Genomic DNA, 271,594 nt, shown 5'->3' with positions numbered 1-271,594 from the left:
TTCCCATCTTCTGTGTTGTATGTCCAGCAGATATCCAGTAAGTTGAAGCCCCCACATGAACAAGGGCTAGTTATGCTGAGACCTTCCCCAGGCACCTACTTTGTTAACCTCTTTGTCCTGGTTAGGTGGTCCATAGCAGCCCCCCATCATGACATCTCTCATGTTGGCCTTTCCCCTGGTTCCCAGAAGCATTCATCATGCTCAAGACAGTCATAGAATCATAGAATCATAGAATCAATAAGGTTGGAAAAGACCTCAGAGATCATCAAGTCCAACCTATCACCCAACTCCTCATGACTAACTAAACCATGGCTTCAAGTGCCTCATCCAATCCCTTTTTGAACACCTCCAGGGACAGTGACTCCACCACCTCCCTGGGAAGCCCATTCCAATGGCCAATAACTCTTTTTCAGTGAAGAACTTTCTCCTCACCTCAAGCCTAAACTTCCCCTCGTGCAGCTTGATACTGTGTCCTCTTGTCCTTGTGCTGGTTACCTGGGAGAAGAGACCAACCCCCACCTGGCTAGAACCTCCCTTCAGGTAGTTGTAGAGAGCAATAAGGTCTGCCCTGAGCCCCCTCTTCTCTAGGCTAAACAACCCCAGCTCCCTCAGCCTCTCCTCATAGGGATTGTTCTTGAGACCTCTCACCAGCCTCATTACCCTTCTCTGGACATGTTCAAGTGTCTCAATATCCTTCTTAAATTGAGGGGCCCAAAACTGGACACAGTGCTCAAGGTGTGGCCTAACCAGTGCTCAGTACAGGGGCAGAATGACCTCCCTGTTCCTGCTGGCCTCACTGTTTCTGATGCAGGCCAGGATGCCATTGGCCTTCTTGGTGAACTGGGCACACTGCTGGCTCATGTTCAGCCTACTGTCAACCAGTACCCCCAGGTCCCTTTCTGCCTGGCTGCAGAAGCACTCTGTCCCGAGCCTGTAGCACTGCATGGGGTTGTTGTGACCAAAGTGCAGCACCTGGCACTTGGACTTGTTAAATGCCATCATGTTGGCCTGTCAAAGTCCCTCTGCAGAGCCCTTCTGCCCTCTAACAGATCAACACCTGCTCCAAACTTGGTGTCATCTGCACACTTACTGATGATGGACTCAATACCTTCATCCAGATCATTAATAAAGATACTGAATAGGATTGGGCGCAGCACTGTTCCCTGGGGGACACCACTAGTGAGGGGTCTCCAGCTGGCAGTGGCACCATTCACCACCACTCTCTGGGCATGGACCTCCAGCCAGTTCCTAACTCAGCACAGAGTGCTGCTGTCCAAGCTGTGGTGTGGCAGTTTTAGGCAATGCTTTTAAAAGTCACCTGCAGATTTTGAGCAGAAAAGTAGAGAAATATAATTAATTCACTATTGGGTGTAAAAAGGAAAACAAAAGATTATTCTAAACAAATTTCACTGGACAGAATGTCTGGTATAGCAGCAAGTGTTCTATAAATATCTCACACATTTTACTTTCATCCCCATTCCTTCTTTTCTTCTCTGGTCTTGCTGTTCTGCTGGAACAATAATGCCTTTGACCTTGAGATAAGACTAACACTGCTTTCTTCCAGCTTCTTGCTAGTTTCGTCTGATACAGGGAAAGTGCTCAAAAAGGGATTGGATGAGGCACTTGAAGCCATGCTTTAGTAGTCATGAGGTGTTGGGTGACAGGTTGGACTTGATGATCTCTTAGGTCTTTTCCAGCATTATTGATTCTATGATTCTATGATTTTTTTCTTCTGTTACAGCGGGAAGGAGGGGGATTTGGTGGGGAGTGGAGCAGCTTCCTGGCTTCTCTGGGAAAGCCAGAGTGGGGACAGGGGGGTTTCCGTGCTATTTTCTGATTGTAAATTTCTGCATAATATTGTAAATACATTTTTATTGCATTCCATTGTAGAATGTAGTTCTTGCTTTGTAAATACAGCTTACATTTGCTTCCAACTAAGCTGGTCGTACTTAGTTAATGTGAGTGGGAAACTTTAACCCACCACATGTGGGCTGACATCTCGGCCAGCAGTTTGCTGTGGGGGACAGTGCCAAAGGCCTTGCTGAAGTCCAGGTAGACTACATCCACAGCCTTCCCCACATCCACCAGGCAGGTCACCTGATCATAGAAGGAGATCAGCTTGGTCAGGCAGGACCTGCCCTTCCTAAATCCATGTTGGCTGGGCCTGATCCCTTGGCCATCCTTCAGGTGCTCAGTGATTGCCCCCAAGATGGAATGGAATGGAATGGAATGGAATGGAATGGAATGGAATGGAATGGAATGGAATGGAATGGAATGGAATGGAATGGAATGGAAGAGAAGAGAAGAGAAGAGAAGAGAAGAGAAGAGAAGAGAAGAGAAGAGAAGAGAAGAGAAGAGAAGAGAAGAGAAGAGAAGAGAAGAGAAGAGAAGAGAAGAGACCAGACCAGACCAGACCAGACCAGACCAGACCAGACCAGACCAGGTTGGAAGAGACCTTCGAGATCATCACATCCAACCCATCGGCCAACACCACCTAATCAACTAAAGCATACAACCAAGCACCCTATCAAGTCTCCTCCTGAACACCTCCAATGATGGCGAGTCCAACACCTCCCTGGGCAGTACATTCCAGTGGGCAATCACTCTCTCTGTGAAGAACTTCTTCCTAACATGCAATCTGAACCTCCCCTGGTGCAGCTTGAGACTATGTCCTCTTTTTCTGGTGCTGGTTGCCTGGGAGAAGACACCAGCCCCCGCCTGTCTACAACCTCCTTTCAAGTAGCTGTAGAGAGTAATAAGGTCTGCCCTGAGCTTCTTTTTCTCCAGGCTAAGCCATCCCAGTTTCCTCAGCCTCTCTTCATAGGGCTTGTGCTCCAAACCCCTCATCAACTTTGTTGCCCTTCTCTGGACATATTATGATATGCTCCATAATCTTGCCTGGCACTGAGGTCAGGCTGACAGGCCTGTAATTTGCAGGTTCCTCCATCCAGCCCTTCTTGTGGATGGGCATCACACTGGCCAGTTTCCAGTCATCTGGGACCTCTCCAGTGATCCAGGACTGGTGGAAAATGATGTAGAGTGGCTTGGCCAGCTCATCTGCCAGCTCTCGCAACACCCTAAGATGGATCCCATCTGGTCCCATGGACTTGTGAGTATCCAAGTGGTTCAGCAGGTCCCTAATTACTTCCTCATGGATTTCAGGGGGATTAGACTGTTCCCTGACCCCATCTACCAGTTCAGGAGGCCAGTTATCCTGAGGTGCTCCTGCCTTACTGTTGAAAATGGAGGGAAAGAAGGTATTTAAAACCTCAACCTTTTCCTCTTTTTTAGTTATAATGTTCCCCTCCAGGTCCAATAAAGAGTGCAGGTTCTTCTTGCCTCTCTTTTTAGCATTAATAGATTTAGAAAAATACTTTTTATTGTCTTTCACAGAAGTGGCCAGCTTGAGTTCTAATTGGGCTTTTGCCTCTCTCATTTTTCTCCTACATGATCTAACAACATCCTTAAACGTATCTCGCGTTGCCTCCCCCTCTTTCCAAAGGTGATACACCCTCTTTTTTCCCCTTAATTCTTTCAAGAGCTTCTTGCTTATCCAGGCCGGTCACCTCCCCCAGCAACTCATCTTTCGGCACATGTGCACAGCCTGTTCCTATGCCTTCAAGAGTTCCTGTTTGAAGTAGGTCCAACCATCCTGGAACCCTTTGTTCTTAAGGGCTTCTACCCAGGGTAGTTTTTGAATTAGTTACTTAAACAAGCTGAAGTCTGCTCTCCCAAAGTCCAACATAAGGGTTCTGCTATTGCTCCTCCTTATTTCCCTGCATATTGAAAACTCCACTATCTCATGGTCACTGCACCCTAGGCAGCCTCCTACCATCACATCTCCCACCAGCCCTTTTCTATTTGAGAAGAGCAGGTCAAGCAAAGCCTGAACCCTGGTAGGCTCACTGAACAGCTGCATCAAGAAGGTGTCTCTAGGAACCTTCTGGACTGCCTCCTCTCTGCTGAGTTAAGTTCCTAGCAGATGTCTGACAGGTTAAAGTTGCCCACAAGGACAAGGTCTGATGATCTTGAGACAGCCTCCAGTTGCTTATAGAATATTTCATCTGCCTCTTCATCCTGGTTGGGTGATCTATAACAGATTCCAAACAGGATGTCAGTTTTGTTAGTCCTCCTTCTGATTTTAACCCACAGGCACTCAATCCTTTCATCCTCAACCTCAAGTTCTGTGACATCAGGAGATTTCCTAATATGCAGGGCCACCCCTCCTCCTCTTCTCCCTCACCTGTCTCTCCTAAAGAGCTTGTAACTACCCAGTGCAGTACTCCAATTGTGTGAATTGTCCCTCCATGTTTCTGTAATGGCAACTACATCATAGGTTTCCTGGTGAAGCAAGACTTCCAGTTCCTTGTTACCCATACTGAATGCACTGGTGTACATACACTTCAGCTGGGCTGCTGATTTATCATCTAACTCTAGTTTATGTCCCTCTCTCTCCTCTCTGGAGAGACTGGTTTCCTCACCCACTCCCTTCAGACCTAGTTTAAAGCCCTCCAAATGAGCCCTGCCAACTTGAGTGCTAGAGCCCTCTTGCCCTTTCTAGATCAATTCACCCCATCTAGGTCCAGCAGGTCAGGTGTGGTAAAAGTTGCCCCATGATCAAAGAAGCCAAAATTCCACTGCTGGCACTATCCCTTGAGCCAATTGTTGATGGCATGGGTTCTCCTGTACCTTTCAGTGTACAACCCTGCCACTAATGGAACTGAACAGAACACCACATGAGCTCCTGCCCCATCAATCTATTGTCCAAGGGCCTTGCATTGTTTTTTCATTGTCCTGGTGCCCTTCTTACTGATCTCATTGCTTCCATCTTGGATTACCAGCAATGGGTAATAGAGGGCTGGATTAGCTTTGGTAGTCTCCTGGTGATGTCCCTTACCTGTGTCCCAGGTAGACAGCAGACTTCTCTGTGAGATGGGTCAGGACAACATATAGAACCCTCTGTTGCCCTCAGTAGAGAGTCACCAACAACAATTACCCTTCTCTTTTTCTTTATGCAACTAGTCCTGGTGGTTGGTGGGAACTGATTTGCTTTAGGCATCCCCTTAGAAGGTTCCTCTTCTGCCTTCTCATCCACATTTCCCTCAACCTGCAGGGCCTCATACTTATTATGCAAGGGCAACAGGGGAGGTGAAGAGGGCTGGGATGGATTTCCCATGCTTCTTCTAACAGGGACCTCTATCCATTCCCCCCTGTTACTGGCATTGTGTCCCTCAACTGGGGGGTGTCTGTAAAGCCTGCTCCCACATATCACAGTATCACTAAGGTTGGAAGAGACCTCAAAGATCATCGAGTCCAACCTGTCACCACAGACCCATGACTAGACCATGGCACCAAGTGCCATGTACAATCCCCTCTTGAACACTTCCAGGGACGGTGACTCCACCACCTCCCTGGGCAGCACATTCCAATGATGAATGACTCTCTTGGTGAAGAACTTTCTCCTCACCTCAAGCCTAAACTTCCCCTGGTGCAGCTTGAGACTGTGTCCCCTTGTTCTGGTGCTGGTTGCTAGAGAGAAGAGACCAACCCCTTCTTGGCTACAACTACCCTTCAGGTAGTTGTAGAGAACAATGAGGTCACCCCTGAGCCTTCTCTTCTCCAGGCTAAACAATCCCAGCTCCCTCAGCCTCTCCTCCACCTGAATGAGGTGCATTCAGAACTGCAGCATGTCAAAATGAAGATAGTTTCTTCTTCTCAGACTTGGAGACCAGGCCTTGACAAGGCAAAAATCCCTAATTCTTATACTACTTGTACACTTATACTCTGCTAAGAAATTACACCAGGTGCTGCAGCTTCTACTATCATTCAAGCAACATGCACACATACTCACTTCCCACCATCACCTCCCAAAGCTTCCTGCATCAGGCATCTGGGCTATTTTGAGTTGTATTTCAGCAGCTAATTTCATGCAATAGCAGATGGCAAGTGGCAGAGAGATCTCTGATGAATAATTAGATCCTCTGCTACTTCCCTCTGCCTCACACCTGCTATTCCCTGGGCTCTCAAAAGTGTTAACAGTACATAAACATCACAGCCCTCCCAAAAGTCATCAGGCTAGGCTGTGAAGTTCTCTTTTTTTGCAAGTTAATCTGTATTCTAAATGGAATATATCATAATTTTTCTTATCAGCTTCCACTGGACCCTCCTAGTATTTTGACTTCTCCATGGACCTATCCCTTGACACTGCATTGCCCTTGAATTCATCATTTACCAGAGCTGCCATCCCCCAAAATTATCACAACAAAAGTCAGTCTGGAATGTTTCTTCAAGGCAAATTCATTACATGAAGCACATTTTTCCACAGATGAGATGACCCACAGGAAAAGGCCAGCTTGCTCCTCTGCCCAATTCCTTGTTAAAGAAAATTATCTTCAGGAGCAAGTTTCTCCCAGAAATCTTGTATTTGTAGACTATTCACACCTAGAAATCTAGTACTTAAATTCTTAAGGAGTTCATGGAAAAACTGTGTTTATTCTTCTAACAACAAACCTGGTGTACAGACTGTTTGTGAATGCTGCTCTATACTCTGAACCAATGTTCATCACAAACTGAAGCAAAGGAAGGAGAAATATTTAATTTGCAGGAGGAAGGAAGCAAAGAGAGTACAAATTAAAATTTGTGTTTGTTAGCTACCATATTAAATTTGAAAAGATTGAAGAAAAGAAAAGAAAAAAAAAAACAAAACAGAAGCAGAAACTGTGGAAGTTTCTTTCATGGATAATTTATTGTGTAGTAGGTGTGAACTTAGGATCCGTGTGTGCTGAACTCGGAGATTCTGCTAACAAAGCATCAGCTTACAAGAGGTGACTGACTTAACTAAAAGATAAGATGATGGCTTATTTCCTTTCCCCACTTAAGTATGCAAGAGGGCATAAGAAAGAAGAAATAATTGTTTCCTTCCTAAAACAGCATCATAGAGTTTTCCAGTCCTCTTGACTTGAATATCTCCAAAGCCAGCTGCCTCAAGAAGCTTGCTGTACTCTGCTGATGTTTGCTCTTTCCCTTCTGTCTGGACCAACATGTTCATCGAATATAGTTGGGTTTCTAAAGGCACTTTTATCTTCATTCAGAAGTGATTCTACCAGAAGTACTCCACCTCCTAGTTTAATAAAGACAAAGAAAACACATGCTCAGCTCTGAGAAGATGAAACATTTTTCCGCTGAATTGCTAGGTTGTATCCTAACCTTTAACTTCAGGAAGAAGCAGGCTCTGAGTCTATTTCAGCATCACAGAACACAACAAAAGGCAAAAGCATCAGAACATGCTTCTGCTTGGCTGCCTAGGTACCAATATACCATAGCTGAAGGGGAAGCTATGGCTGCAACAGAAATTTCCCAGTTCCCCCAGCTGAAGTCCATGGGGAGCTTGCTCATTTTTTTCTGATAACCTGTCTCTCTACACAGTCTTTTTAAAGTTCTGAGGCTCTGATATGATATTTAATAGGATTTTTACTGTGATGTTTATACTTGTCTAACAGCACAGTGTTATAGCACATAGCTGATGTTTCCTTCTGAGGGTAGCTATTTTAAAGCAAAACATAAAAATATATTTGTTAATCCTTCCAAGAAAAATATGTTTTAAAGATCTCATGTAACTGATTTTTACAGAAGGTACAAATATTGTAAATGACATTAGATAACCACTATGTTAGGTTTTATTATCCTGAAAAACATAAGCTTAAAAAGATGGCAGCTGAATCTGCAGTGTGAAGCCACTGCAGGGTCTCTTCCTTTGGGGAAGGCCAAGCCTCAGACATATGTGCACCTGGAGACCAGTCAGACATGCCGACACAAAGTTCAAGAAATCACAGAGACAAACACCAATGAGAGGTAAGTGAACTACATCACCTCCAGCCTAAGGGTGACACCAGGAACAAAACATGAAGCATCATGGCTTTGACATATATAGTGCACAAGAAGCCACTGCAGACATGACTTTGTCTTTCCACAGTGAGAAAGAAATGAAGTGAAAAACAGCCCCATTAAACCAGGTACTGGGAAAGCAGTGATGGAGGCCACAAAAGAGCCTGACAGCTCCTATCAATTCTGGCAGTGCTCAGTGGCGCTGGGACAGCACTGTAGAAGACTGCAGACAGTCTCTCAATCTAATGACAATGAATGAAGGGGACAAAGGAAAGAGTTGGCACTAGTTGGCAAGAAAACATGCCAAAGCTGCCATGCACACAAGGGCATAAGCCACTACTCAAGCAAATGGGATTGTAGGGAAAAACATTTAGCTTCCTAATGCTCTCACAACTCTCACATTTACCTTTTCAACCCAGTAAAGACAGTAAAACACTCCCTTTATTACTGACAATATTCTGAGATATCCTTTCCATTGCTGTACCTGTCATAGAACAGGAATTATTTTTCTCTTCTGAGCTTGTAAAACGGGACAGATTCAAGGCTTGTTAAAGATTTACTGATGCTCACCTCCCAGGTCACAGGGCTGCCTGAAAGGGCAAAAGTGAAATGCAGCAAGAAATCTCTACCACATTTACCACATACTGAGTTCTCACCAGCTACAAATGTCAGCATCATTTTAATTTGCATATATTATTTTTTATATCCTTGTTATATTGCATAGCCCAATACTGCACACAGTACTTGAGGTGAGGCCACACCAGTGCTGAGCTGAATGGTACAATGGCTTCTTTCAATAGATGAGCTATGCTATGCTTCATACAGCCTATGATACAGTTGGCCATTTTAGCTGCTAGGTCAAATTGTTGACTCATATTGAGCTTACTATCAAACAAAACTCTCAGATTCCTTTCTGCAGGGCTGCATTCAAACATCTTGTACTCCAGTCTATAAATAAATTCAGGATTACACTGTCCCTGATGCAGATTCTGACATTTGTCCTTGTTAAATTTCATTGGGCTGGTGATTGTCCTGTGCTCTAATCTATCAAATCTTTTTTTCTAAGGCAATTCCATGCTCAAAGTAATCAATAGTTCCTCCTCTTTCAGTATTGTCAGCACTCTAATTTAGTATCATTGGTAAATGATTTTGTAGCATCCATGAAAGGAAAAACTCTTTTACCTTCTGTAAGAATATGGTTGAGATTACTTCTCAAAAACATGACATGAATGTAAATTTTGAAAGCACTGTAGATTGTAAATGAGGAAAATTAAAACTGAAATTGAATAGAGGAATTTTATGCAAACACACATACACATAGGAAAACAGTATCAGCAAACATTAAGGAAATTGAAACTTCTGTCTGCTTAATGATATGCTGTCTAGAAGACAGTCATTATAGCACTTTATGTACTCATACTCCTTATGATCTAAAGGGACATAATATACAAATGCTATCAAATTCAGTCTGTTGTATGGTAAGTTCAGGGAGGGGAGAAGATACTTGAAAGATCCCATTCTTTGCATGGTTTAACAGGGCAGGAAAAAGGTAATTCAAGTCAGCTCTCTGTTTCTCCAAAACGAAAAGTGGGAAGCAATCTCACCATTGAAGTAACCTACCATGTTTGAGGCAGTCAGACAGTAAAAACCTCAGCTATAAACCCCTGTTTATAAAACTTCATACACAGACAAGCTCCATTCACTCAAGCGTTCAAAATTCAGAGGGATCTCAAAACACTTTAGGTCCAATCTGAGGGTCAAGTCTGCATTTGCTTTTGTTGTTTGTTTTTTTTTTCCCTTTTACACTTCTATTATGCCTATTTCAAGTTTAAACTCAGCACAGTATTAGAATGCTTTATTATGAACTGTTTTTTCTCAGAGACATTAAGTGAGGCCCTTGAGCACTCCAGTCTTAGACACCTATCTAGGACTGAGTTATATTTCGGATCTTTGAGACTAAAAGTGAGACACAGTCTCAAGCTGCACCAGGGGAAGTTTAGGCTTGAAGTGAGAAGAAAGTTCTTCACCGAGAGAGTCATTAGTCATTGGAATGGGCTGCCTGGGGAGGTGGTGGAGTCACCCATCCCTGGAGGTGTTCAAAAGGAGATTGGACGTGGCACTTGGTGCCATGGTCTAGTCATGGGTCTGTGGTGACAGGTTGGACTCGATGATCCTCGAGGTCTCTTCCAAGCTTGGCAATACTGTGATACTGTGATACTGTAAAAAATCACTGTTGGATTGTAAGATTATTTGAGGATAGTCAAGGTCTTCCATGGAACTCATCCTCTTTCTAGGCTGAGGCAGAAATTCTCTGGTCCTCTTATTTTAAATAAGCTTCTTTCCTGCAGGAGCTGAGCACACCATCTCATCCATTAATCCCATTACTTCTGAGAAACACACTGGTTACAAAACATCTTAGGTAAGTTTTTCAGCTTCACAGGGTCTTTCTACCAGGTTCAGCTGTTTCTTTAGCTCTTCCATCATCAAGTACAAGACTAAGAAGCAGTGCAGATTAAAGCTTGCATTGTCAGCTCTGCAGTCAGTTAACACACTGCTACTTGAGAAGCACTGGAAAGCTTGTAAACAAGGAAAACAGAAATAAGCACAGAACAGCATCAAGAACTTGACCTCAGAGCAATGCACCAGAGTTCATAAATCAAAGCAGTGTTACTCGGGGTTTGATTAAAAGCAGCTCTGTTTCATTGGGCTGGCTTTTTGAAGCTAGAAAGCTTTAAAAAAAAACACCTAAAACCCCCACTACCCAAACACACACACAACACCCCCAGAAAACCCACAGAAGACAGGAAGGAATAGTAGTTTAATAAGAAGAAAAGATAATCTCTATTGATCAGACACATGGCTTGGCCAGCCAGGCATGTTGACCAGAAGCTTGTTAAACATGACAAATACATTTTATCTTACCCCCTCTCCATTTCCCCAGGCTTCTTCTTCCCCTACCCACCTTGATTCCTTCCATTTTCTGCCTTTTGGTCTTTCTCTGACTGCAGTGTTTCCCATGAGCCCCACAGTAAGATTCTCACAGTAACTCCCACAAGCCCACCTGAATTTCCTGTGATATTTGTTCTCTCCTGCAAGCTCCCTAATAATCTTATTTATGCCCTTCTTATTATTTACAAAGATCTAGTTGAATGTCTTCATGGCTTTGAGTATATGCTCCAGGGGTCCCCCACTGAGTAGCCAAGGAGTTCTGATGTTTGGCACAGATCTTAATGCTTCTTTCCTAGAATTTGTGTATCCAGGTGTGGTTTCTTACTGCTTTTCTCTCTTGCTCTTGTTTGGTAGGCTGAATACCCTTTAACTAGTTGTCTCAAAATTCATATATCCTTAAATTACAGGTATCTACATTCAAAAATAACATTCAAAATATCATGATATGTACAGCTCAGAAAGTGTACCTGTTTTCCAGGTCCTGACAGTGTCTTCTGTGATACTAGAATACTAGGTCTGTACACAGGAAAATTAGAGCAACCATCAACTGTAGAAACACACACTGCTCTTCATCTTGTATGACAGAACCTGGAATATGTGCAGCTTGCATTTAACAACTCATGATTTCTCTGAAGGCAAGATCTGGACAGGGTTTTAAGAACACAGATATATGGACATCTTCCCCTGCTATCCCCACTGCAAGGATAGTGCAGCACACAAGCTCAGTTGCTGTTGAGGAATTTCTACTTTCATATGCACTGAGTCTTGCAGAATTCATTCACTTGGCCAAATCTAGACTAACTCTTAGTGACCACACTACATTTTTTTAGTTCCTCAGATCCATTCCAAAGGCAGTCTTAAGGAAAACCAAAGCTCTCTGTTTTACCAGTTAAAGCAGAAAACACTGGACATCACTTGCACCTTCTTTTAACTGTCAGTTGCTTGGGCTACTAGCTTTTCTGTGGCAACAGTCATCCACAGAATTGCAGATGAAAATCTTGTCTGAACGTGAAAAATCCTTGATTAGACATCTGACTGGCAGGTGGATATCACTGGAGAGGGTAAATGTAATGTTGCCCTTATCCCTTCGTGCTGTACTACAAATAGCCTAGCTTCAAGGACAGAACTCCTGAGCATCCCATCCAGAGCAGGTATACTTCACTCTGCAGATGCCACCAGGCCGATGTGACTAGCTTAGCTAATAATAAATATAGACTTCCAACTAAGCAGCCTTACTGCTACAAAGGTTTTAACCTACACCAATGTAAAGACATTCGGTTGAGCTAATCTACAAATTCGTTGTGAGGCAGCAGGAGATGTACAGAGAAGAAAAAGCATATGAGGTCACATGAAGTCAAAAGGGTTTTCTGTGCTGTGATTGAAGAGAGGATGGTGCATGCAATTTCAAAAACTCCTCAAAAGCACAGTACCAGACAATGTGCGACAGTGGAAGTACACTTCCTTCTAACAATGACAAAAAATACTTATACATGTTTATATTCTCCCTCCAGACATACCTGCAATGTAATCTACCATGAGCAGCTGCAGTAGTCTGTTATGCAAGTCTACACATTTTCAAATTCTGATGTAAGATCAGTTCTACCCATCTGTTGAAGTTGCATTTATCTGTAACTGATCATACGTGATTTCAGTTTATACCTGTGGGCGCTTTGGCATTATGCTGTGCTTATACTCCAGGAGCCTTTGACCAAATTGGACGGGTAGGATTTGGAAACACTGAGGATGTGAATTCCTGATAAGTAATGTTTCATAAGCAAAACTAGTCAAGGATTCACCTCTGTTCTGCAGCTGTTGAATAGTTTACACTCCAGAAACAATGGTCCATTAGCAGACAAATGGATGAACAGGTGCAGAGTTAAAGTTTTGGTAATCACTTTCTACCAGTATGGATTAATTGGGACATTATAATTTGCACATCATCAAAACTGCTTTACTGCAATTCTATGCAGATTGAAAACACCCACAAACCTAACATTTGAGGGGTTGGCATTACCAACAAAGGAGAGAAAACCTGCTTTCTAAGTTACCTGTTATGAATTCAGACTCTTGGAACAAGGCCAGCGTTTCTGGAGGAATTACATGTGCTTGAGGATTTCCAGCACTTTCAAGGATTTCTTTCCCCATCTCTGTCCTGTACCCCTGAGCCTGCCATGTCCTGGCATGGCAAGACAAATGATGAGTCCAGTTTTTCAAATGCCAGTCTACTTGAGGGAAATGAAATGTACAGGCCAGGTATGTATGCTGAGCACCCTCTCATTTCTGTTGAAATCTGGTTTTCAATTTATGGTGGCCTTATCATTAAAACATCACAAGATATGGTACACAACATCCACTGTTTTTCCACAATGACAAGATACTTTTTGCATCAGACTAATTCTTTAGAGTCATGAATAGCTGCAGACATTTTTCTAGAACAGAAACACTATGACCACATTTCTGAAAATAACCATTTTCTTTCATAATCAAACTGATTTATGCTTACATGTGCCACACTAACATGCTGGGGTTTGCATTAATATGTGCCCACAGTTGAGGGACATGTTGTCTCGGTCTGGAGAGGGAAAGAGACTCAAGTTCTTTTAGAACATTCCCATGTTGTGAAATTAGAGGCACAAACGAGGCCAAAGTATCAACAGCTAGACTATTTATTACATAAATAAAGTGGACATAAGAAGGGGAAAAGGAGAAAATAGAGAGGGAGAGAGAGAAGAAAAAGAGAAGAGGAAAGGAATTATATTACCACACCCCTCATACCCCCCAAGACAGTTAAAGTCTGTGGAGGAAAGGTGCTGCAGGAGATGTTGGGTCTGTAGTGAAACGGCGCTGAGGCTTTTGCTGGAGAAGAGCTGTGGTCCTCTGGGGAGATGTTGGGTTGGTACAGGAATGGTGCTGAGGCTCCTCTGGGCAGCCTGGGTCTGTAGAGAAAGGGTGCTGAGGCTTTGGCTGGAGCTGTGGTCCTCTGGGCAGCCTCTTTTCTCCAGAGCAGCATTGTCCCAGCTTTCCCTTCTCAGCGGCCTGGCCCGTCTCCTGTGTTTCCTTCATCTCTGTTTTTCTCCCCGTTTTTCTCCTCTGTTTCCCTCTACAAACCAGTAGTTGCTCAAGTCTTTTATACAGTTTTTAGTCCTTAGGCATGTATTCAAATATTGTCCCTCAGGAATTCCAGGGGCAGGAAATAGTCCAGTGTTATCATGATGCAATCACAAGCTGATTTGCATCCAGGATTGGTAGACAGGATTCTTTCCACCTTCTTTCCAGTGGCTCTGCTATCAGTTTATCTTTGTTGACTCACACCAAGAGAGACAAACTTATTAGTCTCTCACACATGTGGTTTTCACCAGCCATTATTTCCTACCTTTCCCAGGACCATTATTTTAGAAAGCTTATTTTAAAATATTTGCTACAGAACACTGTGCAAATAGTATGGTCTTCCTAATCACAACATTGTAAAGCTGTGTTTCTGTGTGTTACTGGTATACAGTCTTCCAATGTACAGGTTATCACAGAGGACATTTCCATTCTTAATTCATAGGCACTTTTTTCTTGGAAATAATAAAGTCTACATATTAGGACACCACTTGATGGAGGTAATAATCTAGACAGAATCTTCCCCTGTTTGTATAGTGTTTGACACAGCATTTGACAAGGAGAAACAATACACCTCAGTCAGTATTAAAACTTGCACCATTTCATATTGCTACATAGAAGCTTTAACTGGATCGTTGAACATTGGTGAAAACTTATTCCAGATGGGTTATAGGCATTTGCATTTAAACAAAATTATTTTATTTAGTTTCTGTATTTCTTTTCCAAGGTACTTTTCTGTACACAAGTAACCCAAACGGGGTCTTCCAAAGCAAAATTTAGCCTGATCTCCTTGCCAGCTTTTATATGTCTGCTTTTCTACCTTGGATTGTAAAATCAGTACATAAAACTAACTGTATGCCAGTTGCTTTCCATCCTCCATAAGTGTCATCCCAGCAGAGCTCATAGTGGGCCCATTTCTAATACTCTAGGTCACTGTACTCCTTTGTAGCTGAATACTGCTTTCAAGAAAAGGCCATAGTTCATGTTCAGATTCCTTTAGCCAACTGCTCCCCTGTGGTAGGGCTGAATCAGGACCAGTAACCAGTACTTTGCCCTGAACATTCCCTCACTCTGATCTATCTTCAGCTCATACCTGGAGAGAAGTCATCCTTATGGAATCATCTTGGTCTTCCTCTGGGTTGGGATTATGGTTTGCCTAAACACCATCAGACAGTTGAAATCTGATTTTTCCTACCAGCATTCAAGATGCTGCAAGAAACTTAATAGCCAAAGGTGAACACTGAGTTATTGCTCCTTAAAGATGATCTCTCACACATCACACCTTAAACCCATCTATATTTGGACGCGCAGAATCACAGGATGATTGAGGCTTGAAAGAACCTCTAGAAGTCATCTATTCCAGTCCCCCTGCTCAGGTAGATCCACTTAAAGTTGTTTGCCCAGGATCATGTCTAGACAGTGATTGAATGTCTCCAAGAGGGGAGACTCAATCACCTTAATGGTCAAAAAGTGTTCAGAGACAATTTCCCGTGTTTCAATTTGTGCCCATTGCCTCTGGTCCTGTCACCGTGCACAACTGAAAAGAGCCTGCCTTCATTCTCTTTGTAACCTTCCTGAATGCCAAATACTTCTCCTTGCCAATTAGACATCCTTGCTCTCAGTAGCTGTAACACAGGAGCTTTAACTCCTGTGCATATTAATGCTATTGATATTGTACTAACCTAGGAACATTCAAGAATATATAATCCTTATAGAATGTATCCATTTGTACTAACTTAGGAGCATTTAGGAGTATGTAGTCTTTACAGAATGTATCCATTGTATAAACTAATAATCATTAACAGTGTGAACAATAAGAAATTGTAACCGTGGGCTTGAGAAAGAATTTGACTAACTCTGTGGACAACTTGTCTCATCAACTGTATTGGGCAGCCTAGAGAGCATGCACAAGGAAGAACTTCAGCTAAAGGCCAAAGGGTAAGGGGAGATGAAGATCCCAAGCAACTACCAGAGGACCCCTGCAGTACACAATGAGCATGCATGTAGGAGATTTACATATGCAACGAATTCCTAGAACTAGTACAAATAAGCTAATCCCTTCTTAGTAAAATGATCACAGAATCATCAAATTGTTAGGGTTGGAAGGGACCTCAAGGATCATCTACTTCCAACCCAACTGCCATGGGCAGGGACACCTCACACTAGATCAGGTTGCTCAGAGCCACATCCAACCTAGCCTTAAAAACCTCCAGGGATAAGGCTTCCACCACCTCCCTGGGCAATCTGTTCCAGTGTCTCACCACCCTCATGGGGGAAAACTTCTCCCTAACATCCAACCTGAATCTACCCATTTCTATTTTTGTTACATCCCCCCTAGTCCTATAATTACATGACACCCTAAAAAGTCCCTCACCAGCTTTCTTGTAGGCCCCCTTCAAATACTGGAAGGACACAATAAGGTCTACTCAGAGCCTTCTCTCCTCCACACTGAATAGTCCCAACTCTCTCAGTCTGTCTTCATAGGAGAGGTGCTCCAGCCCTCTGATCATCCTGTTGTCCCTTCTCTGGACATGCTCCAGCACATGCAGATCCTTCTTCTAATAGGGGCTCTAGAACTGGACACAGTACTCCAGGTGGGGTCTCACCAGAGTGGAGTAGAGGGGGAGAATCACCTCCCTCAACCTGCTGGCTATGCTTCTCTTGATGCAGCCCAGGATGTGGTTGGCTTTCTGGGCTGCAAGTGCACATGATTATGTATGAGATGTAACCATCATACATTCAGTTTTACTGGCCTGGGGACATCTAGGTGGAAGGATCCCCTATGTGCTCTCTAACACCTCATTGGTCTTAGGGAGTTTCTTTGCGATATTTGGTAACACTATCACTTTTAAAGCCTTTTAACCTGCTTTGGTGTCCAAGGCTGTGGATGCCACTTCTGATGGCTAAAGGTTTGAAAGAAATATTTGTATAGTAGTATTAGATTATATAGTCTCCAACTAAAAATTAAATCTTAACAACATTTCATTGTTTTCATATGAGATCTTAATTTTTTTAAGTGTTTTTAATAAGTATTAAGAGGTGAACAGTTTTGTCTCACCTCAACATCCTTAGGTTTCATATCACAGCCTGGAACTTCTTCCGTTTGTACTATAAGTTCTGAAGGAGGAAATCAGTGATGTGAGCTTCATTGTGAACTTCATTTGTGACACCAGAGGTTTAGGGATTGAAGACTCTATTCCATTTCAAAAAGCACTACCAGACTGAAAGCTACAAGACACTGCACACAATAAAGACTAAATATGTACTTTTTAACAACATGAACCTCGTCATCCTTAAAAACCACCCTGAGACACTGGAAAGAAATACCGAGTTTTGTGTGTTTTCAGTCAGTTCCTGACAGTTTCATTGCACTAATATGTAACACACAGACTTTTCCCCTATTTTATGAAATCTGTGTCATCCTGGTGCAATCAAATTGCTTTTGGCAAGCTTGAACATAGATACTGTACCCTGTCAGGGGCTACAAGTAGTGAGAGCCTCCGGTTCTTCAGAAACATGCTGACCTTCTGGAAGGCACTCACCTGGCAGCCTTGTGGGTGACATTGTTATCAAAGAGTCAGTGATCTTGGACAGGCCATGTATGCCCTACTGGCCTCACATTTAGCGATTGAGAAGCCTGTATGCTGTTAAATCTTAAAATACCTTCAGGAATGGTAGGCTGTGTGTTATAAATGCAATAGTGATTTGTGATTTGTGTTACAAAATATAATTTCAGGGTGTTCTGGGACCATGGTTGGCGGGTGGCTTGTTTTGAGAATGGATGGTAAGCTGTTGAGACTGTTTTGGTTTCAAGGAGAGCCTGGGATGACAAATGCCAATTTTCTCAGGTCTGCGGAATGTTTACCTTAGATAAGGCAGTCCTGAACAGCTGTGCCTGTGTGAGAAGATGGAGTTATTCAGAGAACACATGAGGAAGACCTCCCCTACTTCATCTACAACCCCTGGGAAGACCCTTACCACAAGGAAAGCACATGCTCAAGAAAGCTCCACCTATCCCAGGAATTTGCTAGAACTCATTATCATATCCCTGCCTTCTATTAAGCATAAGTATGCATATGTAGATGATGTAGCTATATAAAGAAAAGATGGTAATTATAAGGTTGCTTTGTTGCAGAGACTGGAGGTGTGCTGTGAGGGGAGCAGCCCCGCGTGTTGCTCTTGCTTGCTTCTATCTTTTTAATAAAACAACTTTCACAAGAAACGTAGAAATTTTCTTCTGCAGCCCATTCATAACACTGTATGTGGATCAAGGGGAAGAATGTATTGACCATGACTGGGATCTTCTTGCATGTTTAGGAGACAGTGATCCACATCACAGCTAAATTGAGCAGGTGCAAGCTCATGTTGCAGTGCCAGACAAACAGTGTGGTCTTCAAGTCCATGCTGTGCTGCTCATATCCATTGAGTGCAGAAGAAGCTCAGCCAGCTCACCCTAACAGAGGAAGCCTGCAGGCAGCTTCTGCCCATTGCCAGCGATTACATCATCTGTGTAGCCTTGCCTGTATCTAACAGTACAGCAACAAGTTCTCATGAGAATGTGTTTTTTCTTGTAAGAAAGTTATATAACTCAAACAACACAAAATGAAGCACTCACCTCCATGGACAGGATCTGTACTATATACTGCAGGGGAAAAAATTATACTCCATCTAATGCTGCATGGTCCTGGGTGACTGGCATCTGAAGGGATTAAGATTTACTTGCTATCTGTATTTCTTTTCTTATTCCATCTTATTAAAACAGTTGTTTTATTAAGCCATTTGTTTTGGGCCTTCCTTACTGAGATCCAGAAAGCACTCCTCACTGCATCTTTCTCATCTCACCCTTCCACCCCTAGAGTAGAGCATCCTCTGCAATGCTGCTGAAGCTCCATTCAAAATATTGCTCTTTTCCAATACTAAGTTGGTTTGCAATAAGGCTTTTCTAAGGGGCTAGAGCATTGTAAGGGAGCAATGTGGAGAGTATTGTGAGGTAAAACACATGTACACTGATAGCACCACACACCAGCTGGTGGGCAGGTCCCTAGAGGAGGCTCTTGGTGTAGGCAGGTGGAGTGAGGGAGAGCTGGACCCTGAAGCCAGCAGGAATCTAGGGGCGTGTACTGCTGACTCATATTTAGTCGACACTCCAATACCTCCAGGTCCCTCTCCAAGTCACAGCTTTCCCAGCACACAGTGCAGAAGTACTGTATTGAAGAAATTTGCTTCATAAACCAAAATAATATGCTCTTTTTTATTTCTTTTTTTTTTTTTTCCTTTTTTTTGCAAATCAAAGGCAGAATTACCAAGACAGGAATTCTCTGAAGTTTATACATGAAGCTGCAGCATGTTGATCACGACTGGTCTGTCTACCTGGTCCAAGAAAGAGTGCAGCCACATGAGCAATCAGTGGTCTGTGGGTATGCAGAAAAACTCCAGACAGGAGTTTTGTTTTGTTTTTTTTCTCTCAGCATACTTCATTTGCTGCTTGGTACAGTCAAAATAGCAAAATAATTTGTCTCAACATTTGTTTTTTTGGGGAGTAGAGGGAATCAAAGACCTGGTCAGTTTCATTTCATAAACTGGCTGCTGCAGGATGTAACACCTTGCTGTGTCTCAAAAGTCAGCAAACATTCAGAACACATTACTTAAAGGCTGCAGCTCCTAGCAAAGCTACCTTCATGACACACAACTCACAGGTAGGGAACACCACACAGTGACTGCAGCTTAAAAAGGAAGTCTTCAAAACCAGTTGCTCCAACTCCTCCTATGTAATATCCTGTAAATATCTATAGGGCAACATCATAGAATCACCCAGATTGGAAAAGACCTCAAAGATCATCAAGTCCAACCTGTCACCCAAGACCTCATGACTACTAGATCATGGCACCAAGTGCCACGTCCAGTCCCATCTTGAACACCTCCAGGGATGGTGACTCCACCAACTCCCTGGGAAGCCCATTCCAAAGGCTAACAACTCTCTCTGGGAAGAACTTTGTCCTCACCTCCAGCCTAAACTTCCCCTGGCACAGCTTGAGACTGTGTCCTCTCATTCTGGTGCTGGTTACCTGGGAGAAGAGACCAACACTCTCCTGACTACAACCACTCTTCAGGTAGTTGTAGACAGCAGTAAGGTCTCCCCTGAGCCTCCTCTTCTCCAGGCTAAATAATCCCTGCTCTTTCAGCATCTCCTCATAGATCACGTGCTCCAGGCCCTTCACCAGCCTCCTTGCCTTTCTCTGGACATGTTCAAGAGTGTCAATATCATTTTTAAGCTGAGGGGACCAGAACTGAACATAGTACTCAAAGTGTGGCCTAACAAGTGCTGAGTACAGGGGCACAATGACTTCCCTGCTCCTGCTGGCCGCAATACTCTTGATGCAGGCCAGGATGCCATTGGCCTTCTTGGCCACCTGGGCACACAACTGGCTCATGTTCAGCCAGCTGTCAGTCAATACCCCCAGGTCCCTTTTGTCCTGGCTGCTCTCCAACCACTCTGACCCCAGCCTGTAGCACTGCATGGGGTTGTTGTGAGCAAAGTGCAGCACCTGGCACTTGAATGCCATCATGTTGGACTCTGCCCATCTGTCCAGCCTGTCAAGGTCCCTCTACAGAGACCTCCTACCCTCTAACAGATCAACACCTGCTCCCTACTTGGTGTCATCTGCAAATTTGCTGATGACTGACTCAATGCCCTCATCCAGATCATCAATGAAGATATTAAACAGGATGGGGCCCAGCACTGATCCCTAGGGGACACCACTAGTGACTGGCTGCCAGCTGCATGTGGCACCATTCACCACCATTTTCTGGGCTCGGCCCTCTAGCCAGTTCAGAACCCCACACAGAGTGCTGCTGTCCAAGCCATAAGCTGACATATCACGAGTTGCCTCCCCCCTTTCCAAAGGCGATACAACCTCTTTTTTTTCCCTTAATTCCTTCAGGAGCTGCTTGCTCATCCAGGCCAGTTGCCTTCCCCAGCGACTCATCTTTTGGCACACGGCCACAGCCTGTTCCTGTGCCTTCAAGAGCTCCTGCTTGAAGTAGGTCCAACCTTCCTGGACCCTTTTATTCTTAAGGGCTGCTGCCCAGGGAACTTTCCAAATAAGTTGCTTGAAAAAGTTGAAGTTTGCCCTCCAGAAGTCCAAAGTGAGGGTTCTGTTACTGCTCCTCCCTATCTCCCTGCATATTGAAAACTCCACTATCTCATGGTCACTGCACCCTAGACAGACTCCTACCATCACATCTCCCACCAGCCCTTCTCTATTTGAGAACAGCAGGTCAAGCAGAGCCTGAGCCCTGGTAGGCTTACTTAACAGCTGCATCAGGAAGCTGTCCTCCATACACTCTAAAAACCTTCTGGACTGCCTCCTCTCTGCAGAGTTAAGTTCCCAGGAGATGTCTGGCAGGTTAAAGTCACCTACAGGGACAAGGTCTGATGATCTTGAGACAGCCTCTAGTTGCTTATAGAATATTTCACCTGCCTTCTCATCCTGGTTGGGTGGTCTATAACAGACTCCAATCAGGATGTCAGTTTTGTTAGTCCTCCCTCTGATTTTAACACACAGGCACTCAATCCTTTCATCCTCAACCTCACGTTCTGTGGCATCAAGAGATTCCCTAATATACAGGGCTACCCCTCCTCCTCTCCTCCCTCACCTGTCTCAACTAAAGTGCCTGTAACCCCCCCGTGCAGTACTCCAGTTATGTGAATTGTCCCACCATGATCCTACTTGGGCATACAACCATTACTCGCACAGAGGCTCGTGAACTGTGCTCTGTTGCTTTTAAGGGTGAGAAGGGCTATTATAGCCCTGTGATTTGATTTTGATATCATAAAATATGACAAAAGACAAACTTTTCCTTACTGAGGCTACTTTCTCCCTATGCTCCTCCTATAATCTAAGGAGCTGTAGGCTGAATACTGAGACAACTATCTCAGGACCCTCTAATATACAGATGAATATGCAAGAGACTGACTTTCTGGTGCCTTCTCCAAATGTTTTTCACTCCAGCAATCTATAGTTCTGCTTCCACGAATGGGGTGGGTTATGACAGGTTTTTCTTGACCAAATTATTTAAAGAAGTATCAGAAGTTATGCAATAAGGGCTTCCACAACAAGTAACTGCATGACTTGGTTGCATCACTTTTTTTTTCAGCTGTTATCTCAGGACCTGTCCTGTAAATGGCCCCCCTGGGCTTCAGCAAGTCATCAAGCTACAAAACGATTTTTTGTAACTTAAATCGACATCTAGAAGAAATAAAAGTTTAATATAAGTGTTCATGCCAAACTCCCCAAGGCTTAGACGAGATTTTTCTTGGAACTCTGAAAGCACTAACCAAGGGGAGACATAATTTTGTCTGTTTATACTATAGCAGTTCCACAGGAATAAAGATTCAGGAAACAGAACTCACTACAGGGATCAATTTTACTTTGCAGGAATTTAAGTAAAAACTCAGCTTTGCTTTTGTCAGATACAGTCTTAAAATTGGAAAGAATAAAGGAATCTGAAGGACACATACTGCACATTTCTTTTGTGAGTTCTTTCTCATGGAACTGGTGTTTTCTTTCTCTTCTTGCCAGACCCAAAAGAAAACCCTAGTCAGGCTGCCAGACTCAAAATCCATGCATGCTCAAGACTTGTCATTAGTGATTCTTCCAGCTTGCTAAAAAGTTGGCTGTCTTAACTAAAAGCTAACCTGATGATTTCCTTCTAAGAAGAAAATATCACATTTCTCCACTTATTCCATCCTGTTAGGTACAGAAAAGTGGTACTATTGTTTCCTTCCTAAAACAGCATCATAGAGTTTTCCAGTCCTCTTGACTTGAATATCTCCAAAGCCAGCTGCCTCAAGGAGCTTGCTGTACTCTGCTGATGTTCGCTCTTTCCCTTCTGTCTGGACCAACATATTCACTGAATATAGTTGGGTTTCTAAAGGCCCACTTTTATCTTCATTCAGAAGTGATTCAACCAGCAGCACTCCACCTCCTGGTTTAATAAAGAGAAAGAAAACACATGCTGAACTCTGAGAAGACAAAGTATTTTTCATCTGAGTTACTAGGTCAGATCCTAACCTTGAGTTTCAGGAAGAAGCAGGCTCCACATGAAGTTTGTTTCAGCATTGCAGAAGACAAAAGACCAAAAGCAGTAATGTATGCCTCTGCTTGGCTACCTAGGTACTGATGTACCACGGCTATGGCTGAAATAGAAATTTCCCATTTCCCCCAGGTGAAATCAAGGTGCTGAATTTCCTGACAACCTGGCTCTGTAGGCAGCCTTTTCAAAGCTTTGAGGGTTTGATGTGAAGCTTAATGGAATTTTTACTATGATATATATGCCTATGCAAACAATACCCCCACTACCCAATCCTCACACCTGAAGAACACTGAAAGTGGAAGGAGAACTTAGACCAGTTCCTGTTTGGCTCAGCTACCCATGGCTGGCTTAGGCACACAAAAGGCTGAATCAAGAAACCACTACACTGAAAATCCACCAAAGAAATTGAGCATCAAGACTGACATCAGTCAGCTCCACATGACTGACAGGAGTCTCTGTTCTTCAACAGCTCACACTTACCAGGTTTGCAAGCATTGTAAACCTTTGCCAGGAGCTGCCTACATTTGTCATCATCCCAGTCATGCAGTATCTTGGATAAAATATATAATTCAGCTTCTGGAATTGAATCATTGAAGAAGTCTCCTGTAAAGCAACAGTACATGTATTAAACAAAAACCCCAAAACACAGGGGGCCGAGTTAAGCAAATAGTTTCAGTTCTGTCCAGTTTTAAAGACTCTGGGCTTTGCCATGTCTATCACCCACATCAGACAACAGTTATCAGGTAGAGTTTTTCTGTGGCACTGGATAGGGAATTTAGTTCTTCAGTTTCAAGAAGGTCTGCTATGTTTAAAAGCATCAGCTCATCTGAAACAACTTTGGATGCACAGTAATGCATTTGAGTTCTAAGTGACAGGAATTCAGATTCATGAAGTGTTAAGAAGAGGACACACTTTCCCATGGTTTCTGTCATATGGAAAAAAAAGAAAGCATTTTCCCTTATCTAAGCAAATTTTTAAACAAAGCATAAAGCTACATCATAAATCCATAAAGAAAAAAATACACCTACCAGCATTAGCTTCATCATTGTGCCTTTTGTTCAGCACCTAGCATACTGCATTGTCTCTGCATCTTACTTTGTCATTTCCACACCCATTTCTTTGCACCACTGGCACACATCACATTTCCTGTGTTTTATATATTCCCTTTCTTCCTCTCTCTGTGCATCAAGCAGTATCAAGTCATTCCAACTTTTTGATGACTTTTGTAAATACTTAAAATTAGAATAGAATAGAATAGAATAGAATAGAATAGAATAGAATAGAATAGAATAGAATAGAATAGAATAGAATAGAATAGAATAGAATAGAATAGAATAGAATAGAATAGACCAGATTGGAAGAGACCTTCAAGATCATCACGTCCAACCTATCACCCAACACCACCCAATCAACTAACCCATGTAACCAAGCACCCTGTCAAGTCTCCTCCTGAACACCTCCAGTGACGGCGACTCCACCACCTCCCCAGGCAGTCCATTCCAATGGGCAATCACTCTCTCCGTGTAAAACTTCCTCCTGACCTCCAGCCTGAACTTCCCCTGGTGCAGCCTGAGACTGTGTCCTCTTGTTCTGGTGCTGGCTGCCTGGGAGAAGAGACCAACCTCTGCCTGTTTACAACCCCCCTTCAGGTAGTTGTAGAGAGCAATAAGGTCACCCCTGAGTCTCCTCCTCTCCAGGCTAAGCAGCCCCAGCTCCCTCAGTCTCTCCTCACAGGGCTTGTGTTCCAAGCCCCTCACTAACTTCGTTGCCCTTCTCTGGACTCGTTCCAGCAAGTCAACATCCTTCCTAAACTGAGGGGCCCAGAACTGGACACAGGACTCAAGGTGTGGCCTAACCAGTGCAGTGTACAGGGGCAGAATGACCTCCCTGCTCCTGCTGGCCACACTGTTCTTGATGCAGGCCAGGATGCCATTGGCCCTCTTGGCTGCCTGGGCACACTGCAGGCTCATGTTCATCCTACCATCAACCAGCACCCCCAGGTCCCTCTCTGCCTGGCTGCTCTCCAGTCACTCTGACCCCAGCCTGTAGCACTGCATGGGGTTGTTGTGGCCAATGTGCAGAACCCGGCACTTGGACGCGTTAAATCTCATGCCGTTGGACTCTGCCCATCTGTCCAGCCTGTCGAGGTCTCTCTGCAAAGCCTCTCCACCCTCTAGCAGATCAACTCCTGTCCCCAGCTTGGTGTCATCAGCAAATTTACTGATGATAGACTCAATGCCCTCATCCAGATCATCAATAAAGATGTTAAAGAGGATGGGGCCCAGCACTGATCCCTGGGGGACTCCGCTACTGACTGGCTGCCAGCTGGATGTGGCACCATTCACCACCACTCTCTGGGTTCGGCCATCCAGCCAGTTCCTAACCCAGCTCAGAGTGCTGCTGTCCAAGCCATGGGCTGACAGCTTGGCCAGGAGTTTGCTATGGGGGACGGTGTCAAAGGCCTTGCTGAGGTCCAGGTAAACTACATCAACAGGCCTCCCCACATCCACCAGGCGGGTCACCTGATCATAGAAGGAGATCAGGTTGGTCAGGCAGGACCTGCCCTTCCTAAATCCATGCTGGCTAGGCCTGATCCCTTGGCCATCCTGTAAGTGTTGTGTTATTGCACTCAGGATGACCTGTTCCATGATCTTGCCTGGCACTGAGGTCAGGCTGACAGGCCTGTAATTCCCTGGCTCATCCAACCGGCCCTTCTTATGGATGGGCACCACGTTGGCCAGCTTCCAGTCCTCTGGGACCTCGCCAGTGAGCCAGGACTGCTGAAAAATGATGGAGAGCGGCTTGGCCAGCTCCTCTGACAGCTCCCTCAGCACCCTAGGATGGATCCCATCTGGTCCCATGGACTTGTGGGGATCCAGGCGGCTGAGCAGATCACCAACTACCCCATTTTGGAAGAGTGGAAAACTATGCTGCTCCCTGGCTCCTTCTGCCAGCTCTGCAGGCCAGCTGTCTGGAAGACATTCTGTCCTGCTAGTAAAAATTGAGGCAAAGAAGGTGTTAAGTATCTCTGCCTTTTCCTCATCCCTTATCACAACGTTCCCCTCCGTGTCCACCAAGGAGTGGAGGTTGTCTCTGCCCTTCCTCTTACTATTAATGTATTTATAGAAGGACTTTTTGTTGTCCTTCACAGCAGAGGCCAGACTAAGCTCCAAATGCGCTTTTGCCTCCCTAATTTTCTTCCTGCAAGACCTAGCAACATCCTTAAATTTTTCACAGGTTGCCTCCCCTCTCTTCCAAAGGTGATACACCCTCTTTTTTTCCCTTAGTTCCATTAAAAGTTCTTTAACCATCCAGGCTGGCCGTCTGCCCCGGCGGCTCATCTTCCGGCACATTGGCACAGCCTGTCCCTGAGCCTTCAACAGTTCTTCCTTGAAGTAGGACCAGCTCTCCTGGACCCCTTTGTTTTTAAGGGCTTTATCCCAAGGAACCCTCTGAATTAGTTCCTTGAGTAGCCTGAAGTCCGCCCTCCAGAAATCCAGAGTGGAGGTCTTCTTGCTACCCCTCTTAGCTTGACCAAATAATGAGAATTCAATTATCTCATGGTCACTGGCCCCTAAGCACCCTCCGACCACCACATCACCCACCAGCCCTTCCCTGTTGGTGAAGAGGAGGTCAAGCATAGCCTATCTTCCTGCACTGATTTTCATCATAGATGGTGCAAAGACCACTCAAGGTCTATGGACTGGGTAAGAGGAATATGGTCTAGCTCAGCCACATTCAAAGCCTGAAATATCTTAGGACTTAAAAGTCAATCAATTGTAATCAGAGAAGGAAAACCCCTAATTCAGAGCCAGGCTGGCACCCAGCGCATCTGCCAGGAAATCTGCACAGGAGAAAAGGGAACGTTAGAAAGATTTATCACAGTATCACGGTACCTTAGAGGTTGGAAGGGACCTCAAGAGATCATTGGATCCAACTCTCCTGCCAAAGCAGCATCACTTAGGGTAGTCTGCACAGGAATGCATCCAGGTGGGCTTTGAAAGTCTCCAGAAAAGGAGACTCCACAAGCTCTCTGGGCAGCCTGTTCCAGTGCTCCGTCCCCCTTACTGTAAAGAAGTTTCTCCTCATGTTGAGGTGAAATCTTCTATGTTCAAGCTTGAAACTCTTGTTTCTCGTCTTATTAGGCTGGCATGCCATGGCAGTTCTTCAAAACTGCAACACTTTTTTTGTTTTAAAAAAGTATTCTTGTTTTTTAAGATATCAGATAGTTCTGTTCAGGAGTAAAGAGCTTCTGGATAGCTGAATAACTGTGTGTCTCTAATAGAAGGCAACTGCAAATGCACAACTGGAACAGCCCTGTGGTGTAATGAACTGTAGGCCTGGGCTGGGGAGGCTGAAATGTGGGACACTCTGCCCACATAAGGAGCAGCTGGAGATCTGAGTGTCCAGTATGGTACCTCTGAGCAGAGATAAAAGGCTCAGAAGCAACAGCTGTGACAACACTACACTGTTGTCTGTACTTACCTGAGTGGAAAGCGATCCGACACTCCTCAGGGGGAATAAATTGCTTTTTGGCCACTTGCACGACTTTCGGCAGATCGTAAATTGTGACTCTGGAATTTGGGTACAAAGAAACACACTCCTGGGCCAAAGCTCCTCCACCTCCTTTGGGGAGAGCAAAAGAAGGTTACTGCTAATGGAAACCATGTGATTGTTGCTGAACAGGCTGAAGAGATGCAGGCAACAGTGCATTCAGTCTTAGGGAAGCTGAAAAAGTACTTTTGCTCCCCAGGTGTTGCTGAAAGTGAAGAGGAGGGACAAGACAGGCCATTGTCTCAGTCTGCTCTGCAGGAAGTCCCAAGGCCTCCAGCACCCAGGCCTACTAGGTCAGCCTCAGCCCTTACAACACTTGTGCACCTACTCAACCAGACCCCATTGTGGACACAGGAAGCTGGGAAATGAAAAACTGAACCAGGCACTGGGGAAGCAATTATAGAGGCCGCAGGGGAGCCTTACTCAACCCAAGAATCCTGATAGCACTCAGCAGTGCTGGGACAGTGGGATGTTGCAGGGTAAGAGGTTGAAGGTAATATATCAACACTGACTGAAGTCATCAGAAGAATGCATTCAAGCATAGCAAGAGAAAATGTCAAAGCTGCCATGGGCCTGGGTTCAAACAAATGAGACTCTGTAGAGAAAAGCATTTAGCTTACTAATGCTTTCATGACTCTCATTTTTATTTTTTTTTAACTGAAATAAATCTGTAAAATACTCCTTTTATTGCTTTCCATAGATTCATCCATCATTGGAATATTTTTTTCTTTTCAGAGCTTGTACAAGAAGACAGTTCAGAGGCTCATTAAAGATCTACTGATACTCACCTCCCAGATCATAGATCTGTGTGAAAGTGGAAAGGTCAAACACAGCAAGAACATCTCTGCCACAGACACTCCATACTGAGTTCTGGCCAGCCATGAATTTCACCATTTCTTCTTCTGATCTAGTAATGCAGGCACAGTACATAGAAAAAGTAACTTACAATATCCTTGGTGATTCCTAACATAAAACTGTCATTGCAAGTTTTGGCTTAAACACTGTTTTCTGTTTTTCTTGATGCAGAAAACATTCTCTTTGCCTATCATCCAACACTGTCTAATCAACTAAAGTTGCTGCCATTCTTTGGTTGATAAGATAGTGTTGGATGATAGGTTGGACTCAATGATCTCAGAGGTCTCTTCCAACCTGGTTAATTCTATTCTATTCTATTCTATTCTATTCTATTCTATTCTATTCTATTCTATTCTATTCTATTCTATTCTATTCTATTCTATTCCATTCCATTCTATTCCATTCTATTCTATTCTATACCTATCTTGAGTCTTATTGTAGCAAAGGGTATAGCTACACATTCATGCATTTAAACAGGGAATTAAATTAAGACTAGTGAAGTCTAACAGTGTATTATGCTGCTAATTTTCAGTCTTCTAAGGGATTTTTTTTCCTTCAACTATCATTGCCTCTGTGCCAGAGATCTGTGATAGGTTTTTCCTACTCAAAACATCAGACAGTGTTCCAATAATGGATACTGCTGAGAATAAAAACACTGCATAAAGTTCCTGATGAGTTTGATTCTTAAATCATCATATTTAATGGTCCTGAGCCATAATGAAAAACATTAATTTTATCTATGATAAGAACAGCATTTCTATGTATTTATAGATTACCTGTACATTGCACCAAAAGGGTCATTAGAAGAAATGCCAAAAGCTCTTTCATACTGGTTTCTTCCTTCTCTAAAATAACAACCAAAAAAAGCATATGAGTGTGGATTTCTTTTTCTTTTACTCCAAACACACCTCAGAAATGTAGTTTCTGCTAGTTCATCATGGTGGAAGGTGCTCAGCATTGTACAGAATATATGCCACCTTGACTGTAATGGCTATAAAGGTGCCCTACCCCAAAATATGCTGATGTATCTCTCAAGCTTTCACAAGAAAGGTCTGCTTTTCAAGACCAGGCTGGATGGGGCTTAGATTGGTCTGGTCTACCAGAAAGTATCCCTGTCCATGGCAAGGAGATTGAAACTAGACAAGCTTCAAGCTCTTGTCCCACCCAAATTCTGTGATTTATGGGAACACATCTGAGGTACAAGACTGGTACAATCATTACCATCACACACAAGATATTTGATCATCAGTTGCACATATTAAAACAAGTGGGACTCAAGCCCTGTATTAAACTCCTATACACCTTTGCAACAAAATTAGCCTTAGCACTTGTAAAACCACCTAGATTGCCGTGGGACAGGAATGCAAGCTGATTTAGCATGCCTCAAGACCAAAGTGATTCACAATCAGCAGGTGTTTGTGCTGAGTGAAGATTCATTATCCTGGCCTGCCAAAGATCTGAAGGAGGGAGTCTTACGAAGACAAGATGGCCCTGTTTTGGGTAAAGCTGTTGAAGCAGGGCTCAAATAACATAAACATCCTACTTCAAATCTGCTTTCAAGGGCTAGGGTGCACAAAACACACCTTTGCCTAACTAACTCTGATTTTAAAGTTGATAGCCCTCAATATGCTAATGAAGAAAATCAAGCACATGCTAAATATCTATGACTATGTTACTCAGTTTTCCTCCTAAATCATACTAAACATCACCCAGAAGGCAAGGACAACCTGGGCTTGGGTGTAAAACCCATGAGAGGAATTTTTCAGTGTGCTGCCCCTGTCATTGGGAAGCATGCGTGCTGCTGACACTGGTACCAGAGGCAGTGAGTGGAGGTGCAGTGTGGGCCAGCACAAGCACCACTGCCAGCTGCAGCAGCAGCTGAGACTGGGGAATAAGACAGAGATGAGGATAGTCAATGGGCTTTTCCTCCACCCCAGACAGGGACATCTTTTTTGGTGAGAACTGTGCCTTTAATACACAGCTGAGCTTTTACTGCATCACTGTTAGAGTCATTGCAAAGGTTTGCACCTCTGACTGTGTTGGATGTTATCCAAGATTTACTAATCCTGAGATCATCTTTGCTAACATTTCTATTATATTAGAGCTACAGAAAAGGTTTGCATTTCTGGGTTTGTCAGATGCCACCCAGGATTTAGTAATCCTGAGATCATACTGCAGTCAGTGTCTTTATCACCAGCAACCCCAAATCTGTTGTATCTGTTGCTTTGAACAATTAAACCATTTGATTGCCTTAACTTCTGACCTGAGTCAGAGTAAGTCCTTATTGAGGCATTGAAAAGTGGGTGCAAAAGCTAATTTTGCCAAATAGTTCCAGCAAGAGCCCTGAGCTCTGAGACAGACGAATATTCAGGGTCTAAACATGACAGTACTATCCATCATTATTCATTATTTACTTTGTTTATGTCTCCGCAAGTAAGAGCATCTGTAATGATCAAGTGCTTTCCTGAAGGTCAAACACACAAAAATCTCTAGATCATCTCCACCATCAGAAGGAAAAGGAAAAGAGGAACACACACAAAGAGAAAACAAGATAAAAATAAGAACACGTACTGGCCATGTTAACAGCCAAAATTATCTGACCTGCTGTTTGTTTTTTTTCTAAGTACCAGCCAGTATCTTCATTATGCCCTTCCTCAGAAACACACCACTCAGAGCAGACACACAGATGCTGTGAAGCAACCTGCAGCAGGCAGTGCAAAACACTCCTTACCTCACAGCATCAGCCAGGTAGTGCCAGCACAGGTAGACTGATTTGGAGTAATACATAATAATAGGACACTGAGACTTGGGGCTTGATTTTGTAAGGTAGATGTTGGAGATTTCTGTGTTTCTGTAGAAGACTAAAGGGTGAAATACATATATTTACTAACGCATATGATACACCACATTGCCAAGCCTATTGTACAGCAGGGTATTTATCACCAGACAGCTACATAATCAAAGACTCAACCACACTGATTCTATGCTCAATCTTTCCACTACAATGAGCACTGGGTGGATTGCCCATGAGCTACATGAGGTATATTGCCTCATTCAATCTGACTAAACCCTACCTACCTACACTTATTCCAGCACCAAACATTTCTTTCAAGAACAGAAAGAGGAATGCCTTAGAAGTGTCATGATTTATCTATAGGCTTCTGCTATCAGAGGACGCTTTTGATATTCTCTGTTTATAGTTTCATAGTTTCATAGTTTCATAGTTTCATAGTTTCATTCAGGGTTGGAAGGGACCACAAGGATCATCTAGTTCCAACCCCCCTGCCATGGGCAGGGACACCCCACACTACATCAGGCTGGACAGAGCCTCATCCAGCCTGCTCTTAAACACCCCCAGGGACGGGGCCTCGACCACCTCCCTGGACAACCCATTCCAGGGTTTCACCACTCTCATGGTGAAGAACCTCCTCCTCACATCTAGCCTGAATCTCCCCACCTCCAGCTTCATTCCATTCCCCCTAGTCCTATCACTACCTGATATCCTGAGAAGTCCTTCCCCAGCCTTCCTGTAGGCCCCCTTCAGATACTGGAAGGCGACAATTAGGTCTCCTCGGAGCCTTCTCTTCTGCAGACTGTACAGCCCCAACTCCCTCAGTCTGTCCTCATAGGAGAGGTGCTCCAGCCCTCTGATCATCCTCGTGGCCCTTCTCTGGACACGTTCCAGCACCTCCACATCCCTCTTGTAATAGGGGCTCCAGAACTGGACACAGTACTCCAGGTGGGGTCTCACCAGGGCTGAGTAGAGGGGGAGGATCACCTCCCTCGACCTGCTAGCCACACTTCTCCTGATGCAGCCCAGGATCTGATTGGCTTTGCGGGCTGCAAGTGCACACTGAGAGCTCATGTTGAGCTTTTTGTCCACCAGCACCCCCAAGTCTCTCTCCTCAGGGCTACCCTCCAGCCAGTCACTGCCCAGCCTGTATTTGTGCCTGGGATTGCCTCGACCCAGATGCAGGACCCTGCACTTGCTCTTATTGAACTTCATGAGGTTGGCCTGTGCCCACCTCTCCAGCCTGTCAAGGTCCCTCTGGATGGCCTCCCTTCCCTCCAGCGTGTCTGCTGCACCACACAGCTTGGTGTCATCAGCAAACTTGCTGAGGGTGCGCTCAATGCCACTGTCCATGTCACCCACAAAGATGTTGAACAAGACAGGTCCCAGGACTGATCCCTGAGGGACTCCGCTTGTCACTGGCCTCCACTGGGACATGGACCCATTGACAGCCACTCTTTGGGTGCGGCCATCAAGCCAGTTCCTTATCCATCTAGTGGTCCACCAATCAAACCCATGTGTCACCAGTTTGGAGACCAGGATGTGGTGTGGGACAGTGTCGAAGGCTTTGCTCAGGTCCAGGTAAATGACATCAGTTGCTTGCCCCTCGTCTATTAATTTAGTCACCTGCTCATAGAAGGCCACCAGGTTGGTCAGGCAGGATTTGCCCTTGGCAAAGCCATGCTGACTGTTCCCAATCACCTCTTCACTATTCTTTTGAGCGAGTAGTGACTCCAGGAGGATCTGCTCCATGATCTTTCCAGGCACAGAGGTGAGACTGACTGGCCTGTAGTTCCCTGGTTCCTCCTTCTTGCCCTTTTTGAAGATGGGGGCAATGTTTCCCCTTTTCCAGTCTGTGGGGACTTCACCAGACTGCCAGGACTTTTGAAATATAATAGAGAGGGGTTTAGCAACCTCATCTGCCAGTTCTCTCAGTACCCGTGGGTGTAACCCGTCGGGTCCCATGGACTTGAACACTTTCAGGTTCTTCAGATGATCACGAACCTGATCTGCACTTACAATGGGCAGTTCTTCCTCCCCGTCCCTGGCTTTGACTTCCATAACATCAGGAGTGTGGCTAGAGGCCCTTGCAGTGAAGACTGAGGTAAAGAAGTTATTAAGTACCTCAGCCTTTTCCTCATCACATGTGACCATGTCACCATTTTCCTTTCTGAGGGGGCCCACACCTTCCCTAGTCTTCTTCTTCCCATTAATATACCTGTAAAAGTTCTTAGTATTCCCTTTAATCTCCCTGGCTAGATTCAACTCAAACTCTGCTTTGGCTTTCCTAACCAGGACTCTTGCTGCTCGGGCAGCTTCCTTGTATTCCCCCTGTTCTACCTGTCCTTCCCTCCACTTCCTGTAGAGTTTCCTTTTAAGTAATAGTGTGTCCAGTAGCTCCTTGCCCATCCAGGCAGGCCTCCTAGCATTCTTACCTGCTTTTCTCTTTGTTGGTACACAGAGCTCCTGGACACAGAGGAGGTGGTCCTTGAATACTGACCAGCTGTCCTGGGTCCCTCTTCCCTCCAGGGCTTTGTCCCACGACACTTTGGCTAGCAGATCCCTGAAGCCATCAAAATCTGCATGCCTAAAGTCTAGGGTCGTGAGCTTGGAATACTTCCTCCTGATTGCCCTGAGGATGTTAAATTCAACTGCTTCATGGTCACTGCAGCCAAGGCCGTCTATGAGCCTCACATTGCTTACCAGCCCTTCCCTGTTGGTGAGAACAAGGTCCAGCATAGCACCATTTCTTGTTGGTTCCTCTACCATTTGGAGGAGGAAGTTGTCTTCTATGCAGTCCAGGAACATCCTGGATTGCTGGTGCCTTGCTGTGTTGTCCCTCCAGCAGATATCCGGGTGGTTGAAATCACCCATGAGGACCAGGGCTTGTGACCTGGAAGCTGCTTCTATTTGCCTATGGAGGGCCTCATCTGCTTGGATCTGCTGGTCAGGTGGCCTGTAGGAGACCCCCACAGTAATATCTTCTTCCCCTGTCCTGCCTTTAATTTTGACCCATACACTCTCAACTAGCTCATCATCCCTCCCCAGTTGGAGCTCCACTGATTCCAACTGGCTATTGGCATAGAGGGCAACACCTCCTCCTCTCCTTCCCTGCCTATCCTTCCTAAAGAGTTTATACCCATCTATGCCTACATCCCAGTCATGGGATTCATCCCACCAAGTTTCAGTAACAGCCACTAAGTCGTGGCATCCCAGCAGCACAGTGGCCCTTAACTCATCCTGTTTGTTGCCCAAGCTGCGCGCATTCGCATAGAAGCACTTCAGCTGGCCTGGCCCTGTCCTCCTCTTGTGCCAAATCCCCTCGGTTTCCACAGAATGTCCTGATGGATCATTCGTGGCTTGCCTCAGGGTAGCAAGTTGAGAGCCCTTACCAGCTCTCCTTCTCTCTACTGCTGGTGAGCTGCCCCTCTGTTTGTCACCAGCCAGCAGGAGACTATTAACCCCTTCCCCCTTCAAATCTAGTTTAAAGCCCTATCAATGAGAAGCCATTGCAGACAAGTCCTTTTTTCCAGCCAACAAGGTCAGCAAGTGCAAGACAAGTCCCCAAAACAGCATGCCAACCACACCTACCCTCTCTGTTCACTAGGGCAAGATATTCTCCAGACAGGTGAATTCCTAAAGGACTCACAGAAGTGTCTCCCATTTCCACCAGTGCACACGCAGTGGTACCACTCACCCTCAGGGCTGATATACAAAAAGGAATATAAAAGACAGATCTGCTCTCCCTAAACTCGCTGGAAACTACTGTAAGGATGAAAATAGGGCATGGTAACACAACTCAGATCAGGGGACACAACTTGCAAAACTCTGGCTAGTCCTGATCAGCTCCCTTCTGACCATGTGGACTCAACAGTTCTGATCCAAGGGCATACCTACCTCACCTCTCAGTTCAGATCAGTAATCTACCAAAATACTCATCCTGAAGGAAAACAAAACATGTTTCAAAATGATGTTGTTTTCCATCCATCCTGACATTTCAAGGTTTAAAATCATGCTGACACCTCAGTGTTTTCTTGAGAACAGCTCTGAAGAAACCTCAGATATCTTCTTCAAGAGTGTTGCACAGAGAAGTTTAAGGATATAGAGCCCTTCACCTGGGCTTTACTTTGCACCTTTAATCATGCAGACATTCACTGCTTCACTTTCAGCTGAAGGGGATAGTGATCCCAAGTGATTCTCTCCTTCTCTAGCTACAATACTGGCCTAACACACTAGATACCACCTCTTCCCACACACTTTGCCTCACTTTCAAAACAATCAGAAGTTTAAAATTTTTCGCTTCTTTTGCTTCTTCTGCATTTATTACCTCCTTCTTGTGTCAGCTCTACTGCCAGAAGCTTCAATCCCACACAGGCATCCAGCAGTCTTTCCATCCCTGTGGAGCTGGTACCCAAGCGCGCAGCAATGGTATCTGAAGACATAGCCTCTCCTGTCTCCAGCAGATCAAACACCCCCAACTCACAGGCAGTGAACATAACCTGGGGGTAAGGAAAGGTGGGAGTGAGTGATCAGATGAAAGCACCAAAGCCTACTGCATTACTAAAGAATATTTGTTGGAGAAAATATACAGCTAATACTATTTCATTCATGTAAAATTTTATTTCATATAAAGAAGCTCTATGACTAAAAGGAAGAGTCTCTGAACACTGGTAATACCATACAGTGGTACAGTGCAGCTTTTTTCCCATTTGTTTTCCTTTTCTGGTGAATCCAGGCAATGTTTTTGGCTCACAAATGTTCACATTTAGAGATGAGGGGTTAGGCATGAATGTTCCTGCCTTTTTCTTAGTTTCAGGGAACATTCGCACAGTCTCTCATTTTTTGCTTGGAGAGTAGAAAGGCAAGGCTGGATGATGCTCAGCTTTTCTGTTGTTGTTTTTGCTCTTTAATTAAGAATCTTACCTATGCTCTGGTGAACCTTGAAGACTCTCCTGTGGCTTGCAGCAGGAGAGAATGTCTCACTCTATGGACCCTATTTTCAGAAATTGACATGCATGACCAGTGTTCTCCCTGAGGCAAGGAGATTCCTTTCAGATAAAAGGACTGCTTCTTTTGAGTAAACAGAAGTTCCCTGTCTTTTCATGGAGAAGGTATGTAACATCTTTGGGAACATCCCTCAACTTTCAGACATTAGAAAAATATCTTTCTTTGGCTGTGTGCAATCAAATTTACAAATACTAGCCTACTTCTCTGTCCACACAAGCACTCCTAAAACAGTAATAAAGGCATCAACTTAACTGACTGCCTGTGTCTACAATGATTTGATATAAAGTCCATGGGAACCTCCTCTTATCCTAAGTAAGAACATTGTTTAACCAACATTGAGATAATTTCTCAAAACCGTAGTACCAGTGTGAATTTGGAAAGCAGTGGGTATTCCTCTTTCTCACCAAGCAAAAGTACTTATTATCAATTTTTCCTCTCTTTACTGTCAGCTCTGCCTTTCAGGAGCATTGGGATGAAGCAGTATTTACACAACCCAAAGAAAATTCCTTCTGTTACTATATTGGCCAGAAGTGAAGTCAGGGAAAGTAGGAAAGGTAACTAAATAGTAAATGAGGAAAAAACATCCAGAGTGCTGGATAGCATAATGTCATGCCCATGTGTTTATACATACTAACAAATGACATCCGTGAACAATAAGGAAAGTGGCACTGGTTCTGCTTTGTGCCTTAATCAAATGCTGTTTGGTAAAACGATCACTGTACCACTCTTTTGCTTGAAAAGAGGCAATACATGGATGTTCTTAAGCTCAGCCTTCTGTGTAAACACATACAGACAAACCACGGGAGAGGGAAGGAAATTATTTGAGAAAGTATTTGAAACATCACATGCTTTGCATGGTTTACCAGGGAGAGGGAAAGGGAATTCAAACCAGCTCTCCTGTTCCTCAAACTCCAAAAATGAAAAGTGAGAAGTAACCCCACTGCCAAAGGAATCCTGCTCATGTGAGCAGTCAGACAGCGAGCCCTCAGCTTGCTTGTAAAGAAATTGCTCCTGTGGTTTCTATAAATCCTCGTGCAGAGATAAGGTCTGATCATCCAAGCCCCCAAAGGTCAGAGAGATTTCAATGAATGCTATATCTATCCTGAAGGGTCAGGACACTTTCAAATACTTATTTCTTTTCAAATTTCCTTCCTGTCTAGATGAGCATAAGGGATGCTTTCATATGAGATGATTTTCATTCTAAAGACATAATTCAGGACCTAAAGTGAGATCCTTGAATATTTATGTTTGCATACTCTTAGACATCTATCCAAGACCTAGTTATAGTTCTTACCTTTGAGACTAAAAATCCACTGTTGTATTGCAAGATTAGTTGAGGATAGTCGAGGTCTTCGATAGAACCCATCTTCTTTCTGGGCTGAGGCAGAGATTCTCTGGTCCTCTTATTTTAAATAAGCTTCTTTCCACCAGGCACTGAGCACACCATCTCATTTACTTAATCTTATTACTTCTGAGAAACACACTTATTACAAAATGTGTTAGCTAAGTTGTTTGGCTTTAGTGGGTCTTTCTACCAGGTTAAGCTGTTTCTTTAGCTCTTCCATCATCAAGTATCAGGCTGAAAAGCAGTGCAGATTAAAGCTTGCATTGTCAGCTTTGCAGTCAGTTAACACACTGCTACTTCAGAAGCACTGGAAACCTTGTAACAAGGAAAACAGAAATCAGCACAGAACAGCATCAAGAACCTGGCCTCAGAGCAATGCACCAGAGTTCATAAATCAAAGCAGTGTTACTCAGGGTTTGATCAAAAGTAGCTCTGTTTCATTGGGCTGGCTTTTTGATGCTAGAATATTTTCCAAGAAAATCTTTTTATGTCAGTCAGTACAACTACATGACCCCAAAGGAAAGACAACACTTTGGCAAGACAATCCTTCGAGTGCAAAGGTGACATTCTCAGGGGTTTAAGAGTGAAGGAGTATCAGTTCAGCTCAAAGCACCCTCTGATACTCCTAACGAAGCCTGGCATCTCCCATGGCCCTAATTCCACTCATTCTTCACTCAGGAGTATGCCTCTGCTTACTCAGCTTCTTAGCTTCAACATGGGCTCTGGTTCATGTACCCAGGGCCTCAGAACATATCCATGCAAGGAAAATGACTGTCAATAACTTCTACATACCAAACAAGACCTGCCAAAGAAATAATCTGATAGCAAAGTTCACACAAGTAGCTGAAGGAGAAGAAAACATCCCACTACAATATGTGCCTAGAATAATTTGCACCCAGGTATGAAAAAACAGGATGTGCTTCTCTGTCCTGGTTTGCAGCAATGCCCACAGAAAGCACAAAAGACATACAGGGGTATAGCCAGATGGGAGATGAAACTTGCTGGGATTGACACAGGTTCAGCTGACCCATGTTGGGTATGTGACAGGTTGGACTTGATGATCTTTGAGGTCTTTTCCAACCTTATTGATTCTATGATTCTATGTCCTATTCCCCAATTCAGGAGGAGCCAATCCCAAGAGAATCTGTAAGAATTTGTTGTGCTGCTTTCTCACAGTGACTAGTTTGCTCTGACAATGATCACTCAGGTGAAGCCTACAAGGAATTACTACTATGGACCACTTTCCTCAAATGACTGAGCTCCACATTGGTAATCAGATATTACTGTGACATTTAGTACAGCTGCAAAAAGATTCATGAGTACACAAATATTCAGCTCTTGAAACTTGTAGTTTTGACTAAATGACAGACAGCTATGTGCATTTCTGTAGGCTAGCGTGGTGTTGGATGATAGGTTGGACACGATGATCTCTGAGGTCTCTTCCAACCTGGTCTATTCTATTCTATTCTATTCTATTCTATTCTATTCTATTCTATGGCCATCAATTCACTTTACTTAAGGCAGTTATAGGGCACAAAAGGCTCTGGTAATAAAATGACCACACACTTCATTAAATCCACTTGAAGTACACTTTCAGTTATGACTAAATCTGTCTGTTGAGGACACCACATGTAATCATCTAATGGGATTACTACTGGTAGGGAGATGCAGGGGAGGACAGTCACAGATAACCCACACCAGACTGATGCAAAGCCACACGAAGAGTGCTGCTGTTTCAAAGTGAATTGCTAATAAGGCTCAAAGTCAAAGCTTCTTATAAGCTGCAAATGCACTCATGAAGATGAAATTGCAGTGGATCACTTTGTCTAAAAACCCCATCAAGGTTTTTGTCATAGTGCTTAGACCACATACAGGTGAAAGCTGTTATTTTGAATCCATGATTCTATTTTGGTGATGAATGCCATTTGCCAAAATGACTCACTACAGACAGACACCACACACACATAAAAAACTCAAATAGGTCAATTTTGCATAACATTTGAAAATAAGAAATTACCTATGAGCAAAGCAGATTTAACATAATTAATATGTCTGCTAGCAAGAAGTGACAGATAAGACTAATTACACATGCAACCTTCCTTTTAAGCAATGAACACAAATTTCAGTAAGAATTTCAGTAATGCCAGTGTGGAAACAAATGCACCTCACTATCATCATTAAGCTTCTAAGTATTCCTAGTTTATAACAGATTTGCATCAGATGGCCTTGAAGTGCAGTAAGATAATACAATTTGTGCCCAGTTTTGTTTGTTGGGTTTTCTTTTAAGAATCCTAAAAGCCAAGATGCTTAAGTATCATATTTTTTTCTTTGGAAGTTTTAACAAAATGTTAATTTTCAGTAACATGACTATTACTTCTGTCAGTTTTTCCACACCAACCATTTTTACTTTTTTTCTTGTTTAGATCACAAACAGTTCTGGAAGGCGCTTGGAGTGGGCAAGAAATATACCCAGCTCATTCTCTAAGAAACCCCTTGCTTCTCTTCAGTTTTCCTTATACTAAAACTCTGAGTGAGGACGTCTCTTAAGGTCTGTTATAAGTAATCCAGAAATGTTCTTAGTTTAACGTCCTGACCTGCAAATAATCTCTCAAAAAATAATTCAGCCAAATACTCATCAAGATCTCTGTCAGAGGGAGGTTCCAGCAGATCAGAGGCACAGTCTCCCTGAGGACTGACAGGTTCCGTAACTGAAAATGGTAGAGGCTGAAACTTAAAGAGATGGACAGCAGTGAGAGGCAGACTCCCATATTAGAAGGCTTGGGCTCTGTCAAGCATCATAAAGGCAAACAGTGGACATTCAACTACCTTGCACAGGCCATTTTATTTTTGCTAATCTGATAATCCTCTCTTCTGTTTCCTCAAAAGGAATGCTTCAGAAAGAAGTGTTCCTGTGACTTGGCACAGAGAAGCAACCCTTTTATCTGGTGTCTTACCTCAAATGTATTCAACAGTCTTATGTTGTTGGCAAGTGTGCTGGTTTTGGCTGGAATAGAGTTAATTTTGTTCAGGGTAGCTGGTATGAGGCTTTGTTTTGGATTTGCACTAAAAAAAGTGTTAGCAATACAGAGATGTTTTAGTTACTGTGAAGCACTGCTTATGCAGTCGAAGCCTTTTCTCTCACCCCAACCCACCAGTGAGTAGGCTGGAGGTGCACAAGAAGTTGGGAGGGGACATGGCTGAGACATCTGACTCCAAGTGACCAAAGGGATATCCCATACCATATTTCATCATGCTTGACATATAAATCTGGGGGAAGGAGAAGGAAGGTGGAGGATGTTATGTGACGGTACTCCATTTTCTCAAGTGTGAGCCCAGCTTTTCTGCAGATGGATGAACATCTGCCTGCCAATTGGTAGTAGTAAATTAATGGTTTTGCTTTGCTTGCACGTGCAGCTTTTGCTTTCCTTATTAAGCTGTCATTGTCACAACCCACTAATTTTCTCTACTTTTGATCTTCTGATTCTCTCCCCTATTCCACCAGTGAGGAGAGAGTGGCCAGGTGGTGCTTAGTTGCTGGCTGGAGTTAAACCAGCAAGCCATGTCAGGTGCAATGAGCAGAAAAGAATGACTTTGCCAGCTCTCCCTTTTTCCAGTTAAGACAGAAAGTACCAGAAACCAGTAGGCAATTCTCAGGGCACTTACAGATATACATCTAAGATTGTATGCAGAATTGCAAGGAAGACCTGGTCTGAGGTGATCAATGATTGTTCACTTTTTGGTCAGGTTGAGAATGTTATCTGGGAGTGGCTGAGGTGCTATCACACTATTGTCCCTTCATGCTGTCCTACAAATAGCCCCATTTCAAGGACTGTGCTCCCTGGCATCCCATCCAGAGCAGGTAGAGCTCACTTCACAGGTGCCACAGTGCAAATGTAATTAGATAAGGTATCACCTTATAACCTGCTACTAGGGCAAAGCATGTGTTTGAACTAATCTGATTTATTTCCTGTGAGGCAGCAGGAGATTCGGGGGCTGTTAAGAAAAAGCAGATCAGATTTATTTTCTGTGCTGTGATTAAAGACAGGATGGTGGCACATACCATTTCTAACAAGCCTCAAGAGTCCAGTATCAGATTAAGTACAAAAATCAAAGGTATACTTTCTTTTAACAATAATAGTATTTACACACATAGGAAGGTAAGACACCAGAGGGATCCACTGAGCACACCCATTTCTGAAGGATCAGTTGAAATTAGATTGCTGCTTTATACAAACACTAGAGACAACTCTGCAAATTTACTGTGGGGCAGCAGAAGATACATTTTGTAAATAACATGTTCATTGGGTGGGGGAAGGGCCAGGTCAACTTAACAAGGCTCATTTTCTCCTTTGCTTAACAACAGCTGCAGGAAAAACACATACCAGTGTCAAGAGCATTCAGCAACTGCTGCACAGCACACAGAATCTCAGGAGCTCTGACCCACAGGCTTCCCACCCACTTTAGCTGAGACCTTGCTGCAAGTGGTTTGTGATGAGCAGGATAGGTTGGACACAATGATCTTGAAGGTCTCTTCCAACCTGGTCTGGTCTATTCTATTCTATTCTAAAATGGGAAGAGGTCACATGCTGCCTTATATCACTGGATGATTAAATACACTTCTGAAGTCTACACATCCTCAAAACCAAGGTGATTGGCCACTGTGCTGACACTATCATCCCAGCACAGGTGACTTCCTGGCACAGAGCAAGAAGTTGGGAACTACTTGAGTTTTTGGCTTTGAAATGCCATGAAGAGAGCTCCAGAGCTTCAAAGCAGACCAAAAAGGTTAAGTCAAATGAATAGTATAAGCTTAACATTTCTGAAGAAACTACTCATATTGAAGTCTTTCATCATCTCCAGAGATTTCTTTCATGTGCCCTGTGCCCCTGTGGCTGCCATACGTTCAGTCAAGATGAAAGCTGACATGCAGTTTCCAACTGTTCAAACAGTAGTAAACCCGACAAAACAAACAATACAAATAGAGCAAACGTGCTCCTTTAAGAAGCGCACCACCCACAGTGCCCTTGCAGAACAGCTATGAGGCTCTGAAGGAGGAACTGATTGTGAGCAAGGATGGGGGCTCACGAAGGCCAAAAGTGCCACAAAGGCCAGAGCTACCACCAAGGCTGGCCTGCCCCAGGCCCACCCCAGGCCAGCCATAAAAACTGACCCTGAAAAGAAAAATTGGAGGATCATTGTTGTAGGTGACTCACTGCTGAGAGGAGCAGAGGGCCTGATATGCAGACCAAACCCACTTCATAAAGAGGTCTGCTGTCTCCCTGGTGCCCAGGTAAAGTATGTTGTAGGTAAACTTCCCACCTTTGTGAGTCTTTCACACTATTACCCACTGCTGGTTTTTCAGGTAGGTAGTGATGATGCAGCAGTGAGAGGCTCACAATCAATTAAGAGAGATTTCAGGACCCTGGGACAACTGCTAAAGGGATCAGGAGCTCAAGTTATGTTCTCCTCCATCCCTCTGACATCGGCGATGGATGAGGAAATATTTAGGAAGAGCCAACAGGTCTATTCAGGGCTCTGGGACTGGTGTCATCAACAGGAGTTTGGATTTTATGATCACAGCTCAGTTTACAGGACACCAGAGCTGCAAGCAACCAATGGGCTGCGCCTGTCTCAGAGAGGGGAAAGGATTCTAGGGCAGAAGTTGACAGAGCTCATTGATAGGGCTTTAAACTAGATTCAAAGGGGGAAGGGGTTGTTAATTTCATGCTTGCCTGTGACAAACATCAGGGCAGCTCACCAAAGGCAGAGAGATGGATGCTAGCAAGGGCTTTCCATTTGTTGCCCTGAGGCAAGCCAACAAAGCACTGGGACACCCCAAGGAAATCAAGGAGGATTCACCTAAGAGGGTGGCATGGCCAGCCCAGCTGAAGTGCCTCTATGCAAATGCACACAGCTTGGGCAACAAACAGGATGTATTAAGGGCCACTGCCCTGCTAGGATGCTATGACATAGTGGCTATTACTGAAACTAGGTGGGATGATTCCTATAACTGGAATGTAGGGGTAGATAGGTACAAGCTCTTTAGGAAGGACAGGCAGGGTAGGAAGGGAGGAGGTGCTGCTTTCTATATCAGTGACCAGCTGGAATGAGTGGAGCTCCACCTGGGCAAGGATGATGAGCTAGTTGAGACCATATGTGTGAAGATTAAGGGGAAGACAGGGGAAGGTGGTGTTACTGTAGGGGTCTGCTACAGGCCACCTGACCAGCAGAACCATGCAGATGAGGTATTCCACAGGCAAATAGAAGTGTCTTCATGTTTTGGCTGCAGAGCCGATTGGGACCGGCAGCCAGGACTGCTTATTTGAACCAAGAGCTTTCTCCCTTGCTTTTTGCTTTCTTTTTGGGGCTTTGCAGGTCAGGAGGACCCCTGGTAGGCGGTGAGGTCTGGCAGGGTTGTCCTCTCACAAGCCTGCTCGGGATCGGGATCATGACATCAGCTGCGGGAAGTTCAAAACCTGCCGGAGCTGTGTGCGCAATGCCATTTTGGCTGCAGAGCCTTCTGCAGCTCAGATAAATTTGGTGGATTATTATTTATTTATTTTTTTTTTAAAATAACTATCAATAAAATGATGAACCATGGCCTTCACTTGGACAAAGGCTAGAAAAACAGTATGTACCCAGACAGAGTTGGTGCATCAGCACACAGGAGTCCGGGCTGCTGGCTGCAGAGAGTGGTGGAACCTGGCACTTGGAATGGAGGGGGAAGGAGAGAACACCTGTGTCAGGTGTGACCAGGTGAATTTTCTCCTCAATCTGGTGGCAGAGTTAAAGGATGAAGTGGCCGTGCTGAAGGATGAGGTATCTAGGCTCAGGTCAATAAGGGAAAGCAAAAGGGAGTTAAGATATGTGGGAGCAGGCTCTGCAAATCTCCCCTGCTGAGGGAAGGGTCCCTGGAAACAGGGAGGGATGGATACAGGTCCCTGCCAGGGGTAGCAAGGCAAACCCATCCCGGCCCTCTCCTCCTCTTCCATTGCCCTTGCATAATAAGTATGAGGCCCTGCACAACAAGGGCAATGGGGTTGAGAGGGCTGAGGAGCAGCCATCTGGGGAGATGCATAAGATCAAGCAGTACCCACCAACTATAACGACCAGCTCCACAAAGAAAAGGAAAAGGGTTATAATTGTTGGGGATTCTCTCCTGAGGGGTACTGAGGGACCCATATGTCGTCCCAACCCATTCCACACGGAGGTCTGCTCCCTACCCAGGGCCTGGGTAAGGACATCACAAGGAGACTCCCAAAGTTAATCCAGCTCTCTGACTATTACCCTCTGCTGGTAATACAAGCTTGAAGTGATGAAATTGGTAAGAAGGGCACCAGGGTGATTAAAAAATAATTCAAGGCCCTTGGACAATCGATTGATGAGGCAGGAGTGCAAGTAGTGTTCTGCTCAGTTCCCTCAGTGGTAGGGGTGTACACTGAGAGGAACAGGAGAACCCATGACATCAACAATTGGCTCAGGGGATGGTGCCAGCAACGGAATTTTGGCTTCTTTGATCATGGGGCACCTTTTATTGCACCCAACCTGCTGGATCCTGATGGGGTGCATTTATCTAGAAAGGGCAAGAAGGTGCTAGCACTGGAGTTGGCAGGGCTCATTAGGAGGGCTTTTAACTAGGTCTGAAGGGAGTGAGTGAGGAAATCAGTCTCTCTGAAGAGGAAAGAGTGGGACACAAATTAGGGTTAATTGAGAAATCAAGAGCCCAGCTGAAGTGCATGTACACCAATGCATGCAGCATGGGCAATAAGCAAGAAGAACTAGAAGTCCTGGTTCACCAGGAAGACCATGATATAGTTGCCATCTCATAAACATGGTGGGATAGCACACATGATTGGAGTGCTACACTGGGGGGTTACAGGCACTTTAGGAGAGACAGGCAAGGGAGAGGAGGAGGAGAGGTGGCTCTGTATATTAGGGAGTCACTCATTGCCACAGAGCTTGAGGTGGAGGATGAAAGGATTGAGCCTGTGGGTTAAAATCAGAGGGAGGCCTAACAAAACTGACATCCTGATTGGAGTCTGTTATAGACCACCCAACCAGGATGAGAAGGCAGGTGAAATATTCTATAAACAACTGGAGGCTGTCTCAAGATCATCAGATCTTGTCCTTGTAGGTGACTTTAACCTGCCAGATATCTGATGGGAACTTAATTCAGCAGAGAGGAGGCAGTCCAGAAAATTCCTGGAGTGAATGGAGGACTGCTTCCTGATGAAGCTGTTAAGTGAGCTGACCAGGGTTCAGGCTCTGCTTGACCTGCTGTTCTCCAATAGAGAAGGGCTGGTGGGAGATGTGATCATGGGAGGCTGCCTAGGGTGCAGTGACCACGAGATAGTGAAGTTTCCAATATGCAGGGAGATAGGGAGGAGCACCAGCAGAACCTTCACCTTGGACTTCTGGAGGGCAAACTTCAGCCTGTTTAAGAATCTTATTTGCAAAGTTCCCTGGGTAGCAGCCCTCAAGAACCGAGGGGTCAAGGAGGGTTGGATCTACTTCAAGCAGGAGCTCTTGAAGGCACAGGAACTGGCAGTTCCCATGTGCCGAAAGATGAGCAGTCGGGGAAGGTGACCGGCCTGGATGAGCAAGCAGCTCCTGGAGGAATTAAGGGGAAAAAAGAGGCTGTATCACATTTGGAAGGAGAGGAAGGCTTCTCCTGATATGTTTAAGGATGTTGTCAGATTATGTAGGAGAAAAATTAGAGAGGCAAAGGCCAAGTTAGAACTCAAGCTGGCCACCTCTGTGAAAGATAACAAAAAGCATTTTTACAAATATATTAATGCTAAAAAGAGGGGCAAGAAGAACCTCCACTCCTTATTGGACCTGGAGGGGAACACTGTAACTAAAGATGAGGAAAAAGCTCAAGTCCTGAATACCTTCTTTGCTTCAATTTTCAACAGTAAAGCAGGAGGAGTTCAGGACAAGTGGCCTCCTGAGCTGGGTGATGGGGTCAGGGAGAAGTGTATTGCCCCAGAAATCCATGAGGAATTAGTTTGGGACGTGCTGAGCCACTTGGATACTCACAAGTCCATGGGACCAGATGGGATCCATCCTAGGGTGCTGAGACAGCTGGCACTTGAGCTGGCCAAGCTTCTCTCCATCATTTTCCACCAGTCCTCGCTCACCAGAGAGGTCCCAGATGACTGGAAACTGGCCAGTGTGATGCCCATCCACAAGAAGGGTCGGATGGATGATCCTGCATACTACAAGTCTGTCAGCCTGACCTCAGTGCCAGGGAAAATTATGGAGCAGATCATCTTGGGGGCAATAACTGTGCACCTGCAGGATGGCCAAGAGCTCAGGTCCAGCCAACATGGATTTAGGAAGGGCAGATCCTACCCCTCCAACCTGATCTCCTTTTATGATCAGGTGACCAGCCTGGTGGATGTGGGGAAGGCTGTGGATGCAGTCTACCCGGACTTCAGCAAGGCCTTGAACACTGTCCCCCACGAGCTGCTTGCTTGGCCAGCAACACTCTGTGCTGAGTTAGAAACTGGCTGGAGGGCCGAGCCCAGAGAGTGGTGGCGAACAGTGCCACATGCAGCTGGTGGCCAGTCACCAGTGGTGTCCCCCAGGGATCAGTGCTGGGCCCCATCCTGGATGAGGGGATTGAGTCAGTCATCAGCAAACTTGCAGATGACATCAAGTTGGGAGCAGGTGTTGATCTGTTAGAGGGTAGAAGGGCTCTGCAGAGGGACCTTGACCGACTGGAGAGATGGGCAGAGTCCAACAGGATGGTATTCAACAAGTCCAAGTGCCAGGTGCTGCACTTTGGCCACAACAACCCCATGCAGTGCTACATGCTGGGGTCAGAGCGGCTGGAGAGCAGCCAGGATGAAAGGGACCTGGGGGTATTGATTGACAGCTGCCTAAACATGAGCCAGCAGTGTGCCCAGGTGGCAAGGAAGGCCAATGGCATCCTGGCCTGCATCAAGAGTAGTGTGGCCAGCAGGAGCAGGGAGGTCATTGTGTCCCTGTACTCTGTGCTGGTTAGGCCACACCTTGAGTACTTTGTCCAGTTCTGGGCCCCTCAGTTTAAGAAGGACATCGAAACACTTGAACATGTCCAGAGAAGGGCAACAAGGCTGATGAGAGGCCTTGAGCACAAGCCCTATGAGGAGAGGCTGAGGGAGCTGGGATTGTTTAGCCTGGAGAAGAGGAGGCTCAGGGGAGACCTCATTGCTCTCTACAACTACCTGAAGGGTGGTTGTAGCTAGGAAGGGGTTGGTCTCTTCTCCAAGGTAACCAGCACCAGAACAAGAGGATACAGTCTCAAGCTACGCCAGGGCAAGTTTAGGCTCATGGTGAGGAGAAAGTTCTTCACTGAGAGAGTCATTCATCATTGGAATGTGCTGCCCAGGGAAGTGGTGGAGTCACCATCCCTGGAGGTGTTCAAGAGGGGACTGGACATGGAACTTGGTGCCATGGTCTAGTAGTGATGAGGTTTTGGGTGATAGGTTGGACTTGATGATCTCTGAGGTCTTTTCCAACCTCACTGATTCTGTGATTCTGTGATCTTTGAGGTCTCTTCCAACCTTGGCGAGTCTGTGATATGTTCACAGGCCCTGGTCCTCATGGGGGATTTCAATCACCCTGACATCTGCTGGTGAGACTACACAGCTAGGTACCAGCATTCCAGGACGTTCCTGGAATGCATAGATGACAACTTCTTCCTCCAAATGGTAGAGACACCATTGAGAAAAGGTGCTATGCTGGACCTCATTGTCACCAGTAGGGAAGGAATAGTAACCAATGTGATACTCAAGGATAGCCTTGGCTGCACTGACCACGAAGCAATAGAATTTAAGATCCTCAGGGCAACTAGGAGGATGTATCCCAAGCTTGTAACCCTGGATTCTAGGCATACAGACTTTGAGATCTGCTGGCCAAAGTATCGTGGGACATAGTCCTAGAGGGAAGAGGGGCCCAGGACAGCTGGTCAGTATTCAAGGATCACCTTCTTCATGCCCAGGAGCAAAGTATACCCACAAAGAGGAAAGCAGGAAAGAATGCTAGGAGACCTGCCTGGATGAGCAAGGAGCTCCTGGACATGCAGTCACACAAAAAGAAACTGTACAAGGAGTGGAAGAAAGGACAGCTAGAATGGGGGGGCATATAAAGAAACTGCCCAGGAAGGTGGTAGAAGCATCATCCCTGGAGTTTTTTAAGGCCGGGATGGATGTGACTCTGGGCAACCTGATGTAGGGTGAGGAGTCCCTGCCCATGGCAGGGGGGTTGGAAGTAGATGATCCTTGAGGTCCCTTCCAACCCTAACAATTCTATGATTCTCCAATTGTGAAGAAACACTTAATTGTCTTGCTCAACTCAGATGCTTCATGCTCTGATAAAACTAGTGAATTCCTGCTTACAACCAAGGGAAACAGACACAAAAACAACATCAAGCCCGGAGTATTGACAGACAAATGGAATACAACATGTAATTTTGATGCAATGGGATGTAAGTAACATTCAAGTCACAGTAAGCCTGGATCAGATTGCTACTGCTACATAATCCTCACTGACCAGTTTTGGAGGTAAATAGGTAGGTATCTTTTCAGACATTCATTCTCACTGGATTGGATTCCCAGCAGCTAAGGGTCTGAAAGTAGAGGTATCAGCTAAGTCAGACTCTATCTTCACATTGAATCATATTAACAAAAATTTAATGTTTCAGAACTATTTATTCAGTATGTCTTTGATAACTATTAGTGCCCAAATTGTGTAGTCTTCAGTTTCTTTAGTATCTGTCACAACCTGTGACTGCAGTGTGATTTTATCAGTGTAAATTAAATAATTAAACAAGAACTGTACTGTAGATTATTGTAACTCCTTCATTAATTAGACCAAAGTCTGTTGATCAAAGTTTGAAGTTGATTTCAAAAGACCTTGCTTTAAAGCATCTAAAGCAGTACAGACATTAAGTACTTATCTTTTCATATGAATCCGAGGTCTCTTAAAAGACATAACACAGAAATGGAAGAAAAATAACAGAGTAATTTTATCTGCTTTAGACAGCTCCTGAAAGTCACGTCTTGCAAATCCAAGCAATCAGGTAAGATTTAAGCAGTGGCATGACACCACTCTTCCAGAAAAGAAAAGTATCTGTTACTTCTAGAAGCCATTGTGAAGCCTGCTAGAACCCATCATCAGTAAATTTGCAGATGACACCTAGCTGGGGGCAGGAGTTGATCTGCTGGAGGGTGGAGAGGCTCTGCAGAGGGACCTCGACAGGCTGGACAGATGGGCAGAATCCAGCGGCATGAGATTTAGCACATCCAAGTGCCGGGTTCTGCACATTGGCCACAACAACCCCATGCAATGCTACAGGCTGGGGTCAGAGTGGCTGGAGAGCAGCCAGGTAGAGAGGGACCTGGGGGTACTGGTCAATGGTAGGCTGAACATGAGCCTGCAGTGTGCCCAGGTGGCCAAGAGGGCCAATGGCATCCTGGACTGTATCAGGAACAGTGTGGCCAGCAGGAGCAGGAAGGTCATTCTGCCCCTGTACACTGCACTGGCTAGGCCACACCTTGAGTCCTGTGTCCAGATCTGAGTCCCTCAGTTTAGGAAGGATGTTGACTTGCTGGAACATGGGCAGAGAAGGGAAACAAAGTTGGTGAGGGGCTTGGAACACAAGCCCTGTGAGGAGAGGCTGAGGGAGCTGGGGCTGCTTAGCCTGGAGGCTAAGAGGAGACCTTATTGCTCTCTACAACTACCTGAAGGGTGGTTGTAGACAGGTGGGGGTTGGTCTCTTCTCCCAGGCAACCAGCACCAGAACAAGAGGACACAGTCTCAAGCTGCACTAGGGGAGGTTTAGGCTGGAGGTTAGGAAGAAATTCCACACAGAGAGAGTGACTGTCCCTTAGAATGGGCTGCCTGGGGAGGTAGTGGAGTCACCATCGTGGAGGTGTTGAGGAGGAGACTTGATAGGGTGCTTGGTTGTATGGTTTAGTTGATTAGGTGGTGTTGGATAATAGGTTGGATGCGATGATCTTGAAGGTCTCTTCCAACCTGGTCTATTCTATCCTATCCTAGGTTCCTTCATTTGAAACACTAAAACTCCTAAAAGATAACTTGGTAGAAATGTACAAAACAAAGGGGAATTGTTTACTATCAAAAATTACCATCAGTGAAGCTTTTACAGTAGTAAAAGCACTTATGTCCGCCAAAATAAAAACCTGCAAAAAGGGTATTTGGCATGGTGTAATTTATATTTATGACCTTATTAAGAGATTAGTTTCAAGTCTGTTTCCTTGAAGCTCAAAGTCCAAGATCAATGAAGACCACAAGCCAACTAATACCCAGCCAGTCTTGAAGCAATGACTTACCTTAGAAAGACAGAAGTCTATTTTTACTGTTTAGTGTGATGCCATATGGCACAAAGTATCTTTGGTCAGTTGGGGTCAGCTGTCCCAGCTGTGTCCCCTCCCATCCTCAGCCTATGGGTTTTGGTGTGCACAAAATGAGAAAGCTTGAGAAATGCCTTGACACTGCGCAAGCCTTACACTGCAACTGGTGTCCTATAAACACTGTCACAAATCTAAAACACAGCACCACGCTGTCAGCTGTGGAAAAAGCTAACTCTACCACAGCAGGATGTAGTACAAAGATCATGCAATATCCATTCCAGAGGATTCTGCATGGAAAAAGTTTTGGAGTGCTTTGATGCAAAACACATTCCTTGAAGCAACAATACTGCAAAGTATTATACTAGATAAAACTCTGCAATGAGCAAGTCCAAGTACTAGGATTTTTAAGAGATTTTGATTGTGTTCAGCTGGCCGACTGAAAGAGGGCTTCTTCCATATTCCTTTTGCATTTTGGTAAGTAACCATCTGCAAGTAGCTTCAAAGCACTTTCAGCCTTTTCCTCCTAAAGATGCTGTGAAAAGAAATAATACAAGCACTATAAACAACTGAGCTATTTTAAGTTACTGTACTTCAGGATATTGTATGAAGTCAGTGCTGGATATGGTGTGTTAAGCTGAATGATTGTGAGAGCACAACAGCTGAACATCCTCATCACAACTAACTTCTATAGCCTCCTAAATTGCCCTAAAGATGAGGGGAGCTTTTGGAATTTAATCATTTTAGCATGGAACATGAAACCTGCTCTTGGTGTCTTCTCTGGAGAAAAAAAACCACAAACAACCCTAACAACCACAGCCTTTATTTGTAACAACAATATCTGTCAGATTCTTCTAGTATGACTTTTTTTTATGGTGACTGCCACTGCTTTAACTGCTTCCAGCCTTGGCAATGACACTGCATTCATAGCTTGATGACTTCCTGAAAGTAGCATTATAAACTACCATCTCACCTATTACGTAAGTAAAACATCACGACCCCCACCCAAGATATCAGTCCCAGTGGAAACACTAGTAAGAATCTAATTCTGAGCTTCGAGTCATTGATGACCATTCACCATGTGAATTTTACACATAACTCCAGATAGAATGCCTTTGTAAAAAAAAAAAAAAAAGTAAAGTGGTGTTACCATGGACAATGTGTCAGTATTTAAGAGCAGGCTAAGCAGAATTGCATGTATTTACACAGGCATCCCAGTAGCCTTCTCGAGCTCAACCAACATTAGGTTAGATTTTAGCTAAATCATTATTAAAGATTAATTTATCTTCAGGTAAACAAGCTTTACAAGCTTTTAACACTTTCAACAATGTCAGAAAAATTAACTCTCTACAGAAAGCAACTGCTCAGACTTCAAGATTTTGGTGGTGTTGAGGTGACAATTGTTGTGGCTCCCAGTCCCCAGGACAATGGTGAAACTCACCTTTAAAAAAATGAATTGCCAGGAAGATAAAAGAATGTCTACCTTTCCTTTCGTAACTACAAAGATTTCAGCAGTGTAGTCCAGCAAGAAACAAACCCTGCGTGGATTCACTGAAAACAATGCAGACAAACTCAGCCAGCCAGGAGCCACGAGATGAAGCACCAATATGCTCCTCAGGCACGCCAGGAAAGAGATGCACTTGGTATTATGCATCGGTGTGTGGAAAATGGCATCCAAAGGCTGTCAATAAAGAGCACATATCCTGCTCAATTAACAGTTGACATAGTTGTACATAACAGGACCAACAAGAAGAGTGACTGAGCTTCATTATTCAAATGTGTTGAGTGATTTTTTTTTTTAACACGTGTTCTCATACAACACTTCTGCAGATACTCTGACATGAAGACGGCAACTTCAGTTCACTGGAAGCAGTTTTCTTTTTAATTTTACCACAAAAAGGCAAAATAAACTCTTTCACTGTAACGTTATAACTTTTAATATTCCTGAGCTGCATTTTAGAAGCAAAAGTATTTTTAAGTGGAATTAACAAGAGACACTGCAGCCTTAGTTTCCAACAACGCAGTAAAAATAACTTAGCAAGAAGGCCCCTTATTCAAAAGACAATGGCTAGCTCTGCATGTACCTGAAAAAATGTTTCAAGTGGCTCTATACCACCTGAAGTTATTACAAAGCCAAATATATCAACAGACTAACAGAACAATTTTCAGGCATTTAACCACTGCTTCTTACTTTCTGCATCAGTGTGCCTCTCCCAGGTGGAAAGTATTATTATACAAACAGCATGACATGCCAGAATAATCTGGGCCACAAAGCTTGGCACCAGACAGACACATGAAGGAATCATAGCATATCTTTAGTCAGTTTTAAAAACTGTATCAAAGTTCTGCTATACATCTCAACCAGCAAAAAACCCTACCCCTGTTAAATATGATTTCACCAAATGCACCAGAAATAATTTTAAATCAAACCAGCATGTAATAGCTTGTTACATCTGGAGTTCCTATAGGTGGCACCCCTGTATTTCTCAAGCCAAATTAGGTGATATGGAGATAAAAACTAAACTGACTAAAATTGAGGTTTAGAAATCTGAAAATGAAGAAAACAGGTTGGCCTTGAGCACTGTAGGAACTCAAGCACAAGCACATGTGTTTACATCTATTTTCTTGATTTCAGGGACTAGATGTAACTTAACATTGGTTGAAACAAACACATTTTCTATAGCAGTCACACTGGCAAGGTCTCGTTCACAACTTTCAGGCCCTTTTGTCCAAGCAGAGCCTTTACAAGAAGCCAGGGCCTCCATTACCCACTCCAAGTACTCCTTTGCTTACTTGGTGATCTCCTCCGGTGCCTTCGTCTCCTGCTCACACTTCTGTGACTATGACTTCTTTCTCTTCTGTCTCGTTTACGTTCACTACTGCGAGTTCTTCTGTACCGTGAGCGTCTGGGGCTTATGCTCCTTCCACGAGGACTATGGCTTCGTCGGGGACTGTAACTTCTGCTCGAATGTCTGTAATACCTCCTTTCTCTCCTGCGCTTTTCCTCCTGGTAACTCACATCTCTTCTATGTCTGCTCCTCTCTCGTTTACCCTTACCTTCATCAGCGTTTACGCTGATATACGAACGGCTCTTTCTTCTCCTTGTCTCTGCGCTGCGTTTGCCCTGCTCACAATGTGAGTCCTTCCCGTAGGTATTCTGCTCGTAGCTAGAAAGGCTCTTGTGCTGCTGGTTACTGATAGGAACACATGAAAGCACCCCTGAACTTCCCTTTTCAGAACACCTCTCAGAGTTTGTAGTATGAAGTTTCTGACCTTCTTTGACATGAACGTTGTCATGAATATTGCCATTCAAATAGTTGCATTGAGTGTTTACACTCTCAGGGGATGCTGCTTCTCTTTGAGAGCCAGAAGTCAGTTTGCCTGCAACAGCCTGTCCTGAGGTAGAAGTGATGCAGCTGGATGACACAGTGTGTGGAACACCACTAGGAGTTTTTGGCGTATCAGACTGAGATGCTTCGGTTTCTTCTTTGTTTTGGTTAACTGCATCCATTTTCTTGCTCAGAAGATTGTTCAGCAGCTTCTCCCTCAGTTCTTTTTCTTTTCTCTGCAACCCCAGTGCTCTCTCTTTTTCCTCTTCCACACGTTTGAGCTCAGCCTCCTGGAGCCTTCGCCTCTCCTCTAACTGCTGAAGACGAATCTTTTCTTCATTTTGTTCTTGCTCCAAAAGCTTTACTGTCTGAAAGAGAGTCAAGGGAAAGATAAGAGTGAACACAATAATTATCTATAGACTTGCTTATGCTTCCAAATCCTACCAAAGTAGCAATACAGCAAGAAAACAAAATCTAACAAACAGAACTTAACCATCCCAACATAAAGCTGTTGTTTCCCTCTTGAAGGGAAAAAAAACCAATGCAATCAAACAAAAAACCCTACTAACACACAACTGTTGACATAAAGTACTGGTATTAGTCCACAAACTCTTTTGGGTGTTAATTTATCATGGCTGTTTCTCAAGGCAAAAATAAAGCTTGTATTTTAGGACTACTTAATGTAACAAGAGTGGCACAGAAGCTAAAACAACATGTGAAATTTGAAGTATTACAATGCATCTGAAGGTGCTAATCAAACTATTTCAGAAATACATATTTAGAAAGCTTGCAAGAAGTATTTCTCCGTGCTCATAGCATTCAAGAACATAGTCAGTTAAACGCTATGTTCTCATAGCATTTAACTGAGTTCAAAGCCACTCCTGAGGTACTCTGGTATAAAGGAAAAAAAACATCTGTGCTTTGCCACACAGTTTCTTATTTCTACAGAAAAAATCTTAAGCAAATGGCATTCTGCTTCAGTGAAAATTTACTATGCTGTTAAAGACACAATCTAACATTTGAAACCTTAGCGGAGAGTACTCCTCCTACAGAAAAATCATTCTGCACATTTGCAAATATCAAATAATGGAAGCTCCTTTTCTGAAACTGCAAAGAACAGGTAATGGAAGTGCTGAAATCCACACAGGAAACAGCGCCAAAAGTGGAATTAGAAGAATTAGAAATAAGGAGTCTTGTATCTTATTCTCTGTGATTAGCTGACACTATCACATTTACTGGACTTAAAAGCAAGCCTACGAATTATCTCACATGTAAAAAAACTATATTCAGGAGTAGAGGTTCAAGTTCACTCTTCCATTTACCTACATGTGCACATTTTAACAAGGGAGAAATACTGTTCCATTGCACTTTTAAAAATTTTTTGTCTAAGGATTAGCATCTGGAGAGGCACTACAACTGTCGTTAAATGAACAGCACTCCTCATCCCCTCTCTCAAGTCAGAAGGGTTTTGTTCTGCTAGGCTTTTCATTAGCTTCTGAAATAAATACTGAAGTTACCTTTGCCCTGCTTAGCAGTTCTGCAATTAGTCTAATGGACTGAAGATTTCTTTGAGCTAAAAGGAGCTTCCTTTCTTCTAACTTTATCTTCTCTTGCAGTTTTTTCTGTTCTTCAGCTTGAAGCTTTTCAAGCTGCTTTTTGTTTCGTCGAACTTCACGATCTTTCTGTTTCTGTTCTCTCTTACGCAACTTTTCTTCTCTTTTCCTCTCTCGCTCATATTCTTCAAATTCTCTCTGCTTCCTAAAAAGAGATCAATATTTTTACCTTATCTAAGGTAGTTATGACGTATAGTCTACATAAAAAAAATATACTTTCTACTTTGAGCAGATTTCTTTCTAAGTACGCTTTGTTGATTAGTGAAAAACCAAAGCAGAAAACAGTGAACATTTTAACCATTTAGTTGTGCCAGCCTAAATCACCAGCCTGCCAATATTTAAAACCAAGTTGAAATACAAACATGACTGCAACAAAATTTTAATTGTTTTATAATCCAATCAGACCAGAGACAATAACAGTACGTCAGGTAGCTGGGCAGTCGATCTTCATAGTGAGAAGAAAATTATCATGCCAATTAGTATGTATGAGGTTGGTAGGTTTTATTTCAGTCAATTAGGACAAACTGGCAGCTTATGTAAGAGGCCCAGGATTTCTGAGGTCAGATGTCTAATGGCACAATTTTTAGGAAACTGAGTGTTTTGCAGATTTGGTATTTTGAAGTAAACATTAGCGATAATCTAAATAACTTTTCAGTTATTTAAACAGTTTCAGAAACTGTTTAATATCTAAGCATTAAGCAATGAGAATTTATATACATCAAGGCAAATGGACACCATACAGTCTCTGAAACTGTGCTCCTTTCGCGTTTGTCTTCTAGATAGCTGTCTTAGGATATTTCCACCCCTAGACATTTTCTTAAAACCCTGTGGATATACACCTGTATCCCATCCTTTTCCCAGAAAAAATATGATGCTAAGACCAAATGGGCTTTAAAATGGCTTTTGCTTAGAAGTAGAGCTAGTGCATTATTTTCAGTTCTGCACGTTTTTCCATCAGAATGGCTACACAACATCTACCTTCTCAGGTCTTGGAATTACAGTTCAAGAAAAAAAAAGAAAAAAAGAAGTGTAAAACAATCTTTTTGAAATCTCATAATCCCTGAATCCCATTTCCTTTAAAGGACCACAATATTCTCGCTCAGTTTAAATGCTTCACTTTAGCTACAGGAATAGATCTTGGAAAGGAAACTTGCATTTAGTTAGTTTTTATCTATTGATGCTGATGTGAAGTAGCATCCACAGCTTTGTTATGCCTGACTGTTGAAAATGTAATTCAGCAATAAGCAATATATACCTTTCTTCCTCTTTTTGTTTTTCCTCAGCTTCTTTCTCTCTACGTTTTTGTTCTTCTCTCTGTTTTTCAAGCTCTTGAAGCTTTTGCCTTTCAAGCTGACGTTTTTTTATTGATGCATCACTGAGGTGTTTTGTCGAGTCAAAAGAAACCTTTACAAGATAGGATTGAAAACAGTTTTAACTAGACAAAGAGATAAATTCCCAATTCCCTATAACCTAAACAACCCCCCAGCCATTTTAACCTAGCACAAAGGTATCCAGACCACAGCGTTAGTACAAACAGAAATGTCTAATGTTTTTCAAAACAAAGGGACCTTCTCTGTGAACCTAGAGCAAGCACAGGAGTACTATAACCAGGTAACTGGGAACTAAATGCCTGCACATTAACACAATCAGGTGCCAGTTTACACTTTTGTGCACCTGACATCCAGAAGTACATCCTTGTGTAGTTTAGGCCTTGGCCGCCCAATGTTTTTACCGGTCAGAAGCGCATGGAGAACTCTTTCAACTCATGTATGCTAATTAGGGACTGCACAGCACTAGGTAGAAATGGACTTAAATAAAGGCATTCCTTTCTGTCTGAAACTGCAATACTTAAGTTCAGAAAAAGAAACAGTTCTACAATATTCAGCAGCATCTGGTTTAACTGTGTCCCCACCAGTGCTAACACCAAGATTCCCAAACTGAGGTAAACTGGACTGAAGCTCCAAATTTGAGACTGGGTACACAAGAGAAAAGAAGTTACACATATCTGAGAAATGAGACCTGGGAAAATGATTAACTTACAGGACATACAAGTACACCCTGGCCATCTCCAGCTGCATGCTGGAACAGGACATCAGTAGACATCACAGCCCTTGTGTGCTACTCTTTTCATCCCACATAATCCACGTGTGCGTCTGCAGGCAGGAGTCTGTGATACATTCCCACAGGCCCATCATTGCGAACTAAGTGGCAGAGCACAAGAAGCATATACTCTGCAATTGAATTCACCCAGGCTCTAGTGAAATGACATTTCACTAGCAGGCTAAAAGAACTAAAGCTAAACAAAGGAACAGAAAGTGTCGTGACCTTGTACAAAAGAGAGCTATCCTGACATCACAGTCACAAACACAGCCCTATCTCTTTCCTATCAATCTCCAGGGCAGCTGCTGAGAAGGAATGCTTCTGCTTGCATGGACAAACTAAATTTGGAACCCTGATCCCCTGCATATAAGTGGCAGTTTGAATTTCACATCCCCCTGAAAACTTTTGAGGGTCGAAGTCCAAAAAGTTTCTATGCTCCAATTCACAGACTTTGATAACAAGATGAAAGACTATGGTATCTTAATACTGACTTATCTACTATGTAAATAAGTATTTGCACGCCCACATTACAGAGAGGAGCACTCAAACTTTTTCCTGAAATACACTTTCTGATTTGATGAATGACTATTCAGCATTCACAAACATTTCATTTAACCAATATGTAAATGCACAAACCACCTCCAAACATGCCAAAGCCAAGTTTTCTTCAGGCTATGCTTTCACAGATACTACACCTGAACAGGCTGTCTTGTTCTCTCCTGTCATGGTTCTATTTTCTAAGACAATGAGGTTACAGAAAAAACAATCTGGAAAACTCAGTATGTAAATATTGAGAACAAAGCAGACTGCATTCACAGGAAACTGTGTTACAGACTAACATTATAATTTAAATATTCATGAGACCTTTCTGGGTGTGAACTGCACCACTGCTTAACTGTGTATTCCCCAGACCGTACAGGCCCCCTGCTATTGAACTGCATAGTTCTGATACTTGTCTGGTAGACCTCATTATTAAACACAGAGACCAAATACAGAGGCTGTGAAATTCTCTTCCCGAATTTCTATTCGTAGTGAACACAGGAGAAAACAATGAGCTTTAAAGGCAGCCTCCTGGTGAAATACATCTGAACTTGAACAGAACTAAAATTTTAAGTGAAATGACAAGATTTATAAATCCACATCAAGTTCATATACTTGGTCCTTTCATCAAGTTTTCATTTCTAGAACTGTATTGTTCTAAAAGACTGTATTGTTTAAAAAAAAAGGCAAAATCCCACTCGTTTTGTCTAACACCTTTTTTCTCCACCACATTCTTTTAGAAATTCTATTGCAGCTGTTCCATAAGATTACAGTAGTGCTGTTCATACCATCTACAGTATATATAGATTTTAAGCACTAGAGAAGCACCACCCAGTTGTACTATGTCTTTCACATGGGTTCCCATATAAAACCCTAAGCTTCTCACCTTTATGTTGCAAGCCACTGCTTTGCCATCATCTCCTTTATACATCAGCTTCATCCCTCGCAGGGCATTCATGGCCTTAATGAAACCAGCATATTCTTGATACTGAACATAAGCTTCAAAATTTAAATGGCCTCCAAAACAAAACGTGTGAAAATTTCTGCCAGTCATTTCTTCTCTGTAAGGGTCCAGCATGGGGATGTCCACATTACGTATTTCTCCAAAACTCCTGAAAACTTTGATAAGGACTTCTTCGCTTGGCTTTTCCGAGCCAGAGTCCTTAGCTGCAAACCACTTACAAGGTAAGCCCTCTAAGTGAATAGTATCTGGCCTTTCCCCGGGCAGAGTTTCGTTCATATCTTTCGCATCACGGAAAAACGAGTCCCAGTCATGTCTGGTTGGAAAGTCAATCTTGTATTCTGCAGCACGGACTTTTAGAATGTCTGAGAAGCCGCTGAGCTTTATTGTCTTGCCATCAAGGCATGCCAGAAAAGACTTAACCAAACTTTTGTTTTCAACCTCTCCTTCAAACCGGATGAAATCCATTGTGCTTTTAGAAATCCGCAGAGTGGAAAACTGATGAGTTTGCACCATCCCTTTCAATCTTTCCATCACTTCCCAGTTCGAAATGGATTTTCCTGGTTGTTTCAGCTGAGGAAGTGCCACACTGATGGTCATTTTTGTAATGGGCTTAAGGTATAACCCACAGGGAGCACAGAGCTCTACAGCTTCTGATGTATCATGAACTATTGTTGCAGCAGCCATAACACAGAAAAAGCATAGGATAAAAAAAAAAAATAAAAGATGCAAGTTTAAGTTGCAGGCCAACAGTAGTCAAATAAAATAGCCCTTATCCGTAAATAATAGAACTTTTCGGCCACCTAACCTTTCCCAAGGTAAAACAATGTTTCTTAATATAAGAGTCAAATACAGAGTTAAAACTGAGTAATACAAACATCTTAAATTACTTTATAACCACTACAGCCTATAAGTAATTAAACCTCAGTAAAGTCTCGGGGGGAAAAAAACACAACAAACAAAACTAAGAAGCTGATGACAATCTTAGGAATACATGAAGTTGGTATGTGATGGCTCAGAAAGCAGCTACCCTTTCTCAAGAAGGAAGGAAGAAACTGGTGGAGCGATGTCACACCGCTTTGAAGTCTACTTAACAACCAGTAAACCCCAGCAGGCTAGCGCCGAGGCGGATCCCACGTTCTGGTGTCTGCAACGAGAAAAAAACGTCTCTTTTATGTAAACGCCTTAAACCCCACCGCCCTCCCACCGAGCGGTGGTGAGGAGCCGCAGCCGTACAAAGCGGGAGAGCGCCTTGAGCAACACCGGAGCCAGCGACCACAACCGGCCGCACGACCTGCCCGCGGGAAGGCTGGCAGCTGCCCTCTACGGGATGAGCCCAGGTGGCGAGGCGAGAAGCCCGGAAGACGCCGGCGAGGAAGCCCCGTTTCCCTCTCCGACGCTAGCGGGCCGGGCCGAATGGGGCACCCTCCGCCGCCGCCTCCCCTACACGTTCCCCGACCGCCGGAGCCCAGCCGCACCGCACAGGCCCCCAGTTTCCCGGAGGTACCTTGCCCGCGCCCGCCTCACCCGCAGCCCACGGGGTGGGCCGACACCCCCGCGCACGCTGTCCCCGCCGCCGCGGGCCCGTGCCAGACCCTGCCCCTCCGTGGTCCGCATGGGCCGCTTCCGCTTCCGCCTGGTGGAACGCTCCCCGCAAGGGGGCGGGCGCACTCGATGGATGCCGTCTCTATGGCAGCGGTGTGGCAGCGGCGCCTGGTGGCGGGGCGGGAGTGTGGGGGCTGAAAAGAAAGACGGCTACCTTGGGGTGAATCTGTAGCCCTTGTTCTTTGCTTTCCCACAGAGACATTCAGCGGAACAAGAACACAGAAACCCTGCCGGAGGCCACCGCACTGCATGGAGGACAGCAATGGTGTACTGGAGGTCACCAGCTACCAGCCTTCAGCTTGCTACTTACTGCACGTTTCCAATCGTGCATGGTTGTTTTGTTTTTTGGTTTTTTTTTTTGAGAACAAATCCAAATCCTGTATTCATGAAAGAACAACACAAATCAACCCTGCATAGTTTAGTTGCATAAACACAAGTTCCTAGTGCTGTTTGAGATGCTGAAAGATAGCAAAACTACATATATGGTCCTGGAAGATATGCCACATGACCTGCAGGAAGCCTGACTGCACTCTCAGTTGAAGGTCACGCTGGAGACCCTACAGCATCCCCAATGGCAGTACACATGTGAGTGAAGACTGAATTCAGTCTTCAGTGTCATCCTTTACCATCAGCAGATTCCTGACACTCGGGGTCTCTGCAAGTGAGAGATGCCAAAGGTGCCACATAGGCACAGGAGAATGCTTGCCTCCGTTCCCTGCATCACCACTGTCCAGGTATGTGGTCTCACATTATCAGAGGACTCAGTTTCAACATGGACTGTAGCTGCATGCCCCCACCTACCTATCTGAATTTTCTGAATGCTCATCCCTAGCCCACAAGCTGTTTCTGCTGCTGCTGCCAACCTCCTGCTCTCATCCAGGGATTCACCCACTATAGCACCTTCATGTCCCTGCTCCCGTGTTTTAAAACAGGTCACACCTTTGATAAACTCCAACAACTTGAGAAATTGGAACTGCAGTAACTTTCAGTGGTAGACTGGTGCTAACCACTGTGTGGAAACAACTACTTTGAAGTACCAAAGAAAACATTCAGTGCAGGAAGTCACCATCAATTCTGCAGCTGCAGCAAGACCACAGTTGTTGTGCAGAGGTTCTATTTCACATTGCAGATGCTGGTAACTGCTGGCCCAACACCTTTTTCATGATTTAGTTAAGTGCTAGCGTAAAGGCAGGATCATGAACGACTGCTACCATACAGGAGCTTGAAATAGTTTGTGCTTAGAGTCTGAAAGCACCTGAATAGTATGTTACACCTTTTTCTACAAACTTGCACTTGGGAGTGCACAAAGCAGGCCTAGTTATGTTCCAAAGACTTTCAGTAGCAGGGCAGTGAGACAATGCATATGGTGAAGATTTTGAATGCTGTGCATAATGATAGCCCCACTCCTTGAGACTGTTTCAGAAATATTCTGTACTTTTAATTCAGAGAGTTAATACTCTGAAAAGCTACAAGCTGTCAGAACTAAGGTTACCCATGCCCTGACATCAGCCACAACTATGACAGCTTTCATAAACTAATTTTCTGACACATTTGGAAGAACTGTTACAAGCCATACATTTAATAATATTGTAAAACATATAGGCAAGAATAATTAGTGATAATTGTGATGCATATAGTTTTTAAAAGATGTAATCAAGCATCACGATGCAGTGTGGAGAGCGGATGGTATCTCTGTTCAAATGCAGTCCTCTGCATTGAGCAGATGTGTCTTTTTTTAATTTGGGGAGTTTTTTTCACTGTAGTGAGATACCTGAATGAGTAGATAAAATATCTTTCTTCAGGTTTCAGAGTCTGAAGTGAAAGTCAGAGAAGCAAGAGCATCACACCCACCAAGAAGAGGAAGGATGAACAGGAAAAGTAAACACCAGTAAGGGATGATATCCAAGTGCAACATTGTGTATGTGAGAAATGAACTCACTGCTGAAAATTTATAACCAGTTTATTATAAAATAAAGGCAATACAGCGCTGGGCGCATAGCGAGTTTGCTAGAGGTGCTCTCTGAGATGGGAATGGGAGGGAGTTCTGATATATTCCCCAGCACACTCCCACCCCTCTCCATCAAGACTGAGACAAAACCTGCACTCTTGACCTGGCCAGTCTTCAGACATGTTGGCACCTCACCTTTCCCCCCCCCCCTCCCCCCCTCCCCTCCCCCCCCCCCCCCCCGATACCCCAAACAATACAGACCATCAGCCCAACGATCCAGGCACAACGATGGGGCCCGCCCGGTCCCCAGCAATTCCCCTTGCGAACGCCAAATATTATAACCAGTTTCTCACAATCCCTCCCCTTCTTTTTTACTACATTTGGCTTGAGCCATAATAACCTGATTTAGCAACAATTCTACAACAAGCAAAAGGATTCCCAATTTCAACTTCCTGGTAAAGGGAATGCGATAACAACTGATGTTCCTTGCCTGAAAATACTTCCTCTTTTACTTTAATAGGTACTATCTGGGTGACACCTTTCTCCCTCCGAGCAGTTAATCCTGGGAATTAGGAGTCCGGTTTGACTTGCAACTCCACTCACATGGCCTGTGGGTTTGCTGCCCACAGCCATGGTTCTATATCTTCTTCGTGGCAATTGCAGAGGTCTACCCGGCCTTGCCTCCTTCAATCCCACCAATGCTCTGCTCGGACCGTGTCTCCTTCCCTTGTCCAGGGAGGTTGTACCAATTTCGAACCCTGACCTGTTTACAGTTTGTGATGTTTTCAGGCAAGGACCATTACCACTCCTATTCTGATACTGGAACTCATCCTCATATCCTCCATTTGGGGTACCACGGTCCATTCAGTGGATGGATCCACCAGTCCTTTAACTCTGGTTGCATGTTGGCTGTCTCTATTGCAGTCTCTGTGGTCCCACTAGCTGAAGACAGTTTCTGGTACTTTAACACAAAGAACACAGATGAATCCTCTGTCCTAATCACTTCAAATTATAACTACAACGGCATACATTTATAACCACACACACTCTCAGCACATCATTGTAGTGCAGCAGAAAAATTTACCATCACTTTTCTAAATAGCCAGTTTACCATTACTATTACACTTTACCCATCCCCAATGACATCAAGTTCCAGGATCTTTTATACACAGAATGAAATCCTTGGTATTTACTTGCAATGCAGATTCAGATGTTTCAAAAGGTGGGTTTGTCTCGCTAGTTCCAGAGCCTTCAAACCGAGGTATTCCTGAAGTGGTCCTTTTACTCAGGAAGCATGTGTCCACCCTTGTTCTGCAGTACGAACAGCTGTTGTTAACAAAACCAAGAAAAGATCCTTCCCAGGGGGAAATTAGTGACTCTCCTTTCCAAGTTGTTATTAACACTTTACCCCCAGCTTCAATCCCATATACATCAGGAATCCCAAAGGTGGGATCTGAGACCGGAACAAAACAAAAAGCCGCTTTCTGGGCCTCCTCTACTAATAAGCAAATTGGCCCTCACCTACTTACAGAATCTAGTAACTTGGAACAATGCCCTACAGGATTTTTACTTCCAGTCCAGTCCTGGGTCAACACCCCATATAGATGTACAAAAAGATCAACATTCTTTTTATTTATCCAATCACTCATCATCTTCTGGACTCCATTTAATATTACTATTGAGGGCTAATTTATCATATAAGACTTTTATCTCTTTTAATCACCAGTACCCTTACAGCAGTTAACAACATTCTAGCTTTTGCCTTCCGTTTTTCTTCATCCCTCCTTACAAACACCTGAGCTTCTAAACCTCTGCCTTGCCAATCCAATTTCTAATATCTACCTATGGTTTTGCCACAAACTGCATCCTGAGAAGTATCACCCCAGCTGCAGAACTGGGATCTATTCCAGATTAGAGCTGCAAACTTCTCTTTAATCTTACCATCCACTCCATAGGAGGCTTCTTCTGATACTCACTATAGGCTTTATCAAAATTTCTGGGCACAGCTTCTTCAATTCCTTGTCCCATGTTTTGTCTCCCCTGAAGCTGTTGATGGTCCCACTGAGGATCTTGATTAGGCCACTTCTGATTTCTTGGTGGCCCCCCAACTCTGATTTTTCCTCTCCCATATTCTCACACCAGCCTGTCTTGCCTTTTCCTTGTCTTTATCCTTAAATACGGGAACAGGGGTAGGGCGTGAAGCCCTAATCCAAGCAGCAGCATATTCAGCTTCTTCCCTACTAAAACATTTTTCAAAGCTTGGCTCCCTTTTCTCAACTCATCATCCCAATACTATCATATGATCCCTAAGGCGCTATCTGAGATGGGAATGGGAGGGAGTTCTGATGACTTGCTTTTGTCCCATTCTCCTGATCACTAATCTCTGCCCGGGAGTCAAACCGAGCGGCGGCAGTTGAAACGCCAGCTCCGAGCCACTAGCCGGCTCCCTGCGAACGACCGACCCCCCCTCACTGTGCCGATCCCCTGCAAAGTCCAACCGCAAAAAAAAAACCTCACCCGCCGCAGCTCAGGTCCCTGCCCTCCTGCGGAGACCTGAAACCACGGAAAAAAACCTTCCCGAAGCAGGTCCCTCAAACCGAAGTCCCCCCCCTAAAAACCGGGACGTCAGACCTGCGAGCGTGACCGCGCCACGGGCCCCCACAGTTCAAGTCCCCTAAGGAACCGACCGCAGCATACGAATAATTCCTGAACCCGGGTCCCCCACCGCCGGAACCCCGGAAACCAGGACGTCAAACCCGCGACCGCCACCGCGACGCGAGCCCCCACGGCCCCGGCCCCTCCAGAAACCGGGCCGCAGGATACCAAAACCCCGAGACCGGGCCCCTCACCACCGGGACGCCGGGCACCGGGACGCAGCGCTGGTCGCCCGATCCCTACGGACGACCAGTCTCCACAGCCCCCAGACCGTAGAAACAACGCTGCTCCTTCACAGCCCGAATCCTCCAGGGCTGTGAAGACCACCTGACTACCAGCCAGAATCCTCATCCACAGTGAAATTCCGGCACCCCGTAGCCAGGACCCCTACCCAGGCAAAACTCACCGAACGGCCTGGATCCTATGCACCCTGATACATCACACCCACCAATTCTTCACTAAAAAACCGACTATCCACCTTCAGTCCCAATTTAACATCCTTAGCTACCGGGACTTTAAACCTTTCCCCTTTTGCCCCTAAAACTCGCTCTCCACACCCCCTCTAGGAGCCTTGGTAACCCTCTTCCAACCTGAGCCTAGCCACCTCCTGGGCCTGATCCTTTACCAGTCCCTGGTGGGCATAGCTCAGCCACTACGCTCTCCCCGCAGCAGCTCCTGCTCCGCCCGCCGCACTACCGCAGGTGCTGGTGCAAACACTGACTTGCAGCTCCGGCTGCTCTACGTGCAGTCCCCTACCCTCATGGCCCCGGCTCCAGGCCCGCCCGGAGCCGATCCAACTAAGCTTAAAAAAACCCAAACCCTTAAGATCTCTCCCACAATCTACTTTTCTCTCTAGGCCCTTCCTCCATTACCCTTTTGCCTTATCTTTATCCTGCGTATTGTGCCTCCAACACGCAACCCCAGAGGACTGTCCGGGGGTATATCCCTGGGTACCCATGTTGCTCCCATGTTTCCCGGGGCTGGTCTACACCTGACCCTTACCCCATTTCCCGAGGTCCACGCTTTCCATCACCAACCGCTTCGTCCCTTCACTGGCCAAGTCCCTCGCGGGTGCTTGGAAACGCAGTTATAAGAACTCCACTATCACTTCATGAATCCGGACTGTCCAGCCCACGTCTCACGCATACACGCACACTCACTGACCTCAATACCCGCCCAACCGGACAATACTTACAGTCCTTTTCTTGCCCGGGTCTTTGTGCACTAGAATTACAGGCTAGTTCCGGGAGCTCCTTCCCTTGCCTTTATCTTATAATGTCAGCTGGATCATCTACCCGTGTTCCGAGAGGCTTCCAGGGTCCTCCGTCTGGGCCGCCGAAATCGGCGGGGGCGCCCCCCCTTCTGAAGGGTCCTGAAAACCGTCGCAGGCAGGGTAATCACGTCGGGGTCACCAAATTGTGAGAAATGAACTCACTGCTGAAAATTTATAACCAGTTTATTATAAAATAAAGGCAGCACAGCGCTGGGCGCATAGCGAGTTTGCTAGAGGTGCTCTCTGAGATGGGAATGGGAGGGAGTTCTGATATATTCCCCAGCACACTCCCACCCCTCTCCATCAAGACTGAGACAAAACCTGCACTCTTGACCTGGCCAGTCTTCAGACATGTTGGCACCTCACCTTTTTTTCCCCGATACCCCAAACAATACAGACCATCAGCCCAACGATCCAGGCACAACGATGGGGCCCGCCCGGTCCCCAGCAATTCCCCTTGCAAAAGCCAAATATTATAACCAGTTTCTCACATGTAGAAATCTGGTTTGTAATGGATCATAGTATCAGTCACGGTTGGAAGGGACCACAAGGATCATCTAGTTCCAACCCCCCTGCCATGGGCAGGGACACCCCACACTACATCAGGCTGGACAGAGCCTCATCCAGCCTGGGCTTAAACACCTTCAGGGACAGGGCCTCAAGCACCTCCCTGGACAACCCATTCCAGGGCTTCACCACTCTCATGGGGAAGAACTTCCTCCTCACATCCAGCCTGAATCTCCCCACCTCCAGCTTCATTCCATTCCCCCTAGTCCTATCACTACCTGAGATCCTGACAAGTCCTTCCCCAGCCTTCCTGTAGGCCCCCTTCAGATACTGGAAGGCCACAATTAGGTCACCTCGAAGCCGTCTCTTCTGCAGACTGAACAGCCCCAACTCCTTCAGTCTGTCCTCATAGGAGAGGTGCTCCAGCCCTTTGATCATCCTCATGGCTCTTCTCTGGACACGTTCCAGCACCTCCATATCCCTCTTGTAATAGGGGCTCCAGAACTGGACACAGTACTCCAGGTGGGGTCTCACCAGAGCTGAGTAGAGGGGGAGGATCACCTCCTTCGACCTGCTGGCCACACTTCTCCTGATGCAGCCCAGGATCTGATTGGCTTTGCGGGCTGCAAGTGCACACTGAGAGCTCATGTTGAGCTTCTTGTCCACCAGCACCCCCAAGTCTCTCTCCTCAGGGCTGCTTTCCAGCCAGTCACTGCCCAGCCTGGATTTGTGCCTGAGATTGCCTCGACCCAGATGCAGGACCCTGCACTTGCTCTTATTGGACCTCATGAGATTGGCTTGTGCCCACCTCTCCAGCCTGTCAAGGTCCCTCTGGATGGCCTCCCTTCCCTCCAGCGTGTCTGCTGCACCACACAGCTTGGTGTCATCAGCAAACTTGCTGAGGGTGCACTCAATGCCACTGTCCATGACGCCCACAAAGATGTTGAACATTGTCTTTCCCTAACTTTGACAAATACCATGTATTACCTACCTTAAAAACTATCTAAGCATGTCTAAAAGCTTGTAGCTTTTTTACAGACTTCAGCAGACTGTCTAATAAAAGATATCAATCACTTCTGTCAATAAACTTTCCCCTATGTACCTTCACTAGTTACAACACTGGATCCCACAAAAGTTCACTAGAGGGAGTACTTGTATTTACATATGCCTAAGAGACCCAGTTGTAAATACAATCAAACCAGGCTATAACTAACAGCTACTACTTTTGTGTTCATGCCAGACTACACACCATTCTTTGTTTCTTGAAAGATAATATATTTCTCCTATGGTGTGGTGGGTTGAAAACCACCACACATGGTCTTATCTGTGTACTACTTCTGCTCTTCCTGCCATTCTCTTAACCTTAATAGTAATTTAGAATTGTCAGGGTTGGATGGGACCTCAAGGACCATCTGGTTCCAACCACCCTGCCATAGGCAGGGACACTTCACACTGGATCAGGTTGCTCAAAGCCACATCCAGCCTAGCCTCAAAAGCCTCCAGAGATGGGGCTTCTACCACCTCCCTGAGCAACCTATTCCAGTGTCTCACTGTCCTCATGGTGAAGAACTTCTCCTTAACATCCTATCTGAATCTCCCCATTTCTATTTTTGCTCCATTCCCCCTAGTCCTATAACGACCTGACACTCTAACAAGTCCCTCACCAGCATTCTTGTAGGTCCCCTTAAGGGGGGGTGGGGCAATAAAGTCTCCTCGGAGCCTTCTCTTCTCCAGACTGTATAGCCCCAACTCTCTCAGTCTGTCCTCATAGGAGAGGACAGCCCTCTAATCATCTTCATGGCCCTTCTCTGGACACACTTCAGCATGTCCAAATCCTTCCTGTAATAGGGGCTCCAGAACTGGACACAGTACTCCAGGTGGGGTCTCATGAGAGCAGAGCAGAGGTGGAGAATCGCCTCCCTTAACCTGCTGGCTATCTGCTCTTGATGCAGCCCAGGATGTGAGTGGCTTTCTGGGCTGCAAGTGCACACTGCTGGCTCATGTTGAGCTTTTCATCCACCAGAACCCCCAGGTCCTTTTCTTCAGGGCTGCTCTCAAGCCAGTCACTGCCCAGTATGCAAGGTATTGCGTGGATGTTTACATCTAATAAAACAGCAACTCAGTATAATTCCATTTCCTTTCCTTCCATCTTCCTTCCTATCCAAAACACACCAAAGAGGAAGAAAATATCTTTTTAGTTTAAAACTTCCCTGTGTCTGTTGGAGAATCATTTATCTTCCATGCTAATCTGAATCTTTTTTTTTTTTTTTAAGAAATACTCCTAGTGCACATCCTCTCATCCTTTAGAAACTACTGGAGTACGTGGCATCCTGTGGTTATTTTCAATGTGATTTGTATTTTTTGTTGTCATTGAACACAATTGTTCTCTCTCACACAAAATTACTCATTGGGAAGTCAAACACTTTAAGAATGGTATTTGGAGGCAGAGGCAGCAGCACAGAAGAACCTCTTGCATTACGAGATTGCATAACTGTTAAAAAGGCATTACAATGTTGTTTTCAAACTCTAAATAGCCTCTCTCCCCAAAGCAAAATTAATCCCTAAAGTGGGTTAGAACAGAGGAATGAAGCTAGAATATATTGGTTTCTTTCCCAGGGTAGGTATCATAGTTGTAGAACTATGACTTTCTGAAGAGGCTTTTAACAGGGCCTTCTGTGGGTTCGGTCTGCCTTCTCCGTTTATGTTTCACCTAAACCAGAATGACAATAGATATTTTGGTAGATCAGGCATAAGTGACTATGGCATCAATTCCATATTTCAGCAGCAATAACTCTAGCCCAGCCTAGCTTCCTAACACACACAGCAGGGAGGTCCCCTATGTTCCATCAGAGACAAGTTTGTGTCCTCAGGTGTTCTGGTATTCTGTGCTCAGGAGTGACAAGCCACTAATAGGATGCTTTTTTTAAGTACTGTCCTCTTTTCTCTCCCCAAGTGTGGCAGTTTCAGGCTATGCCTTTAAAAGTTAGCTGTAGAGTTCGAGCAGGAGAGTGGAAAAGTATAAACAATTCACAGTTGGGTGTAAAAAGGAAAACAAAAGATTATTCTAAACGAATTACATTGGCCAGATGTGTGAACAGGACCCTTAGCAGTCTCATTTCCCACATTCATTCCTTTCCCTTTTCTCTCGCTGCTCTTTCTGAGGCTGCTTCGCTGGAAAAGGACCTTACCTGCTAACCTTGAGATAAGAACACTAACATGACTAATGAGGCCTTTCTGAGCTAACAATACTCTCCTAACACTTTTTTTTTCTCTTTTCTTCTAATTAGAGGAAAGGGGAGGGAGGTTAGGGGAGAAGTGGGGCAGTTTCCCCTGTTCAGGGGGGTTTCCTTGTTCTTTTCTGATTGTAAATACCTGTATAATATTGTAAACACTGTGTATTTGTACATAGTCATTGCATTCCATTGTAGAGTGTAGTTACTGCTTGTAAATATAGCTTCCTTTTGCTTTCCGAACTGAGTGAGCCATGCTTTTTAGTTAATGTGGTGGTAAATTCCAAAACCATTACACCAAGTATATCAGTAGTTAGAAAAAACACTTCCAAATGGTTTATATATGAAGAAAAACAACAACAACAACAACACACCAACAGAAAAACCCCTTGGTAGTCAGAACAAAACTCTAGTTATGCAGGTACCACATATGTATCATAGTATCAGTCAGGGTTGGAAGGAATCACAAGGATCATCCAGTTCCAACCCCCCTGCCATGGGCAGGGACACCCCTCACTAGATCAGGCTGGACAGAGCCTCATCCAGCCTGGGCTTAAGCACCTCCAGGGACGGGGCCTCGACCACCTCCCTGGACAACCCATTCCAGGGCTTCACCACTCTCATGGGGAAGAACTTACTCCTCACATCCAGCCTGAATCTCCCCACCTCCAGCTTCACTCCATTCCTCCTAGTCCTGTCACTACCTGATATCCTGAGAAGTCCTTCCCCAGCCTTCCTGTAGGTCCCCTTCAGATACTGGAAGGCCACAATTAGGTCACCTCGGAGCCTTCTCTTCTGCAGACTGAACAGCCCCAACTCCTTCAGTCTGTCCTCATAGGAGAGGTGCTCCAGCCCTCTGATCATCCTCGTGGCCCTTCTCTGGACATGTTCCAGCACCTCCACATCCCTCTTGTAATAGGGGCTCCAGAACTGGACACAGTACTCCAGGTGGGGTCTCACCAGGGCTGAGTAGAGGGGGAGAATCACCTCCCTCGACCTGCTGGCCACACTTCTCCTGATGCAGCCCAGGATCTGATTGGCTTTGCGGGCTGCAAGTGCACACTGAGAGCTCATGTTGAGCTTCTCATCCACCAGCACCCCCAAGGCTCTCTCCTCAGGGCTACTTTCCAGCCAGTCACTGCCCAGCCTGGATTTGTGCCTGGGATTGCCTCGAGCCAGATGCAGGACCCTGCACTTGGTCTTGTTGAACCTCATGAGGTTGGCTTGTGCCTACCTCTCCAGCCTGTCAAGGTCCCTCTGGATGGCCTCCCTTCCCTCCAGCGTGTCTGCTGCACCACACAGCTTGGTGTCATCAGCAAACTTGCTGAGGGTACACTCAATGCCACTATCCATGTCATCCACAAAGATGTTGAACAAGACAGGTCCCAGGACTGATCCCTGAGGGACACCGCTTGTCACTGGCCTCCACTGGGACATGGAGCCATTGACAGCCACTCTTTGGGTGTGGCCATCAAGCCAGTTCCTTATCCATCTAGTGGTCCACCCATCAAACCCATGTGTCACCAGCTTGGAGACCAGGATGTGGCTAATATTGGACAGCAATCAAATCCCAGGTAGAGACTGAAAGTTCCCCAAAAAGATTAGGTTATTGATCTTGCCACAAAGGAGCAGATATTTAGGTACTGTTGCTTGCACACTTCTCAATGGATATCTGTTTGTGGTATTTTTTAAAAGATTTCCAAATAGGATGCTGGCACCATGCATCACACTTCATGGAAGAACTTCACAGAAAATGGCAAATCTACAAAGTTTCGGTCTTCTTCTACCAAACTTCTGCACATAAAATAGTTCTTATACATGGTACTATATCCCAATGACACCTGCTGGAGGGACAACACAGCAAGGCACCAGCAATCCAGGATGTTCCTGGACTGCATAGAAGACAACTTCCTCCTCCAAATGGTAGAGGAACCAAGAAGAAATGGTGCTATGCTGGACCTTGTTCTCACCAACAGGGAAGGGCTGGTAAGCAATGTGAGGCTCATAGACGGCCTTGGCTGCAGTGACCATGAAGCAGTTGAATTTGATATCCTCAGGGCAATCAGGAGGAAGTATTCCAAGCTCACGACCCTAGACTTTAGGCATGCAGATTTTGATCGCTTCAGGGATCTGCTAGCCAAAGTGTCGTGGGACAAAGCCCTGGAGGGAAGAGGGACCCAGGACAGCTGGTCAGTATTCAAGGACCACCTCCTCTGTGTCCAGGAGCTCTGTATACCAACAAAGAGAAAAGCAGGTAAGAATGCTAGGAGGCCTGCCTGGATGGGCAAGGAGCTACTGGACACACTATTACTTAAAAAGAAACTCTACAGGAAGTGGAGGGAAGGACAGGTAGAACAGGGGGAATATAAGGAAGCTGCCCGAGCAGCAAGAGTCCTGGTTAGGAAAGCCAAAGCAGAGTTTGAGTTGAATCTAGCCAGGGAGATTAAAGGGAACACTAAGAACTTTTACAGGTATATTAATGGGAAGAAGAAGACTAGGGAAGGTGTGGGCCCCCTCAGAAAGGAAATGGTGACATGGTCACAAGTGATGAGGAAAAGGCTGAGGTACTTCATAACTTCTTTACCTCAGTCTTCACTGCAAGGGCCTCTAGCCACACTCCTGATGTTATGGAAGTCAAAGCCAGGGACGGGGAGGAAGAACTGCCCATTGTAAGTGCAGATCAGGTTCGTGATCATCTGAAGAACCTGAAAGTGTTCAAGTCCATGGGACCCGACGGGATACACCCACGGCTACTGAGAGAACTGGCAGATGAGGTTGCTAAACCCCTCTCTATTATATTTCAAAAGTCCTGGCAGTCTGGTGAAGTCCCCACAGACTGGAAAAGGGGAAACATTGCCCCCATCTTCAAAAAGGGTAAGAAGGAGGAACCAGGGAACTACAGGCCAGTCAGTCTCACCTCTGTGCCTGGAAAGATCATGGAGCAGATCCTCCTGGAGTCACTACTCGCTCAAAAGAATAGTGAAGAGGTGATTGGGAACAGTCAGCATGGCTTTGCCAAGGGCAAATCCTGCCTGACCAACCTGGTGGCCTTCTATGAGCAGGTGACAAAATTAATAGATGAGGGGCAAACAACTGATGTCATTTACCTGGACCTGAGCAAAGCCTTCGACACTGTCCCGCACCACATCCTGGTCTCCAAACTGGTGACACATGGGTTTGATGGGTGGACCACTAGATGGATAAGGAACTGGCTTGATGGCCGCACCCAAAGAGTGGCTGTCGATGGCTCCATGTCCCAGTGGAGGCCAGTGACAAGCGGAGTCCCTGAGGGATCAGTCCTGGGACCTGTCTTATTCAACATCTTTGTGGGTGACATGGACAGTGGCATTGAGTGCACCCTCAGCAAGTTTGCTGATGACACCAAGCTGTGTGGTGCAGCAGACATGCTGGAGGGAAGGGAGGCCATCCAGAGGGACCTTGACAGGCTGGAGAGGTGGGCACAAGCCAACCTCATGAGGTTCAACAAGACCAAGTGCAGGGTCCTGCATCTGGCTTGAGGCAATCCCAGGCACAAATCCAGGCTGGGCAGTGACTGGCTGGAAAGCAGCCCTGAGGAGAGAGCCTTGGGGGTGCTGGTGTACAAAAAGCTCAATATGAGTTCTCAGTGTGCACTTGCAGCCCGCAAAGCCAATCAGATCCTGGGCTGCATCAGGAGAAGTGTGGCTAGCAGGTCGAGGGAGGTGATCCTCCCCCTCTACTCAGCCCTGGTGAGACCCCACCTGGAGTACTGTGTCCAGTTCTGGAGCCCCTATTACAAGAGGGATGTGGAGGTGCTGGAGCGTGTCCAGAGAAGGGCCACAAGGATGATCAGAGGGCTGGAACACCTCTCCTATGAGGACAGACTGAAGGAGTTGGGGCTGTTCAGTCTGCAGAAGAGAAGGCTCCGAGGTGACCTAATTGTGACCTTCCAGTATCTGAAGGGGGCCTACAGGAAGGCTGGGGAAGGACTTCTCAGGATCTCAGGTAGTGATAGGACTAGGGGGAATGGAATGAAGCTGGAGGTGGGGAGATTCAGGCTGGATGTGAGGAGGAGGTTCTTCACCATGAGAGTGGTGAAGCCCTGGAATGGGTTGTCCAGGGAGGTGGTCGAGGCCCCGTCCCTGGGGGTGTTTAAGAGCAGGCTGGATGAGGCTCTGTCCAGCCTGATCTAGTGTGGGGTGTCCCTGCCCATGGCAGGGGGGTTGGAACTAGATGATCCGTGTGGTCCCTTCCAACCCTGAATGAAACTATGAAACTATGAATAAAATATAGTTAGTAGTAATCATCTGGCTTTTGATTGCTTTGTTTTAATTTGATTTTTAACAGTAGTGGTATTCCTTCAGCAACTTCAGGCAGCGTAATTTCCTGCAAAATGAAACACTTGCTCTCTGTTTTCTTTCCATCTTTCTGATGTTCACAAAGACTGTGGAAAAATATAGCTTGAATTCCAAATCTGGTGTAAAAAGCCACTGCTGATGTGCTTAGAAAGCATATTTGTGCTGGTTTTTGCTGGGACAGAGTTAGTATTCTTCAGAGTAGCTTTATGGGTCTATGTTTTGGATTTGTGCTGAAAACAGTATTGATCACGCAAGGATATTTTAGTTACTGCTGAGCAGTGCTTGCACAGTCAAGGGCTTTTCTGTTTCTCACCCCCGTCCACCAGTGACCAGGCTGGAGACGCACAAGAAGTTGGGAGGGGACATAGCTGGGACAGCTGATCCCAACTGAGCAAAGGAATAACCCATACCATGTGATGTCATGCTCAGCATTTAAAATTGGGCAAAGAAGAAGGAAGATACAGTGCTTGGCTTCAACAGTAACTGTTAAGGGTTATAGGACCCTCCTTTCCTGGAGATGGCTGAGCCCCTGCCTACTGATGGGAAGCTGTGAATTAATTCCCTGTTTTGCTTTGCTTGTATGCACAGCTTTTGCTTTACTTATTAAACTTTATCTTATCTTTATTACAACCCACTAATTTTCTCACTTTTGCTCTTCTGATTCTCTCCCCTGTCCCACTGGGGAGGAGTGAGTGAGTGCTGCTTAGCTGCCAACTGGGGATAATCTATGACAAGATTAGAGGACATGCTGCATATAAATATAGTGGTGCTTGGTACCCATAGTATGAGCTATTTCTTTGTTGAATTTAAAGGCTTTTCCTTTCAATTTCTTATGCACTGCTGTTGCTAATTCAAATCTCTTCAGTTTCTCTTATGACTTTCTGTAATAAGGCCAAGGAACACAGAAAGTGTAATGAGAGATTTTCTATATTGCTCATTTCTGTGGTCAAAGCAGCAGCTTTGATTCTGTTCCTTGTTTTGCAACTTATTTTCACATGACTTTAAGCAAGATACTTCTCTATCTGAGCATTGCTTCTAACTGAGTCTATTAACCCGAGTAGACCAGAAAGATGCTAGGTAGAGGCATGCATTTTAATTTTGCAGCTTGCTTTGAAGTGATTAATCAAAATGTAAAGTAAAACTGATTGTCTAAAGTTTAGAAAAAATGCTTATTCCTATGACAAATAAATACAGCATTTCTGCAATATATGTATGCTAGACCACCAGAAATCAGCTGTTGTATGTCCAGGCAACAATCCTTGCAGCAATCAGTAATATATTGAAGCCTATCAGTCATTCATTTTTACCCATCTTTATCGTGGGACAGATTCTTAAACATATATTTTCATCTACATACGTTACAGTCTAATTTTTGCCTCTCTTCTAACTTGGTATGAAATAACCATATGAAGCACATTTTCACTAAAGGAAAATTTATTTAGGTTACTGCAAGGAGAACTAAGTATGTCACAGGACATGATTTTGAAAGGGAAAAGGTCATGACTGCAAGATCCTTTGACTATAAAAAGCAGAAGTCATGACAACAGCCAGATTGTTATGTTTCAAAGACCTTGTAGGAAATAAATTTGTCTGGGCAAAGCTGCAAAGCCTAAGAACCTTCTGTCTGTACCTTCAGTTTCCTAATTTACCCTTTGCTGAGAAACATAGGTGGTATAATAAATTGGTATCTCCACTAGATTTCAGTATTTTTGTGGCTTCATAAGATTGCTAGCATTCCAGAGTTCTTGCTACCTCTTTTAGAAAGCTTTTGTTTAATGAGCTAAGGGATGGATTTTTTTCATGCATCTTTCCTACTGATTATGTGTTTAAGTATTTTGCATATATATAGCTCATTGTATATTGTAGATTATAATATTGCAAAAAGACTTAAATTCTATGTCAGTAATTGTCTACAACTTTATCATCCTTTCCTACAGGGCTAGGCCATCCCAATTTTCTTTACAGTGATGGATAGCATGCTGAGTGGTATGGTTGATAAGGCTAAAGAACAGGATACCATTCAGAGGGACCTGGACAGGTTGGAGAGGTGTGCTCAGGAGAATCCCATGAGGTTCAATAAGGCAAAATGCAAGGTCCTGCACCTAGGTCAGGGCAACCCTCAGTATCAATACAGTTTGGGGGACAATGAAATTGAGAGCAGCCCTGCAGAACAGGACTTGGAGGTACTGATGGATGAGAAGCTGGACATGAGCCAACAATGCCCACATACAACAGAGGCAACAATTCACATCCTGGCCTGCATCAAAAGAAGCATGGCCAGCAAGTTGAGAGAGGTGATTCTGCCCCTCTACTCTGCTCTCATGAGACCTCATCTGGAGTATTGTATACAGCTCTGGGGCCCCCAACACAGGACAGCGAACCAGTCCTATAGGCTCTCTCCCATGAAGAAGGTAAACACTAGTCATCCAGCTCCAGCCCAGCTGACCCAACTAATTTTATTTGTGTTAGTGGTTAGTCTTGTCCCATTCCTTCTCCTTCCTCTGTCTGTTGGATGGCAGTTGGTAGATGGTACCTAATTCCCCAGTTAGAGTTCAGCAGAAGTTGCTGCCTCAGCTAAGATGTTATCAGTATCACAGTATCACTAAGGTTGGAAGAGACCTCAAGGATCATCGGGTCTAACCAATAGAATCATATAATTGTCAGGGTTGGAAGGGACCTCAGGGATCATCTACTTCCAGCCCCCCTGCCATGGGCCGGGATTCCTCACACCAGATCAGGTTGCTCAGACACATCCAGCCTAGCCTTAAAAACCTCCAGGGATGATGCTTCTACCTCCACCCTGGGCAACCTGTGCCAGTGTCTCACCACCCTCATGGTGAAGAACTTCTTCCTAACATCCAATCTGAGTCTACCTATTTCTATTTTTGCTCCATTACCCCTAGCCCTATCACTACCTGACATCTTAAAACATCCCTCACCAGCTTTCTTGTAGGTCCCCTTCAGATACTGGAAGGCCATAATAAGGTCTCCTCAGAGTCTTCTCCTCTCCAGACTGTATAGCCCCAACTCTCTCAGTCTGTCTTCACAGGAGAGGTGCTCCTGACCCCTGCTACTGCTTAATACATGAAGTCATCTTAAAGGACCTCATGTTGAATGGTCAATCTGCTAAGCAGCATATAAATAGCTGAAATAATAATTTCTTTCAGCATCCCAGAAAGATGTTGAGGAGGACATCCTGTTCCTAATCTCAGATGTTTGCAGCAGTCAGATTCTTACCTGATGTGATTAGAATGTGGCATATTGCTAATGCAGATAATTTCTCTGGTGTAACAGAAGAGGAAAACAAGTGCAAAAGATTTTAGGAAGAAGCCTTAGTACATGAATGGATTTTACAAGGACAACAGAGATCTACTAAGAATCCTGTAGCTACTGTTGGCATTATCTAATCTGATGTCCACGTTGCCTCCAGAGCAGGTTATGCACATGCCAAAGAGTGTGCAAGACCAGCCACTGCAGTGAAGGAAAGAAGTATTTTTGTACCATTAACAAATGAAATAAAAATATTGGGTTTTTTCAAATAAAGTCTATTTCATCTTTATCTCATCCTTTTTAATTTCTGGTTTTGTAGGGTTTATAATGTACATAACATGAATAGGGTAGTACATGTATATAACTTAATTATAAACAAATATACATATATTGGGGGGTTGTGCTCAGAAATGTTTTACTATTAAAGGTACATGATGAAAAAGGTTTTGAGACCACTGCTTTCTGTCATGTTAGAACCATCTTATACTGGATGTCTGTCTGACCAGATACAAATAACAAGCCTCAGTACAGTTTCCAGCATCCTCATGGGGCTAATCTCAGAGAAGCAGCAGTTTGGAAAAAAATTGCCTATTTTTTCCCCGATGGAATATTAATATTATGGGTGAATGACAAATCATCCTGGTAATATGGAGACAAACATTTTGCTTCCCTCATACTTGTGGTCATCCTCTACTCAGATTGCACGTAATATTTTCAGAAATTTCAGAAATTCTTTTCAGCTTTACTTGCTTTAAAGGGAAGGTGGATGTACTACAACTACCTGAAAGGTGGTTGTAGCCAGGAAGGGGCCGATCTCTTCTCTCTAGCAACCAGCACCAGAACAAGGGGACGCAGTCTCAAGCTGCACCAGGGGAAGTTTAGGCTCGAGGTGAGGAGGAAGTTCTTCATGGAGATAGTCATTCGTCATTGGAATGGGCTGCCCGGGGAGGTGGTGGAGTCACCGTCCCTGGAGGTGTTCAAGATGGGATTGGATGTGGCACTTGGTGCCATGGTCTAGTCATGAGGTCTGTGGTGACAGGTTGGACTCGATGATCTTTGAGGTCTCTTCCAACCTTAGTGATACTGTGACACTGTGATACATTGGAAAGTCAGTGTTGCAAAACCATATGTCCTCTCTGGAAAAATGCCTCTCGTGTTGACTACAGCATTGGTGATGCAAGGTGAAACAGTCATACAGTGCTCCATTACATGCGTCTTACAAAAACAGATTTTTGAATTGGGGAAAAATACGCATGCTTGTAGCAAATAGTCTAAAATAGCTTTGTTAGTGACTAAAAGACATGAAAAGAGGAAGTAGGTGTTGAGAAATTACACTTTTTTTATTGGCATCTTAGAGCAGATATGCATTCAGTGAGGAAAGACTGAAAAAATACAATGTGTGTTAAAAAAATCAGGTAAGAAAGGAAATTGTTTATCAAGAAGTGATTAAATCATTAGGAGCAGAAGTAACTCTTTTTACAGATTGTTTGACTGACGAGAGTGCTTGATTTGTGGTAGTATTTGTTTGAGTGTTGCAGTTTGAAGAGAATGAGTTTGTCTAGCCTGAAGAAGAATAATGTTTGTAGGGCTTATATAGGAAGGAGCTCATTCTCTCAGGGTAAGACAGGAGTCCTAGGCTCCAAAAGAGTCACTTGTAGAAGATTTTATGCTTTTTCTAATTTAAAAGTGGCACTTAAATTGCCTAAGGATGTTATATTCCTCATCATTCCTTCTAAGAAGGAATTTGATAAGCATTTTATGTCAGAAATTGAACTGATTCTGCTGTAGGGGAAGGATATGAAGATGTACGACCCCATCCAGCCCTATTTAAATGTTTTGTGGAGCTGTGATTGCTATTTCTTATACTGTATTTTGAGTTATACAAGTTTAAATCTTGGGTTTGGTCTTTCTTTACTTTGTCTGTCACAGAGACAAATTTCAGATGAGCAAAACACCCTAGACAGCTATTTAATTTATAAGTTACTCAAATTCCCATGGATTGTGTGATGTGGGTTTATTTTGCTATATTAATTCTATAAGTATGTAAAGCTATGTTGAACTGAGTACTGTAATAAGCCACATTTTATTGAAAATGTTGCTATGGAATTCAGGCCTGACCACGGTTAAATAACAGTGTATAAACTTCCCTGGTCAAGGGAATGTCTTATCTAGTTTGTTTGTTTGTGGGGTTTTGTTTGTTTGATTTTGTCTTGGTTTGGGTTTTGGTTTTGTGGTGTTTTTTTGTTTGGTTTGGTTTGGGTTTTTTTGTGGTTTGGTTTGGTTTGTTTTTCATTCTGTGGTTTGTTGTTGTTTGCTTGGTTTGGTTTGGTTGTTTTGTTCTGAAAATAGGGTTTCAGTGTTATAATTTACTTAGTTAACTGTGCATTTAGCTCTTGCTCAGTTATATATTTCTACTAGTATCTTATGATGCCAAGTGCTTGACATGTGTACACACATCTGAGGAAAAGGCTGAAGTTTTCACAACTGCTTAGATAATTTAGAAGCCCAAGTCAGATTTTGTCTTCTGAAGAGACTAGCTGGTAAATATGGGGAGAAACCAGACTTTTCTGCAGCAAGTTTTCACTTTCCTGCAGATAGACATCTCTGACTTTAGACACTGTGAAGAGGTGTCTGCACATTTGTGCAGAAGATGATATTGAACTAATACTCACTGCATTCAGAGCTCATGAATACTCAGGTTGACAATATACAGAAGTTTTCGACTATTTCAGGTAAAGCTAATTAATGATAATTGCTCTAAAGGTTCTTCCTACAGAGAAAGGTTATTGCATAAGTGGATTTTTTGGGTGTCTTTTTTTTTTTTTTTAATTATTATTCTTTTCTTTTCCTGTAGAACATTCAGTGTGGAAAAAGTCTGATTTCTGTCTTCCCTCCTCTGTTTTTATCACAGGGCAATTACTTAACGGTTTAGCATAAAGTTCAGGGAGCCCCTGGAAAAGTACAGTGGTTTTCATCAGTTTCTGTGTGGCTTTTTTGAGAAGCATAACATATTATTTAAGGGAATTAATATCTTCTGTAGAAAGTTCCACTAAATAATTCAAACAGAGCCTGAAGTCTTATAGGTTTTCCTCTCCACTTGTTTGGTATGACCACTGAAGCCAGGGAGTTCAACGCTGTAGCCTGATATCTGTACCTTTCTACTGAGAGGACTTCCCAACAGCAAATGTCAAAAATACTTCCTTTTCCATTCATCTGTGCTTTTATCAGGTGCTTGCACAAACACAGTAGCTATATTCTGATTTTTTCTCAGTTTTGCTCCCTGGATTTTATTTAGGAAATTACTGGAGCCTGTAAAATCATGGACACAAATCAAAGTAATGATGAGAAATGATGTTTTACATAAAAATGTTTTCTTGGAAACATGTTGCACTATCAGCAAAATCACTTGGTCCTAAATAGGGTTCTCAGGGTCCTGGGGGTAGGGCCAGCAGCATAAAAAGCTTTAGGGTCTGGCAGGAGCCCTGTCAGGGGCCAGTATGGCCAAGGTCTCTGGCGCCCATGCTGAGAGTGGAGGCTTCAATGTATTTGTCTGTGAAGTAAGCAATGAATATACTCAGTAACTCAATAAAATCCTTGAGGGTTTGCTGCACCAAATAAACATGAAACTTTCAGAAATATCAACCTCCTGGAAGCACTCAAGTTGTGTTTAATCTGGAGGAACATAGTATTATTTCTTTTTAAAATCTTTAGTTTATGAGAAATTAAAAGGAAAACAAAAGTCTGTGGTGTATAGTTTTGTTATGACTCAGACCACCCCCAAGTCTTGAAAGCACTTTAACTTCCCAGAAACTTCAGAACTCTTTCTGATCATCTTGTAAGCATGCTCACTCTGCCACTCACCCGTTCATTTCTTAGGGGGGAAAAAAAGAAAGTAGTTGATTTTTGCACGTTGTGTTTTTTGTTTGTTTTTCAGAAAGCACATTTTTATGGCTATGGCTTAACTTTTCAGAACAGAACATTTGAAGAAAAAAAAAAAACAAAGAAAGACTTTCACGGTAGAGAAGAAAGAGGAACCTTTAGCTCCTTTAGCTGTAATGTGGCAGGATAGATTGGAGCAGGTAAGAACCTTCAACATCGAGAATATCACTCTTATTTGCATTCATTTCATGCAGCCACAAAGATAATGACTTTTTCTAGTGTGGTATGGACTTACTGGTCTCAGCAGGAGATAAAGTCAGACAATTTTGAAATATCTTGCTTTACAGGCAGTGGTTAGACTGTAAAAGAAATGTTAGTTGATACCAGGAGAGTTTATTTGTATTCCAATATGAAGTTTAAATGCACTGCTTGATATTTCAGTGCACTAAGAATATTGCTAAGGATCAGATGTTGATCTGTTAGAGGGCAGAAGGGCTCTGCAGAGGGACCTCGACCAACTGGACAGATGGGCAGAGTCCAACAGGATGGCATTCAACAAATCCAAGCACCGGGTGCTGCACTTTGGCCACAACAACCCCATGCAGAGCTACAGGCTGGGGTTGGAGTGGCTGGAGTGTTGCCAAACAGAAAGGGACCTGGTGGTGCTGGTTGACAGCTGCCTAAACATGAGCCAGCAGTGTGCCCAGGTGGCCAAGGCTCAAGGTGAGGAGAAAGTTCTTCACCGAGAGAGTTGTTCATCATTGGAAGGGGCTGCCCAGGGAGGTGGTAGAGTCACCACCCCTGGATGTGTTCAAGAGGGGATTGGACATGGCACTTGGTGCCATGGTCTAGTCATGAGGTCTTGGGTGACAGGTTGGACTTGATGATCTTTGAGGTCTCTTCCAATCTTGGTGATACTGTGATACTGTGATATTACTGACATGACCATGCAAATGATCTTTGTATCACCTGGTTTAGATATTAAAATCCTTCAGGCAGTGGTATAGCTCAAGTTACACACAGGTGAAATATCTCATCTGACCAATGTAGAGCTTTTCCTCTTCTCATGAGAGGATGAGATCAAACCAGATATATTTTTTATTTATTACATATTTATTACTGTTTATTCACATATAGAGATGTGATTTAGACTAATTTTTTTTTTGTACAGTAACAGCAGCCTTTCCAAAATTATCCCAATATAAAAGGAGAAAAAATGGACTGGTCCATATAGTCTGGCTGACTCCCTTAAATGGTTTTTACTTTTGGCAGTTCCATATAGGGGGATGGCTTTAAGTTCACCTGGGCACAACCAAGTAAAATTAACCGTGTCTGGTTTCTGATCAGATCCTACAGTTAGAAAACAGAGCTTTGTTGACATTGTAAGTGCAGTTTCATTTATGGATTGAGCATGTAACCCAGCCATGCTATAAAAGCAAAGCTAACAGACTAGGCTTTCTGTTGTCTCATGCATGTATGTGCAATGGAAATGGCACACAGTGTGTGTCAGTAAATAAGTCCTGCCTCAAATAAATTGTTTCAGCATTGATCTTGTCAAATTTTTGTATGCCTTTGCTTGAAACAGTGTGTCATGGGTTGAGTTGAATCTGCTGATGATATTCAATACTATGCTGCAATCACGCCAGCTTCAAAATGAGAGTGCTGGCTGGAGCAAAATATCATGGGCTTGAAGTTGAGATTGTAACATGAGAGGCTTCATGTTCTGGTTGCTGCTTCTGGTTTTTGGGGTTTGGGGTGTTGGTCTTTTCCACTGGGCTGTCTTCTGCATACTTGGGTGGGGGGGAATCGTTTTATTGATGGCTTCTGCTGCTGCTTCATTTTGTTACACTTTTCTGCAAACAGGCTAAGGTAATTGTTCATGGTGTTATTTCCAGCAAAACTCTTTCATCTCAACCCAGTGGTGTGTGTATGTTACTTTCCCTCCTGTCTGTTCAGGGGGAGAGGGGCTTGTGAGAGCAGGCTATGTTGTTAACCCAGTACACAGTATCAAACTGGTTCTGTGCCACTGAAGTTGCTCAGAGACAACAATGTCCTGGTGGTTTTAATTGCTAGGTATTGAACTGACTTGGTAGTAAGTCAAGGTCAGGCTGTAATTGATAGATAAGTCATGAGCTACCTGTAGAGGTCAAGGACCTCACTGCTAAAACACAAGAAAGGGAAAAGAAAAGCAATGAATAATTTGCAATTCAGTGCTTCGCTTATTTCTGCCTTTTCATGCAATACATTTTTCAAAATCTGCTTGTGAAACAGCTGAAAAGCCCCTCATGGTTCTTATGAGTGAGGACCACCTAGCCAAAGGAAACACAAGCATTATTTTTTTGCCTTGCCTTGTCTTTGATTTATGAGGTTAAATTTCAGCCTAAAATCAACATGAAGACACAGCATTAAGATGAAAGGTACATGGCACCTGGTCTGAGTCAGAGCAACAACAAAAAAAAATCCCTTTCTTCAGAGGTGTTTTGGGTGCTTTATTTCTGTCACAAGAATAGTAATATAGGAATGAGTTTCAGTTACAACCCTCCATCAGAAACTTGCCATTTTAGTTGTATTTCAAAGCCATGGCACTAAGCAGCATCCTTCCTGCCCCGTCTCAGCATCGATTCCCTGGAAATGAACAATGGGGGTTTTCAGCAAGTGCCACTGCCTCAGCCTTAGGAATCTGAAACTGACTCAGCGACATCTCTCATACTATGACCCACTCAACTCAAAACAGCTGTTTATCCAAGATAATGGCATTTCCCCCCCTCTATCCTTCATCCAGTGATCTTCTCTGACATGAAGCAGTTTTCCGTGTTGAGCCCCCAGGCTGGGGGCATGTCATAGTAGCTCTGAGGCAGGTGCAGGTGTTTTGCTTCCAACAACTGGAAACTGTCACCCCTCAGCTTGGCATTTTAGCATCCTTCTTTGAAATGGCTACATTCATGTTACCCCAATGCATGAGGACTGGATTCTTGCAGCATTTGCAAACAGGACTGTCTCACTTTGAAGCTGATCAATGGACACTATTGAACTTTTATAACTGTAGTGCGATACAGTACTTCTTGGGTTCTAAGATTTTCGATATTTCAGGGCTATTTGGACAAAGCTATCAGGACTCAGCATTTTTTTCCCACCTTTCTTCCTCTCACTTGCATCAAAGCACCAAATATCCCAAAGACCCCTCCAAAGGTGGGATGTATGAAGAATGTACTTTCTGTCTATACTACATTATTTATCTCCTGTCTCCAAAAGTGCCAGGCTTCTCTACTACTTGCAACTTCTCAGACCTGCAGATGAGCTTTATCCAGAAGGGCAAGTCAGACAAAGTAGATACCTTGTCAGGAGTAAGTAAAATGGAAAAGAGACAAAAGGAAGTCAACTGCTCGGTATGGATAACTAAATTGTCTTTCTTAGGATGTTCAGGATAGAGATGCAAGGCCCAGGAATGAAACTAACCTTCCTTTTAGTTTCTTACTGTCAAAGAAAGTTTGTTAAGATATGTGTGGAGAAAATGGCATTCTAGGAAAAGTAACTGTGAGGAAAAGTGGAAGAAAAAGAGAGTACTTCTGGATGTCAGAGCTCGCCTGCTGTTCTAGGACAACATATTTCTGTCCTGAGCTCTGTGCTGTCAGTCTTGATATCTGCTGGAAAAAGAAACCCAACACTTTTTCATTATTATTATGCCAGTTTTCCTGCTCATTGCTGATAAGCATGATGTTTACAACAGTGGAACATCAACTGAAACTTTTATCTCAGGACTGAATACATGTTCTTCAACACTGAGAGGAAGAAAAGTCAATGGAGATCGTATCAAAAAATGTATACGTTGTATCAATAATTTCTTTCTTGTTCTTTTCTCACATTTACTTTAGATATTTTAATGAAAAATAAAATACAGCTCCAAGAAGCACGGTAGCAGCACAGTTTCAAGAATTATCTCCTAGGGCAGGTTTTTATTACAACAAAACCAGAATAACTCAGATTTCTGCAGAGTTTGGAGGCACACAAAGACCTTTCTGTTTACCACGATAAACAAATGATGATAACTCTGACGATTGTGTAGCACCACCTGGTGGGCATCTACATATCACTGCGCTTCCAAATCCTACATGAGCAAGTTTGGTTGGTTGGGTTTTTTCATTTTGTCTACATCTGGGCTTTGTGATAGAGTCTAGGTGCACCTACATCCCAGCCCATGGTCAGACACAGGTGTGGTGAAGTTCTCCCCTTTATCTCGGTGTCCTTCCTTTCTCTGAGTTTCAGAAGAGTGGAGCACAAGGGAGGTCCAGTGTACTCCAGGCTCATCTTCCGGCAAATGTTGGAGTGTGGTGATCCACAAGTGCTGAGACAGAACTGTGACTAGGCTAATGTGCAGATAAAAAGAGAAATGAGGCTGTGGGACTGGCAATGCACAAACACAGCTCCTGCATCAATGAGCAGCATCCACAAAACCTGATTTGATAGCATGCATGATTTGCATTAATAGTCCTTTACATTCATACAGGCAAGTAAAGTCAGGGTAGCCTAACAATAGCCACCCTCCAACTGAGGCAGATGCATGTGGTGAATGTTGTTCTGTAGTTAAAGAGCAAACTTTCTCACAACGTTGGGCAGGAGAGTGATTTTAATGCTTTTATCTCTTAGTTTTCACAAGTTCAGCATTCCAAAGTACTTTTTAAAATGTCATTTTACATTTTACAAATACTCAGCTTCTTTTTGGCTTTTCCCATTGATCCAAAACCAAATGCAGGCTGCTAGCCTGCATCTCCATGCTTTGACTGAAACAATATCCGTTGGAGAAGGATTCACCTACACCTTGCATGAGCAGTGTGACTCCTGTGTCACTACAGCTGCCTGGGATTCTTCCACCTGGTCATATTCAAAATGGTTGATAATGCTGGATTTCTGTCTTCTTCCTGGAGGAACTTTTTTAGGGTTAAGTGGAATTGGTTTAGGTTCAATGCCACATCACATCAGATCCTTTAAAAACTGTATTTATTAGTACATTTTAATTATAATTTGAGCTTTCTTCTTTCTTCCTTTTTTTTTTTTTTGTTCCTCTGAGAAAATTTTCATCCCTATAGTTGCAGAAAAAGAAAAAAAAAAAAGAGGAAGAAGATATAAATATCAGTGAATGATAACCCTATCATGCAAGCATTTGAGAAATATTCTGATTTTATAAACAACGTCAGTATTTCTCACATTTAGGATTTCTAGATGAATGAGAAATCTCATGGACCTCGATGTAAAAGTGTTACAGAAAAATAATGCAGTGTTACTTTCTGGCCCCATGCTCTAATTTTGGCACATTTACTTTGAAAGAGCTCTATGCATATTTAGCAACACCCTAGACTTAATCTGCCAGAGCATCAGTTACACCAGTTGGTACTAACTTGGCAGTAGCTAGTTTAACTCATTAAAATACCCATGCATTAAGACTTGCCTTTCTGGAGTAAATCACAAAGCATGGGATTGAGTTTATGTAAATTAAACAGTCTAAAATGTAGCTGTCTGAGTTAATCTCAACTATCTGGGAGAAGTGGGTACTTCTAGGAAGACATTTCATTTTATTCCAGGAGAGCTATTTCAGAGAGATGGCACAGAGCCCTCCTGTCAATGTGTCTCTCTTCAAGGATAGAAAGCTAGCCTACAAGGGCTGGCAGCCTTTACATGGCTCATGTAGGTCTTATCTACAAAGCTGTTTCAGTATCAGATGAGTAGCAGTTGAGCTTTAGTCTCAAGTGTATCTGGCATGACAAGGTAGTGGAAGATGAAAAGGAAATGGTACTTTGACTAACAAGGGTGAACAAGACAAGCTACAGCTGAGCCTCAGAGAAATTATTCATTGCGAGTCTGACCATTTTGTACAACTGGACAATTCTGAATCAAGCAAAATAACGATGGCAGTGAAGGGGAGGCCAAGGGAAGTATTTGCATTGCAATTGCTTCGGAATATCTGCAGTTCAGCACCAGCCTATGTCTGGGCTTTGGCCTAGAGAGGTGGCAAGTCCCTGCCAGTGTTCAAATCTCCCTATCTGCTGTAGCATCTGACAGCCAAAGCTGAGACCAGAGAGACGCTTGAAGATCTTTCAGGCTCCTCAATAGCAATCTCAGCTGCCCTGGCTGTTGCATGCTTCAGGCTTGCATTAGGGCAGTGGGGCAGTGAGTGCCCTGCAGCACACACTGTATAACCTCACTTTGCATCCAGCTGGAGTCTGCTGAATGGAAGGAAACTGAATAGAGGGAGGATAAGGAGTGAAGACTTTGAAATCGGTAGTTTTTATTTTCCTGAAGCTGACCTGGCATAAGTCAGAACAGAGGAGCACTGCAGGCATTAGGAGCAGGGTCCGTGTTGGCTGTCCCTCCTGCTGTTTCTCTTCCCTTCCATGTGACAGGAATTGTTTGCTCTTGCCTTGTTCTGTCAGGAGGAGGATGTTTGTGGTGCCAGCTGTTGCTGTTAGGAAAGGGACAGCAGAGCTCACGTGCTGGGGACTCAGGGTGCTGGAGACTTCTGCAGTGAAGGAGGTTCTTGCTGCCTGTGGGCGTGAGGTTTCAGGGTTTCATGCTTGTGAAGATGTATGTCTTCCTATGGGGAAGGAAGGTGGTTTCCATCAAGACTTCTACATGTGTGATGGGGAAAATCACCCTGCAGACCAATTAAATGTAAATGCATGCAATGCAGCTCCATGAGCTGCAATTACTGATATACTGGCCTTAATTTTTATCCTGTTTGCTCAAATTTTTTCTTTATAAACATTCCCTAATGCTTCCTCATTAGGAAATGCAACCCAACTGTGTCATAAAATTGCTGATTTAGAAAACACGTTTGTTTTTTTCCCTATTGTTATAAAAAACAATAGATGGAGCTGAAACCTGCAGGAAGTATGCCTTATCATCCCCAACCACAGGCTCGTTAAAAGCTCAGACTCACATTTAGAGCTAGGTTTCTAGGATCAGAAATTACAAACATGTCACTATATATTAAAAAAACCTGAGGCTGCCCCTTGTCTGTGTGTGTGGGAGCTGACAAGGAAGGTGAATAATATCCTTTGAGATGGAGCAAGAGGATAGGAAAGTTAGTACAAATTAGCTCATGCTGTGGGAACTGGAAAACACAAAATACTTTGATCTTTTGGAGCTGTGCATATGCTCAGACTTGGAAATCTACCTGTTGCCTAGCTGTTAAAAATTAAAATACTTAAATTTCCTACCAAGGCATCAAAGTTAAGGATCCTTCAACATTAGATAGGGCAAATGAAATCAAACCCAGATAAAAGCTTGTTTCAGGTCGTAGCAGGGGCTTTTCTTTTCACAAAGCCATAGTGCCAGACTACATAAAAACCCCAAAGAATTCCTGGAAATTAATGTGGGGTTTTATTCTTTTCTTTTTTCTTTTTTTATTTCATTTGGCTCCTAGCTGCTTCTTAGGAGTTTATTCTGTGCTGAACTGGTCAGTAAGGACCAAGGAAGTGCTGCTGCAGATGTTTTTGGACTAAACTTTAACTATCAGTCAGCCACATAGGCTTGTTTCTCTGTGTAAAGGTTTAGTGCAAGGGCTAAACTCCCCCACTCCCCACCCTCCACCTCCCTACCATCTCACTCCTCCTCCCATCTCCTCTCCCCTCTCTCCTTACTATGAGATAAGAAAGGGGGGGGGGGGGGGGGGGGGGGGGAAGAGAAGGCAGAGGAAGAGTTTTCAGTTGATTTACACAGAAAGTTTTCTCCCCTGCTACAAAGGTACCAGATTACACAGAGATTATACAGAGAACAGAAGGAAAAGGGAAAGGAATACCCGTCCCAATCTTGTAAGAGGCAAAAACACAGCCACCTGCTCAAGGAGCAGAAAAGCAAGAGGGTGACCAGTGCCCTCTTTGCCAGGGATACAAATGCACAGCCGTAAATGCAGCAATTGGAAATTCATGATTCTGATAGTGGGGAGTATGCATACATACATATATATATATAACATGGTTCAAACCATTACACTCTGCCACTGGATCCAGCCTCCCCAAAGTAGTCCAGGTCATGCAGAACAAGCAGTTCATAGCAGTCCAGCAGGTTGGCCACCTATCACTGCTTTCAGTATCTCTCTTAGAGCTACTGGAGCCCTCCTGTAAACATCTTCATATTCATTTGCTGACTCATGGATGTATTTGCTGCAGCAGTAAATGCTTCCACATTTGCCACTGACCAAGTGAAGAAGGGAGTTCAACCTGGCATTTGGCTACTGGCATCAGGCCTGTAACATTTGTGTGTGCCAATTTACAGCCTCCAGGAAGATTTCAGTGCCATTCAAATAACTGAGGACACATGTGTTCATTGCTTCAGGAGCCTGGCATCATGGCATAAGTCATAAGAAGGCACTGCTACATGTCTTCTTTCATGCTGGCCAAAGTTTTGCTTCATACCTCACTACCTTTGCAACAGCAGGAGCCATGGCAGGTGTAAAATTTAATTTTCTGAAGGGGTGAGTGGGTCCTCTTGGGAGGAAGGCCAAAAAAAAGAAATTCCACATATTTCATGGGGAGGAAATGGAGGGAGGGTAGGACCTTCACTGCATTTATGCAGGTAAAGTGTGTTTCTGCCTCTAAATTCCTCCCACCCCTCCTCTTCACTTGCTGTTGGAGCAGGCTGTGGAGTGGGGAGCAGCAAGCAGTGACCCCTCCACCTTCACAAGGGTGACAGGAATTACTGAGGCTGAGCTGCCCACTGAAAACAAGTGGCTGGGCAGGCTAAAAGCAGAGTCTGTTTGCCCATCTCTAACATAAAGAAATGTAGGTGATGCATAGATATTACTAGTAGTTGTATTAGCAAGTGCTTCCCTACCAGTGCATTAACTGGCAAGATCCCAGAATAATCTGGGGCTACCACCTCTCCATTTTTGCAAGCTGCAAAGCCAAGAATGTTCTGGTCACAGTTAGAAGAGAGGGAGAAAGGCACATTTTAGCAATGGTGCCCATTAATGCAAACTAGGACCAATGGAGGGCATCCCTCTCTGTATAAACAACCAGGTTTTCCCCCTGATTTGGAACAATATGCCTTATTTCAAAAAAGGTGTAGGTTTAAATGGCAATAAATATGAAAAATCTTTACATGTAGAGCACCTTCCAACCTTTTATCCAGAATTCTGTCAGCAACAGAAGATGGGACTGGGAGAAGAGAGAGGAATAATAATTGAGTGAGGGTAAGAACATACATTAGTGAAGACATATTTGGTGGAACAGCTATTCAGAGTACCTAGGACAGCATCCTTGCTTGGTGCATTATGTACAAATGCCTAAACTGCTATTACAACTGAGAAGTATACTAAACACTGCAGAAAATAACTTACTTTTTTTTTTTTTTTTTTTTTTTAACAAACAAACAAAAAACACAGAAAAATCAAGTAGATGGACAAAAATGCATTGTACTTACTGAGATGAAAATTACTAATTTAAAAGGGTTTCTGATATGTCAGGGAACTTACTGCTTAAATATCACAGAATGTTAAGGGCTGGAAAGTACCTTGAAAGATCATCTAGTCCAATTCCCCTTCCAGAGCAGGATCACCTATAAAAGATCACACTGGAACTTATCCAGGCGGGTCTTGAATATCTCCAGAGAGGGAGACTCCACAACCCCCCTGGACAGCCTGTCCAGTGTTCTGTCACCCTCACAGTGAAAGAAATTTTCTTCATGTTCACATAGAACATCCTATACCTCAACTTCCACCCACTGGGCATCCATTGATTGGGCATCACTGAGAGGAGCCTGACTCTTGTCACTCACTCTTTACATATTTATAGACATTAATGAGGTCACCCCTTAGTCTCCTCTCCAAACTAAATAGCTCCAGCTCCTTCAGTCTCTCCTCGTGAGGGAGATCTTCCACCCCCTTAATCATTTTTGTGGCTCTGTGCTGGACTCTTTCAAGCAGCTCCCAGTCCTTCCTGAACTGAGGGGCACAGAACTGGACACGATATTCCAGATGTAGCCTCAACAGGGCAGAGGGGGAGAAGAACCTCTCTTGACCTACTAACCACACCCCTTCTAATCCACCCCAGAATGGCATTGGCCTTCTTGGCCACAAGAGCACATTGCTGGGTCATGGTCAACCTTCCATCCACCAGGACCCCCAGATCCTTTCCCCCTTCACTGCTTTCCAGCAGGTCAGTCCCCAACCTATACTGATACATGGGATTGTTCTTTCCCAGGTGCAAGACTCTAAACTTGCCCTTGTTGAATTTCATTACATTTCTCCCTGCCCAGCTCTCCAGCCCGTCCAAGTCTCACTGACTGGCAGCACAACCCTCTGGTGTGTCAGCCAGTTTTATGTCTTCACACCCAGCTTTATGTCTTCAGCAAACTTGCTGACAGTGCTCTCTGTTCCCTCATCCAGGTCATTGATGAATATATTGAATAACATTGGTCCCAATACTGACCCCTGAGGGACTCCACTAGATACAGGCCTCCGACTAGACTCCATCCCGTTGACCACAACTCTCTGATTTCTTTCCTTCAACCACATCCACCTTACTACCTGATCATCCAGACCACACTGCCTCAGTTTAGCTGCAATGCTGCTGCAATGCTATTGCAATGCCTTGCCAGCCCTCTGCTTGCTCACTTTCCAGACAGCTCAGGCTCCTAGCAAGCCCTCTGTAGCTGCTGGATGCCTTCAGTTTCCGCTGTGAAATTCTGCCTTAATCTGACTGGCAGTGCTTTCCTGTATAGCAAAAGAGCCTATATTGCCTGGTGTTTCCAGGAAACAGCAGGCTCATTGGCCACGCTCACTGTCACCCTGTGGCTGATGCCTTCAGTAGAAACAGGTGATGCTCCTCTCCATACCACCCACAGCAGTCTTGGGCAACACCCAGGAACTGATCACTTGATGTTACAAATGTTTGATGTTTCTCTGGTGTGCATCTTCAACTTTTTACTTCCACTTAAGAACATCACCATGCTTTTCAGCACAGAACTGGCAGATAGGAGCTCATTTTGATCTGCTTGTTGCCCTAAATTATGTTTTCTGAAGGAACATTAATTACTGTTGAGACACAGCTTTGGCTCACAGGTCTTTTTTATGCTTTCTCCTTCCTCACTGGCAATGGCATTGCAAGTAATCAAAAACTTCTCACTGAAAACTTCTTACTTCCCCTTGCACACAATTTTGGGGAAACAAAAAGCACACTAGTGCTTTTAAGTTCATTTGGTGTAAGAATTTTATGATGTACTATATGCTTGATGCAACGATAACAGTAATCCTGATAGCCTTTATTGTCAAACTAAGGAGTTTGTGTGGGGTTATATAAGCTTTCTCTGGCATTAAACAGTCTCTGCTTTGATCCCATTGCTTATTATTATGCTGCAAAGATTTTGAACAGGCACAAAGGAAGATCTGCAGATGCATTCCTGAGACATGCAATGGAAATGAAGATATGCCAAGAACTTCCCAAGAGAAGAATTGCAGAACTGAAAATCTGGAATAGTTACATATTAGAGTTTTAATTGGGACCTGAAAAAACTGATATGTTGGAGCTCACATTGCAAAAACCATAGGAGAATATATGCTGCTCTCTGCTAGAACACAATTGCAATTTCTTTGAAAGACAGTTATCAGCATTAGATACAGATCAGTGTAAATAGCAAGAAAGGAACCAATCTTCCTTGACATCATGTACTCCAGCATATGAATGTCTCTGAACAAGAAATGCCAGGTGTATATTATAGCAGGAGCCTTGCAACCTACAGGACTACATTTCTTGGGCTTAAAAAAAGTCTTCTAAAGCTTCATTCCCATTCACATTGTTAAAGGAAATGACTAAAGAAAATACAGTAAACATTCAGTCACACAGAAAATAAATATCTGGGCTGAGAGTAAAATTCATTGCTGCCTGGGTTAAGGGTTAGATCAGAGCAGTTGACAGACCCTGCAGTTAAAAATGGAATGGCAAAAAGACTCACGGATTAGTTTTGATCTTTCTATGTAACTTTGGTTTCCTCTTTGCAAGCAGTATTTGTGCTGTTGATATTTTCACAGTTAACACATTGTATGTATGTTTTTTAATGGTGCCAATGCTTTTATAGGCATAGCCCATCATGTTATGGACCCTCTTGTATCTGAAATATATGGCAAAGCCTAACAGCAGAAAAAACAGCCTCATGCTTTACATCTCTTCTGCCTCTGGGCACTGACCTTACAGCCACACATGCTGCTTAAGTTTGGCCCTCGGTCCATGTCTGTTGTCAAGGAACATCGACAACAAATGCAGCTCTCTGGGCCTTGGCTGCACCTTATGGGAGTCCTAGTTGTGCCACAGCTTCAGGGGTCCAAGAGAGCAGATTTCAATGTGAGGTTGCTGTTCCCCTGGAAAGCTACAGCTGAGAGGACACCTGCCACAAGTGTCCCAACTCTTCCCCAGCTGCCTGGGCAACACTGTAAAGGCTTCCTAAGACATCCTGCTTCTTTTCTTGCTTCTTTCCCATCCCCAGTGCCCTAGATTATCACTGCATGTCCAGAGGTTCTGCACATCCTGCGTTCCCTGTTAGCTGGCTCCCTGTGCCTCCTGAACATCCCAAGAGCCATGAATGAACCAAACTCTTCCAAGTCACCTCGAAGTATATTCCTTGCTCTGAGTCAGACCTTTTTGCATGCACAGCTTTGGAAGTGAAAACAGCATAGGCACAAGGAGCAAAGCTGTAGCCCCATAAGAATGACAGTAAGTGTGGAATGATTCCAGGAGCTGAAATGATTTTACACTCACCTCAGCAGAACTGGGAACACAATTTAAACCTCACTTTTTTATATGATGATCTGCAGGAATAATTACAAGATTGAAAGTTCAGACTGATGCTTGTCTCACGGGAATAGGATGCAGGCTTCTGATCTGAGCTGCAATACAGATCCCTTTGGAAATATGCACTACTTTTCTCTCTTTCATGACATTTCCTTTCTGCAAGAAATAACACTGAATCTTTTTGAACCTCGATGAAAGGATTTCTTAGCAAATGTGAGGATGGAAAAATCAAAAGCTTTTCTTGGTGTAACCACCATGAAGTTAATAATTAATGAGTATTAAGATAATTTGTTTGGGTTTTTTATCCCCCCACCCCCCTTTTCTTTTTCTTAAAAAGAAGGGGGGAAATCTGATTTCTGTTAAGACATGAATAACACCTTCAAGCAACGGTGCCTGATAAATTAAGAAACTGGGTGGAGTGTTTCCTTCCTGTAATCCGTTTGTAAGTTAGAGACAAATAGGATGTCTTACAAAACATCTGAAAACCAAACTTTTTACAGTAAAAAAATAAAAAATAAAAAAGAGGGTCTCTCACTACCCAACTGGGCCTAATACTGAGCCTTCTCAAATGCCTGGATGATGCTCACCCTGCCTTGGCAAGTGGTGCTGGCCAGCTGATTACTCTCACCTTTTTTTTTCTCCTTGTTCAGTAGACAGGCTTGGTTCTTTGTGGGTAGAAATAAATGTGTCTTCAAGGGATTTTTGGTGACAGTCAAGACTTGACAGCACCTGCTTTCCCAAACATGGGTGAATATGTTTTCCAAGCAGCTGTGTGATGCAAAATGGACACAGAAGGACAAACTGTAGGGATCCCACATTCTGTATGAGACAGCCACAGCATTATTTTTCAGCACTTGCTGCTCTAGAGCTCATAGCTGCTCCAAAACATTTGCTTGGCATATTCCAATTTGTCACATTCTACATCTGGACAACAAAACTAAACAAAAATCCCAACACTTTGCAGATAAGTGCAAAACAACACTGAAACATTAGTTGTTAAAAAGAAAAAGAAACACTGAGCATTAAAAGCTGTTATTGTTAACTGCAGAAAAATACTTTGCTTCCATAAGATGATTGTATTGGCTTCTGAAGAATCTGGCCAATTTCCTGCCTGTTTTGCCCAGAAGTTAGAAAGCACAGTCACAAAGAGCTAGGAAGCTGGGCAGCCTGAAGAAAGGCTTTCCCACTTGAACATCTTTCATTCAGGATCAGATTAGATGACCTTCAAAGGTCCTTTCTGACCCAAACCATTCTGTGACATATCCCTGAGCTTAGCTAAGTAAGGAACAGGCAGACAGGAAACAATGGTTTCCTACTAGTCTGCCCACTAGTCACTCAAGTGTCTAGGCTGACTGAGGTGTGGCAGGAAACAAACTTTGCTTGTGGTTAAAGTAACCAAACCTTGATGACCACTGGCAGAAGTTTTGCCAGAACCTATATGTCCCCAGTAACATAGTCTTTGACCAAAGCCTTGACCCTACTGACTTCAGTTGGTCAGTCCCCAGGTATTTCAAAGCATGCTTCCAGATTGAGACCACTTTCCACTTTGGCAAAACATTGGCTGAAGTGTTCTCACTAGTATCATCTAGGAACTGTAGGACAGAGAACCAAGAAAGTGTTCAGGGCAACACTCAATTTCTTCAAGCGTGTAGAGGGTCCACCAGACCACGGCATTGTGCAGAATCATAGCTGATTGAGTCTTTGGGCAGACTTCAGAGAAATGAGTGTGTGGTCATGTCAGCAGAGAATATGGTGTTTGTCTAATCTTGGGTGCAAGTGAGTGTGTTTCTCCCAACCCAAGTTACCTGAACTTCTGATAATTATGCTTGTCTCCATCTGGGAGAAAGTTCCCTCTGCAAAATTGAGTAAGCCGATAGGCAGAGATCCAGATCCTGCCTCCTCCTAACCCCTTTCCCACAGAAATTTAAGGTCCTCAGTCCTCAGGTGACTCCTTAAATGAAAATTTAAATTTATCTTTTACAAAGATAATTGAGAAACGAAACTGGACCTTATATGACTGGTGGAAGAATACCTCCAATACTTAAATGCAAAGCATTTTCCTGTTTAATAGCCCTTTAACACTGCCCAGGAAAATTAAGGGAGACCTACTTATGTGGAAATCATACTCAGGAATAATAGCAAGGGAACATCACTTTTCAATTGTGACTGAGTATTGGAACTATCAAACTGAAATCTGCCTGGTGGGGTTAGTCAGACCAGCAATTAGTCAGCAAACTCTCAGTTTTCTAAACTATTTCAAAAGCAGTTATTAGTTTTCTCAAAGCTGAGTCAATTCAAGCTAAGGCTTGTGCTATGCAGGTGGTTTTATTTAGAGTGAACTTGTGTAACTCCTCACCTCACCGCGATCTGCAACGGAGGCAGTGATCAAACCTGCAGTGAGGGGGTAGTCAAAGCCCTGGCATACTGAAGATTAGGGATAACATTTTCAAGATTTTTTTCAGTGAATCAAGAAATATATGGTTTATTTTGTGCTTGTGAGAATGTTATTTTCAGCCAAAATACATTTTATCATTTGGGGTTTTTTTTTCTAAAAACATCAAGTGCTAGATTTTTAGAACTACAGAATTGTTTTGGTTTGAAAAGATGTCTAAGATCATCAAGTTTAACCATCGACATAACACCACCATGGCCATTGAACCATGTCCCAAAGTGCCGTGTCCACACGTTTCTTGAACACCTCCAGGGACAGTGATTCTACCACTTTCTTAGGTAACTCTTTCCATAAATAATTTTTCCCAGTATCTAATATAAACCTCCCCTGGCACAGTTTGAGGCCATCTCTTCTCATTCTATCACTTGATACTAGAGAGAAGAGACCAAGCCCCACATCACTACAACCTCCTTCCAGGTAGTTCTATAGAGCAATGAGGTCTCCTCTCAGCTTCCTATTCTCCAGACTAAAAAATCTCAGCTCCATTCCTCATGAGACTTGTTCTCTAGACCTTTCACCAGCTTTGTTGCCCTTCTCTGGACACTCCAGCAACTCAATGTCCTTCTTGTAGTGAGGGGCCCAAAACAGAACACAATATTTGAGGTGTGGCTTCATCAGTGCCGAGTACAGGGGCACAATCACTTCCATTGTCCTGCTGGTTACACTATTCCTGATACAGGCCAGGATGCTGTTGGCATTGTTGGCCACCTGCTGGTTCATGTTTACTTGCCTGTCAGCCAACACCCTCAGGTCCTTTTCTGGCAGACAACTTGCCAGTTACTCTGCCCAAAGCCTGCATCATTGCATGGGGTTGTTGTGCAGGATCCAGCACTTGGCTTTGTTAAACCTTATACAACCGTCCTCAGCCCATCAAACCAGCCTGTCCAGATCTCTTTGCAGAGCCTTCCTACCCTCAAGCAGATGAACGTTCCCACTGAATTAATGTCATCTGCAAGCTTACTGACAGTGTATTCAATTACCCTGTCCAGATCATTGATAAAGATATTAAAGAGAAATGGCCCCAATACTGAGCCCTGGGGAGAGCACCACTAGTGACTGGCTGCCAACTGGGTTTAGCTCCATTAACTATTACTCTTGGAGCCCATCCATCCAGATGGTTTGTAACCCAGTGATTTGTCCACCCATCTAAGCCATAAGCAGCCAGTTTTTCCAGGGGGATGCTGTGGGAAATGCTGTCAAAGGCTTTACTAAAGTCCAGATAAACAACATCCACAGCCTTTCCTTCACCCACTAAGTGGGTCACCTTGTGATAGAGGGAGATCAGATCTCTTAAGCAGGACCTGTGCTTCATTAAGCCATTCTGACTGGGCCTGATTGTGTGGTTGTCCTGCACATGCACAAAGGAGTGCTGTGGTGTGGCAGCCACAGACCTGGAAGTAGATCTCTGGTGCTTCAAAAATTGTGCATTAGTTTCAGCTGCAGGAAACTGAGGCACCTCTGAGTTCTAGATCCAAGCAACACCTCCCTCCCAGGAACAGTCACCAGATTGCAGATCTGTTCCGCACAGAGAGTAGTTCAGTATTTTAAAAAACAGATCAGGAAAGACATAGGCTTTATCTAGACTTGCAATTCATTACATGCCACGTTTCATCTGCTGAGTGCAATCACTCTGAAAGATCAGATTAGTCTTCCAAGTTCATCTAATTGCTTTCTGTGGAAATTTTAACACAGCTAAATGAGTCCCAGGAAAAAAAATAATAACAACAGCTATATAATAACTATAGTACTGATAATAACAACTATATCAATGACAATAACAGGTTTTTTCATTATGTTATGACTATTATATACCATAGTATAATGCACAGCAGCATTGATTACTGCTTACATTCATTAGACCATACAATATTCCAGGACTGTCAAATTTAATTAATTTTTTTTAACCAGAAGTAAATGCTGGGGGGTTTGTACGGAGTTTATTTTGCCTGTTTTAGAGGGGGAAGGTTTTTTAGAAACAGTAGCCAATTTTAGTCTTAAAATTTTAATATTTGTAGCCTTAGGGATCAAAAAGTCATAAAAAGCTATATTTGGATTCAAAGAAGATTGTTGTTAAAATATAACCTAGGAAGCAAATGAAATCTCATTAGTTTCCAGGAGGTCTTATTCAATGTAGTTTGCATGCTTTGAGGTTGTGAGACTGAAACTTCTTCCTGTTTACCTGTAAGCTCATGCTGAGAAGTAACTTCAGCAGCTGACAAAGACTGACAGTTGATTCAGTTAGAAAGTTAGAGGAGTGAAGGTAAAAAGAGCCTAAGACCATGTTCTGCAACTATATTTAATGCAAATCTTCCCTATGCTTCTGCCTATGATGCTATAAAACAGCCCTAGCTTGAGGAACCAACCAAATGTTTTGTCCTCCATTAAAAAAAAAAAAAAAAGAAACAAAAAAACAACTGAACAACTAAGAACCTTCTTAGATTGAGGACCTTGAGTATCCCTGTTATTTTTGTGGTAGACTGTGAAAGGATGAACATCAAGTGCAGATCACACTCCTCAGTATCTCGCAGGAGCATGCCTTGGAAATCATTACTGGAAATAGCCTCGAGGAAGTCAACAGGAGAACTCAACTCCAAGAGAATGAGGAATTTATTTGTTGCTTTTATAAAAAATTTGATTGCATGAAAAGTTATGCAAGCATATATATATCAAAAGGAACTCTTACTTGGCTGTTAAAACTCCCAGATAAAGACCCTTGCAAAGATCTCCATTGCCTATATTCAAGAGTGTCTTGAGTGACTATCTCGGGTGTAGACATATATAGTGCAAATGCCCAGAGCTAGACAAAACAGCCCCACCCTTGCCTCAGATAATACAAACAAGAGGTCTTGGCACCAAGTCTGCTGTCATCGGGGGAAGAGAGGAAACACTTTGTAGTGGTGTCTGCCTGTCTGGAGGATCCTGAACCCTGTGTAACACTGGCAAATGCAGCAATGGTCTCTGCACAAGGCCGGGAGGCTGTAGCAGTGCTGAGGAAGGTGGTTCTAGCCACACAAATAGTGCAGTAATCCTGGATACTGGCCCAGGCAGTGGAAGGCCCTCGAGTCTGGACAGATTCAGGCTCCCTAGGTCTACATTCTGGGATAACCCCCTAAGCATTTGACTGGGATGTGTAACTTTTCCAGTCCTTTTGGCGAAGTGGGACCACTATGATGAGAGGAATTAAAGATCTTACAGGATCAGAGTCACCAGGCCTTGTAAATACTAATAATCTAATAAGAAATCTCTTTCTGAAACCCACTGACCACTGGACAATGTTGAGCTCTGGTCTTTGTTACTAAAGTTAGTTAAGTAGTTCATACAAAGACTCTCTGTATGGAAAAGCCTGTGGAGAACAGGCTTGCTGACAGTCCTGCTTTGTCAGCTCAGCTTTGCTGAGAAGAATGGACTAGATTCTTACCCCTTCTAGTTTCTGTGGACTTTTGACATGCTTTATGCCCAGACTACAGATTTAGATGTTTTCAAAGAGAAGACTAAATCCAAACCATTATAGCTGGGTACTTGAGCTATGAAACTGTTGTGTAAAAGTGCATGTTGGTGACATTTCGATTCTCTTCCTCAACCAACATACCAAATGCAGGGAGTGATACTTCCCTCCTACCATAGGGTTTTTAAAATAAAACACACACATGCCTAGGCAAAGAGACTTCGGTGCTATGGAAAGGACATGTATACATGTAAACCCAGGGCTTGTTTTCTCAATCTTAAAAACAGGAAAAGGGTGCAAAACACATCTTTCTTCAGTGTTACAATATTGTTGGAAGTGCTTTATTTTGCAGAGGGCTGGTTTTTGGTTTTTTGGTTGTTGGGTTTTTTGTTTGTTTGGTTTGGTTTTGGAGGGCGGAGGTGGAGGGATGGGTATCTATTATAGGGTGCAACCGACTCTGCACCTCCATGCAAAAAGCCCATATGCCACCTTTGGTTCAGGACAGAGGTGCCAGCTCCCCAAAGACAGCCTGTGCTCCTGCCCATGCTCTTGTATAGAACTGGCCTTCATTAGATTTCAGGCTAATGGTTTTACACAGTGCTCAGTCTCAGAAACATCTCTCAGTCAAACTGCTATGTTCAGACAAGGGAAACAGATTTTTAGGGGGCAGAAGACTTTTTATGCACAGAGGACCTAACTCCTGATGTTCCTGTGTGCCTGATTTTCACCTAGAGAGCCCCTACGCATAAACATATCATACACCATATGCCTGTCCAGACTGTAATGGATGCTGCTTCTTTAACCTTTTTTTTTCTTGCTCTGTTAAGAACCACAGCACTGAGGCTGTGCTGAGAATATTGCTCTAAGTCTCTAGAGTTAGGTGCTTAAGCCATTACTTAGTCATTTCTACACTCCACATAAGCTTCACTCAACAGTAAAATGTACTTGGTCACGGTTATGCAGAAGACATTGCAATTTCTTTCTTCCATGGAGGTGAACAGAGTCATCTCTCTGGCCACCTGCATGTTCTTAGTGCAAAACAGAAATCATGTGTAGAGCATGGCATTAGTTACCAAAGTGCAGTGGAAGGATAAGTTGATTTTTTTCACTGCACTTGAAAAAGTGAAGACAGTGAGGAAGGAGTTAATCATTGCAAAATACCCGGTCATTTCCTGAGCTCTGTGGTTGGATGAGTACAAACTTTCCACTATTTCTAATTCTTCTTTGCCATTTAAGAGGCTTTCAAGGTGCACTGTACATTCCAGACCAGGTAAGGAGCACAGCTTTTCACTTCTAGATTGTTTATTCAAAACCGATATTCAGTGGAGTCAGCAAAGTCAAGGCTGATTTGTTTTTCCTCATTTTGTTTACAGCCAAAGAGAGAGCAAAATTCATTGCAATTCAAGAAGTACATGTTTGTCTTTGTGCCAGATGACACAGATGACTGTGAGATGTAAAGAAAGAATTGTATGAGTTAATAATAGAGCAATGATAGTGAAGAAATTATGTTATACACAGGCAGAAGTCAGAGCTATTGCAGAAAATACTTCAGTAAAAGAGAAAGAAAATGCTTACTGCTAGCTTTAAGGAGTTCCATGCTTAAAGCACAAACCACTAGCAAAATAAGGAGTTTTCAGGTGTATGGTTTGCTTTAGTAAGAACAGTAGCAAAAATCATAGTGTGTCTTCGACGGTATTTTGAAAAGGAGAACGAATCAGCTTCCACGTATTGGGGCAGAAAAAAAAAAACACCAAAAAAACCACCAAAACAACAGATAATTTTGAACTAGTTTTATTTGTACATCTGGACCTGGTATCTACCATCAGGTATTGCAGAGTCACATAATGTAGTTATCCTTATACTCTTCCTGAGGCTTGCAGCAATGAAACATACACACAGAAGTGACTGTGGAACTGTGTCATAAACCGATACAATTTCATCAGGGTCTTCTGATGCATAAAAACTGAACTCAGACAGTTGGGCACCAGAAGGAAGTCTTGTAATACAGTGCACTCTTGCATACTGCATTTGCTGTTTCTTAATAGACAAGCAGATAGATTATTTGCTTGAAAGGCTTTTTAATAGTTCAGAAACAAGAATAAAATGGCCATCTGTAAGGCAGTTATTGCAGTAATGGGCTTTCACCACATCGTCCTACAAAAAGTGAAATTGCACATGTTTTGAGGATCCCTAGGTGAAGTCATAAACTGGAGGTTCAGGTCTTTGGCATTTGGTTTTTTTTTTTTCTAAGCCTGGAGGATTTAAGGGGAAAAAAAGAGGCTGTATCACCTTTGGAAGGAGGGGAAGGCTTCTCGAGGTATGTTTAAGGAAGCTGTTAGATTATGTAGGAAAAAAATTAGAGAGACAAAGGCCCAGCTGGAACTGAAGCTGGCCACCTCTGTGAAAGATAATAAAAAGCATTCTTACAAATACATTAACACTAAAAAGAATGGCAGGAAGAACCTGCACTCCTTATTGGACCTGGAGGGGAGCACTGTGACTGAAGATGAGGAAAAGGCTGAGGTCCTGAATACCTTCTTTGCCTCAATTTTTAACAGCAAGGCAGGAGCTCAGGACGAGTGGCCTCCTGAGCTGGGTGATGGGGTAAGGGAGCAGTGTAATGCCCCGGAAATCCATGAGGAATTAGTTCGGGACCTGCTGAGCCACTTGGATACTCACAAGTCCATGGGACCAGATGGGATCCATCCTAGGGTGCTGAGAGAGCTGGCAGATGAGCTGGCCAAGCCGCTCTCCATCATTTTCCTCCAGTCCTGGCTCACCAGAGAGGTCCCAGATGACTGGAAACTGGCCAATGTGGTCCCCATCCACAAGAAGGGTCAGAAGGAGGAACCTGGAAACTCCAGGCCAGTCAGCCTGACCTCAGTGCCAGGGAAAATGATGGAGCAGATTATCCTGGCGGCAATAACTGCGCACCTGCAGGATGGCCAAGGGCTCAGGTCCAGCCAACATGGATTTAGGAGGGGCAGGTCCTGCCTCTCCAACCTGATCTCCTTCTATGATCAGGTGACCCATCTGGTAGACATGGGGAGGCCTGTGGATGTGTTCTACCTGGACATCAGCAGGGCCTCTGACACTGTCCCCCACAGCAAACTGCTGTCTAAGCTGTCATCTTGTGGCTTGGACAGCAACACTCTGTGCTGGGTTAGGAACTGGCTGGAGGGCCGAGCCCAGAGAGTGGTGGTGAATGGTGCCACATCCAGCTGGCGGCCAGTCACCAGTGGTGTCCCCCAGGGATCAGTGCTGGGCCCCATCCTCTTTAGTATCTTCATTGATGATCTGGATGAGGGGATTGAGTCAGTCATCAGCAAATTTGCAGATAACACTAAGTTAGGAGCAGATGTTAGTCAGTTAGAGGGCAGAAGGGCTCTGCAGAGGGACCTTGACCAACTAGACAGATGGGCGGAGTCCAATGGGATGTCATTCAACAAGTCCAAGTGCCAGATGCTGCACTTTGGCCACAGCAACCTCATGCAGAGATACAGGCTGGGGTCAGAGTGCCTGGAGAGCTGCCAAACGGAGAGGGACCTGGGAGTGCTGATCGACAGCCGCCTAAACATGAGCCAGCAGTGTGCCCAGGTGGCCAAGAAGGCCAATGGCATCCTGGCCTGCATTAGGAATAGTGTGGCCAGCAAGAGCAGGGAAGTCATTGTGCCCCTGTACTCTGCACTGGTTAGGCCACACCTTGAGTACTGTGTCCAGTTCTGGACTCCTCAGTTTAAGAAGGACATCGAAACACTTGAGCGTGTCCAGAGAAGGGCAACAAGGCTGGGGAGAGGTCTTGAGCACAAGCCCTATGAGGAGAGGCTGAGGGAGCTGGGATTGTTCAGCCTGGAGAAGAGGAGGCTCAGGGGTCACCTCATTGCCCTCTACAACTACCTGAAAGGTGCTTGTAGCCGGGGAGGGGTTGGTCTCTTCTCCCAGGCAACCAGCACCAGAACAAGGGGACACATCCTCAAGCTGCGCCAGGGGAAGTTTAGGCTCGAGGTGAGGAGAAAGTTCTTCACTGAGAGAGTCATTAGTCATTGGAATGTGCTGCCCAGGGAGGTGGTGGAGTCACCGTCCCTGGAGGTGTTCAAGAGGGGATTGGACGTGGCACTTGGTGCCATGGTCTAGTCATGGGTCTGTGGTGACAGGCTGGACTCGATGATCTTCGAGGTCTCTTCCAACCTTGGCTATACTGTGTGATACTGTGATACTGTGATAATCAGTTATAATATTTGGGCAATAACTCCTTAACTGTGCTCAGTGTTTGGTATAAAACTGTCTGGATTTTATTATACATAGCCCTAGGGAGAATCTAGCTAGGGTTTTCAAAAGCATTCATTTGATTCAGATATGTAAGTCCCATCAATATTGGGACTTCATTCCTAAATCACATCCACCTTACTTATGAGATTGCTACTATGGTAGGACTTGAACCTCTGTAATGAACTTTATCCTTAAAAGACTCTGTGAGCCACAGACATTTAGTCACTGTCAGTGCACAGGTGGGGAACTCAGATGAATCTCAGTTGATGCCAGACTCATTGCCCCGGTTTACAAAACTCTCCAAGTTCGGGTAATCTGATCCCAGGTCTTCCCTTGAGAACAGCTGTACACCAGTACAGACATAGCCAGAGAGCATGTCATCATTCTGCTAAGGAAGAAGTTATGGCATGGCTTTGTCTTCTCAATTTGAGTATCAATGCTAAGCAATTTGTGTTCTTTACAGCTCTGTATGACCTTAGCTGCAAAATACTTGCAGCCTGTTCTGCAGCTTGCTAGATGAAAGCTGCCTACCCATCCTCCAGTCACATTCCTAGTTATACTGCCTAGACTCAGTTCAAAGGAAAGTATGCAGCAGCTTTGCATGGGAAGAGCAAACTGAACCCAGGCCTCCCTTGCCACCAACAAGCAGCTTATCCATTACTTCTGTCTTCATTTTTCAGTGTCCCTTCAGATATAATTATTGAAAATGTATATTCACTTTCTGTCTTTCAGGGTGAGAGGATTCAACTCAGATGCATCTGCCTGTGCAGATAATTTTTCCCTCACTGATGACTGTAAGTGCAGAAAAGCCTAGCTTAGGTGATTAAAAATGTTTGGTCTCAATGCTCTCTTTCAGCATAAGTATATTTTAAGGAGTGAAAAGGTGTACTCCCCCACCTCTCTGTCACAGGGAGGCATATGTTGCATGTAGCAGCACAAGAGGATGGTAAAGAAACAAACCCTAGAGAAGCCTTTTCTCATAGGATAAATGTGGTCTCCTCTAGTAATTGCTGTGCTCTAGTGGTGAGAGGGGAGAAACCCAGCAGACCACAACACAGCCTCAAGAAGTCATCCTGTGGTGGACTTCCTCTGTCCTGCTCAAAAATTAAAGGACACCAAGACTATTTCTCCACAGGTTTAAAAGATGTGGTGGTGTTGTGCACACATACTGCCATCTGTGCGCACATACTTCACTTTGTGTTCGCAGTTTCCAGATAAAAAGTTGTTTTGAAACAGAAGTCCAGAGGGCTTCACCACTGACAACTAATGTTTGCAAAGCCTCCAAATGGGCAGAAGAATGGGTTTCATTTTTGTATCAGGCAATTATACATCAACACTGTTCTCATGTTTTTTTCAGTGCAATATAACTTTGAAAACAGAGCACTTCTTTGAAAAATTACTTTATAGAAATGGGAGCATTTGGCTGTTGACTGCTGCCTCCAAAATTCCAGAATTAAATGAGCTCACTTTATAAGTAAATGTCCTTGGGGCTGTTGTTTGGGCTTGTTTACTCCTGCTGCCAGCTCCTGAATGGGAAGGTCAAGTTCACCTGCAGAAAAATCTTAGCCTAAGTGTTAGGGCCCTTATTTTAAAATAGGTTTCAAATGGGTAACCTAATCAATTTTATTCCTAAATCTAGGTGCTAATCAGTGAGAAACATTCCACAACATCAATTTTCTGCATCATTTGAATGCGGCGGTGTCAGTTTTATCTGTTTTCTTTTCACATATTTTTAATCAGAAGCCTTCCCACCTTACTAAGATTTTCCAATGATGGTCTTATTTTTCAGTGTTGTTGAATAGTTAACTAAAGCTAAAAATACGCAGAGAAAGAAAGAGAGCTGTACACACTTCACGGAACAGCTCAGTTTTTTTAAATGAGGGATTTTAGCTATCATTAATGTGTTTACAGAGAAATTCTGCTTTTTTGCTAACAGACTGATGAGGGCCCAAGAATTGTTCAGGCTGATGCGAGACATCCACAATCTTGTTCATCAAGAGCTGCACATTTTTGTCACATTGTCATACTACCACCTGAGGAATTCAGGCTCAGCAGTTAGTAAATTGAAGTAACAACAGAAATTACACACAGGTACCGGTCATTATGAAGCAGCTAGGGTTTCTTTGTAGCAGATACACTGCACCTGATTCAGATCTGAAAAAATAAGAGGAGAAAATATCAGGTCACCAAAGAGTATGTGCTCTTTTATCTTTTCTTCACCTTCAGATGTGGATATTATGCATCTTCAGTAATCCTGCGCATACACATTTTAACAGCTAGCGAACTGTGTTTTAAAGCTATGAAAGGCAGAGTTATCAGTACTTGACACTGTCTGGCATTATCTTTAGATGTTCTCCCTTTAATTTTTTTTTTTTTTTTCCTTGGTAACAACTGATTCTTATAAGATTTTTTCTTTGGTCATTTTTGCAGCTCTTACTCATAGAGGAAATCTGATCTGCTGCAGCACGGAAACATCAGCAGTGACCACGTCGAGACAAATTCCTGAGGGAGCTGCCTGTAAGTCTGATCAACATTTAAGATGAAAAGTTTTACATTTTTTTTGGCAGGATGTTACATGCAGAGTTTAGCTGTATGAGGCAATTGCTGAGGCAATAAGGGAATATTCAGGAACACAAGCCTCTGCTTGGAGTAGATGAGTAGGCACAAAGAAAGGTATCATCTTGATTTTTTTTTCTTTTATTTTCCCGCCCCCCCATAACTTCTCAAAAATATGACCAGTATTTGAGAGTCTAAATCATGCCCAGCTGAAATCCTGTTCTCCTAGGATCCTGGGTACACTAAATAGACCACAATTCTGTTATACAATAGTTATGCAGATGAAGGCTGTGAGAATAAGCCTTTTGTAATCTTGTTAGTTCACCTTGTGACAGTCAAGTACTGCACAGATCAAAGGGAAATCTTGGAACACAGGGAGTGTTGGGGGGTAGGGTGAGAAACTCTGGATAAGCAGAAACAGAAAAGTTGAGGGAAAGGTTAAAAAAAAAGAGAGAGAGAAGAAAATGTATCAGTACAAAATTTAGGTAGAGAAATACAAAGGTTGGTTTCTGAACAGTGACTAACAGAAGAAAGACAGATTTTGGGTTACACACTACAGGTAACGTCAATTGGGTTTGTGGAGGACAGCAAGGTGTGACTCTTTCAGCTCTTTTCCTCAAATACTCTAGAAGAAAATGTGAAATAGCCTGGTCTCTGTAACCTGAAAGTAAATCTTCAAGGCAAAGCAGCTTTGTTGGCAACCTCTAGTGGTCTAGACAGAAAATACGTTTTTACCCAACAGTAATTTTGCACCGCATCCATTTGCTGGGACCAGTGATACACTGGGTTGTATCTTATTTTACATGTATGAAATAACTGTTCTCAGCCTTTGAAACATGATGTCTGCATCCAAACTCCTTCTCAGCCTAAGCCCGGGTTCTGACAGAATTTCATTTACTAATATTGACATACGCTTCACTCACTACTTTGTGCAGTAACATCCATATTAGGTTGCAGCACTTAAGATATGTAAGGACAAGCATAGAGCAGATGCCCATTTGTAATTATGAACAACTGGATTTTGGCAGGACTGAGAGGGCTGCCCTATTGACAGTAAGGAGCATGCTTAGGGCACATCGGTGATTTTTCATTTAGAAGTACAAGTACTTTCATTTCAAACACAGTCAAGAAGCAGGAATTAATGTAACCCCTTCTCTAGAGCTCTTTTCTAGGAGGAAGAGCATGCACATTCAACACTCACTTTAGAGAGCAGTTAAAACTATATACACCTCCTTCCTTACTAGCTAGCTAGCTAGCATGCTGGCTACCACCACCTGGGCTGATTTGCACCTGGCCACTTGAAGCTGGAAGAGGAAGCCATGGTTATTGGACAAAAGAGGAGCAGGTGCCTGTGGTATTGCTCAGATAAAAGGGAAAAGAGACTATTTCACATTTAGTAGTCACTGGATAATGCCAAAGGCCAATCTGGTCAGTAGGTTACCAGGATGTGTCCACCACCTTACAGTTAATGACTACACCTGTCACTAGGCTAGAGAATCTCTTGTGCTCCTGTATGATGTTTTTTGTCTTTCCCTGAGTTTTCATACCAATAATTTCTCATTGCACATGTTTGATGTGGAATATGTGAAGTACCCAGTGGTTTGTAGTTAGAACAATCTCCTGCTCAGATAATAAGTCCCATAGTCATATCTGAAAGGCAAATTGAGGCATTTATTTCCTGACTTTAACTGCTACTCTATCATTTAGACAGGGAAGGAAAAGGTTTCTTTTCTGTCAACCATCTTAAAAGATTGTAGCTAGAAAGAAACGGCAACAGGGAATTTTCACAAAAGGAGTCTTCATAAAGATGTTCTGCATTCAGGTCTTGCAGTAGTTTTCCTGTGAGACAAAAGATGTTGTATGAAACTAAGAAGTTTTTCTCCCCCACATTTTCATCCATAGTCTCTTTCAGATGACCTATGTGTGTGGCATGTGTAGAGTGATGATTTCACACTGTGTTCCTAATAATTTTGCTGACTATATCAGATCCCATTCTGAAACATCTAAAATCTTCATTGATGCCTTAGTTCTTCCACTCATGTGATGCTCATTTTACAGAGCCTGAAATCCTGCTTCAGGTCTGGCTTCAAGGGGTTAAGCTTTCAGACAGAGGCATCAAATCTGAGTTCCTCATTTTCAAATGCTTATTAAAAGACACTTGGATCTGACTCACAGAAGCACTGAGTAGTCACAGATCCAGATATAGTCAATAGAAAAGTGGCTTTGAAGGAGTACGTTTTTTTGTAGTGCCATGGAAGGCAGGTCCTAGGCAACTCAGTGTCTCCATTCCTCACTTTCCTGTTTGTAGTATGGTGTTAAGTAATATTCTTATTAAAGGAAGGCTTCAAAGAAGACATCTGCCAATCTGTTTGAAGTGCTTTTGTGCTACAGCACTAGAAGCCACAAAAATGCCCACAGATAAATTATTTATTTCCTATTTAGGACAAGAGTTTGAACAGCGCACTGTACATAGGCAGAGTGTTACTCATTGAACGAGGAGAAGAAAAATGCCTAAATCTTTCTGATGAGGCATTTTGCCTTTAGAAAATTGTTAGGAAGGCACTAGTTCCAACGAAGATATGGGCAGGCTTAAACTCCTTCATTTCCCAAATGGCTAACTTGTACAATTTCTTGGCAGCTAAACTGATGCCTTTCTCCAGCTCTTTGACTTCCAGCTTTTCACTAGTAGGATTATTAAACTGCAGAGCAACCAAAGGGAACCTGCTGATAGACTTCAGGCTCCCAAGCTTTTCAGCTTTTTATTTGTCCAAGCTGCTAGAGCAGTAACCTTCCTGTGTTTTATGTGCATTATGAGTATTTTGACAAGAAAGGAAAAGACAAGATGTTTTCATAACAGACACCTTCCCCTCCCCTCAACCCCAGGTCTCTGCAAAGCCTAAGATCGCTGTTACACAGTACTTCAATACTCAGTGCATAGATCAGAGCTGTTGTGGTCATTAGAAACACATTGTCAGTTAAAAAGTTCACAGAATGGCTTAGGTCAGAAGGGACCTCTGATACCTTCTACTCCAACCTTCCCTCCATGGGCAGGGATTCCTCTCAAGTAGATTCAACTGCTCAAGGCCTCATCCAACCCAGCCTTGAACACACCCCAGGAGAACACATCCACAACCTTCCTGGGCAGCCTATTACAGAGTTCCATCACCCTCAAACTGAAGAATTTCTGCCTAAGATCCAATCTAAACCTGCTTTCCCTCAGCTTAAAACCATTCGCCCTTGTCCTATCACTAGATACTGTTATGAAAAGTCCTTCTTCAGTCTTCCAGTAGGACCCCATCAGGTATCGAAATGATTCCCCCTTGGAGTCTCCTCTTCTCTAGGCTGAACCCCATCTCCCTCAGCCTGTTCTCATAGCAGAGTTGTTCCAGCCTTTGGATCATCTTTGTGGCCCTCCTTTGGAATCACTCCAACAGCTCTGTATCCTCCTTATGATGGGGACACCAGAACTGGATGCAGTATTTGAGGTGGGTTCTCACAAGAGCCGAGTAAAGGGGCTGTGGTGGGTTGAAAATCCGCCCCCCCCCCAACATGAAATTTGCCCAGACCAGCTCAGTTAGAAGCAAATGAAGCTGTATTTACAAGCAAAACTACAATCTACAATGAAATGCAATGAACATGTAAAAAAATAGACAATATTTACAATATTTGCAGGTATTTATAAGCAGCACAAGAACCCCCCTGGCCAAAATCCAGGGGAGCTGCAACAGCTTCTCTCTCCCTGCCTCCTTCCTTACTCACCTGTACACAAAGGGACAAGAGAAAAGAGCAGAGAAATTGTTGTTAATACCAGTCACAACAAAGCAGTGCAGCCAAGGTCAAGCAGAAGCAAGTTACTATCTTCCAGCCCGAGGAAGTGAGAAGACTGAGATTGTTTTTGTACAACCACTTCAAGTCCGTTATCTCTCTAATGGATTGTCTAGAATGTATCATTATTTTCTGTTTTACACCCAATAATGATATATTTACATTTTACCACTCTATGTTCAAGATCTGTGAAAAATTTACAAAGGCATAGCCTGAAACTACTACAGGGGCACAATCACCTCTCTTGACCAGCTGGCCACACTCTTCTGGATGCTGCCTAGGGTAAAATTTGCCTTCTGGGCTGCATGAGTGCACTGCCTGCTCATGTTGAGCTTCTCATAAACCAATACACCCAAGTCTCTATCTTCAGAGTGGGTGAGAGTAGCTTATTTGTGATTGCAGCTAACAGAGGTTGGCTGCTAGTACAAGAATCTGAGACTGAGTTAAGATGAAGTCCTTAAGTGAACTGAACACTGCTTTCTACATCACATACAGCTTTTTATTAGCCCAGTTCATGACCTAACTCTCTACATGCTTGTTGAAGGAAATATCTAGAATCCACTTTTTCACATGAGGATGTGCCTTGTCGGTCACACATTTTTCCCACGAGGCACATCATTAACCCCTCTAAGACAATGAAGACTGAAGTTTCCTGCTAGATGGCTGGCTCTCATGTTCTCAGCAATTCTCTGCTCTGTAGAGATGTAGCCTTTAGATCTGGTCTTGGTGGAAATAAAAGCCTCACAAGCTCATCACTTAGATGCTTTGGATTCAGTGCCTATTAAATGTTCACAATTTTAAATCACATACACTTTGACTTTCCCCCCAGAATTTTACATTACGAATTTTCCTTCAACAACATTTCTCAGAGAAATTAGCAATATGTGGTGTAGTTTTACATGTTATAGTAGATTGATAGATTTGCTTGACTCACATATCTATTCATGCTAATGTTTGTGGGCAGTCTTTTATACAAAGGAAGAGATCATAACTGATATAGATATCAATACTATCAATGGTTTTTCAAACCTCAGCTTGGAAATGAGTAGGGTTTAATCTCTGCACCTCACAAGTTTTGCTGCTGCAATACTGCATAAACAAACTTTGAAGTCTCTCACAGTAGTGCCTGGGGATCACTTTGTTATATGGGGAACACTAGCATATGGAAGGATTATTCCTATGCCAGTTAGCAGTAGGAGAGCAGAGAGAGACAAATTGTTCTACAGAAATATAGGCTCCTTCAGTTGCACTTAATCTTATGACTGCTGTAACTTGTCTCTGAGACTAGTGTAACCCTGAGTATAGAAGGAAAAACAGGTGGTCAGAAGCATCTTTGATGACTTCTAAAGAGCATAGGGGCACCTCGGGATTTAAATTCCTCGTCTGAAACAAAAAAATCTACTGCTGCAGCTTGCTGTTGCCAAGAATTTCATGGTTCAGGCCAACATGCTACGGGAGCTGTAAATGCTTCTCTACCCCAATCTGTCTGAGCAAAACAAAAGAGTTCTCGCCTTTCATCTATCATCAGCTTAAACTTTTCTAGTAAATATGAAGCAACAAAATGCATAAGTAAAGGTTTGTTCACAAATGACTGGCCACAAATTCAAAGTGTACCAGGTGTTAGAAACAGTCATGCTTCCATATCAAAGATATTTTTTGTGTCCAGCTGTGGGCCCACGAGAGTCAAATGGTAAACATTCTTGCTTTGGAAAATAAATGTATTCATTGAGTCTTGGCCCATTCATAAATTGTCTGTTATGTGTTGAGTCAATCAATATTCAGTGTAGGATTTGTGGACCAGTTTTTGTAACAACCTGAAATACTCTTCCATTTATTCTGGCCTATAGTTTTATTACTTTGATGCCAGGCTGAAAACTGGATGGGAGAGAACCATTTTGAGCAGTTAGCATGAGACTCACAGTGGCATCCTCTGAAAGGGGACATAACACCAGCAAGCTCTCCAGTGGCTCTATTGGGAGTAGAAAACACTAATCAATTTTCTTCCTATAATTCTGTGCCTCTTGGTAGATGACTCTGTAGTAAAGATTGTCATTATTGTCACTGCTCACATCTACAGTCTTCTCCTGAGTTATTATTGAGGGAGGAAGGGCAAATATCAGCCTCTGAATACAGACCAAATATCCTTCTGCAGTCCAGCACTGTTGTGCCATTCTACTTTCTTCTGGGAAGAAGACAAACACTTAAGCCTTCTCTGAAATAGATTCAGCCTTTGCTTTCTGTGTCAAAACTAATGCCTCAATGCTCTCCTCCTCCAGAGGAAAAACATGCCACAGACACTGTCTTGTGGAGGCTTATTTCCTTTTTTGAGATCTGAGCCGAAGCACAATTTTCTTGATGTGCAGCCATCAAAGGCAGTGAAGACAGACAAATTTGCGGTGATGCTGGTAAATAGAAGTCTTACAAACTGTTACGTGCTCTCTTATTGCCTCATGCATGACTGTTAAAGGGGATAGCATAGAAGGAGAAAGTTAAGCTTGCAGCAATTAAACTACTAAATAGTTGTGAAGATTATAATGAAATATTGTCAATTTTCCCTGTTTATTTATTTTATATAAATTTTATTTGCATTTATTTCACTTGTGAAATAAATTAATCATAAACCATCCCTAATCTAAACCCTTTTCCATAACCACTCACACTGGTGAGACATGGTGTTGTACATTTTGGCAACGACCAACATATAGACATTTGCAAATGACAACACTTTTTTTGAAGACATATCTGTAAAACAAAGTGACTAGTGTTAAAGATTCTTTTTCTATGTTAGGGCTACAAAGATTGTACTGCTGCCAAATGATGACTGTCCATGATGACAAATGTCAAGAGTATTTCTGCAGTGGCTAAACAGAGCAATATAAACATTATTTTTAAAAGAGACAGCTTATCACTCGTAGATCAGAAATACAGAGTAAGGAGATGTTCTTTGCAAATCAGTTTGTAGCTGTCTTTTTGACACCAACAGTTCAGCTGTCATCAGTGGCAAACCCCAAGGTAAAGTACTTTATGGCACTTGCCCCCTTTCATATACTTTTGATCCCATAGATCTCAAATTAAATAACTGTGTAGAAAAAAAAAAAATCCTACTACCCTATGCTGGAAGAGTTTGGAAATCAACATCTTTCCTGATTAGATACAGTCCCTTCACTTCAAGTTTCGGTCTGGGTGGGCAAGAAACCTGTGCTTGTTCTTTGGCTAAAAATGTGGTTTCTATTTCTGAAGTTCCTATTACAGTTTCCACTAGTTCTGAACACACCTACTCCCCAGGAAAAAAACTCTTTGGGGGCTCTTCTGTGTTGTTTACACACTGTTTAAAATATTATCAAGACTTTTAAAAGTTTTTGTATGCTTAAAAGCAGATTGTTTCAACCACTACTTCCTCATTTCCCCTCCCTTCCCTTTAACTCTATACTGTACAACCATTTAGATACTTGCACTTCTTCATTTACAGTTTAAGAATAAGTTGATCTATGCATCTTTCTAACCATCTGGGAGTATGAAAGCCTAGAAAATTTTCAGGTAGCTTCTTGAAGAGGTGAAAACAGCTTGGGAGGAGTGGGGGTTTGCCAGGCTATTTCCACCAAAAACTTTATAGTCTTCCTAATAGTGTTGCATTCTGACAAGCCTACATCACACGCTGCTTATAGAAGTATCAGGATTGCTTGCCATCTGCCACAACATGACACTAAAAATGACCTGATCACCTGCCTTCTGCTTTTCTTTACATTGATGCATCCCCAAACCCACTGTTAGTCATATGGGCAAAGACAGGATGTCACAAAGAGATAGCTGAGGTCTTGTGCTGGGATGGGGATGTGTGTGTGAACTCCTTCACGTAAGTCCCATGAGCCTCCACTCTGAGGCCAGCCTGCTCTACATTGTTAACTCCATAAGCCCAGTTTAAAACAGCTTCCTAGGTATCTCCCTGTGTAATTGCCCCTCTTGGTAGGTAAATATAGTTAGGGTAGAATATTGTTATTCTCCCATCCCATCTTGGGGTAACAGGTTGAGGAAGGGGATTCAGGGGGATATATAAAGGACCTCAGCAAGAGGTAGATCAAGTGGATATCTATACCACGTGACCCAAGATTCATCATCCTTCTCTCAACAACTAAGGAAATAAAGTATGTTTGTGCAACAAGAAGCAGTCCTACTACTGCCTGTCAGGAGTGAAAGAAACATGCCTGCTCATCATGGTGATTTGCAGCGAAAGTACCATAATCACCTGCCAAACTCACCTTTGTCTGCCCCTACAAGTCCCTTGTATGTAGATTGTTCTGTCTGCTATAAAAATTCAGAGCTGAGCCAGGCAGCTTTTCTCTGTTCATTGCATTTCCTAGTCTGCTCCAAAAAGATATATGGACATAGTATCTGTTCTCAAGGAGTCTGGCAAGGAAAAAGTTACATCTGCAGACATGCCATGATCTGGGAAGACTGACTAGCTGATTGAGTGGCAGTGCAGTATTTTGCAGAGGGAACTCAATCAACTAGACAGATGGGCGGAGTCCAATGGGATGTCATTCAACAAGTCCAAGTGCCTAGTGTTGCACTTTGGCCACAGCAACCCCATGCAGTGCTACAGGCTGGGGTCAGAGTGCCTGGAGAGCTGCCAAAAGGAGAGGGACCTGGGAGTGCTGATCAACAGCCACCTAAACATGAGCCAGCAGTGTGCCCAGGTGGCCAAGAAGGCCAATGGCATCCTGGACTGCATTACGAATAGTGTGGCCAGCAGGAGCAGAGAAGTCATTGTACCCCTGTACTCTGCATTGGTTAGGCCACACCTTGAGTACTGTGTCCAGTTCTGGGCCCCTCAGTTTAAGAAGGGCATTGAGACACTTGAACGTGTCCAGAGAAGGGCAACAAGAGACTGGTGAGAGGCCTTCAACACAAGCCCTATGAGGAGAGGCTGAGGGAGCTGGGATTGTTTAGCCTGGAGAAGAGGAGGCTCAGGGGTGACCTCATTGCGCTCTACAACTACCTGAAAGGTGGCTGTAGCCGGGAAGGGGTTAGTCTCTTCTCCCAGGCAACCAGCACCAGAACAAGGGGACACAGTCTCAAGCTGTGCCAGGGGAAGTTTAGGCTCGAGGTGAGGAGAAAGTTCTTCACTGAGAGAGACATTAGTCATTGGAATGTGCTGCCCAGGGAGGTGGTGGAGTCACCATCCCTCGAGGTATTCAAGAGGAGATTGGACGTGGCACTTGGTGCCATGGTCTAGTCATGAGGTCTGTGTTGACAGGTTGGACTCAATGATCCTCGAGGTCTCTTCCAACCTTGGCGATACTGTGACACTGTATGAAACATCTGTCAGGGTTTCTGACCTAGAGAAAAGCTATTGAGATGGACATAAAAGCAGGAAGGGCAAGTACTTTGACTTGACTGACACCGAGGATTACAAAAGGCAGTGTTAGTAATCCATCCAAGATGGGACAATGCTCACTTAGTGACAAATTAGCTGCACAAGCCAAGCAGATTTTCTTTGCAAAAGGGGCACATCCCAGGAAGTAGAGCAAGGCAAACCTGCATTGTGGCTTACATTATATGCCACATGTTAGGCTTCTTCATGTTCATAAACCTGACCTACTTGTTGGCATTCACCCCAGTCTCACACTAAAGTTGAAAATACTTCTTCATAGGTGAACTTTCCAATATCCAGCCTTAAGGCTAGCATTGAAAAAAGACTTTAGGAACCAAAATAATCTGTTGTCACTGTAAGTACTAAAACTCCTGAAGGAAGTCTTCAACTGCTCAGCTTTTGCTAAGTGTGCCCAGCATCAAAACAATGAAGCCTAGTCATTTTGAGGACTCAGTATACTCCGTTACTGGGGACTTCCTGGAGCAGATCCTGCATGGGATACAGCCAGAAGAAAGGTGTCACTGCCATGTGCCCTTTAATTCTGTGGATGCTTATAACAGTCTCTACAGACTAGGAATGTTTATGCAATCTGATGGAACCAGCCATATTTGTAGAAATACATGAACCACAAAGTTAATATTATTTAACTACAAGTTATCTTTACTCTTGCACCTGAATTTGTTCCAGTTTGCAAGGTACATGTGGGATATAAAGTCCATGTGTGAGAAAAAAAAAAAAGAAGACTAGTGTTTGTTCATGACTTGAGAGAAGACATCCAAACTGCAGGTCCTATTTCAATGTAATGTATGTTTTTCTAAAAATGACTAATAGAAAGTCTTGTTTCTTGGTGGGAGATGTAGATTCAAATCTCACTACTCTGAAGAGGGAAATTAATTCCTATCCCTACTGAGTGATGTTTCAGAAATGTGAATAGTACAACTGTTAGCAGTTTGGATCGTTCCATTTTTTCTGAGATATGACTAATGTAAGCATCTCACTCCAGGAGAAATTTTAGTTTTCGCTTTCTCAGAGATCAAGGCATTTCTTGTTGTCTGGCTTGCTTGCTGCTCATTGTCCTGATTTTCTGGATCTCATTCTGAAATGCCTAAGTGACCAAAAAGGTACAGGACATCTCAGCGAGGGCCATCGGCAGCAGCTTTTCAAAGGGCATCAAGCAAGTGAAAGAGAGAGTGCTGGAACTGAAAACAATCTGACCATCATCCTCAAGGAATCACCTACACTCTTGTCAGCTCTTAGGAGTGCTGTTTATTAATCATCTACCTTTTGTTACTGCAAGGAAGCTTTTTCACAAGAAGATAGATAGTTCAGTAACATTTTCATGTCCTTACTGACATGGGTTTTGGCAGAATTGTTAATGAGGAAGTTAGTTGTCGTCATTGTCCTCAGCCCATTTCATTACAGCACTTTGGAAGTGCTCTTGGAGTGCCAGAACTATCCTTTTACAAAGGCATGTTTGATAAAGTGGATCTTTACTCTACTCTAGAAAGCCATAGTGTTTTGGTTGTTGTGCCACTGCAGAAAGTTCACTGACATACTGATCTGGTCAAAATACAGTTGCTACTTTTGCGTTGACAGTATTGACAACAGAAGACAAGTTTGACTTTACTTTTGATTTTGCAGAAAGGTTCATGGAAACCAGTCAGGAATAGGAATCCTACTGCTAGGGACTGATATCCAAAAAGAAAATATATGGATGTCTAACTCCTTTTGTAGCTAGGCCAAAAATGGCATCTTTCCCAAATACTGTTTTATTGCAGGTGCTTACAGAAACAAGAAAACAATACCTATGAGGTAAACAAAAGCTTGACCTTTAATTAGATGTAAACTGTCTAGTTTTCACTCTGCTTCTGTCAGATTATGAATTTGAGTATAGTAAGCAAGAAGAAAGCAAGAATGAAGTATGATCCTATTTTTCATGAAGACTACAAAACTTACTCCATATATGATCAAAATACAAGGAGTTGGCATGTGATATGACCTAAAAATAGGACACTAATGGAAACATACGTTCAGCCTAAAAAGTAGTCTGTCTTGTGATTAGTGTGACCATTTCAAAATATTTCCTGCTGTGATTGTATAACCTTTGAAAGGACATTATAGGTTTTAGCTAATGAATTTCTCGGTGTCTTCTCCTTCTACTAGGCTTGGTGAAAAAAAAAGAAAAGGATAGATTTCATTTGTATTAAAGAAACAGTGAAGCAAAACTAAAAAACAAGCCCTTTTTTTGTGTGTGTAGGGTACTTTATAACAGGATTTAAGAGAATGCTCTAAAAATTGTCAAATTATGCAGTGCACACACAAGTAACTTTTATGTGTAGCTTAGAGTAAGCCTTAGAGCTGACCTCTCTAGAGGTGGTGTAGGAGTGGTGGGAGGGTTGAACTGAGGAAACCGCTTTTGAAATTTGTTTTCTTGTGCATGTGTGATTTTTTTAAAAGCATTTCAGAGAATTGAAAGGGGAACCTGCACTGAGCATCTAGTCCTAACTTGTACAAAACTTTCCACACATCATGTGAGGAAACGCCTTTTATCACTGCATTCTTATCTTTGGTATCTGAGATGTTAGAGCAATACGGCTTTGATCACCTTGCATGGCTGGATGGGTGTTGCTAGCAGGGGTTGCATGAATTTATTTTGCCTTTCCAGGCTCTTTTATAAATTTGCAATGCAAAACCTTTTATAAACCCAAATCCTCAAGAAACCAGACTTATTTTAAAGCTTAAACTCTGCTTTCCTTTTCTTCCTCCGTCCCTCCCTGTATATGTATATCACAATGTGGCAGAGCAAGAGAGAGGGAAACACACACAGAAAAGGAAATTATACTAAAGCTCTCTCCTGGAATTTACATTGCATTTATGTTTTTACAAAAGACTTGCTCAGGTGTTAGAATAAAAATAACTTCGACCTGTTTCCTTCAGTTCCCTGAATGAGTTTCAAAACATTGTCTTTTCTCATCATTTGCTTGCCAAAACACATCAACCCCTGCCATGGGCTGTAATGCTAAGAAATTATCACAAGCATTGGCAACTTCATCTTGCACACCCTGCTGGGACACTGGATTGCCTGGCTGATGTTGCACAGAGAGGTAGGCTGGCCACCACATGCAAGTGCATAAATTGTGCCCAGGTGACTCGAGGTGATTTCAGCAGATCTGGGGAGAGCACAGGCTTGGCAGGTCTGAGATGGCCCTGAACTTCCCATAAGCAAGAACAAGCTATGGGTCCTGACACAGAGCTGGGATCTAAGTAGTAGCAAAAAATAAATGACCTCCACTATTCTCACGAAGAGAAGTGAGAAATGGAGCAGGAGGTTGAGTTGTGTTTTCAAAAGCATCACCCCATCTTTACTCCCAAGAAGCTGAGGGCATCCTTGGGATTTTGGGCGAGAAGGTGCCTAGTGTGGGGGCTGGATTGCCTTTCAACTACTGTCAAAGCATCAGATGCCTGTCAGCAAAGAATGTCCCAGAAGCAATTTTCCTTTGAGATCTGTGGAACTACAAGTGAGGTTTTGAAAAAGAGAACCAAAACCTTTCTATAGGGAAGCCCTCATGAGACCTCAGGTTTCAAGCTTGCTATTTTCTAACCAGTCTCATTTCTCACCAGATACATCCATGCATTTCTTTGGGGCCAACATGGTGTATTTTTATGCTACATCAATGCTAAGAGATTCACCCAGCCCAGGGAAAGGTTTTGGTCACTGAAATGTGCTTTTCTACACTGCTAGCTCCCAGGTAGAGATTTGGTACTAGAAAGACGTGCTTTCCAGAAAGGGTGGTGAGACACTGGAACAAGTTGCCCAAGGAGATCACGGATACCTACACATCTATTTTCAGTTACACACTGAAGCTGCAGGAATGCAGCAATATTTCAGAGCACATCACTTAAAGGTCTTCAGAGGTACTAACAATACCAAATTTGCCTTCAGATGTCTCTTACTGCTCTATTGTTATTAATCTCTTGTCAGAGTATAATTATACCACTGCTCAAAACTACTTTAGAGTTTGTCTTTATATGTCCCACAAGTTTCATAGTCTTCATCTCCAACAGGAAGTTTTCCCAGAAACAAATACATATAAAATCCATAATCAGTACACCAGGAGCTAGAATTTCTGTCTTTATCAGGTGATGTTTAAATGTCATGGACAGTGGAATCAGCACACCCTGAGCACGTTTGCAGATGCCACCAAGCTGAGTGGTGCAGCTGACATGCTTGAGGTATGGGATGCCATCCAGAGGCAACTGCACAACCTCGAGAAAGCAAAGTCAAGTACAAGGTCCTGCACCTGCATCAGGGCAGTCCTCAGTATCAATACAGCCTCGAGGATGAAAGGATTGAGAGAAGGAATTGCAGAGAAGGAATTGGGGGTTCTGGTGGATGAAAAGCTGCACATGAGCCAGCAATGTGAAATTGCAACCCATGAAGCCAAGCACATCCTGGACTGCATCAAAAGAAGCATGGCCAGCCGGTCAAGGAAGATGCCCCCTCTACTCCATTGCGGTGACACCCCACCCGGAGTACTGTGTCCTGTTCTGGGGGCCACAGCATAAGAAAGCCATAGACGTGCTTGAGTGCATCCAGAGGAGGGTCCTGAGGATGATCAGGGTGCTGGAGCATCTTTCCTTTTGATGGCTGGCTGAGAATGTTAGGGTTGTCAGGCCGGGTAAGAGAATTTTAATGGGAGACCTTATTGCAGTCTTTCAGTTAATTAAAGGGGGCCTACAGGAAAAATGGGGAGGGACCCTATCACAGAGTGTAAGTGATAGGGTGAGGGGTAACAGCTTTAAACTGAAAGAGGGTAGTTTAGACTAGGTATTAGGAAGAAATTCTTTACTGTGAGAGTGGTGAGACACCAGAACAGGTTGCTCAAAGAAGTTGTGGATGTCCTTTCCCTGGAATTGTTGAAGGTCAGTTTGCAAGCTGGTCTAGTGAAAAGTATTCATTTCTAGATGGTCTCTAAGATCCCTTTCAATCCAAGCCATTCTGTGATACTACAATTCTATGATACTCTGCACCCCTGAAGAACCTCCAATCTGTAGGACTTTTTTCTGCCAGTAAATGTCTATTCTCCCCAGAAAGGCAGGAAGTGCTTGTCTGTGGTGAGACCACTCCTTTATGGTGTGTTTGAAAGTTTCTTCAGCATATTTCTTCTCTGCTGAGTTATTGTTTTATTATACTAAAAGATTTTAGCAAAGCTGGTGTAGTTTATTTTCCTATCTCTTTTAAACTACTCAGGTGAAGGAAAGTGGGTAAGAAGATTGTATTTTCTTTTCCCACACCTGAATTCTTACTACAGTTAAGTTCTTCTCTGTCCTATAGGCTCACACCACCCAGGGGCTCCCTTTTACTCTGACAAAGCCATACATTTCATTTGAGGTTAGACTCCAGCCTAGCAAGATCTCATCTAAACCTCAATAGTTTTATCCATGCCAAAAGATGATTAATCAAGGGCAATCAACTAGTCGCCACAGTGTGTGTCACCTCACTAAAGACTGAGTCACACCACACCTTACGTATATAGCTACTTTTAGAATTGTCTAATGTTTGCATTTAAATAATGTTCTTTATTTGTTTTATGATAAAACTTCAAAAGTTTTAAGTTCTCCAGTCTATGAGTTAAGCACATTAAAAAAAATAATTCAGTTTTGTGTATTTTTCCTTGGTATTGAATTTCACAGACTTACTGTATTTGTCCAGGTGACTGAATTTTAGTTGTCACCTTAGAAGTGAATTCTCTTTAAGTCTGGTGGAGTTCTCAAGCTCACATTTTTCTCTAGGGTGTTTTGGACCTAGTGAAACTCAAAAATTTAAAATTAGACAACGCTTTTTACATTAGGTCTTGGAGCCTCTCTACTGTAGTACGGATTACCTTTCTGTTAAAGGTTCCTCCTACAAACACTTAACATTCACAGAATCACAGAAACATTCAGGTTGGAAAAGACGCTCAGGATCACCAAATCAAATCAATAACCCTACTCTACAAGGTTCACCCCTAAACCATATCCCCAAGCACCACCTCCAAATAACCTTTAAACACATCAAAGGTTGGTGACTCAACCACCTCCCTGGGCAGAACATTCCAATGCCTGACCACTCTTTCCATGAAAAAAAATATTCCCAATGTCCAGTCTAAACCTACCCAGTCACATCTTGAGGCCATTCCCTCTTGTTCTATCACTAATTACCTGTGAGAAGAAACCAGCACCAGCCTCTCCACAACATCCTTTCAGGTAGTTGTAGACAGTGATGAGGTCTCCCTTCATCCTCCTCTTTTCCAAACTGAACAGCCCCAGCTCCTTCAGTTGCTCTTTATCAGATTTAGTCTCCAGGCCTTTCACCAGCTTCATTGCTCTTTGCTCCAGCACCTCCACATCTCTCTTGTATTGAGGTGTCCAAAACTGAATGCAATTCATATAGCTGAAATTTTACTTAAAGTCATGAAAAAGAATATCAAAAGAGAAGATTTGTCAATTGTAGCTATACTATGAAAGATGAAAATAATATAATGTATCATTATATATGATGATGCAATTTAAGATCTCAAAATGTATAATATTGTGCATATATATATATGTGTACACACACCTATACATATTCTGAATTAGTAAGAGAAAAATTCTAGTACTTGGAGTGTTGATTATGGGGTTTATAGGTATTTCAGTTTGTGGTGCCACTGGAGAAATGCTTATGGTGTACATCTATCTGATAAATTATGTTTAATATATAATATTCAATATATAGTATCTATAATAGTATCTCATACATAATACTAATCTTATAAGTTGAATAAATAAGAATGCTTACCTGTCTTCATGACAGCTTCCCACCTCTTTTTTACTTTGCTGGTATACTCTGTCCTGAGTCACTGCCCCTATCAGAATCACACTAAGATTGCTCTTACCTTGCACATGGTCACTGCTTCAGATATCTTTGACTACATTTATATACCTTATACACGTGGGCAAGCAGACAACTCATGGCAGAGACAACATAGGGCACAAAGTAGCCGTATATTTGCTGTATGGCCTGTGGTGTAACAGTAATGAATACACCTTCTGTTTTCCCATAGGGGAAAGCAATATCCTTTGACTGAAATTACATACATTGAGTGGCTGATGAGATAAGGCTTCACACCTTTGCTTACACTGCAAGAATGTGTTTGCTTTCCCATACACTTGAAAACAGCAGGCCACATATATATATGTAGTAGAAAAGATTGTGAGATACAGACTGTTTATAAATGGAATATCTCAAATCAGCTCTATTAACTTCAAGCTAAAAACTAAAATAAAAAATTAAAATTTTTAAGAAATGATTATTTTTTAGGGTACAGGTTAATAAATAACACCCTTCAAAACACAGCTTCTTTCCTTTCATTATTTCTTTTTTCAAGATGGCAAGATGCCAGCAATGATTTGCAGAGCAGCAATGACCCTGATATCTTAGGGCACTTTGCTATCAATAAAGAGGAACTCCAGTAATATATGATGTTGCAATGTACTGCCTGTTAAGAGCAGAGACTAGCTGCCCCAGCAAAACCAGCTGCAGAATACATTTGAGCTCTACCTGTGATCATTTCATAGGTAATATTAATATAATAATATATCAGCATATATCTTGACTATAATCAGGGCACTCATACTTTTCAATGCAGAAAGAGCATGCTAGACAAGGATAGGATCAAATTTTTGTTTTATTTATGCATTTCAATTACCTAAGTGCAGTGAGGACTTGAGAGGAAGACCAAAGCCTGAATACGAGGGCACCTCAAGTTTGGTTCAACTGAAGAGCTCAGCTTTGACCTTCTGTTTCACCTGCACTTGAAGACTTTCAGAAGAATGAAACAATAGCAGATGTGGATTCAGGGTTCTATTTTTGTTGTACCTCTTTGTATTAGTGTGACAAAGAAAACAGACAAGAGGTGAAGTGTTGTTGGAAATCTCCACCTCTTGTGCTATCAGTCATACCTCTAACTGGTATTGAATTGCCAAACTGATGAGAAGTCAGGAAAAAAAGTGTTAAGTGTCAAGGAAAGTCAAGGAAAAAGTAATAATAACTTTGGCTCCTCTTTGCCCTTTTGTATGCTTTTAAAAGTAGGCCATACTGCGTGTCTGCTACTGTAGTTAGCTATTTCTGAGGTTCTATTACTTGTGGACTGTGACTCCGGGTGTACAGTAATTCAAGCATGTGTGAATTTTTACCATGTCCTGTGCCAGCCACAAGCAGTGCAGCTGCAATTATTGATGATCAGCATAAGCCATGAGCTTTTGCAGAGAAGCTAACTTTCAGTTCTTTCAGCATGTGAACAAAGTGTTTTCTGAGCTCAGACAGGGTGAGCTGACTTCTACCCACCAAACAAAGATCTCTGAGGTTCTGTACACACAGCACACAGAGCTGTCACAGACTTCACTGGGAACTGCAAGAATATCTGACCTGCAGAACTAGTCCTAAGAGAAATGAATACTGGTCATGTCATCTGGGCTCCATAATGGTACTGCATGTGCCTTAGGTTGATCTTCTCAAGACAGATACAGGCTATACGTGGCTGTTGTATTGATATATGCCCTGATCGTGATATGATCATAATTAGAAGGCAGAACCAGCCAAGGTACTCCATGATTTTATCTTAAAAACTATTAACTGCTGGTGGCAATGTTGAAAAAAATGAAGAAACTTTCTCTTGTAGAGAATCACAATCACTTGTAAGATATATATATGTAAACAACTAAACCACTCAGGAAAAATACAGTGGTATAGAACTCAGTACTACAGATATGATTCAAGGTTTGTACTCAAGCTGTGACTATAAGCAGTATGACAAACTGTGCAAAAAGAAAGAGTTGTGACAGTGCAAGGTTTATTATAGAGATACTCAAGGTGAGCCCCAACCATTCCACCATTCAGGCAAGGCTGGAAAGCATAGTCCAGAGTGCTGGGGAATGAGCTCATATTTCCCTCTGCCTTAGCCTGCATACATTGATTGCCCTTTGCCAGTTCAGGCACATCTCTCCTTCTGAATACATGGTTTACCTATTTTCAGTGGGTATTGACAGGGGGTTCAGGGCAATGAATGGACACAATATCAGTTCCAGCAATATGAAAGCATTTCCTGCTTTTATTTTGTTTTGGTTGTTTTTTTAATTTTTTTGTACTACAGCCTTCCAGTAAGAGGCACAGTTTGACAGAAAGCAAGGCCTATTCTTTCTGTACACGCATGTCTTCTTGCTCTTCCAGGAGCAGAGAATAAGGCATGCAAGAAAGCTGTGAAGTGTAGGTCAGTGTAGCTCCTACAGAGTGCCCAATCTCATGTATTTTTCAACCAAGACTGTTTTCACTAATGCTAATATGGGAATCATATCTAACTGATGTGCAAGCCATGAGAATACCTGCTCTGCCAGGAGTTCATCTCCAATACACAGCAGAAGAGATGTGGGGAAAGAGCAGAGCAGTAAGTCCTGTAGGTGGGCCGTCAATAAAGGTTAAATGATATATGCTGAGCAAGTACATCAGCAAGACCAAGAGAAGGCAAAAAAGTTTTTATTCTGAGTCCCAGTTGTGCACCTTTCCTACGCAAGCAGTTTTACATTCATGTACACCTGACTGCAGATTTTGATGCCCAGTTGGAATACTACAGGTACAGGTGAAATCATGCGTTTACTCCAATTCTGTAGCAATTCATGTTCATACAGTGTTGAAAATGATATAATATTTCCTTTATTATAAACTATATAGCAATATTAATCAAAATATTAATAACCTTTATTGATATGAAAAATCAAAAGGTTTGATGAACGGTTAGAATATATTTACAGTGGGAATGTACACTATTTGGGTAACTACAACAATTTAAACAATTTTATGCAAACTGGGAGGAATGTAACAGAAAGAGAATACCCTGGGAGCTAAATGGCTCTCAACCACAGGGGGGGAGGAGACTCAATGGGAACTGTTATGCCAAAGAGGTAGTTAATACTCACAGCTGGTTGTACCCAGGTAAAGAGTGCTGCTGCTGTGTATTAGAGACTTTGGGGTGCTCTCATGCACCAGGCATGGCAGGCTGCCGGCAGGAATGCCATGAGGTCATCAATGGCTGGTCTGGCTTCAGCAGACAGCAGGCTGTTAACGATGCTTCTCGTGATGGGCGCTTGTTTTGTTTGGGGTGAATTGAAGCACAGCAAAATCCTGGTCGCAAGGGGAAGCAGGCTTGTCTCTGACTTCTAAGCTCATGGCTTCTCTCATAGCTTGCGGTGCGTATGTTCATGCCTTTATCCCAGCTGCTGGACCGGGCAACTTGAGGCTATGCAACTTGGGGCAGTTTCAAGCCAGACAAGGTCCAAGCAGGTTCAAGAATGCAAAGGCAAGGGTTTGTGCTGGGGCTGTTTGGCCCTGCCATGACATATAGGAGCTGGCCAAATCATTTTTAGGTGTCAGCTGCATGGTCCAAGAGTGATAGGGAACAATTATGACAGAATCACGGACTTAACCAGGTTGGAAAACACCTTCAGAATCATGAAGTTCAACCTATCACCCAACACCATCTAACTAGCTAAACCATGGCACTAAGTGCCTCATCCAATCTGGTTTTAAACACTACCAGGACCAGTGACTCCACCCCCCCCCCCCCCCAGACAGCCCATTCCAAAGGCAAATCACTCTTTCTGTGAAGAATTTCTTCCTAACATCCAGCCTAAACTTCCTCTGGTACAGCTTGAGACTGTGTTTTAGAGGACTACTTCAGATTTTGACCTCCAGGAAACCAGAATTGGAATCAACAGGATGTTTTAAAATGGGCTGGATTCAGCTTCAAATACCTGCATTTACATTAGGAGTGACTACATATGAGCCTGTTAAGGTTACTGGAAATCCTTCCAACACAGTGGCATCCACACTTTCTAAGTCACTCTAAAATAGACACTTAGATTTTTAGAGATGCTAAATCCACAGGTTTAGCAAAGACCAGACATCAAAAGTGCAAACTATACCCAAATCCTACTACATAATGCTACTGCTTTGGAAAAAAGTTGCCAATCCATATAGATCTTACAAGAGGAATAATAATTCAGCCTTTATTTACAAGTCACCAAGACATGTTTATTTAGGAGGTAATAAGAGGTTTGCACATACTGAGACCAACCAATGGAAGTAGTGGAAAAAGGCCTATTTGAAGATGGCCTACATGCTCAGCCAAGTTGTTTGATTCACCTCTAACAATATTGTTTCCAATTTCTGGTCTCAGTACATTACATGAATGTTAGAATCACTCTAGATCCTTTGCTCAAAGCATTTCCCCAATGCCATGCTAAATTATCCTTTCAGCTACACCTACAAAACTTCTTTAACTGTCGTGTTTATGGATTCCATCATATGTTAAATTGATCAACAGCTACAGACTTGTGGTAACTTTAGTGCAAGTACAAGAAAAAGCAATGTGTGAGAGTCTTTTTTATCTCTACAGATAATCTTCAAAAATACGCACATAACACCACCTCAATTCCTTTGTGGACTGAAAAGGAAAGAAAACGTTGAAAAAGTGCTTCACAGAAAAGAGAGATAAAAGATAGAAAGTATAGATTTCAAATAGTATGTATATTTGCACACACATGTATATGTTTATGTGTGTGTTTGTGTATACACACACACACACACACATACATATATATGTATGTTTAGTGTACAATGCCACACAGACCATACAGATTCAGTATAAGATTTCTGAAGATTGAGGAATTCTCTCTTGGGAATCTGTCACAGTGCCTAGCACAAACACCTTGTACCAACAAACTAGTACTACTTTTTCTGGCATTTCAAGTCAGAAGGGGAACAAACTACACTTTTCCCTTCTCAATAGCTATGTAAGGCAATTACTTGTAGTAATGGAAAGTAATGGAAGACTGTAAGGCATTGTCTCTCAGTTCTCGCCACAGACAATATTTGAAGGATTTAAAGTTATACAGGAAACCAGTTAATGTGTTATTTAAATTTAGACTTGATCAGGAACTTTCTGTGGTCAAAGTTCTATAAAAACATAAGTCTTCACCATCTTGCCATAATTCAAGGGCAATCTACCTGGAGTAGGGCCTTCTGGCACAGGATAACTCCACATTACCTGGGATGTCTGACAGGGTAGCTAAAAGAAACTTTACAAGCTGGTTATTCATAGCCATGCACCATCTCATAAAAATTTGGGTCTAATGAAGTCAAGATTCCCTGCCAGGCATCAGTAACTGCTTTCATGGTCTTCCTCCATGATGTGCAAGGCAGCATTATTTCAACAAAAGGCAAGTTACCTTGTGTTGCTAGAACATAAGACCATGCACATAGTCAGTGACTGCAAAGGAGTGTAAGTCCTGTAGAGTGAATTCCTGAGCAGTTATTTTGAATTCTTAGAAGGAATTGCCTATCTTTGCTAATTCTTTTAAAAATACCAGCTTGAAAAACATTAGGCTTACAAAGCCTGTGTGTGTAGAAAAGACCAATATATATGTAATATTCTAGCTATTAACTCATAAACTGGAACCTCTTTAAATCCAGTTTAGGATGTATACTCTGACTGAAATTTAGACCAACATAGAAAATCCATCAGTAGAGTTACACAAGTTGGGTTTCAATTGACCTAAGGTTTTCCTCACAAAATCTTTAAAAGCTGGCTACCTTGCACATCGATGAAGAAAACTGCAAGCTGTTTTATTTTGTAGTGTAACTAGCACAGTCATGGAATCACGCTTCAGATGCTGAGAGGTTTTTGTCAATACTGGCCCAGAGCCTTACTATTTCCATAAACCTGACTACTGCAGAAATAAGCTTTTTTAAGACCACATTGACTAGTTCCATTCTGCAGTGGGTTATTGACACAGATGATAGTGGTTGTGGTTTTGCAGACCTTATTTAAATTAAGGTGCTAACACCACGCTGCAACACGTTGCTAACACCAGCACAGAATCCTGACTTTGTTAATTTGTGATTAGCAAAGGTGAAGGTTCAAGTGAACTAAAACTCAACTATCAGCAAAACTGCATAGTCCAGGACAGACATGGCAAATTTAAAGTTAACTATGTACAGTTAATATTACTGCTTAGCTAGTTCTGAAGAATTGTGCAGTATTTCCTTGTGATGTTTCTTTGCTTTTCAACAGTATATTTAGATTTCACACTTACTAAGACTTTTTTGGTTGCGTCTTGAAAACACCCTATTTTCACTCTCTCAGGCTGGACAAAAGAAGCACTCTCTCACAGGTAGAAATGACAGAATTGTTTTTCTTCACTTTAGAATAAAGCTGCTTTCATCTAGATTGATAAAGCTAACAAGCTCCACAGTCATGTATTCCTCCATTACAGTAAAGCCAGTAATGCTTCTGCATTTTCTTACTGGAAAAACAGAGGGATCTTTTACCTCTAGGTGTGAAATTCTTGTGGAGAGAAGACAGTTTTCTTTTAATTTGTCCTATCTGAGGTCAGAACTATGACAACCATAGGGTTTACTTTGGGTAAATGTACTAAGACTGAAGTTTGTCTTCACAAGAGTTTTTGATTAATGTAGTGATTATACTGTAAGTATTTCACTGCAAAATATATGCCATCTTTTTTTCCACTGAAGGCACACATGTGTTTTTCTTATATCTGAAGAACCTTTGGAGAAAAAATACAGTTTTATTTTTCTAAAGATAAATTATATAGGTCAGGAATATTGCAGCTAGTAGCTAGTTAGATGTTTTCAGGTTTGTTTTATTTCTGCAGAAGCACTTGTGCACACAGTGGGCAGAAGCCTCATTTCCCACATGTATTAATTCTAGAAAGAAGATAAGCTAAAGCCTAGTGTGAGATAATGCCTTTGTGATAACATAACTATAGGCTCAGCAACAGTTTCTGATCTTGCAATAGTGATACTCAGAGTAACATAAAAAAAGAAATAACATTTTTAAAAATAAGAAGGAAGACTCAATGCAAAGAAGTTTCTTAGAAGATTTAGATTCAGATTTTGATTAAGTGAACCAAACCCTTGCTTTTAGAGACGAGAGACAAAACCCTCCAAGCTAAAATTTGCATGAAATTTTATTGCAAGGGTGAGAAAGAACCATCCAGACAAACCCCAAAGCCTCTTTTGGTAAAGCCCATGTTCATTTTAAGGAACATACAGTCAGAGATACACTTATTTACATTCCACAGGTTGGTGAATTTGAACATTTGCAGAAGTGTTTCTCTGAATTAAATCAATGACGCTTTAGGAACAATAACTGAGGCATGTCACAAAAGGGCACTTTGCCACAAATCAAGGTTTGTCACTTTTCCCCCAATTTAAGATGACCGTCTGCTGCTCCTTGCCTTCTTGGCTCTTCTTTCTCTGCATACTCTGTTTGCAACAGGAAGCATTTGTTTTCTGTGCTTGTGTATTATTCTTTCATCTCACTAGCAGTCCAGGAGGAGTTGAATCCCCAGAAGAAATACTGCACACCGAGGATCCCTAAGTTTTCACTAGCTTCAGCTACATTTAGGTAGACATAAACTATCCTCACCCTTTAGCTCTTGTTACAGCTGTGTAAACCTATTAAAGAGAGGAAGTAAAGAAAAAGAATGTTAAAAAATACAGTATTTTCAGAAAAAGCAAAATAGATTCTCCAACCACATTTGTGTTGCTTAAAACTTGATAATACAGTTTCTCTTAAGTATTTACAATAACGGCTGCATTTTCATTTTGCTTCATTCTGCATCTGTCAATCAAAGAATTTATTAAATAAGACCTTTTTATTCTACACAATCATGTTTTGACAGGTAGTGAACCAATAATTATAAACAGAACAGATTTTGGAAGGCTTTCTGCTACATGTTAAGTTTTGAGTTTGTTGTTTGTTTGGGGTTTTGGGATTTTTTTCCTGTCTTAAATCACAAACCAAGTGACAAAACTTTTGATAAAATGCTAGTTTTAGTTTTCATTTGGCTCACAGTCTTTTGGCTCACAGTTATTTTCATCGGTGCACTTGAGAGGAAGAGAATAGGTAAAAGAGAGGAAACACATTAGTTTTATATAGTAGTCCCCTAAAAAGGAAGTAGACACATCTCTGTTACTTTTCCATTGCAAAGAAATAACCCAATCCTCTTCTGATTTTTTTAGGTTTTGATTTTCAATATTCTCTTTAAATTCTCTTTAATTGGTCATCTTTTGTCAATTGAAGGGAAAGTAATCATCATGACTGTCAAAAAGGCACTGGGCAGCTGTCACCTTTGCTTACAGTTACAGCTTGGATGAAAATCTGGCATTACTGAATTTCGAATTGAGCTTTCTGTGCAGTGGGTTGTGAGCCAGTGAGTAGAAATAAAACATCCTACCTGGATTTGATGAGGGTTACTTCAGAGGCTGTAGATGCTCTTAGTACCTAATACAAAGCTAAAATATATCCATACACCAAATGCTTCAGAAATGAGGCAAGCAAAAAGCTTAAGATTTCTGTTTCTGTCTCAGATGCTTGGGGACAAATGTAAACATCAATAATATTCATTTCAGTCTACCTGTCCATTTCTGTGTTATAATTTAAATACAGCTCTCCTCAAAACAAAAGCAAACCCATGTTTTTCTGACAGTGATATTTATGAAACAGAACTGTACTTTTACAGATTATGCATGTGAAACCTTAGCTGAGGGTCGATGTTTTAAAATTCTCCTGCAGCAAAGTTTCTCTTACAGGAAATCCATGAAAGCTCCACTGATTTGAATTGTGTTGGAAATCTGAAATGGAAAGGAAGCAACTCATAAAACACAAGAGGAATCTAATTCTAATCCTCATTAAGATTATTTTGTCTCTTAATTTCTGACATTTTCAAGTTAAACCACATGACACAGACAGAGACTGTGGTTGGAGTGGGGGAAGGACCTAAAGTCACTCTGAACAAGATGAAAATATAAATGCAGTGTCTTTGCTAAACCCAAATAGACACAATAATGGAAGAGGTAAATTATGTTGAAATGCTGCATAGTAGCTCCAGTGGTTTAACCTGGACATTTAAAAAGCAAAGCATCATAAGTAAGGGTGACTCAGAGCAAGAATTTCTATTAGTCCAGGCTTTCCTGATCAAGGAATTCAGCATCAGACCCCCGAAGGATCTGGCAAAAGGAAAGGCAAATTTTAAAGGAAGATTTTGTGTACTCCACTCTTCACCAGGAGGCTATTCACCCTTGAGAATGACTTGCAATAGCAGTCTTGAGTGCTTTGCTTGCCCCCTCTTCCCCTGCAGAAGACACTAGGAAACCATCACATGGTTGTCCTATTGCTCTTTGTGATGGGCATCTTTCATACTGAAAACCGTGCCAAGCTCTTGTAGACACCTAACCACAAAGTCTGGTGCCTTTCAGTCCCTCTTCAAGAGATGCCTAAATCTGGGAGGCACTTGTGTTTTACTGACAATAGTGCTCCAAAAGTGCAATTTGCTTGTAACCAGGCCACAAAATCGTGATGCTGTTTTGTGTACTGAAACATCTATGTGTGCATTTTTTTTATCTCTTTCTTGACAGGATGTGCTCTCTGAATAAGCAAGTTTAGAAGAAAATACATTTGTGATTAGCCCAACACAAAACCAAATGTAAGAGGCATTCAATAGCTCCATGACCAGTGCAACAGTGAAATTTTCACCTGTACTCCTACATCCTAAGTACATAAATTTTCTGTAGGAATACCTTACCCTGTGAGAGTAAATATCTTTTATTTGCAAAGAGCTCCATATTTCAATATATTATTTTTTTCTGGGTTTTGTGGGGGTAAGTTTAGGGTTGTTAGGCAAAAAGGTGTGCCACTGCGGAGGGACTTTTAAGGTACTAGAGGACATTAGTAAGTATTTACTATTGGTAAGTCATACATGGAAGAGTCTAAATGGATAGTATTAAGGATTTTTTCCAAGAGCTTTGTGTCAGTATGTGTTCTTTCAAGTTCCCCTGCAAACTGAAGAGTTGGTTTTATTCTTTATACAGCTTCACTGACAAGAACAGAATTTCATCTGCAATATATGTAGCTCAAAGGTTTTTTTTGCAATTCTGCCTTTTTTCTGGACTTCCAACAACTCATCTGGAAGCTCCTGAAAGGCTGGTAACATCAGTCAACATCATTTGTTTGATTCTGACTCTCACTACTTATGAATACTTTTAACTAACATATGAAGCACTATGTCAAATCTATCAGATCAAAAAACAAGATAAATAAGCCCTCACTGAGCTTCTGGCTGCTGTAGCTGTGCTGCAGTCAGTTTCTTTTTAGAGTTTAATATCTCACTACTACACTACCGTCTTCAGTAGAGACTTCACCTTTGCCAGGTCACAGGAATGATCAATGGTCAATTTGTGAAAAGTCTAGCAACTTTTTCAGTAAGATCCTCTGACACACCTCACAGCTTTTTATCAGAATGCTTATTTCCAGCTATAGATAACCAGCACCTGGGGCTAACCTCTCAGAGGGACTACATGTTACATTGCTCATGGGCTATGACCTCACAATTAAATTAATGATCTTATTGAAACAGATCTGACACCAGCTGGCAGGCACCTAGGTGGGTTTTTTTTATTATCATTTTTATTTTGTTTTTAATCTAGCCTCCTACAGCAGGTGTGTCTTGAAAAGAGATGCCCGGATTAAAAAGTGTGGGTGATCCAAGTCAACAAGTAGGAACCTGCTCTCTATCTCTCTTCTATTGCCCAGAGTCATTGGTTGGCTTGGCCTGCCCCTGTTTTAAGGCCCCTATGGCCAGTCATCACAGAACTTACAGTTGCTCTCTGTTCTGCCTCTGTGGTCAATCATTGTCATGCTTGCACTTTCTGGACCCTGTACTGCAAAACTGCATCGCTGTACTTTCGGTTTAATGAAACTAAGCATGTGTGTGCATGTGGCACATTGAGATATGAGTTCTTGCTTGCAGCTGCTATATCCTGCTACACTGTATGAAATAAATGCCTGCCAAGAAAGATCTATATAGGCCAGAGAGTGAAAGCATCATTTTGCTTTGCAGACTGCAAAACTGAAACTAATTTTGCAGAGTTAGAAGTGATGCAAATAAGACAGCTGCAAAGAGAGTATTTGTTACTAATTTATATCCTGCAGAAACTGAACCTCAATAGCTTTTCTTCTTGTCAGAAGCATGGTTGTTACTTCATTAGTTTGGTCCCATCAGCCTGTAAAACATTCCAAGCAACTGTAATCTGTACCTGGTTCTCAATTATAGAATCATAAAATGCTTTTGGTTGGAAGGGACCTTTAAAGATCTAGATCAATCCCATCTTTAACTAGATCAGGATGCTCCAAGCCCCTTCCAACATGACTTCGCATTTTTTTAGGGATTGGTCATTTACCATCTCTCTGGATGACCTGTTCCAGTGTTTCACCACTCTCATTGTAAAAAAAAATAAAAATTCTTTCTTATATCTATTTCTTATTTACCCACTTTTAGTTTAAAGCCATTACCTTTTGTCCTATTGCAACAGGCCCTGTTAAAGAGATTGTCTCCATCTTTCTTATAGGCCCTCTTTAAGCACAGAAAGGCTATAGCAAGCTTCTCCCAAAGCCTTCTATTCTCAGGGCTGAACAACCCCAGCTCCCTCAGCCTTTCTTCAGAAAAGAAGGGTCCCGGGGCCCTCATAGTCTTTGTGGCCCTCCTGTGGACCTGTTCCAATAGGTCCATGTCTTTCTTATGTGGAGGACTCCAGGACTGGACACAAGTACTCCAGGTGAGGTCTTACCAGAGAAGAGTAGAGGGGCAAAATCACCTTCCTCAACCTGCTGGCTATATTTCTTTTCATGCAGCCTAGGATATGGTTGGCTTTCTGGGCTGCTGTGGTGGGTTGAAATTACCCCCAAAATAAAATTGCCAGACTAGCTTAGATGTAAGCAAATGAATCTATATTTACAAGCAAAACTACAATCTAAAATATGAAATGCAATGAATATGTACAAAATATGTAATATTTGTATGTATTTACAATTTATAAACAGCACAAGAACTCCCCTGGACAAAACCAGGGGATTACCAGCAACTTCCCCCTCCCTGCTCCCTTCCCTTTCCCCTGTACATGGGACAAAAGAAAGAAAAGCAAAGAGTAGCTTGTTAGTACTTAGCCACAACAAAGTAACACAGCCAAGCTAGCAAGCTAGCAGAAGCACCTGCTAGTATCTGCTAAGAGTGAAGGAAGCAAAAAGAGAGAAGTTATACAACTAGTTTTATGTTAGTTTTTGGACCAATGGTATTATTTTGACCTTATCATTATTTCCCCTTTTACATCCAATGGTGAGTTGTTTACATCCCACCACCTTTACTCAAGAACTGTGGAAAATTTCCTAGGCATAACCTAAAACTACCACAGCCTCTAGGACATGCTGCTGGCTTATGTGCAGCTTTTCATCCCTAAGTACCCCTAAGCTGTTCTCTACAAGTCTGCTCTCAATCCCTTTATCACCTATCATGTATTGATACTGAGAATTGCTCCACCTCAGGTGCAGGACTTCACACTTAGCCTTGTTGTACCTCAACAGGTTCACATGGGCCCACTTCTGAAGCTTACCCAAGTTCATCTCGATGGCATCCCATCCCTCTGGTGTGTCAACTGCATTACTCAGCTTGCTGTCATCTGCAAACTTGCTGAGGGTGCACTTCATCTCACTATGTCACTGATGAAGGAATTAAACAGTGCTAGTCTTAGTATGGATTTCTGAGGGACAGCACTTGTCAATAGAATAGAATAGAATAGAATAGAATAGAATAGAATAGAATAGAATAGAATAGAATAGAATAGAATAGAATAGAATAGAATAGAATTAACCAGGTTGGAAAAGACCTTAAAGATCATCAAGTCCAACTTATCACCCAACACCATCTAATCAACTAAACCATGGCACCAAGTGACTCATCCAGTCTCTTCTTAAACACCCCCAGTGATGGTGACTCCACCCTGAACAGCCTATTCCAATGGCAAATCACTCTTTCTGTGAAGAACTTCTTCCTAATATCCAGCCTAAACCTCCCCTGGTGCATCGTCTCATAGTATAGTATCATAGTATCAGTCAGGGTTGGAAGGGACCACAAGGATCATCTAGTTCCAACCCCCTGCCACAGGCAAGGACACCTCACACTAAATCAGACAGTGTCAAAGGCCTTGCTGAAGTCCAGGTAGACTACATCCACAGCCTTCCCCACATCCACCAGGCTGGTTCCTTCTTCTGGCTGTTCTTGTGGATGAGCATCACATTGGCCAGCTTCCAGTCATCTGGGACTTCTCCAGTGAGCAAGAACTGTTGGAAAATGATGAAGAGTGGCTTGGCCAGCTCATCTGCCAGCTCTCTCAGCACCCTGGGAAGGATTCCATCCGGTCCCATGTACTTGTGGGGATCCAAGCAGCTAAGCAGGTCTCTAACTACTTCCTCCTGGATCACAGGTGAACTATACTGCTCCCTGACTCCATCTGCCACCCTTTGTCCACTGATGTAGTCTCTCGATCATAGAAGGTTACTTGGTTGGTCAGGCAGGACTGTCATGCTGGCTGTCTTGAATAATCTCCCTCTTCTCCCTGTGTCTTAGAATAGGTTCTAGGAGGATCTCTTCCATTACTTTCCCAGACACAGAGGTGAGACTAGCAGGTTGATAGTTCCTGGGAGCCTCCTTTCTCCGTTTTTAGAAAATGGGTACGATGTTTCCCTTCTTCCATCAGAGACTTCACCTGATTGCCAGGAATTTTCAAATATCATGGAGAGTGGCTTGGCAACTATATCATCCAGTTCCCTCAGCACTCTGGGATGCATCTTGTCAGGTCCCATAGATTTATGTGTTTGGGATCTTCAGGTGGTCACAAACCTAATCTTCTCTTACAGTGGGAGGGACTTTGCTTCCCTGGTTAACTTCTTGCGGTCCATCAACTCAGAAGGTATGAGAAGCTGTGAATGAAAACCAAGGCAAACAATGCAAGGAAAACATTATATTTTTCTTTGATTTTGTCTTTATGATGAATATACCAAGAACAATTGATTGCATGTTCTCCTTTCCCTAACTGGGAAAAAAGAAGAAATAAAAAATTCAGCAGTTACTTGGAATGGAACACCATTTGATTAGGGGAAAAAGGTCAGAAAACATTGCGTATTGCAAGAAGCAAGGTCATGACATCTACAGCAGATAGGATAGATTTTAACTCATGGAGATCCTATGGCATCCTGTTCTCATGTAGACTTTGATTAATTTCAATTTGTAATATGTGACTTTATTTTACAATAATATAAGAGGTGTAACAATGTATAACTGCAAAAAGTATGAGAGCACCATGCAGCAGGGAAAAAAGTAGCTGTTCAAAGCTAGAAAGAAGTGAGATTCATAAAATATCATGATTCAAAGGGAAGAGGGGGTTTTCAGGAGATAATTTTAATGGATTAAGTTCATGCAGAGACAATCTGTCAAACTATGTAAAACTTTTTCTTAGTTTGATTAATAAAAGAAGTATGTTCTTACTTTCTGTTTTGATATACTGTTTTTCTCTCTCTTGACATTTATGTTTTAGGTTTTTAAGCCAACTGTTCATGATATGATCCAGCTGGATTCTAAGAATCAACAACCCCCTTGTGAATAATGGTTAAAAACGGATCCCGCCTGGACATTGAAACGCTGGCAATGCTCCAGAATAAGGCTATCTCCATCACCCTTCCAGTTGTGTATACATTGGTGGCTATGATCAGTATCCCTGGCAATTTGTTCTCCCTTTGGGTGCTCTGCTGGCACATCAAACCCAAAACACCTTCTGTTATCTTCATGATCAATCTAAGCATCACAGATCTCATGCTGGCCAGCTGCTTTCCCTTCCAGATTTCTTATCACATCCAAAGCAATCACTGGAGCTTTGGCAAGACCCTTTGCAGCCTTGTGACTGTGATGTTCTACTCCAACATGTATTCTTCCATATTGACCATGACTTGTATCAGCATTGAACGGTATATGGGTGTGGTATATCCCATGAAGTTGATCAAGTGGAGGAGAAAAAGATATGCCTTTGCTGCCTGCCTGGGTATGTGGATTTTCTTGCTAATAGCCTTCTATCCACTAGAAAGCACAGATCTGACCTATGAAGTGAAAGAACTGGGGATTATAACCTGTTTTGATGTTCTCAAATGGGATATGCTGCCCAACTTTGCAGCCTGGGTTGCCTTTCTCCTCACGCTATTTGTCGTGCTTTTCCTGATCCCATTCGTCATAACAGTTGGATGCTATATTGGCACCATTCGGAAGCTTATTCAGACATCAAGCAGATATGGTAACAGGCAGAAGACTAGATCCATATATCTAGCCATCATAGTCCTTCTGGTATTCATCACTTGCTTTGCCCCCAATAACTTTATCCTACTTGTGCATATGATCAGCCGCCTATTTTACAGCAAGAGTTTGTACCCTGCCTACAAGCTCACCTTGTGCCTCAGTTGCTTCAACAACTGTATAGATCCGTTCATTTATTATTTTGCATCCAAAGAATTTTACCAGAAATTCATGCAAGTGTTTCGTCCTAAGGTACTGCTCAGTGACAGTCTGGAAACCAGAAGAGAAAGCTTATTCTCTGGCAGGACCATGTCAGCCAGGTCAATGTCAAGCGGACCTATGGATGGATTAGAGGGAGTAAAGGTCTATTTGCAAAGGCAGGAAAGTGTTTTTTAGCCTTAAACATTCCCAGAAGAAAGGCACCCGTGACATCCATGAGTAGACACAGAAAGCATTCCTTTTTGAATGGCTGCCTTCAAAATACCTTCCTCCAGTGACAAAACTTGAGCCATACTTAAGTTGTGCATCCTACTTCAGTATTTTCTGTTAAGAAATAAGAACTGAGTTTATTCACAAAGGCACTGAAGCAAGTCCAAAACTGATAGTTAGAGGTTGCCCTGGAATTAGTCCTACTGCATAAAATCAAGTGATAAATTTAGAATGAAAGTTATTTTCAAGTTGTATAATCTCAGGGATTAATCAAAGGTTCATGATTCTCTGTGAATGGGAAATATTACCATATATGAATTACAGCATACATTGAAATTGGATTTGGGGTAAGGGAGTTAATTTTCTAAGCAATGCGTTGAATTTTTTGTTTGGTTTGGTTTCTTTTAATTTATTGCTTTCTCTGTTATTGCATTTCATAGTATCATAGTATCAGTCAGGGTTGGAAGGGACTACAAGGATCATCTAGTTCCAACCTCCCTGCCATGGGCAGGGACACCCCACACTAGATCAGGCTGGACAGAGCCTCATCCAGCCTGCTCTTAAACACCTCCAGGAACAGGGCCTCAACCATCTCCCTGGACAACCCATTCCAGGGCTTCACCACTTTCATGGGGAAGAACTTCCTCCTCACCTCCAGCCTGAATCTCCCCACCTCCAGCTTCATTCCATTTCCCCTAGTCCTATCGCTACCTGATATCCTGGGAAGTCCCTCTCCAGCCTTCTTGCAGACCCCCTTCAGATACTGGAAGGCCACAATTAGGTCACCTCGGAGCCTTCTCTTCTGCAGACTGAACAGCCCCAACTCCTTCAGTCTCTCCTCACAGGAGAGGTACTCCAGCACTCTGATCATCCTCGTGGCCCTTCTCTGGACACGTTCCAGCACGTCCATAGCCCTCTAATAGGGGTTCCAGAACTGGAGGCAGTACTCCAGGTGGGGTCTCACCAGAGCTGAGTAGAGGGGGAGAATCACCTCCCTTGACCTGCTGGCCACACTTGATGCAGCCCAGGATCTGATTGGCTTTGTGGGCTGCAAGTGCACACTGAGAGCTCATGTTGAGCTTCTCATCCACCAGCACCCCCAAGTCTCTCTACTCAGGGCTACTTTCCAGCCAGTCACTGCCCAGCCTGGATTTGTGCCTGGGATTGCCTCGAGCCAGATGCAGGACCCTGCACTTGGTCTTGTTGAACCTCATGAGGTTGGCTTGTGCCCACCTCTCCAGCCTGTCAAGGTCCCTCTGGCTGGCATCCCTTCCCTCCAGCATGTCAGCTGCACCACACAGCTTGGTGTCATCAGCAAACTTTCTGAGGGTGCACTCAATGCCACTGTCCATGTCACCCACAAAGATGTTGAACAAGTCAGGTCCCAGGACTGATCCCTGAGGGACTCTGCTTCTCACTGGCCTCCACTGGGACATAAAAGAATTAGTTAAAGCAGCTTGTAATTTTACCATTAATGCATAGCCACTGTGAACTCACCACAACACTCACCCAGCTGTTTATCAGAACCAAACCACACCAACCATTGAAAAGGTTAGGTCGACTCATATTACTTCAATTTTATACAGCAAAATATGTCCTATGATGAAAGCTGTAACTGATAATATTTGAGGCTACTTCAGCTGCTGAATGGGTAACAGTTTAATTTCTTGAAATTAGTAATTTCTGAGGACAGTGGGGAATGGTTTATTTAAGAAAACAGATGCTCTCACATTACCCTGCTAGAGTAACAATGATGCTGCTTGTACGTGGTTGGTATCAACAAGCCATTCTCACCAATTCGCTACAGGCTATATGCGGAAGCACTCTTCCCCTCAGCAGAGAGTGCTGCTTTATGTTATGCACAGACTGTGAATTTATCTTCTGTATGGTGGTGGTGTGGATGATTAACAGGTGGTTATATGAGAATTCAACCACAGACTGGAGTGACTCCATATCAGCAGAAAGAGATGAAAACTTGCCCCTACAGTCAGATATCAGAAACATTCTTTCAAGTGGGCAAACAGAAAGAAAAGAAAAATTGGAAGCATGTTTTGACAATGGGAGATGTACTAAATACCTTGCACATAGGTTACAAAGGGTTAATTGTTCAGTCCTGTGTTTGGGATTTCTCTCTGAAATAGCATTCTTCATCTTCATATATACTGTGTCATGTTTTAATTCTCACATCTCAACGACTGCCTGTGTTCTTGTAAAGACAACTGCTACAGAGTATGTACTGGGGACAGACAAAGGCAAAGTTTCAAAATCACTTCATGTGTGCTAAAAGAGAGGAGCCTACTGAATATGTTCTTGTGTGTGTCCAGGGCTCTGAGCAACTGCATCAGCTCATGCCCCCAAAATGCCTGCTTGCACCAGGACTTCCAACGACAGAATGATTGCTCTTCCTAATCCACCAGACAGAAATTCAGCTAATTTACTTACATTTTATAAACCTGTGTGTTGATATAATATACTTTCACCTTGATGGTCAAATCACCATCTACTTTCACAAAATTTCAGCATTCTCGCTACCAAAATTGTTTCCAGCATTTTGCTGTGGCAGAAACTTTTTTGGAGGTTATACTGAATTTTTCCTTTCCTTTCCTTGCCTTGCCTTGCCTTGCCTTCCCTGCCCTTCCTTTCTCTTCCCTTCCCTTCCTTTCCTCTTTCCTTTCCTCTGTCCTTTCCTCTTTCTTTCCCTTTTTTCTCTCCTCTCCTCTCCTCTCCTCTCCTCTCCTCTCCTCTCCTCTCCTCTCCAAACCTCTCCGAACCTCTCCTCTTCAAACCTGTCCTCTCCGAACCTCTCCAAACCTCTCTGAACCTCTCCTCTCCAAACCTCTCCTCTCTGAACCTCTCCAAAGCTCTCTGAACCTCTCCTCTCCAAAGCTCTCTGAACCTCTCCTCTCCGAACCTCTCCTCTCCACTCCTCTCCTCTCCAAACTTCTCCGCTCCAAACCTCTCCACTCCGAACCTCTCCGAACCTCTCCTCTCCAAACCTCTCCTCTCCTCCCCTCCCCTCCCCTCTTTTCTTTCTTCTTCTTTTTTTTTTTAATAATTATTTTTACAATTACAACCATTACTCCTACTAGCTGTAACGCCAATTTTCATTCCGTTTTATCTTAATCTGGTACCCAAATACCTCCTGAAAGGTGTTGTATTGTGCCTGAACTGTAACTGACACCAAAGAGGACCAAAAGGGCAGAAAGTGCACTTTGGACAACTCCTATAGTCTGAAAAATACTGAATTTCTCCTTCTGCAAGAGAAAAAAGACACTCACAACTGACTGAAAATATTCTCTCTAGCCTCAAAGAGCTCTTTATAGTCATTGATCCCTCTTCTGACAGTCTAAAAAGGAACAGGAAGGATGCCTTGTTCAGGTAGCTCTTCATGCCGTTTTAGTAACTAGCCTCTATTTAGTTCTAGTTAGGCCGTTTAGGTCAGCGAGACTGTTCCTTGAGAAAGGCATTTTAAAAATGAACCCAACAACAGCAATCTTCTGAGTCTGATGGTGTATATTGAAGTTTTGAAAGGTTTTTACTTAGAGAGAAGTAGAAGAAATTATTTCTAAAAGCAGCCCAACATTTTGGTCTTTGACACTGGAAATGTCCTTTCGGGGCAGCATGAGGCAACAAGGCTTCTACCCTCCTCGGTCACTAGGTGTGAGTTTACATGCATACATACATACATACATATATATAAATATATATACATAAGTGTAGAGTTCCATTTGAAAGTTTATTGTGAAGGTCATGTCTATATTGCCTTTGCTGTAGTGATATGGCTCCTGGGCAACATATTGACTTGATTGCCTCTGTGGCTAATGCAATGTTCATGAGAAGACATGAATGTACAGGCTTCTGTGTTTCAGGGGGGTTGGGGTTTATTTTTGGGTTTGTTTGTTTGTTTTTTTTATTATTATTGCCAATTTAATCTGTGAATGTACTTGGACTTTTTTGTATATGAAATAATAAAACCAAATAATAAAAAGTCACAATTTATGATCTTTCCCTTTGTTTGCATATGTCACCTGTGAGAAACTTCAAGCTTAGAAAAGGGTGGGAGAATTATGTTTTGAAATAGAACAAATCCATTTCCCCTGTTACTGGGGTGTGAGTGGGCAAGATTTTTTTTTTTTTAATTATTGTTTTAAGTCTCTTATTTTTTCCAGGCACTTTGAAGATTGTTTTTTTTTTTTTCTTTGCATACCTGTTTGTTTTTTTTCCCCTTTTCTTTATGTACATGTATCTTGAAGCTGCCATTGGCACACCCCCTTCACGTAAATTTTAAAAGCAGCAATGCTTGAATGAAGTACTGGCTAACTTGGGATCCTTCTTGTCCAACAGATGCACCAAATGCATACTTTTTTACATTCTGATGCATTTCCTGGGAGACCTGGTAGCCTGGGCCTGTCCTGCCCCCAGTCAGGACCAGGACAGCTGAATGGCACTGGGGCAGCCCCAGCTTCCAATACTGGGCACCTCTCTGGGGATGGAAATGGGTCACAGACCCAGGTGGGCCTGGCTTGGCAGAGCCCATGGCCAGACAGGGTAGGACAGGGCTCTGGGGAGCTGAAGACTGGTCCCACTACAGCATCACTAGGTGGGGGGGCTAACTGTCTCTAACATGCAATCTGATGCCCTGAACGGGGTTGATGGAGCCCCAGGGGGCTGGGCAGGGGCAGTCAGGGTTGGTAGTGCCTTGATAAACATTCCCTAGACTGACTATGCTCCATTTTGGATTCAGGGTCTGTTTGGCTACATCTATGCTGATACATGAGAGGGACAGAAATCATCCTTAAGCTACTCAATTATTTTTTGTCACTTTTTTCCCTGTTCAAAGTGTTTGAAATAACATGTGGGCTACACTGACAACCACCAGAGTGGATTTTCTTTAAGGACATACTTAATGTACATGCTACATACCCAGCGGTGTGCATGATAGCATGAATGTTTGAGGGTGAAATTCAGCATCGGTAAGTGTCAAGTAATGCACATAGGGACATTTAGTAATACCTTTGTGTACAAAATTATGTTGCTGGGCTATGAATTATAGTGCATAATTCCATGCATCAGCTCAGCATTGTAATAATTCATGGTTCACCCACACTTTGTTTACTTTGTGCAGTTACTGGTCAGTTCATCCCAGATAGAATCTACATGAAGTGGAAAAAATTGAGAGAAGGGCATCTAGGATGATCTAAAGTATGAATTTAAATCCTTATGAGTTAAATAGTTTAGTACTCTTCAAACAAGAGGAGACAGTATAGGGTAGGTAGGAAAGAGGTCTACAGAAATGTAGAAGCTTACTGAAATGAGTTATGTTGCCTTTGCCCAAACAAGAACTGGGGAATAACATATTATGCTAATGAGATCCAAGCTCAAACCCAGCTCAAACACATCTAAGTGGCAGGTGCTGCACATTGCCCACAACAACCCCATGCAGTACTACAGGCTGGGGTCAGAGTGGCTGGAGAGCAGCCAGGCAGAAAGGGACCTGGGGGGTACTGGTCGAAGGTAGGCTGAACATGAGCCTGCAGTGTGCCTGGTTGGCCAAGAAGGCCAATGGTATCCTGGCGTGTATCAGGAATAGTGTGGTCAGCAGGAGCAGGGAAGTCATTGTGCCCCTGTACTCTGCACTGGTTAGGCCACACCTTGAGTACTGTGTCCAGTTCTGGACTCCTCAGTTTAGGAAAGATGTTGAGTTGCTGGAACGTGTCCAGAGAAGGGAAACAAAGCTGGGGAGGGGTTTGGAGCACAAGCCCTATGAGGAAAGACTGAGGGAGCTGGGGTTGCTCAGCCTGGAGAAAAGGAGGCTCAGAGGAGACTTTATTGCTGTCTACAACTACCTGAAGGGAGGTTGTATCCAGGTGGAGGTTGGTCTCTTCTCCCAGGCAACCAGCACCAGAACAAGAGGACACAGTCTCAAGCTGTGACAGGACAGGTTTAGGTTGGATGTTAGGAAGAAGTTTTTCACAGAAGGAGTGATTGGCCATTGGAATGGGTGGCCCAGGGAGGTGGTGGAGTCACCATCACTGAAGGTGTTTAAGAGGGGACTGGACATGGAACTTGGTGCCATGGTTTAGTTGATTGGATGGTGTTGGGCAATAGGTTGAACTTGATGAAGGTCTTTTCCAACCTGGCTTATTCTCTTCTTCTCTCTTCTTCTCTCTTCTCTTCTCTTCTCTTCTCTTCTCTTCTCTTCTCTTCTCTTCTCTTCTCTTCTCTTCTCTTCTCTTCTCTTCTCTTCTCTTCTCTTCTCTTCTCTTCTCTTCTCTTCTCTTCTCTTCTCTTCTCTTCTCTTCTCTTCTCTTCTCTTCTCTTCTCTTCTCTTCTCTTCTCTTCTCTTCTCTTCTCTTCTCTTCTCATTTTAAAAGTTAGTATTTATTCTCATAACACATAGTATAATTGAGGAACTACCAAGGATGTTGTGGATGCACATAGTGCATGAGTCCACAAAGAGACTGGAAAGGTACCTGCAAAAAATTAATTTTAGTTTCCTAAATAGGCAAACTACAACAGAAGAAAACCCTAAAATCAAAATGGCCAGAGGTTGGAGGAGCATTAAGAAGACATTACATGATTGCCCTGTTCTTTTTTCTTGAAATGCCAGTGCTTGAGGCAGGATAACATAAGCTAGACAGCCCCTTGGTCCCACTCTAGTCAGTCTCACACCCCCATATAAAGCCTGCCAGAACTGCCTTGGAGCCTGGCCTCTTCCACGCTGTCTGATGGAGTGCTGCCAATGGGGACTCAGCAGTGAGCTTTGCTTGCTACTGTTTTGGAAGCTATCCCAGAGTAAGGGAAGGAGTTACAAGCTTGGGGAAGGGAAGGGGCACAAGCTTGGCTCTTCCCGCTTTGGCTTGTTGACATTACAAGACAGTTGAGATTGGAAAAGACATCTGGACGTCACCTTGTCCAACCCCCCTGATCAAGCAGTCCTTTCATGTGTATGATCCTTCAACAAACACCTCCCCTCCTGGTAAAAGCTAACCCATTTTGCTGCTGGAAGCAGCATCAAATCTCCAGACCTCTGCTGTAAGAAAAGGAATGTAATTAACAGACAAGTAAACACCTTAATAGAAACAATCACAAATAAATAGATAGAGAGCAAGCATCTCACAGAGGGACTCAGATCTCTGGAAATGTGGGCTTGCCAGGCACACAAGGTACAACTTATCAGATCAAAAGTAGATACCAAGTGTGGCTCTAAGCATCTTACTGTTTGGTAGCACTCATGTTGACTGCCTCCTGTTTCATTATAGATGCTTTAGCTATTTGTTATGCTCAGACATCCAGATGTTGGTAGACTTGTGTTCCCACACCACAAAAGCAATGCTGGCATCCCAGGACTGTTACCACCTTCTTCTTGACATCTGTCTTAAGATTTTGCCACCTTCTTTCTTGTAACAGCAGTTTGCTCATCTGGTGGAAAGCCATGTAGGCTTATGAACTGGGAAATATTATTCTTGGGCATCTCAGAAAACACTTAAATAGGCTGCAGGTCTTTCTCATCTCTCAAAACTCATATGGCTTCAGAAAATTTGGGAAAATATGTGAGTTAAATGACTGGAAGCTCCTTCCCATTTACTTAGTCTGTCCACCTTTGCAGTTAGAAACTTTCCATGGGGGTGAAATGTTTTTTCACTCCTTCAAAAAGTTTCAGCACTGTAGCATGGATGGTTTGGTTTCCCCAGTTCCCCAGTCCATAGGACAACATTTTTCCTTTCCCTGTTTCACCTTGCATTCCACAATATATACAGAATGCATCAGTATCTCACCCCATTCTGATGAATAATACAAACTATTCTAAAAGGTCCATATACTTGAGCTTCATTAACAAGAGAAATTTTCCCATATATTGCTGCTAAAACTAAATATTCAAAGGAGTACAAAACTAAGATAAAACACAGCAGATAACTTCTCTTCAGTTGACAAATCTGATGAGATTGACATGACAGAAGACAAAAAATAAGCCTGGCAGTACTTACATTTTTACTTTCATATTCATTAAAGGTATTTGGGTCACATTTGGGTGGAATTATTCCTATTCTTACAACCATATCAATTTGCTCGTGGGGCCTTAAGCTCTGTTACAAACACATCTCAGTACCCATTAGTGTGTTTATGATGTCTCTTTATAGCTCCAATCTCAATGCACCTCTTTGCCTATTGATATTAACACTAGCTCTGATTGTTCCTATATGTACACACACCTACATGCCTATTCGGTTATATTAAGTGATGCTTATACTTAAATCTGGGACTTTGAGTAGTTGTGGTGTATGGGCTTTAGTTCAGAAAAGTTACAGCTCTTTACAGCTACGTGACATTTAAAGAAAATATTTAGGAAAAAAATGTGGGATGCACTGCCCTCTTGTGGAGATTTAAATGATTTACAGATTCTTAAGAGCAACATACGTTTGACTTTGGCGATTCGGAGTCATTTTCTTGGAATACAGGGATTCCAATGTAGCTAATAAACCTTCCCTTCTCTGCGTCTTATCTTCATTTCCCCTAAATCTGTACTGTTGTCTTTGCAGTAATTATTATACTGTTGACTTAGTTTTAAGAGCAGACAGAAATGATATTTTACCCTTCAAAAGAAGTAAAATAAAGACACTCTCACACCAGATTGTAAGCGTACCCATGTCAAACCATGACAACTGTATGAGAATTCTGGAAGACTTGTTTTTCATACTTAGGCAAATATATATTTGTATCTTATATTATAAGACATGCATTATGTATATAAGACATGCTGGAGGGAAGGGAGGCCATCCAGAGGGCCTATTGAAACTCATGAGGTTCAATAAGACCAAGATGCAAGGTCTTGCATCTGGGTCGGGGTAATCCCAAGCACTGATATAGGCTGAACAGTGACTGACTTGAGAGCAGCCCTGAAGAAAAGAACTTGGGGGTGCTGGTGAATGAGAAGCTCAACATGAGCCAGCGGTGTGCACTTGCAGCCCAGAAAGCCAACCACATCCTGCGCTGCATCAAGAGAAGCATAGCCAGCAGGTTGAGGGAGGTGATTCTCCCCCTCTACTCTGCTCTGATGAGACCCCACCTGGAGTACTGCATCCTGTTCTGGAGCCCCTATTACAGGAAGGATCTGGATGTGCTGGAGCATGTCCAGAGAAGGGACAACAGGATGATCAGAGGGCTGGAGCATCTCTCCTAGGGAGACAGAATGAGAGAGTTGGGACTATTCAGTGTGGAGGAGAGAAGGCTCTGAGTAGACCTTATTGTGTCCTTCCAGTATCTGAAGGGGGCCTACAAGAAAGCTGGTGAGGGACTTTTTAGGGTGTCATGTAATTATAGGACTAGGGGGAATGTAACAAAAATAGAAATGGGTAGATTCAGGTTGGATGTTAGGAAGAAGTTCTTCCCCATGAGGGTGGTGAGACACTGGAACAGGGTAGAAGCCTCATCCCTGGAGATTTTCAAGGCCAAGCTGGGTGTGGCTCCAAGCAAGCTGATCTAATGTGAGGTGTCCCTGCCTATGGTAGGGGAGTTGGAATTAGATGATCCTTGAGGTCCCTTCCAACCCTAATGAATCTATGTGTACAACTGTTGTATGCAAATACAGGCATATACCATGTGCATGTTGTGTCTGTAACATGTACATTACATACACACATTTTCTGAAAATATTTTATTAACTTATTTATGTGTTTTTTCAAGTATTAAAAACAAATCAGGCACAGTGGTCTTCATAGTGTGATACCCTATTATTTTTTTCTCAAAATTATGTAAGCATTAACAGGAGTGAGACTGGGGCAATCCTGAAGTTAAAGGTTGAACTACCCAAGCAGCACAAGCCAGCCATGGGACTTTAAGGGAGGTTCAGGGATTTGATATAATCTGCTGTCCCTCAAACAAACAAACACACTAGGGATGTTGTCAGTAAACACTCTTAATTTCCAATAATTACAGAGTTATTTGGCATGGTCTGGTCTTCCCCTCTGCACTGACTTGGCCTCAAGCTAAACACACAGAGAAAGAAAGCTACCAATAAGAAGCTGTGTCAGAGCAGTCATCTGGGAAAACAACAGTGATGGAAGCACATGTAACTGTGATGCTGCTTCAGTATCATATGAAGTGGGATGTGCCTGCAGCACACTGTTTCATCCTGGAAAGGGCTACACCACACCTTTGATTTCAGCCAGAAACCAGCAGGATGGATGAGTTCTTTTCTTTCTTCTGCCCTGTGTTGCTGCTGTGGACCTGGCAGGTCATCATCTTGGACAACATAGGGACAAAACCTGTCATTCTGTGCTCCTTTCTTTCAAGTCTCTAGGTTTCTTCACCTTGCAATACTTTCTTTGTGGCAGAGACCAAAACCAAAGCAGTTAGTCTGAATCCCTGGCATCCCCGCTTTAATTATTCTTCTAAGGAAACTACACTATTTAAACATGCTGGCGAAGGATGCTACAGGGAGGCTTGGCTAATGATTTCTGTATTGCTAAAGGATGCTTTACAAATGGACACACTCTATAAGGGCATTTCTACATCCACTATGACGTAGCTGCTTCCCCTTGTCCCATGAAATCTGAGAGACAGTTGGTACTCCTCTGACACTAGGTATACTGCCTTCCCTCAACAGCTATGAAGTTTCTTCACATTTGATAACTATGTGGAACAAGCATCTTAAAACTAAGCATATTGTGAAAACATTATAGGGACATTACATACTATACAGCCCATGTATTTAACTTAAAATCTTATTTAATCTGATTTCCTGTGTTTTTCCCAAAATACCTGTATGAGCTTGTAACACAACTTTACTTCAAACAGAAAGTAAATTCTAGGAAGTGATCATGTAGACACCGTAAGCTATTGCACGCCTTCCAAGAGAAGGGCAACAAGGCTGGTGAGAGGCCTTGAGCACAAGCCCTATGAGGAGAGGCTGAGGGAGCTGGGATTGTTTAGCCTGGAGAAGAGGAGGCTCAGGGGTGACCTCATTGCCCTCTACAACTACCTGAAAGGTGGTTGTAGCCAGGAAGGGGTTGGCCTCTTCTCCCAGGCAACCAGCACCAGAACAAGAGGACACAGTCTCAAGCTGCACCAGGGGAAGTTTAGACTCGAGGTGAGGAGGAAGTTCTTCACCGAGCGAGTCATTCGTCATTGGAACGGGTTTGCCCAGGGAGGTGGTTGAGTCATCGACCCTGGAGGCGTTCAAGGGGAGATTGGATGCGGCACTTGGTGCCATGGTCTAGTCATGGGGTCTGTGTTGATAGGTCGGACTCAATGATCCTCGAGGTCCTTTCCAACCTAAGTGATACTGTGATACTGTGATACTGTGGATAGAACATTTTGACCTGAGCTGAAGAAAACTGAATTGATAGGGCTTCTTAAAAATGGTGTATGAGAACACAGAGCTAAATGCTAAGACTGGTTAAAGAAATCTCTTATCCATTCTGAAAGTACTCCTTGAATCCAGGAAAAATGGCTCTTGAAACTCTTACAATTTTCTGGTAAAACTTCATCAGTATTCTGCAAGAAGCAATGACAATGTGAAAGTTAACGTGTTTTCTATGTGAAAGTCAACTGTTTTCTACACCTTGCAATGATCTGACTTTATTTTGAAAATCTAGAATCCCTTTCATGGCCCACAAACTCAGTCAACTGTGTAAAGCATTCTTAGCAGACCAAGCAGATAGTGTTACACGGAGCCGGTAACGTATTATTTAAAAGACTGCTAGCTAAATACCAGGTGTGCATATAAAAAGGTAAGAATAAAACATAGCAGATTATGTTAAATGATATAATTATGTTTTTAAGCAGAGGAAAGTTCCTAATAGCTAACAGATGAAACAGAATCCATCTAAACCCCACTCATATTCTTTTCCCTGTATTAATAGAAACTAGAGATACTAATTATTTCATGAACTGTGAAGACACAATGAACTATGACAACGATTTCAAAGACAGAAAGAACATTGTTAAACGAGAATAAATCTGAGCTCTTGCAATGAATGAGATTATGCCAGAAAATACAAGCTGCCTTGTGAAAGGTAAAACACATAATTTCTTCCATAGCAATGTCCCTAGGATTCACTAACTTCTTCACAAAGGAAATGTGTTGTTCCCCAAACAAGCTGATCTTGTGATTGCACAGGTGACTCAGCCAAATAATACATCCAGGTTGAAGGTTCCCTCATTGCAATACATGCAGAAGTAGGCACCAGAATTTGATTATCAGTGTTCTTTGTATACTTGAAGGTATTACTGTGATGGCCATCACAGAAAAACAAATGCAGAAAAGTCCAGAACAATGCAGGGGGAGGGATATACTGAGGAAAGAATCCTAGAATCATAGAATCAGTAAGGCTGGAAAAGGCCTCAGAATCTCTGCAGTTCAGAGCTCTAACCATTCTTTTGCTTTTGTTCATCAAATTACCTTGCTGTGGTGGTTTAGGCTGGGTGCTGGCCTGGATGCCACTGCACAGACCACACCTGGGAGGTCCCAAGGGGTGGGCCCAGCCCAGGGGGATGGTCACAGGAAACCAGGTATTCCATTTCACATGATGCCCTGCTCCCACGCAATAGATCAGCGCGGGGTCTTCACTTCCTCTTTCGCCCCACGCTGCTGCCTAGGTAAAGTGGTGTGAGCTGCCTCCCTTGGGCCTGCCCAGGCCCAAGGCGTGGGGGGGGAAGGGGAGAAAGAGCCCTGGGTGGGGTTTGGGTGTACCCCCAGGTAGGGATGGGATGTTTTTGGGTATGTTCTGGGATTTCTCTCTTTCGTTACGGTGCTTGTGGTTCTCTGTAAAACTTTCATTGTTGCTTTTTTATTGTTTTTCTGTTTAAACTTCTCATCACTTTTGCAATCCGTTTGAGTCATTATTTCTGTGTGTGGTGGGGAGGGGGTTTGCCCCAGCCCACTACACTTGCATATTTGAAAAAGTCAACAGTTTCATAACTAGCCTTGGGCAAGCTAATCTTTGACTAGCACAGATAGCCAAGACAAAAACCTTTCTGGTAACTGCTGGTGTCATTGATTTTCACTTCAGTCAGCTTGCTGCAGCCTCATACTTGTTCTGCCTGGCTCTTGCTAGGCTACTATGGAGCAGTTAATAGTGAATAGTTGTCAAACCTCTCCCAGCTGTAATAGCTTACATGATGTGGTGGTTTAGCATTTCCCATTGGGTTATTGGGATTAACATTTACACCATTTACAGTTATTTACATAAATGACATAATGGTAAATGAAAACATGTATGTCAACAGCTTCATGGTTTTATCTTTTAAATAAACTAAATCACTCTTTGTCATGTAAGTTTATCAAAATACCCAATGTAGTAATTACCACTCCTTAAAATCAGTAAAAAGCCACAGCTTGTTTTCTTCACATTAAAAAAAAAAATAAAAAATAGTGGTTTATATTTTTGGACATTGTCTGAACTTTCACAGAAAATTATCTGTATGAATTACACAGTATTGATTTATTTAACCTTCAAAAGATCTGTTGTGCAAATCAGAGGAGCAGCACCCAAAGAGAATTCAGCCAAGGGAGAAAAGACAAGCTTTTCTTACTCTTAAATTAATAGGATTCCACATGTAAGAAAGATGACTTGCAAGCATCTCTACAGACTCTAGAGATGACTAGAGACAGATCTGTGTCTATCCAAACAAGTTGGCAGGAAAAGGTCAAGTCTGTTCTTTATGTGTACACGTTGGGTCAGAGTTACAACTTCACTGCTTTGTTTCTATGCCAGTGAGAAAAATACTGTACAAAATGAGAAAAATAAAATAAGGCCCATTGGTTTGCAATGGAAAACTCTGCATTACTGTCTTCCTTCTCTGGAATGTCTGAATTTAGTTTGTCAATCTTGCTTGTATCCCACACAAAGTAAGGCATAGTATAGAAAGATGACTCTGTATACGTGTGTCCCAAGTACTAGAAGCATTCATGCAATCACAATTTTCTATTCTTTGGTTAGTATTGTAGCCACGCTGGAGACACAAAAGTACTAGAATTTACAATTATGTTAAACATGCAGGCATTAGGGACAAGGATATTTTTCCAAGAGGACTAACTCCACGTCTTTGTCCTATGTGTGTGAGGAAACAGTTCTGTTATTTGATGACATCCTTGTCCTTTTATTCAGTCAAAAATTGTATTAGTATCATAGGATACTCTGTTTTCCATTTCTGTAGTATCTTTCAAACCTCCTTATTTGTAAAAAGCAGGGTCACAGTTCTCAGCCCTCAAAAAGGACAGTGATAAAAGACAAGCTCTGTGACAAACAGACTATTTCTCTGTTTCACACAGGTCCTTTTTTCCTAGTTTGCTCTCCGGTTATCCCCAAACTATTTCCAGTGTTATGGTTTTGCAGAGTACACCTGTCTGCAATCACAGTTGCACTTAATGTATTTTCTTTCTGTTTTGAATTTAGTGTAATTTCCCTAGGTTCGTAGTACTTTTTGAGGAAGAAATGTCTCTAAAGATAAATTTTCAATTCTGCCCTCAAATCACTGTCACACCCCCCTCCCCCCCTACCAGCTGGGCCACGCTGGGTGGCAGCCGTTTCTCTCTGAGGCAGCTTTTCTCTCTCCGTCAGGCGGGGCAGAACACGGCAGCGAGGGGGCTTTCCCTCTCTCCCTCCAGAGCACACCCGGGCAGGGAGGCAGAGCAGGTACGGCAGGCAGAGACCCTCCCCCTCTCCTAGCAGTCAGTTCTCAAGCAGCTCCCTAAGTAGCCCCCAAGCAGTCTCCTAAGCAATCCTCTAAGCAGTCTTTTAAAAAGCTTCACACCTTGCCGCCACGCAGCTGCCATCTGCTCCGTCAGCGGAGCGCGCGGCTGAAGCACTCTCCAGCGCTTCAAAACCTGCCCCTATGCCTCCAGAGGTTTCTGCTGCCTTCGCAGCCAGGGAGTCCCCAGGGTCCTAAGTCCCACCAGGGAGTCTCAGGAGTTCAAAGCCCTTTATTTGACCCCAGGGGGGCAAGTGCCAAACTCCCGTGTACCAAACGATTATTCCAAATTATTCTCCCAACGATGTTAAGCCATACATATATTTCCGGTCCTAGGTAGGTAGGGGAGGTGTATTTTTCACCAATACATCATCCCGGGCAACCAGCCAGGAAACAGAGACATTTGGTGCTGTTTCTGTCTGAATGCTGAACGTGCCTGCCTGTGTTGCTCGATGTGGCTTGCCACGTATCCACGGGTACTTAGAATCATGTAATTGTTTTGTTTGGAAAATCCCTCCAAGATCATTGAGTCCACTGTCAAAGTGTGTGTGTGTGTTCCTGCTAGAACTACATGCTCAGCCTCACGCTGGCAGCACCTTGGGGCATGGAACAGCAGCACTCTCAACCTCTATTGGACTTATATTCGGCAACCCCTAATACACGCAAAGGAGCAGACAGACCACGAGATAGGTATCAATGCGATCTGCCATTTCTATGACTGGACATGTTTTTAACACTAGAGTATGTACTTCACTTTCTTAGTAAATAACAGAAAACACATAGCATCATACTATTTGTAAATTACGGGGAATAAATCCTACATTGACCTTTTTCTACTCTTGAAAGGTCAGAGATATCTAAAATGTGCACCAATCAGGTGATGGTTATAGCTCGCTCTGACACACACACACACACAAACTCAACAAACCCCAAACAAACAAACAAAACAAAACAAAAAAAACAAACCAAACAAAAAGAAAACCCACAACAACAATAAAAAGGCGCTTTGCTGATATTCAGCAATTACAGGGTTGAGTGTTAAACGTGGCTCACACGACACAAAGCCTGCCCGTGTTCTCCACTCCATTTAAGCCAACAGCCATTTGTTAGGCAGTGAACAGGTAATTACAGTTGCCCTACCTCCCACAGATACCGCATTGACCACTTCGTGAGGCTGGCAGAGCGCCGGGGGCGGGTTCAACCACCCCTTCCCCTGACCAGGCTCCTAACCCTCCGGGGGTTACCCGCCAGGTTTGGCCCCGCGGGTACTCCGCAGCTTGCCGGGACTGTCCTTGTCCGGCTCCGCCCCGCGGCCTCGGCGCACTATAAGGCCGCCGCCGCCACTCTCCTCCCTTCCCCCCCTGCCTCGCCCCTGATCTGCGCGGAGCAGGAGGCTGAGGCGCGGCGGCCGTCATGGTGTTGAGCCCGGTGCTGGGGAAGCTAGTCAGCAAGAGGGTGGTGCTGGCCAGCGCCTCGCCGCGCCGACAGGAGATCCTCACCAATGTGGTGAGTGCGGGCGAGTGACTCCGCTCGCCGGGGCTGCGGGGAAGGCCGGCGGTGCTGGGCCTCCGATGCCTCAGCCCGAGGCGCTGTAGAGCGCGCAGGCGCCGAGCGCGCGCAGCAGCTGAGTGGCGTCAGGCAGGGCCCGCATGGCCTGCAGAGTTCTGACACTCCAGGCCGCTAGCGGCACAGGGTGGGCAGAAACCCGAGCCGTGCCTCCTGCATCAACAGGGTTCATTGTGTTTGGGGTGATAGCGGAGATAGAATCGCCGGGCTTGCCCGCGCCCGTGCCTGGCTACTGGCCTGGGTAAGCGGCATGCAGAGCTGGGGGCTTCTAGCGCTCCCAGCCAGCCGGCTGCCGTCTCTTCTGCTCTCTGAGCTGCGCTCTACGTTACGTGTTTTTTTTGTTTGTTTGTTTGTTTTTGTTTTTTTTTTTTCCCAATCAAATTTAATTTTGGTCAGTTTTCCTCTCTAAGCAAGTACATGTGCATTAGTTTTGTGTATGATCAGGGAGACAGTGGCATTTACAATAAAATCAAATCCTTGCTCTGGCTGAAAAATGCCAGAATAATTACTTCTGACATAGTGGAAAAATTTGGAAGGTCTTCAAATGGACTGATGTGATTAAAACTGCACTTCCATTGCCCTCACTTTAGATACTTAATACTGAAATGTCTCGAAATTTGACCTGGGCTTCTGAAACATATGAAAGCTTAATGAGATCAGTATTCTGCTCAGGAAAGGGGGGCTAGCAGGAGAATAAGCTAGCTGTCTCTTCTTTCTGAAAAGTACTTGTGAAGTGCAAAGGAAGCCCTAGCTCATCATTCAGACCATTTAGCCCCTGGGGCGGAATATGCCGGCCTTACTGGGCATGCTGCAGGATAGTTTTGAATGGCATTTGCATGTTATAATGTGTCTAATTTAGATTGCTTGTAGTGTAGCTGTTCTTCATGGGAGACCAACTTGAGTGGGAGAAGGCATGTTCTTTTCAAAATACAGAGATAATGGAGATGCATCAAGGTTCAAGTGTGCACTAAATTATTAGAACATAACTAGGTGCAGTAAATGTAGATATGGACAAGAAGTAGGAAGAATAGATTTTCTTTTTTTTTGTGGTGTTTTTTTTTTTTTACAAAACCATACAGAAACTGGCTCTTGTTTTCTGTTTGTCATATGTGTAATGACATATAAAATCTGGGTGGTAAAGCTCCTGTAAAAATGTATTACAGCTGCACAAGTAAAGTGCTATGGAGAGAGATTTTTTTTTTTTTTAATCTAGTAGTATATTAGTCTGTTTATATACGTTTTATACTGATAGGGTTTTTTAATAGGAAAAGAATTATGAAATTACTATTGTAATTGGGCTCTAATATTAAGAGTAAAATCAAGTAAACACAGCAGTAAGAATTCTGTTGTGTTGGGTATTTGGGGGGGGTTTTGTTAATTTTTTTTTTTGAGTTTTGATAGTTTTTGGTTTTGGTTGGGGTATTTTCTGTGGTTGGGTTTTTGTTGTTTAATATGCAGCGTTGCTTTCCTTTTTTACAGGGGCTGCGGTTTGAAGTGGTTCCATCTTGGTTTAAGGAGACACTTGAAAAGTCATCTTTCGCAGCCCCTTATGAGTATGCCATGGAAACAGCAAAACAGAAAGCTCTTGAAGTAGCGAACAGAATGCATGTAGTAAGTTGCGAACATCATCAGTGAGATATTTGTCTTTAAGTGATGCCTGCTACTGTGACTTAATGTGTATGTACTTCTTAAGTGGTCTCTGAGTACATTAATTTTCCCCACTGAAGTCAAATGGGTGTTCTTCTCTCATTTGTGAAAGATAGCTTCCCAAAAATTAACTCACCTAATAATGAACAAACAAAACAAAACAACCAAATAAATGCCCCCCAAAAAGACATCTTGTGCCTGCAGTTTGGGCTTTCCACAAACAGAAGTGGTCTGCACCTCTTGTCAGCAAGGACACCTCTCATTTGTGACAGGTACTTGGTAGTTCCTTCCAGAAGCCAGGTGTGTGGCAGGACAGTTTTTCATTCCAGGTGTTTGTTTACTGTGGAGGTAGACTCTATGGGAAAACACTAATGAATTAGTGCTTTGCTGCATTTTCCATTGAACATTTTCCATTCAGCTGATCAGTTGTGGCAAGAGAATAGGTCAGAATTTGTGACTGTAGAGGTGCTAGAGCAGAGCAGAAGAACACAAAATTCTGTTTTAAAGCACTCTGGACAAAGAAGCAATTTCATTTTAAGAAGGGAGAAGCTGATGATACCATGTTCTGTAGTCAAAGCATGCATTTTGTATCCTAAATATTATCAAAGTTAGTGATGCAGCTTACACTATCAGTGGCATACTTGACTTCTGCCCTTGACCCAGATCACTGTTTCTGAGCACATAAGGCTGTTCACTACAAGAACCTATTTCAAGTTCTAGCTGATTAGATCTCACAAAATGTACTATAATAATTTTTTAATAATACAGCTCTGAAGGAGAGGAGTATGTTTGTTGAGCCTATATTGGTGGCAGAAAGGGAACACCAAACACTTAAAACCAACAATGTTGCCAGATGTCCCCATTTTTCAAAGCAAATATTGCATTATCTCTGGTGTAAATTGTTATCCAGGTTTCTGTCAGAGAATGGTATGACATGTGGAGAGTGGATTTTAAACCCAGCCTTGCTAACTGACTTATGCTGGACTTTCATTGCAAAACAGTATGCTAGTTCAGTGGATTTCAAAATGCTTCTTCACACAGGATTTTTTTCAGTTATAGCTTTAATTGATTCAACGAAAGCAGATCAACAGCCTTTCTCGTATTACTATTAAAGACAAGTTTGCTGTTTTGTTGTGTTAAATAATAGCTATGTACCTCATAACATACAAGTAAATCAAACCTCATCTGTAAGGACAAGAGGTTTAAAATGAACAGGTTAAAGCCAAGAAAGGGCTACAAGGAATCTTTATATACCCCCACCTCTCAATTCCACGAAACGGCCTGTATGTGTTCTCTTTTCTGAGGAATAAGCAAAGTGTAGATACAGAAAGTTGGAGTGCTGTTTTTTGTGGGTTTTCTTCAGCGAAACCTGACTTGGTAAAATGATCCTAGAGAGCTCAGAATTCCTTGCTTCCAAATACTGGCCACTTCCTTTAAAAGAATTGTCTGCCACCCTGAAGACCAGAATGACTTTAGAGAGGGTAGTTACTTCTTTCATGATTACATTTGTTAATCAGTAACGAATCTAGGCAGAATTTTGACCTGAGGACGGTCTGCTCAACCCTCTGTTGCCCTCAATTTTATGGTGATACTAAAAATCACTGTTTTACAGAAAGTGTGAAAGGTGAAGCAGTGTCTTGGTTTCAGGTCAATGTACAGCCCTATTTGTAAACCAGCAAGTATGTTTTCTTACCTGAAGTTTAAAAATGCTTTCTTATTTTACCATTATTGAGAAATACCTTCTTTCTTCATGCCTTTGCAGAAACACTTGAGAACACCTGACGTTGTCATAGGAGCAGACACTATTGTGGTAAGAAGTCTTCTGTGGTTTAGCATAATTTGAGAAGAACATATTTGTATCTTTAGGTTTGAAGTTGGAAAGTTCATAGAATCATAGATTCATAGAATCAATAAGGTTGGAAAAGACCTCAAAGATCATCAAGTCCAACCTGTCACCCAACATCTCATGACTACTAAACCATGGCACCAAGTGCTGTGTCCAGTCCCCTCTTGAACGCCTCCTGGGATGGTGACTCAACTACCTCCCTGGGCAGCCCATTCCAATGGCTAACAACTCTCTCTGTGAAGAACTTTCTCCCCACCTCGAACCTAAACTTCCCCTGGCACAGTTTGAGATTATGTTCTCTTGTTCTGGTGCTGATTGCCTGGGAGAAGAGACCCACCCCCTCCTGGCTACAACCTCCCTTCAGGTAGTTGTAGAGAGCAATAAGGTCTCCCCTGAGGCTTCTCTTCTCCAGGCTAAACAATCCCAGCTCCTTCAGCCTCTCCTCATAGGGCTTGTGTTTGAGGCCTCTCACCAGCCTCATTCCCCTTCTCTGGACACGTTGTTGAGGCCAAAATACAGCACCCGGCACTTGCACTTGTTGAATGCCATCATGTTGGACTCTGCCCATCTGTCCAGCCTGTCAAGGTCCCTCTGGAGAGCCCTTATACCCTCTTAACAGTTCAACACCTGCTCCCAACTTGGTGTCATCTGCAATCTCAATCCCCTCATCCAGATCATCAATAAAGATACTGAACAGAATGGGGCCCTGAACTGATCCCTGGGGGACGCCACTAGTGACTGGCTGCCAGCTGGATGTGGCACCATTCACCACCACTCTCTGGGCTCAGCCCTTCAGCCAGTTCCTAACCTAGCACAGAGTGCTACTGTCCAAGCCATGGGCTGACAGCTTGACTGGGAGTTTGCTGTGGGGGACGGTGTCAAAGGCCTTGCTGAAGTCCAGGTAGACTACATCCACAGCCTTCCCCACATCCACCAGGCAGGTCACCTGATCATAGAAGGAGATCAGGTTGGTCAGGCAGGACCTGCCCTTCCTAAATCCATGCTGGCTGGGCCTGAGCCCTTGGCCATCCTGCAGGTGCGCTGTGATTGCCCCCAGGATGATCTGCTCCATAATCTTGCCTGGCACTGAGGTCAGGCTGACAGGCCTGTAGTTTCCAGGTTCCTCCATCTATCCCTTCTTGTGGATGGGCATCACATTGGCCAGTTTCCAGTCATCTGGGACCTCTCTGGTGAGCCAGGACTGTTGGAAAATGATGGAGAGCAGCTTGGCCAGCCCATCTGCCATCTCTCTCAGCACCCTAGGATGGATCCCATCTGGTCCCATGGACAAGTGGCTCAGCAAGTCCCTAATTGCTTCCTCATGGATTTCAGGGGTACTACACTGCTCATCTACCCGTTCAGGAGGCCAGTTATCCTGAGGTCCTCCTGCCTTACTGTTGAAAATGGAGGCAAAGAAGGTGTTTAGTACCTCAGCCTTTTCCTCATCTTTAGTTACAATATTACCCTCCAGGTCCAATAAAGAGTGGAGGTTCTTTCTTCTCTTTTTAGCATCAATGTATTTATAAAAATGCTTTTTATTGTCTTTCACAGAACTTCAGAATAGCTTAAGTTCTAACTGGGCTTTTGCCTCTCTTTCTCCTACATGTTCTAACAACATCCTTAAGCATATCACGAGTTGCCTCCCCCCTTTCCAAAGGTGATACAGCCTCTTTTTTCCCCTTAATTTCTTCAAGAGCTGCTTGCTCATCCAGGCCAGTTGGCTTCCCTGCCGGCTCATCTTTTGGCACATGGGCACAGCCTGTTCCTGTGCCTTCAAGAGCTCCTGCTTGAACTAAGTCCAACTGTCCTGGACCCCTTGGTTCTTAAGGGCTGCTACCCAGGGAACTTTGCGAATAAGTTCTTAAACAAGTTAAACAAGTTGAAGTTTGCTGTCCAGAAGTCCAAAGTGAGGGTTCTGTTACTGCTCCTCCCTATTTCCCTGCATATTGAAAACTTCACTATCTCATGGTCACTGCACCCTAGACAGCCTCCTACCATCACATGTCCCACCAGCCCTTCTCTATTTGAGAACAGCAGGTCAAGCAAGGTCTGACCCCTGGTAGGCTCACTTAACAGCTGCATCAGGAAGCTGCCCTCCATACACTCTAAGAACCTTCTGGACTGCCTTCTCTCTGCTGAGTTAAGTTCCCAGTAGATGTCTGACAGGTTTAAGTCACCCACAAGGACAAGGTCTGATGATCTTGAGACAGCCTCCAGTTGCTTATAGAATATTTTATTTGCCTCTTCATCCTGGTTGGGTGGTCTATAACAGACTCCAATCAGGATGTCAGTTTTGTTAGTCCTCCTTCTGATTTTAACCCACAGGCTCTGAATCCTTTCATCCACAACCTCAACTTCTGAGGCATCAAGAGATGCCTCACTCTTGTCTTGTCTTCACTGAGAAGTTTACCTGCAATATGATGGGGTTGTTTTTTTTCCGAGCAAGGCACTGTTTCATATCTTGAATGCTAGAAGTCCTGCTGCTGTTTTTGCAGAGACACCTGTATAAGTGTTGCCTTTGATCCTCTAGTATGTAATGGAAATTCTGTTCTTAGGCAACTGTTGACTGTCAAGAAGATCATGTGAACTATTCAGTGTTGTGCCTTCTACCAGGCATTGCTTTATACTTGTCATCTCCACAGAGACGGCAAACAGTTAAGGATGTGGATGTCATGAATACTGCACTCTTTACGTTCTTTATACTAAATACCTATTCTACCAAAGCATCTGTTCTTGCTCTACTGAGTTCACCCATATTTGAAGCCCTGGCTGGTATCATGCTTTAAATGTAGCACTCACTCTGTCTTTTTGTTTTAGTCTGTGGATGAGGAGATCCTGGAGAAACCAGTTGATAAGCAAGATGCTTATAGGATGCTGTCAAGGTCTGTAGTTTTATATATGTTTGTTTGAAAAGGTACTGTATAGATTCCTTGATAGTTATGAGAGCTCCATAGTTTATAATGTCAGTTGTTTTTAAATAGTGTAAGCCAGTTCTGCCACAGAAAAAGACCGTAAAAACATTACCCACAGGTTCTTGCTTTTGTCCCTTAACTTTAGGAAGCTGATCAGGGACATAATAGACCATTTTGTATTCACTTGAATTAGTTTTCAGGATTGCATACAAGACTGTATGTATGATGCAACTGGCACAGGACGGGGAGATGAAGAGAAAAATCATGATGGGAAGGACAAAACCATCATAGAAGTCATTGAGACTTGACGTTTAAAGGAATAATCTTGCATGTACAAGACAGTACATGGTGATAGGTGTTCATGGACAATTGCTTTAATTTCTACTAACCAAGGAGGCATTGACTTCTATCAATGATCACCATGGGTGGTGGGCTGGTGGGTTTTGAGGCTGCTGCTTTTTTCCCCTACAAGCTTAATGAATCTTTGAGAAACAAAACATAAGTAATTCTAGGCACCCCCTTTGAGAAGGGTGAGATGTGATGAATCCACTGCTCTGGCTTCTGATTTAGGAGGGAAATAGGGAAGAGGTGCGCTGCTTGTTTCACCAGTTTGTTTTAACTCAGGCGTCCCCTAAAGAGTGAATGCAAGTGGCTTGGTAGTTTTTTGAGTTTGATTTTAGATTTACATTTTGTCATTGATGACTCAGGCTGAATTTTTTATCCTTTGGCATGTTACTAACTTAGAAGTAGTAGTTTTAATTTATTTTTTTTTTGTTTAAATGGTAGCAACATATATAATTAGTAAAAGGTTCTAAAAGGATTCTGTCTGGCAAGATTTCTCAAGACTGCTTTTGTTTGAAGTAGTGGCAAGTTCAAGTAGTTCAAAAATAGTACCCTTTTTGTGTTACAGAGCTTAGTCTACTTCTAACACATTCAAATGGGTTGGGGTTTGTCTTTTGGTGTTTTGTTGGAGTGTTTAAATTCAGTATGTCAGTCTGTTATTCATGCATATGAAATACACTTAAAATTTAGCTTCTTAGAACTCCTTTTAATTTTGGTATATATGAACAAGAAAAAATGCAGTCGAGATACATATTTGCATATATCCAACTTGTCAGGGTAAAATTTTCACATACTGTTTCATCTTGCAGTTAATGATATAGAACCTTGTGGAGGATAGTAGGAGTGTGAGATGTTTCTGATCACCTCAAATAACCTATGCAATCTCTAGGAGACTATTCCTTGATTAGTGTTTCCCAAGATTCAAGTTCTCATGGTAACATTTTGTACACATTAATAAACTTAAAACCCTCAAAATTAAACAGCCACAGTGTAGCACTGTGGAGCCACTACAAGAGAGTGCCCATGGGTGTGGGGTAAGAGGGACTTCAGGCTCTCTTCCCCTACACTCTACCATGGGAGCCTTGGGGCCAGTCTGGACAAAGCAGGTGCCTAAGGCTGAGCTGCCTATCACTTACTTAGTCTAATTTGCATCACTTAGCTATTTATTGGCATCTTTAAGTGAAGATGCCTGTAATAGTAGTGTTTATGCTGATTGGATTTTTCTTATGCATCTGTAATAGTTGTTTCTGTCTGCGTACAGTTAATAAGCTTATACCATGGAATGTGTGTAGATGTTGGTACAAATAAAATTTTGGGGTCCTGAAATGATTGCATCTCTTGAGAGTATGTTTTTGATTATTTGTTTTGCCAATATCTTTTCACCTATAATGAAAAAATAAAATGAAGTACATTTATTAAGGATACCTGTCAGGAACATGATAACAAATTTCATAAAACTGTTCATTAATCTGTACTTTTTTCCTGACAGGTTGAATGGGAAAGAGCACAGTGTCTTCACAGGAGTGGCTATTATACATTGCAGCAGTAAAGGTACATCTGTCATTTTATAAAAACTTGGTATTTTCATTAAAAATTACTGTCCTAAGGACTTGTGCAAATGAAGAAACAGGATGAAATTTTTCATATACAGTCTGAATTGGCTTCATACTCATGATGAGAATTACGTTATAAATACGTAAATTAAAAGCACCCCCACAAAAGCCAACCTGCTTACTGTATTCAGTTTTCACACAGGAAGGAGAATGGCAAAATAAAATGGACTTTAGAAATACTTCCTCTGAAGGCTGTGGGTCTGATTAAAAGACAACTGTAAACTCTGGGAATATTCTAAATTAAATTCAAGTAAGTCACTGCAGACTGTGGGACCAAGCAGGATCTGATCTGTATTAACTTTATTCCTGTGTTCTGTTTACAGTGGCTGTTGAATACAAGTAGTTGCAGCATCTGTAGTTACTTCATTTTCCAGTCAACAGCAGACACTTAAAAGCCCATTTTTAGGGGATGAGTGTGCCTCAGACTGTTGATGAACTGTAGGGAGCAGTAAGTCAATGCTCTTTATCAGATAGTTTCTATAGTAAGTGGGTTTTATGAGAACTGTACCATTAATACCATTTGAGGAATTTTTAGTGTGAAGGACTTGCTCTGATAATCATGCCAATAATCTTATAGTAGAACTTCTGCAAAGATCATTAGTCTGAAATTTCACTGTCCATAGTCTCTGCAGGAAAATCACTTAGAGCTTTTAATCTTTACTGGAGTGGTTGCTCTTAACTCTTCTAACAGAAACAGTGATCCAGTATAGTTAACATGCTAGCATAGTAGAAAGAGAGCTGCTGCAAAAAAACCCCAAAATAATCACATGTTATCGGGGGTTCTTGTGAGCAATCCAGCAAGAACAATAATGCCTTTGTTTAGGAAGAAAGTATAAGTGCACAGAACTGTAGTCTCAATACTATGACAGATGAGAGCACATCTAATTTAAAGTTTACAGATCTTAGCCACATCATATTCAGATTAATAAAATGATCGCAAGTCTGCATATCTCCCAAGTGATGCAATCAAGGGAGGTGTAGCTGATCAATTTTGTTTGTTTGGGTTTTTTTACAGTACTGGAAGACAGAGTAATCTGTCTTCATATGAAAAAAATTTTTATTTAATCAGGATTGCTAAATGTTTTTTCAGCACTAACACCATTAGCAGTTGGTTACTTTTCTTTCACTAGTCTGTACTGTGGGCTTTTCTTACTCCTCAAGAATTTCCTTACTATCAAAACAGTGGTAACAGGAGCTGCTGATCTTTGTATTTACAGAAAAGAGTAGAGAGAACTAATCCATAACATGCCCACTCATTTGTGCAAGGCTGTTTCATTTTAGAAAAGCCTCCATCTGGTATGATACCAGATTTACAGTGTTCAACATACAGCAGGGTTCCATGCCCTGGTGTGCATACTTTATTGCACCTCTGGCCTGCTCTCAACCAATTCTAGATAAAGAAGTCCGAAATAATCTTATTTCTTGAGACATGAGAGGAAAATTACATTGGTTACTGATGGGACTGTTGGATACCTGAACCTGCAGTGCAGATGTTCACATTCACTCATTTATAATAGATAAGTGTTTAATTATGAGGTGGTGTTAAGAATTCTTTGACAACAGTCATAAAGTTAGAGGGCTGTCTGTAGCCTTTTCTGTATGCAGTGCTGAATGTGTATGCTAGTACTCCATAAAAAGCTCTGCATAAACATCTCAACCCACCACAACATCATTAAGAGTGCGTTTCACATAGGGAGATCAATGTTAGCCCAAAGACAGGACTGCAGAGGTTGAAAACACAAGCTTTTGCTCTTTTAGTGAAGTTAATGACTGTCCCTAAAGAGCATTATTAGTCATTTGATATATCTCTGTAAGTAGACTTGTGGTTTTGTTTGGGAATTCAAGTTAATACAAAATAAAACTGAAATGTTATGCTCCCTAAACTACTGTTCCCATTTCTAATAAGGCCCCTTCCTTTCTGTAGATAATCAACTAGAGACAGAAGTCACTGATTTCTATGAAGAGACTAAAGTAAAATTTTCTGACCTGTCTGAAGAGCTCTTGTGGGAGTACATTCATAGCGGGGAGCCAATGTAAGTAAGACCATGAGCTATCACACAGTACTTGGGTGATATCATACGGCCTAATAGGTCTTAAGGTACACAGTAGCCAGCATCATAAAACATTTTGTTCTGCATTCTGAGAAATTTTGCTGTGATATGTGATAAATCACAGCGTGGGTGATGCAAGGTAGGTATTCTATTCTTCCTGTCCAGAGCTATCATTCCTCCAGGGAAGGTGAATCACCTCCTTATTATCCTAATAAATTTGAAAAGTGAAGACTGTTGAAATACTCTGGATTATAGCAAGCACTCCTGGAATACACAATTACCTCCCTGTTAACAGAGGCATTCAGGGAGCTTGGATACCTGACACAATAGATCTTCTTAAAGTAACAGGTGAAGAGAATGAGTATTGGATAATCAGGGTATTGAAAAACTTTTTTGAAGGAAGCTAGAACTTGGTTTATTTAATCAAAATGGCACTGATGTGATGGCAAGGAACACCAACTTAATTTTCTCTTAAAATTGTGGCTAACTTATATGTGTTCATGTGCCATAACTGTCTTAGCTTGTAGCTACCCTTGTAATTTACTAGTTACTTACAGACAGTATTGATTCCACAGAAGAAATAGTATGAGAACAAAATGCCTAACTAAGATGAAGTTGACTAGATTATTTGTTTTTTAATTCATTAAAAACGTGCTGGCCAGAGAGGTTGTGGAGTCTCCTTCTCTGGAGACTTTTCAAAAGCCACGTGGATGCATTCCTGTGCAGACTATTCTAGGTGATCCTGCTTTGGCAGGGGTGTTGGAGTTGATCTCTGGAGGTCCCTTCTAATGTTCTATGATTCTATGAAAAAAAGTACTTCGAGACAACAAGGAGATGATGGTGACTTTGTGGAGTTTGCCTTTCTTTTGTGTTAGCTGAAGCTTAGTAAAGGCAAATCAGGTCATAGCACTGTGGACTGCATATCTGGTGATTAGAGGTGAACTCTTGACTTCGTAACTTCAATTCTGGCTGTAAGAATATTGTTCATGGTCGTTTTTAAACTCATCTGTACTATAAAACAATACAGTCATGTTTTACGGGGGAAAACTTTGTAGACTTTGGATTTAGGTGATGTGCAAGTGAGGCATACTTTCTGAATGTGTAAGGGTCCCAGCTTGTTAAAGACACTGAAATTAAATTGGATTATGCAGAGAAGAATATTTTGACAAAAATACAGTTTATAATAGAAATTTCTAGTTAAGTTTTTGGAGGGTGATCTGTGTATGCAGCTGATCATGAAGTTGCAATTTGAAGGAGAAATGACTATGGATTTGTAAGGAGAGCAAACAGGTTGAAAAGTATTTTGGAATATTCTGATTATATCCTCTGTAAGAAAATACACTTTTGAGTGTTGTGCTGCAGCAAAATGGCTCATAAACAGCACTGAGTAATTCTGTGGATTCTGCTGAATAGGGTGTGTGACAGCAAAGTTTTCATAGGAACCAGAGGTCCAGAGAATATATTTCTGTAGTCTCTGGAGCAGAAGCAAATCAGTCTTCACTCAAATAATTGCTCTGGCCTTGAAAAGGAAATACAAAGACAGCTTCCTGTAAATTTTGCAAAACAGTAAGGAGAAGTCTTTCTTGGTGGTTTGGGTTTTTGGTTGGTTGGTTTTGTTTGGTTGGGGTTGGTTGGTTTGTTGGGGTTTTTTTTGTGTTTGATTGGGGTTTTGGTTCCCTTCTCCATGGCCACCCATAATGATTGCAGATTTATGTGCATGCAGGTTTTTCTAAAACCTGCTGCAGTTAAAATGATTGTTTGCTTATTTACTCTCTTGTGCTGTTGAGGATTGGTTTATTTAGACAGAAAGGACAAAATTAGCATATAGTATTTTAAAAGCCAGTCACTGGTGACAGGGGGACTAATTCTAGAAATACATAGCTGCCTTAAGGTGTGACTATGGGAGGAGAGAAAGCACTATCTCAAGGTAAACTGTGATAAGGCTATAAAACCCTCAAAAATTTTGGCTGCAGAAAGGTGGCCTTTCCCTTTTATGTTTCATTCATGTCCCTCTTCCCAAACAAGGATATTCTGCCTGCTGTCTGTCTTCTTTTCTGACTCTCTGTAGAAAGAAGGCTGGACCATAGTAATCCTGACTGGTTTTGGCTTGTGTAATGAGTAGACTTGGTTTCTGCCAGCCTCTTTGACCCAGCTTTTTATTTTGTAACCTTTCCCTTGTAAACTTCCACCTCTGTCTCTGCTCACAACTTCCAGTCTGAAGATCCTATGTAGTTTTTGGTACCTCTGACCTAATTGGTGGCAGTGAAACCAAAGGACCCTACTGCACTCTGGGAAAGGGGGAGATTACAGAGTCTGGAGCTCTACAGTTTCAGACTTAACTCTGAAGTAATAAAATGTAGAACATAAATGTCTGACTTTCTCCCCTTGTTTATTTTTCCTCAAGAGTTACTTCCTTCAAAGCTATAGCAAATACATCTTTTAGATTTTGCAAATAATTACAGTCTCCCAGCACAAATTAGCTTGTTATCAGCTCTTACCGAATGAAAGCAAAAGCCTTCCAGGTGCAGGAGTACAGAAGTAAAGGGAGCTGTGTTGTGCTTATACTAGAATTAAATTTGAATCTTGTTTTTTAATCTATGATGTTGTTACAGTTGACTCTGCTGTATAAAGTAGTTGTTCTTCATTCACCAGAACTCACTAGCAAGTCTTTCTTGTACCTGTCTATTTCTCTGCTTCTGGGCAAGTTCCTGTGCAAATGGAAATGCATTTCTGACTGATTTCATGATGTGTGTGTGCTGATTGGGCATCTAGCTGTTGCCCTTCCCCAGGGAGAGATGACCAAATTCTGCTTTTCCTTACCTCTGTCACACCAGTCTCTCTCCTCTGTGGAACCACTAAGTTCATATTTAAAGGAACTAAAGGTAGGACTTACCTGATCTGTAGACATGTGAAGATACCTAAGTTTGGGTATCCAATCAATCAACTAGTAGTTGATGAAAGAATTTAGTGCACTGTTTCTAATGAATTTTAAATGGGTGCTTCAGTAAAGGTGAATTTTGGCAGTGATGTGTGATCTTTCTAATAGTGAATCTCAATCATAAGATCAGATGTACTCTGTCTAATGTAGCTAATATTTGTCTGTACTTGTACTTATGCAAGCGTATGGACCAAGACACATATACAACTGTCATACACATGTTCTTGCCTTTGAAAATCTACCTAAAACCCAGCCAAGCCTCTCCCTTCATTCGTTGGACCAGTAATTCTTGCTAGTGCAACATTGATTTATTTGATCATTGGCTCTGCATTGGACAATTCAGATATTGTATACATGTATATACTATTTTGTGGCATGAATAAAGTTAAAGGTCTGCAGCTAATAAAGGATGTAGTCCTCAAGAGTTACAGCTCTTTCTTGACATTTCTCCCATCAGATTGTGTGGGTTTGGTTGTTCATGTTTTTCGAAAAAACACTGAATGTTGCAGACATTGCTGCTATATTTTGTGTGGGTTTGTTCATTTTGAGGCTATTTGTTTGTTTTTAATAAGTGTATTTTGCACACATTCCCACTGAAAGGTATCCCTTACAACAGGCTGTTAATTAAAAAATGGTTTGGTGGCAGCAGTGATCTTACTGTTTGTCAAAAAGTCTTTCAAGTGATTTTTTTTTTATTATAATGCAAATTAGCTGATGCTGTACCTAGTCTTATAAATTAGACATTAAAGTAAGTGCTGTGCTAATAAATGTATTCAGTTACAGAAGCCAGAATAGCCAGAGCTAGTTTTGAGAGCTATGTAAGTACTGATACATTCTGAGGTTTAGCATGGAAGACACTTGTTGAAAAATCAATGGAACTAAGTATATAGCATCCCACTTTTGGACTAAAAGTTGCCCCTCAGGTGGCTCAGTTGGTAGCGCATCAGACCCTTAATGGGAAGATTGTGAGTTCAAGCCTGCAGTGGGCAGTAGAGTCCTCCTTAATGTAGTCATGAGGTCTGTTGGACTCAATGATCTTTGAGGTCTCTTCCAACCTTAGGAATACTGAATACTGAAGCAGAGAATCCTACTCAAGATTCAATGCCAGAATATAAAGTTCAATATAGCACTAAAAAAAAATTGTCCAACTGTGTTAATGTCTTTGGACTATGATATCACTGCTTCTGATAGACAAAGTGGTTTTTGCCTCCCTGCCAACATATATCTGGGGATGACGGAGATTGGAATCAATACGGCTGATCAATATGATCTAGTATTGTTCCTTTATTGCTTCATCATTGTTCTGTTATAAAGCAAGCATAGTGCAAAGCAGACAGTAGAGCTGACAGGCTAGTAAGAAGTGCACAGAAGAAGTGTGTATTAAGAAAAACTTTACAACTTATATAAGCTTGAGGGGCATTGCTGGCACGGCTTCATTGGCCCCTCACGACTGACCACACACTGTACTACTGTGGATTATTGGTTAACACGCGGGATTGTTGATATACGTGTGCGTCCTGTTATTGCAAGATAACTCTCTATGTTTATGGCTACCAGTGCCCTGCTTTGGTTACACAGTGCAGGCACAGCACTGTTCTGCTACACTGCTAGCCACTTCCGCACTCATGCTGGGCACGGCCTACCACCATGTCAGGCTCTAGGCCTACACTGCCAGATTGCTCACACTGCTTGTAACAACCATTACCACACATATACTAGAATAACTTCATCCTATTGGACTGTTACTTCATTTAAAAATTAAAATACTTTTTAATCATTAGCATATTCCTGATTTAGATGGTGTAAGTCTTAAGTATGTTATAAAAGATGGAATAATTTGGACAATAACAAAGCTATACAATGGTACTTAGAATGCAAGTTTGAAGAAAAAGCCCTGTTCCCTAGTTTATAGTAATATAAAAATTCCATTTGCTGAGGTCCAATTCCTCCATTTCTCTTGGGAGACTATTGGAAAAGGAATCCATAAATAAGTTCTAAACAATGTGAAAATGTGGTTCTGATAAAATAAGAAGATGAAAAATCTACCATTATTTTTTGCGTAGTAACCTTGTTTTATAAGTCATATTTGTAATTCCATTCTACCTAAAGTTAATAGATCTGAGACTAACTGACCTTTGGTTTCAAAGCTTGCTGGCATAGGCTTTCAGATTATTCTGTTATCATGTAGTAGGCATACTTCTATAACTGCCTTCTTCCTTAAATCTGAACAGTAAGATTGATCTATTGCAGCTTATCTGCCTGTATGCAATTACACTCCACACAGTGGAATTTGCTTAATTACACTTCAAGACAAATTGAATTCCCTGTAATCCTGTAAATATACATTCCTGTGCCAAATGGATTAGTTGATTAGATGGTGATAGGTTGGACTTGATGATCTCGAAGGTCTTTTCCAACCTGTTTAATTCTGTATTCTGTGTACATTACTATTATTGCCCTGACATCTCAGAGCACAGTGTTGTGAACCACAATTCTACTATATCTCAGAGGGTTATAAAATAATTGCATAGTGCCAAATGGGATGGTATTGGATTTTGTATTTGAATAGGTTGCTCCTCCCCAGGAAAGCCCTATGTACCTGATCTTCATTTTGGGTATTCCTATGGCTGAGATCTGCCAGACATATACTACGGTGGTTTGAGTTCTGAAGTGTCTTCATCGTGAGCTCCTTTTGCAGCTGTATCCCTAAATGCCCTTCAGCCTCTTGTGGGACAGAGCAAAGGTCACTATGCAGCTGGGTGACTCAGTAGCAAAGTTATGGCAACACAATCTGACTGTAGTCAGCTGATATACCTCCTGCTTAGGTGACTATGGGACTTGGATTGTCTGAAACATAAAGATCTTAGGCTGCTTACCCGTAGCAGAAATGCTGATCCTTATATTTATCGTGTGATTTATAAATTGAAGTGTTTGGCGTAACTAGTAGATTTAGTCTGCCTCTGATTTCAGTGTTCAAGGGAATAAAGATTCCTGGTTCTGCAGTACTGGTGGATTATTTATGTTCTGTGCTACCTTTACTCTTGACCTTGATCAGATATATGTTGGTTTTGCTTTTTCTCCCCCAGGGACAAGGCTGGTGGATATGGAATCCAGGCCCTTGGTGGAATGTTAGTTGAGTATGTCCAGGGAGACTTCTTGAATGTGGTGGGATTTCCCCTGAATCACTTCTGCAAAAAACTAGCAGAATTGTACTGTCCACCCCCTAAACATAATATACAGCATAAGAAGTATGACTCTATCCCTTCTGTGGACACTTTTGAGAACCTGAGTGATGGAGAAAGTGAATCTTCAAATTTCACAGAGCACAAAGGTGCTAGTAAGTTGGACAGCAGTGGGATGTGTTCCTTAGGAACTATTTACAACTCCAAGAACAGTTCTAGTGCCAAAACTGGTTCTGTGATACCTTTGGAAAATCAAAAAGGAGTGTCAAAAAGTGCAGCAAAACTTCCACCTAAAATTCTAGAGCTGATGGATGGATTTAGAGCTTCAAAGGTAAGGGAAAAACAAAACTACTCATTACATTGCTGACTGAGGTGATTTTTACTGAAGTACAATGACACAAGAAGGTAATGCAAAATACTTGAACTGGGGTAAGAATGTATTAATAATTAGTATAAAAGGACTGCTGAAGTACCAGAGAATTGAAGACAGCTGAAACTTCCCCTGCAGTGCAAATATTGGAGGGTTCTGTATTCGTTCTTACTGGTTTTATGACATTTCAGTTATCTGCTAAAAAATTTTGTCGCTTTTGTTGATAGGAAAGAAAGGTTAGTTTGTTGGGTTTTGTTGTTGTGGTTTTGGTTTTTGGTTGTTTGTTGTTTTGTTTTTTTAAACTGATCACAAGAGCACAATTAATCAGGAAGTTGCCTTTACATGCTCTGTAAAGAAAGCATTTAATACGGTTATCTGACATAAACTGTGACAGGAGTTGCATCTATTATATTTCTGTTCTAACTTTTAATGCATAGTATTAGAAGTCTGTGGAAGATCTTAATTTTATTGTTACCCATTAAGGGAGATTTCTGGTTTTAAACCTTGTTTCATGTTTCAGGTATGTTTAGCTGATAGTCTTCATGCAGTATCTGATGGAGACATGCACATAACAGCTTACAAAGGTCACACTCTGTGTAGCAGCCAAGTATGATGGGAAATAAGTAGCTGGACATCTTAAGTGCTGCAGCATAGTGAATAGTGAAAAAGGTGAAGGAGAAATGAACACAAATCATTCAAACAGATCACTGATCTCCTGTCAAGTTATTAATGTTTTAAGAAGAGGTGAAAATGCTGTTAAAGTGGCTTTGAAATGACAAACCTAGAACTAAAGATATAAAAATTTGAGAGCGAGTGAAGGGAAACACACAAGATAGTAAACAACAGTTTTGCTGAACAGGCAGAAAGTTGTACTCAGATCTGAAGGAAAACCACAGTGTGGTCATTGTCAATCTGTGGGTGTGCTGCTTGTAGGCTTGCAAAGCAGTATTGAAATAATTGAAATAAAAGTAGCCTTCAGATTGCTGTATTTGCCAACTTCCTCATGTGTCCATAGGAAGTGAGTTCTCCTGTATTCAAATGGATAAGATGATGCTTAGTATTTCTTCAGCTTAAAAAATATACAAATTTGGAGAACTATCGGCATTTTGTGACACATTATCTACACTGTTTACAGTGATGTGATGCTGAAATCTATTTTGTGCAGTGAAACAGTGGGGGCTGTAAAGAGAAGCAGAAGCTTTCTTTGCCCACAAATCTAGTATAAAGTCATAGTAGAAGTGCTGAGTTTCATGTTGAACTAGTGGGATTTTTTTTACTCAGGCCTGTATCCTTATAAAATAAATCAATAGTTTCAATGAATGCTTGCTGTGATCTGACAAAACAGATCACTTTTCCCCTTGCAGAATAGGGATAGGAGCACAAAAATATGTAATGTCATGAAAGCTCCCAAGTTCTATTTCACCTTGATCCTGGACTGTTGTTTCAAGGACTTCCTGCAGGTGAAGATGTTGGTGCCTGTTTTACTCTGAACAGCTCTGTTGCAGAACAGGAGACCAGGGCTAGATCGTACTTTGTGAAACTGAGTATATTCTGAGTTTGTGTAGTCTGATCCATACTCAGACCTTTGGGGTTTCTTCTTTGACTTTTTTTTTTTCTTTTTCCCCTCCCCTTTCCTTGAATGGAGAATTACGTAATGTCAGACAGCTCAGTTTTTAACCCTTTCTTCTCACCTTTCTCATTCCTGCTCTTACTGTTTTCAGGTGATACCAGTCCAAAGACTGAGCAGGTCTTTGAATCTGAATGGCTGTAGCGCAATTGCATTCATCTCAGTATTGTGAAAGCCTGGATTGTAATAAATCCCAGCTATATATTCTTAGTAGAATGTCAAAGGAAACTGGAAAAAGAGAATGAAGATGATGAAATATATAGACACATAGTAGTAGGCCTTACTTTTCTCCATTTTATTTTTATTAATCAGAATGTCCATTTTTTTCCTTGACCATCTTTGATTTTTTTAAAATACATTATAGTTGCCTGCAATTGCCAAGAACTGGATTCTGTGATTGCTGTGTATGCTTCCACTCTTGTGGTCTTGCCCAACTTCCTCAGGCTTAGGTGTTTTAACTAGTTCAGAATCCTGAAACTGCAGAATTGCAAATTAATTTCAGATTGAGAGGTATATACTTACCACATCTCACTACCTTTCTGGTTTGGTTATCTCTACAAGGTCAGTTAAGCTTTTCAGCTTAGACAACTGCATTGCTTGTGAGATTTTCTTCACCATGAGGCACTAGCTGGTGTCTTTTTTCCTATTCCCTGTGTACACTCATTAAGGTGCAGTTGTGCTCTGATGTTTTATTCCTTTTTTTCTCTTTAATTTTTATTAAACAAAGACCAGTATTATAGCAACTGAAGCTGTTAGAGTGCCTTAGTGGGACTCTCCAGTTCCTTATGTTTTGGCTGAATCAAATTTAAAATCTGTAGGCTACATCCCAGAATATTTTGAGTTCCTTCTCTCCCAAACACCTTTGTTCAAATTTCTGTTAGTTGACTAGGATAGTGAAACCTTCTGAAAGGGAAGGAAATGTATCATAGCAATTTTTGGTTTTGTTAAACCATGGTGCATTTTCAGTAATTTGATAGAGTAAGTCTGGGCAAAAGGTAAACTTACTTTGTTTCTTCTTTCTTGATAACAGTCTTTTAAAATCAGCATGCTCTTCTTATAACTTTTTTTCCCTACATGCAGGCTCTGTTTGTAGCCTCTAAACTGAAAATATTTGATCATCTGAAAGATAAAGGACCACTGAATGCTGCAGATATTGCAAATGAGGTTGAAGCCTCTGTGTGTGGAACGGAAAGACTCCTTGATGCATGTGCTGCTCTTGGATTACTGGAGAAAACACCACAAGGTGACTAATTTCTCCTCCCTTCAACTGTGTGTAATATCAAAAGACATGCAGAACTGGAGTAGGTGCTTTGAATGTTACAGAGTCTGACTTGATCTTGGGGGAAAGGGGAATGGGGATTGATGCTCTTTTCCTTCCATTATTAGTAGCTGGAATTGTTTCATTTGAGGGGGCAGGCTTTATCTAATGAATGCATTCAGGTCTCTTTTGAGGAATCCTTAGATTGCTTTTGCATTCTGGACGTAGTACCAACCAAATTTCTAACAAAAAGTTTTGTGGGCAGTGCTAGAGAGCAGCATAGTAACTCAGATGTATCATCTGCATTTGGGTTATAACAACCCCATGCATCACTACAGTCTTGAGGAAGAGGGGCTGGAAAGCTGCCCAGTGAAAAAGAACAGGGGTTGTTGATCAACACTTGAATATGAGCTGGCAGCGTGCCCAGGTGGCCAAGAATGCCAACAGCATCCTGGCCAGCAGGACCAGGGAGGGAATTGATTGTTCCCGTATGTACAGCACTAGTGAGGCCACACCTTGAATACTGTGTTCAGTTTGGGGACTTACACAACAGGAAAGAGACTAAGGTGCTGGAGTGTATCCAGAGAAGAGAAACAGAGCTGGTGAAAGGTCTTAGAAGGAACAACTGAGGGAACTGGGGTTATTTAGCCTGGAGAAAAGATACCAAGGGAAGACCTTACCGATCTCCACAGCTCCCTGAAAGGAGGTTGTAGTGAGGTGAGTGTCAGTCTCTTCTTTGAAGTAACAAGTGTTAGGACAAGAAACAGCCCCAAGTTGCACCAGGGGAGGGTTTAGATTGAATATGAGGAAAAAATTCTTCATCAAAGAGGTTGTAAAGCACTGGAACAGGCTGCCCAACCTAAATAATTCTATGATTCTATCAGACATAAGGACCAAATTCCATTGCCTGCTGCAGTAACACAGAGTCAATCTTCAGCAGAGAAACAGGAAAGCTCTAGAGTGTGTGCATGCATCTTCTGGAGTGGAACAGTACTTGAAGTTGTATATAGGTGAGAGAGTCAGTAGTGGGATAAATGTTTTTAGTCTGCATTATGTAGTTAGAAGTCTCCATATGCATCATTTACATAGTAAGACTGAAGCAGGCAAATGCCAATGAAAGAAAATAAAGAAGCCTTTCAGGTACGTTAGAGGACAAGACCAAGGACAATGCCTTAAAGGCAAAACATGCTGGAGAAAGTGTGAAATTACAGGAAGAAGTCCTAATCTAAACAAAAATGCAGTCAAGAATGAGGAACTTCTAATAATATTCTTCTGTATTAGGTGTCTGAGGTACTGTGCTTTAAAAAAATGTTTTAAATCAGTGCTTATCTATATCTTCCAGCATCTCAGTTCTTTTTTATAAACAAAGTGCTTGCTCCTTTAAGAATGAGAAGACCTTTAGAATTATTCATAGAAATCTCTCCAGTAAAAAGATATAATCCTAAAATCAGGATTTGCTAGCTATTTAACAGCTATGCAGGAAAATGTGCCTTTGGATTTTAAATGACAGTGGTAAATACTGAAACAAATCTCATTACAATTGGTTTCTTTCCATAAGGTTACAGTAATACAGATTCAGCAAACACCTTCCTGACCTCAGATGGGGAATACTCAGTTCATGGCTATATTATCCACTCTAATGACCACCTTTGGCCTCTCTTCACAAATTTGGAGTCTGCTGTCAAAGAAGGCAGCAGGCAGAGCCATCGAGCCTTTGGAAAGAAAGAAGATGATTTATTTAAGGTACTGTAAATGCTTACTAGTATCAAAACTAGCCATGAGGAGTCCAGAATTGACCCAGGAGCAAATGGGAGCCTGAGCTGAGAAAGCCAGTCAATCTCAGAAATAGGAGAAACATCATGAAACTTGCTAGTCACAGACTTCTCTTACCTTCAACTTCAGGCTCTAAAGTGCTGAAGCAATGTACTGGGAACTTCAAGTGCTGATGAAAATGCTCTGGCTAAAGTGTTGCCCATCCAGCTAACATACTCTCAGAAGAACCATTTACATTCCTGTGGCCTTTTTATAAAACCAGATAACACCTTATCCTACACGTACTCCTTCCATATTGGATGCCAATCACTTGGTAGTCATGCATATCCAGTTTAATCTGTGCTATATAATCAAAGCTGTTACCAAAGTGGCTTTGTGTTGATGCAGTGGAGAAAGGATCCAATCCTTTCTATGAAGGTTTGTAGTTTTGTGTATGATTCAAGCCAGTATGTAGTTGTGACAAGAACTGTAATCCTTTCTTCTGTCTGTTTCCATCTCTGTAGCATTCCTTTTGCAATGATAGCCCAGATAGATGTGTTCATACTGGAGAATCACATAGAATTGTAACTAGCCTAACTTGTCAGTTATCCACCTGGGAATCATGCTGGGGTCATAAATATTTGTGCATGTTTGAGGAGAGGGCTAGTTAGAGTGAGCCGGACAGACATCACCTCTGACAGCAGTACTGGTTTAAATTGAAATTAAGAGTTCATTCTGAGGTCCTTAATTTGTACTTAATTTCTAGGTGCTGATGAAGCTAGTCTCCTAAAGCTACAGCCCTCATTTACAGTTGATGGGAGAAAATAAGGGCCTTTGAAGACTTAAGGTCCTGTTAGCCTAATGTTAGTACATGGATTACTGGTGCTAGAACCTCCTTTAGGAATCCTTCACAGGCATTTTAAAGGGAGTTTAAATACTTTACATTAGGAGAGATCCCGCAGTAGATGCTTACATTTATGTGCTAGTTGTTTGAATGTTGGTGAACTGCATCTCACCCATTCTTAACTATCTGGATTACCAACTTGAGGTTCCTTTCATGATGCTTGTATCAGGTGTCACAAGCAGTTCAGGCCTGAGCTCCATATGCATACAGGATAATATGTCCAATATAGGCTGCCTATGGCACTCTGCATATCACTAGAGATAGTTCTGCTTCACGGTAGCTGTAAAGTCAGACGTAACTGATTAAGCCTGTACAAAAGGGATACGTAGAGGCATTCATGCATAAGTTTTGTTTCAAAGGTAAAAGCATGGCATTGTGGTACTGAGTGCTTGCATTTCACCTAATCAAAAAAAAACACAGCATGAGGTGTTTAAGCTATGGCTCAGTCACCTACTTATTTTCCTAATATGGGAGAATAAATGTCAGAATTAAATGAAAGCAATTTGGGAGTACATCAAGATGAAGGAAGAACACGTAGACCAAAAGAAACAGCTCTTTCCTTTCAAACAGTTTGAGATACCTGCTCCACAGCAAGCTATGTTCCTAAAGGTATATCAATGGCACAGCATTTCTTTACAAACACTTTCTAGGTTACTCCTTCTTCCTGCTAGACTGCCCCAGCTTCAATGGGCAGAAGTGCTGGATTTAATAGCCCCGGGACATAACCAAGGACTCAACCAGGTTCAAACCAGTCAAATGTATGTCTTCTGAGACATACTGCAAAATGTGTCTGCAATCAGTACTTCAGACAGGATCCCAAAACTTGCTTATTGCTACAGTGAAACAGCAAAAGACTTGGATGAGCAACTAGTCAATGGCACTTCTAGCTGATCTTCTATTGTTAGCATTCTAATGTTAATGGTGTGCACCTACTGCCTTGGTTCTGCATACTTTTAGTTATATAATGAAAATAAACGTGTGTTTTTTTCCTTTTTTAGGATTATTACCACAGCCAGGAAGTGAAGCAGCGTTTTATGGCTGCCATGCACAGCATTGCCCACCTGACAGCAAGGGATGTGGCTACAGCATTTGATCTTTCACAGTTTAAATCTGCTTGTGATTTAGGAGGTATTGCTTGCAATTGAACTTGTATACAAATTAAAGGGAAAAGTTATTTTTCTGGTATTGTAACATTAGAATATAAGGACTGAGCACAGTTAACTGAAAGTGGAGTTACTTAAATGGTATCTGAGTAGATTGAAATAAGTGACTGTTTGCCACAATCAGTTGCATACTGACACACCTCAACACAGAAAACAAGATGATCTATGAGTCAGCTAATACAATATTGAGCTGGGAACTTCATTTTCAAATGTGCTGTTGATGTCCTTTAGCATGTCCAAGACTTTCAAAAGTCCCTCTGTACTGGAGTGTCAGACTTGATATGCTGCACTGCTAGAGTAAGAAGTTTTTGATTAGTTTAGAATTGGTTACTTTTGTGTATGGTTTCAGTTATTAATACCTGAGGGGACCATGAAATGCTGAAGACCAATAACAGCTCTTCTTGTTAGTGTCCTTTTTTGCCCTGGGCTTCGAGTAACTGTACAACGTTAGTGTTACTACACAGGGAAAGATTAACTGAAGAAAGATCACTTTACTCAGTGCCTGGGGAGGTGGCATGGCATATCAGGAATATTGTGGCCAGCAGGAGGAGGGAAGTCATTGTGCCCCTGTACTCAGCACTGGTTAGGCCACACCTTGAGTCCTGTGTCCAGGTCTGGGCCCCTCAATTTAGGAAAGATGTTGAGTTGCTGGAATGAGTCCAGAGAAGGGAAACAAAGCTGGTGAGGAGTTTGGAGCACAAGCCCTATGAGGAGAGGCTGAGGGAGCTGGGGTTGCTTAGCCTGGAGAAGAGGAGGCTCAGGGCAGACCTTACTGCTCTCTACAACTACCTGAAGGGAGGTTGTAGACAGGTGGGGGTTGGTCTCTTCTCAAGTAACCAGCACCAGAACAAGAGGACACAGTCTCAAGCTGTGCCCAGGCAGGTTTAGGTTGGATGTCAGGAAGAAATTCTTCACAGACGGAGTGATTGGCCATTGGAATGGGCTGCCCAGGGAGGTGGTGGAGTCACCATCACTGGAGGTGTTTAAGAGGAGACTGGATGAGGCACTTGTTGCCATGGTTTAGTTGATTGCATGGTGTTGGGTGATAGGTTGGACTTGATGATCTCAAAGTTCTTTTCCAACCTGGTTTATTCTAATTCTAGTCTAAGTTTAATTCTAATTCTTTTCTAATTCTATTCTAAGGAATTAACACAATACTGGTGGTGTAATCTTTGCCATTTGTGCAGAGACTCCCAAGAATTTACCATCTCTATTCTTCACCATGCCAGAGAGTATTTGTCAAACTTCCATCAGCATGTCATAAATGGTAGATAGTTATAGTGCTCTTCATCCACAAATCTCAAGTCCTTGCCCTTTCATTACTGTTCTTCTAGCTCTAAAAAACCCTGTTGTACTTGTATCAAAGGTCCTATTAACAAGTCCATGATAGTAAGGAGTTGTGCCTGTGTTAATCATTGAGCTGTCTAATTCTGCTTCAGTGTTTATTTTAATGCTATGTACAACCTTGTCTTTTAAAATGTCTGCAAATGCTGGGAGAAAAGACTTGATTTGACTTTTTTTTTACATTTCCAACAGGTTGCACTGGAGCCCTGGCTAATGAATTAATACAAATATACCCAAATCTCAAGGTCACAGTATTTGACCTTCCAGAAGTCATTACAAACATCTCTAACTTCCAGCCTTCAAGACAACATACAGCTTCAGTGACATATGTATCAGGTAAATGTCACATACGATCTTTTGTCTTATTTCTGTTATCCTGGAGCACAAGGCAGGCTCTTGCTGCAGAAAATGGTGTGCTATCCTGCTCCAACCCCACAGGTCTGTCTTAGTACAAGGCAATGTAGACCCACCCATGCTAAACAGGGGCATTGCATTTCTCAGACTTGTGGAGATAAAAACAACTTGGCTGTGGTTGCAGAATGTGGATATATAAAGAAGTATAAATTAGTAATTTTTGAGTACCACGGGGAGTGGAGGCTGCATGTTCTTGTCTTAGACTTTTCTTTCCTAGGAACCTGCTGCCTACAAATTACTTGAATGTCCTCTTCCTTGTTTTATGCTTTCTCTCCATTTTTAAGTGTTACAGAATTCTTACCTGTGATCTGCAGTTCTCTTTAAGTATGCTTTCTTTATCTGCAAATCAGTACACACCTATACCTGTTCATTCTTGTTTCTTTCATTACCTCTGCTGAAGTTCCTACCTCCTCTGCAGTACTTTAATGTAATCTGTGTGGTTTCTCTAGGAATGTAATAGCTCTGCTTTCCAACAGGTGACTTCTTCAAGGATAATATTCCAGAAGCAGATCTTTATATCCTTTCCTGTATTCTTCATGACTGGCCTGACAAAAAGATACATGTTCTGTTAAGCAAGATATCAGCTGTTTGCAAACCAGGTAAGTTTATTTTCTCTTGTGGACTTAAAGGTGCATATTAATACACATACTAGAAAAGCATATTTTTCTGTCCAATCATGGTAGCCTTTGCTTGAATGTCTATGCTGGCATTATGGTAACATCCACTATGAAAAAAAAAAACCCAAGGCATGCAAAGCTGCTAATAAAACTATATAAAATAAGCCTTTATTACAGTTGCAGGTTTCACATACAACTATATTATCCCCTGTAAGCCCTGTATCATCAAATAACTATGTGCTTATACAAAGAATAGTCTAACTAGAGCTCCTTCAGGTTAATGAAGAAGCAGTTTGTTTTGCTCTCACTTTACTGTCTCAGAACATGGCAAGCTCTAGTTCAGCACTACTTTATGCACAGATTTCATGAGAAATGTCTTCTGGTTTCTTCTACATTTGAATCATAGAATTATAGAATATCTTGAGTTGTAAAGGACCTTTAAGGATTGCCGAGTCCAACTCCCTGCTCCTCACAGGACTACCTAAAACTAAACCATAGGATTAGAAGCATTATCCACTTGCTCCTTGAACTCATACAGGCTTGGTGCTGTGACCATTTCCTTGGGGAGCCTCTTCCCAGTGACTGACCACTTTCTCAGTGAAGAACTTTTTCCTGCCTTTTAGTCTGGAGAAGAGGAGGCTCAGGGGAGACCTTATTGTTCTCCACAACTACCTGAAGGGAGGTTGTAGACAGGCAGGGGTTGGTCTCTTCTCCCAGGCAACCAGCACCAGAACAAGAGGACACAGTCTCAAGCTGTGCCCGGGAGGTTTAGACTGGATGTTAGGAAGAAATCCTTCATAGAGAGAGTGATTGCCTATTGGAATGGGCAGCTTGGGGAGGTGGTGGAGTCGCCATCACTGGAGGTGTTTAGGAGGAGACTTGATGGAGTGCTTTATGCCATGGTTTAGTTGATTAGATGGTGTTGGATGATGGTCTCTTCCCATCTGGTTTATTCTATTCTATTCTAATGTCCAATATGAACTTCCCCTGAGGCAGTTCTATTCCATGTCCTGTTTCCACATGTCCTATCACTGTTTACCAGGGAAGAGATCAGCACCTCCTTGGTTGCCCCTCTTGAGGTAGTTGTAGATGGTTATGAGGTCTTCCCTCAGCATTCTCCAAGCTGAAGAAACCAAGTGGCCTCAGCTGCTCTTCAGCTTGCTTTTGAGGCCTTGCACCATCTCGGTCACCGTCTTCTAGACACACTCTAATAGTTTCATGTCCTTCTTCATCAAGGTGCCCAAAACTGTACACAGTACTTGAGGTAGGGCTTCAGTGGTGCAGTGCAGAATGGGACAGTCACCTCACTCAACTGGCTAGCTGTGCTGTGATGCACCCTAGATACTGTTGGCCCTTTTGGCTGCCAAGGCAAACTGTTCACTCATAGTTAGACAGCATTTAAGATCAAAGGAGAAGACAAAAAGTGGAAAATCAGCTGATTCCTTAATCCAACTGAATTAACTGTAGCTGTGATTCCCTTCATAGAACATTCAAAATTAGGTCTAAGACATATGAAGTGCAGTTCTCTATAAATTATGAAAAAAAATAGTGGGTGACTTAATCTTCTGCAAAGATTGGGGTACAACAGATGCTTAAAGGAGTTGTTTGGTTCAAATGGAGACAAGACTGACTTTAAGATCAGGAGTCAGGAAGCCACATGAACTTCACTGGAGTGAAGATTGTGGTCTAAACTCCTTGTTCCTTTTAATAATTAAATGGTTGCTTCCAGGAAGAGATTACTAAAAGTAAAGATGTGTCACTGATGAATAAAGACCACTAGAACACCAGTCTGAGGGGCCTCTATAACCATCTATGAACAAAACGCTAAAATCTTGAATCTAGATACTGAACCGCTTTTGGTTGTTTTGGAAATGTAGGAAGTGCCCTGCTAGTGGCAGAAATTGTGCTTGACGAACAGAAGATGCACCCTCCTAGAGCTGTACTACAGTCCCTTAGCATGACTGAAGGCAAGCAGAGAAGTGGCTCAGAATACATACAGCTACTGGAGAAATATGGATTCACAAATGTACAAATTAAGATCACAGGAAACTTAGTAGATGCTGTTTTGGGCTTCAAGAAGGATCTGTCACCATAGTGTGCCCAAAAGCAAACTGGGATGCTGAATTTTTACAACATGCATGCAATGTACCTACAGCCAGCCTATATTGTCAGTTAGGATCATTTTGACCCTTTATCTGAAGCACTAATGTTACAGACCTTGAATAAAAGTTGTACTGCAGCTTCTGCGAGACTTAAGTTCTAGACATTTGAAAAGTGTCTGGGGCTGGCTGAAACTTCTGTGTTAAATACCTTTATGTCCTGTTCTTTTGTCTAGTTTGCAGATCACATTAAGCTTACACTTGACATAGCTGTATAGCATGGCAAGTTAAAGCTACAAGCTTTTATGACCCACATAAATACCTTACTTTTCTTGGACCTTAAAGATAATTCTCCCTCTGCAGTGTTATTTTGTCATTTCTGCTCTTTTTTATCAGAAGTTAAAAAAAAAAACAAAAAAACCTCTCTGGATTTGAGGATGCTCGTCCTCTTTTTCACTTTTCTGTGGGGCTTGCCTAAAAAAATCATAGATACCTTTTTTAAGCACTTTTTCAACAGGCAAAAGTGAAAATAGGGCAAAGCTCAAACGTGTTCCTGCAGCAGTCAAAGAGAAACTTCTGCAGCTTCTGACCTCCACAGAGGCTGCAGGTGAGAGCTGTTACCTATTGGTTCCTATCAGTTTCAGGGTTTTCTGAATATAGTTAGATGGCCATACATGCTTTCTGTCTCATTGGTTGAGATGAGTTTTAGGATTTATATGTAAAATTCTCTTACAAAAATTAAAAATAGAAGTTTCTGCATGTTCCAGTCTTTAATTGGTCAAGTATCTCCAATACTCTTACCTCAACTCTTCAAGTAATTTGTCACTAATGTCACCTCTCCTAATGTTACTTTTTCCTGATACTTCTTTGATATTTATTTTTTTCTATTTAAAATGGACTTTGTACTGGAAACCTTCCTGGAAATTAAAGTTGTACTTTCAAACTTTTTTCTGTCAGTTATGAGTTTCTTGCTTGTCACACTTCTATAATCCCAATAAGCTAGTGAGAAAGTGGCTGTATCTACTCTCAGTCACCAACCTCCACAAACTATAGAGTTGGTGAGTAAGGTCAAGAGCTGCATCTTCCTGGTAGACTCTGACTAGTTAATCAGAAGTTACTTTGCTCTTTGAGCACTGAGTAAAGTGAAAGTGCCATGGTGGTTCGATTCATCATGAGAAATACGCTTACTACAGAGCATTTCAGCAGCACAGAATCGGGCAAATGTCAGACTTCTACAACACTGAGGCTTTTAATTCTAAGCAAAAGGGGTTATGAATGGATATTTGATTTCATCTGTAAAGACATTTAAAGAGGTAAGGCAAAATATTCAACAACTGAATAAACTGGTTTTCCATCTTGAGAGATGAAGCTTGAGATTATGCTTAATAGGTTTGTATTTTGAGCAGCAATTGTATGTTTCTCATCTCATAGTTATCCATAAAGTTCATAATACTGTTATTTAAGTTGCTCTAGGCTGCTCAGAAAATTGCAGTCGTAAAGCTGGCACATGTAACTCTCAGACTTTAAAACTGTGCCTCAAAGTGCTGTGTATCTGACTGTAAAGCCTGAATAGAATGTGCTTGGCTACCACACAACCTCAGTATACTCTGTGATTAAAGCACAAACTACACACTAAGCATTAGTCCATTGGGCATAGTGTCTGTGGTAATGCACCACAGCTTTGCACTCTCAGGGTAATTAAGCATTGGAGCAGGTTTCCCAGTGAGTTTGTAGAATCTCTGTCCTTGGGGAGTTTCAAGATCTGTGAACAAAGCCCTAAACAAGCTGAGCTGACTGTGGAGCTGCCCTGCTTTGAGCAGGAGTTTGGACTAGAGATCTGTGGTCTATTTCAACCTAAGATGTAGTCTAGTCATTTGACATAAGCCAGTCACCTCTGAAATGATAAATTCAACTTTTCTCATTAAAGCCCAAATTGAGGTTTTTCAGCTGGTCTGAAGGAGAATGGTATCTTTTCCTAGCTGCTAGAAAGGGTAGATTTAGTGGTGTTACCCTGAAAAGCCTTCCTAAGAAATACACATAACTGAGTTAAGTTTGTGCCTGCTCACTAACCAAGACATGAAGAACAAGGATTTAAAATCAAACTAACTTCTTCCAATAAAGCCTGTGTGTTGTATTGCTCCTCAGGAAGCAACATTCAGCAGTGCCTTCATCATGATGATGCCTTTTACCTGCATTCTGCCTTAACAGCAGTGCATGGAAAATGTGATAAATGCAGATAAATAAATTTGTTGAGGTAGAGAATTGTGGGGGTTAACAAATTGATAGACAAATAACTGAATAACAGAAAAATAACTTCATCCCTCACTCACTGAACACTGAGCAAAGAGTCCTTGAGGAAGACACAGGAGTCTGTGTAAATGTACAGATACAACTTGGTTGGCAGTCCCACCTCAGTCATTTTCATATCTCTTTTTTGCCTTGTTATAGCTATTAACAGAACTTGAGTCTGGAAAAGTATACAGGGCAGAAGCAAAGGGTAATGCATTGCCTCAGCCACTTGGCACAAAAGTTTGGGCTATTCAATGGCTAAACCCCTTTGTGTGAGCTCTCAGTTCAGTTTTGGATGTGTCACCTGACTCTTGGGTAGCAGAGGTATTTAATGTGGGCTTTTGTTTTATTGTTGTGGGATTTTTTAATAACTTTTTGAAGGGCTGGCACTTTTTTCTTTTTTTTTTTTTTCTTTTTTACCCTTCCTGTCTTTTCATTGGTAATTATGTCCTTGTGAAACAATGATAATCTGGATTAAAGTAATTCAGAACAGACTGTTTAGACCGTTTATTCTTACCTCCCCTAGGACCATGGACAAAATTTCTTCATCGAAGTATGCTTCCTGAACGGGTTTGCAAGTTAGCTCTGTTTGAGTCTCTCTCATGAAGAGATTGCAATTATATTAGTAAATCTTGAGCAACTGTATAGAGTTTTTCTTTCTTCTTCCTTGTACTAACTTAATGTACTGTGTCTAATTTTTGAAGATATATTTCCCATATTGGTTGTGCTTCATGGATATATTTTTCCAGATTATCCTGGTGTTACCTGGATGACTCAAATAACTTTCAGTATCAAATTATAATGACCACTCTGTCTGTGTCCATCTTTCAAGAGTGTACAAAATTTGGTCACCCTCTCCCAAAGCTGCAGTGTAAATGGTGACTTAAAAATGACAGTGCTAAATTACTTTTCTAGCAACATTTGCTGTGTAACCAGGAACAGCAAACCCCAGCTCTCTGTTGAAGGCAAAGGAGAATCACATGGGAAGGAGGGGAGGGAATGGAAACCACTGAATTTTAACAAATGGGCTTCATTGACATAATGTGAATATCTAAATATTAGACATTCAAATTAACTAGTCACCCTGAGCTCTCCAATCAGTATGAAAACAAGGATTTTCAGAGGATGATTTGTCTCATCTATCTCTGAAAGGGAATTTCCTGGTTTTCCTAAGAAAAGTGATTTTCCTGCTGAATAGAGCATACTTAAGAGGGCTATCTGAAATTCAAGTATCTAATGCTCCTTTTGACAGTATCCCTCTCTTGTCTTCCCTTACCTCTCATGGGTCTGGAAGAGGCTGTGTATGAACAGTAATTTAAGTTCTGCTCACATCCCATGTCAGTCCCACCACAAAGACCTCAGTTTCCTGCAGTAATCACATACCACACTGCTTTATAGAACCTTTGCTTCGATAAAGCTCGTGATCCAGCCTTTTGTCTGCTTGGCACCATTACAGTAGGAATGTGAAGCAACAACACATGGCAAAGATGTAACTACTACTACTGTCTTACTGTTTCTTACAACCCTCAGGCTATGTCTGCAGTATCCATCCCCTCTTTCTCTGAAAACGGAGACGTGACTTGACTCATTTGACCCCACCGTAACATGGCAGAGAATTTTCTGGCTTTTTTAGGAGGCAGATCATGCATTTAACAGTGATGTAATAGTAGAGCAAATCCATAAAAGATACATTAAATCACCTGCATCTTGAGGTTTGCACCTTTATATATTGTAGCAGAAACTCTCTTGACTGATAATGGATTAGTATTTGTTGCATGCATTTGCTTTTAAATTAGGCAGTGGGATTTTGCTGTCTGAAATGGTACGAGGTGATGAGAAGAAGAACAGGAGCACAGCTCTGCTGCAATCTTTGAACATGCTCCTGCAGACAAAGGGAAAAGAGAGAACTGGCTCTGAATATCAAAGCTTACTGGAACAAGATGGATTCACAAATATCAAAATCAGATCAACAGGAAATATGTTAGATGTCATTCTCTGCATTAAGACCTAGAAAAAGCGGATTTTGTAGTAAAATCAGGATGTTTCCATGTGTTCCTTGTTTTGTAATCATGCAAATACTTTCTTAGTTTCCCATCAGTATCATAAATATGAGATGTGCCAGCTTTCTGAAGTTACTTTTAAAAATGAGGAAATTGATTGCATGTATCTTTGAAATTGAGTAAAATGATGCCAGACGATTCTGGCGTCATATTACGGCAGTAATACTATGGCTGTACAACACAGTTTCTGTATTACACTCAGAAACAAGGCTCCAGCCACAAATGGTGCCAGCAGCCCTCCAGGAGTGTCTACACTCAGCCTCTATCTGGGACTAAACTATATAGCAGTTGCTCTATCACCAGCTGACCCCTCCCCCAGCAGAGAAGGGGAATCAGGAAAACAAGAGAACATCTACAGGCTGAAATGAAAATAGATTTCATGAAATAGCCAGCCAATACAACATACATATACTTGTATTCAGCCTAGCAAAAGTGCAGTGGTGACAATATCTAGAAAGGCAGACCTCAAGATTAGCAGAGGAAAGAGGACCAAGAGCCCAAGCAGTAGACTCAGACTTCTCTCTCCTCAATAAACTTACTCCTTTATGCTGAGTGTGATGCTCATGGTATGGGAGCCAGCTCAAGTCAGCTGTCCTGGCTTACTCAAACTGCTAATGGCCTGCAGACTGTGGCTGGCCTGGGACTCTGGCCCAGGAAAACCAGGATGGAATATTCATGTTGCTGAGAAATCACAGATTCTTCATACTTGGAGCAATTAGAATAATCCAGGTTTTTAGACCAGCACACATATTTTTGCTCCTATTTCAGGAGACTAATGCAGGTATCACTGCAGTACTCCATCACTATCCATTGTATGCTAACACTTTCTACTGTAAATAAATATTTTCTAATAAAGTCTGGAAAGTGCTACTCAATGGTGTAGTCCAGACTGGAAACTAACTGGAGCAGTAGCTTCTCAGAAGAGCCAAGACTGACCGCACTGAGATTTCTGGGGAAAGGCAGTTGCATAAAAGCAAATTTCATGTGTGATTATAACTGCAGTTTAAATGTGGGAACATCACATTTGGTTCAAGTACATTGTACTACTCCTCTTTAGCCCTACTTGGACAACTATTAGCTGAACAATACTTTTATCTTAGATTTTTCAAACCCACAGCACATCAAAGTCCCAAAATACGAAGTTCCTTTTAAAGTAACAGAAAATATTAGGGTGGTAAAGATTCCCAGTGTATGGAAAAATTCTCTCTACTTAGAAGTTCCTGTTCACAACAGAGACAGAGAAGTGTAGTAAAGCTTTATTCGAATAAAGGGAGAGTCCACAGGACAATTCCTGGTGGGGTCTCTCAAATTGCTGGGAGCCGCAGCTCCCCTTTTATCCCAGCCGCACATTTCCCTCTCCTTTTCCCTATTGGCTAAGGTAGTCAGGATTTATAGTCTTTCCCAAAACACCTACTACATGTCCCCCTTCACATGCAACCTTCCTACTGCCTACATTGTATGTTCATTTAAATTAGGTTCTTCATGACTCTAGGTGGAGGAGTTAATATTTAGGAGCCTATTAAACCTGCACTCTGGTCTGAAAGTTCAAGGGTTTAGGCTGTGTTCAGTGTTATGTCATATTCTGACAGACTCCTTCCGATTTACCATGATTTGTAAAACAAGGCTATCTTGCAGATGCCTCTTTGTTGTTTATGCACATGGATAAGGGGAACTGTCTGGTTCCTCTCCCTTCCTCTTCCAACCCGCCTCACCAATTCTTCCTTTGTAAAGACACCAGTTACTTTTAATCCCGTCACCAGCCTTGCACACATTGTGTTGTGCTATGAGAGTATTCCCTTTCAGTTACAAGCCTTTTTAAACAGCTAAAAACCACAGTGAGCTGTGTGTGCCTGCCTAAGAATATGCACCACAGTCTGGAGCATGGTATGTCTAACCCTGTATTGGCATGGGAGGAACCTCCCTATATCTGTATTACAATTTAGCACATAAAATAGCACACCATTTACTTTTTATATTTAGATGTGCAAAACAAAAAGGAATAGTGACATTATAATAAATACTGTATCACACCAGCAGGAACAAATTCTGTCTGGTATATTCTGTTCTCACAACACGGACTCTGAGATGCCTGATTTTGAAATCCTGCAAAGTACACACATGTTTAAGCAGTGGTTTCACACACCTCAGCTACTGCAACTTTGTGGCTCACCATCATCTGTTTACAAAAAAAGTTTGTATTTATTTACTTTTGCAGGAAACATCCATCAACAGTAGAAGTAGCAACATAAAGTGTGCATGAACTAATGGCCTCCAGCTAAAACAGTTTCAAAGATTTGCTTCTATAAAGAATAGGTGTAATTTCAGACAGAAGTTTGGCCATTAGGTGTAAAAATTCCCAGTAAAATTAGCAGAAATTACTATCTGTCTTTTTCGGGGCAGAGGCCCCGCTGTGGATACCTGCTCGGGTAACCTGCAAGAGTTTTTCACAGCATGAAGCTTGAGTACCCAAAGAAGATGTGAGAAACGAGCTCACTGATAAATTCTAAATACAAACAGTTTATTATAAAGGCAAAACAGCGCTGGGCACATAGCAGATTCGCTAGAGGAGCGCCATAACAACACGAGCTTACATAGACGTTAAACATACATATTCATAAATATCTCCACAAACCCCTTTACGTTTCCCAAGCACCCCACCCCCACCCGCCTTTCAATCTGCCTGTTGTTGACTGCGGTCTTCGGGGCTGGGATAAAGGTTTGCACTCTTGACCCGGCCAGTCTCTGACATCTCGACACCTGACCGTCCCTCCTTTTCTCTCCCAATACACATCCTACATAACATAGACTACAACCAGCCAATCAGCTTAAGGATCGAACCCTGCGGACCCCAGCAACGCCGGCACCCACCGGCACCCACCTTCCCCTTGCCAAAGCCAAATATAACAATTTCTCACACAATATGCTCGGAGACTTTGCCCTTATCCCTCTAGGAAGCCACAGTTACGTTCTTTGGCATCTCCTTATCTCAGATCACTTCAGTAATAGGCAGAACCTGGAAATCTGATGCTTAGCACCACAGTGGTGAGAAGTGTATGGGACAGGAACATGCAAATGAGAATATGCCTTTAATTAGCATTACTGTGAAGGCAGCGAGGAAGGAGCAAAACCTTCTGGTGCTCTCAAATCTCCTCCTTTCCACCTAATGTCTGCTGCTGCTGCTGCAGCCACTCAGGGCCCTGCTCGGAAAACAGTGCCTTCATCCTACACTGGCTTCCAACAGTCACCAGCAAACAAACTTCCCAGTTCATTTGCCTGTCCTACCCGCTCATTGGCTAACCACGCTCCTAAACCCATAGCCCAAACTCGGTGCTCCACCACCTCGCACTCCACGTAGCACACCGTTTCTGCGAGGTGTGACCCGTTAGGCCCCACAGACTGTACCAAGCGTGCCACAGAGACAATGCAAAAATGCTTCATAAAGCGACTGTTGCATAAAGAATTGTGTGACCAACGGTGACCTGCAAGCGGCACTGCGAGGCAGGGCCAGGCACGCCACGCTGTCCTGTCAGTCTGCGCGTCGGGCTGCGCGCAGGACCCGGGCTGGGGCGGAAGCGAGGCTCCTCGTCCTTCACAGGTGGCGGCCGCGGGCGGAGAAAGTTAGCAGGCCCTAGGGCCGCCCTGGCAGACGCGGCGCTGCACCACTGGCGCCGCAGGGGCGGGGGGAGGACACTTTCCCGCCTCGTTGGGCGCTCCCAGCGGTCAGCCGCGCCCCACCACCGGCCGAAACTGCCGCCCTGAGCCCGCCCGGCCCGGCCCGGCCCCGCCTGCCCTAGGCAGTGAGGCCCTGCCTCTGGGGCGGTACAGCCAATGGGGCACCGCGGGGCGGAGCCGCCGGGCCCCTGCATTTAGCTCATGCGCGCCAGCAGGCCCGCCTTTTCGGCTTGAGCGGCAGTAGCGTTTCTTTCCCGGCGGCTCCGGCGCGGCGTGAACATGGCGGACCAGGCCATCTCCTTCCTCAAGGACTTTCTCGCGGGCGGCGTCGCCGCTGCCATCAGCAAGACTGCGGTAGCGCCCATCGAGCGGGTCAAGCTGTTGCTTCAGGTCAGCGGTGTGGCAGAGCCCGACGGGAACAGAGAACAAGGGCAACCCGTCACCTTCCCACACAGGCGTCCCCCGAGGCTTCCGCGGGGGGCGCCTGGTAAGGAACAGCGGGAAGGGAAGAGAAGAGGGCGGGCGGGTGCGTGCTTGTCGTCCCGGTGGAACAAAGGGCGCGCGCGAGGCAGCCTTGCGGCGGCTAGTGAATCGGTCACGTGGGCGGTGGGTGTCCGCCATGGTGGCGGGGAAGCCGGTTCCGCTATGCGGGGCGCGGCGAGGGGTGGGCCGCGAGGGGGCAGGAAGAAGGGTCGAGAAGGCGGCTCTCGGTGTCACTTCCTCCCATCGCATTCCTGGCGCAGAGGGCGAGGGGATGGCGGCAGCGTGCCGCCATCTTGGTAACCTTCACGTGACTGCGCGCCCGTGCAGCTCATTGGCCGGGATTGGGCCTACGTCCGGCGTGCGGAGCCCGTTGTGACCTCTGCGGGCGGGGCTGGCGGACCAAGGTGACTGGTGTGACCTTCGTGGCGGCCGCCGGCGGGAGCAGCCGCGCCCTCGCTGTCGAGGGGGGGAGGTTTTCTCCCCCTCTTTGTCCACTTGCATCCGCCCCGCTGTCTGGAAGTCCTCTCGGCGCCTTAAAGTTCATTCGGGCGGCCCTTCCGCCCGCAGGCCCGCCGCTGTCAGGAAGGGTTTTCGCTCTAGATCGTCTGAGCTGGGCGTACTTACCTTGTGCTTGCCCTTACATCTCATAGCTGGCCTTGTTTTGTGAAGTCCTGAGCGCTTACGTGGCTGGAAACCCGTTTTAAGCTTTTTTGTCTCTTACCGTTGTACAAGAGTTCCCATATCTATGTGGGTTTTTTTCCGTGTATATTGCTTAGTTTTGTGTGTAAAACCTGGGTTCTTAATCCTTGACAGTCAATGTTCCCCAAAATACAAATATATTAAATTTTTTAGTTTTAAGACTTAGGCTGACCCAGGTGAAAGTTGCTATCACAGCTATTTTATTGTATTTAGCAGGCATAATTGCTGCACACAACTGCCATCAGGCATTCAGGCTTAGCAGCTCATTGTTTTATAGTGGAAGCACAATTAAGTCTAGCAGTAGTGCAGGCAGTCAAGGCATACAGTCAAAATACTATTTTTTTTGTTATTTGCAGGTGCAACATGCAAGTAAACAAATTGCTGCTGATAAGCAGTACAAGGGCATCATCGATTGTGTAGTGCGTATTCCAAAGGAACAAGGGGTGCTGTCTTTCTGGCGAGGCAACTTGGCAAATGTCATCAGATACTTCCCAACTCAAGCTCTCAACTTTGCCTTCAAGGATAAGTATAAGCAGGTGTTCTTGGGAGGTGTAGACAAGCACACTCAATTCTGGAGGTATTTTGCTGGTAACCTGGCTTCTGGTGGTGCAGCAGGAGCCACTTCCCTCTGCTTTGTCTACCCTTTGGATTTTGCAAGAACCCGTTTGGCTGCTGATGTTGGAAAAGCTGGCGCAGACAGAGAATTTTCTGGTCTAGGAGACTGTCTAGTCAAAATTACCAAGTCTGATGGTGTGCGTGGCTTGTACCAAGGGTTCAATGTCTCTGTCCAAGGCATCATCATCTATAGAGCTGCCTACTTTGGGATCTATGATACAGCAAAAGGTAACATTTTGGATGTTGCTCTCTATATGTCTGTAGGAACTGAGCATGTTTGAGCAGGGGTATGTTCGTGCCATCAGTGATATTGAAGTGTTCAAGGCAAAACTGTGATGTGTTGATGGCAGCAGGCTGCATTCAACTGCTGTTGGTTTTGTAGTTACAGAAGTTTCTCCTAATACCAACCAAACATGTTGGTAACAATACACAATTACAAGAAGTTTGTTCTTTTCTTCAGTGCATTACTGTAGTTATATTGGACTGATTCAAGTGTGTTTAAATGGAATGGGATTGGGCAGTGCTTTTACAAAGCACTTGTTACTCTTGACAGTTGGGCACAGACATCATTGATAGTTTGTAGTTTTATAATATTCACAGACGGTGACTTAAGTAGAAAATAGATTTCTTTTGTCAGTCTGAGAAGAATCCTGGTGCTCCAGTGTTACCTCTTTTGATTACCAAGAAAAAAAAGTTCTGACTTTCTTTAAATGTATTCTATATTGCCTCAACATGTTTTGAGTTTCTCGACTTGTTACAGTTTCAAAGTATGGCTTTGCAGTGGTTTGTAACTGTTTCTAAAGTAGCTGTCATGCACTGACAGAGCTGGAGGAGGATAAAATGTTAATTACTTCTTTTATTGCAGGCATGCTCCCAGATCCCAGAAATACTCATATTGTTATCAGTTGGATGATTGCCCAGACAGTGACTGCGGTGGCTGGTGTGGTCTCCTATCCTTTTGATACAGTGCGTCGTAGAATGATGATGCAGTCAGGACGCAAAGGAGGTATGCTGTTAATTTGTGCAGTTCTTCTAGCAGTATTAAGAAGATGAAATTATTTATCCTCCTGGTACTTGTCCCTCAGCACTTAGAGATCTTTGTTCCATAAATTTTAAGTTACTACATATACGTGATACAGCAAAATGCAGTAGGGGGCCCAACGTGAGTCTTAAGATTTATGCTGAGGATGTTTTGTTATAGAATATAGAACAGGTAAATGGACTGCATGTTCACAATGACAAATTAAATGAAGGTAATTGGAGGACAGTATGATTACAGAAAAGAAAGCATAAGATTTTGTGACTTTGCTTTTAATAGCTAGGCAAGCAGATGGGGAGTTTATTACTTGATCCAAGTATTGTGTTACAGTCTTAAAATGTGTTTTGGGACATCACAAAGTAGCCAGAGAAGTGAATCAGGGCAATTGTTAAAAATACCTTGGATACAATTACAGGAGTTAAGTCTTTGCTCTTTTCCTACAGCTGACATCATGTACTCTGGAACAATTGACTGCTGGCGGAAGATCGCAAGGGATGAGGGAGGAAAGGCATTCTTCAAGGGTGCATGGTCTAATGTTCTCAGAGGCATGGGGGGTGCATTTGTGCTTGTGCTGTATGATGAATTCAAGAAAGTCATTTAAACAGCCTAACTAGAATTGGAAATCAAGTTGAGCAGATCATGTAGAATAACAACCATTATGGACCATTGACCTTCAAGAAATTCCTGTGAGTCTTATTTATCAGAGCCCGATGATACTTGTAGATGGGGCTGGAAACTGTCAATAGAGGACTGATCCATTTCTCAGTAACATGCATGAAGACACTGAATCTGGCAGTTCAGTGTGGTGATTTTCTACTTTGTTTTTTATTTTTTTTTTTAGCAATGACTGATGTTGGTTCTAGGTCCAAAGTGGCTGGGTCCAATTTAGGCAGAAAAAAAAGTTTGCCTGTGGATCAGTCCCCAGTTTCGAGTCCTATCTTCTAGGACCATAAAATTGTATTTCAAAGTACTTGCTAACAAATCATGTTTTTTTCCACTTGTACTGAAGCACTATATACCATTTTGCACAGCCAAACATCTAGCAATTTTGTTCTTAAATTGGGGCATTCTGCTGTAAAACAATAAACATACTTACTCTGTGTTGAAATTATTACATAAAAGCTTCAGGAAAGCCTCTTTTGTTTGAAAACCTGTTTCAGATAATGGTTCCTCTGATACACTTAAACACTGCATTCTGTAACTGAGTTAAGTTGACTTTTTAAAATTAAATAATTGAATGTGAGAACTTTTATTTGGGGCAGTGGGGGAGGAGGGCAGGGAAACATGGGCCATACTAGTAGAAATTACTCCCATTCTCTGTGCCTGATCAGTGTGTGATGGGCTGCTGCTGCAAGTGGCTTTTTGCATGATTCTTAGAAATTGATTTGCAACTTTTCATATTATTTTAAATTGAGGGTTTTCTGTTGTAGTACTAGGAGAACCCAAAGTCCCAAGGACAGTCAAAAAGTAATGCTTTGCCCTTGGTAAAATAGCTTAAAGTGATTTTTTTTTTTTTTAATAATCAGTATAGAAAGCAACATGGCATTCATGCAAAAACCCAGGAACCTAGTAAATGCCTTCAACTTCTGAATAACCTGTGTATTGTATTGTTGCTGCTATTTGGAAGTGCTGATTGTGCCATACAAGATACTGTCTGACCTGGTTTGTAGCAATGGTCAGTCCCTCTGGATGGTGAATTTAATCTGAAATAATACTCATTCAAAGAGCTGAAGTTCATGGGGGGGGTGAGAGAATATGTATGCTTCTGCATAGCTGTAAAATATAGATCTAGGTAGGTCAGTCTTCAATATTAACAGGTCAGTGTCTGCTTCTGGGGAAGAACTGAATAATTTCACACACTGCTGTTGGAGATCATACCTACGTGCCGTTCTTCATATGTATATAATCTTTCTTTTGTACTTTGTGATCTGCAAAGACATAGAGGGACCAGTAAAGGACAACAAGGTGTTCATCCTCCAGTCATATTTTGAAGAATTCTCCCTGTATCTTGAGAAAGAAACAGTGTGTCACTGTATGAGTCATTGAAGGCTGGCTGAGCTGTCTTGAGTTCTTTTGTGTGCCTTCTGATGTTGCTATTCAAGATGAAGTATTTATATGAACTACTTGGCTTTGGCTGATTATTATCCTCATCAAACATAATTTAGTTTTTTGCTTTACTGTCACACCAGCACTGCTTTTAACACTGTATGTGAATGTAAGTACATAGCTGCTTTGTACAGTAAGTAGCTTGAGGCAAACCTCATGTACCTACTGCAGTTGGTTTTATCCAGTTCAGTAATGCTAGCTCCCTTGTGATACGGGCAGGTCAGGTGATGCTGACCTTGCCAAATAGTCTGCAGTTTCACTTGTGATCATTGGTTTGGGAGGACAGGGGAAGAAGTCTTGTCTAGAGAAATAAGTTTTTTAGGTTTATCTTCAATGTTGTTGACTTCAGAGGTAGAGATAATGGCAGGATTCTGTGTGGTGGACCAAGCTTTGTGAGGAGTAATGAAGAGACAATTAGTTGTGCAGCCCCTGAAAAGGGGAGGATGCTTTTCATCTTGCCTTCTCTTTTTTTCAGAACTGCAGTTTTAACCACAAGAAATAGGAAAATAAATTAAGGCAAGCATAGGGGTGTGCTCTTTTTTTTTTTTTTTCTTTTCCAGTGGAACTGCAGTTTAGCTATGCTGTGCTTTCAGCATGTGCTGCTTGGTGTTCAGGTTTTTCTTAGTCTGTGGCTTCCCTTGGTCATGCAGCAGAAATTTAATGTGTGATTATGCAGTGCTGGGAACATGAGGCAAACAATAAATAAGACATTTTTAAAAAACACTTGCTTTCTGCCTTATTGAAATAGTCATTGAAATATATTTAATTTTAACAACTCAACAAAAAAAGATCAGGAATTTGTATAAGAAAATACTGGCATCGAAGGGCTATATTTTTAGAAGGCATCAGAAATATGGCTTGCACACTTTGAAGGGAATAAGTTCATTAGTGTGAGAAAATCTTTATATTGAAAAGCCAGTTACTAAATCCTCTTTCTGATTTTTCATCTAATTCATAACATTTTGCATTGGGTTTTTTCTTACTTCAGGCAGCTGTGAGTTCAGTTCATATTAATATTGCGGTTCATATTAATGCTGCATTGGGAATACTGAGCTTATGAAATGGCTGGATGGCAGCCCAGCATTAACACTTGCCACTTGACAAATGTCATTTTATTTCCTGTTGTCTGTTTTGTATAAAGTTTGTTGAACAGAGTGACCATTTGGTATTCCTGATTGCAAGGTTGAAGGGTGATTTTTTAAACACACTTTAAGTAGGTAGTTTCTGTTTCAGAAAATGCCCTTGAATATATATAAAGGATAAGCTGAGAAAATTTACCACTGTGGCATTCTTAAGCAGTCCTGTTACAGGAAATTGTATTCAGAGCAAAGACGACATGACAGTGGGGACAGGAAGCAAGTTCTGTTGTAGATGAGAGGCCTTGTCTCACCTTGTGAAGAAAATCTCAGCAAGGTTTTAAGCAAGTGTTCACAGTAGGTGATGGTACAATAGCTTAGCCAGCAGGATTTGTGGCTTTGAACAAAACATATTTTATGGATTTTTCTCAAATGTTTTCTCCTGGCTTCATTTTAGATGGATTTTTGTGGGGTTCATTTTTTGTCTGGTTGTGGAGAGACTTATTACGAGGATCCATGAGTTTCTTTCATATTGAGGAATCCAAGTGTAAAGTCAGGTCATTTCTTCACCCATAGTTATTTCCTCGGTGCAGTCCTCTTTTTGTAGACTTGCATATTCTAACTAAAGAGGGGAAAAAAGAAAAAACTAACATGCAATAAGCTACAGAGTCACTGTTGAAGATCAGAGACATTTCTAAGTGTTAGATAGACCAGTACCAAAAGCACCTCATGTTGCTATGTTAATGCAGAAGACATGCTCACAATGCAAGGGAAAAGTTTTAAGGAGAGTTAGGATTATTTAACTTTTAATGTGATCAATGCTATCTCTATCAGCAGAAGGAAAATAGAATAAAATTGTTTTAATGCTGGACAACTTCAACTGAGACAATAGAATAAAATACTCACTGATGATTGGATGACTTACCTGGATTTAAACCAGTTTGGTCATTATCATACAATTTATACCATGGTCAGCCTGGACTTATATGAGACTGGAGGCAAGATGATTGTACTGATACAGTGGAGCTTAAAATAACGTGGGAAGATAAATGAGATTGTCTTTTTTTTTTAAAGTGGGAGGAAAAGTACTGGTGGGGGGTAAAGTTTGCTGTTGTGTTGAGGGTATGCTACAGAGCATCAAACCAGGATGTCATTGTGTGGTGTTTTGTTGTAGAAAACTTCTAGGATTGCTAAATGCTGCAGGGCTTTGTGGTCATGATGTTTTATGCTACTTGGCTATCCTTCGAGGAAAACCTCACCAGCACACAGTTTCTCTTGCAAGCTCTTGTAATGGATTTAATTCAGGGAAAGGAGAAAACAAAATATATTTCTCAGTGAGGGTGAGAATGACCAAAAAGTGAAAGGTGACTAAACCTGAATGGATTAGAGAAACACAAGGTGTCAAATTCACTGAGTGAATTGTTTGGTAGGTTCTTGCCCCCACAGCAAGTACACACTCTAGTGCAGGAAGGTTAGGGTTGTGAATCATGAGATTTTTCAGTCCTTGAGGAAAGGTTGTATTGTGCAACATGACAGAAAATGCAAAGAGCCTTCAAGTAAATAGGGACAAAATGAGGAAATGTAAGCTTTGAAAAGGTGTGATTAGCAAAGAATGCTTGATCAAAATAATATGTTAGTACTAGGTGCCAGGAACAGCAGTCCTGGTATTCAGTGGAGAAGGGGGACTCCCCTAGGTTTATTATCAGCTTTGAAAAATTACAAGCATTCAATCAGTGTTAAATACACCTGAATGTGGAATGAATAGGTAAAATAAAACTAGGCTCTGAGACTAGATTAATGTCTTTGCAGTGCGTGGTGGCAGGTATGAGGCAACTTGAGGGCTTCACTTGAACTCTTGACAATTACTGCTGCTAAGTCACTGCCTGCATGAAAGTCCTTGTGCCACCATTTAAAAACATCCGCAAAGGCTTCAGGATTGTAGTAGACTTAAGTCATTTTGGTAGCGTACATACAGGACTTTGCAAGCACCCCAAGCTTAGTGAAGGCAAGCAATTCAGAATGTCTGCAATTTTTGAAGGACTGCTGCTGCTCTGAAGCCTTAGCTACAGCAGCCTGATACAAGATCTCAGGTATTTATGACTTAACATGTGTGAGGAAACCCTTCCAATTTGCATCACTACATGTCTTCTATTAAAGCCAAAGATGTTAGGACCAAAGACAAAGCAGGGCAGTGTGCTGGTGTAAGTTGCCCAAAATGCAGACTATTAGTAATAACAGCTTTGACGTTTTTTGTAAAGGAAAAATCTGTGTCCCTTTAGAAAGTCTCATAGAGAGGGTGGTGTTACAGGCAATAAGTAACTAGTATGATTTGCTGACTCAAAGTACGTCTGTGCTTTAACCAGCTGATACAAAGTGTTCCCTCACTCTGCAGACTCAAAACACTGAATGGACAAATTTGCAAACAAACCTAGAATCATAGAATGTTTGGGGTTGGAAGGGACCTCCAAAGGTCATCTAGTCCAACCTCCTTCCAGTCAGCAGGGACATCCTCCATTAGATCAGGTTTTGCAGAGCCTTATTGAGCCTGACCTTGAGTATTTCCATGAATAGTTTGAAGCATGGCTGTCGTCATGTGATGAAAGACTGTATTGGGCTTGGCTGAGCTGGAGTTAATTCTCCCCAGAGCATCTTTCTAGTGCTGTGTTTTGCAGTGCTGCAGCTGGGTGTTGATAACACAGGAGTGTTTTGGTTACTGCAGAGCCAAGCACCGAAGCTATACTTTCCAATGTTCTCCTGCCCTAAGAGTATGCTGAGGGGTGTACAACATCTTGGGAGGGAATACAGCCAGGCCAGATAACTCTCAACTGACCAAAGGAGTACTCCATGCCATGTGACATCAGCCTAGGTGTACAATCTAAGTGAAAAAAGGAAGTGTGGGGGCATTCATTGGTGGTGTCTGTCCTCTGGAGCAACTGCTATGCATATTGGAGCCCAGCTTCTGGGGAGTGACTGAATATTGTCTGGATTGATGGGAAGTAGAGAATAACATCTGTGTTTGCTCTTGCTTCTGCATGTGGCCTTTGCTTTGGCTTTACATTTCATTAAATTGCTTCTATCTTTACTCCTGTGCTTTTGTTATGTTTCCCTTCTCCCTGTCCATCTAAGAAGGGGAGCAATAGAGTGGCTTCGGAGAGCATCTGGCCCCTAGCCAGGGCCAAACCACCACAGACTTGGAAGAGTTAGTTGCTGTTGACAATGTGCAAATAATATAGGACATTGTGAAGGGGAAAGGAATAAGGATAAAAAGTAATCCATTCTAAGTGCAGTATATTTAAAAAAAAGCTTTCTATAAGTATGGATAATTAAATGCTAGAATAGACTACATCAGGATGCTACAGAATATTGGTCAAACATAATTTACACAGAACATCTGAACTATCCCAGGTAATCCTATACTGAAACAAAGCAGAAGGCAAATTAAACTGTTGAAACTTCTCAGCCCTGTTGATTCCATACAACAGGATTTTTACATGAGTGTGGGTGAGATTTATAAAACACATACATTGTATTATCATCATTGGTATTTGAAAATGCTAATGAAAGGTGCTTCCTTGCTTAGGTTATTTTCAAAGTATGACCATCCACCCAGCAAAACTGGTGCACACAGAAATCTGGGATCTTAGTTAAAGTGATAACACTGGTCTTAAAATATGACTGCAGATGCATACAGGATAATCACTGGCATAAAGCATTTCTGTTTCAGAAGAGCATACTTCAAACAGCATACATGAGAGAAAATTGGTTATTAATGGACCAAATTTAATGCTCAGCTATATATGCACATTCTTCCAGCCTCTGGCCTGTTGTGATTGTAACAAGCAATTAACAAATTTGGCTGAATTGAAAAGAAATCATACCTGAATATCTTCATCAGCGTTAAATTTATCTCTTGGTTGTGGTATGGGAGAAAATAGGCTCTTGACACTGCAATACCTTTGGGTAAGAAATGGGATTGTGAAGAACTTGAAAATACTATTAATGTAACTTAGACAAATGTCTTGATGTGTTCCTTAAGGACATTTTTTACTCCAAAGTCAAATAGCTGTTGCTATGAGAAATAAATGTTGAGTGTAGTCTGGTGTGTAGCTATTACTACACCTATCACTAGGGTAGCTAAAATTTATTTTGTGAGAGAGACAGTGAATAATTTATTAAACAATTAGTTTCACTAAGTCACACAACACAACTTTATCCCACCTCTAAGTGATTCTTTATTAAAATGCTGACACATTGATTTGTCTTAGTTCCCCCTTTTCTGGGAGCCAATGGCTTCAAAGCTCTGTGGTTGTTAAATGCTTGAAAATATGAACAGAATTGTTTTTGCAGGATCTGGTGGAATCAATTGCTTACTTTGATATCCTCTTCCCCTTTTTCACTTGTCATGATTTTGTGTGCCAAAGTGCCATGCACAGCAATACTGGTAATAAATCACAGAATCACAGAATGGTAGGGGTTGGAAGGGTCCTTTGGAGATCATCTAGTCCAACCCAACTGCCAGAGGAATTTCACCTAGAGCAGGTTGCACAGGACAGCATCCAGGCAGGTTTTGAATGACTCCAGAAATAGTCTCCACCATCTCTCTGGGCAGTGTTTTCCTGTGCTATACCACTCCCAGAGTAGAGAAGTTCCTCCTCATGTTTAGGTAGAACTTCCTGTATTCAGGTGTGTGCCCAGTACTTCTTGTCTCTGGGCACCACCAAATACACTGGATTAAGTCCCAGGATGAACCCCCAGTTGCCATGCTTTATTTCATGCTTGCCTTGAGGAGAGATCTCAAGGTCCCCAAAGCAAAGGGGAATTCCTAGCTTCCACACACTCAACGTATTAGATTCTGACATAAGCAGTGGTGAAGAATAAGAGAACACTGTAGCCTAGTTCAAAATTTAATGTCATTGATAGTTGGATTATTTAAGTTTGTAGGTAGGAGACAGAAGGAATGTATTTCATAGAAATAATACTATATCAATAGTTTCTACTGTGGTAAGGTCAATTTACCTTTTGAAAATACAATATTGGAGCAGTGTCACTGAGATTGTTCCAAGTGCTATCAGAAATAAAAGCACAAAGATAAAGTAGTCTTTTCCCTGACCTGAAAAATCCAAGAGAGAAATATCTTAGTATGCCAAAAAGCTACCCTTGGGATTGTCAGTAATGAATGCAAATTTCACCTAAATTTTTGAATAATATAAAGGATTTCAACTTGACTTCTTACAAAACCTTGTTAAAAAAAATCAGATAAACTTGAAGCATTTAAAACCTTTTCGAACATTTGAACTTTAGAGAATTTAAAAAATCCAGAAAAGCAGAGAAGAAACAGCCTAAGAGAAGAGGTGGAACTGTGAAAAGAGTGTTGAGGAAAAGGTGAAAAGGAAGGTGCAGAAGGATGGAAGTGGTCAAAACTTGAAGAACTGAAAGGCAGCAGCCTCTCAAGTATTTCAGACGTGAAATCCCGACTGGGTCTATCTCGGCCTGTTGCTGTCACTTTGGCATCTGAGTAACTGCTGCCTTCACAGTCCCAACTAATCGAAGGCTGGTGTCAGTCACCATTGCCAGACTACTGCAGCTTCCCCACAATAGTAATTTCTACCCGGTTCCTTCCATGCCATTGGATAAGAGTTAAGATTTATCCATGTCAGTGAGTATGAGGGAGAAGGTGAGGTAAGCCTGGTAGTAGAGGGAGGGAAAAAACACCAACCTGTATTAAGATATTTCACAGTCTTACCAAACTCGATGGGTTCACTCCATTCCCCCCATTTGGAGCTTACAAGACAGTTTTTCCCTCGTGCTCTGATTTTCAGAATATATTTTTTTTTCTCATTGTAATTTTGGAATTCGTATATGTTGTTCCTTACCTAAAATCAACATAATCAGACTTGGTGTATCATCTCAGAGACAAATATTCACAAAGCTTGGCAGTTAATTTCTTGATACTCTTTCTATAAAAAGTAAATGAATATGATTTTCATAGTTTCATAGTTTCATTCAGGGTTGGAAGGGACCACAAGGATCATCTAGTTCCAACCCCCCTGCCATGGGCAGGGACACCCCACACTAGATCAGGCTGGACAGAGCCTCATCCAGCCTGCTCTTAAACACCCCCAGGGACGGGGCCTCGACCACCTCCCTGGACAACCCATTCCAGGGTTTCACCACTCTCATGGTGAAGAACCTCCTCCTCACATCTAGCCTGAATCTCCCCACCTCCAGCTTCATTCCATTCCCCCTAGTCCTATCACTACCTGAGATCCTGAGAAGTCCTTCCCCAGCCTTCCTGTAGGCCCCCTTCAGATACTGGAAGGCCACAATTAAGTCACCTCGGAGCCTTCTCTTCTCCAGACTGAACAGCCCCAACTCCTTCAGTCTGTCCTCATAGGAGAGGTGCTCCAGCCCTCTGATCATCCTCATAGCCCTTCTCTGGACACGTTCCAGCACCTCCACATCCCTCTTGTAATAGGGGCTCCAGAACTGGACACAGTACTCCAGGTGGGGTCTCACCAGGGCTGAGTAGAGGGGGAGGATCACCTCCCTTGACCTGCTGGCCACACTTCTCCTGATGCAGCCCAGGATCTGATTGGCTTTGCGGGCTGCAAGTGCACACTGAGAGCTCATGTTGAGCTTTTTGTCCACCAGCACCCCCAAGTCTCTCTCCTCAGGGCTGCATTCCAGCCAGTCACTGCCCAGCCTGTATTTGTGCCTGGGATTGCCTCGACCCAGATGCAGGACCCTGCACTTGCTCTTATTGAACTTCATGAGGTTGGCTTGTGCCCACCTCTCCAGCCTGTCAAGGTCCCTCTGGATGGCCTCCCTTCCCTCCAGCGTGTCTGCTGCACCACACAGCTTGGTGTCATCAGCAAACTTGCTTTTTTTTTTTTTGTAGGTATGTGCTTGTTAGCTCCTCCACCAAATCTTTCTGGTTGGTTTGTTTGGGTTTTTTTTTTAAAGTTTATAGTTGGATTTTTAAGCTTTCTGAGTTGTGGTTTGGTTTTTTTTTTTTTAATGGTTTAAGGACACTTTTTTTCTCCTGTTCTCTTTTATGGATCTTGAAAAGAGAGTACAGAAAACTGAAACTGGAGAATTTACCCTGTAAATTCACTCCACAACCTTTATAGGGATTAATCATGCAAATATTCCCTAGTTTGTGTGTGTCTTTGCTAAACAGAATGAATGTTTTCAAGATAATCCGATAACAGATAACGTATGATGTGGCCTCATGATACTTTATGCAAGGCCTGGAATCTGCCAATTAATTGTAAGATGATTCCAGAGCTGAGACTACTCATTTTGCAGGTGTGTATTAACTTCTACAGGTTTTTGAGACCTTCACATAATCTTCCATAGCTGTCCTGAACTACAGTTCTATTCTATTGGCCATAACAACCCCAGGCAGTGCTACAGGCTGTGGTCAGAGTGGCTGAGAGCAGCCAGGCAGAGAGGGACCTGGGGGTATCGGTTGATAGTAGGCTGAACATGAGCCAGCAGTGTGACCAGGTGGCCAAGAAGGCCAATGGCACCCTGGCCTGCATCAGGAACAGTGTGGCCAGCAGGAGCAGGGAGGTCATTCTGCCCCTGTACACTGCACTGGTTAGGCCACACCTTGAGTACTGTCTCCAGTTCTAGACCCCTCAGTTTAGGAAGGATGAGTTGCTGGAACATGTCCAGAGAAGGGCAACAAAGCTGGGGAGGGGTCTGGAGCACAGCCCTGTGAGGAGAGGCTGATGGAGCTGGGGTTGCTTAGCCTGGAGAAGAGGAGACTCAGGGGAGACCTTCTTGCTATCTCCAACTCCCTCAAAGGAGGTTGTAGCCAGGTGGGGGTTGGTCTCTTCTCCCAGGCACCCAGCACCAGAAGAAGAGGACACAGTCTCAAGCTGTGCCAGGGGAGGTTTAGACTGGATGTTAGGAAGAACTTCTTCCCAGCAAGAGAGATTGGCCATTGGAATGTGCTGCCCAGGGAGGTGGTGGAGTCATCATCACTGGAGGTGTTTAGGAAGAGACTTGATGGGGTGCTTGGTGCCATGGTTTAGTTGATCAGATGGTGTTGGGTGATAGGTTGGACTTGATGATCTCGAAGGCCTTTTCCAACCTGGTTAATTCTATTCTATTCTATTCTATTCTATTCTATTCTATTCTATTCTATTCTATTCTATTCTATTCTATTCTATTCTATTCTATTCTATTCTATTCTATTCTATTCTACTCTATTCTAATTAATTTCCACCAACAAATGTGAGAAGGAGAATGTTTCCACTTTCTACTAAGCAAAGTGTCACCTCTGTCTTAAGCAAAATCTATTTGTGCAATAAATGGAAAGTATAAATTTTAGTGAAATAGATGGAAAGTTCTGCCTAGTGCAAGCTATTCCATCCAAAGGGGATATATTAGGTTTACACATAAAAATACCAAAATCTCTTTGCTATAATGATATAGTAACTATACTTTCAGAAGTATGTGCACTTGGTATAATGGAATTCACATGCTTAAGTGGGCAAAAGCACAGATTTGTATATGACAATACTTACTCTTATAGGAGGATCCTTTTTCTCTTTGGGCTTATCCTGCAAACCAAAGACAAATCTTCATTTTCATTATTGTCAAATACTAAAATATTTCTTCCTCTTTTGTTCTTCTTGTTTATAAAGATTGTAAATAATTTAAAACTGAAAATTCAATTGGATTTGTTCCAGTCATGTCCCAGGATATATTGCTTTATTCAGAGGTTTGGCTTCCTCCATTTCATTTTAGAAAAGTAAGGAAACATGAATTATTTATCAGTGGTTGTGAGAAGCTGCATTTGCCTCTTGAGGGTATTTTTGCACTGTGGTTTCTTATCCAGCAGAAGTATGTCCTAATTACACAAGCAATCAAATCATCCTGCAAATGCAGCAGATCTAGAAGCTGTGATTTCACAATAGTTTGGTAACATGGGGTGGAAAATTTATGTGACTAGCAAATTTACCCTCCTTCTAGTCACAGCCTCTATGGGATGTCTGAGTGATACATACTCAGAGGCTTTGCCCAAAGTACTGTCAAGAGCTGCTTACATATCTCATACAATCAAAATTTAATTAGCAAGAATGAAACACTGGCCTGGATCAAAGAACCTGAAAGTTTTGGAAAAAAAGGATAAAAACTGAGTGAACAAAATTAACAGCAGTGATTTTAGGAAGGATCCCAGAAAATGTTGAAAAGCTGATGTTCTGGAAGCATCTGTCATATGTAATGTCAGAATGATAGCTGCCATTAATGGACTAGTCAGAAAGATGTTATTGGAAGGAATGTCTCCTTTCAGAAAATACACCTGCCATGTATGTTACATTATTGATCAGACTAGTATTTCCCCATTACTTATTGTCAGCTGTGATATTTCAACTTGGAACATGATGAAAGTCATCATCCATGCTGTGAATGGAGAGGGTGCAAATGAGTTACTTAAACTTTGGGTGTGCAATGCCATCTAATCTGCCTTAATTCTGATGACTTCTGAAAGGTCTGAGTTACATCTCCCATCTCTGTGTAGGTACCTCTGGTACATTCAGTATCTATAGCACCTTAAGGGGAATGAGGCACCTATTGCTCAGCTGTACGAAGCCCTAGATTTGCATTGACTGTTATGGGATATCCATGTTCCTTTGCAGACACCTGTATTAAGGTATCTCAATCTGTGAGATGAATTTCACATCCAAGTATAGTATTCTACTGAGCACCGTGTGTTTCGAGGTAACCTGTATTTCTTTAAAATAAATTCATTCATAGATTCATAGAATGGTTTAGGTTGGAAGAGACCTTGAAGATCATCTAGTTCCAACCCCCCTGCCATGGGTAGGGACACCCCTCACACTAGATGAGGCTGCTCAAGGCCTCATCCAATCTGGCCTTGAATACCTCCAAGGAGGGGGCATCCATGACCTCCCTGTACAACCTGTTCCCATGTCTTACCATCCTCACTGTAAAGAATTTTTTCCTAGTATCCAGTCTAAATCTACTCTCCTTAAGATTAAAACTATTCCCTCTCATCCTATCACAACAAGCGCTTGTAAAACAACCCTTTCCAGCTTTCTAGTAGGTCCCCTTCAGGCACTGGAATGCCTCCCTGGAGCCTTTTCTCCAGTCTAAACACTCCCAACTCTCACAGCCTGTCCCCACAGGGGAGGTGTTCCAGCCCTCTGATCATCTTTGTGGTCCTCTGGACCCTCTGTCCATGTCCCTCTTATGCTGGGGGCACCAGAATTGGATGCTTTGTTGCTTTTCTCTGGACACCTTCCAGCAACTCAACATCTTTCTTGAGTGGCCCAGAACTGGACACAGGACTCAATGTGTGGCCTAACCAGTTCTGAGTACAGGGGCACAATGACTTGCCTGCTCCTGCTGGCCACATTATTCCTGATACAGGCCAGGATGCCATTGGCCCTCTTGGCCACCTGGGCACACTGCTGGCTCATGTTCAGCCTACTGTCAACCAGTACCCCAAATTCACACTGACTCTATCAACTGACATCCCCAAGTCCTTCTCCTAGAGACTACTTTTGAGCCACTTCTTGCCCAGCCTGTATTTGTTAGGACAATATTCCTGTAGCCATATATTCTAACCATATCTTAGTGTAAAACTTTTTAAGTATTTCACAGAATATCCTACTGCCAAATTATGCCTGCTAGCTGCAGAGCTATGTGTACTGGCTGTGCCCATGTGACCTTTCCCCTGAATTGTTGGTATGTAGTTTTTTCAGAAGAACATCTTCCTGTTTCTGCACAAGTTTCAAAACAGAGCTTTTGTTGGACACTGTAGACAGACAGGGATAGAGTCGTCTCAACCAGGCTCCAGGTGTGGAGAGATGTGGGGCTGTTTTGCCCCCATCAGCTTCCACATGTTTAAACTGAGGGGTGGCTGTGAGCTTTCCAGCATCTGCAAAATACTGTCAGGGTGCTGAAGCCAAGATGCCCTGGAATGCAGGTCAAGCAAGAGAGGCCCTGGCCTGGGCTGGAATCTACCACCAAGGCAGTGCCGTGGTTGCAGATCGCAGGCTCCCGTCACATATTCTTTCCTGTGGGATGTGCTCCTGCAGGAAAAGCATCTCAGGTGTTCTCCCAGTCTTTGGACAGAGTATTTTCCTGCTCACTGCTTTACTGCATTGCATTTCTTACTAGTTTGAAATAAGGTGATGAGTGGTGGGATGTTCCAGGCCAGCAGAACTGGAGCAGGAGGACACCGCAGCTTGTGAGAGAGAACTTAATAAACAGACATTTGCACATCATAGATATACATGTATGTAGGTATGGAGCCAAATACAAATCAATAAATTGTTTTTACCTTATTCTGTATGTAAATTTCATACTGAAAACATTTTGTATTTTCCACATGACTTGTAAGAGGTGGTTGCCATGTAACTATGCAACCTGCTGACTCTCTAGTACAATTGACTGCAACATTTAATGGAGGAGTGAGTATTTCTAGAAAGAAAAGAAATAATTAGAGTAGACATGGTCAGTAATCAGCTACAACTCATACAGGTGAACACACATGAGATTAAATCAACTGATGTTCAGCTGTGTGCTACTGATGTTAACATTGTCTGGTAAGCAGGAGTGAAATCTGCCTGACCAACCTGATCTCCTATGATCAGGTGACCCACTAGGCGGATGTGGGGAAGGCTGTGGATGTAGTCTACCTGGACTTCAGCAAGGTTTTTGATACTGTCCCACATAGCAAACTCCTGGCCAAGCTGTCAGCTCATGGCTTGGACAGCAGCACTCTGTGCTGGGTTAGGAACTGGCTGGAGGGAGAGAGTGGTGGTGAATGGTGCCACATGCAGCTGGCAGCCAGTCATTAATGGTGTCCCCCAGGGATCAGTGCTGGGCCCCATCCTATTCAATATCTTTATTGGTGATCTGGACAAGGGGACTGAGTCCACCATTAGTAAGTTTGCAGATGACACCAAGGTGGGGGCAGGTGTTGAATTGTTGGAGAGTAGGAGAGCTCTGCAGAGGGACCTTGAACGGCTGGACAGTTGGACAGAGTCCAACATGATGGCATTCAACAAGTCCAAGTGCCAGGTGGCACACTGGCCACAACAACCCCATGCAGTGTTACAGGCTGGGGTCAGAGTGGCTGGAGAGCAGCCAGGCAGAAAGGGACCTTGGGGTACTGGTTGATAGTAGGCTGAACATGAGCCAGCAGAGTGCCCAGGCAGTGAAAAGGTCAATGGCATCCTGGCCTGCATCAGGAATAGTGTGGCCAGCAGGAGCAGGGAAGTCATTCTGCCCCTGTACTCAGCATTGGTCAGGCCACACCTTGAGTATTGTGTCCAGTTCTGGGCCCCTCAATTTAGGAGAGATGTTGAGTTGCTGGAACGAGTCCAGAGAAGGGCAACAGAGCTGGGGAGGGGTTTGGAGCACAAGCCCTATGAGGAGAGGCTGATGGAGCTGGGGTTGCTTAGTCTGGCGAAGAGGAGTCTCAGGGCAGACCTTATTGTTCTCTACAGCTACCTGAAGGGAGGTTGTAGACAGGTGGGGGTTGGCCTCTTCTCCCAGGCAACCAGCACCAGAACAAGAGGACACAGTCTCAAGCTGTGCCAGGGGAGGTTTAGACTGGATGTTAGGAAGAAATCCTTCACAGAAAGAGTGATTTGCCATTGGAATGGGCGGCCCAGGGAGGTGATGGAGTCCCCATTACTGGAAGTGTTTAAGATGAGACTGGATGAGGCACTTTGTGCCATTGTTTATTTGATTGGATGGTGTTGGGTGATAGGTTGGACTTGATGATCTCGAAGGTCTTTTCCAACCTGGTTAACTCTATTCTATTCTATTCTATTCACGTAAAAAAAACATATTGAAGATTTTTTGTACTTCAGCAGTAGAGGCAGCAGCCTGCCATTTCACATTTCACAACACAAAACTCCATAGGCATTTTTTTTTAAGTGTGTGATACTATTCGATAGAAGACCAATTTATCTGGATTTAAGTGTCTACAATATAATTGCCTGGGTGTGACCTAAGTGACACTATAGTCACTTCAGGCCTGCTTGTCTGAATAGCTCTGAGCTTTACAGTCTGTGCAAGCTGCAGCAGAAGTCTCGTGCTCTGTGTTTCAGACCATAAAGGACACTCAAGAGGACCCTGGTCTCTCACAGGTCCTGGGCCACATCTGCAAGCCTTCTGGATGCCTCAGTTGTCTGAGATGTCGCAAATGGCACTACAGGCATGTTTTTAGGCAACCATGTCCTATCCCAGATGTCTGTTGGAGCTTAAAACACCTAGTTCACACAGAGGTACCACATATTTAACTAATTAAGTCTTAATTTGCAATTTGAACCCACCCTTTACTTTTAGGACACGTATCTCTTTTGGCTCTCCAAGAGATGTGAAATTAAGACATGGCCAAATAAGCCCAAAGGTGACTTTGGAAGCATAACCATTGTGTTTCACCTCTTGAATTCTATGGGTATGTTCAGATCACTTTTGTGAGCAGTTATTTTGGGCCACCTTTCCTTGTTTTCGTAAACTTGTAGAACAGTATTCTGTTAGCTGTTAGGAGCAAGGTCTATCCTGCAGTGCAGGATCCTGTGATGGCTACAGACTTTGTTTTGTTCTTTTCAGAGGAAAATTCCCCACTTCCTTATTTTATAAATCAGAAAATAAAATGCTCACTTACCAATTGTATACAGTTGAAGATACTCATCATAGAACTGGATTAGGGAGTCTTTGCTAGACCCATTCACCAGGAAGTAAGCTTTGTCAATCTCTATGCTCACATTTTTAAATATACATCCTGTGTTTCTGCCATGTTCACCTTTAATATAAAGCTCACATTCCGTTACATCGACATCTCTGTATGTAGAAAAGTGTTTTAGTTAAACGTGGGCAGCATGATGTGTTGAATGAGAATCCAGGCTTCCCTAGACTCAAGCATGCCTACTCACCTTGAGTTCTGCCAGTAGAGAAAATATTGGGTATCTGCTGGAGCCTCCCTGCCTGCTTGCCAAGTGCAGTTCATGAAGGAAATGTTATAAATCACACAGGAGAAGTTTTCAATAGCTGACCCATTCTTGCCTGCAAACACAGGAATATCCATGATGAGGGAAAATTGTGTGACTCCACCAAGCTGGAGGATCCATGCTCAGGTATGTTAGACACCTGCAGCTCCAGCTGGTTGTTGACTAGGTTACGCATGACAACTGAGAGAAAGCTGGACTCTTGCCCTATTTTAAGCTGTGCAATCTGGGAATGATTAGAGCTTTCACATGGGCAAAAGAATATACATTACCTTGTAATACCATCCTCAGTGCTATAGAAAGAAGTATTTCTCCTTTTTTTAATAAAGACCCAGGAATCCACTCCTGAGTGGCTTTGTTCTGCCCTCTGATCAAACAGCCTCCTGGCTAGGTCTTTCCACCCTGGTGCAGGCAACAGTGACTTGATCTCTTCCGTCTCTGGAGCAGATTTAAGTGGAAATCTCTCTCTTCTCTCTCTCTCTCTCTCATTTTTCTCCAGCCTCCTTCTATCTTCCCCTTCAGCCATTTTTCTGCTGCTTTCTTTGGTGCATCCCAACTTCAGCAAAACGGTGGAGTTTTCCTCCATTATTTCCTGCAGCACCCAGTATTGAGGGGACCCTTGTGGAAGCATGAGGGGATGCCCTGGGGAACCTACAGGCTTGGATGCCAGGGCCAGGTGAGAAGGACACTGAAAGCAAGAGGTTTTAGGAGACATTGTGTCCTGGCTTGTTTTTTGAGGGTCACTGTGTAAGTGTGTCTTCTGTTAAGTCCCCAGGAAGAGATGAGTTGAGAAGGATTGGGGGAAAGTGGGCTGTAAAAACTTAGAATCTGCCTAAATCTCATTCTGCTTTACTCTCACTTGGGGCAGTCTCAAAATATCTTTGTAAATAGTTGCCTCAACAAAATGGGTGTGTGGCAGCTGAGGGAATCAGAACTGTCAGGACTGGAAGGGACCTCAAGCATCATCTAGTTCCAACTGCCCTGCCACAGGCAGGGACACATTTCACTACATCACATCACCCAGAGCCACATCCAGCCTGGCCTTAACAACTTCCAGGGATGGGGCTTTCACCACCTTGTTGGGCAACCTGTTCCAGTGTCTCACCACCCTTATGGTGAAGAACTTCTTATCCTATAATCTAAATCTCCCCTCCTCTAGCTTGGATCCATTCCCTCTAGTCCTATTGTTACCTGACACCCTAAAAAGTCCCTCATTGGCTTTCTTATAGACCCCCTTCAAATATTGAAGTGTCTCACCACTTTCACGACGAAGAACTTCTTCCTAACATCCAATCTGAATCTCATCCACCAGCACCCCTAAGTCCTTTTCTTCAGGGCTGCTCTCAAGCCAATTGCTGCCCAGCTTATATCAATGCCTGGGATTGCCTCAACCCAGATGCAGGATCCTGGACTTGGTCGTGTTGAATTTCATGAGGCTGTCATGGGCCCACCTCTCCAGCCTGTCAAGGTCCCTCTGGATGGCCTCCTTTCCCTCCAGCATGTCTGCTGCACCACACAGCTTGGTGTCATCAGCAGACTTGCTGAGATTGCACTCAATGCCACTGTCCATGTCACCGACAAAGATGTTGAACAAGACTGGTCCCACTACTGATCCCTGAGGGACTCCACTTGTCACTGGCCTCGACTTGGACATGGAGCCATTGACAGCCACTCTTTGGGTGCAGCCATCAAGCCAGTTCTTTATCCACTGAATGGTCCGCCCATCGAATGCATACTGCACCAGATTTGAGATCGGGATGTTGTGTGGGACAGTGTTGAAGGGTTTGCTCAGGCCAGATAAATGACATCTGATGCTCTCCCCTTGTCTATTGATGTTGTGAACCTTGTCATAGAAGGCCACCAAGTTTGTCAGGCAGGATTTGCTGTTGGTGAAGCTGTGCTGATTGTGCCAAATCACCTCTTCATTATTCTTCTGCCTTGGCAGCGCCTCCAGGAGGATCTGCTCCATTGTCTTCCCAGGCACAGAGGTGAGACTGACTGGCCTATAGTTCCCTGGGTTATCCTTTCCCTTTTTAAAAATGGGAGTTATGTTTCCCCTTTTCCAGTCTGTGGGAACTTCCCCAGACTGCCATGACTTTTGGAATATAATAGAGAGCAGTTTGGCAACCTCATCTGTCAGTTCACTCAGCACCTGTGGGTGTTTCCCTTTGGGTCCCATGGACTTGAACACTTTCAGGTTCTTCAGATGATCACAAACCTGATCTTCACTCACAATGGGCAGTTCCTTCTTCCAGTCCTTGCCATTATCTTCCATTATTCTGGGAGTATGGCTGGAGCCCTTGCCAGTGAAGTCTGAGGTAAAGAAGTCATTGAGAACCTCAGCCTGCTCCATGTCACTTGTCACCAGTTCTCCCATTTCCTTTCTGAGGGGGCCTACACCTTCCTTAGTCTTCCTTTTGCCATTAATGTGCCTATAGAAACTTATGCTATTCCCCTTGATCTCCCTGGCTAGATTTAATTCTAACTGAGCTTTAGCTTTTCTAACCAGATCTCTTGCTGCTTGGGCAGCTTCCTTATATGCTCCCCCATTCTAGCTGTCCTTTCTTCCACTCCTTGTACAGTTTCTTTTTTTGTGACAGCATGTCCAGGAGCTCCTTGCTCATCCGGTCAGGTCTCCAAGCATTCTTTCCTGCCTTCCTCTTTGTATAATTTGCTCCTGGGACATGGAGAAGGTGATCCTTGAATATGGACCAGCTGTCCTGGGCCCCTCTTCCCTCTAGGGCTTTGTCCCATGATACTTTGGCCAGCAGATCCCTGAAGCAATCAAAATCTACATGTGTGCATGTGTGTGCACACACACATGTGCTCTGGGGACAGATTAAGAGATTGTTACATTCTGTTCGCCTCTAGCTGCTTGTAATTAACATTTCCTCTCCTATCCTCCTCCCACTTTATGGGTTTCACTGATCTCCTGACTATGCATTTAGCAAAGTCTGTGGTCTGGCTCTCGACACACGCTCACCAACAGCTCAGCAGAAAAGCATTTAATAAGGAAATGTGTGCTAGCATCTCATTTTGTAACAGACAGAACAATTATTGAATGCACCCTTAAACCACTGTAATTTAATGGTATCTTGGAGAGCTCTAGTATGAAAATGATAATGCAATTTTTGGTATTCATATGTACTAACACATCTCTTGCAGAATTGTGGAAACATTCATTACAGGGCAAATAATTTTTGCATATCTACACAAAAAGAAAGAAATTCAGCAGAAAATAGAGCAATCACCTACTGTGTAAGGATTTGTTTTCTAAGGCAATGTTTGCATTTAAAAGATGAAGAAAACCTTACCCAGACCACAGACATTACCTCCAGGGATAAAGGTACACTTTTTTGAGATGTTTGTGTTTGGCAGCTCAATGATGAAGAGTACCCCTTTGTGCAGAGGCACATATTGTTCCACTGGAAACATGCATAGTGTACTATTCACCTGAAAAAGAACATTAGATGCTTTATTCCTCTGATTTTTTCCTCTCATGGTGTTAGATGATTCTGGACACAAAAGTGCAACTCATAAACTCAATCACAGAACCAAATCTTGCTTGTATGTCTATGTGTTTTAGGCTCAGGAGCTAACTCTCGACCACCTGAGGGTGATGTAGAATGGAGATGAGCAGTCAAAGCACAGCTATAAAACAGGCTTTGCAGCCTTGGATACTACACTTGTGTGCAACTGTTAGAGAAGCCTAATAGTACCCCAGTGGCATAACAGAAGTTGGTTAATAAATAGGAGAACCATAACAGAATTTAATCAAAAGACTAAGCAAAATAGAAGTCTTTGACCTCTGCAGAGCTCAAAAATATGTCTGCAGCTTGGAGAAATTAATGCTCCAGGGAAACCTTATATTGGCTTTCCAGTACCTGAAGGGAGCCTACAAGAAAGCTGGAAAGGGACTTTTTGCAAGGACTTGTAGTGATAGGATGAGAGGAAATGGATTGAAGCTTGAGGAGTAGATTTAGAGTAGATATTAGGAAGAAACTCTTTACAGTGAGGTTGGTGAGACACTGGAACAGGTTGCCCAAGTAAGGGCATGGTTGTCCTCTCTCTGGAGGTGTTCAAGGCCAGATCAGATGAGGCTTTGAGCAGCCTGGTCTAGCGGAAGTTTTCTCTGCCCATGACAGAGGGGGTTGTAACTAGATGATGTTCAAGGTCACTTCTAACTTAAACCATTCTATGAACTTGTCAATAAGTTAAATAATCCATCTCTCTCTTGCTTTCTTTCAAGCATCCACATTATCCTACTGGATAATGTAGTCTTATAACATAACTTGTCCTACAGCATGATCCAATTTGCTGGGAAAAAGAAGAACTTGAGATGAAAATCTATAGCATTGTTTGGGGAATTCACTTTTCATTTGAATGGTCTCTTGCTCTGTCTCTCTAAATTCTCTAGGAGTATCACTTAATCTCACAGCCTGTTTCTTTTCCTCATATACATCCCTGTTCATGAGTCAATATAGATACAGTTCAAAAGTATTGCCTCTGTTCCATTGTGATGCAGAACTTCAGCTTTGTGATATGCATGGGGTGCTCATCCTGCAGCAAATGCACCCTGGCATTGGTGATGACTTCCAACAGCCCTTGACAGATCAAATCGTAGACTGCAAGCAATCACTGAGCAGATTTTACCTGTAACTGATTTCATTTTTTTCTAAGTAAGTGAAATTGGTAAAAGGTAAAGAAAAAGGTACAATTATTTTTCTCAACAAATAAGAAGTTTACCTCTTTCTCTACAGTTTCCATGTCCCTGTCCCTGATGGTACATTTGTACTTAGAGAAATTCTTGCTACTCTCCCAGGACAGTTCCATTCTTCTCCAATTGAGTTTCACGCTTGTAATAGGTGATGCTTGTTCCTCTGCTGGAAGTGTTACAGAGTAAGTTCAGTAAGAGTATGTTACTGGTTTTGCTGAATCCACAGGCTAGTTTCTGTCAAACTAATTGCAAATATCTCTGATAACTGAAGAACTAAACCCATTTCCTCAGATTATATCTTCAAAGCCTTACTTACATTCCATACACTGGAAGTCAGCATGCAAGGGATGAAATAGCATCATACAGCACCAAATCATGCAAGTAACTCCAAGAGTATCAAACATTCTTGTCTGAAAGGAGACAATGAAGGTATTAGGGGGGAACAGAAAACCAAAACCACCAACCAAGACACAAACAAACAAAACCCCCAATATTTTGGTTTCTGCAAAGCAAGATGCTGTCTAATTCACCTCTAGAAAAATATTCTTTAGACAAGACAAGGGTGTTCTTCGAGACCTCTAGCATGCACCTCCTCTTTGAAAGAACTGAGTAGGCTCACTATTGTCTATCACAACACAGATGTTTCAGATAGAGAGGCACACACATTCTGACACGTACACTCACTGCTGTGGGTGCAGAGATTTTAAGATTAATGTTTTAAGATCAATGTTGTCCCACATAGCTATTCTAACCATACCATCCCCAAATCAGGTTTTCTTGCTTTCTAACACTCAGCACATCGCTGTAGCTTTTCCTATGCAAAGCTTCAGGCTCTTATGCGAAGTGAGCATGCAGGCTGGCTACTTTCAACCATTTGCTGACGACACCTTCTGGGAAGTAGATGTTTTGGCTTTTGGTTGCATCAGGGTGTAAATAACTTACTGCTTTCTTAAAAACAGCCTCACCACCAGGTGTGTTCAGAGACCGTACTTCATCCTGTTCCTACCAGCATGTCTTTGGAGTGCACAAGAAATGTCCATGAGATTTGAACTGTTGAAAGAAAGCAAGAAGAGAAAGATCTCAATCTCTGTCAGATTCTAGCTCAAAGTAAATGTTGACCTGCTTACTTTTTTTTTTTTTTTCCCCCATTTTTTTTTACTATGGCAAATCTACAGTCTTTCTTGAATGGCTTTTGGGGCTAATTTTAACATTTCATGTAGTAAGGCCTCAATAGCCCTTAGAATAATGTTTAGAACAATGCCCTGGATGACTTTTCAGTCTTTTCAATCAAGCTGACTGTGAACATACTATTGGTTTTTATATGATTTTCTATCAATTTTAGCACTTTCTATCATCTCTTCCAACCTGGTCTATTCTATTCTATTCTATTCTATTCTATTCTATTCTATTCTATTCTATTCTATTCTAGTCTAGTCTAGTCTAGTCTGTTCTGTTCTGTTCTGTTCTGTTCTGTCATCTTCTTTTATTTTCTGACCACAAATCAGCTAAGAACAGTTTTCTATTCAGAAAAGTACCTTAGGAGATGCAATTTTAATGGGCCTTTCCAGAGGCCATTTGGTATTTGAGAGCGCTAGATTCATCTGCTTCACCATTGTCCTGAATATTGTCCAGCATTTGTGATAAACTTGATGACACTTCTGTCAGTTTCTGACAAATCTGAAAGAATTTTTAATTTTTATATATGGTCCCTCACTTTTCACATATTTCCAAGGAAAACCACATATAGTAAAAAATTACAGTTGATGGGTGTAATTTACTGCATCACACTATTACTTTTTTTCCCCCTTTCTTTGTTATTTTTTGTTTTGGATCCAGAAATAGTTGAATCTTACTAGGGACATTACTAAGCTTTCAGATGTCTGCTTTGTAACCAAAATATTACAAAGCTAGCTCATAGAACTATGTCCATAATAATTGTAATTTAATATAACTACAGTGATACACAATTGAATTTAGGCTATAGTCTTCATGGTATCAAGCTGCTGCAGTGTGTATAGTGAAGGGCCTGGAACATGTGACCTACAAGGAGCATCTGAGGGAGCTGGGGTGTGCAGTCTAGAGAAGAGAAGGCTGAGAGGAGACCTCATCACTCTCTACAACTACCTGAAGGGATGTTGGAGTGAGGAGGGGGCCAGCCTCTTCTCCTTGGTGTCAAGTGACAGGACTAGAGCAAATGGTTTCAAGCTATGCCAGGAGAGGTTTAGGCTAGACATTAGGAAATATTTCTTCACTGAGAGGGTTATCAGAAATGGTCTGTCCAAGGCAATGGTGAAGCCACCATCCCTGGAGTAGTTCAAGCATCATGTGGACCTGGCGCCTGGGGGTATGGTCTAGTGCTGACCCCTCAGTACTGGGTTGAAAGTTGAATGGATGATCTCTGAGGTCTCTTCCAATCAGATCTATTCTGTACTCTGTGATTCTGTACAGTTAATTTGATCAAACATTTACACAATTGCAAACAGTGTACACCTTCATTCTTGGTATTTCTATTGCTCTGCGCTTTCCACTGTGTTTCTGTAAGGTGTCAACATTTTCTAGAACTTACTTCAATCTTTGTGTGCTCTTTAGTTCAAATTCCTGAGATAATATATGCTGTCATTCCTGTTCAATGAGGAATACTACAAAAAACAAGACAATTTTCAGTTTTTCATTGTGCTTTTGACTTGCCTCTGTTATGTCTTGATAAAGAAACAGACCTACTGGCATACTTACAGTGAGCCTGGCTGGGATGAGTTTCAGTATTAAGACGTCTGAAAGTATCTACAAGTAAGCATTTATACAAGCACAAATTGTTTAAACTTCCTTCATAGTCAATGGAGACCTGGTTGAATTCCATTCATTGCTTCTAGTATACATGAATAATTTCTCACTACCTGTTTTAAAGCCTTTGACTATTGCTCTACAGACCATATTGTTAACATTCATAATTTTAGTATATTTGTCCATTTCCCTCTGCCAAGTGTCTTCAGTTAAGAAGTCTTTACCCTAAAGTTGGGGGATTTTGTTTGTTCATTTCTTTTGGGTTTTGGGATTTGTTTGTTTGTTTGTTTTAAAGCAGCAACCAAATCTTGCACTCAGACATGTTTCTTTCACCTACTTTTTTGTTTTCCTGTCCCAAAGTGTATGAATATTGTCTCTGATGAAACAGTACATAATCCATGTGAAAGAGGCTCTGCCTCCCCTTCCAGTCTGTGTGAGTGTAGAGGGAGGTTTGTACTTCTTTGTGGTTCAACAAGGTAGTTAATGGCTCTGCTTTCATGTGAAGTCCTTCTCTAGCGTAAGAATCACTTGATTCTGGCTGGGCTGGCATTAACTGTTTTGGCTATTACTGAGCAGCGCTGACACACCATCAAAGCTGTCTCTGATCTCCCACACCTTCTAAAAAGGCCAGTGGGATGGGCAAGAGGTTAGGAGGGGTCACAACCAGGACCACAACTAATCAAAGGGATATTCCATACCATACACCATCTTGCTCACCTATAAAAACTGGCAGAAAGGAGTATTAGGGTGGAGGAAGCATTTATTATTAATGTCTTCTGAAAAAACTACTATGCACAGTAGTACTACTGAGGCCCTCCTTCCCAGGGAGTTGCTGGAGGTTATCTGCTGATGGGAAGCAGAGAATAAAGAGAGGAAGGGAGAGAGTGGCTTGGTGGGCACCCAGTGGCAGGTAGACAGCAAACCATTACAGTGTTTTTTTTCTGTTTAGTATTGCAAATGAGTCTCCACTTTTCAAACTACATTAACTCCATATGTTCTGTTTCATTGTCAGAGACTGAAATGTGTTAAAGATCACTGCAGGGAATTTAAATTACTAAGGAGGTGTAAGTACCTGCAAATGGTGACTTTCATGTAGTGTGAGGGTCTCAGCAGAGCTAGTCAAACACTGGCATCAACTTTTGTCAAACATATTTGGATCCTAGATACCATTTTCTTTTTTTCAGAGGAAGCTAAAACTCGTTGGAAGAGATTTCTCTGTTCCGGACATTTGCTTTTCTACTATTTTCTGTTAAGGAAAAAGACAAACATGGTAATACCTTGGTTGTCTGTCCTTCTCTTAATTTTCATGATAATTTGAGTGCTGATTTCACATTGTCCTCACTTGTGGTGAAAGCAAAAACCCAACCAGACCCTCCAAGCGAGTTCAAGTCTTGAATATTTCCAGGAGGCACATGACATTTCATGGAAATTGGCTTGATGTAACCCATTCGTCACAGTCTCCATGAATCAAGCTAGGCCAGCACACTATGTGGGGACTGCAACAGAGATAGGAGTCTATTATAGCCTGATTCTTCTCTGCTTATCTCTTGCAACATCAATCTTGTATTTGTAATTCAGCAGTAAGGATGTGGCCATTGCTGCTAGGAAGTGATAGTGAAGAGTCCTATGTACAAAGAGTATCTAGGACTGGCCCTGAAATGTTAGATGAGATATTAATCTCAACAGTGACTTCTGCTTTCTTATGCTCTCAGTGATCTCCCCAGTAATGCACATAGGAACCTCCAGATTGACCTTCTAGACTTCCCTTTATCATACAAGCATATTCTCTTCATTTTGTGTCATCTGTTCAGTCCCTACTAAACTTTTGTGCTTCCTTTCTTCATCCTACTCTCCTTCCTAAGCATTAGATTTCCTTTTCTCTGGCAGCTGTCTCCTCACCTTTCCATATAGTCTTTGCATCATTCTTCTTTTCATCTCCTCTGTCTTCCCTCATGACTCCTGTGCTTTCAAAATCTCTCTCAGGTTTCCTGCACATAACAGCAGCCGCAAACTGCAAGCGATCTCCACGCTTTCTCATGGAAATGCTTGTCCGGAGCAGTGCCAAAGGAGTCATCTGCAGCCCTTCCTGCTTAATGGAAAGCTTGCTAGTACCATTGCCTCCAGGTTCTAGACACGTCATTGGGCTTTCAGTGTGAATAAAAAGGCCTTTAAGTGTTCACTTTCATTTCCATTGATCACAGAACTAAGGAGTTTTGCTTCCCACAGGATTTGTGTTTCACATTTCCCTGGTTTTTAAAATATATTATACAATAAAGTATTAGTGTTGGATTGTGACTATGTTCTCTCTATTGCCCCAGCTGTAAATTCCAACATCTATCCAGGTCTCTCAGCTTTATTCTGTCCTGCAGACAGGGTAAGAAATGTAGGAGTTTTGGAGCCCTAAGGCATTTGCCTGCCGCATCCACACATTCTGGTGGCCAAGCAAATAGTTCCAGTATCACATCTGTAGGAATTTTGTGCCTCCAGTGATGAGCAGGGGGGGTTGGGGGAGAGGGTGGGGAGGATTGGGGGAGGGGGGAGGTGGAGGGGTGGAGGTGGGGGGGTAGGATTAGAGAGATAGCATTTGCATAGATACGAAACACCAAGATTTCTGTAAGATACTTCTGTTATTCTTAGATAGATAACCTTTGTATAGATAGGAAGCATCTGGACTTTTTCTGTGAAATATTAACATACCTCTGTCATTTCAGACAGATAACTTTTTGTGTATAAGCTTGCACAAACCCCCCTGAAGCTACACAGGTCTTTTGAAGTTTTTCTACCTGTGTCCAGCGCTGAAAATAGAAGCATAATAGAAGAAACTTAGTGAGTCTCTTGTCTTTCTCTAAGTCACCAGGAACTCTGTCCTCTCTTGGACAGGTCCTTCGCAGGTATGGTAAAATTCAGACTGCTCTAGAATGACCTCAGCATCAATGCGTCAGAGGAAAATACAGTCACATTTAAAAGCTGTGGAATATCTAGAACAGTTTTTACAAAAAAAAAAAAAAAAAAAAAAATCCATCAAATACTGAATTAAGCACTTTCAATTCTTACTCTCTTAGCCTGTGTCTTCTGTTGCCTTCACTTGTAGGCTGTGAGTGCAGGATGCTATGAGAAAATATCACCAGAGACCAAAGTTCTTTGCTTGTAATTCCCATCTTTTCCAATGACTTTATTTTGTTGTCTGTGAGAAAGATACTCCTACCCATGACACACTTCTAGAAATGAAAATTATAATTTTATTCATAGGATGATGTGAGGATAGACTAATATTTAAACATTCCATACATGTGGAGAGTACTATATATTTACTAAGTGTACGAAGAGCCATACCAGTAGGAATAAAAGCCTTACAAAACAATACATATGTCAGGGCAGGGCTGATAGCCCATACTGAGTGTATTGTCTCAAACAAGGTATGACAATACCTGGACATTTCTGCTGAGGTGGGAATACCCTCTTTCAAACCACTGTAAGAGCACCACTGAAAGACCAATAGAGACATTGCGCTGGAGTGCACACCTTGCTCAGGCTCTTCTCTCTTTGTGATTTGGAGAGACTCTCTCATTCCCCTCTCCCCACCCCCACCAAAAGGTTAGAAAAGAATCACAGTTTTGGGGGTATAAGAGTTGCATCTGCCACAGAAGACCCTGCTGGAAGGTACATCCACCACCACGAGCTTGGACTATTCCTGTGAAATCCTTGGTGGGTCCAAGGAGCGGTGATATCTTCTTCACTCTCTCTGCCCGTCATCCTGGCTGCCCCCCTCATCCCCCTGCCTCCCCCTTCCTTCCTCTTCCTATTTTCCCTCTGCTCCTGTCCATTACTGTGTGTTCACTGTCTCTAATAAACTTAACTCATAAGCCATTTTGGGGTCTCTCACTTTTATTTACTCCAAGAGACTTTTTGAATCTTGGCATGACCTGCCGAGCTGCCCAGGATTGGCTTGGAATACTGGGTCATGACAGCACATTAGGCAATGAGATGTTACTCTCAAATTGCTGCCTAAATGCAACTTTCCCAGAATTATTTCAGTCCTTGGAACAGTATTTTGATTTCTGTAAATGATGCAAAACCGGGAGAGGTAGCCCATATACCACTATTTCATTTTAAATGGGCTTGACAGGCTGGAGAAATGGGATCATGAGACTCTCATGAAATTCACAAAGTGAAGTGCTGAGTTCTGTACCTTGTGAGGAACTATTTCTGACAGCAGCACAGGCTAAGGATGACCTGCTGGAAAGTAGCTTTACAGAGGAGGCTCTGGGGGTCCCGGTGGACAAGAAGCTGACCCTGAGCTAGGTATGTGCCCTTGCAGAAAAGAAGGCCAAAAGCACCTTGGGCTGCATTAGGAGGAGTGATGCCAGCAGGGTAAGTGTTGTGACCCTTCCCCTCTGCTCAACACTGATAGCGTTAGAACTGGAGTTCTGGGTCCTGTTCTGGGATCTCCCGGTGCAAGACAGACACACAAATACTGGACAGAACCCAGTGAAGAACCACAAAGATGACTAAGTCCCTGATATATGAGAAGAGGCTGAGAAAGCTGGGGCTTTTCAACCTCAAGAGATGAAGTCTCAGAGAGATCTTACCCGTATGTATAAATACCCAACAGTGTAGAGTAAGGAAGGGGGAGCCAGATTCTGCTCAGTGCTCAGTGTCCCACTGACTGGACAAAGGGCAATGGGTAAAAGCTGAAATAATGAAGATTCAGCTTAAACACAAGAAAACACTTTTTACAGTGAGGGTAGTCAATCACTGGAACAGGATTTCCAGGGAGGTTGTAGAGTCTCCAGTACTGGAGGCACTGAGCGGACAAAGCCCTGAGCAACTGTCTGTAACTGACCCTGCTCTGAGCAAGGGATGAGACAGGACAATGTGCAGAAGTGCCTTCCAGCCTCAATCATCCCAACATTCTGTGATTTGCCTTTTTTTTTTTTTTTTCCCCCCTCAAGAAATAGAAGGCCATGTTCTAGTTAGATATAGAACAGGTACAGAAAATAGCATTTCTAACAGTTATTGCAAAATACATACCAGATAACAAATGCCAAATAGTGCAACTGGTATTCGATATTTCATAGTTTTCCTTGAATCTTGCAGAAATCTTTAGAAATTTCATATATACACAGTCAGACATTTAAAATCAAATAGGCTACAACATCACCAGCATTTTGCCTAGACTTTCTTAAGCAGGAAACTAATCCATACTTTGTACATAAATTAATCCTGTATCTAAATTAATTCTGGTATTCTACACAAACATTTCTGCAGCACAAGCAAATCAATCAGCAACACAGGGAGACATACCTTCTCTTGTAAAAGCTCTCCTCCTTTGTCTTGTTTGATTTTGGAACACAGCATCAAGGATACTTGAACCTGTAGTTGCTGTCACACAGGCATCAATAAGTGGTTTGCCAGTTAACTTTTTACTGAGTGCCAGCATTGAGTAGCAAATGGTGTTCAGTCAGAAAGTGACTCAGTCTATAATTTCTCTTGCTGCTTTCAAACTTCCTTAAACATCCTATTTTGCAGATGTTAATGATTTCACATGAACTGATCACGCAACTAACTCTTCCTTCCTCTTACTTTGGGTGAACTAAGCATTAGTAGTCACAATATGCAAACCCATGATACAAACCCACATTAATTCTCAGCAGTCATAGTACATCAGTATGCTCATAGAAATACTTCTACAAATAAACATATTTTAATAAATAATATATTCTGGAACTAGCAGCAGTGTTGTGTGACTAGTCCACGTTTAAAGTACTTAAACCATGGACATTTATTTCTGTCGAGATCTGACTGGCTGTATACATTGTTTATGATCCCTGTGGCAGCCTAAGTTCTTCTTTAAAGGAGAACTTGATGAAGGCAAACCTGCTCTAGCAGGGGAGTTGGACTAGATGATCTTTGGAAATCCCTTCCAGCCCCTACCACGCCATGACTCTGATCAATCCTTAGCATGAATTTGCAAACAGCTAATAAAATTCTGTCTAGCATATTTGTCAGCAAAGAAGGGGCAAGAAAATATCAGATACAAATTTCTGAACTTTCTCATGGCCTGATTATGGATCAGGGTTTTATTGGTTCACCTTAGATTACAAAATCATAGGTTAGGTGCAAAAAGTGTCTGAATACGCAAAAGAAAATATTCAAAGCATTTGCTTCGGTACTGTCAAGTTTGCAAAAGACTTTGCAGTGATATAAATATCAGAATTTAAGGCACAAAATTTGCTTTAAATTTCAGCAACTTTAAATGTGGCTCTGGGTCATGCTGAGTGTTAGCAGCTTCCCAGTTTGTTTTACATAACATCTGACATGCAGATGTGTAGTCGTCATGCAACAGATTCTTTTCATTTCATGCTGTTCTCAAACTCTTGTAGCAAGAGTGAATTACCCCCTACCTTCCACTTCCAATACAGGCACAATTGCACGAAGGTGAAGAATTCTCCAGGGTTTTTGGAAGTGGTGCAGGATTCTTACTAGTTAATCTGTTCGAGGAAGAACTATTCTTAACCCCGTTTTCCTTGAACTGTTTTTGGTTTGGTTTTGACTTAGTTTTGCTTTCTTTTCTTTTGTCTTTGCTAGTATACGTGCTCAGATCTATCAGTAGCAAGTTACTTCACAAACATTTAAAATTTAATGTCAAATTAAATGTCTTTACTTTTCACCCCACCTTCCCCACCTTTACCCACTGATTCTCACTAAAAGGGTATGCTAATAATATTCCTCACTTTAAAACTTGTAGATTATGGATAAAAAACCCAACAAATTTAGTGATTGATATTGAACATGGAGCATATGAGGCAGTGGCGAAAGTGCAAAATCTGATCTCTAGAAGCACGATTCTAGCATTGACTCAGTCCTTGCCAGCTTGTTTGGTACCTTGGGAACAGGACTGGCATATTTCAAATGTTCTACTACTCTCTGAAGTATTTAATTTGATTACTTTATGTAGCTTAAAAAGAAGACAATGAGTACATGTGGTCTGAAGTTGCTTATTTGTCAAATACAACTACCAAGGTACTACAAGCTGCCTCAGAGATTACTGCTACCTGGTGTAACTTTTCTGTAGTACCTGTGCCACACATTCTTGCGATTCCAAGTCTGTGTCAGCATGACTGACAAATTTTGATGAAGAGATTGGCATACTGATGAAGGGGCATGCTTGGTTAGGTTCTGGGTGACTTGAGGGATGTTCTTACAGTGCCATTTGACCAGTATCTTCATGCTGCCCAAACAGTGGCTGAATTAGTTTTAACTGATCCATTTTAAACTAGTCTGGACTAAATCATCAGGGCTTTTTATGCACCAACTGGCACAGACACTTTTCCCCTCTTCTAGGGGCCTGGCTGACTGTGCTCCCTCACTGGGTGGTGTAAATGGGCCCTAGTCAGGGAGGCGTGTCACTGCTCACCCCATGGCTGCCCTCAGATCCCAAGCAAGCCCAGGACTCTGACTCTTCTGGGCACCATCTTCTTTCAGAACATAGGAAATACCTTTTGGTTTTGGACCTTTCAACAGGACCCATCTCCTCATGGGAACAGTCATCACAACAACCACAGTCTACAGCCTGGTCTTTATAAGCCAACAGTGATTTAGGTCTTGTTTAATACGTTGTTCTGTGTTTTATTCTAGTTCAGTACTGGTGAGTGTCTGAGACTGTTGCTAGCATAGTCAGTGTTGGGCAGAGAACTCTCCAGTTCTCCCAAGAAAAATGCTTGTAGCACCAGAGCTCTTGATCCACAGGTGTAGAGTAGTCTTCTGAGATATCTTGTAGGTGAAGATTCCACTCCGTTGATGTAGATGTTCCTAGCCAATTCATAAATGAAAGATGGCAAATTCACCCTACATGGTCTGAAATATCAGTTAATAATAATGTCTCAGTTTAGCATTAACATTCTCAGTGTTAAGAGGAGATCTGAGAAAAACACTAGGCTAACAAAAGCTTCAGAAATGTTACCAATATTTCATAATAACATAGTAGATGGAGCAATTGTGTTCATAAACTTCAAGCAGTTGTCAGATGTTGTATGAAGTCGGTTTGTAACAGCCTAAAAAGAGCTGCTGAAATGCACAGAACAATTTTTCAAAACACTGTTAAAAAAAAATAAATTAAAATAATCTCATAATTTTTACCTTCTTCTCTTCTGGATAATGTAAATTCAAGTGAGCAGTGGATGATTTCAGGGTTTCCTTTGGACTGTTCCTTCAGCCTGTCTGGGTCTCAGTGGATGGCAGCTCTCATTTTGAGTAAATCAGATGATGACCCCAATTTGGTGTCATCTGCAAACATGATGACAATGCATTCCTTCACCTCCTTCAGGTCTCTGTAGGTCCCAAGATAGACTCCTGTAGTACCTCACTTTTCACTGACATTTAACCTTGGCAAAATTTTAATGAATGTTCCAAGTGACCTTCTTTTTCATAACTGCCCAGAAATGTGCTCCAAGAGGGCTCACACCATGAGTTTTCAAGGTTGACAGGCCTAAAGTTTTCTGAATTAAGCTTCTGGCCTTTTTTTAGAACATGGATGTAACTCCTTTACAGGAGAAAATAGCAAAAAAAGAGTTTGTTTAGCTCCTATTTAACAAGACCATAATGCCATCTTCTGAATGTCTCAGTATTGGTTTACTTTTTTATTCCCTTCCCTACAGAGAGATAATAAATGGTTCATAGCTCATGGCTAGGTTTTAGGGGATTAGAGCCAAATAATGCTTTGCTCTGGCAATTTTGACCAAGAGAAAAGATACGGTGGCAGGTTTTATAAAATAGTGTAGTCTAGTACAGCTCCATCACTCTTATAGCAAATGATTATGAGCATTTCAACTGTGGCCTCTGCTGCATACTGAGAGAAGTAGAAAGATGATTTACATGTGTGTCCAGCATGAACTGAGCCTCAATAAAAACTGACCTTGTTGTTCTGATCCGCTGCAAAGAGCTTCCCAGGTGAGTCTTTGACTAAAAGTCAATAATTAACTTTGTCAAAGGCAGTAGGTGTGCCAAGAGCTGTTTGCTTCCAGCTTTTGGCTGCAGTGGCAACTGTATACCTCCCCTGGGCTGGAACATGTCCAGGAACAACTGTTCCCAGTATTGCTTTGGCAGGATTTGCAAGCAATGTCCTGAACAACTCCTGGACATAGCCCAGAGGTTAGCTCAGGCCAGGGTTAATTTCTAAAGGCAACTTTCATGTGTCCGTCTTATTTAGAGGCTTAGTAAAATGTATCTGGGCTCTTACATGGCAATTGGCCTCATTACAACAAAGCAGTCCTGGGAATATTTAGTTTAATAATCAAATGTCTGGTATAATTATAAAACTAGTCCAATAATTAAATAGTTGTGTTCAGATGTCTAATACAGAAATCTGAGCCTTTGAGTCTCAATGTGAAAAACAAATTTACACCAAAGCATAAACCTGATGTGTTAATGATACTTCACCCAACTATGAAAAACATTGTGAGACCTGCAAAATCTGAAAGACCATAACAAGCAGCAGGATATATGAGTTATCAAAATTAGTGGGGATACTCAGAGGATAAAGTTCCTTTTCATGTGAAAGAAAGTGCTTAAAGACTAATTCTGTTAAGGAGAGAAATTGCTGAAGCATTTTATCTTTGTGTCTTAAGACCATCTTTGATGTCATTGTGAGCTTCCAGCATTGCATACTCAGGTAGGAACAAGTAGATGGTTCACTGACCAAATATCCAAACTGGGAAGTCAAGATGATAAGATTCTCTTGGTATAAGTCCAGATCAAGGCTAACCCTTTCTTGGAATTTGACTTCAACTGAAAATGGGAGTTCTACCTGTGTTCTGATACTACCTACTCAAACTCTGACTTCCCTGATAGAATATGATTCTTTCCCAAAGAAAGGGACTCAAATATCAAATTATACCAGTGTATAATTGCTGCGCTCCTGATGTGTACCAAAATTATCAGGAGACTCCACAGGAGGTGAGGATATTTGCTTCTTGTCTTCTGTACTGACCTGACAGTCTTTATTGACTACTTAGCTCTTAAAACAGCTTATGTTGTCTGCCCATTGCTACACTTCATAAGATATGCAGAAAGTACTTTTTTTCCAAGTGCCAATAATTATAATAATGTTATTCTGTTACTGTGCTAGTTTAACATAGCCTTTTCCCTACAACACCAAAGTGAGGGGAAAGTAGCATACAAAAAGACTCTGGGTTGAGATAAAGAGGTGAGATAAGAGTTTACTGAATAAATGAGATAATAATATGTACAACTACCTTAGCCTATTTGCAGAAAAAACACAGCAGAAAACAGCAGCAAGCAGAAGCAAGTGAGCTAAAAGCCCAAGCCAGGAGCTACTCCCCAGTCTCTCCCCATGTGCCCCTGTCCCACCACCATCTCAGCGGAATAGCCATCACCCAAAAGCCCAGAACCCAAATCAGCAACCAGAACAAGAAGCCTCTCAGGTTACACTCTAAACTTTAAGCCTCATACTACTGTGCCCCAGCCAGCACTTTCATTTTGAGGCTGGATTGAGGCAGGATGGTTTTGAATAACAGCAGAAAATATTCAACTTAACCCATGGCAGTTATCTAACACTCTTTGGTTCTAAAAAAAGCAGCAATATGGACCCCAAGCATCACATATGGAGGGAGCCACCATAGCAGTATGTGATGAAGACTCAGCTGTGACCACTCAAGTATCTTTCTACACAGTTGAATTGAATGATGAAATATATTCTTTGTGCCTCAATCATACTACAAACTTACCAAATCGTTCTTGTTTTTTTCTTTCCCTTGTTGAAAAGAAAAACCTCTTTGATCCTGGCTTAGGAAAGTGAAATGGTGGGGGAAAATGTACCAAATAAAAAGGCATTTCTCAGGAAGTTGGAACCCTATCCAAAGAAGGAAAACACTGAAATTCTGACAGATTAAATTCAGTAAGTAAGTTCAAAAGTTTTTTTAATGGAAAAACCTGTAAAAGGACTAAACCAAATCTAGCAATAAATAATTTCCTAAAAAAAAAAAGGAAAAGAAGCTTGCCAGAAACCACTGAGTAAATAAATGACTGAGGTATATTACAAGATTTTTTTAAGGGATGTAAGGTTACAACAGAAAGTTTTTGTAAGTATTTGGTTCTATAGATGCCGTCAAATATGTTGTCATGCTGGGTGTTTTCTTCAAAAGGAATATGAGGGAAGATCACACTCAAAAGAGAGTGTCAGTCAAAAAGAAAGGAAAAAAACCCCACCAAAACAGAGAAAGAGGAAAGGAAATACAGAGAGAAAAAAATAATCAGCATTGGATCATTAGACTAGGAGAAAGTCTAAGCTGTCCTGAAGAGAATCCACACATAGATAAATCCAGAGGGACCTTGACAGGCTGGAGAGGTGGGCACAAGCCAACCTCATGAAGTTCAATAAGAGCAAGTGCAGGGTCCTGCATCTGGGTCAAGGCAATCCCAGGCACAAATCCAGGCTGGGCAGTGACTGGCTGGAAAGCAGCCCTGAGGAGAGAGACTTGGGGGTGCTGGTGGACAAAAAGCTCAACATGAGCTCTCAGTGTGCACTTGCAGCCTGCAAAGCCAATGAGATCCTGGGCTGCATCAGGAGAAGTGTGGCTAGCAGGTCGAGGGAGGTGATCCTCCCCCTCTACTCAGCCCTGGGGAGACCCCACCTGGAGTACTGTGTCCAGTTCTGGAGCCCCTATTACAAGAGGGATGTGGAGGTGCTGGAACGTGTCCAGAGAAGGGCCACGAGGATGATCAGAGGGCTGGAGCACCTCTCCTATGAGGACAGACTGAAGGAGTTGGGGCTGTTCAGTCTGCAGAAGAGAAGGCTCCGAGGTGACCTAATTGTGGCCTTCCAGTATCTGAAGGGGGCCTACAGGAAGGCTGGGGAAGGACTTCTCAGGATGTCAGGTAGTGATAGGACTAGGGGGAATGGAATGAAGCTGGAGGTGGGGAGATTCAGGCTGGATGTGAGGAGGAGGTTCTTCACCATGAGAGTGGTGAAACCCCGGAATGTGTTGTCCAGGGAGGTGGTCAAGGCCCCGTCCCTGGAGGTGTTTAAGCCCAGGCTGGATGAGGCTCTGTCCAGGCTGATCTAGTGTGGGGTGTCCCTGCCCATGGCAGGGTGGTTGGAACTAGATGATCCTTGTGGTCCCTTCCAACCCTGAATGATACTATGATACTATGAAATAGTTCTAAGCAGTTTGGGCTAACAGAAACTGAAGATGACTGTGAGGAAGTTCAATAACCTGATGAAAGTGAGTGACTGAAGAATAAATTGGCAGAAGAAATTCCAATCTCACATAAAATGTACAAAAATGTTAATTTGCTTCACATGCTGAAGTCCTGGATAGGCTGCCTGGCCATTTCACACGGACAGGATATGGCCTGTATGCCCCTGTATACTGCTGTTGCCATAAGATAAACTTCCAAAGTTTTTTCTGTCTTCACCTGTCCTCTCAAACAGCACCAGCAGAACAGAATCTCTCTGGAAACCACTTGTGCTGATAAACTGTGTGAGCAGTTCAATGTAGAGATCCAGAAAAGAAAGGGTCTAAACAAACCCAGCAATCTAGCACTGGAAGGAGTAACCATGGGTCACTGTTACTGGGAAGAGAGAAGAACATTAATAGATGAAATAATAACAGTTTTCTACAGCTTATTTAGAGAGTAAGAACATAAAGTACAGAAGTAATTTCTGGGCAGATATTCAAGTTAATGGTGGGTGATCTCTTAATCTGTAACTAACACACTTTAGTTTTAGGATTAGTCAGGGTTTTAGACATACTCCTGTCCTTGAAGACTTCTGTTGTTTATAGGCCACCAGCGTTTTCAATCACATTCTCCATTTTCTAGTTGCCCAGGCATACTTTAAGAGACCGGAAGAAATATCAGACGCAATCAGACCCATAACAGTGGCATTCAGGCACCAGGATTGTTTATTTTTCCCATTTTTATTCACCTCAATAAATTAATTTTAATTACTTTTAATATGAGACAACTTCATTATTTTTCCTTAAGGAAGTTCAAATGTCACTAAAACTTCTTGACTGAAATATTTAAAAAATATTCACAAAATGAAAAATATCCACTAAGGACAAGTTACTCACTTTAAGTTAGCCAAAATTAAAACCAAATACTATGATATTTTTTAAAAAGTTACATGTAAGGTATCATTCTCCCTTGGCTGCACTACAGCTTTTGCCAAGAGAGTAAGTGAAAAAAGCCTATACAGTATTCCAGACTTTTCACAGGAATGTACCATTGCCTGAGCTAAGAAATGCACCCTTTCAAATTCCTCAGTTTTTCTTGATTACTTCAGTGTATCAGCAACTAGTATTATCTCTTCATTTTCAGATGATATGGACTGATTTTTTCTCTCTAAAAGCTGAAAGGAAAATACAAGCTTCCATTAGTTTTATACATAAGGTTAGGTTAGCCTCTACTTACTTAAGCACAATTCTGAGAATATTTCAACTTTGTTGCATAATTTGTAGAACTATTGCAATTCTTCATTTCTCAGCTGATAAGCTCGCCCTAGGTGGACGTAGCAGTAATATTTTAGCAACCTCACAAAGCCGACACATGATTTTTGCCTGCCTGGAATGAGACAGACAGAACGTGTTCTTTTTTCCCCAGTGCATTGTGCAGAGTACCACAATGAATAGAATAGAATAGAATAGAATAGAATAGAATAGAATAGAATAGAATAGAATAGAATAGAATAGAATAGAATAGACCAGACCAGGTGGAAGAGACCTTCAAGATTATCACGTCCAACCTATCAACCAATCCAACACCACCTAATCAACTAACCCATGGCACCAAGCACCCCATTAAGTCTCCTCCTGAACACCTCCAATGATGGTGACTCCACCACCTCCCCGGGCAGCCCCTTCCAATGGGCAATCACTCTCTCTATATAGAACTTCTTCCTAACATCCAGCCTAAACCTCCCCTGGCACAGCCTGAGACTGTGTCCTCTTGTTCTGGTGCTGGCTGCCTGGGAGAAGAGACCAACCTCCACCTGTCTACAACCTCCCTTCAGGTAGTTGTAGAGAGCAATAAAGTCACCCCTGAGTCTCCTCTTCTCCAGGCTAAGCAACCTCATCTCCCTCAGCCTCTCTTCATAGGGCTTGTGTTCCAAACCCCTCATCAACTTCATGTGAAGGAATTAACTTCCCTAAGGTGTTGAAACATGAGTACACACTAGTCTGAAGTGTAACTAATTGAACAGACCATGAGAAATTACTGAACATAACCTGATAAACTGCTGGACAAGAGAAAGGTGCAAAGTGATCTAGTCATCCAGTCTGACCTCCCTGCAGTCAGCAGGGACATCCCCAACTAAATCAGGCTGCTCAGGGCTTCATAGAGCCTTGCCTTGCATATCTCAATGGAAGGGGCCTCAACCACCTCCCTGGGCAACCTGTTCCAGTGTTCCACCACCCTCATAGTAAAGAACTTCTTCCTGATATCAACTCTAAATCTGACCTTCTCCAGCTTAAAACCATTGTCCCTTGCCTGTCACTACAGGCCTTTGTAAATGGTCACTCTCTGTTACTCTTGTAGGCCTCCCTGAGGTACTGAAAGGCTGCTGTAAGGTCTTCATGGAGCCTCCTCTTCTCCAGACTGAGCAACCCCAACTCCCTCAGAGGTGCCCCAATCCTCTGATCATTTTTGTGGCCCTCCTCTGGACCCACTCCATCAGGTCCATGTCCTTCCTATATTGAGAGCTCCAGATCTGTACACAGTACTCCAGGTGAGGTCTCACCAGAGCAGAGTAAAGTAGCAGAATAACCTCTGGACAGGCTGGCAATGCATCTTTTGATGCAGCCCAGGATGCGATTTGGCTTCTGGGCTGCAAGCACACACTGCTTGCTCATGTCCAGCTACTCATCATCAGCACCCCCAAATCCTTTTCCACAGGGCTGCTTTCTATCACCTCATCCCCCTGTCTGTATTGATAGTGAGGATTGTTCCAACCCAGGTGCAGAACCCTGCACTTGCTCTTATTGAACCTCATGAGGTTCACCTGGGCCCACCTATCCAGCTTGTCCAGGCCCCTCTGGATGACATCCCATCCCTCTGGTGTATTGACAACACAACACAGCTTGGTATCATCTGCAAACTTGCTGATGGTGCACTTGATCCCACTATGTCATTGACAAAAATATTAAACAGTACAGGTAATTTTCTCTGTTAATTCTTCAAAACATGGCAAAGAGAAAAGTTATTCTCTATGTTAAGTCCCTTATTTAAAAACTACCTGTGGTAGAGTCTTGTATGTATTTTTCACATTTAACATAAAACAGAAAGAGAACTTACCTCTGGATTTGTATTACTCAGCTCACAAAATGCATTTTTAGGTTCTGGGATTTGTGGAAATGCTGCTTTCCAACAGTCAGTTCTGGAGATCAGAAGAAATGGAAAAAAAATAGAAAAGTAACCAACATGTCAAAACCATTGCACCTCCGAGCCTGTATGTATGTTCCTCTTCCAGAATAGAACTGAAAAATCTACATCAACTCAGCACAGAATGAACACTAAGAAAAATCAGGAAAACACAAAAACTTTGGATGGTAATAGTTTTATTTTTCATTAAAGATTCACTTGCAGTTATTTTCTTTGGAAGGGAAAGGAACGCCCAATTGTCTTGCTCATTCTAGCGAATGTTGCAAATTCTTTACTGATAATTGCAGTCAACCTGCATGCTTGCAACACATTCAACAATCCAAGAAAACAGAAAACCTCTTGCGTAGACAGTCTACATTGCAAATATTCAGAGCAGCTGTACTGTTAATAGAAGTAATCACATGTAGTTGTTTTTCTTGCAATATTGACAGAGAGGTCCTGGAAAAATTGTGTGGCGCATCCAGGAAGGGACTTTGAACATCCCTGTATACTCTTCGTGTCACTCATTTGGATTGATTTGTACTATAATGTAAGTGAAAAAAAAGTATTATCTATACTATAAAGGACACCTCTACCTCATTTGTTAAGGCCTTGCAGATTTTTCACAAACCCATACAAAATAAAATAAATGCATAAATTAAGTTTACCTTTTGCAGAACAAAATCAAGACAGTTGCTGCTAAGAGTGTTGCAAATGCTACCACAAGTAAAATCCATAGTGGGGAAGAAATAATTTCTTTATTTCCTGAAACAGTCATAAAGTGTTATTATTAATAAAGTGGAACAGATGCACAACTGCATCAGTTGTCTGCTCTGGTGACTGACTGGTGAATGTCAGTCTCAAAGGTTTCTTTTGGAATAAAAATTAACTGTTTAATTTAGCACCACAGCCTGCTTGTCCATCCCCTGCAGTAAGCAGGTATGTGCTGCAGTTGCAAATGTGTACCATTTTGTACTCATTTCCGGTATCAGTGTTTTAAGAGATGTGTTAATTGTCTTCTTCCTCTTCTTCTCAGTAATGTGGAGGGAAACGCAATGTTCACCAATCCTTTATATATCTGTGTGTCCATAGGTGTTCAGCAATGTGTGAGGTAGACAGGACATCATTGGGGAAAGAGTAGCACAGATTTGTTCTTACCAAACTCAACAGGTGCACTCCATTCCCCCCAGGCTGAGCTCACCAGGCAGGCACTGCCAGCTGCTCTCATTTTCAAGAGGTACTTGTTTCTCATACTGGATCTTTGAAATGTGTGACTATTCCCTCCTTCCTAAAAACAGAGTAAAACAGAATTGTGTTTCTTTCTGGTCTAAGTGTTGATAATATGCAAGTTCCATTTACCAGTGAAACTTTTACAAGGCTAGAACAACATTACTCATTAAAGCAGATGAGTGTTTCAAAGCAGAAAAATCCTACATATGCATGCTTATTATGTATACATTATGTTCATATCTGTGTATGTCCTTCAAAAAATAATCAGTCACTCAGTAAATTTTGTTTAGCAGCTTTTTATCCTTTAAATCACATCCTATAATTTCTTGCTATATAGTCTGATCTATTGATAATTTCAGCACATTGACAGACGCAGAAAAATATCTTGAACTGTTTCATTTCAACACTGCTAAAATGATTTGAGGAATAAACTGTCTGCAGGCACCTCACTTTCCTCAGACAATGCATTATGACTGTTCAGGAAAAGCATAACTTTCCAGCTAAACCTGTAAAATATACAGAAGAACACAATACTTAGTGTTACTAAAATTTACTGACACATTCCTACTCTTGGATACTTTCAGGATAGAGATGGGATGTGCAAGCTGCAAATTAGAAGGAAGTAACCTCCAGTACCTGGAGGTATGATGTCCTTCATCCCAGAGGATCCCAAGAGGCTTTTGTGGTCTTTGTTTTTCATAAACAAAATTAAATTCCTAGGAAGTGTTTTCTCTGTGCTTCCTCTCTTTGCTGTGATAGATGTGTAAATTCAAATTCTAATCTGAATTTAACAGTTGACAATGCAATGTAAAAGGGAAGCTTTTCCAAAATATTTACAGAATAGCATTAAAATTCTGCCTTGAATGTATAAAAAATGGCATGTATCATAATGATTTAGCAGTTTGACACATCCATGACATTTAGAAACAAGGAACTACAAAATGTATGACTTTGATCATATACTGATGTAAAGGTGTTTGCATAACATATACTTTTCACAACTGGGTATAAAACTACCATCATAAAGAGAAAAAGCAGACTTACTTGTATACTTCTGTATTTGAGTTTTCCCTCAGGATTATCCTGTCAATTGAGAAAAAAAAAACCCAAAGTGTTATTTTTATGATTGCTTGCTTTGTGTGTATGTAAGTATTTTTTATAAGTAACTTATTGTATTATTTATTATTTTTATTTAATAAATAATTTTTATCTATTCTGCACTTTTCCTGCATTGCACTTTCTTAATTACCTTGCAGCTTGTTCAAAAGAACTAGTAATTTATCTAACATTTAGTATCATAGTATCATAGAATCATTCAGGGTTGGAAGGGACCACAAGGATCATCTAGTTCCAATCCCCCCTGCCATGGGCAGGGACACCCCACACTAGATCAGGCTGGACAGAGTCTCATCCAGCCTGGGCTTAAACACTTCCAGGGACGGAGCCTCAACCACCTCCCTGGACAACCCATTCCAGGGTTTCACCACTCTCATGGTGAAGAACCTCCTCCTCACATCCAGCCAGAATCTCCCCACCTCCAGCTTCATTCCATTCCCCCTAGTCCTATCACTACCTGAGATCCTGAGAAGTCCCTCCCCAGCCTTCCTGTAGGCCCCCTTCAGATACTGGAAGGCCACAATTAGGTCACCTCGGAGCCTTCTCTTCTCCAGACTGAACAGCCCCAACTCCTTCAGTCTGTCCTCATCTAACACATAATTCATATATAATACCAAGTTTATATGGTAGCTACACCAAGGGAAAAAAAAAAAAAAAAAAGATAAAAATCTGTGAAATAATCTTTTTAGTTTACATCTGGTGTTTCTATTTTACAATAAATATCACTATATTTAATTACAAATACTATGCAAATATTGTTTCCTTTTCCCTCAGATGAAAATATTGAGATCAGACATGTAACAGGTAATTTAGGCTGCCCTCTAACTGCTCTTTTGATCGAAGAAAATTCACTCATCCCTTCTGAATAGCCATAATAACTACCATGAAATATAGTGACCACGCAAACTGGTGGCTGCAGACTGTATCATCTCCAAGTTACATGGTTTTTCAAATAATTTTGCATTCTGTATTTCTCCATTTTAAAACCAAAATTCAATTAAAACAAACTTCCTTTATCAAATAACTGCATACTTGCTCATGTGGCACCTGAGCATGAGTTTAAAACATGTACTGCTTCTGGAATCTGCAGCTAAGCTCAAAGATCAGTATAGAAGAAAGTGCAACACTATAATCTTGGGGTTTTTTTATTTTCTCTTTTTTTAGAGGTGTATTAAAGGACAGTGTGTTAAAACCAAACCAACCAAACAAAGAAAGATGAAAGAGAAAATGTGTATTTCCTCCCTCAGGGAATGGTGGCATCAACCTACTAACCTGACCTCATGGAGATCTGTTGCTTGCCAGGGGCCAGGGTCTAGGATGCTGCAGGAGGAGTGCCAAACTAGTGAACTATTACCCCTTCCTGATCTTCTATGTGGACACCAACATTACAGCCAGGGGTAACCTGAATGGTTTTAAGGGTGAGTGCAAAGCTTTGGGGAATGGTCAAGGGCAAGGAAGCACAGATAGTGTCTCCTCAGTACATTCAGTGAGAGAAAGGCTTGAACAGAATGACCCCCATCCAGCAGTTCAACACTTCTCTGAGTGGCTGATATCATAGGCAGGCTTTGGCTTTTACAACACTGGGACCCTTTTACAGAAATGGAAACTATTAGAATAGAATAGAATAAACCAGGTTGGAAGAGACCTTCAAGATCATCACATCCAACCCATCATCCAACACCACCTAATCAATTAAACCATGCAACCAAGCACACTATCAAGTCTCCTCCTGAACACCTCCAATGATGGTGACTCCACCACCTCCCTAGGCAGCACGTTCCAATGGGCAATCACTCTCTCTGTGAAGAATTTCTTCCTAACACCCAGCCTAAACCTCCCCTGATGCAGCTTGAGACTGTGTCCTCTTGTTCTGGTGCTGGGTGACTGGGAGAAGAGACCAAACCCCACCTGGCTACAACCTCCTTTCAGGTAGTTGTAGACAGTAATAAGGTCTCCCCTGAGCCACCTCTTCTCCAGGCTAAGCAACCCCATCTCCCTCAGCCTCTCCTCATAGGGCTTGTGCTCCAAACCCCTCATCAGCTTTGCTGCCCTTCTCTGGACACTTTCCAGCAACTCAACATCTTTCTTAAACTGAGGTGCCCAGACCTGGACACATGACTCAAGGTGTGGCCTAACCAGTGCTGAGCACAGGGCAGAATGACTTCCCTGCTCCTGCTGACCACAGTATTCCTGATAAAGGCCAGGATGCCAATTGGTCCTCTTAGCCACCTGAGCACACTGCTGGCTCATGTTCAGCTTACCATCAACCAGTAACCCCAGGTTCCTTTCTACCTGGCTGCTCTCCAGCCACTCTGACCCCAGCCTGTAGCACTGCCTGGGGTTGCTGTGGCCAATATGCAGAACCTGGCACTTGGATGTATTAAATCTCATACTGTTGGATTCTGCCTGTCAGGGTCCCTCTGCAGAGCTTCCTATCCTCCAACCTGCCCCCAGCTTGGTGTCGTCTGCAAATTTACTGATGATGGACTCAATGCCCTCATCCAGATCATCAATGAAGATAATAAAGAGCATGGGGACCAGCATTGATCCCTGGGGTCACCACTACTGACTGGCTGCCAGCTGGATGTGGCACCATTCACCACCACTCTCTGGGCTCAGCCCTCCAGCCAATTCCTAACCCAACGCAGTGTGATCCCATCCAAGCCATGGGCTGACAGCTTAGCCAGCAGTTTGCTGTGGGGGACAGTGTCAAAGCCCTTGCTGAAGTCCAGGTAGACCACATCCACAGTCTTCCCCATATCCACCAGGCAGGTCACCTGATCATAGAAGGAGATCAGGTTGGTCAGGCAGGACCTGCCCTTCCTAAATCCATGTTGGCTGGGCCTGATCCCTTGGCCATCCTTCAGGTGCGCAGTGATTGTCCCGAAGATGACCTGTTCCATAATCTTGCCTGGCACTGAGGTCAGGCTGACAGGCCTATAATTCCCTGGCTCATCCAGCTGGCCCTTCTTGTGGATGGGCACCACATTGGCCAGCTTCCAGTCATCTGGAACCTCTCCAGTGAGCCAGGACTGCTGAAAAATGATGGAGAGTGTCTTGGCCAGCTCATCTGCCAGCTCTCTCAGCACCCTAGGATGGATCCCATCCAGTCCCATGGACTTGTGGGGATCCAAGCATCTGAGGAGATAGTTTCATAGTTTCATACAGGGTTGGAAGGGACCACAAGGATCATCTAGTTCCAACCCCCCTGCCATGGGCAGGGACACCCCACACTAGATCAGGCTGGACAGAGCCTCATCCAGCCTGCTCTTAAACACCCCCAGGGACGGGGCCTCGACCACCTCCCTGGACAACCCATTCCAGGGTTTTACCACTCTCATGGGGAAGAACCTCCTCCTCACATCTAGCCTGAATCTCCCCACCTCCAGCTTCATTCCATTCCCCCTAGTCCTATCACTACCTGAGATCCTGAGAAGTCCTTCCCCAGCCTTCCTGTAGGCCCCCTTCAGATACTGGAAGGCCACAATTAGGTCACCTCGGAGCCTTCTCTTCTGCAGACTGAACAGCCCCAACTCCTTCAGTCTGTCCTCATAGGAGAGGTGCTCCAGCCCTCTGATCATCCTTGTGGCCCTTCTCTGGACACGTTCCAGCACCTCCACATCCCTCTTGTAATAGGGGCTCCAGAACTGGACACAGTACTCCAGGTGGGGTCTCACCAGGGCTGAGTAGAGGGGGAGGATCACCTCCCTCGACCTGCTAGCCACACTTCTCCTGATGCAGCCCAGGATCTGATTGGCTTTGCGGGCTGCAAGTGCACATTGAGAGCTCATGTTGAGCTTTTTGTCCACCAGCACCCCCAAGTCTCTCTCCTCAGGGCTACTTTCCAGCCAGTCACTGCCCAGCCTGTATTTGTGCCTGGGATTGCCTCGACCCAGATGCAGGACCCTGCACTTGCTCTTATTGAACTTCATGAGGTTGGCTTGTGCCCACCTCTCCAGCCTGTCAAGGTCCCTCTGGCTGGCCTCCCTTCCCTCCAGCGTGTCTGCTGCACCACACAGCTTGGTGTCATCAGCAAACTTGCTGAGGGTGCACTCAATGCCACTGTCCATGTCCCCCACAAAGATGTTGAACAAGACAGGTCCCAGGACTGATCCCTGAGGGACTCCGCTTGTCACTGGCCTCCACTGGGACATGGAGCCATTGACAGCCACTCTTTGGGTGCAGCCATCAAGCCAGTTCCTTATCCATCTAGTGGTCCACCCATCAAACCCATGTGTCACCAGTTTGGAGACCAGGATGTGGTGCGGGACAAAGGCTTTGCTCAGGTCCAGGTAAATGACATCAGTTGCTCGCCCCTCATCTATTAATTTTGTCACCTGCTCATAGAAGGCCACCAGGTTGGTCAGGCAGGATTTGCCCTTGGCAAAGCCATGCTGACTGTTCCAAATCACCTCTTCACTATTCTTTTGAGCGAGTAGTGACTCCAGGAGGATCTGCTCCATGATCTTTCCAGGCACAGAGGTGAGACTGACTGGCCTGTAGTTCCCTGGTTCCTCCTTCTTACCCTTTTTGAAGATGGGGGCAATGTTTCCCCTTTTCCAGTCTGTGGGGACTTCCCCAGACTGCCATGACTTTTGAAATATGATAGAGAGGGGTTTAGCAACCTCCTCTGCCAGTTCTCTCAGTACCCGTGGGTGTATCCCGTTGGGTCCCATGGACTTGAACACTTTCAGGTTCTTCAGATGATCACGAACCTGATCTGCACTTACAATGGGCAGTTCTTCCTCCCCGTCCCTGGCATTGTCTTCCATAACATCAGGAGTGTGGCTAGAGGCCCTTGCAGTGAAGACTGAGGTAAAGAATTTATTAAGTACCTCAGCCTTTTCCTCATCACTTGTGACCATGTCACCATTTTCCTTTCTGAGGGGGCCCACACCTTCCCTAGTCTTCTTCTTCCCATTAATATACCTGTAGAAGTTCTTAGTGTTCCCTTTAATCTCCCTGGCTAGATTCAATTCAAACTCTGCTTTGGCTTTCCTAACCAGGACTCTTACTGCTCGGGCAGCTTCCTTATATACCCCCTGTTCTACCTGTCCTTCTCTCCACTTCCTGTAGAGTTTCTTTTTAAGTGATAGTGTGTCCAGTAGCTCCTTGCCCATCCAGGCAGGCCTCCTAGCATTCTTACCTGCTTTTCTATTTGTTGGTATACAGAGCTCCTGGACACAGAGGAGGTGGTCCTTGAATACTGACCAGATCTCTATCTACTTCTTCCTGGATCACAGGGAAACTATGCTGCTTCTTGTTACTCAAGGGAAGTTGTCCTGGAGGGCAAAGTTGCTGGTTGACCTACAAGGGCAGTTTCCTCAGAGCACTGAATTGTCCATTCTGATATGCAGAAAATTGAGTAAATAAGCCAGGTGAGCAAGGCAGAACATGAAGTGTGAGATCAAAGACAAAAGGAAAGTATGGAGTCAGGAAAGTGCAGCTGGTTTAAGTCTAGGAAGGGATGTGAACTCAAGAAAGGTTTTTATGAATGCACTGGCAGCAAAAAGGGAGATTAAGAAGTATGCAGACTTCTCTCTCACTGAGTTGGGGAAACCTAGTGACAAAAGACATAACAGAAGCTGAGGTTTTTTTTTTTCCTTTTTAGCTCAGTTTTACTGTCAAGATTTGCCTTCAGGTTTCCCAAGTATCCTGATCAATAATGCCTTAACTTGAAAAATGCTGAAGAAGTCAAAATTCTCAGCAAATCCAGTTTTTCAGTGTCAGACATGAAAAAATATGATTGAAATTCGGTTACTAATGGTGTTATCCTTATTTGTGTGCGTGTGTGTGCGTGTTTGTTCATTTGTTTTTTGTTTTGTTTGTTTCCTTCAAATGCAAACAATTTCCAGTTGTGCAAATTTAGTTAGAAAGGCTGACCTATAAGTTGGTCATAGCGCATTAGTGAGCCAACATAAGTTTATACCTGGCAGTAGTAAAGCAGTCAATTTTGCAATTCAGTAATTACTGGACCTTGATATAATTAGTAACATGAAACTTGCTAATAATTGTTAAAAGCAAAAAGCTAGGCTAAATGTGAATTACATATTCTCTACAAACCAAATATATTGGGTGTATTAAAAGACATTAAGAAGCATGTATTGCTTTGCTGCAATGAACTTTTATTCTGATGTCACACAGAGGTTTCTATAGGCTTTCTTTGCTGTAATGGCCAAGCGAGTCAGGGAAATAATGCAGTTTCCTAGCAGTTAGTTGGACTTACAGAAAAACTCATCTGTGTGGTAGCAAGCCCGATCTAGACTAAGAAATCCCAAAGAGCAGAAATATAAGCAACACTCTCCCGCTAAGGAGCTCAATCTGGTTGTAGCACTGGCCGTGTTTTCCTTTGTAGTCGCTATCTGCCACCCTGTGGTCATTTGACGCAATTCTGCCGCAGTTAAAATAGGTCTATTCTTGCAACAATCTCATTCTTTCCACAGTGCTGCAAAAAGACTTGTAAAGCCAAGGTTCGAATTAGACTTTCAGTAGCTTATGCGATTCCCTTTGTGTTTAGTCACACTGCCTTTCTGCTCTCATGTTTATTTGCCTTTTATTTAACATCATACGGTTTCAACTCATTGACCAAATGTGTTGCTTATATATAATATCTGGATAAGCTGTTTACATTTCATACACAGAGAAATTTCATTCACTTCCATCAATGTGGGGGGGGGGTGTGTGTGTGTGCAAAATGACATTGTAGTTACAACCACAAAGGAATGTGGTGCTACATACAAGGGACTTTATTTTCCTTTCACCTATTTATGCTGGTAAATACAAACATATGTATTAAACGTAGGTGAAGAAACCAATCTTACCTTGTATTTCATGTTGATTTCATATCTAAAACACTTGTCTATGTTAGAATGACTTATTTGTGGTCGTTGCCACTGAATTAGGCAATCACTTTTAATTTTGTCGCAGATGACAGTGATATTTGATGGAGGCATGAGTTTTTCTGAAATGATATTACCAAGAGTTCAAATAATTAAGATTTTCTGCATTGTTTTTCTTTTCTTTTGTTTGTTTTGTCTTTGATAGGAGAGATTGTAATTGCAACTAACACCTTTAAGAATAAAGATAGGAACAATGTTAGAAATAATTAGATGACTGGGGGTGCTGATTGACAGCCGCCTAAACACGAGCCAGCAGTGTGCCCAGGTGGCCAAGAAGGCCAATGGCATCCTGGCCTGCATCAGGAATAGTGTGGCCAGCAGGAGCAGGGAAGTCATTGTGCCCCTGTACTCTGCATTGGTTAGGCCGCACCTTGAGTACTGTGTCCAGTTCTGGGCCCCTCAGTTTAAGAAGGACATTGAGACACTTGAATGTGTCCAGAGAAGGGCAACAAGGCTGGGGAGAGGCCTTGAGCACAAGCCCTATGAGGAGAGGCTGAGGGAGCTGGGATTGTTTAGCCTGGAGAAGAGGAGGCTCAGGGGTGACCTCATTGCTCTCTACAACTACCTGAAAGGTGGTTGTAGCCGGGAAGGGGTTGGTCTCTTCTCCCAGGCAACCAGCACCAGAACAAGGGGACACAGTCTCAAGCTGCGCCAGGGGAAGTTTAGGCTTGAGATGAGGAGAAAGTTCTTCACCGAGAGAGTCATTGGAATGGGCTGCCCGGGGAGGTGGTGGAGTCACCATCCTTTGAGGTGCTCAAGAGGAGATTGGACGTGGCACTTGGTGCTATGGTCTAGTCATGAGGTTTGTGGCGACAGGTTGGACTAGATGGTCCTCGAGGTCTATTCCAACCTTAGCGATACTGTGATGCTGTGATACTGTGACTGAAGTTTTTTTAATCCTGTCCCCAGCATTAGAAAAAAGACAGACTAAGCCAGGAAACATGACTTAAGAGCAGAATAAGGGTGCTTTATCACAGAATTATAGAATCATAGAATCAACAAGGTTGGAAAAGACCTCAGAGGTCATCAAATCCAACCTATTACCTAACACCTCGTGACTAACTAAACCATGGCTCCAAGTGCCACGTCCAATCCTTTTTTGAGCACCTCCAGAGATGGTGAATCCATCACCTCCCTGGGTGTGGCCGGTTGACGTTGCCCCCTTAAGAAAGGGAACATGGTGGACGGAAGTTGGTAAACGGAAGGAATAGTCTAAACTAATTTCATTGGACGAGTGGGAGGAAGCACCTTCTGAAGTGGGAGTGAAGTGGACATTTCCAGCACTTCTCAGTCAGTCTTGCTTCCGCCTTTGCTTCGTGCAGCAGCTTTGCCTGTGCTGGGCTTTCTGCCAAGGCCTCGGCCTTGAAATCCAGACACCAGGCCTGTATACTAACTCCCTTCCAATTAACACGAACTGCTTCTAACTTTTTTTTCCTCTCTTTCCTTTCTCTTTCTATCCCATTCTGGGGAAAGGGGGGGAGAGAGGGGAAAGCGGAGGTGGGGGACCCCTCTCTGCCGAGAGGGGTTACTCTCATTTCTGTGTTACTCTGTTGTATATCTTTGTATATATTGTAGATATTGTAAATTTGTAAATAATCCCCTGCATTCTCTACATTGCTTTGTAAATATAGCTCCACTGCTTTGCTAATTCAGCTTGTGAGGTTTTTTTTTTCCTTTCCCTTCAATTTTCTTTTTCCCTTTACCTTACAAGGGGGAAGGGAGGAGGCTTCTCGGCCTTACCTTCCACCCACCACACTGGGCAACACATTTCAATGGCCAATCACTCCTTCTGTGAAGAACTTTCTCCTCACCTAGAGCCTAAACTTCCCCTGGAACAGCTTGAGAATGTGTCCTCTTGTTCTGGTGCTGGTTGCCTGGAAGAAGAGACCAAACCCCACGTGGCTACAACCTCCCTTCAGGTAGTTGTAGAGAGGAAAAAGGTCTGCCCTGAGCCACCTCTTTTCCAAGCTAAGCAATCCCAGCTCCCTCAGCCTCTCCTCATAGGGCTTGTGCTCCAAACTCCTCACCAACTTTGTTGCCCTTCTCTGGACATGTTCCAGCAACTCAACATCTTTCTTAAATTGAGGGGCCCTGACTTGGACACAGGACTCAAGGTGTGGCCTAACCAGTGCTGAGTACAGGGGCACAATGACTTTCCTGCTCCTGCTGGCCACACTGTTCCTGATACAGGCCAGGATGCCATTGGCCTTCTTGGCCACCTGTGCACACTGCTGTCTCATGTTCAACCATCTGTCAACCAGTACCCCCAGGTCCCTGTCTGCCTGGCTGCTCTCCAGCCACTCTGACTCCAGCCTGTAACACTTCATGGGGTTGTTATGGCCAATGTGTAGAACCCGGCACTTGGATGTGTTAAATCTCATGCCGTTGGACTCTGCCCATCTGTCCAGCCTGTCGAGGTCCCTCTGCAGCGCTCTCCTACCCTCTAACAGATCAACACCTGCCCCCAGCTTTGTGTCATCTGCAAAGTTCCTGATGGTGGACTCAATTCCCTTGTCCAGATCATCAATAAAGGTATTGAATAGTATTGGGCCCAACACTGATCCCTGGGGGACACCCCTAGTGACTGGCCGCCAGCTGGATGTGATACCATTCACCACCACTCTCTGGGCTTGGCCCTTCAGCCAGTTTCTCACCCAATACAGAGTGCTGCTGTCCAAGCCACTATCTCATGCTCTCTGAACCCTCTGAACCCTAGACAGCCTTCTACCATCTCATCTCCCACCAGCCCTTCTCTATTTGAGAACAACAGGTCAAGGAGGGTCTGACCCCTGGTAGGTTCACTTAACAGCTCCATCAGGAAGCTGACCTCCATACACTTTAAGAACCTTCTGGACTGCCTTGTCTCTGCTGAGTTAAGTTCCCAGCAGATATCTGGCATGTTAAAGCCACCCACAAGGACAAGATCTGATGATCTTGAGACAGCCTCCAGTTGCTTATAGAATAATTCATCAACCTCTTCATCCTGGTTGGGTGGTCTATAATAGACTCCAACCATGATGACAGTTTGGTTAGCCCTCCCTCTGATTTTAACCCATAGGCACTCAACCCTTTCATCTTCTACCTCAAGTTCTGTGGCATCAAGTGATTCCCTAACACAGAGGGCTACCCCTCCTCTTCTTTTCCCTTGCCTGTCTCTCCTAAAGAGTGAGACAGAGCAAGGTAATACTAACCCTAAATTAGGAAATCCAGGGATAACTTTTTTCTTCAAGACTCCTCACCTGATGCTTTTATGACATGATAGTGTTACTTGTTTTGTGTTGTGAAATACACAGCTTATTCCCCCCACTAAAAAATAGTCATAAAAATTTAAGAATCTAGACACACTTCCAAGAATCTAGACAACTTCTTTATGTCTCCTCTAATATCACAGATGCCAGCAAATATATGAGACCTTTTATATTTTGATCATTGACAAGGACTTGATTATTGTAACAGCAAAAGGCAGACACTAATGTCAGAAGGGATGATAAAAGGCTGAAAACTCAGTTTCAGCTAAACTGCTACTTTACATCAATATTTAGAGGCAGGAGTGATCTATTGGTGATGGTTTATTGGTAAAAGAACAGTCTTGTTTCCACTCCATATTCCACTTTCCCTATTACCACTCAATCCCCTCTCCTCATAGAATGAAGCCTTGTTTGTCTATTTTTGGAGGCAGTACCAAAATACTTTGTCACAGCTAAAGCAATTCCTTCCAAGGAGAGCACGACATGTGAAAACCTGGGGTATTTTCTACACATAATTATTTCTTCAACCAAGCTTGTGATGCTGTTGTATGCTACCGTCACTGGCACTGAGAAGGAGAAATCTGTGCTCAGATAAATGACTGAAAAACCTCCTCTGTTGAAAGGTCTTTGACCATTATTGAAAGGACAGTAGGAGGAAGTACAATTTCTTGAGATCTGTGGACCTTGCTGGAGAAAGAGCTAAACCCAGTAAAAGTAGATTGCTAAAGCACCTGAGGTGGGCTGCATCTGTGGAGCTTTCCTATTTAATTTCCATCATTGCCCTTTTGCTTGGGGAATAGGTTGTCTCAAAGAGGCTATAGTCTCTTGACTGCATGTGAGACAGTGTACTTTGTTCTTTCTCAGAGATAAATGCTCTGCCACCCTCACAAAATAATGAAAACAAATTAAAAAAAAATTACTTACCAATTGTATACAGTTGTATATACTCATCACAGAACTGGATTAGGGAGTCTTTGCTAGACCCATTCACCAGGAAGTAAGCTTTTTCAATCTCTATGCTCACATTTTTAAATATACATCCTGTGTTTCTGCCATGTTCACCTTTAATATAAAGCTCACATTCCGTTACGTCGACATCTCTGTATGTAGAAAAGTGTTTTAGTTAAACATGGGCAGCATGATGTGTTGAATGAGAATCCAGGCTTCCCTAGACTCAAGCATGCCTACTCACCTTGAGTTCTGCCAGTAGAGAAAATATTGGGTATCTGCTGGAGCCTCCCTGCCTGCTTGCCAAGTGCAGTTCATGAAAGAAATGTTATAAATCACACAGGAGAAGTTTTCAATAGCTGACCCATTCTTGCCTGCAAACACAGGAATATCCATGATGAGGGAAAATTGTGTGACTCCACCAAGCTGGAGGATCCATGCTCAGGTATGTTAGACACCTGCAGCTCCAGCTGGTTGTTGATTGGATTAGGAAGAACTTGATTAATTTCAGGTAGTAACACTGGAAGGTGTTTACACTGACAGATTCAATGAGGAATTTGTCATGGACTAATCCTCAAAAAATAAGATTACAGATGCATCTTGATAGAACAAGATTCAGGGGAGCCTGAACTGCTCTAGTACAGGCTGACACCTAAAGTGTCTGCCCCTGTATGGTAGGTACAACCACCCTGACAAACACAAAAATTCTGACAGACACCTGACAAAAGGCTGAGGCTTGTTAGGAGATGTAAATGATCAACTTAACACCTCATAGACATTGTTCTATGTGGTTGGCCCTTCAACTAATTAAAACTGACCACAGTACACTCTTGACTTTGGGTATAAATGGAGTCCTGTCACAGAACCTTTTTAAATTGGTGTCCATGCAGCAAGTGGTTCGATGCCCTCTCCTTAGAATGGGATGCCATCTGAGGATACTTCCACAGATTAATTGCTCATGCCTCCTTTGGTGAGTGTATATTTTGGTTACCCCTTTTGAGTGCATGTATGCACATTTTGTTTCGTCTTTATAGTGTAATGGGTTGGGGCAGACCCCCTCCCCACCTAGGGCAGAAATAATGACTCAGACAAACGGATTGCAAAAATATGGTAGAAAGTTTAAATAGAAAACCAAAAAAAGCAACAATGAAAGTTTTACAGAGAACCACAAGCACTGTGACAAAAGAGAGAAATCCCAGAACATACCCAAGAATGTCCCATCCCCACCTGGAGGTACACCTAACCCCGCCCCCCAGGGCTCTTTCTCCCCCCCCCAACATAGCCTTGGGCCTGGGCAGGCCCAAGGGAGGCAGCTCACACCACTTTACCTAGGCAGCAGCAGACGATGAAAGAGGAAGTGAAGACCCCACACTGATGTATTATAGGGGAGCAGGGCATTATGGGAATGAAATACCTGGCTTCCTGTGACCACCCCCTGGGCTGGGTCCACCCTTTGGGACCTCCCAGATGTGGTCTGCGCAGTGGCATCCAGGCCAGCACCCAGCCTAAACCACCACATATAGAAAGAATACTCCTTACATCTTAATGTTAAAGCTTAATTGGTTGTGCAGTACTGTATTTCTGACTGACATCCAAATCTGTATTTTAGTTATGTTTGAAGGACTGATGAGTAATTTTGGTTACAATAAATTCACATTTGGGGTGGCTGCTGCTGTCGGCTTTGTGGGGTTCTCCACAACACCCTGTGCTTTGAACTGTGCCTATTCTAAATGAAATACTGCTGCCACAATGCCAGAAATTGAAACATTTGCCTGTCATACTTCAGCCTCTTGCTGTAGCATTTGTATTTAAACTATATTCTTCTATACCCTCTGAAATGAGTAGAAAGCATGAGGAACTTTGGCCAAATGGATAAAAAGAGATTTGAACTCTAGAGGAAGAGATCTTTGCTAAGGCAGAAGTAACACATGAACAGGAAAGTTAATAATCCCAAGAGGGCAACTTCATTATTTGCTGTGAAGTATTTCTGCAGCTTATGGAGGCCAGTGAAAGATAAAACTACTTCACTTAATAAACATAATGTTTGCAAAATAGGAAAAGCTGTAACTGTATAAGCAAAGAAAATGAATTAATTTGAGGCAAAAGTTACTTTTTCATATAGTCACGACATTTCACATGTAATCATTTACACAAGATCTGATTTCTAGATTTCTTGGCTATTTGGTTTTGAATTGGAGCTGAAGTCTGAATCTTATCTGCAGCTGAATTTGAAAAGAAAACAAAAAAATAAGGGCTTCTACATGTACACTAGTCAGGAAAAAAAGTTTAAAGGACGTTTATTGACACTAATAAATAATACAGAACAAATGACAGCTGATATTGAGAAGTCTGAGGTACTCAACAAATTTTTGCCTCAGTGTTTACTGGCAGTCATTCTTCCCACATCCCTGAAGGCCCTGAATGTCAAGGTGGGTGACTAGGTGAATGGAGTCCTTTCCATCATAAGAGAGAATTAATTTTCAGATCACCTAAAGAATGTAAGTCCATTGGACACAATGAGATGCTTCCTAGAATCCTGAAGGAACTGACTATTGTGGATTCCAGGCCACTCTATCATATTTTAAAAAATCATGGTAGTCAGGTGAAGTACCAGTCATAGGAGGAAAGTGAATACAGTACCTTTTATTTATTTTTTTTCTCTTTTTCTTACTATAACAGTGAAAATTGTTCAGGGTGAAAGATGTTAGTGTGAAACTGTCCCCTGGACTTTTAACTTCTGATATGTCTGCTTCTATATCATCTGGCCATCTCTCAGTTCTGGGAGGAAAGTCTAGATGGACCCCTCAAGCAGTCAGAGAAATACTCAAATAAACAGTAGCAGATGCCCTTGGGTTGTGGAAATGTTGAAGGTCAGGTTGGATGTGTCCTTAAGCAACCCAACCTAGCAAAAGATGTTTCTGCTTATGACAATAAAGTTGAAATAGATTATCTTTAAAAGTTCATTTCCAAACCATACAATTCTATGATTGTTTGAACCTGCTTTGCCCTCAAGAGCCATGTCATACTGTGTCTTCACAGACTTCTATGTCACAGCAGTTAGCCCTGAACAAACATATCACTGCATCTCCAGTGACCCTGAATGATTATGTCTTGGTTTCAGTTAAGTCAGTAAGGACCCAGGTATATAATTCAGCCTGTCTTTTGTACTTAAAAGCTTGTCATCTGCACAGAATGAGATATGGCTCACTGAGGTTCCTCTGAAAACAGTAGCAGAATCATACATTTCAGTCCCATCAAGACTATGATTTCACATGAGTCTTTTGAAGGCAAGAATTTCACAACAACAGATATATATATATGCTTCAGCAGAAAGATAGGTCTCAATAAAATCTAGAAAGGACTGCTAAAACATAGAAATCTTATTCCTAATGAGAATATTTCCCCCCTCAGTTATCTGAGGATATGAAAGAAACAGAAGAAGTGCAGCAATTTATCTCTGCTAAAAATTTGCATAGCAAATTTACTATTATAGTCTTGGTAAAATCTCCTGCAGTTACTGAACGCTAGTCCTCAGTGAAATTCATGCTGCTCATTTAACTCAGTTCCATTTTCCACCAATTCAAAAACAAATTTCTAACAGGTCAATGAGACATCTCTGCTGCAAGTGTCACGTGATAGAAAGAGAAAAGAACAGGACTGATTCCCACAAATTTAAATGCAGAGGTTATTTACTTGGCATTTGTAAGACTTAATCACAACTATCGGTGGTGGTAAGCATATTATACTCCACTTCAGATGACTGCCCCATGGAAGTATTATACTTACAGTCTGTGCAGCACCAACCAACACACAGCTGGGTGATCAGCAGCATCCACTGGGTCATGAAGATGAGTGCAAAAGGAGCAACCATCTCTTCCTTCTTGGAGACAGAGAACAGTGAAACTTGCTCAGGTTTGAAGTACGAACCACTCTCCCCTAAATTTGTATAGTCTGGCCTGCTCATGTGCTTGCTGGTAGTGGTTTGAAGTAGTCTCTAGCTTAGATGCTAATAGTGAATAGGAAAATCCTAGAGACTTCTGAGTGTAAGATAAATAGTGTAAGGGATTTGATACAGATAATAATAATAGATAGGTTAATATAATTCCATTAGTGTATTCAAAACCTTATATTTTGCATCGTAATTTATTTGTTGTCTTTGCCTGCTCACTCTTTGCTGCTCCACCTCAGCTTCAGGCTGTGCTATCCTCACTCTGACCTTGGGCTTCTCTATTTTTACTTCTCTAAAGGTACAGCACATGTGGCTGTACAGGTTTCTTTGTCCCTGAGAGGGGACAGGGCAGGGACCTGTGCAAACTGTTAAACTGTGTATATATATGTAAATACACGCCATACGTGTTTATTGCCTTTTAAACTGTTATGTTTAGTTTCTTTTGTAAATACAATTCCATTTTTACTTCTGAGTGTGGTGAGATTTGCTCTCTGGGGCAGATTTCCCAAAAATAAGTTATTGGGGGGATTTAATTCAAACTGCTTCTACATCACCTGGCCATCTTTTGTTTCTGGTGGGAGGAAAGATCAGGTGATTTCTCAAGCAGTCACAGAAATGGTCAAATAAACAGTAACAAAGTTGAAGAAGTTGTCCTTCTCCATAACAAAACAACTTGTGTGGTGATTCATAAAACTGGTGATCTCGGGAGCCCTGCATAAATGTTACACACAGACATTTGATGACTGTTATCTCAAAGTATAAAGACTATTTATCTGCTATATTCAAAGGCTAGGATGAACAGGCACCAAGCAGGTGGGTAAACAGTTGCAAACTGAAAATACCAAAATGAGGCACAGCAATATCAGTCATCTTGAATTACCCAGTGGTGCATATGGAAGGTTTGGTGAGAGCACTAATTCACTTATTGCCAAGGACTTTTTTGAGTATATTCTTAAAAACGGATCTAGGACTGATGTCTCAAATTCTACAAATCTGTTATTAAACTCATCCAAAAAAATCTAAACTGTGGTTAGGACCTTTCTAAGCAGGCAGTGGATACTTTATGTACAAAAAACTTCATTCTACTTAGATCCATATATTCCTCTGGCAGCTTTTTTAGAAATCACCCCTCCAGCCCTGGGCTTCATAGAACCACACTGAATACCTCAGCAAACAGAAGGACAAAAAAGAACCTACCTTCTATTTCAAAATGTCTTTATCTTGTTTATCTTTCCATCATAGTTTCCAGGGTCAGAGATAATGGAAAGATTCACATTTTAAATGTGAATTGCTATGGTTTTGTAGCTATAAATAGGGCTGTCTCCCTTGTTGCTTGTGATTTGGGGAACTGTTCTACTGTCGGAAGTGTTGCAAAATACAGTGTTCATCACTTCCCTCTTAATTCTTACCAAATTCATGTGGTTGCACAAGTCATGATTTCACATAGCATGAACAAGCTGTTAGCTGGTTAAATTTTCCTTTCTGTTGTACAGAGTCTGCTGGTGCTTGAGAACCCAGTGAGTGCACAAAAAACTGTTATTTTATATGAATTTCTCTCTCGCCCCAAGTAATACTGAGTAGTAAAAGGATCTCTCAATACAAACCACCTATGTGGGCTGTAGGCAGTGGGCGCTCCCCATGAAGGGCAGTTGGGCAGAGCCTGTTAGGGTCTATCCCACCCTTAGCTAAGAGCAGGGCAATCAGGGGGCAGTCCCTTTTGAACAGTCCCATGAGTGAAATTAAAGCATAAACAAGGTCACAGATCAAGATGAGAGTATTTATTAAAGAGAGGGAAAATGGAGCAAATGAAACAAAGAAAGGAAGAAAGGAAAATGAGAGAGGAGGAGAGAGAGAATGGAAAAAGAGAGAGCTGGAGAGATAATTACCACTCCAAGGTTCTTCTTTGGTGCACACATGGACTTCCAGGGGGTCTTCCTACAGGAGTCATTGCTGAACACCCTCCACCCCTCTTTGCTGTCCATTGCCCACCACATCCCCTGGGCAGTTGCTGTGCTGGTGATAGAGATGACACATCAGGCACAGGTTGTTCAAGATGATCTTATATTTGTTGAGACACTTCTCAATTCTTAATGAAATCACCATGATTACCAGGTGATTTGCATTCAGAAGAGGATTTCCTCAGGCCACTTCATGGCTTCAACAAAGATGAGAGAGAGAAAAGAAAAAAGAAAAAGGTTTCAAGAAAGATAAAGAAGTTTTATACAATTTTTACAATAGACATAGGTTTTGATTGGCTAATGACATGAATCTGTTTTACACCATCAGTAGATACAAATTTCACATTGGTTATCACGTGTTGAATCGGTTGCATAAAACGGGGAATTATGCAAGGCAAAAAGAGTAACAATGCCAAACCACATAGCAAATAGAACAAAATTAATTTAATCCATGGTCCTCCTGGAATCCAGGAGAATAAGTCTGTATTCCAACCCTCCCAGTTCTGTCCAGCCAATCCTTCAGTTGGAACTAAAGTGAGTTCACTAAAATTTAGGTAAAGCTTCCTTGTGGATCTGATGAATCTGATTTCTGCTGAGGTCGAGGATACAAGGGGAGGACAGCCCTTGAAAGGTATCTTCTGGGATTTCATGGTCTCAATTATGCTGTAAGGAAATTTCTTCCAAGGAATAGCAGCCTGTAAAACTTGAGAGATCTTTTACATTGTTATAACACAAGTCTCCTTCTGATGATCCATCAAGGCACCTTGATCTCGGTGACTGGAATCTGCAGCATTAGAGTTTAAATAAGAATAACCACCCCAAAACACACAGCACTGGTAAAAAGATGGCACAGAGAGTGTTTTGCAAAATTCTTTGTTTCAAAAAGCATCTCCATGACATTTTTGCCTTTTTCAATAGGGTGCTGGGTTTCTTGGGGATGTCACACCATAAAATCAACAGTTGTACCCCAAAATATTCTTCCCCAGGAAAATACACATTTAAACTTTATGAGAATCCCCTTACTCTATCCTACAACCTCTTGCTACGTCCTTCTCTGTGCACTTCCTTCATGGGAGAGCGAAAATGTGAATCTGGACTCCCACTTGCTTTGTCCTCAAAGTAAGTCTCAGACACACACACATCTTGGGGTTCTCAGCAATGCAGTAGTCCCACTGGGATACTTTCACTACACACCAATCCTGCCCAACTACTCCATAAAAATGTCTCCATTGAAAGTCGGGAAGGAGACGCAGTTCTTTTGAAAATTCACATTAGGAAAATTTAAGACAAAAATGAGATCATATACCAAGATGAAAGTATTTTTTTCTTGTAGACAAAACAGAGAAAGAAGGAAAATAAAAGGGAAAGAGAAAGAGAGAATGGAGAAAGAGACAGCAGGAAAGACAATTAGCGCCTGATAGTCCTCCTTTGGTGGTAGGGGGAGGAGAGACATCCCCAGCTTCTGCCATCTTCTGCCTCCTCTATAATGTCCCCAGTAATGTTTCCCCCCAGTAAGCTGCCACAGCCCAGGGCTTTTATACTGTTAGATCCACCTGGCCCACATTAAAAATGCATACATGGACTTCCAGGGGGTCTTCCTCCAGGGATTGTCACCGAATAACCTTCACCCCTCTTTGCTGTCCACTCTCCACCACACCCCCTGGGCAGTTGCTGTCTTGGTAGACAGAGATGACACATCAGGCATGGGTCATTCAGGATGATCTTAGTTTTGTTGAGACACTTCTCAGTTCTTAATATAATCACCATGATCACCAGGTGATTTACATTCAGGAGAGGATTCCCTCATGGGCCCACTGCTGGGCCTAGCTTGGAGGGTGCCATGGAAGGGGAGGGTTGTGGGGAGCTGGAGACTGGCCTGATTATGGCTTTGCTGGTAGAGGGGCTGAAGTGCCCTGACATGGAGTCGTAGGACCTGGGCAGGGTAGCAGGAGCCTTGCGGGGACTAGTCAGGGATAGTCTATGCAGGCAGGCAAGGCAAAACCAATGCAAGATGTAAAAGGTCCTTAAGTTTGTGAAAAAGAGGGTTTCAAATCTTGGATGTGAAGTCTTCAAATAAGACAGATCAGTATTAAAAATTTTATTCTGGGTTTATTCTCAGTCCATTTCCTCTAATGTAAAAAATCAAGACACAAACCACTGCAAAACTAGACAAAAAATTGCAAGTAGTAAACATTCAACAACAAAAAGCCACTCCAGGGCCTGCTGCTGAGCATTTGTTCCCTTTTCAGGTCACAGCTGTGCATTTTATAAATGAGAGAGTTGTTATAAATAGTATAAAACATTGAAACCTCCCCTATACCCTGAAAGGCTTTGATTCACATAAAACAATGTAATTTACTTAACATAGAGATTTATATTACACATAAAGTAATTTCATTTCTTCATGTTGAAATTGAAGCATCACTAGAAAATACGTATATGTTAACATTTTCCTCTTTAAAACCATCAGGTCTGTCCTGCCAGAATTAAAAATTAATCAGAGACAACTGTCCATGTGCTTCTCTACCATTCCCATTTCTTGCCTGCTGTAATTGGGAAATGTTTGCTGCTGCTCAGCAACTTTACAGGTTGCTCCAGGATTCACCTTCCTAAACCCTGTCATTCTCTTTATTGAAATATGGAGTGATATAACTGTATCAGCAGTAGTTCATATATCAGTGCGACAGTTTCAGGCTACGACTTTAAAAGTTAGCTGCAAAGTTTGAGCAGAAAAGTGGAGAAGTATAAACAATTCACAGTTGGGTGTAAAAAGGAAAACAAAAGATTATTCTAAATTAATTTCATTGGCCAGATGTGAGAGGTACCCCTAGCAATATCTCACATCCCATTTCATTCCTTTCCCCTTTTCTCTGGCTGGTGCTTCAGGCTGCTTCACTGGAAAAGGACCTTGTCTGCTAACCTTGAGATAAGAAAGATGCTTTGAGCTAACAGTACTCTATAATGTCTTTTTTTCTAAGTAGAGGAAAAGGTGGGGGGGGGGCGAGGTTAGGGGAGAGCTGGAGCAGTTACCCCCACTCCTTTTGGAATCCCAGAAGGGTGGTTCACTGGGGGTTTCTGTGCTGCTTTCTGACTGTAAATACCTGTTAAATATTGCAAACACTGTATATTTGTACATACTCATTGCATTTCCATTGTAGAGTGTAGGTATCGTAAATATAGCTGCCATTTGCTTCCGACTGAGTGAGCTGAGTTTTTGTTAATGTGGTGATAAATTCCAAACCCATTACAATCAATTATTCACACATAACTAAGACATACATAGTTATGTATGACATTTCCAAAAGAGGACACCAAAGATAGTGTAGTGCTGACTGTCTTTGGGGACAAAGAGGGCTTCCTTTATGGAGACCCAGAAATGCCTTGGCTCATGAGTATTTCTGCTTCCTAAATTTGTGCTAGAGCATGAGACTGATGAGTGATGAGTTAAGTGGACCATCATTTTCACGTTCATTCTTGTAAGTTGCTTGTAAAATTGAATGATACTGAGTTGTCACTGAGACCAGCCAACACCCTGTGGTGGGTTTGGAAGGGTAAGGCTGAGAAGCCTCCTCCCTTCCCCCTTGTAAAGTAAAAGGAAAAAAAAATTGAAGGGAAAGGAAAAAAAACTCGCAAGCTGAATTAGCAAAGCAGTGGAGCTATATTTACAAAGCAAATGTAGGATTTGCAGGGGGATATTTACAAATTTACAATATCTACAATATATACAAAGATATACAACAGAGTAACACAGAAATGAGAGTAAACCCCTCGGCAGAGAGGGGGGGGGTTCCCCACCTCCTCTTTCCCCTCTTTCCCCCCTTTCCCCAGATTAGGTTAGAAGAGAGAGAGAGCGAAAGAAAGAAGTTAAAAGCAGTTTTGTGTTAATTGGAAAGGAGTTAATACAGGCCTTATCAGTTTTTTCTCAAGGCCGGAGCCTTGGCAGAAAGCCCAGCACAGGGACAGAGAGCAGCCGCACCGTGGAAAGGCGGAAGCAAGACTGACTGAGAAGTGCTGGAAATGTCCACTTCACTCCCACTTCAGAAGGTGCTTCCTCCCACTCGTCCAATGAAATTAGTTTAGACTATTCCTTCCGTTTACCAACTTCCGTCCACCATATTCCCTTTCTTAAGGGGGCAACGTCAACCGGCCACAGTCCACCCCTTCTAAACAATTTCATTGGCTGTTCACGCTGTCCATCCAATCCAAAACGATATTTACAGTTCGTGAGTAAAGTTCATAGTCCATTCCGGCTATGCTCAGATGTAGATGATTCAAAAGTCCAAGAAAATCAGAAAATGAGAAAAATGGAAAACAGTTCATTTCTTCACCGACGAAGCAAAGAAAAGGGAAACAGGGATTTCTCAGGGTCTCTTAGTTGACTCAGGGCTCTCAGGGATCTCAGGGTTCGTGCACCGTAGATTCCTCGTTGGTTCTTCCTTCGGACGCGATGTAGCTGTACAACAGTTCGAAATTAACCTCTTTCAGCTAAAGTTAAATTTCTTTGTGGAATACACTGAATTTCACCATTCTCTTGCATTACCCAATAAGTGTGACCCGGACCTTCAGCTGAAACCACCCCTCGGACAGGTCTAGCCTCTCCTGAGGGTGAAAATACCCAAACAGTTTTACCTAACAGGTTCTTTTCTCTAACAACAGGAACTCTATCACCTTCTACTTTCCGTAGCAAATCTGAATGAGCAGGTCCAGCTTGGTTCACTGAACCTCTACTATTTACCAGCCAGGTTGCTTGTGCTAAATGTTTTTCCCAGTTTTTCAAAGATCCACCTCCCATGGCTTTGAGAGTGGTCTTCAACAAACCGTTGTAGCGTTCAATCTTCCCTGAAGCTGGTGCATAGTAGGGAATGTGGAATATCCACTCAATACCGTGCTCTTTTGCCCAGTTCTTTACAAGGTTGTTCTTGAAATGAGTTCCGTTGTCTGACTCGATCCTCTCCGGAGTTCCGTGTCTCCACAGGATCTGTCTCTCCAGACCGAGAATGGTGTTGCGTGCAGTTGCATGTGGAACTGGATAAGTTTCCAACCACCCAGTGTTTGCCTCTACCATAGTAAGCACGTACTGCTTACCAGAACGAGAACGTGGTAGAGTGATGTAGTCAATTTGCCAAGCTTCACCATACTTGTACTTGGACCATCTGTCACCATACCACAAGGGCTTAAGTCGTTTTGCCTGCTTAATAGCAGCACAAATGTCACAGTCATGGATGACTTGCGTGATAGCATCCATGGAAATGTCTATGGATCTGTCACGAGCCCATTGGTATGTTGCATCTCTGCCTTGATGTCCTGACGAATCGTGAGCCCACCGAGCTAAGAATATCTCACCTCGGTGTTTCCAGTCGAGATCAAGATTAGAGTCCATGTCTACTTGAGAAACTCTTGCAGCTAGATCTGCCTGATGGTTGTGTTGTTGTTCCTCAGTAGCTTTGCTCTTAGGAATGTGAGCATCGATGTGTCTCACTTTCACTGGAATTCTCTCGATTCGGTCAGCAATGTCCTGCCACAGGTTGGCTGCCCAAATGGGTTTTCCTTTTCTCTGCCAACCACTCTTCTTCCAGTTCTTTAGCCAACCCCATAGAGCATTGGCTACCATCCATGAGTCGGTGTAGAGATAAAGCTTTGGCCATCTCTCACGTTCAGCCACGTCGAGAGCTAGCTGGACAGCTTTTACCTCTGCGAACTGACTGGATTCTCCTTCTCCATCTTTCGCCTCTGCAACTCGGCGTGTTGGACTCCACACTGCAGACTTCCACCTTCGCTTGTTTCCAACAAGACGACAGGAACCGTCTGTGAACAAAGCATATTTCTTTTCATCATCAGAAAGGTCATTGTAAGGAGGAGCTTCCTCAGCACGAGTTACTTTCTCCTCTGGAGGTTTAGCACAGTTGATACCTTCAGGCCAACTTGAGATCACCTCCACTAGACCAGGTCTTTCAAGATTTCCCATTCGAGCTCTCTGTGTTATCAGAGCCATCCACTTAGACCATGTTGAGTCTGTGGCATGATGTGGTGTGGATCCTTTGCCTTTGAACATCCAATTCAAAACTGGTAATCTGGGAGCTAGAAGAAGTTGTGATTCAGTTCCAATCACTTCAGAAGATGCTTTTACTCCTTCATAGGCAGCTAAAATTTCTTTCTCTGTTGGAGTATAATTAGCCTCTGAACCTCTGTAACCTCGACTCCAGAAACCAAGAGGTCGTCCACGTGTCTCCCCTGGAGCTTTTTGCCACAAGCACCAAGTTGGACCATTGTCACTTGCAGCCGTGTACAAAATGTTCTTAATGTCTGGACCATCTCGGACAGGTCCCAGACCCATTGCTTGAATTACCTCTTGCTTTATCTGGTCAAAGGCTGCTTGTTGTTCAGGTCCCCAGTGGAAATGGTTTCTCTTTCGAGTCACATCATACAGAGGTTTCACAATCTGACTGTATCCGGGAATGTGTAGTCTCCAAAATCCCACTATCCCCAAGAAACGTAGGGTCTCTTGTTTGTTTGTGGGACTTGCCATGGTAGAGACTCTATTTACCACATCCACTGGAATGTGTCGGCGTCCATCTTGCCACCGCACTCCCAGAAACTGAATCTCTGTGGTAGGTCCTTTCACCTTGTCTCGTTTGATGGCAAAACCTGCATTCAGAAGAATGTCAATGATTTTGTTACCTTTCTTGAAGACTTCCTCAGCAGTTTTACCCCAGACGATGATATCATCGATGAACTGGATGTGTTCTGGAGCACCTCCTTTCTCCAGAGCATCGTGGATCACTGCATGACAGATGCTTGAGCTGTGGATCCAGCCCATTGGCAGTCTGTTGAAAGTGTACTGGATTCCTCTCCAGGTGAAAGCAAACTGAGGCCTGCATTCCTCTGCTATGGGAATAGAGAAAAATGCATTAGCAATGTCTATGGTAGCATACCATTTGGCCTCTTTGGATTCCAGCTCATACTGTAGCTCCATCATGTCTGGTACTGCTGCACTCATAGGTGGTGTCACTTCATTCAGGGCTCGGTAGTCTACCGTCAGACGCCAGTCTCCATTCTGCTTCCGCACAGGCCACACTGGACTGTTGAAAGGTGAATGAGTTTTGCTGACGACTTTCTGACTTTCCAACTGACGAATCAGATTCTGAATGGGCAACAAAGAGTCACGGTTGGTTCTGTATTGTCTGTGATGCACAGTCTGAGAAGCAACCGGCAATTTAATGTCCTGTATCTTATGTTGTCCCACAACTGCAGATTCATCAGAAAGTTCAGGTCTGGCAGATAGCTTCAATTTTTGTCCATCAATTTCTATTGAAGCTACTCCAAAAGCCCATTTGTAACCTCTAGGGTCTTTGAAACGCCCTTCTCTCAAAAAATCAATTCCCAAAATACAAGGTGCCTCAGGTCCGGTCACAACTGTATGCTTCCTCCATTGTTTACCAGTTAAACTTATATTAACCTCTACCTTACTTAACTCTTGAGATCCACCAGTGACTCCCAGAATAGTTATAGACTCTGATCCCTGATAATTTGATGGTATTATGGTGCACTGAGCTCCTGTGTCAACCAAGGCCCTGTACTTCCGAAATTGTGAAGTGCCAGGCCACTGGATGTACACATCCCAATAGATTCTGTTATCTCTGTTATCCCTCTCCTCCCCCTGGCGGGAGGCAGGGCACCCCTAGTTATGGGGAACATGCGCACATGTGCATTGCACATATTGTGCAGGGTTATAACTTTGCATGTTATGACTGGAGCCACTGTTGGAGCCATAAGAGTCGTCCTGGGGAACTGTAGAAGTAACAGCTACCCTTCTGGTATTGCTACCTCGGGTTCTGCCACTTTGCAATTCCCTCAGTCTCCTGAAAAGATTAGAAGTTGGTTGGCCATCCCAGCGGTTCATGTTCTCACCAAACTGATCATGCAGAGTTATCCAAATAGTTCTACGTGATTGCCTTGGTGGTCTGTTTTGGAATGACCTGTTTTGGAATGACCTGTTTTGGAATGACCTCCTTGGAGGACGTGTATTCCTCACAGATGAGACTTGTACCCACCTGGAGGAAGAATTGAAACTATCCCTTTGTGCCAATTGGGATATGGAATTTCTAAATTCATCCTTTAACTCTCTCATGCAATTCTCAATTTTTCCAGACAGAGTTTCAATGGCTGAAACCAAAGAACCACGTGTCATGCTATCCTCCAATTGTCTCATTTGATCACTGAATTGGCCAACCGTGGGAGAAGCTCCACCATAACTTCTTGACACAATTCTGCTTGCCAGAATGTTTGCATAATTAGAAGGAGCAAGTTTGATGATCTTTTTAGCAAGACCAATACCCACAGGAATATCATCAGGATTCAGAGTTTCATGTTCACCATAGAGTAGCTCTCTAACAGCAAATTCTCTCAAGCGCTTAATTCCCTCATCTATGGTAGTCCAGAGTTTAGGATTCCAGGGAAGATCATCTCGGGAAGGGTATCTCAGGGCAACCGCTATTAAAAGGCGTATCCACAGATTAACCTTACCGAGAGCTTCGCCTAGATGTCTATCTATTCCATTGTCCCTTGAGAGAGTTCCTAACTGAGCTGCTGACTTGTCTCCAACTGTTAGAGCTGAAGCACCTGTATCATAACACCTACTAAGCCAAGCTAGAACTGGCTCCTTATCTGCCCTGGTGAAATCTTTACGGACATTTCGCAATTCTTCCCTTGGAGAAGAACAGTCCGTAATATCATCTTCCTCCTCGTCTCCCTGAATTCTTTGCCCATAAAATCCTGCTGTCATTCTCCTAAGGATCTCTTTAAGCTGAGAACCACCTTTGCCAGCTGCTTTCCTAGCTTCATCTCTATCCTGCTTTGATCTCACTAGGTTAGCTAGATCTTTAAAACAAACCTTCTCTTCCTCCTGAGCAGGATCTTTTAGAGTAGAGGGCCCCTCACCAGGATCAGTCTCCTCCTCTTCTTCTCCATCTTTGCCCTTTCCAGCTCTAGTCTTTAAAGGAGCCACCTTAACTGGAGCTGTGTTTGAATTTACAGCCACCTTGATAGAAGCTGACAAGTCCTGAGATAAATCAGCTGCTGGGGCAGTGACTTCCGGTCCCACTGAGGGAGTGGGTGGAAGTGACGTTGCTCCGTTAATGGCCGATGGAGAAGAAGAAGAAGAAGAAGGAGTGGGCGCCATGTTGATACCAGCCGATGCCCTTGGCTGCTTGCCAGAATCAGCAAAGTCATTTAGAGCTGCCTTACCAATTAACTTTTTAGCCTTCTTTTTGACTGACACAGGTTCTCCACAGTCCTCGTCACTAGATGACTCTGGGACTGATCGAGAGCCACGGCGTTTTCTTTTTGATCTAGTTTTAATAACAAAACACGCCCTGGACACCTTTTTCTCTCGCCACAAGGAATACAGAGAAAACACATTAGTTATCACCAGCAGCAGAATTATACACATCACATAAATCATCTTTGGATCCCAGGCATCACCTAAAGTTACTGTCTCCTCAGGCGGAATCTTAAAACCCTTTATCTCAATTGGGAGAGTGGTGGAGGTAACATTCCTGTATCTCACTGGCCATAATAAATTAATACATTTTCCACACCATAATTTAACTCTATACATAACCCACATATAAATTGTCCGCACCAAATATTTACCCAGGTAATCCAAAATCAAACCCAAACAATATCTGTAAATCAGAGCCCCAAAAATTGAAAAGAATAATCGCTCCACAAACCACAATACCTTCATGTTTGCTAATTCAGCTGGAAAACACTAAATCAATCAAATAATAAATTAAACTAATTATCTGCCCCACGTTGGGCGCCAATAAAAAAAAATGTGGTGGGTTTGGAAGGGTAAGGCTGAGAAGCCTCCTCCCTTCCCCCTTGTAAAGTAAAAGGAAAAAAAAATTGAAGGGAAAGGAAAAAAAACTCGCAAGCTGAATTAGCAAAGCAGTGGAGCTATATTTACAAAGCAAATGTAGGATTTGCAGGGGGATATTTACAAATTTACAATATCTACAATATATACAAAGATATACAACAGAGTAACACAGAAATGAGAGTAAACCCCTCGGCAGAGAGGGGGGGGGTTCCCCACCTCCTCTTTCCCCTCTTTCCCCCCTTTCCCCAGATTAGGTTAGAAGAGAGAGAGAGCGAAAGAAAGAAGTTAAAAGCAGTTTTGTGTTAATTGGAAAGGAGTTAATACAGGCCTTATCAGTTTTTTCTCAAGGCCGGAGCCTTGGCAGAAAGCCCAGCACAGGGACAGAGAGCAGCCGCACCGTGGAAAGGCGGAAGCAAGACTGACTGAGAAGTGCTGGAAATGTCCACTTCACTCCCACTTCAGAAGGTGCTTCCTCCCACTCGTCCAACGAAATTAGTTTAGACTATTCCTTCCGTTTACCAACTTCCGTCCACCATATTCCCTTTCTTAAGGGGGCAACGTCAACCGGCCACACACCCCAAACTGCTTTGTTTTCTGCAACTGATGCAGTATAAAGGGAGCTGCACAACAAGTCTACTCATCATATTAGCAATATTCAACTGCAAAAATATTTTTTACAGAAATAAAAGTTGAACCAGCTTCATTTGTGCTCACACATAGTATTTGAAGCATAGAGCTAGGCATGAACTGAAAACTACTGTATTAGGTGACATGCTATGATTGTGGTCATGCATTTACATGTATCTCTCAGTAACCTGGTATAGATTGAGGAGACAAACAACTCATCTTGAACATCCAGAACTTAAAAATATCATCCCTAGAAACAACTATAGTGAGATTGCTTTCTTCATATGCTACTTCATATGCTACTTCATATGCTAGTAGAAGACAAAAGTGTGACAAAGTTTTTGTGAAGCAAAGTTATGAATCAAGTAGTGGGAATGAGGAGCAAATAAGAATAGGTGGATATTCTACCAAGAAGCAGATTTAGTCACAGAAGCAGCTCTTTTTATTTATTTATTTATTTTATTATTTTTTTTTTTTTTTTTTATCATAAGAATCACTGTGACTTTTCCTACTACATTAAAGATGTTAAGAGACAAAGGAAGTGAAAGTTTAGACTTCAGGTACAGGGCCATGATAGTCATTCAGCGGTAAAACTAGCCCATTTTCTGCAGTTTCATTGTACTTCTATGCTTATCCATGTAGGTATTTTCTGACCACTAACTGTGCTGTATAGATGAAAGAAAGGGCTTCTGATTACAAAGAGGAAACCCCCACACCCACTTTATTGTGTCCTTATCTTTGCAAGAAAGCTTTGTATTTTGTGGAAAAGGGAGGGGAGGAAGTACTGTAGGAAATGCCACATAATGTCAACTGGCATTCTGGAAAACTGAGGAAGACAGAGTTTTCATGTATCTGCCTTTTCCTCTCCTTTACCTCAAGCCTTCACCTCATTTTGTCTCCATCCTTCAGTAGCTCAGTTCCCAGAATATCAGTCTCCAATTCACTCCATCAGCACACACCTGTATTTTCTGTGCCTGAATCTGGTCCAGTGAAATGCTGCCAACTTGCAAACTCTGAGTCATTCCATTTATTCATTTTGCAATTCGTGGACAAGAACAAGCACATCTGTGCAGTGCTGGGTTCTCTTTCTTCAGTGAACTCTCAACTTTGTAGGTACATGTTCACCCCAGGAAAACTCCCATGTTCCCACTGTTAATAACCCCCAAGCCTGTAGAGGAGGCAGCACAGGAGCAGTGTGCTCTCTGGTACACTATCCAATTACTCACCTCTGCAGCACAATGAGGAAGTCTGGGTTTTGAGGTTTGCATAGTTTTTTGTTTTTTAAACTGGAATATGCTTCATCTGAACAATCCAAACAACCCAGGACAGCAACGTCATCACAGACAAAGGAACTGTCCTATGCAGGGGATTTCTTTGATGAGCTATATTTAGGCAAGTCCTCACCTGATGTTTTTCAACATAGCTAGTGCTATGGATGATGCTACCAAAGTATGTTATCTTTCAGAGGCCAGAAAGCTAGTGTTGAGTGACCTTGCTATGAGCCAAGATCTGGAAGAGAAAAGGAGAAGAAGAAGAGAAAGAGAAAGAAGAGAAAGCCAGGCAGAGACACTAGGGATGCTTACAAACTCTATGGGCAGTAGAGTCACTGCAGGGACAGGATTAAAACCAATATTTCTTATAAGTCCTTAAAACTTGAAGAATAATTTTTTGTCCAGCAACAATAAGAGTGCTCACAGGAGCTGCCTGGGCAATTTGCTATGCCATCGTGTTACAGCTTTTGCACAGACTGCAAAAATACAAATGGGAGACAAGACTTTGGTACTTGCAGCAAGAACTTTTGTACTGTTCTTTCCATCAAAGATTTACATAATTGCGAACAGTGTATACTTTCATTCTTGGTATTTCTGGTCCTCTGCACTTCCAGCTATCTTTCTGTATATTGTCAGCAAGAACCTTAAGTAGTCTCATCAGGATGCTGGTAGTGAACAACTTTTCTGAATGGCTTTGAAGTCTCATCAACTTTCATACTAAAAGCAGTCTCCACTGTAAGGGGTGCACCAATGACCATGATCACTTGTGAGTGAATCAGGATGGAGGGGATCCATTAGATGTTTATCTTTTAAATTCCTGTTAGATTAAAGTAAGCCTTTGCTTCATTTGGCCACTTCTGATGCAGGTGGTCTTGTCATTAGGCAATTATAACTTAGAAGATTCTTTCTGCTCTGGTTCTGTTTTAAAATGTTATTCCAATAAATTTTTAATAAAACACGGAACCATAGGAAAAAAGTTTGTTTCAAAGGTGATCTTTTGGAGTCAATCTTGTTTGGTGGAGTTTTATCACCCTGAGAGAACTTTGTCTACTGTGTGTGGTGGTGCAAATTCCACCTCTGCAGGGCCACACTGAGATGTAAGCTCCAGTCAACATTGTATACTTGTTTTAATTACAAATTAAGTGAGCTGAGAGAATCTAGCACTTTCTGAACTTGCCTGCTGGAGGAGTGAGGTGAGACAGCCTGGAACCTTATCCGGGGTAGAAGTACAATGAGTTGGGATGATTAGGTGCTCTCTAACAGCAGTTGAAACTCCTGTTGCCTGGGAAATGTACCAGAAACTCCTCCTTCTCAGATTGTAATGCACTCTGACAGGTGCCAATATTACCTTCCTGTGGCCACAATGAAAAGTTACCAACCAAAGTCAATTACCTTGCAGTCCCATAAATACTGACTGTAAACAAGACCCTTTGAGCGCTTAAAAATGACAGTGGGCTATGACCCAATATACCTCTCTGCACTGGGACACCTCTCTCTCTGGATAGACTTTCATGAAGTTCAAGGTAGGTTTTGTGAATTACTTTTGATTGTCCACTGAAAGAGTCAAGAACAAGAAAGGATCAAAGATAATTTGCTGGTAAACGCCAGCAAAGGACAAGTAATTCACCATAAATAGATTTCACTGGGTTTCAGACATCATTTGGCATCAAGATTTACTATAAACTGCAGAGAAAGAAACATCACAGTCATAGCTTAACCTCTGTATCTCTAGGTCTGTATGTATGTATGAGGGACTTGATTTAGAAAATTATTAAATCTTTATCTAAGTCACTGTGTTGATTGCAACAGATTGCTAATTTATGACTAAGTATAGAAAATCATACGTGTGTACCTGCTGGATCTTGATGGGGTGAATTTATCTAGAAAGGGCAAGAAGGTATTAACACTGGAGTTGGCAGGGTTCATTAGGAGGGCTTTAAACTAGGTCTGAAGGGGGTGGGTGAGGAAACCAGTGTTGCTGGAGAGGAGAGAAAGGACATAAATTAGGGTTAATTGAGAAATTGAGAGCCCAGCTGAAGTGCATGTACACCAATGCACGCAGTATGGGTAACAAACAAGAGGAACTGGAAGTCCTGGCCCACCAGGAAGACTATGATATAGTCACCATTTCAGAAACATGGTGGGACAATACATGTGATTAGAGTACTACACTGGGGGGTTACAAGCTCTTTAGGAGAGACAGGCGAGGGAGAAGAGGAGGAAGGGTGTCTCTGTATATTAGGGAGTCACTCAATGCCACAGAGCTTGGAGGATGAAAGGATTGAGAGCCTGTGGGTTAAAATCAGAGGGAGGCCTAACAAATCTGACATCCTGGCTGAAGTCTGTTATAGACCAACCAACCAGAATGAAGAAGTAGATAATCTATAATCAAGTGGAGGCTGTCTCAAGATCATCAAATCTTGTCCTTGTAGGTGACTTTAACCTGCCAGATATCTGCTGGGAACTTAATTCAGCAGAGAGGAGGCAGTCCAGGTGATTCCTAGAGTGCATGGAGGACTGCTTCCTGATGCAGCTATTAAGTGAGCCTGCCAGGGGTCAGATACCGCTTGACCTGCTGTTCTCCAATAGAGAAGGACTGGTGGGAGATGTGAAGGTGGGAGGCTGTCTAGGGTGCAGTGACCACGAGATAGTGGAGTTTTCAATATGCAGGGAGATAGGGAGGAGCAATTACAGAACTGTCACTTTGGGCTTCTGGAGGGCAAACTTCAACTTGTTTAAGAAAATTATTTGGAAAATTCCCTGGGTAGTAACTCTTAAGAACCAAGGGGTCCAGGATGGTTGGACCTACTTCAAACAGGAGCTCTTGAAGGCACAGGAACTGGCAGTTCCCATGTGCCGAAAGATGAGCCGGCGGGGAAGGTGACCAGCCTGGATGGGTAAGCAGCTCCTGAAGGAATTAAAGGAAAAAAAGAGGGTGTATTGCCTTTGGAAAGGAGGGGAAGGTTTCTCGTGATACATTTAAGGATGTTGTTAGATTATGCAGGAGAAAAATTAAAGAGGCAAAAGCCCAGTTAGAACTCAAGTTGGCCACCTCTGTGAAAGACAATAAAAACCATTTTTATAAATATATTAATGCAAGAAAGAGGGGCAAGAAGAACCTCCACAACTTATTTGACCTGGAGGGTAACACTGTAACTAAAGACGAGGAAAAGGCTGAGGTTCTAAATACCTTCTTTGCCTCAATTTTTAACAGCAAGGCAGGAGGAGTTCAGGACAAGTGGCCTCCTGAGCTGGGTGATGGGGTGAGGGAGCAGTGTATTGCCCCAGAAATCCATGAGGAATTAGTTTGGGACCTGCTGAGCCACTTGAATACTTACAAATCCATGGCACCTGATGGAATCCATCCTAGGGTGCTGAGAGAGGTGGCAGATGAGCTGGCCAAGCTGCTCTCCATCATTTTCCAACAGTCCTGGCTCACCAGAGAGGTCCCAGATGACTGGAAACTGGCCAACGTGATGCCCATCCACAAGAAGGGATAGATGGAGGAACCTGGAAACCCCAGGCCTGTCAGCCTGACCTAAGTGCCAGGCAAGATTGTGGAGCAGATTATCCTGGGGGCAATCACAGCGCACCTGCAGGATGGCCAAGGGCTCAGGCCCAGCCAGCATGGATTTAGGAAGGGCAGGTCCTGCCTGACCAGCCTGACTTCTTTTTATGATCAGGTGACCTGCCTGATGGATGTGGGGAAGGCTGTGGATGTAGTCTACCTGGACTTCAGCAAGGCCTTTGACACCATCCCCCAAAGCAAACTGCTGGCTAAGCTGTCAGCCCATGGCTTGGACAGGTGCACTCTGTGCTGGGTTAGGAACTGGCTGAAGGGCTGAGCCCAGAGAGTGGTGGTGAATGGTGCCACATCCAGCTGGCAGCCAGTCACTAGTGGTGTCCCCCAGGGATTGGTGTTGGGCCCAATCCTGTTCAATATCTTCACTGTTGACCTGGATGAGGAGATTGAGTCCATCATCAGTAAATTTGCAGATGACACCAAGTTGGGAGCAGGTGTTCATAGTATCATAGTATCAGTCAGGGTTGGAAGGGACCACAAGGATCATCTAGTTCCAACCACCCTACCATGGGCAGGGACACCCCACACTAGATCAGGCTGGACAGAGCCTCATCCTGCCTGATCTTAAACACCTCCAGGGACGGGGCCTCAACCACCTCCCTGGACAACCCATTCCAGGGTTTCACCACTCTGATGGGGAAGAACTTCCTCCTCACGTCCAGCCTGAATCTCCCCACCTCTAGCTTCATTCCATTCCCCCTAGTCCTATCACTACCTGACATCCTGAGAAGTCCCTCCCCAGCCTTCTTGTAGGCCCTCTTCAGATACTGCAAGGCCACAATTAGGTCACCTCGGAGCCTTCTCTTCTGCAGACTGAACAGCCCCAACTCCTTCAGTCTGTCCTCATAGGAGAGGTGCTCCAGCCCTCTGATCATCCTCGTGGCCCTTCTCTGGACATGTTCCAGCGTGTCCATAGCCCTCTTGTAATAGGGGCTCCAGAACTGGACACAGTACTCCAGGTAGGGTCTCACCAGGGCTGAGTAGAGGGGGAGGATCACCTCCCTTGACCTGCTGGCCACACTTCTGATGCAGCCCAGGATCTGATTGGCTTTGCAGGCTGCAAGTGCACACTGAGAACTCATGTTGAACTACTTGTCCACCAGCACCCCCAAGTCTCTCTCCTCAGGGCTGCTTTCCAGCCAGTCACTGCCCAGCCTGTATTTGTGCCTGAGATTGCCTCGACCCAGATGCAGGACCCTGCACTTGCTCTTATTGGACCTCATGAGGTTGGCTTGTGCCCACCTCTCCAGCCTGTCAAGGTCCCTCTGGATGGCCTCCCTTCCCTCCAGCGTGTCTGCTGCACCACACAGCTTGGTGTCATCAGCAAACTTGCTGAGGGTGCACTCAATGCCACTGTCCATGGCACCGACAAAGATGTTGAACAAGACAGGTCCCAGGACTGATCCCTGAGGGACTCCGCTTGTCACTGGCCTCCACTGGGACATGGAGCCATTGACAGCCACTCTTTGGGTGCGGCCATCAAGCCAGTTCCTTATCCATCTAGTGGTCCACCCATCAAACCCATGTGTCACCAGCTTGGAGACCAGGATGTGGTGCGGGACAGTGTCGAAGGCTTTGCTCAGCTCCAGGCAAACGCCATTAGTTTCTTGCCCCTCATCTATTAATTTTGTCACCTGCTCATAGAAGGCCACCAGGTTGGTCAGGCAGGATTTGCCCTTGGCAAAGCCATGCTGACTGTTCCAAATCACCTCTTCACTATTCTTCAGAGCCAGTAGTGCCTCCAGGAGGATCTGCTCCATGATCTTTCCAGGCACAGAGGTGAGACTGACTGGCCTGTAGTTCCCTGGTTCCTCCTTCTTACCCTTTTTGAAAATGGGGTGTTGATCTGTTAGAGGGCAGAAGGGCTCTGCAATGGGACCTTGACAGGCTGGACAGATGGGCAGAATCCAACGGCATGAGATTTAACACATCCAAGTGCGGGATTCTGCACATTGGCCACAACAACCCCATGCAGTGCTATAGGCTGGGGTCAGAGTGGCTGGAGAGCAGCCAGGCAGAAAGGGGCCTGGGGGTACTGTTTGACA

The 271,594-nt window shown here is 42.8% G+C and overlaps 7 protein-coding genes and 1 long non-coding RNA gene across 23 annotated transcripts; 3 read left to right on the top strand and 5 right to left on the bottom strand.

Moving 5' to 3' along the window:
* Positions 1-22,289: 22,289 nt before the first annotated feature.
* On the bottom strand, positions 22,290-37,859 carry ASMT (acetylserotonin O-methyltransferase). The gene is made up of 8 exons (XM_068139217.1): positions 37,536-37,859; positions 35,562-35,733; positions 31,175-31,304; positions 29,220-29,288; positions 28,377-28,495; positions 27,520-27,660; positions 23,515-23,637; positions 22,290-22,926 (listed from the first exon to the last, which is right to left on the bottom strand). Exons 1-8 carry the CDS (start codon positions 37,605-37,607, stop codon positions 22,712-22,714), a joined length of 1,041 nt encoding a protein of 346 aa, XP_067995318.1. The 5' UTR covers positions 37,608-37,859; the 3' UTR covers positions 22,290-22,711.
* Positions 37,860-52,803: 14,944 nt separating this feature from the next.
* Positions 52,804-61,097, bottom strand: AKAP17A (A-kinase anchoring protein 17A). Of its 3 annotated transcripts, none has more exons than XM_068141463.1 (5): positions 61,015-61,097; positions 59,413-60,634; positions 57,142-57,290; positions 55,791-56,031; positions 52,804-54,641 (listed from the first exon to the last, which is right to left on the bottom strand). In XM_068141463.1, exons 2-5 carry the CDS (start codon positions 60,172-60,174, stop codon positions 53,709-53,711), a joined length of 2,085 nt encoding a protein of 694 aa, XP_067997564.1. In that variant the 5' UTR covers positions 60,175-60,634; positions 61,015-61,097; the 3' UTR covers positions 52,804-53,708. The 3 variants fall into 3 exon arrangements, with proteins under 3 accessions (XP_067997564.1, XP_067997575.1, XP_067997557.1); XM_068141474.1 differs by lacking the exon at positions 61,015-61,097 and having other exon boundaries at positions 59,413-60,155; positions 60,518-60,921; XM_068141456.1 differs by lacking the exon at positions 61,015-61,097 and having other exon boundaries at positions 59,413-60,923.
* Positions 61,098-79,659: 18,562 nt separating this feature from the next.
* P2RY8 (P2Y receptor family member 8) lies at positions 79,660-140,402 on the top strand. Of its 5 annotated transcripts, none has more exons than XM_068141391.1 (5): positions 79,660-79,727; positions 82,247-82,391; positions 105,866-105,927; positions 107,564-107,650; positions 138,409-140,402. In XM_068141391.1, the coding sequence occupies exon 5, from the start codon at positions 138,477-138,479 to the stop codon at positions 139,548-139,550; it is 1,074 nt and encodes a 357-aa protein (XP_067997492.1). In that variant the 5' UTR covers positions 79,660-79,727; positions 82,247-82,391; positions 105,866-105,927; positions 107,564-107,650; positions 138,409-138,476; the 3' UTR covers positions 139,551-140,402. The 5 variants fall into 5 exon arrangements, with proteins under 5 accessions (XP_067997492.1, XP_067997512.1, XP_067997522.1 ...); XM_068141421.1 differs by having other exon boundaries at positions 79,662-79,727; positions 82,283-82,391; XM_068141402.1 differs by lacking the exon at positions 79,660-79,727 and adding an exon at positions 80,964-81,044.
* LOC137442536 (uncharacterized) lies at positions 130,583-155,846 on the bottom strand. 2 transcript variants are annotated; one of them, XR_010987703.1, is made up of 4 exons: positions 155,418-155,846; positions 136,429-136,534; positions 132,523-132,618; positions 130,583-131,439 (listed from the first exon to the last, which is right to left on the bottom strand). It is a non-coding gene; the product is annotated as an uncharacterized lncRNA (long non-coding RNA). The 2 variants fall into 2 exon arrangements; XR_010987702.1 differs by lacking the exon at positions 136,429-136,534.
* Positions 155,627-190,270, top strand: ASMTL (acetylserotonin O-methyltransferase like). Of its 4 annotated transcripts, none has more exons than XM_068141365.1 (13): positions 155,627-155,783; positions 157,323-157,454; positions 159,253-159,300; positions 162,154-162,218; positions 164,080-164,141; positions 166,128-166,236; positions 172,279-172,705; positions 175,452-175,614; positions 177,188-177,372; positions 179,284-179,413; positions 180,985-181,128; positions 181,683-181,805; positions 188,008-190,270. In XM_068141365.1, exons 1-13 carry the CDS (start codon positions 155,691-155,693, stop codon positions 188,220-188,222), a joined length of 1,896 nt encoding a protein of 631 aa, XP_067997466.1. In that variant the 5' UTR covers positions 155,627-155,690; the 3' UTR covers positions 188,223-190,270. The 4 variants fall into 4 exon arrangements, with proteins under 4 accessions (XP_067997466.1, XP_067997479.1, XP_067997472.1 ...); XM_068141378.1 differs by lacking the exon at positions 188,008-190,270 and adding an exon at positions 187,742-188,001; XM_068141371.1 differs by lacking the exon at positions 188,008-190,270 and adding an exon at positions 186,738-187,735.
* A 1,888-nt stretch (positions 190,271-192,158) lies between these two features.
* On the top strand, positions 192,159-195,900 carry SLC25A6 (solute carrier family 25 member 6). The gene is made up of 4 exons (XM_068141342.1): positions 192,159-192,333; positions 193,482-193,968; positions 194,606-194,746; positions 195,223-195,900. Exons 1-4 carry the CDS (start codon positions 192,223-192,225, stop codon positions 195,378-195,380), a joined length of 897 nt encoding a protein of 298 aa, XP_067997443.1. The 5' UTR covers positions 192,159-192,222; the 3' UTR covers positions 195,381-195,900.
* Positions 195,597-224,942, bottom strand: LOC137442475 (granulocyte-macrophage colony-stimulating factor receptor subunit alpha-like). Of its 5 annotated transcripts, none has more exons than XM_068141304.1 (13): positions 224,767-224,942; positions 217,624-217,731; positions 216,998-217,091; positions 216,711-216,847; positions 215,297-215,417; positions 211,893-212,022; positions 211,625-211,800; positions 209,285-209,424; positions 206,499-206,534; positions 203,705-203,834; positions 202,978-203,071; positions 201,840-201,915; positions 195,597-198,583 (listed from the first exon to the last, which is right to left on the bottom strand). In XM_068141304.1, the coding sequence occupies exons 3-13, from the start codon at positions 217,083-217,085 to the stop codon at positions 198,515-198,517; spliced, it is 1,197 nt and encodes a 398-aa protein (XP_067997405.1). In that variant the 5' UTR covers positions 217,086-217,091; positions 217,624-217,731; positions 224,767-224,942; the 3' UTR covers positions 195,597-198,514. The 5 variants fall into 5 exon arrangements, with proteins under 5 accessions (XP_067997405.1, XP_067997414.1, XP_067997398.1 ...); XM_068141313.1 differs by lacking the exon at positions 224,767-224,942 and adding an exon at positions 220,535-220,688; XM_068141297.1 differs by lacking the exon at positions 224,767-224,942 and having other exon boundaries at positions 217,624-218,637.
* A 7,427-nt stretch (positions 224,943-232,369) lies between these two features.
* Positions 232,370-253,527, bottom strand: LOC137441454 (granulocyte-macrophage colony-stimulating factor receptor subunit alpha-like). 2 transcript variants are annotated; one of them, XM_068139125.1, is made up of 10 exons: positions 253,428-253,527; positions 252,068-252,161; positions 248,526-248,655; positions 248,258-248,433; positions 244,008-244,147; positions 237,115-237,153; positions 235,999-236,128; positions 235,509-235,605; positions 234,775-234,856; positions 232,370-232,834 (listed from the first exon to the last, which is right to left on the bottom strand). In XM_068139125.1, exons 2-10 carry the CDS (start codon positions 252,150-252,152, stop codon positions 232,760-232,762), a joined length of 954 nt encoding a protein of 317 aa, XP_067995226.1. In that variant the 5' UTR covers positions 252,153-252,161; positions 253,428-253,527; the 3' UTR covers positions 232,370-232,759. The 2 variants fall into 2 exon arrangements, with proteins under 2 accessions (XP_067995226.1, XP_067995140.1); XM_068139039.1 differs by having other exon boundaries at positions 252,068-252,158.
* Between the last annotated feature and the right edge of the window lie 18,067 nt (positions 253,528-271,594).

The sequence above is a fragment of the Melanerpes formicivorus genome, unplaced genomic scaffold (assembly GCF_026170545.1).
Source record: "Melanerpes formicivorus ecotype bairdi unplaced genomic scaffold, bMelFor1.0.p_v2 SCAF_1, whole genome shotgun sequence".
NCBI lineage: Eukaryota > Metazoa > Chordata > Aves > Piciformes > Picidae > Melanerpes > Melanerpes formicivorus.
The sequence above is the reverse complement of the archived record's forward strand: the minus strand, read 5'-3'. Positions and strand labels throughout refer to the sequence as shown.

Excerpts from the sequence above, each read along its gene's own strand:
- LOC137441454 (XM_068139125.1), bottom strand. The coding sequence starts at position 252,152 with ATGGTTGCTCCTTTTGCACTCATCTTCATGACCCAGTGGATGCTGCTG. Across the intron at positions 248,434-248,525 it reads CTCTACTGGCAGAACTCAAG|AGATGTCGACGTAACGGAAT; the intron begins GTGAGTAGGCAT and ends TTCTACATACAG. Across the intron at positions 236,129-237,114 it reads TCAAATACAGAAGTATACAA|GAAGGAGGGAATAGTCACAC; the intron begins GTAAGTCTGCTT and ends CTCTGTTTTTAG.
- ASMT (XM_068139217.1), bottom strand. The coding sequence starts at position 37,607 with ATGGGTTCTATCGAAGACCTCGACTATCCTCAACTAATCTTGCAATAC. Across the intron at positions 29,289-31,174 it reads TACCTGGCTGATGCTGTGAG|AGAAGGAAGAAACCAGTATG; the intron begins GTAAGGAGTGTT and ends TTGTTATTTTAG. Across the intron at positions 28,496-29,219 it reads CCTTTTGGTGCAATGTACAG|ATCAGAAGAAGAAATGGTGA; the intron begins GTAATCTATAAA and ends CTGCATTACTAG.
- ASMTL (XM_068141355.1), top strand. The coding sequence starts at position 155,691 with ATGGTGTTGAGCCCGGTGCTGGGGAAGCTAGTCAGCAAGAGGGTGGTG. Across the intron at positions 155,784-157,322 it reads AGGAGATCCTCACCAATGTG|GGGCTGCGGTTTGAAGTGGT; the intron begins GTGAGTGCGGGC and ends CCTTTTTTACAG. Across the intron at positions 181,129-181,682 it reads TTCAGTGACATATGTATCAG|GTGACTTCTTCAAGGATAAT; the intron begins GTAAATGTCACA and ends GCTTTCCAACAG.
- AKAP17A (XM_068141463.1), bottom strand. The coding sequence starts at position 60,174 with ATGGCTGCTGCAACAATAGTTCATGATACATCAGAAGCTGTAGAGCTC. Across the intron at positions 57,291-59,412 it reads CAGTGGCTTGCAACATAAAG|GTTTCTTTTGACTCGACAAA; the intron begins GTGAGAAGCTTA and ends TATCTTGTAAAG. Across the intron at positions 56,032-57,141 it reads AAACAAAAAGAGGAAGAAAG|GAAGCAGAGAGAATTTGAAG; the intron begins GTATATATTGCT and ends ATCTCTTTTTAG.
- LOC137442475 (XM_068141304.1), bottom strand. The coding sequence starts at position 217,085 with ATGTTTGATACTCTTGGAGTTACTTGCATGATTTGGTGCTGTATGATG. Across the intron at positions 216,848-216,997 it reads TGACTTCCAGTGTATGGAAT|CAGAGGAACAAGCATCACCT; the intron begins GTAAGTAAGGCT and ends TAACACTTCCAG. Across the intron at positions 198,584-201,839 it reads ACGCTGATGAAGATATTCAG|TTAGAATATGCAAGTCTACA; the intron begins GTATGATTTCTT and ends TCCCCTCTTTAG.
- SLC25A6 (XM_068141342.1), top strand. The coding sequence starts at position 192,223 with ATGGCGGACCAGGCCATCTCCTTCCTCAAGGACTTTCTCGCGGGCGGC. Across the intron at positions 193,969-194,605 it reads GATCTATGATACAGCAAAAG|GCATGCTCCCAGATCCCAGA; the intron begins GTAACATTTTGG and ends CTTTTATTGCAG. Across the intron at positions 194,747-195,222 it reads GCAGTCAGGACGCAAAGGAG|CTGACATCATGTACTCTGGA; the intron begins GTATGCTGTTAA and ends CTTTTCCTACAG.
- P2RY8 (XM_068141411.1), top strand. The coding sequence starts at position 138,477 with ATGGTTAAAAACGGATCCCGCCTGGACATTGAAACGCTGGCAATGCTC.